At 42.5% G+C, this 216,435-nt stretch overlaps 16 protein-coding genes, 1 long non-coding RNA gene and 1 other non-coding gene across 22 annotated transcripts in view; 12 read left to right on the top strand and 6 right to left on the bottom strand.

The window, feature by feature from the left end:
* Positions 1 to 11,435: 11,435 nt before the first annotated feature.
* On the top strand, positions 11,436 to 21,132 carry LOC142402036 (uncharacterized). Its single transcript, XR_012773269.1, has 2 exons — positions 11,436 to 11,661; positions 20,666 to 21,132. It is a non-coding gene; the product is annotated as an uncharacterized LOC142402036 (long non-coding RNA).
* Positions 21,133 to 25,096: 3,964 nt separating this feature from the next.
* Positions 25,097 to 27,020, top strand: trarg1b (trafficking regulator of GLUT4 (SLC2A4) 1b). The gene is made up of 3 exons (XM_075487005.1): positions 25,097 to 25,912; positions 26,049 to 26,175; positions 26,256 to 27,020. The coding sequence occupies exons 1-3, from the start codon at positions 25,511 to 25,513 to the stop codon at positions 26,267 to 26,269; spliced, it is 543 nt and encodes a 180-aa protein (XP_075343120.1). The 5' UTR covers positions 25,097 to 25,510; the 3' UTR covers positions 26,270 to 27,020.
* A 113-nt stretch (positions 27,021 to 27,133) lies between these two features.
* On the bottom strand, positions 27,134 to 33,769 carry LOC142401542 (Golgi SNAP receptor complex member 1-like). Its single transcript, XM_075487004.1, has 9 exons — positions 33,695 to 33,769; positions 32,846 to 32,960; positions 32,595 to 32,670; positions 32,233 to 32,340; positions 31,974 to 32,065; positions 29,998 to 30,072; positions 27,709 to 27,738; positions 27,548 to 27,630; positions 27,134 to 27,366 (listed from the first exon to the last, which is right to left on the bottom strand). Exons 1-9 carry the CDS (start codon positions 33,732 to 33,734, stop codon positions 27,242 to 27,244), a joined length of 744 nt encoding a protein of 247 aa, XP_075343119.1. The 5' UTR covers positions 33,735 to 33,769; the 3' UTR covers positions 27,134 to 27,241.
* A 2,159-nt stretch (positions 33,770 to 35,928) lies between these two features.
* Positions 35,929 to 37,045, bottom strand: cryba1b (crystallin, beta A1b). The gene is made up of 5 exons (XM_075487485.1): positions 36,989 to 37,045; positions 36,744 to 36,862; positions 36,513 to 36,654; positions 36,280 to 36,422; positions 35,929 to 36,132 (listed from the first exon to the last, which is right to left on the bottom strand). Exons 1-5 carry the CDS (start codon positions 37,025 to 37,027, stop codon positions 35,985 to 35,987), a joined length of 591 nt encoding a protein of 196 aa, XP_075343600.1. The 5' UTR covers positions 37,028 to 37,045; the 3' UTR covers positions 35,929 to 35,984.
* An 8,305-nt stretch (positions 37,046 to 45,350) lies between these two features.
* unc119a2 (unc-119 lipid binding chaperone a2) lies at positions 45,351 to 63,592 on the top strand. Its single transcript, XM_075487003.1, has 5 exons — positions 45,351 to 45,664; positions 57,453 to 57,566; positions 58,202 to 58,301; positions 58,395 to 58,567; positions 61,623 to 63,592. Exons 1-5 carry the CDS (start codon positions 45,394 to 45,396, stop codon positions 61,733 to 61,735), a joined length of 771 nt encoding a protein of 256 aa, XP_075343118.1. The 5' UTR covers positions 45,351 to 45,393; the 3' UTR covers positions 61,736 to 63,592.
* Positions 63,593 to 66,982: 3,390 nt separating this feature from the next.
* On the bottom strand, positions 66,983 to 74,473 carry slc13a2 (solute carrier family 13 member 2). Its single transcript, XM_075486797.1, has 12 exons — positions 74,372 to 74,473; positions 72,098 to 72,226; positions 71,620 to 71,756; positions 70,727 to 70,974; positions 70,470 to 70,647; positions 70,262 to 70,384; positions 69,914 to 70,123; positions 69,495 to 69,595; positions 69,236 to 69,351; positions 68,466 to 68,627; positions 68,237 to 68,374; positions 66,983 to 67,114 (listed from the first exon to the last, which is right to left on the bottom strand). Exons 1-12 carry the CDS (start codon positions 74,471 to 74,473, stop codon positions 66,983 to 66,985), a joined length of 1,776 nt encoding a protein of 591 aa, XP_075342912.1.
* A 5,310-nt stretch (positions 74,474 to 79,783) lies between these two features.
* vtnb (vitronectin b) lies at positions 79,784 to 84,415 on the top strand. The gene is made up of 8 exons (XM_075487483.1): positions 79,784 to 79,847; positions 81,270 to 81,386; positions 81,485 to 81,724; positions 82,160 to 82,299; positions 82,584 to 82,740; positions 83,133 to 83,291; positions 83,401 to 83,736; positions 84,089 to 84,415. The coding sequence occupies exons 1-8, from the start codon at positions 79,784 to 79,786 to the stop codon at positions 84,223 to 84,225; spliced, it is 1,350 nt and encodes a 449-aa protein (XP_075343598.1). The 3' UTR covers positions 84,226 to 84,415.
* A 650-nt stretch (positions 84,416 to 85,065) lies between these two features.
* trnat-agu (transfer RNA threonine (anticodon AGU)) lies at positions 85,066 to 85,139 on the bottom strand. The gene has a single exon. It is a non-coding gene; the product is annotated as a tRNA-Thr (tRNA).
* Positions 85,140 to 90,889: 5,750 nt separating this feature from the next.
* Positions 90,890 to 106,240, top strand: aldh3a2b (aldehyde dehydrogenase 3 family, member A2b). The gene is made up of 11 exons (XM_075487000.1): positions 90,890 to 90,998; positions 94,566 to 94,736; positions 96,783 to 97,014; positions 98,233 to 98,318; positions 98,437 to 98,645; positions 99,485 to 99,602; positions 99,677 to 99,818; positions 99,908 to 100,074; positions 100,158 to 100,257; positions 100,825 to 101,063; positions 105,469 to 106,240. Exons 2-11 carry the CDS (start codon positions 94,575 to 94,577, stop codon positions 105,481 to 105,483), a joined length of 1,470 nt encoding a protein of 489 aa, XP_075343115.1. The 5' UTR covers positions 90,890 to 90,998; positions 94,566 to 94,574; the 3' UTR covers positions 105,484 to 106,240.
* Positions 106,241 to 106,975: 735 nt separating this feature from the next.
* ca4c (carbonic anhydrase IV c) lies at positions 106,976 to 117,174 on the top strand. The gene is made up of 8 exons (XM_075487002.1): positions 106,976 to 107,115; positions 109,703 to 109,747; positions 111,044 to 111,208; positions 111,314 to 111,459; positions 111,663 to 111,755; positions 111,835 to 111,901; positions 115,124 to 115,287; positions 115,517 to 117,174. The coding sequence occupies exons 1-8, from the start codon at positions 107,061 to 107,063 to the stop codon at positions 115,703 to 115,705; spliced, it is 924 nt and encodes a 307-aa protein (XP_075343117.1). The 5' UTR covers positions 106,976 to 107,060; the 3' UTR covers positions 115,706 to 117,174.
* On the bottom strand, positions 117,011 to 139,549 carry asl (argininosuccinate lyase). The gene is made up of 16 exons (XM_075487001.1): positions 139,416 to 139,549; positions 139,031 to 139,225; positions 134,795 to 134,878; positions 132,886 to 132,942; positions 132,697 to 132,794; positions 132,526 to 132,603; positions 132,353 to 132,430; positions 132,199 to 132,251; positions 132,037 to 132,099; positions 131,810 to 131,924; positions 131,636 to 131,720; positions 123,122 to 123,181; positions 122,940 to 123,023; positions 118,368 to 118,448; positions 117,914 to 118,020; positions 117,011 to 117,728 (listed from the first exon to the last, which is right to left on the bottom strand). Exons 1-16 carry the CDS (start codon positions 139,428 to 139,430, stop codon positions 117,584 to 117,586), a joined length of 1,398 nt encoding a protein of 465 aa, XP_075343116.1. The 5' UTR covers positions 139,431 to 139,549; the 3' UTR covers positions 117,011 to 117,583.
* Positions 139,550 to 153,760: 14,211 nt separating this feature from the next.
* LOC142401535 (serine protease FAM111A-like) lies at positions 153,761 to 157,304 on the top strand. Its single transcript, XM_075486998.1, has 3 exons — positions 153,761 to 153,827; positions 153,925 to 154,182; positions 154,689 to 157,304. The coding sequence occupies exons 2-3, from the start codon at positions 154,084 to 154,086 to the stop codon at positions 156,510 to 156,512; spliced, it is 1,923 nt and encodes a 640-aa protein (XP_075343113.1). The 5' UTR covers positions 153,761 to 153,827; positions 153,925 to 154,083; the 3' UTR covers positions 156,513 to 157,304.
* crcp (calcitonin gene-related peptide-receptor component protein) lies at positions 155,220 to 161,614 on the top strand. Of its 3 annotated transcripts, none has more exons than XM_075486997.1 (6): positions 155,220 to 155,238; positions 159,120 to 159,156; positions 159,233 to 159,331; positions 159,420 to 159,514; positions 159,660 to 159,717; positions 161,456 to 161,614. In XM_075486997.1, exons 2-6 carry the CDS (start codon positions 159,139 to 159,141, stop codon positions 161,600 to 161,602), a joined length of 417 nt encoding a protein of 138 aa, XP_075343112.1. In that variant the 5' UTR covers positions 155,220 to 155,238; positions 159,120 to 159,138; the 3' UTR covers positions 161,603 to 161,614. The 3 variants fall into 3 exon arrangements, with proteins under 3 accessions (XP_075343112.1, XP_075343110.1, XP_075343111.1); XM_075486995.1 differs by lacking the exon at positions 155,220 to 155,238 and adding an exon at positions 157,680 to 158,020; XM_075486996.1 differs by lacking the exon at positions 155,220 to 155,238 and adding an exon at positions 157,929 to 158,006.
* A 5,473-nt stretch (positions 161,615 to 167,087) lies between these two features.
* tpst1l (tyrosylprotein sulfotransferase 1, like) lies at positions 167,088 to 171,961 on the top strand. The gene is made up of 5 exons (XM_075486994.1): positions 167,088 to 167,503; positions 168,157 to 168,315; positions 168,515 to 168,768; positions 170,400 to 170,601; positions 171,478 to 171,961. The coding sequence occupies exons 1-5, from the start codon at positions 167,093 to 167,095 to the stop codon at positions 171,511 to 171,513; spliced, it is 1,062 nt and encodes a 353-aa protein (XP_075343109.1). The 5' UTR covers positions 167,088 to 167,092; the 3' UTR covers positions 171,514 to 171,961.
* Positions 171,962 to 172,078: 117 nt separating this feature from the next.
* On the bottom strand, positions 172,079 to 177,267 carry LOC142401531 (pinopsin-like). Its single transcript, XM_075486993.1, has 5 exons — positions 176,925 to 177,267; positions 174,702 to 174,870; positions 173,901 to 174,072; positions 173,581 to 173,814; positions 172,079 to 172,328 (listed from the first exon to the last, which is right to left on the bottom strand). Exons 1-5 carry the CDS (start codon positions 177,265 to 177,267, stop codon positions 172,149 to 172,151), a joined length of 1,098 nt encoding a protein of 365 aa, XP_075343108.1. The 3' UTR covers positions 172,079 to 172,148.
* Positions 177,268 to 182,842: 5,575 nt separating this feature from the next.
* On the top strand, positions 182,843 to 194,357 carry LOC142401530 (clathrin interactor 1-like). Its single transcript, XM_075486992.1, has 12 exons — positions 182,843 to 183,058; positions 187,440 to 187,544; positions 187,653 to 187,749; positions 188,397 to 188,505; positions 188,741 to 188,917; positions 189,446 to 189,614; positions 189,838 to 190,054; positions 190,138 to 190,219; positions 190,313 to 190,390; positions 190,537 to 190,856; positions 191,191 to 191,371; positions 192,558 to 194,357. The coding sequence occupies exons 1-12, from the start codon at positions 183,018 to 183,020 to the stop codon at positions 192,908 to 192,910; spliced, it is 1,929 nt and encodes a 642-aa protein (XP_075343107.1). The 5' UTR covers positions 182,843 to 183,017; the 3' UTR covers positions 192,911 to 194,357.
* Positions 194,358 to 200,683: 6,326 nt separating this feature from the next.
* Positions 200,684 to 202,671, top strand: LOC142401403 (transcription factor SOX-30-like). Its single transcript, XM_075486796.1, has 5 exons — positions 200,684 to 200,720; positions 200,788 to 200,991; positions 201,427 to 201,666; positions 201,813 to 202,068; positions 202,361 to 202,671. The coding sequence occupies exons 1-5, from the start codon at positions 200,684 to 200,686 to the stop codon at positions 202,476 to 202,478; spliced, it is 855 nt and encodes a 284-aa protein (XP_075342911.1). The 3' UTR covers positions 202,479 to 202,671.
* A 2,509-nt stretch (positions 202,672 to 205,180) lies between these two features.
* The window catches only part of tcerg1b (transcription elongation regulator 1b (CA150)), a 15,430-nt gene continuing 4,175 nt past the window's right edge, over positions 205,181 to 216,435 (top strand). Inside the window, exons 1-12 of one of the 3 annotated variants that reach the window (XM_075486990.1) lie at positions 205,181 to 205,257; positions 207,219 to 207,450; positions 208,355 to 208,507; positions 208,751 to 209,033; positions 209,116 to 209,358; positions 210,163 to 210,222; positions 213,546 to 213,746; positions 215,001 to 215,107; positions 215,545 to 215,630; positions 215,725 to 215,885; positions 216,036 to 216,120; positions 216,261 to 216,396. In XM_075486990.1, the coding sequence (XP_075343105.1) occupies positions 205,211 to 205,257; positions 207,219 to 207,450; positions 208,355 to 208,507; positions 208,751 to 209,033; positions 209,116 to 209,358; positions 210,163 to 210,222; positions 213,546 to 213,746; positions 215,001 to 215,107; positions 215,545 to 215,630; positions 215,725 to 215,885; positions 216,036 to 216,120; positions 216,261 to 216,396 (1,794 nt within the window). In that variant the 5' untranslated portion in view covers positions 205,181 to 205,210. Of the gene's footprint in view, positions 205,258 to 207,218; positions 207,451 to 208,354; positions 208,508 to 208,750; positions 209,034 to 209,115; positions 209,359 to 210,162; positions 210,223 to 213,545; positions 213,747 to 215,000; positions 215,108 to 215,541; positions 215,631 to 215,724; positions 215,886 to 216,035; positions 216,121 to 216,260; positions 216,397 to 216,435 lie in introns of all 3 variants that reach the window. The other 2 variants (XM_075486989.1, XM_075486991.1) reach the window with 2 other exon arrangements.

Genomic DNA, 216,435 nt, shown 5'->3' with positions numbered 1-216,435 from the left:
ATGCACTGGCAGCCAGTCACTGAAGATGAAGCCAGAATAAGGAACAAGGAAGAGGTGATTGTTGATCATCTCATGGATCACAAGGTGACATGGAAGTTGGGGCACTCCCCTTTCTGTGAATAGTTCGCTGAGCAGAGCATAAACTGATTTACAGAAGGCTTGATGTTTAATTAAGATAACACCCTCCTTTCAGGATCCCTAAGCACATTAGTGTGGAATGAGTTATAGTGACAAAAAAAGAAAGCAATGGGGACCATTTCAAAGGTTTCAGGGAGCTCAAGAGCAATTTGATCAAATGTACTCTTTTTAAAAGGCAAAAAAGGAGTTAGAAATTTCAACAGAAGAAAACCTTTCAAGAAGCAGGAAGAATGGCTGAAAACCAACTCTGTTACCTATTTACAGTTTTGGTTAATAATAACTAAAGCCTGTTTGTGTTTCTGCCGTATTCTTATTATTTCTACAGGTCAGACAGTTTGCATCAACATTTTATTTGACTTTTTTAGTGAACCAGGTACTCTCTCTTTTAGAAAATGCTACCCGAAACGTACCTGAAATGCCTCGTAGGCATTCAAGGTTTCAGTTACTTATCTACATAATCATGTAAAACATTTGCATAATGACAGCCGGTGGCAAGTTTGGCATATGTCAAAGAAAATAAATACAAGTATCTGCGTTGCACCCTTTTAGAGCGATCAGACAAATTAGAGCTGACTGGGGGGGGGGGCTATAAAGCCATGTGAAGCTGGGGGAATTGTGCAGTGGCGTTAAAAAAAATAAAATCACTGCTAGTAGTCATGTGACCCATTGTTTTAATGAAAATACTAAAAAGATAACTAAGTCTCCATCTTAGAAAGAAGTGATTTATCCGATCACCGCCTGGAAACTCCAACACGCTTATCATTCCTATTCGTGTTTCTGTTTTATGCATCGGACAACTTCCACTGTGTGCAGCGTGGAACTTAGAAGGGAGTTTCCATCCTGTTTGTGTTTCACAGCGCCCTCAGTTCTGTAAATACTTTACAAGAATGCACAGACAGAAACAATTACATCTATGGTTTTCATTAAAGTGTGGCTGTATCAGCTACTTTATCAGTGTTTGATCTGTGAACGGATTGACGCTTTGCGGTAAGACGTGTTGCATCACTTCCTGTTACCTTGCTTGTGCACTGTGGAATTTCTTGCTCCGCTTGGAGTACTGATAATCACTTTATTTCGATCTATAACTTACACAATTTTGCATAGTTAAACTCTATAGCTTACCGTTCTGTTCTAACACACTCCTACAGATCTTTATTGTCACTTTTTAACGGTGTGTCTGGTTCTCTAGCGTAGCATGGCTACCGGTTCTCTTCCTCCTTCTCCTGCTTTCACCTGCTCCGTGTGTCAGATGTTTAGTTACTCCTCTGCCTCCTTTAGTGATAATGGTACATGTAACAAATGTAGTCTTTTTGTAGTTTTGGAGGCGAGGTTATCTGAATTGGAAGCTCGGCTCTGCACTGTTGAAAATCAACCGATAGCGAGCCAGGCCCCTTTTGCCAGTGTGGAGCCACCTAGCGTAGCTAGCTCCATTAGCCGCCCCCAGGCAGAACCCGAGCAGCCGGGATTACATCGTGGCTGGGTGACTGTCAGGAAGAGGCATAGCTCTAAAGTCAAGCCCGTTGTTCACCATCGACCTGTCCACGCTTCAAACAGATTTTCCCCACTCAGCGACACACCCGCTGAGGACAAAACCCTGGTAATTGGCAGCTCTATAGTCAGAAACGTGGCATTAGAGACACCAGCGGCCATAGTCAAATGCATTCCAGGGGCCAGAGCGGGCGACATAGAATCCTATTTAAAACTGCTGGCTAAGGATAAACGTAAATATGGTAAAATAGTTATTCACGTCGGCGTTAATGACACCCGGTTACGCCAATCGGAGGTCACTAAAATTAATGTTGCATCGGTGTGTGATTTTGCCAAAACAATGTGGGACTCCGTAGTTTTCTCTGGACCCCTGCCAAATCTGACCAGTGATGACATGTTTAGCCGCATGTCGTCCTACAATCGCTGGTTGTCTAGATGGTGTCCAGCAAACAACGTGGGCTACATAGATAATTGGCAATCTTTCTGGAGAAAACCTGGTCTGATGAGGAGAGACGGCATCCATCCCACTTTGGAAGGAGCAGCTCTCATTTCTAGAAATATGGATGAATTTATTTGCCACCCTAAAACATGACAACCCAGGGTTCAGACCAGGATGCAGAGTTGTAGTCTTACACACTTCTCTGCAGCTTCCCACCTGCTGCTACCCACCCAATCAATTAACACAAAAGGAGCAAATCCTCTTGTGCAAAAAGAAATTATTAAAACAAAAACTTTAACTGAACAAAAACATCAAACTATTAAATGTGGTTTGCTGAATATCAGATCTCTCCTTTCCAAGTCTCTGTTAGTGAATGAGTTGATGTGTGATCATCATATTGATATATTTTGTCTTACAGAAACCTGGCTGCAGCAGGAGGATCATGTTAGCATCATGTTAGCATCATGTTAGCATTAATGAAGCAACTCCCTCTGACTGTTTAAATGTTCACGTTCCTCGAACCACAGGCAGAGGAGGAGGAGTGGCAGCTATTTTCAGATCAGGGTTACTCATCAGTCCCAGACCCAAGATTAGTTTGAGCTCTTTTGAATCTCTGATTCTCAGTTTTTCCCACGCAAAGTGGAAATCCCAGAAACCTCTTGTGTTTGTTGTTGTGTATCGTCCACCTGGCCCTTATTCTGAGTTTCTGTCTGAATTCTCAGAGTTTTTATCCCAGTTAGTGCTGAGTACAGATAAAGTCATTGTAGTGGGTGACTTTAATATTCATGTAGATGTTGAAAATGATAGCCTGAATATGAACTTTAATTCTATATTGGACTCTATTGGATTTTCTCAGAGTGTTCACAGAGCGACTCACTGCCTTAATCACACCCTTGATCTTGTGCTGACTTATGGCATTGAGAGTGAACAGTTAACAGTGTTCCCTCATAACCCTGTCTTATCTGACCATTTTCTGATAACCTTTGAGTTTACATTACTTGACTATACAGTTTCTGAGAAGAAGTTTACGTATAGAAGGTGTCTATCAGAGGATGCTGTAACCAGATTTAAAGAATTAATTCCATCATCCTTTTCTTCACTGCCATGTGCAGATATGACAGAGGACGACTACATAAACTTTACTCCAGCAGCACTTGACTCTCTTGTTGACAGCACTATAGTTTCAATGCGTACAGCACTGGACAATGTTGCCCCTCTGAAAAGGAAGGTAATCAGTCAGAAGAGGCTGGCTCCTTGGTATAATTCACAGCTGCGTGCTTTAAAGCTGACTGCAAGAAAGCTGGAGAGACAGTGGCGTTCCTCTAATTTAGAAGAGTCTCAGTTAGTCTGGAAAGATAGTTTAACAATGTATAAGAAAGCCCTTCGTAAAGCTAGAACTGCTTATTATTCATCATTGATAGATGAGAATAAGAATAATCCCAGGTTTCTTTTCAGCACTGTAGCCAGTCTGACTAAGAGTCCGAGCTCTGCTGAGCCAGTTATTCCTTTAACTCTCAGCAGTGATGATTTCATGAGCTTCTTTATTAATAAAATTGTTTCTATCAGAGAGAAGATTGATGGAGTCCTTCCCACTATTATCAGTGATGTATCATCAAGTACAGCAGCTTTAGAAGTATCATTAGAACCTGATTTGTATTTAGACGGCTTCTGTCCAGTTGATCTCTCTGAACTAACAACAGCAATAGTCTCTTCTAAACCATCAACTTGTGTTTTAGACCCAATCCCAACCAGACTGTTCAAGGAGGTTTTCCCATTAATTGACACTTCCATATTGGATTTGATCAATCTGTCTTTGTTGACAGGATATGTACCTCAGACTTTTAAGGTTGCTGTAATTAAACCTTTACTTAAAAAACCTACTCTTGATTCAGAAGTGTTGGCTCATTATAGACCTATATCCAATCTCCCTTTTATGTCTAAAGTTCTTGAAAAAATAGTTGCAGCTCAGCTTTGTGATCATTTACACAGAAATAATCTGTTTGAAGAGTTTCAGTCAGGATTCAGAGTGCATCATAGCACAGAAACTGCACTGCTGAAAGTTCCCAATGATCTCCTCTTAGCCTCTGATAGCGGACTTGTGTCTGTGCTTGTCCTGTTGGATCTCAGTGCTGCATTTGATACGGTCGATCACAGTATCTTATTACACAGACTTGAACATGTTATTGGGATTAAAGGAACTGCATTAGGCTGGTTTAAATCATATTTATCTGATAGATTTCAGTTTGTTCTTGTAAATGAAGAATCTTCCTCACACACCAGAGTAAGTCATGGACTTCCCCAGGGTTCTGTGCTTGGACCGATTCTTTTCACTTTATACATGCTTCCATTAGGTAACATTATTAGACAGCATGGCATAAATTTCCATTGCTATGCTGATGATACTCAGCTGTACTTATCTATAAAACCAGATGAAACCAATAGGTTGGTCAGACTACAAGCATGTCTTAAAGACATAAAGACCTGGATGACTCAGAACTGTCTGCTGCTAAATTCAGACAAAACTGAAGTCGTTATCTTTGGACCTGAGCGTTTCAGGGAGAAATTGTCTAGCTATATAGTTACTCTAGATGGTATTTCCTTGGCTTCTAGTTCTACAGTGAGGAACCTTGGAGTTATTTTTGACCAGAACTTATCATTTGACTCGCATATAAAACAGGTTTCTAGGACTGCCTTCTTTCACCTTCGTAATATTGTTAAAATCAGGAACATCTTGTCTCAGAGTGATGCAGAAAAACTAGTCCATGCATTTGTTACTTCAAGATTGGACTACTGTAATTCTTTATTATTGGGCTGTCCCACATATTCTCTGAAAAGCCTTCAGTTGATCCAAAATGCTGCAGCCAGAGTTCTGATGAGAACTAACAGGAGAGATCATATTTCTCCAGTTTTAGCTTCTCTTCATTGGCTCCCTGTTAAATTCAGAATAGAATTTAAGATTCTTCTCCTTACATATAAAGCTCTTAATGACCGAGCTCCATCATATCTTAAAGATCTCATTGTAAGATATTTTCCTAACAGAGCACTTCGTTCCCAAACTGCAGGTTTACTTGAGGTTCCCAGAGTTTCTAAAAGTAGAATGGGAGGCAGAGCCTTCAGTTATCAGGCCCCTCTATTGTGGAATAAGCTGCCAGTAAATGTCTGGGAAGCAGACACCCTTTCCACTTTTAAGACCAGGCTTAAAACTTTCCTTTTTTATAAAGCTTATAGTTAGGTCTGTTGAATCTGCTAGTGTGTCTGCTAGTGTGTCTTGTTCTGCCTCCACCTCTGGCACCCTCTATACTTTCATTACCCCCTACCCGAACCAGGGTTTGCATCCCCACCCCGCTGTGACTGGTGTGCAGTTGGTGAGAGGCTGAGGTAGCTTGTGGCTGTAAAAAGATGGTTGTTGTGGTGTGAGGAGCAGATCTATATAGGGAGTATAGGGAATTACTCACTGAGTCTGGTCCTTTACTTTATTTTATTATTTATTTTTTCGTTAGCACAAGTTTCTTGTGTTTACCTTGAATAGGGATGGCTCAGGTGATCCTGAAACATCCCATAGTTAAGCTGCTATAGGCCTAGACTGCTGGGGGGCCTCATCTGTCACACCTTTCCTCACTTTACTCTCTTTATGTATATGTGATATTATTGTGGTCATTAACTCGTGTTTCCCTGTTCCAACAGATATCCTTTGAATGGTGTTACAGTGCCGCCGTCGCGGTGGCCCCCTGCCCCCCTCCCCATCCCCCCCCCCCTTCCCTCCCCCCCCCCCCCCCCCCCCTTTTTCTGTCTTCTCAAACCCCAGCTGGTCGAGGCGGATGACCACCCTTCCTGAGTCTGGTTCTGCCAGAGGTTTCTTCCTGTTAAAAGGGAGTCGTTTCTCTCCACAGTCGCCTCAGGCACGCCGCTCAGGCCGGGAGATTGGACCGAAAAAACAAAAAGTTTTCAGTGCAATCTGTTGGTTTTCTTAGCTAGGAAATTGTTTTTGAATTGGCTCTATATGAACGAATTGGATTATTTTATGAATTATGATTATTATTAATTAATTGAATTCCAATTGGCTTGAATTGGACTTACTATCTAAGTGCCTTGAGATGACATTTGTTGTATTTGGCGCTATATAAATAAAAATGAATTGAATTGAATTGAACTTATCACATTGTAAAGTATTACACTCTTACCATTCTAATGGTAAAGGCCCTGGGATTCTATGTTCTGACTGCTATTAAACCTCCCATGCACCAGCGCTAAGAATAGCACAGTGTCAGAGCTCAAACTGGTCTGTCCTGCTTCTGCATTTCCCACATAACTGAACTTTGCCAGTAAGAACTGCAGGAAGAAAGAGGATAAATCACCATGCTGAGTCAGAGAGGACACGTAGCATTTATCCACGCAGGAGTGACAAAGTTCACAGCAAGATGCCGACACGATACCAGTGTTTCTACAGCCCTGAGCGAGCTGACTGCCAGGAGTCCACATTTTACAAGCAGGCAGCTCAGACAATCTATAGCAGTTTATTTCAGATTTCACAGAAAGTCTGACCCATAATTCCCGGCCTCCTTTGCCAGGTCATATGATTCCTCTGCGCTGTAAACCACACCTCGATCACATCTTGTTCTGACGAGCTCGCAGGTCACGGACAGCGGTGGGGGAGATGTGACCTGCATGTTTCTCCATCTGGGGCGGACATCCGTATACAAACAGATCTTCAGCTGCAGTAAGTGCCCCGGGACGGGCTCGCAGGGCCATCGTCAACAACAACTTTTGCAAACATGCCGATTTAGATTTTATTTGGAGAGGCCTGCACATTAGATAAATGTCAGTTCATAGGGGTGAAGGTTTTAAAGGTGGGGGGAGTTTAACCTAACTGCTATCCCTTCAGGCACTCCAGATATTTTCAGAGAGAAATTAGATCATCTTACAAGCTGAAGTAGGTTATTCTGTGTTAAAAGTATTGAGTAACAGATGCAGAGTACAGCTTATTCTCTGGACTGATTAGCACCTGAAATTAGTAAATGTTATATAATTATTTTCCTCACAAGCTATTTAACTGGTGAGCTCAAAACAAAAGATCCCCTGAGAAACAGAAACGGAAAAACAGAAGTTTTCACATGACTGTAATCATGATGCTGCTGTAGGCAATCAGCAACTTATACCTTTGCTTTCTACACTAATCTTAACTAAAGTGGTGTCAAGAAAGTCACAAATGATTTCCTCCCCCACAAATACCTAAAAAGGACATTGTGTCTGCCTCAGGAGGCAGCGAAGGTTACAGAGACAGCCGAGTGATTAACAGCTCCACAGACACAGCGTGTGGTGGCTAATCAAAGTCTTATGGGAAGTGGAAGAAAATGGGGAACTCACAAAGAACTGCAAGAGATGTTGAGGTCATGCTGGTATTTACAGAAAACCAACCTGTTACTGTGTGCTCTGTTAAAATGATCTAAAAGGGGAAAAACTGCACACAGCAGAAGACGTAGGCTGGTGGCTCGGGCCTTGCATGCATCTGCAGCGTGTGCTCAGCGTGTCAGGTGACGGTGAGGAAGCAGGTTTTCAAGCTGCAGCAGCCTTAAAGCTGCAGAGTGACAAGCCCAGGTTCGGAGGAGAGAGGAGAGAAAAGAGGACTGGCCTTCTGTGTGCGTCAGCACCGAGAGGGGAACAAGTTCATCTCAGCCCGCTGCGTCTCCAGGGTGGGCTGAGATGAGCTGCCTACTCTGTCTTAATTGCACAACACCACAACTTTTGTGCAATTTGTGCAGGTTCAAAATAAAACATTGAGCTCTGTCAGCAAACTCGTACTGAACCCATTTGAATGTTGACAGGTTGTTGATTCTTCCTGATGCCGATAGTTTGGAGGCAGAGCTGCTTTTAAGGTGCTAATATCACCCCAGGAACCCAGATGTGATTACATCTGACCACTTTTATCGTCCTAACTCCATTTAGAAGAAAACAGAATATGGCCCCGCAGGATCTGTGTCAAGAAAAAAAATACGGTGAGACAGCTGTTAAAAACTCTCACTCATCAATATTAAGCAATAATAATAAAAGCCTTGAACCTCCTTTTTTTTTTTTTACAAACAGAAGGCCTTAAAATGATGCCATGAACGCTAAAAAACTGCTTATTTAGGATTGCTTTTAATACCCAGTAGCATGATGACACTTTTATCTTATTTGATCTTATTCAATTTTGTTGTATTTTATTGCTTTCACTGTTCGTTTATTGTTTTTATTTGTTTTTACTTCTTCTTCTCTTTATTTATTACCTGCTGTAAAGCACTTTGGTACACCGTAAGGATTGTCTGTAAAGGGCTGTAGAAATAAAGTATATTTACATTTTAAAAGTGAGATACGTAGTTCATGTGACTGTAGCTTCCATCAATTGGTTTAATAATCTGAGATTTTGTTGCTACAACTTTACATATTTTGACACTTTACTACCAACAACAGGAGATTAAAGGGGAAGTTGTTTTTTTATATGTTCATCTACTCACCGATAACAGTTTGGTGAAAGTCTGCGTCCTTCGGAAGATATTTAGATCACTGGAGATCAGTGTATATCCATATAACAGAAAGAACAGGGCAGAGACAGTACAGCCTCTGAATAAGGCTTTATCTGTCTTTATTTCACCAATACTTTAAGACCAATGAATGAATGAATGCGTACTATTGCACTGTTAGCTCAGCGCTGCCCTGTTGTTGTTATCGGGGGCTATCGGGGGGCTTATCGGGGGCTTTCTACACACATGTCTAATGGGATGACATCATCAACGCGCGCCGCTGCAGCACTGATTGGTTTTCTCTGCCACTCCTACACCAAACTTTAACTTTTACTGTGATGTAATGAAATGTAATCTGTAAAAAGTCTATTCCAGGACAGTGGCTCTTAGAAAGAAAAGGGATTTGTTTGGATGATCACATAGGGAAGTGCTCTTTGTCTTGTCTCCCTCTATGTGGAAAACGCTGTTCACTGCAGGACACCTGCCCATCTCCACCGAGTACTTTCTATAGACCTGTTTCTTTGTTCCTCTCGTCAGCTGCCAAAAGGTGAAATTGTGACTGGAAATCCGCACATTAAAGCTACATGCCAACTCATGGTCACTTAAAGCATTTCCAGACTGTCGCTTTGCTCTCATAAATTCCTGATTTTACTACCACAGTGACATCAGAAAAAAAGTGAATTAAAAAGGTCTGTGCAGATGCTGAACTTCCATCTCAGCTGGTCTCCCACAGAGAAAGCTGCAGAACATCTGTACATCTATGCTTCAGTCAACAGCTTGATTCCCCTCCCGTGCACTCCTGCTGAGGTGGTTTCATTAAGCGGCTGAGTTGAGCTGTAACTGCTGATCCGATGGGCTGGTTAGGTTCTTGTGTGAGATTTAAGGCACTGATTTCAAACTAATCCCTGATGTCCAACCACAGAAGGTTTGGGACAATCTGTAAACTACTTTTTTTGGGGTCAGTATGGTCTGCAGGTTTGCAGACCATATGGCTGCCTATGTAGCACTAGCCTTGCGTCAGTGTTTATAGCACAGGGCTGGACATGGTCTCAGGACGGGAGATTGGACCGAAAAAAAAAAAAAAAGTTTCAGTGCAATCTGTTGGTTTCCTTAGCTAGGAAATTGTTTTGAATTGGCTCTACATGAATGAATTGGATTATTTTATAGATAATTATGATTACAATTAATTGAATTCCAATTGGCTTGAATTGGACGTTATTATCTAAGTGCCTTGAGATGACATTTGTTGTATTTGGCGGTATATGAATAAAAATAGGAAGAAAAAAAAATAGGATGGTCTAACAAAATGAAGCGTATAGCCACTTCTGCAGGCACCATCACTGCAGAGCTCTAAACGTTGTGCGGATGGACAGAGCTAAAGTTACATGTGTGTTATATCAGTACCAGTAAGTGGTTCATTGAGTAGATTTACAAACTTTGCCGTGTCGATGTTAGTCTCCTTTTTATTTGAACAGCCATATGGTGCGAGAGGGGCCCGCTTAGACACAGGCAGGCCTTGAACTTAGTTGTTGATTGTAGGAAAAATGCCAATTCAGTGTTCAGAGAAGTATGGCTTTTCAAAAATGGGTCCACCTTCATCAGCCAGACTTTGTGTTGCTGTTGGTCTCTTAAAGGAACAGTTTAGATTGGGAAAACCACAAGGCAGAGACCCAGGAAATGACTCTTCAGTGTGCCCTGTTGTTTCTGAGCAATCTCTGGGCTTTTTTGTTCAGGGAAGATTCTGAAATGATCTAAAAGAGCTGGTTGAATTCTATGAATGCGAAGGAAAGGAGCTTTAGTGTCTCCTTTGGTCTCTACCTTGCATAAAAAGCACTGAACCATTGCTAACTAAGGAGAAAAGGGTAATGCTATCCTACCACTGCTTGAGACCACAGCATCCAAAGCTCAGTTATTTTCTCACAGTTGTAAAATCTGGGATTCATGCTGAGAACTAGTGTGGTGAGCGGCCCGGAACAGCAGCATGTAGCCTTATAGGCTTGTAGTTTCCTTTTGTGGCTTTTTCTACCTGTTTGAGAATCACAACATTTACTGATCAAACATGAGTGCTAACAGTTTGATATTACTAGAATAAGCCTGCCTCTGGGACACAATGCATTAAGCAAAGGGCATTTTTGACTGAATTTTCATCATCAGTACAGTTTTATTAAAGAGGTGTTTTTTTTGTGGGGCCTTGAAGTGTGTACTGTAAAAGTAACGGATCAATCCAGGTGCAACTAAAGAATGACTATTCAGCCTGACAAACATCCTCTGATAGGCATCATCCCTGAAAGAAATGAGAACTGAGTACAATAAGAGCTCTAACACATCATTGGTTTGTTATTTCTTTTAATGCAAAGACACTAGAAACGTGTTAAAAAAACCTTTTTGATTATTCCAATAGTTGGATTTTATTTCTCACAGATTGCAGGTTTGCTGCTGCTTAGTGTCATTTATTTGACTGATGCTCATATAGATGAATAATATGAACATCACTGCAGCCCTGTTCAAAATGCTGAACCTTGTAGTAACTGGAAACATTAGTAGTTGTAGTTCTGCCCTCCTAAAGCTCAGTCTGACCGAACCCTTCCATAAGTTCTGTATTCCTGAGCGTAATATCACCAGTAACACAACCTGCGTGTTTCCTGCGCGCAACGCGCTCCTTCCTGATGATTACAGGCATTATTCCATAAACTGCTCAATCTGCTGCCTCACGCAAACAGCTGTCTTGCGTGCGCGCGTCAGATCTGTACTGATTCCAACGTGAGCTTCTCGTGATGCTACGTCATTACGCTGCCAGCTGATCGGCCTGAGAAGCCGGGTGTGCGTCTGGGTTGGGCGTGTGAATGTGTGAGATATAGAGGGAGGCAGGACTGTGAAAGGGGCTGAAGTTCTGCGCTGCCTTCTCCGCGATAAAAAGCCTCCAGATGCACCAAAGCTGTCAAAGCTGGCCGCAGCGCGGAGCCGGAATCCGGGGCCAGACACACCCTGCGGAGCGCCGTGACTCCGCCGAGCAGAGGGCGAGGCAGCCCGGCTGAGCCCGCTGAACCGGACCGTGCCGACGCGCCGGAGCAGGCAGCAGCGGGCCGAACGGTGCTCAAGGTGGGGCGTATTAACTTACTGTCCGTGTGCTTCTGCTGGCGGAATGCTTGTTCCTGGCAGCCGGATTTAGCCTGTGGGGGCTCCATGACCCAGTTTGCGTAGAAATGGCAACTCGGAAACGGTCCTTTGCACGACTTTATTAAAGTAAAAGTGGCCTCTGTAGGTGGTATTTGAGTTTTATAACAACAGGTTCTGAGATTCTCGAGGATTCAGTTGTGATGTTGTAGTTGTTCTGGTTGAGGGCCTGTCTGTGTGTCCAGGCCCACTGACTCCGGCAGCTCACAGGACTTCCAGGCACTGTGGAAATGTGACATTTGCTCATCCCAGCACAACCGACAAGAGGTTCATTTATATGCTGTTAACAACATACATTTATTTAAAAAAGACTTGTGGCAGCCAAAGAGTTGCTAAATGTCAAAATGACATCTTAAAGATAACAGATGAGCCACATTTATGGCTAATGACTTAAAGATGTTGCTTTTCAGACTTTTGTATGTAATAAAAACCAGGAATCGTGTTTTCAAGCCTCTAAAGAATGACTTTCATTCATCATTTCAAAGGCCAGAGTAAAAGGTTGCAGTTGAAAGGACAAGGCTTGTGTTTGTCCAACTTGTCAAGAAGTGTCTTCACCCGAAGCCTCTTCAATTCTGCTGAGTTCATGATAGGCCAAAGAAAAGCCTGAGCTCAAGTAGGCGAGAGGTGAAAATCAGGATGGCTGAGGCAGAGCCATGTCTCAGAAATGCAGTCTTATGGCAAAGATGGAAAATTCCTCAAGCAAAAGACGAGTTAATGTGGATGTTTGTGAGAAGCAGTAAAACATTATGAAGGCAGTGATCAGGCCTCCCTGTCCAGTGTTCAGACCTCAAATCTCCTCACTTCTATCTGTGCAAGGCTCAACAGCCTGATACACTTGTTAAAGGTATTTTTACAGCAAAGTGCATTTCTGTATGAGCAGTGTTCCCCAGGCATAAATGGTTGGAGATTAAAGCTCACTGTTATGTATGTTACATCGGTGGAGATGGTCTTACATAATTGTGCAGCTAGAGTTCAGCGTGCCGGTAGGAATGCGCAATAGACTGTGTCACGAGCCGCATTTGTGCCATTGCGAACCAGAGTGTGACATAATCCAGCCTGTCATTGAGGATCACATGGCAGTGGCAGGATGTCACTTCGAAAGCAGCTCATCTTGTGCCGACGTGCGCTTTTCTTGGTGTCCGGGCCAAACGAGCAGCCTCCTCGGTGCGGCTTCACTGCTTTCTTTTGCAGAAGTGAGGCCATCTTGCTCAACCTGGGTTCCACCCTTCATTCCTATTGCATGCCATGTCAAGGAAGGATGGGGCAAGAAGGAAAGTGTTATGTAGGTTCATTTAAAGGAGAAAGCAGAGAAAAAAAGCTGTTATTTGAGTCCAAACTGCCCTGCCTGCCTGCCTGAGGACAGGCTTACGGGCCTCCTACACTGCATTACCATTTCCCAGCAGCGTCTTGAATTCAGAATGGCATTCAGCTATTCGTCAACACAACATGCACCCCTTATTTGTCGGGATCTCAGGGTTAAAGTAAGATGGAGAGGCTCTCGGCACTGAGAGCCACCGCCCTTTCGCTGGTTTCTGTCCCCGTTCCCAGCCTAAAATGATCAGTCTGTGTCCCAAACTGTGGGACAGAAAACGCTCTCCGACAGTGCCACACCCGCAGCAGAGGAATGTACCTGCGCTCAACACTTCTTCTTCAGCACGCGTTTCCATTGACACGGCTTCAGCTGTAATGTGAAAATCGCTGCCTCTCCTTTCACATATTTTCTGGTGTAGTTTCACTGAAACTGTGGTTTTTACTCCGTCGCCTCGTGCACTAATGTTGCACAATGACACAAGCCTGAATACGAAAAGGTCGGGGTGGAGGTATAGATATGTGCTGCCTCAGCCAGATATATCCCAGTTTGCCTTGAATTTATCTACTTTTGGTGACCGTTTCAAACAAATTCGGGCTCTGCTCGTGACTCCTGGCTCAGACTTGATAAGACGATCTTTGATAAGACCTCGTCCTTTAGATTTCTCTCAGACGCACACGTGCTACCCTTTTCAACTCTTATCCGCCTCGCTGTGGCAGAGAATGCACGTTTCCCCCCCCAGATCAGCTCATTCTTTTCTTTATTAGACTGTATGTTATCTTTTTTTACACTGCTGCCTCATGTATAAAAGCTTGTCTCAAGGCCATCCACTGCCTGTCATATGGCTGTGGCCACCTCCCTTTCTCAGATGAGGCAGAAAGGAAGGAAGAGGAGTGGGAGTGGGGGCGAAGGTGAGGGTCAGCCTGATAGTAAAGCTTCATCCAGGGCAGACCAGATGTAGACAGAGAGGGGATGGGTGAGGAATGGAGGGATGGAAAAGAAGGAGTGAAGGAGACTGTGCGAGCCCACAGCAGCCGGATGGAATTTCTAACATACGCAGCCGGAATGTCAGGAATGCAGGACAGTCTGATCTGACCGAGAGGGAGAGGGGGGAGAGGGGGGAGAGGACGGACGAGTCGGGAAAGACGCAGATAAAGAAAAAGTAGGGGAAGGGAAGGAGTTGGGTGCTCCACACTGGATGTCTTTGTGAAACCACAGAGTCACTGTTTGTGGAGAGAGCGTCCCGTTATGGAACAAATAACTAATTCAGTGTCTAAGTTCTGTGAGTCAACAGTTCCAACTATCATTGGTCCCAGGGGTGGCCATGAGGACTGAGACTCTGCGTCCTCCACCGTGTTCTTATTCAGATCAGAGCATGTCAACGCCTTCTCTTTCCCTCCCGTCACACCCCGACGCTCGGCCAGGGCCCCTTTAGTCGAGGCACCGGGCGCCCCTCTATGTCCTTCTGAGGAACCTCGTAAACATGGAAAACATCATTCTACAGGGCTTGTATAGCTCATATGGAGTGGAGAACCATCACAGGACCCCCAAACATTAAACTCAACTCAGAACTGCTGTTTTTCTACTTACTTTCACTCTTCTACACGTTGCCCATTAAAGTTTTGGGTTAGGACGGTTGGGTTTTAGAATACTCCATTTTATTAGGGAAACTTTAGCTGACACTTTCAGTGTTGCTGGGACAACACGTCCCCCCGACACCAGCTGGGAAATAGAATTATGCTACGTGGGTACGCTGAAGACTGAAAACCAACTGACCGTCAGTCAGCCGGTGAGAAGCTGGGACTGAGAGCATCTGGAGTGTGTGCTCGAGATGGAGAAGGGACAAAGGTCAGCGAATGTGCCCTGCAGAGGGTCGCATCAGATGGGCCTGGCTGCCTCTGGCATGTGTTCAGGGATGCCCACGTCCGTCTGCCCACATCCGTCTGCCGATCCGTTGGGCTCGGACTGATGGATGGCCGTTAAATTTTCTGCACCCTGGATGTCAACAGGATGAATCTGTGATGGTTTGCATACAGCCACACTAAATTAAGACGGTAAACATTATAGCTGCCACATATCTTCATTATCATTGTTAGCATGTTACATGAGGATAACATTGAAATGAAAAATATGTTAGCCGTAAAACTCCTCGCACAACACTTTCCTAAAGTAAGATATGCAACAACTGCAGTTACATGAGCAGATTCAGTTGTTCAGCTGCAGCATTTGTACAATCCCTGCTCTCATGAACCTCCATCCAGGCAAAATAACCAATGTGCCTTTTTTAGGATCATTTCTTTTTGCATACTGAAGTTTAGTATTTGTAAAGGAATAGAATAAATATTCATATTTAGCCACATTGTTTATGGGAAGCTGTTTCAAAATGGCGGCTGCTCCAAAGATTCTCCGTAGGTAACCGGATGAACCATCTACATCAACAGAGTGGAGTCAGCTGCTAAATCAAACCTTTGACAAAGACAATTGTGAAAGACCAGAAATCTCAGTCAGTGAGTTTATTTTCACAGTTAACTGGAGCTACAATTATAGTTCAACCACGCCATTTGATTGGATTACCGTCTTTGTCCCAGTGTGACACACACACGAGGGGAATCTGTTCGTTGATCTCAGCATGTCAGACTCCATCACACCTCTCCGTTTGTTACAGTTGGATTTTTGTTTCTGTTGACCAAAACAATTGAGAAAGTCTTGAGCCTTTCAGCTGCTGCAGCATGGAGCCCGTCTCTGTGACAGGTAACTGGTCAGGATGTAGCCTTCCATGCATGGAGCCCGTCTCTGTGACGGGTAACTGGTCAGGATGTAGCCTTCCATGCATGGAGCCCGTCTCTGTGACGGGTAACTGGTCAGGATGTAGCCTTCCATGCATGGAGCCCGTCTCTGTGACGGGTAACTGGTCAGGATGTAGCCTTCCATGCATGGAGCCCGTCTCTGTGAAGGGTAACTGGTCAGGATGTAGCCTTCCATGCATGGAGCCCGTCTCTGTGACGGGTAACTGGTCAGGATGTAGCCTTCCATGCATGGAGCCCGTCTCTGTGACGGGTAACTGGTCAGGATGTAGCCTTCCATGCATGGAGCCCGTCTCTGTGAAGGGTAACTGGTCAGGATGTAGCCTTCCATGCATGGAGCCCGTCTCTGTGACGGGTAACTGGTCAGGATGTAGCCTTCCATGCATGGAGCCCGTCTCTGTGACGGGTAACTGGTCAGGATGTAGCCTTCCATGCATGGAGCCCGTCTCTGTGAAGGGTAACTGGTCAGGATGTAGCCTTCCATGCATGGAGCCCGTCTCTGTGACAGGTAGGGTTGCAAAGGGGCGGAAAGTTTCCGGTAAATTTCCATGGGAAGTTAAGCTTGGGAATTTTGGATATATTCCATATTGGAAACTTTACATGGGAATAATGGGAACTAATGGGAATTTAGGAGAACTAACTGGGAATATATTATATCCAAGCATAAATATAAACAGAAGTCATAAGAAAACATCCATACAAAATGTTTTCAGCAGATTTATTTGTAAGTAGAGTAGAACACGTCCTAATTACTTGTTTCATGGATGAACAAAAACAGGAGTGTTGGGTTCAATATTACCCATCCCCTAACCTCACTCATTCAAAAATGCCCCACAAAGTCCCATTCAAAATGTTAAATGAAAAATGCCACTCTTCCTCCAAAACGTCCCATTAAACATGCAAATCTTCCTTCAAGCAATCCTCTGCGTTTTTGCTTAGTCAATAAACTCAAAACTTACTTCACTTTGTTAAGTCCACAGACTCAAATGTGTGCCTTCAATAGTCTTTGTGCTTCAGGCTCAAAAGTTATGGCGTGATCTTTGTGCCACCAGGTTGAGCGCGCAGTGACACTGATTTGAGGGCACAGATCTATCTGAAGGAACAATCATTTTAAGCGTATGCGTATGAATCTCACACACGCTCGCTCATAGGTGCTCGGACACGCGCTCAACTCTGACAAACTGCTCGCTCGAACGGCTCACTCTGCTCGCGCTCGGCTCTGTCTCTGCGCTCGCAACTCTGTGAGTTTTATGTAAATGAGCCACACCACCAGCCAATCAGTGCAGTCTGCAGACTCAATTGAACTTCTACCATCACCCTAAAGGAATTAAACTAGATGTTATATTTTTTTGTAAAACCAGTAATCATTACAGATTAAACCAATAACACAATTGATCAGTTTAAAGTTTAAAAGTTTAAAAAACCCACTGTGGGTCAGCTGCTATAGTTCATAACTTACTAGGTAAAAACAACCACTTCAATACTTCAAACATTTAATTTCCTAAGCTGGTGTAGTTTTATTTTTCTACCGTTTTAGATTTTGATCAAATCAAACTCAAATCAAGTTTATTTGTAGCACATTTCATGTACAAAACAATTCAAAGTGCTTTACATAAAATAAAAGCATTGCAGCAGGGAGTGGAAGAAGCATTAAAATACATAAAAGAATATAAAGAGAAACAAATAAAAAAGTTGATGTTAGGTTTCTTTCTCTAAAATATTTGTGACACCCTACAACAGTAATCAGTAGGCTAACTAGCTAGCACCCAACTACACCAGTTTTAACATGATTATTACAATTCTTCCTCTTTATTTTTTTATTATTTATCACACAAATACCAGTCTGTGAAAACTACCAGTCTGTGATTGGCTGGTGGTGTGGCTCATTTACATACAACTAACAGAGTTGCGAGCGCAGAGACAGAGCCGCGAGCGAGCAGAGAAATAGAGCCGAGCGCGAGCAGAGTGAGCCGTTCGAGCGAGCAGTTTGTCAGAGTTGAGCGCGTGTCCGAGCACCTATGAGCGAGCGTGTGTGAGATTCATACGCACACGCTTAAAATGATTGTTCCTTCAGATAGATCTGTGCCCTCAAATCAGTGTCACTGCGCGCTCAACCTGGTGGCACAAAGATCACGCCATAAAAAGTGTGCTCCAGTCTTCTAGAAATCTTCTGTACATGTGATGGAGGCGTGCACAGTGCCAGTAGGGGGTGTGGTCTCAGTAGCCATGCAGTAAGCAGTGTGCTCTGTGCATGTGATTGAGGAATGGCATCTGTTTGTTTTAGTCAAGATTATGCTAAAATATACTTTCCTCAACTATATTTAAGTTCCCTAGAAGAGCCAACCTTCAATTTTGAAAATTCCCAGTTTATTCCCTTAAATTCCCATGGAAAGTTTCCGTCTTTGAAAATTCCGGGAATTTTGCAACCCTCGTGACGGGTAACTGGTCAGGATGTAGCCGTGTTGCTTCCATGGGCTTCTGTACTGTCCCCTGACTGCTCCTGTTATTTCCAGGCCATAACCTGGGCTAGGATCTGATGGGCCGCTTTGATTTAACATATGCATGTGGCTCTCAAACACATGATCGAGTTATGTTTGTCCCACTTTGAAAAATTTGATTTTGTAAAAATTTCTTTGGACTAACTTGTTTAATTTTAAACGACTGATTTTGTGTTTATCTATTACACTATTATACTTTGCTCTTTCATTTCCATAAGACTCCCCAGTTGTGTTATAAGTGAAGTCATCCCAGGATCTCTGCCAACCTCTTTAGGAGCTGCCGTCGTTGACTGTTTTCACATCTTTAACTTGCTGCCAATTTAAAATGCTAAGTGAGCAGAAACAGCTGCACTCCAGATGCAGATGTATAGCTGGAGGCTGGCACGAGGGTTACGTATGTGATCTTTCAGAATAAAAGCGGACACCTTTTGGATGTGAAAGCTTGTAATGAGGTCGGTGGGATGGGACACCAACACATTGTCGCAGTGGGCCACATAAAGTGGAGACAAATGTATCTCAGAACAGCTCAGAAGTTTCAATCTGCCTCTGAATATTTAATTTAAAGCACACAAACCTAACGCTGAATCAGCATTGTAAAGCAGCAAAAATGTCAAACCCCAGATCAGGGATCAGTAAATTCCCAATGAGTCCAGCTCTGACTGCAGAATGGGGAAAAACAGAAAAAACAACTTTGATTTAATCAAAGATCAAATGTAAATGTGGCACAGCACTGGCAGCTTTCATTTCATTTTTCAGTTTGCGTCGGGCACAAGTCGGCACAAGCAGTCGGGCCTCTGCTGACTCACCCCCTCAGGAATAAAACTGCCATAGATTAGTCAGGAAGTGCGTTTCTAGTCACACCGAGTGTTTTTCTCGTCTGTTTCTGAATATAAATGGCTCCTTTTCAGGATGATGCCAACAAAAGTTGGTTAACACATTTGCTCCCTACATGGTTTTATAAAGTCCTGTTGATTGGGACACACCCCGTGTAAGAACTGTGTGCAGGGCTCTGAAATAGCTGGAATTATTCTGGCTCTCCTAACAGAAGGAATGTCCAGCACGTGTTGCTCATCGTCCTCAGAGTTTTAAGATCAACACAAGATTAGGTTCTCTGAAGGCAAGAAGAGCACAGACCTGCTCCAGCTTTCTGTGCCTTTGGCTTCAGCTGCTCATTTAGTCAAACTTTCAGTGGAATTAACTATTTTATCTTCACTTTTACCTTCATGTCGGCTTCAAACCACATCTGTACTTTAAGGTGTGTGTCGGGAAAGATTCAGAGAATACTTCCTTGATCAACAATCAAACAAAACCCCATGACAGATTTTTAAAAACGAAAGGAAACTTGATTTCTCAAAAGGCAGGACAATCTGTCCTATATATGCCTTTTAGAAGCAAGGCCTAGTCTTTCCAGGCATCCAATGTGGCCTGCAGATATCATAATAATCCATATCTGGGACAAAAAATCCTGAGTACACTGAAAAAAGCTAAAATAGCTGTCCGACCACAGCGGTTGGTTTGGAGGGATCATTTTGGTAAATGTCTGCCTGCACGCCCGTTCAAACACGATCTGTAAATTCTGCTCGGACTGCAAGCAGAAGCGAGGAAGCTTGGCTGAAAGTTTGTCCTTCACTTTTAAATTCCACACATCTTTGGATGAAAATGACTTTCAGTTTTAGATTTCACCCGAAGTCCTTCAGCGTTCAAAGTGGACACAGTCGCTGCATGTTCTCTGCGGGTGTCAACGTGATTGAACAAAGATGGATGAAGGAATGACTGTAACCCGGAATCTGTTTCCCTAACTAAACTAAATGAAGGCGCGGGGAGCCTTCACGGAAGCATTCAGCAGTCACCAAACACGTGAGACTAAACGCTCAGTCAGGTCATTTTAAAGATGAATAAAGTTTGGCTTCAGACCTTCTGCAGAAACATCCTCTCAACACCAAGGAGACAAAAAAACCCACACACAAAAAATAGCTCTTTCAACTCCTAAAAGGTTTCCAAGATGTCTGATTTTATTTACAGACCGTCTACTCCTCCTCAGCAGCTCTCCCTCATCCTTTGTTACCACGGTAACTGACTCGAATCATTTTCCATGAGGCCAGTCCGTCGGCGGCTGATGCCGGTAATCTGACCCGTGATCTTCTGCCGTTTTTACATCTCATCTCAGCCACTTACTCACAGCTGATCATGCACACTTCAGCTCGCCTGCACCCACCTACAGCACGGCGTGCGACTGGCTGCAGGCCACCTCGTGCCCACGCTTCTTTAGCAGGGACTTTAGAGGGGAAGTTAAACAATCTCTTCTTCTCTTTCTGCAGATATGTGCACACCTAAATCTGAAGGAGGAAGACGGAGTCACGGTTTTAATGCGACTCTGCGTCACTCCAGTCTGTCTTCTGTGGAACTCTCACGCCTGCTGACTGACTCCCAGCGCTCCCTCACCCATGGCCCCAAATGGCTGACACACAGCAGTTCTTCACTGGCAAGCTTTATGTTGGTGTACACATGCTAAAGCTGCCAGCTGAAGAACTGCTCTGGTCAGCCCTGCCCCGGATGATTCAAGAAGAGGAAGAGGATGTGTGCTGCTGGGAGTGGGAGTATGACTCAGTTTGGATCCCGTCTGATTTTTACTCTTATTGTTCATACTTCTGTAATGTTCCCATTTAACTTGTATTGTATTCTATGATATTTAATTTACGGTCAAACGTGTCTGTTTTTCACAGAAACTGCTTGAATGCTGTTCCCTTTTCTTTTCCTTCCACCTCACAATAAAGAACAAAATGTTCTCTCTGAAGTTTTATTGTCGACTGCACACAACAGGTAATAAAATGCATACCAGCACGAAGGATCCAGAAATAACACTCTCAGGAAAGCGCCTGATCGTGCACAAAAGTGTGTCACGCTTAGTTTGATTAAACTTTGAAGAATTTGGTGATCCCATTAAAGCAGAAAAACACAGATCAGATGCTCTTAAAGGTAAAATGAGTCTTTCCTTCATATCTTCACTGCACATCTGTTTTTAAGCTCATATTTAGTCAGAACTGTGGGTCCAATCCAGCTGCTGTTCCATATAAAGGAGGAGATGGTAAAGGAAAAACAAAAAGCTTACCTAACGTCTGTTCTTCAGGGCCTCAAGGCGTCACCGGATGCTTCGTGGAATTCTTTCACAGCATGCTCACTTGTGAAATCTAAAGACTTTCAAACTGGGAGATACGCTAAGAGGAATTACTGAAGCTGAAAATGTTGATGAGATAGGCCATTTCATCACCAACTCTTCATTAAATTTTAAAATGTGATCATGGGGGGGTTGCCCCACTATATGAACCTGACGTGGGCACGTGCAGTGCCTTTAACGCAGTCATTTTATTAAATGTGAGCTGTTGTCCTTAGTTTGGCCAAAGAATTACTCCATTATTTATTATCATTCTGTTAACTACAGATTGTTTGCTTGAATTGAACGAATCCACACAGATTTCAAATTCAAGGGCAGTCAGATGCATGCTGGGAAGAATTAAGGAGAAGCGGAATTAAGACACGTGAGACGAGTCACGCGGTTAATATCCCTGAACACAACCTGCAGTTAAAGCAAAGGAAAAGAACAAACAAAAAAATCAAAGCCTTTGACACTTGTTTTCCAAGTTTAACTCAAGAAATTTAAAAAGTATGTGAGGATTGGATAAAAGGCGCGTGCTGTGATGCGCTTTCTCACAATCACCACCAGATGACGTGATCTCCTGCAACTGTGAGGCCTGAGGGAGATGCACTCAGTCCGCTGAGCCTCACAGGGAAAAGTCTGCTTTGCTTAGAGTTTCAGCGTCATGCATGAAACGTTTCATTGTTGTGTCAGAATTGAACACACCAAGATTTTCTTAAACTAAGTTTCTCCGGATGAGTCTTCATTGTGTCTCCATCTACTTGATGAACTAACGGCACAGAAGTCCAAGCACCGTCAGGAGCATGTTTGCACCTTTTAAGCTACTTTTAAAACTTCTGCCGAAAACATGCTGAAATTCTGTCAAAACCACAGCTGAGGGACGGTTGGTGGCGTAGTGGGTACAGCAGACGCTCCATGTACAGAGGCTATAGTCCTCGTGCAGCTGGCCCCGGTTCGAATCCCGCATTGGAAGGCCCTTTGCTGCATGTTATTTCCCTCTCTCAATCAATCAATCAATTATACTTTATTAATCCCCGAGGGGAAATTCCAGTCTCTGCCCCTTGCTTCCTGTCTCTCTTCACTCTCCTATAATAAAGGCATAAAAAGCCCCAAAAAATAATAAAAAAAGAACCACAGCTGAAATAAGTCAGCCATTATTCTCATGAGATAGAAAACCTTGCCACAAGTTCACATCAATACCTCGACACCCCCACTTTTACAGCAAGATGATTTCATCCCCCTCACATTTTCCAAAAGAAAACCCGTTTGCTCCATGGATGGATTATATTAACGGTTTGCCCACCCTCATAGTGCACCAACATACAAAATGGAGCGCACCTCAGCCCCCTTACGCTGCACGAAAAGGCATTGGTCAAACTGAACGGACATTCGTGCTGAATAATTAAGCCCATATTTAATTATATTTCATACAGGTTCTTCTTTTGGATGGTCCAAATGAAAATAAAAAAGAAAGAAGAAAGAATTCTTTAGAATATCTATCCAGATTTGAGCAGTCTAATTATTGTAGTTTCCATACAGGACCTAGTTTAGGACGATCAGAATGCAGAAAAAAAGCAGTAAAATGGCCCTGTTCTGCATTTTCACAAATCAGAAAAAGGTTTCACAAATCCCAAACAAGGTTTTAATGAATCTACAGCCTCTTTAGAATAATTCCATCCAGATTTGAGAAGTCTAACTATTGTAGTTTCCATACAGGACCTAGTTTATTAGTTCATTTAATTCGCGAATCGGATGCCAACTTCAGCGTTGTGTCTATGGGCTTGATGTGGTGCTCATGTGCCCCCCCTGTAACACCCCCACATTTAAAATCCCTGCTCCACCCCTGCCTCAGAGTAAAACAACCTTCTCATGGTGATAAGGTACTGATGGTAACATCTCCAAATGTTCATCTATAGGTCTGCTTAACTTGTTGCAACAGAAATAAAACGTACCAAATTTAGTCTAACGTACCATTTTAGTCTAGGTAATGCTCGACGGCCTCTTCAGCGAATTTGCAATGCTTGGAAACTCTCAGAAAATGGCTTTGGTTGCATATTACCTGCAAACTTATTCAAATCTAGCAAAGGGTTACTTTCCTCGGCTTTTACTCCCAGTGGTTTCCAAAGACTCCCAGAGTGTCTTCTCACAATATTCTGCGCAGTAGATGCTGAAAAACCTCCAGTCATGTGAATAAGAATGCGCAGCTGCTTTAAATTCTAAGGTTTTTGTGTGCCAGACTATAATAAAAAGCAAAATGAGGTCAATAGAACTTCAGATGAACATATTGCACTTTCATTATAAATTGAGCAAAAATGAAGCCAAAATGCAGAAGTGTGAGAAAATGTGAGTACACCCCATCATTCAACAGCTTGCAGAACCACCTTCAGGAGCAATAGCTTGACATAATCATTTTTTATTGACTTCTCTCACACCATTGTGGGGGAATTTTTATTCTTCTTTTCTTTTTTAGGCATTCTGTTGTAGATTTGCTGCTGGATCACTGTCGTGTGGAATGAACGATCCAATTTCATTCAAGCTTTAGCTTTAGCACATTTAAGAGGTTATCTTAACGGCTATCTGGCAGGAGGCCAGAACACCCTGGACAGCTGGACTGGTTGCCAGTCCATCTCAGGGCCTCTTATGTACTTTATATGCTAAATTGTCAGGACTTTGATAATCAATTCAGAAAGCTGAATTACAGAAACTGCTCCTGATATGATTTAATCAGTTGAAGGTTACATAAACATGGCGTACCAAAGCCGTGCTGCCATGTTTTACAGAGACTTTCTCCTGGCAACCCTTGCATACCAGCCACTGTTGTTCCTAATTGTAGTAACAGGAACTTTAACACGCTAACTGAGGCCTGTAAAGTGTTGAATGTTTTCCACTTGTGAATAATCTTTCTCTCTGTAGAATGATGAACTCCAGATAGTTTGGAAATGGCCTTCTAACCCTTCCCAGGTTGATGGGCAGCAACAGCTGCTTCTCTGAGATCGTTTCTGATGTCTTTCCTCCTTGGCATCGTGTTAACACACACCTGAATAAACTGACAGAACTTCTGCTTTTATAGAGCTGCTCACACTGATGATCAGTTAATCAGAGCATTGATCAGCAGCTCCTGGCTGCTACTGACCCTCTTAGTTCCCAGGGAAGCAGGTCGAAGGGTGAACTTGGTTCCTCATACGCTGCCTTTGCATTTTAGCTGAACTTTTGTTATAATAAATAATGACAGTGTAATATAAACCTGTGTTGTTGTTCACCTGAGGTTGCATATATCTAATCTTAAGACCTAGCAACGACCATGTGACTTCATATTGCGTCTTGGTACAAAAAAACTCGAAGCTAAAAGAGGGTAAACGCTCTTCTTGACAACTACTCGTGCATACAGACATTTAGGCTCCTGTGAAATGCTTCATGGCAGAACTTTAGCGGAGTTTCTGAGTCAGCAGGTGGTGAAATGATTAAAAGGCTTGTGATTCCGTTTTTGCTTTACTCCCTCTCTCCATCAGACACATTGCTGTGTCCTATATGCTGATCAAGCTGCTACCCCCACGCGTAAATGGAAAGCTTTTACGCACCGGGCGTGTTCATTTCAAAAGAGGTTGAATTGTTGTTGTTTTGTTTTTTTGCATGTTCCACGCCTCGCCTGGTGCTTAAGGCCTTGGCACGGAGGATGTGCTGTGTGGGGATGTATGGGATGCGGTAATATCTCACGACATAATTCAGGGAGGTGGGGGGTTCAAATCAAGACGTGCGTTTGGATGCTCACCCGCCAACTAAACGCGAGAGACTCAGACATCAAAAACATCTCGCTCATCAATAAGAAATTTGGATGGAGATAGTCTGCTTAATTAAATAGACTGACTTGTGTGTACTGCGCTCTAAATTCATCATTTGAATCTGACCCCCCATGGAGAACATCTGACGGAAGTTTCTGCAGCATCTCCATCATCAGGACAGCAGCGCCTCCGGACAACAACACGCCTCGGATTTAATCTATCTTTCGGTGATGGCTATCAACACTGATGTTGCCTACGGGAAAAGCGCCCTTGGCGAGAGGGAAGTTTCCAACCCTATCGACTTCCAGGACACGGAGATGCTACTGAGCACCGCAACCAGCGAGCCGACAGGGCAGAGCAACCTCAAACCGTCCGACTCTTTCTCCCTGAACATCAGAGGGAGCGTCCGGTCCCTGGATGCGGACCAGATTGGACACAGGTCGCCCCTAAAATCGGGCTCTGTCGGGCATCTGTCGATCCCTCCCAAATCCTCCTCCCGGATCAGCCTGGGTCAGCTGCCCTCCCCGGTGCCGCCGGGGTCCGCACCCCCTTGTTACCTCTGGCTCGCCGTGCTGTCCTGCTTCTGCCCCGCCGTGCCGCTCAACATATGCGCCCTGTGGTATGCGCATGTGGTGAGTGCTGTTTCAACCTTCTCCCTGTAAAACTTTAGCTCATTGAGTATGTTCTGAACACATCTGCTAACTTGGTGCTTTGCTCCAGTGTTGCTTTTAAATCATTCATGGTTGGTCTCCTTCCCTTTCTTGTTAGTCGAGGAGTGTTCTCCTTGCTGGAGATATTGAAGGCGCAAAGAAGTATGGGCGTCTGTCCATGCTGCTCAGCGCGCTGGCGATGCTGCTGGGTGTGGCCGTGTTCATCTTCATAGGCTTTACTTTGGGTATGGAAGACAGGCATTAAACACACACTGCGTTTGGTGCCGTGCCTTTAGCCTTACTTTCTCTGCTCTCTTTCTCTCAGAGACCCAGAAGTGACCCGCGGGATGAAAAGAGCCTCCTTTAACTTCATCATATCTACAATTTGCACTGAAGAAAGAAGAAGAAGACGATGATGAAGATGAAAAAGCACAAATATGAGTTGGAAACAGGCTGAAGAGACTCTAAAGTGTGTTTTTTTCCCCTGCTATGAACTACAGACTATGGACTCTTGCTCGATAACTGCCCCCCAAACTCAGGAATGAAGAGGAAACAATACGCAGGCTGCTCAAATTCACTGTGTGGGACTGTCAGTCAGCCCAGTTTGTGGAGGGAATGCAAACTACATATAGACTCACACACACCCACCAAAAAGAAAACTTTCTTAAAGCCTAAAGAAGACACACGATTAAAAAAAACTAATGATGTGTGCTGTGCAGAGGCAGAAACAACAGGAAGCAGTGCATCTCTGGTCTGTAATTTCCCCACCGCCTGCCCTGCTTCTCCGTAATATCTGCAGCTAAGACATTCCTTTGTGTTTGACAGCGGTCTGTTGGAAGGTGTATGGGCTGTTTTCTTACTGTTTACATGAAATTTAAAACTCATAATGCTGTTGCTTTGCGTGCCGACATGTTTGACTTGGCTCTACTGTGGATCTGAAAGCTCGTCCTGTTTATAATCTGCTGCTCATGGAGAATGAGGCTGTTCCCCGCTGTATGCACTGATCTTCATGTTTATACATTTATACTGTACGACTGGTTTACTGTGCCATAGTTCTGCATGTCTGAAATAAACTTGAATGAGCATGGAACATGGAAGTGAGCTCATCACCTTTAATTAACAAAGTCTGACATCAGCAGCATACGATCCCAGTAAAACATGTCCTCATGCAGTCGTAGTCGTGAAAAACAAGAAATGATGCAGTTTGAATCAACAAATGTTTTATGGGGAGTGATTCACACCAAGGGAAGAGAAAGCATAAAACATCATGGCAGCCTTTGGTCAGAGTTAGAGTGGACATCCGTCGGTCGATCAACGGAAAGTGTAGAGCAACAGGAGGATGGTGCAAGCACCAATCACCCCACCCAGAATCAGAGAGTCCCGCCTCTTGCGCAAACTGATTTTCTGGATGAGACCGTTGATGGCAGGGAAACGATCTGAGATGCAGGGCGGAGTGGTGAAGGAAAATGATCCAGATCCAAAGCCATCAACAGGAGTCCTAACCATAAAGCATACATAATGATGTAGTGATTCTGCTGAATATCTGAGCAATCTTTTTATCAAACAGAGAGAGTAGTGTGAGAAGGAGCAGAATCCACTTCAGTGCTGAAAGGATACTGGCCAAAGTTGTGACCCTAGTTTGAATGGACTTCAACATCCCACGCTGAAATGTGATGTTCTCTTTGGTAGCCATGGCGATACTGGATGGAGACGAACAGAGAGGGGTTAGTGGCAGGAACAGGAAAATGTAGCTGTGTGTGTTCAGGGTGTGTGTGTACCTTATTGCACTGTCGATAAGGCTATCTGAGCTGTGAACAGAAGAGGGAAAAACAACAGAGAAAAGTTAGATCCAGCTAAACTAAGCAGTACACTTCCTAAAATAACCTTTCCAGATGATTTCAATATGCTGTGCACATTCATCCGTGTGAGTCATGAGACGGAAGAGAGCAGGGCTTTGGAACCACTACTGGGCCTATTATCGTTAAAAGAAAAAAAGCACTTCCTCTGATTCCTGCAAGATGAGAAAATGTTGCCTAATGGAGAATGTTGGCCAATCAAAGTGGATAAATGTGTTCCTGCATTGCTCACATATACACTGTAAGGTGGGGATGGAAAACATGGAGCCATGAAGACATATCAGGGAGGCTCCTGCTGGTTGCCATTAGCTGCTGAGATAAGTGACGGACAGAAGAATGAAGTGTTCAGCCCGGGGTTTAGCAGAGCACATAAGGGCAGCTGTGCACATCCTTTCAGGCTCCACTGGAGACCAAAAATCAATACTGTGTTTTATATTTCCTCCATCTCTTCGTCCAGCCTCTCCCCACTATCCTCCGCCCTTCCTGCCAGCCTTACACTCGCCGCCACGCTCCACAGGCTTCTGCACGCCCCTACTTTTCGTGCTTTCCCTGGTTTCTTTACACCGTAGTAAAACCTCGGGGTGGACTTCAATAGAGAGGAAATCTGTGACCATGCAAATCATCTGACCGTGTGTGCAGCTACGATACCGAGCACGAAACCTCCCTGCTCAAGCATACGTGTACAGTCCCGCTGTGCACTTATGTGCATTACAACTGTCTGAAAAATACTGATCCAAGTCAGGGGTGTGCTGCATGCCAGGTGCTCACGGTTAGTCTTGTATCTGTATCATGCACATGGAAATCCCTGTCAGCAGACAGGTAACACCAGCAGAAATGAACAGAATCAGCACTAAAATGCATCAAAACAAAAAGGGGAACATGTGCAAATCTAAATACTTTATCAATCAATCTACAGCAGAACAAAGAGCTGCTGGTTATCTGTGGAAGGACGTCATGACAACCAAAGAGCTGAATCTCAGGCAGAATGGGGCTGATACCACACATCCCAACAACAGTCAGAACTATTCCAGAAAATGATTCCATCTTTACTTTACCATGAACCTTTACTGTAGAATCAGTGTCTGCTAAATGCACTGCCTGAAAACACAAATCTCTCCCAAACTGTCTTCCACTTCAATCTGAACTGAATTTGAGGCCCTCCTGATTGTGTGTAACTCTCTGGAAGGTCTGGACCCAGAAGAGATGTGTTTGCTGAGTGAAAGCCGGGTCTCTCAGATCTACAGACACATTTAGTGGCTGAAAGAGTTCAATCCAAACATGCTGTGTGGCTGTATGCCATCATGCTGCCTACTACTGTCTGAATGGAGTTTAGATACGTCTGTAAACATATTGAAACCTGAGCTAAACTTTAGACTTTTCATGTTAATGAGCTTATTCTGATTCCACTTGTTTTTAATTTACTTTCTGTTTTCCATCTCTTTTTGTTGGCATCTTTCTCTAATCTTCTCCTTTTTAATCTAAAAGTACAACTGGACCTACGGCCGTTGATGGTATGGGCCCAAATTACAGGGATACATTTGCTGCTTTCTCACATTTATACATTTATACCTACATATATACATTTATACCTACATTCATACCTACATATATACATTTATACATTTATACCTACATTCATACCTACATATATACATTTATACATTTATACCTACATTCATACCTACATATATACATTTATACCTACATTTATACATTTATACCTACATATATACATTTATACCTACATTCATACCTACATATATACATTTATACCTACATTTATACCTACATTTTGATCCAACATGTCTGCAGTTCTATTTAATTAATTCTGGTTTGTTGTCTTTTGCATGCACGCGTTCCTTTTTTTCTATTTAATCTGTTATTTTTCTGTTTTCTTTATTTGATTATTTGTAAAGCATATTGAATTTCAAGTGTCCACCAGCTGTGCTACATGCACAGAACCATCTCATATTTGAGTGCATGCACGGGAGAGTGAGAAATATTCTAACAGGCATGATGAAACGTCACCAACAACATGTGTATAAAACCAATGTTGTGCATATGTGTGTGTGTACCTCCAACCACACATTCGTAACGTGCACTATATTGTGAACAGGGAATCATTTCTGACCTTTTGAACACATTATTTGTTGGGTTTTTCCAAAAAAAAAAAAAGTTGCTTTAAAGAAAACAGAAAAAACAGTGCCTTACTTTCTGAGATGTTCGTTCTCCTTCAGGAAGAGCTCAGTTCTTCTGTTATTCACCCCTGAGCTGCTTTTGTAGGACCTGAGTCAGAAAAGAGAGCATCGGACAAACATCACATGATGAACTGGATTGGCCAAAGTAAATCAAATAAAAACCATCTGGTCACTTTTTGGCTTTATTTGGTTGTTTGTAATTCATCTGATGGCAATTGAGCAGTTAGCTCTTCAGATATATGTTGCTTATCAACCCCACAGTGTCAGGGGAACAGGGGGTCCCCCCAGCCAGTGGGACCCAGAGAGATGCTGCCTGCTAACAGCAGAGATCTTTCACAGGTTTGTCACAGGGTGCCCCCCCCCCTCTCTTGTAAACTGATACCTGCATTAGGTACTTTCTGAGCTCAGGCTTTTATCTTTTTTTTTTTTTTTTTTTTTTTAAAATCAGATTTATTGTCATGCGTACATATGTACACACGAAATTTGTCCTCCGCTTTTAACCCATCCAGGTTGGCACCTGTTTGACACACATGCACATGCACAGGGTCACACAATTGGAGACAGATGCCAACCTGGAGCGGTGGGCAGCCATGAAGCAGCCAGAAGGCGCCCGGGGAGCATGGGGGTACGGTGCCTTGCTCAAGGGCACCTCAGCCGTGACAAGGAGGTGGACTGACACCCCTCCAGCTATCAGTTCCACCAATCTTTTTTCCGAGTGGCGAGAGCGGGAATCGAACCACCAACCTTCCGGTTATTGGACGACCGACTCTAACCACTAAGCTCAGCTTAATTCAAAACATTATCCTCCATCTCTTATTGAAACCATTGCTCTCCTGTCCGCACTGATGATTTATTCAATTCATCCTCTGCTCTGTTTCCAACACACGCCACCTCTCATCTTTATGGAAATAATTCAAATCTACTCTCGTCCTTTTTGTTATCAGTCAACTTCAGATCAGGACACATCTCTCTATCTCTGTCTGACTGTCTAGCTCTCCTTCTCCTCCCTTGATAAAGCATTTATCTGCACTGGGGATGGCCAGATGTAACCACTATCCCTTAGCTTGGGGTGAATGAAAGCCCTGTGGTTTGATTTACTGTAGAGGGCACTTAGGAAAGATTTCCCCCAGAGAAAGAGAATGAAACAGACACAGAGAGAGAGAGAGAGAGAGAGTTACAAATACAGAGATAAGGAAGGATGGCAGGATAATGAGAGGAGGTTCCTCTTATTAGACAATGTAATATGATAGTGGGAAGGGAGAGTGTTAAAAGGTTGGGGAATTCAGTCACAAAGTGGATATCTCTGCCTCCTGCTGGTTAAGAATAGAATAGCAGGAGGATAAGCAGTCAGAAAGAAATGAGAAAGATGCAAATCAAAGAAACCGTAAGAAGAAAAGGGGGAGAATAGAAAGAATTCAGGACAGAAAGCCGACTGAGCCCGAATGCTGCAGAATTAAAAAGGACTCCACTGATCTATGAATGCATTTCCATGACGTTTGAGGACAGCTTTTAAAACGGATATGCTTGAGATAAATGTAATGATTATGCCATAAAAGGCAGAAATAGCATTCTTTTAAGTATCAGAGTATCACAATCAATGTTCACGAGAAGTCTGAAGCATATTTGCAATGCAACATGTAACAATTTTCAGACATTTTAGCATGTAACAGCTAATCACTGGATATAAAAGGGGAAGTGCTAGCAGCACATTAGATTGCATTGGAAACAGATTTGGTTCAACAAAGTTAGTTCATCTTCAGATGCAGATGAATTTTAGCAGAATAAGATTCTGGTGATCACTGAACTTCAAAGGGACCTGACCTTTGACTGTCACGCATGATAACTGATAACATCTCCAACTCCGGCCTGTCATGTGAGTCACAAACTGAATCCAGAAATATACCACTTCTTCACTGACCATCAGTGGATGTTATCATGTTGTATGTGGTGAGAATATATGGAAATATAGAAACGTCTGAGAGGGCTTACTCAATGTCTCTGTGAACAGAGCCCAGCAGGTCCTCTCGCTCTCGCAGGCTGACCAAGTTGTTCTTGGTTTTGTGGAATTCGTGAGTGTAGTCCTACAAGACAAAAGCAGGGTCAGCTACAGTCATGGAGACGCGATGGTACTGTCAGAACAACAGATAAAGAGTTCACAGAGGCACAACATTTAGAACCATTTTAACCATTTACAGCAACTCCCATGTGGAAGTGAAACCCTTTTCTCAGAGAGAGAAGCAGTTCGTACCTGCAAAATGTCTCTGTGCCTCTGTAAAGTGTGCATTAACGCTGCGTTATGTGATGAAGCTCCAGGGGTGTTGGTGTATTCTGCCATTTGGTCATTGACCGCTGTAAGCTGCCATAAAAAACACAAAGAAAGCAGTGCTGTAATGACTTCTAAGGGTTGAGAGACTTTAAAATAAAAAGGACTCCAACTTATTAGACAATAAAAAAATAATGCAAAGCACTTCTAACTGTCAGACTAGTTTTTAATAAACAGGAGTTCTCTGAACAGGGAAACATCCAGAACAACACACACAAAGGTTAAACTGAAAATCCCTTCAGTTACAGACATTAGTGACCATGCTGCATGAGTGACATTTAACCTACTTTGGCCAAGAGCTGCTCCAGTTCAGTAGTCATAGCAACAAGCATATTGTCTTGAGAGGGACCAAAAGAATCAGACCTGAAGTGAGAAGGAAAGGATGCAACGTAGCAAGCTCAGTTTTTGTATGTGTGACAAACATGCATTTAGTTTATACAGAAGTGGAGCACAATCACAGATGATGAAAAGGCATCAGAGCGGCTGGTACAAAGTAGTCTGCCATCTTTGTTGAGATGAGGCGAGACTGTGCTGCTACCGGCTGTCTCTGGTCCGTTGGTCCCGGCTGCTGCTGTAGCTGGTGCACAGCTTGCTGAAGGAGACCAGCTTGAGGTCCAGCTCATTCTCCAGCTGTCTGGCCTGTTTACGTAAATCTGAGAAAAGGAAAAGAGAAACTAAATTACTGATCGTTTCATGCACCGAATCGCACAGATCTGCAGTGCTGTGCATAGATTTCTGCTCATTTGTGAAGTCGGAAAACAGCTTTCCCAATCAGTCCATTACTTTTCTAAAGTAAAAGCAATAAATCCCTCAGTGGTGGGGGAAATATGATTTGATCTGCTGTTCAACAGAGAGCTCCATGGTTACTGTATGACACCATTGTGACTCGCATAGAAGTCAAAAGAGATGAAATCATATTGCTGCTCAACAGCTAAAAACATGTGTTTGAGTTCTCAGGTAATTGATTTTATGGGAAACAATAAATGTCAAATGAAACAAACATAAAGTCGGGTTACATTAAGCACATATTCACATCACACGACTTAATGTACTCAGGTAAACTTATCGCTGTTGAAATGTCTTACTTTCTTAAATTGTTTTCAATAACAGGCGGCAGCTTGTACATTTAAACAAAGAGTAATGGTAACTTAACCAGCAGTAAGGAGGAAATTGAGCTGTCTGACTGTCAAAGGAAACTTTTCAACTTCGACGTTAACGTTCACCAAGCTAACAGGTTAGCCTCAAAGATTAGCTTTCAAACACCTAAAGTATATTTCCTCTGCGGGTATAAACTTTATCAACATGTGATTGGCCTACGTCAGGGGAGACTAATACAAGCTGTACAAGCTTCACCATACAACAGAATCGATGCTTTAACATAATTTACCTTCCCAGTAGTTGCTGGTTGCCATGTTTGTTGTTGACATGTCATCATCAGCCGTCAAGGAAAAACAACTGTCGCGCTTCTGTTGTCACCCACAGCACCCTCTAGTGACAACAGGTGGAACACCAGTTCCACTGCCCTCACACAGCTGTGATTCTTTGTGGCGAGGATGCACTTTTCCTTTACAGCTGTTTCCAAACGTGAACTTACTGTCATGTGTGATTTGAGTTTTCGGCGTTGTATACTTTATAAAACTTTATAAAACTCATAAAAGAATGTGGAAAACCTTGTCAGCTTAGCTGTTACTGCTAAACAGGTAGATCTTTAGTTGATTTGATGATGGCGTTCTGTAAAAATGGTGTTATCATATTTAAATAGATATGGAGCAGCCTTTTTGGGCAACACCTAAGAAACCTATACAGGCTAAGGCACAGCAATACAAATAAAATTCCAACTTTAATTGGGTCACAGAATTTGATGGGTCACGGAAACCAGCGTTACACCACCTTAATTTGGACCCCTTCTTCAAAGTGCTTTTAAAAAGGCACAGGGTTTTATTGCTGCAAGCAGTGGAAAGTATAATTACCCTAACCCTGATCAGGGACTTTACTCGAACTTTTCCCTTATAGTATACGTTTTTACACAACTTTTAACTTACAGTGAGGGCATTTGAACAGTGATTTTCTTCCACCCTTACAGATTTTCTTCTTTTCTTCTTTTTGTTTTTGTTTTTCACTCCTCAAGATGTACAGTATATGTTTGTATCAGTTTAACCAATGATAAACTTCTTATTAAGATGCGTCTTTCAAATAAGAGAGGTACATTTAGAATAAATTGAATGAATCTGAACTGATTTTCTAAAAGGCAACAGGTAATAAAAAAGTATGTCACGTTATATTATGTAATCTAAAACAATTCTTCCCCTAATTACAACTGTAAAAAGATGATTACACACTGACCATATCCACATATCTATATATCCATATAACGGGAGTGAATCTAAATTTCTTCCGAAGGACGCCGACTTTCACCAAAAATGTTATTGGTGAGTAGATTAACGTATTTTATGTCAGAAATAAGACCCAGGTTTAAACAAGCCAAACTTCTCCTTTAATCAAGTGGTCCAAAACACACTAAATAAATTTATCTGGCTGCGTCAGTCACTGATTATAATTCCGTTGCGCGCAGATATCTCTGCTCACTTGGAGCAGAGGCACGTGACTCCAGAGAAGTTCAGCTCTTCAAACATGGCTCCCAACAGAGCCCGTTTATCAATCTTTCTTATTCCCTTTGACCTACTGAAGTTTTAGGAATAAAAGAATACTAGTTTAGATGGTTTAGTGTTAAGCATGAACTTAACTCAATGAAATTAAGTTTGTTCCCCCTTAAGTAGGTTTAAAATCACCCAATTGGACTCTGTTTGACAGTGTTTGCTTTTTTCCCCTCATATAAAGCATAGTAATGGGGTGGCTGTAGCTCAGGAATTAGAGTGGTTGTCTTTTAAATGTTGCTTGTTTGATCCCCACTGGTGCCATCAATGGTAAGTCCCTTTGGTTAAAATCATTTGGTGAATAGATGTAATGAAGCAGTGCAACTGTTTTGTGTGCTGTTTACTCACATTTCCCCTTTCAGGCTGTTAGAGTTGGATTTTGACAGCTTTGACACCTTCACTCTTCAGGTTTTAAGGCTTTTAAACTCAACTCATGGAAATAAAGTTCAATAAGTCTATGTTTTGTATGTTGATGACAGTTATGTGACGTGTTTGCAGCTGTTTGATAAAGCTGGTAAAGAAAAAGGAGACACAGATGTAACTGAATCACATGTGAATATTAGGAATCTCTCTCTCTCTCTTTGCTCATTCTCTTTATTCATTGTCTTGAACATAGGCAGTCATGGATATAACAATAACAGCAGGTCTGGTTGTGTTGATGTAGAAGAAGACAATGATGATGATGGTGCCATCAATGGTAGAGATGAAAAAGAGCAAAAAAAGGTGTTTTCATTGTTCTGCAGCGAACCTCAGAAGATGAGGCCTCTCTGTTTCACTGATTTTCTCTCAATTCTGTCATTCCTATTTCTGTCTTTCTCACATTTTTTCCTTTCTTAATGATGTTTCATTTAAAAAAAGAATAATCAAAAGTGCAGTGAACCACTGACGTAGGTAAGCACCTGAAGTCCAGTTCAGGATCTTGCTTTGACCAACTGGACCAACAGAGCTGGGGAGATAGATGTGTGGGAGTGGAGGAAGAAGAAGGAGGGATGGAAGTGCAGGAGGAGAGGAAGCGCTTCCCTCTCAGTGCTGGATCCTCCTGATGGACTGAATCTGGGGAGTCTGGGCATGGAAGCCAAACTCACGGTAACACTTGTACTCTCCTCCGTGACAGTCACACTCCATGATGTACTGGTAGCCACGGTAACCGGGGAACTGGTAGCACACAAAGCTGCAGGAACACACAAAAGCAAGCCGGCTGAATTTTAGCATAACTGAGTACACATGAACATAATGAGGAGCTGAACGTTGTTCGGTACGCCCCAGGTGTCGTGCTGACTGTGAAGCCTCTGAGCAAACATCATGAAGTTGAACCTACGCTCCACTCTGGATGTGCATGGATCCGACCTCGTTGTTCATCCAGCCCATGGCCTGCAGAGAGGGATAATCGTCACACAGCTCAAACTGACGACCTGTCATGTTCTCCATCTCAAAGATGGTCATGCGGGAGTCCTTGTGGTTCTGTGAAAAGGAGGAAAAGTCGTTTTTAGCACAGCTTGAGATGAAGCTCAAGGCACCTACGGCTGTTTTGGTGAGTTGTATTGGACCTACAGCAGAGCAAACGGGCCTGAAAGAGATCATCCTCTCAATGCGGTACGAGTTGCTGCCGCTGTAGGCCTCAAAGCGAGGGTAGTCTCCCTTCTCCAGGATGAACTGCTGGCCGCAGAAGCTGGAGTGCTCGTAGCCCACCCAGCTGCAAGGCACAAGCCATAAAAAGAGAAACTCAGCCCCAGCTTTAAAGCCCTGAATATTCCAGAAAGAATTTGCCCTGTGGATACATACGCGCCACACTCGACCTTCAGGGAGCGGATGTTCTCCATCCCACACTCCATGATGTTCTGGCAGCTAGCGGTGAACTCCATACGCCTGCCCTGGAAGTACTCCTGATCGTACACAGTGATCTGAAAGCCCAGAAGGAAGAACTTACTGCAGCTGGTGAAGGCAGTGATTCCCGTGTCCATTCACACTTTTAAACCTTTTTCTGCTCCTCCTGATCATGGGAGATGCGATGCAAAGCTCATGCTTACCTTCCAAGGGCCCATGGGCATGGGGTTTGTCAGAGCCATGTTGTTTTCTTTTTCAGCAGTACCTGTTGGGAGAACACACCAACAGTCAGGGCGGATGGAGACACACACACGCACTTTCATCAATCTCTGTGTTATCTTTGCCTTCATGGCCCTGAGTTCTCTTTTAGGCTCATTAACTCTGATTCCTTCTCTTGTTTTAACCTCCTGTTTTGAAATGACCCTCATTTGCAGTAAAGACGGTAAAAGAGCTGCTCTGTCTCCCCTCAGATCAACAAAGACTCCCTATTTCAGGTTGATAAATTGCATTAGAGGCCCATTAAGTGGTGGCCATAGATTGGGAAACTGTACTGCATTGTTAACTACTAGTTTGACCTACCCAAACCGGTGAGCTATGTGTCGCAGGGTTCCACTGAACAGTCTGCAGGGACAGTGTGTTTATGGGGGTATATATACACCCACGGGTGTCAGGGGCCGGGGGGCAGGCACGCTTGGACTCATGTCAGCAATTTGCTTTGGACTTCATTGTTTTGTTGTGTGAGCCACAAAGGGGTTAACACACGTTGATTCATTCAAACACAAAGAGGGCGCACGGCTATACGGCGTTGCATATGCCTCTGCAGCGCATCCATATGTTAGGGGGGAAAGCAGGGTAGCTTTCCATCAGGGTGGGAATCCACTATCAAACAGACCTTTACATTAAATCACTCTACGAAACCTGCAAGAAAGACTCCAGGATTCACCCAAAGCCTTTCCTTTTCAGGGATCAGTTACACACACAACACATTACATTCACCAATGAGAAATGAACTGTTTGTACATCAAAAGGCCCTTTCACCCATGGAAATATTAGCATGACATCACAACAAAGATCACTCCTTAATTAGTCAAAGTTCTACGGTGAATTCCATCTGTTGTGTTCACTGACGTGCACACAGGAAGTCTGGGTCACTGTGTTGCACTGAGCCATCCTTTTTATTTCTCAGATTATCGTCTCACTGGCTTACTTTTCAGGGTGTTTATGAGTTTATCAGTAAAGGTTTGCAGCGGGCCGTGGCACCATGTGAAAGGGCTCATTGGCAGGTCTGGCAGCCCTTTGGCACCCACCTATGAGCTGTAACTGGCAGCCTTACTCTCAGATGATTATCAATAGTAACACACAGCAGCGACCGTGTGAAAGAAGAAGCAGCTCGTCTTATTATGTCGCTCTCCCTTTTTAAATCAAAAAGGTGGATATTTCTCAGCATGTTCTCCTCTTTGTGGGATTAAAATGGGAAACAACACAGAGTGAGAAGCTAGCTAACTGAGCATTCACCCTTCTCTCTCCTCTTGCTGCTCTGAACAATAAACATTTAGGAATGGCTTCCTGATGTCAGCACATTGCCCAGACTCTCTGTCTGTGCGTGTGAGAGAGTGTGTGTGTGTGCACGTGTGTGTGTGCACGTGTGTGTGTCCGTGTCACTTCCTACAACAAAATGAGACGGAGAGATAGATGCAGTCCTTCAAATAAAACTGAAAGCGTTTTGTGACTTGATAGTGAATTAATTCAGGTCTACATGTGTGACTGGAAAGGGATATATGTCTGTGTGAGTGTGCGTGTGTGAGTGTGTGTGTGTTTCTGCTGATGATAGCACCAGCAGCTCAGACGTGACAAAAGGACAAGCAAACTCAGCAGCTCCATGCGAAGAGCCCACAGTGACCATATAGCCGACTCTCAGTGAGCACAAACAGATATCACACACATCCCCGGTGCAGAACCCCACATTCCCCCGCAGTCACATACCCACAGTTACACCCAAACACCCTGTGCACACAGTTAGCCCAGAAACATGGTATAAAGCCAACTAAAAGCTCTTCATATATGTTTCAACCAGGACTGCGTGAGGTTGAGACCTTTGACTCCTCTCAGTTGAATGATTCTGCAGGTGGTTTACAGGCTGCCTTTGATGCCTCCTGCTTTAATGGAATTTAACTGCACGGCAGAGACGTGATAGTCGAAAAAAAACCTGCATCCTTTTAATTAAAATCATTCTCATTCATTCCTCCAGCGACCCTGAAGAGGACGGACCATCAGAAGCTGGTTTCGCAGTAAACAGAGACCACCTGTAGGGTGCAACATTTCCATGTAAACCTCATAAAAAAACCAAGTGTTTTCAGGCCTTCGAAAAGCTCAGAGAATCATCTCACTGCCTAACACTGCTGTGGCCCCAAAAGACTCTAAGATGGCCCCTGGTAGACCTGAAATATGTGGATACTCTCAGAGGCTTTTGGCTTTTTTTTGTTTAATGCTTTTATTTTATGTAAAGCACTTTGAATTGTTTTGTACATGAAATGTGCTATACAAATAAATTTGATTTGATTTGATTTGATAATATTTTTTATTGGTGAGTATACAAGAGTAACAGAGGCACTTACATATAGCGGTATACAATGGTGTGGTCATTACACATGTTTATATACACCCTTAGATTTAGATTATATTTTTATGTTTTAAGAACAAACAATTGCAGGAAAAAAAAAAAAAAGGCCAAACAGACTATACAATGAAAAAGGATTTATGACATAGTCTGTTTAAGATGACAGATAAATTACATAAATAATAGAAAAAGAAAAGAAAAAGAAATAAATAAAAGAATAAAGAAGGGGGGTTATATTGTCGCAAAGAAGTCCATAAATGGTTGCCATTTACTTTAAAATTTGCTTAAATTTCTCCTACTTGAATATTCAATTTTCTCTTCTTTGAAAAATGACACAGTCTCTTTGATCCATTGTGTGCTGGAAGGAGCTGTTCTGGATTTCTAATTCAGAAGGAGCGTTTAGCAATTACAGAGGTAAAAGCTATTACTTGCAATTCTTTAGTGGAGTATAGGGTATAGTCTTCTGGAAGAGCAAAAAGGCCAGTGTGTGGTGAAGTGTGAATAGTCCTTGAGAGTACCTTGGACATGGTGCTGAAGTAAATTTGCCAAAAATTCGTAAGAGCTGGACAAGAGAAAAAGATATGCGTAATATTACAGGGTGAGCCTCCACATCTGTCACAGATATCTATCATATTTGGGAAAATCTGTGCCAACCTTGTTTTCGAATAATGGCATCTAAATACAACTTTAAACTGTATCAAGGTAAAACGGGCACAAACAGAGGTTTTGTGAATGACTTTCAGTGCGGATTCCCTCCAGCATTGATCAAAAATCACTCAAGCTCACGCTCCCAAGTCTCCTTTGTATTGGTGAACAAATAGTTCAAGAGTTCACCCCATGGCTGCTTAGGTGGAAGATGAGGGAAGTTGGGAAATAAGGATTTTGCACAGTTCCTCACCTGGAAATATCTAAAAAGATGAGAGGGTGGAAGATTGTATTCAGTAACCAGGTCTGCGAAAGAACAAAAGATCTCTTCCTTATAGAAATCCTCAAAACATTTCAGTCCCTTATCATGCCATAAGGAGAAAGTGGAATCAGTAAACGAGGGATTAAACACAGGATTCTTTAACAATGGGGTTAAAGCTGTGGGAGCAGTACATTTAAACTGCTTCCTAAATGTCAAACCAAATCTTGAGTGTGGCAATAACCACAGGGTTGCAGGTAAGGCCAGAGGGGTTAGCGATCGTTGGGCCGGTCAGTAAAGCAGAAAGAGAGACTGGGGGACACGACTGTGCTTCCAGCTGACACCAAGGTACATCAATTGACATGGACCAGAGTATAACTTTAGCTATGTTTGCGGCCCACTAGTAGAATTGAAAATTTGTCAGAGAGAGGCCGCCATAGAACTTAGAGTTCTGAAGTACTTTTTGTCTAACTCTAGGTATCTTGCCATTCCACAAAAAAGACAAATAATCGAGTCAGCTGTTCTAAAAAAACTTTTTGGTAAAAATATAGGCCAACATTGAAAAAGAAATAGAAATTTTAGCAGAACACTCATCTTCACAGTATTTATTCTCCCAATCAAGGAGAGAGGAAGGGAACCCCATTTTTGAAAGTCTGCCTTAATCTCGGCTAAAAGGGGAGAGACATTTTCAGAGTAAAGAGATTTGAACGACCTGGCTATGTTAACCCCAAGATGCCTAAATCCCGAAGGCAAGGCAAGGCAATTTTATTTATAGAGCACAATTCATACACAATGCAATTCAAAGTGCTTCACAGCTATATAAAATCACAAGAAGGCATTAAAAAGAAATAAGAAAATAATAAAAAATAAAAAAAAAAATAGATAAATCAGAGAAATAAAAAGCATGATTTAAATTGTAAACAAAAAGAAAGAAATAAGAACAATATAAAATCAGTAGTTAAAATGTGATTAAGTTTTTAGCTTTATTCATACGCAGCTGAAAATAGGTGTGTCTTCAGCCTGGACTTAAACACACTGAGTGTTTCAGCTGATCTGAGGCTTTCTGGGAGTTTGTTCCAGACATGTGGAGCATAGAAGCTGAATGCAGCTTCTCCATGTCTGGTTCTGACTCTGGGAACTGATAAAAGACGATCCAGATGACCTGAGGGGTCTGGAAGGTTCATACTGGGTCAGGAGGTCACTGATGTATTTTGGTCCTAGACCATTCAGAGCTTTATAGAGCAGCATCAGAACTTTAAAGTCTATCCTCTGATGGACAGGCAGCCAGTGTAAAGACCTCAGAGCTGGACTGATGTGGTCCACTTTTTTGGTCTTAGTGAGGACTCAATGTGAAAGGGATGTCTGACTGGGAGATCAGTTGCATCGCTAGTTTATTGACAGGATAACATTCACTCTTGGCAACGTTAACTTTATATCCTGCAAACCGTCCGAATCTACAAAAGAGTGAAATATTGGCGGAGCAGGCTCCTACTGGATTTGTGACGTATAGTAACAGGTCATCAGCGTATAATGATAATTTCAAATCTGTATGAGTCCTGGTGAGAACAGGGCCTCAAGTACTTAGACTATGGCTCCATTGTTATCAGCAGTTACAGTTGGTGTGGCCCTGTTGTAGCCACACACGGGGCCACAGCAGTTACAGTTGGTGCGGCCCTGTTGTAGCCACACACGGGGCCACAGCAGTCACAGTTGGTGGGGCCCTGTTGTCACCACACACGGGGCCACAGCAGTTACAGTTGGTGGGGCCCTGTTGTAGCCACACACGGGGCCACAGCAGTTACAGTTGGTGCGGCCCTGTTGTAGCCACACACGGGGCCACAGCAGTTACAGTTGGTGGGGCCCTGTTGTCACCACACACGGGGCCACAGCAGTTATAGTTGGTGGGGCCCTGTTGTAGCCACACACGGGGCCACAGCAGTTACAGTTGGTGCGGCCCTGTTGTAGCCACACACGGGGCCACAGCAGTTACAGTTGGTGCGGCCCTGTTGTAGCCACACACGGGGCCACAGCAGTTACAGTTGGTGGGGCCCTGTTGTAGCCACACACGGGGCCACAGCAGTTACAGTTGGTGGGGCCCTGTTGTCACCACACACGGGGCCACAGCAGTTATAGTTGGTGGGGCCCTGTTGTAGCCACACACGGGGCCACAGCAGTTACAGTTGGTGGGGCCCTGTTGTCACCACACACGGGGCCACAGCAGTTACAGTTGGTGGGGCCCTGTTGTAGCCACACACGGGGCCACAGCAGTTACAGTTGGTGCGGCCCTGTTGTAGCCACACACGGGGCCACAGCAGTTACAGTTGGTGGGGCCCTGTTGTCACCACACACGGGGCCACAGCAGTTACAGTTGGTGCGGCCCTGTTGTAGCCACACACGGGGCCACAGCAGTTACAGTTGGTGGGGCCCTGTTGTCACCACACACGGGGCCACAGCAGTTACAGTTGGTGGGGCCCTGTTGTAGCCACACACGGGGCCACAGCAGTTACAGTTGGTGGGGCCCTGTTGTAGCCACACACGGGGCCACAGCAGTTACAGTTGGTGGGGCCCTGTTGTCACCACACACGGGGCCACAGCAGTTATAGTTGGTGGGACCCTGTTGTAGCCACACACGGGGCCACAGCAGTTACAGTTGGTGGGGCCCTGTTGTCACCACACACAGGGCCACAGCAGTTACAGTTGGTGGGGCCCTGTTGTAGCCACACACGGGGCCACAGCAGTTACAGTTGGTGGGGCCCTGTTGTAGCCACACACGGGGCCACAGCAGTTACAGTTATAACTGGGGTAATGTGGGTTATGTTTAGTTCAAATGCTCGCTGTTAGACATTGATGAGTTGGACGGAGACAGAGTTCACTGGAGGCGTTGTGGACAGACCCAGCTTGTACTGCCTTTTACATCTGACTCCCACATGTGAAATGTTAATGTTGTTAGACGCTTAAGATACATGATCAGGATTAAAAAAGTGCACATGTTTAGGGGTTACACATTTATTGTTCATGGGTCATAATTAGCTTAATGCTACATGGATGTTGCTCCACACAAAGCTGCAGGCTGATGCTGCGTGTACACCAAGAGCGACCTCCGCTACCTGGTAGCGGAGGTCGCTGGAGAAGCTTCGCTTGAGAATTTGCTTTGGTAGCTTTGGTAGCTCGTGACGTCACATTTAGAATGTTCAATTCTTAAAGGCCCCGCGGCTGTGCAGCACCTGTGCAGCTGTTTCCGCGAACCCCGCGGATTGTCGGACCCCTACAATCTGTGGATTGTCATTGGTTTTCGCCGAAACGCGTCATAGCTCATTACCATAAAGTTAGCTTGAGTTTAATCGCTGGAATCCGCTCTGGTCGCTCAGGTAGCTCACCCTCCATAGAGAAATAATGATTTCCGGCGCTCAGGTAGCGTAGGTCGCTCTTGGTGTACACGCAGCATGAGGATACGTTGATGGTCATTATATTGTTATGACTACTTTCTAATCAAATCTCCCGCATTTTGGGCTGAATTTGCAGTTTGGCCAATCAAATAAAAGTTTGAGTCATAAAATGAACACAACCAAGAGAACATTTTCTCTACAGATTTATCATTGCATATGATTTTTCTTTGATTTATGATCACGGCCACACGACTATTATAGGTTTTATGTAATGTGATTGACATGTTTAATCAAGCACTGTTTCAAAGAAATGTCTTTTTGTTAAAAAATATTTATTTTTCCCATAATACTATAATTGATAATGCAGTTTTGGGAAAGGAATGAACTTGAATAAAGTAAACAGAGCACACACTTAAAATGCTCTTGCATTGATTTGTTTTATGCCATCTTAGGTACCCTGAACAACCTCACGTTGCTGTCGCTGTGCGTCACGTAGTCTAAAAAGATGCCACTTTGCCCTGTACTCTTACCTTAACCTGATTTGGTGTGTAATTTCTTATGCGTTAAAAGACACACCTAAAAGTCCAAATGTGTACAAATAACACACAAAATGGGCCAGAAATTATGCGCAATCTAAACCAATCACATAAAAACTGCTCAGAGTAATACTTCTGCATTCAAGATTCTATCAAAGAGGAAAATATATATTTTAAGGCTCAAAAGTGAAAATTCTGTTTAAAAATTAGAGATGAATGATGATATAGGAGAGGACTTACTATTCATCCTTACAGTTTTCTTGCATTTTTGCCTGTTTTGATGTTGCCCCGTGGAGCAATTTGAAAGTTGAAAGATTAAAGTTGGAAGTTTAATCTCCTCATTGGTTCAATCTAAAGCACCCAACATTTAGTTTAACTGCTTGTTCCAGTCCAGAATATCAGATCGAGACTGTTAAATGAATACAGGCCACTGAAAAGTGCAGAATTTGATTTGCATATCTCGCATAATTGATGTAGAAAACAATGGAGCTCGTTAAACTCGAACAGGAAGAGGTATTTGAAAAATGACTGAAATGACTGAAAACCCTGAACTCTTGACCTCCACAGTGAGGTTGATCTGCAGGTGAATGTGTTGCTTGTTCGTAACGCAGCGTGTTTTGCGTGCTTTGCGTGCATGTTAACGCACACAGCCCTTTCAGGCGTGACGACCATTCATTTCTTTCCTTTTTTCCCTTTTTCTCTGCACGCATTGCGAGCGTGCGGGGTGTTCAGACAGCTGTTTGTCATGTTTATGGCTGCGCGAGTCGCCTGGATGCAGCGCAGACAGTGCGCAGAAACGCCGGCTGAGCTTCTCCCCCCTCCTCAACGGCCACGACCATCTGCCGCCTCTCTTTCAGTTTCAAACCCAGCACATTGTTTCCCTCAGACGTCTAGTTTCTCTTCACACAGCCGACACAGCGTCTCAAAGAGCAGCTGCGCAGAAACCCAGCCGACAGAGCCCGGGGTCCGCTGTGCGCCTCCAGCCCTCTGTGTAACCTCCGTGCATGCGACCAGACTGTTGGATCAGAGAGACGAAGCGGATTGGAATTAAGCACCGGATAACAGACAGCAACTCTGCATCCTTTGGCAAGGGAGGGAGGGAGGGAGGCAACTGTTTTGTATCTTGGAAGCCCTGGGTTAGGAGAGGGGGGAGGAGGAGCGGAGAATGAGCTATTCTTGTGCCAGCAGAGGCAACAGCCAGGACCCATCAAGCGTTAAGCCGCCTGCCGGTAGTAATCCAGCCAGAGAAGCCGGAGGCACCGACAGCGGCACGGGCAGCACCGGCAACGTCAGCCCGAAGCAGACGGCGGCGATGAAAGTGAAGAAAGGCTGCAACTCAACCGAGGTGGGGGTCCCGGTGACCATGGAGGAGGACCTGGTTGCGAGCACGGTGATCACCCCGGAGGATGTTTTGGGCTTGCAGAAGATCACAGAGAGTAAGTTCCCCGCTGCTGGTGTCTGAGAAAGGAGGACAAAGGCGCACAAATGTGACAGCCATGAGTCATGCATCGCGTCATTTGTGTGCCTCTTATTTATGTAATCTATAGGCCCTGTTGGATCACATGATAATGCTCCAGATGTTGGTCTGCTGGTTTTAACGGTGCCAACGTGCCTCTCTGTTGGCATCTGTAGTGGCTCTACCCTTTGACATGTGGAGGAGTGAGCCTGAGTGGTGGCGCAGGCACACAATGAGGAGCTGGGTGAATGGGTACCAGGAGTACGGTTTGAATAACCGGGCTGGACAGCTGATGGAGCGAGGAACTAGTCCCCAATTTGCACATGAGAATCAATTGTGCACGAGCACGACTCCCATGTCGTTTTTTTTTTTTACCAGTGATCATTTCCTCCCTTCAGGATCATTTGATCTGAGAGGCACAGAGTGAGATGTGTGACAGGGGTCATTTTACAATTCTATTATTTTTTAGTTGTGCTTATGACTCACATTTTGCTGACAGATATGGTTACTCTGTTACTTTATTATTATTTCACAACATTTCCTTAGTCACAAACATCAGTAGCATCGCAGTGTTTAGTTAAGGGCACATTCTATCTCTCCACTTTATGCATACTTTATGTCTGATAGAAATGTGCACATCGAACGTTTGGGCGCTTCACTAAGCCACAATGATAAATCTTGTTACAAAGCGTATTACTTGCTTTCTTTTTAAATGATGTCACACCTCCAAATCTCCAGAAAGCTTTGACGTACACAAGAACACCTACATCTAAGTTAGCTAACAGGTGGCCAAAGGACGTTTGATTTAAAGCCACTTACACAACACAGTTACATTACAGGAACGGAATAACATGCAGACACACTGCTGGATTTGCTTGCTGTTATTCTAAAAGGTGTTCATTCATTCAAACTCATCTGAATGAGTTCATTTAAAAAAAAAAAGTTCATTTTTTTGTCCTGCATGGTCCTTTTATCTGAAGCCACATTTTTACATCTGTGAGATTCCAGAAGCAATTCAATAGTTGCTTTCATTTGAACTTTCTTGAAGCTGTGGAGAAAACACTCATATTTTCCACGATCTAATCCTTCTTTTTAATCTTATTTATCTTTGGAGAGAGAGAATAGAGGAAGGTGAAGTTATGATGACTCCTCACTCCAGCATAATCACAGCTTACCCAGCTTTGGGAACATCCTTTGGCTCAGCTGGCTTTTAGTCACAGCCATCCAAAAGTCTGGGAGCTTGTGTAAACTGAGCAGCATTAGAAAGAAGAGGAGAGGAGAACTCTGAGGTTCCACAAGTCACTTCATCCATGTTGATTCATTGAGAGGCTTCCGTCCTCCACTCTGGACCTTTTATGGTCTTGGAAAGTCTCACTTTCCTGTCTTGCGGCATCATCGCTGAAGGCAACAGGAGGCACGTGTGAATCACCACAGCAACGTGGATACACGCTTGAATCGCTACGGCAACGTGAAGCATCCTCCCCTTGGTTACAGCAGGCAGATCGTGCGTCTCTGCTCTCCAACACACTTCCTGCTCTCTCTGCTCTCCTCCCCTGTTCAACGGTTCTGTCCCTGATGGGCAGAATTGGACGTGCATACTAACACTTGTCTAACACGTTATTGGCTGTCGAACGAAAGCAGGAAGCAACCTGAACTCTCCTCTGAGAAACCAAGGAAGCCCCTCTGTTGTTTAGTCTATATCTGTTTTTTTGCTGCCTCAAATTCTCCAGTGGCTGAAGTTGATTCCCTCTCTAAGAGGCGTGATGCAAAGCTGAAGGCACTTGACACAACTCCGACAGGCCTGACAACAGTGCTGAGTCAAAGAGTGTTTTCTTAATCTTTTTTTCACTCACAGAATCACAGAGGAGGAATCTTCACTAGGTGTCGGATAAATTCTCAGAAAGGTCACGTTGAAGCAGCATAATTATTCCCCCACTCACTAATTAATCCAGGTTACTTGAATTTGACTTCGGAATCAAATGGGCTGACTTATTTGATCCAGATGTACTTAACTTAATCCTAAACTTAATCTGTTGCCTGACTGTGGAGCCTCGGAGCAGCAATAAAGCTCCCCTGGGATTGCACTTTTCTTTTTATTCTCACAGGGATGCAAATATTTGTTTTGTTTAGTGATAATAACACAACGTCAAAGGCACTAAGCTATCAAGTATTAAGTGTAAATAGTGAGAAACGTGCCACATGAGAAGCTTTTTGCTTTTTTTGTCACATATTTCTTGTTATTTGAGTAGATGCAGGTTTTGGTCTTTTACTTGCAATGTCGACATGCACAGTGTCGCAAAGAAACTTTGACTTTAAGTAAAACATGCACAGGTGTATTAATAGGTCAATCTGGTGGAATTTCTGCTCTTTGTGCACATTCTCCAACTATCCGGCACCTGGAAAGCAGCGCTCAATGATACACTTTAGATTTGGTTTATATATTGTGTTGTTTTCACAACATTCAACAATGATTTTGCATATTTTCCTAATATCTTGCAGCACTATTTCCAGCCTTGCAATGCTAAACAATTAATTCATTCTATGTGCCGATAATGGGGGGAAAAAAGTTTTTTGTATCATTAGTTTTGCTCATAAATTTCTGAAAACCTGTGAAAAACTCTCAGGCTCTATGTTACTGTATGTTTACCCATCTTATCTTCTCTTTATCCTATCTTCAATTCATGATGCACAAAGGAGAGAATCTGCCAGTCCTGACATTTCAGGAGGTGGACGCAGTACATTTTTGGCATTTATGCTCAACAAACAGCTCCATAAATAGATTTTTGAGACAGATATCAATATTTTTTTCTAAGGCTGCTTATAATGACTGTTTTTATTGTTGTTTAATCTGACATTTATTGAACCATTCATTTTTGGCCTATAAAATGTGATAAAACAACAACTATATTTCTCACAGTTTTCCAGAACTTGAGGCAGAAGAGAAAAGCAACAAATCCTCATTTTAGACCTCATGTTGGGTAACACACCCTGATATAAGCTAGTTTCCTCTTGTTTTGTGTTACTGTTTTCACTTCATCTTTACCGCTGACAGCTGACTGCACAGAGCATCTACATCTATAAGCAGACTGGTGTCGGGGGTTTCCGGTCACATTGAGATGGCTTTAACACTTATGCTGTTATACGAATGAAACAAACAGCAAGCCTTGTTAGGAGGATGGTGGATTGATCTGATACTATATATGACAATATGTTGGTGATTGAAGAAGAGTTCTGCTACTGTGAGACCTCTCTTAAAACCCTCTCTGACATGCATTTTTAGGCAGCCATCATCTAGCTTTATCAGCTAAAACAACCTGTACCAAACACACATTCAGGTTCCTCATCATCTCGTTCTGCATTCACCTCTTCCTCTGGGTAACCACAGCAGGAGTCGCAGTGCAAATGCATTTAGAAACACTTTCTTTTCACAGCTCACAGAAATGCTAACGTAGCACGAGGTTTATCGCTGAAGTGATGGATAATGCAACTGAGAAAAACTTGATCAGTACCAATTAATGACTGATTGATAGTCATTTCCCCAAAAGCAATTCTTCAGACCAAAATGCCAACTGTCATCAGTTTCTCAAACACACATAGTTACTATTTGTTTGTGTCTGAGAATGTAGTGATGATCAGATCAGGTCCAAGAGTTAGTGGAGAAGGGGATTAACATTAGAAATGTGGGGAAATAATGTTCAGAGCGGTTAAACGGTCCTTGCTGCTTTGGACCTGCTGCAGTGCACCATTGCTACAGATGCTTTGACATGCTGCACGACATGGCTGAACAAACACAAATCAATAACAAATGTGGCCACAGGAAGTGACTGAGAAAGAAAAAAAGACTGCCCTTTTTTCATGCTAGGTACTATGAGAATTTGCCCATCATCCTCTTTCAAAATAACTGGGTGATGATTGGTTAGAATTTCACAAGATCTATTGAGTGCACAGTTTAAATAACCCACTTAGGCCTGTACTAATTTAGCTGATGCAGCTGATCTGTACTGTACAGCTTTATGATGCAGCAGGTGATGAAACAAGGCCGGCGTAACTTGCTTCCACACAAATTAGGGAAGTGCTGATACAGATACCACCTACGCTCACTCAAGGATAAAAAAGAAAAACAGAGACACTTTTCAAAGAGATTACTGAGACGTGACATTTTTTCATCTAGCAGATAGCCTCTTCGATGCTTGAAGTTGTTTGTAGATCAGTCTTATGTCTGAGAACAGTAAACAGTCTCACTAAGCAGCAGGCATCTTCCCATCTCCTGCTCTTTGTCGTTTCATTTGAAAGCAGTCCCCCTTTTATCACCTCACTGTTACCACGATGCAGTCATCCACAGGTGAATCTGGACTGTGCTTTTGCTAAATGCTAACATTGACCATCTTTTGAAATGTTAAGACACTTTGCTGTGATATACTTTTGTCTGACTAATTACAGAATAATGACATGACAAGACCCCGAGATCTCTCGGGGTCTTGTTCACGAGTGAGGGACGAATGGAGCAGGGGGTTGACAGGCGGATCGGTGCGGCGTCTGCAGTGATGCGGGCTCTGCACCGGCCCGTCGTGGTGAAGAAGGAGCTGAGCCAGAAGGCGAAGCTCTCGATTTACCGGTCAATCTATGTTCCTACCCTCACCTATGGTCACGAGCTGTGGGTAGTGACCGAAAGAACGAGATCGCAAATACAAGCGGCCGAAATGAGTTTCCTCCGCAGGGTGTCTGGGCTCTCCCTTAGAGATAGGGTGAGAAGCTCGGTCATCCGGGAGGGGCTCGGAGTAGAACCGCTGCTCCTCCGCATCGAGAGGAGTCAGATGAGGTGGCTCGGGCATCTGGTTAGGATGCCTCCTGGACGCCTCCCTGGTGAGGTGTTCCGGGCCCGTCCCACTGGGAGGAGGCCCCGGGGAAGACCCAGGACACGTTGGAGAGACTGTTTCTCGGCTGGCCTGGGAACGCCTCGGGGTCCCCCCAGAAGAGCTGGAGGAAGTGGCCGGGGACAGGGACGTCTGGGTTTCTCTGCTTAAGCTGCTGCCCCCGCGACCCGATCCCCGGAGCAGCGGAAGATGATGGATGGATGGATGACATGACATTTTGAGACTCTTCCTCTTGTGATTTGGCATATTTTACTACATGTTAGGAAATAATTTGAGATATTCATCACTTTGCTGCAGTTTCATGTCCTCACTGAGTCTCTTCATCAGTATCCCCCTCCCCCTCGTTGCCCCCTCTCTCTTGTGATTAGCTCGATTTGCCTTCATATGAGAAACTTAACCGGATTAGTCCACTTGAGCTGCGTCAGTTCCTTCCTTCTCCCATCTAAGTGGATGGGGCATCTTTCTTCTCCCATTGTCTTCATTCATTTTTATTTATTGTAAAGTCCTCTGAGTGCTCTCAGATAATGGAAGATACGTAAAACTGTAATCCATGTTTGACACAAAGTTTTAGATGCAGAAACTGATTCTGTGAAAAGAAGCGTAGGAAGTTCTTTCTTTTCATGGAAACAGACTCAAAGTGCAGAGATGAAATGCACACGTGCCTGTGATGTTCTGCATGACATCCAAAAACAGATGTGGTGACTGACCATGCAGTTAGTTCTTTTTTCTAAACTTAACACATTACTAGGTGTTATGCTAGTGTGCCGGTAAGTGAGTGCATCACTGTTCATGCTGTTGCAGTTCAAAGCGCCACATTTAGCTCTAACCTGTGCGCACAGCAGCTGGTTATCAGGGTAATACTGTTGCTCAGGAACATCTGGTTGCAGCAATACCACTTGATGACGTCTCTCAATGATCTGTCGCTGTTAGAGAGCCACGTTTATCTGTCACATGACACCACCGTCATCACATGACTGTACAAGTGTGTGGGAGACTTTATTTGGGCTATCAGTGATCACATGTTGGATTTCAAAGCTATGCCTTTTCTTAATTGATGAATGTCTGGAAGTTATTCTGAAGTTCTCTCAGATTACATACCCATGTATCCAATAATCACCGACTTAATGTGACGAGAGCAGATCAGGAGTTGCTTCTTTTCAGAGAGAGACCACAGTCGTAAGAGTTAAACACGTTAGGCTCTAAGTGAGTACAATTCTGATTTAACTGCAATTCTTTACTGTTAAATAGTTTATTTTATCTAACTTTGATTTAAATTAGTCATTTTTCTAGTTTTATTTGAAATGTTAAATAAAAAACAGAACTTTGATTTATTCTAAAACAACAAAGATAAACTTTAAACTCACAGAGAAGTGCATTCACTTCCATATTATACTATTTTCAAGCATACAGTTACAATAAAAATACCTTTTTTTAAAATGATAAAGGATATCCTATTTACAGGGAGATGAAAAACGCTACGTGGAAACTTCCAGGGCGGATGAAGCCACCAGTCTGCAGCTGAAGTGGGACACATTGATCCCATTAACAGTGTCAGCTGATATTTTTGCCAGCATGCAGGTTGTGTTTATAAGCCTTTAATATGGTTTCATGTGCCAGTGATCTTAAACCCTGGTGCTGGAAGGTTCCTCAGGTAGACTTAGCAGTTATTCCCTAGCATAAACTGGGTGAGCTTCTAAAGAAACGAGTATTTTGTTTGATTTTAGGGCATATTGTGGTGTCCGTGTTGAACTGCAGGTCACCTGGTCTAGTCTAAAGGTAGTATGTGAAGGTACAGGCAGGATATCAGCTGATGGGTGGCAAATGATCACAGAAAAGAGTGAAAAGCATGCATGTCACATACTGAATTCAGCCCCCCCCCCCCCCCCCCTTCTCCCTATTTGTTCTGCTCTTTCCATTCACTTTTTTAAACTGGTTACAAGATTCCTTCACCTTGCTCTTCAAAATGGTTCAAGTTTTGTCACAGCTGTTTCAGACAAATGAATCTAAAACTATAGAAAATGAGTGAAGATTAAAAGTTTACGCTGCTCTCAAACATTTCACAAAGAAGCTCAGAATAGCCATCGCACCAATGCAGCACCTGCCCAGTCTCACCAGAAAGCCTGCAAATAGGTGCATTTGTCTGCATGTCCATCACCGTGCTGTCACAATGTAAACTGGGATGTTGAAACATATGAGAAGGCTTTTATTTTCTGTCAGGACACAAAACACAACCTATGAATAGTGCAATTTATAAGCCGTAAGCATGTGGATGGTTTGTAACTTTCTGAACAGGCAGCATGCAGATCTAACTTTTAACACTGAACCCTAACCACCTGGGGGGGACAGGGAGGTGGAAAAGTGCAGGCGGTTGTATTGGACGAGCCTTTAACTACAAATCTGTTGACTGAAAATCCATGAATTAGCTGTCCAGCCTCCCCTATGACCTCTTAATTAGTGGGAAATGTATTAAGATAGCACTGACATGCCAGCAAATCGAATCATATGCTGCATCTGTATACATTAACCCATTTATCTATTGATACTCTGGCGTGAGACAGAGTGAGACACAAGCAGCTTGTTGCACAACCACAGGGCGCCGTGAGGTTGCGACACAATCTCACAGAAGTGTGAAACTTTATTTATTGTTCATATGATGGGAAATTAACTTCCCTTCTGTGGGCTTTTTGTTGTTGTTGGAGTAGTGATTATTAAATCTAAAAAAATCCCAAAGCTTTTGGTTTGCTGCCTTTCTTTTAGATTGGAATGTTACGTTTCTGAGGGTCCCAGTGAAGAGTCATCAGGTCCACGGCAGAGTTACATTGTGATCTTAGCGTGTGTTCAGGAGTGCATGACACAAACACATGCACACCAGCCGTGTGCACAACAAAGGAGTCAGCTTTTAAGTGTTGGGATTAGAAGATTGCATCTAATGGGAGATACGTTTGTCCGTTAATGGTTCACATGGAGTCGAGAGTCATGGCAGAATTTTCTTAAAACCTGCTGATGAAGAAGTTTGAACAAGTGATTTTCAGACAAGCTTCCTGTTTCCAGCCGCAGAGTGAACACTCAGATGCTTGGCTTGTGTTCTATAATTCAACCTCGACTACAATGACCAGACACTTTAGCTTGATCCGCCCTGCTCGCACTTCAGTAGCTGTTTACCACCACAGAAGGAGAGCTGATAGTGATAAACGGGAGTTTGCTGGTTGCCTTTTTCCCTCTGAAAGATGTGTGTGGGTAAGAAAGAGGTCTAAGCTAGCAGACTGTGTGTACTTTAACAGAGAGCACACACAAAAGCAGCCACTGAGACACACAAACCGACTCACAACAAAGCTATTTTCTCTAATTCAACCTTGTGCTCATTAGGAGCCTCAAAAATGACTATTAGCACCAGGTTAGAAAAGCTGTGGCACAGTCAGCACATGTGCTGCACACACACCCCATGATGCAGATGTAGTATTATCAGTGTCGCTTCTCATAGGCACAGGTATTAGTTTAAATTACAGCCCTGCTTAGGGGTTTGTTTCTCTGTTAGTTTCAGGTTTGTCAGGATATTCGGGGGGTTGTAAATAGAGCATCGCATGCAGAGCGGATGTGTTCAGAAGAGCTAAGCTCAGCATACAGACTGACAGAGGAGCAAAGGCGTCACAACCAGTCTCATCACTTCCATCAACAACTTTCAGCTCATGCAGTAAATGGAGTTGACGGCTTGCAGGGACTTGGGGGCTTCATCCATAAACATGATAGATAACATGCAGGGAAACACTGAGGCTACGGCTTAGTAACACTTTCATCCTGATTGGTTCTGAGCAGCACATTCTCTCAGTCACACTTTAAATGTAGGAACACTAATGACCACATCTTTCAAGTTTTCAAGTTTTTAAGTTTTCTGCCTACATCTCATTAGCTTTTATGTTGATATCAAGCAAACATATTATCCGGCACGCACATAGCAATCTTTGCTCTCAAGTGCATCTGTGTTTCTTCCCTTTTTTGGTTTTATCGACCCCAGTCAGCTCATTTCTGTCTGTGTCTGTCTGCCTTTTGAGGAATTGTCCACTGATGTCAGCTTTTGTAGCTGAGAGGACAGCTACTTTGTGCAACCAAAATACAGTAATTAGAACCCTGAGGTTGAATAAAACTGTAATTTTATGACCAAACAGCTGCACAATTAACTAAAACTGTTATAAATCTGCAGAGGAGAGCCACAGATTGAGGTGATAATTCTCTTTGGCTTCATTACTGCAAGCAGCCTCTTTGTTGTCAATGACTGGCCATCATGTGCTGCAGTTTCCAGCAGAACATTTCCATGATGCTTGGTGTACATATCACACTCCCTGATGAAACATCTAGGAGGATTTTTTCCTGTTTTTGTATTAACAGTAATTACAAGCAGACAAATGAGGAAAACAGTTGGCGTCAGGCCCTGACATGTAATTTGTGAGGCAGGGATATCGGGTATGAGTTTAGAGCAGCTGGTGGGTTGACTGGCCGGTCAGAGCCGCCATCGTTAGCGATTAAATCCCCCCAGACACCATTTCCTCCTCTGTTTCTTTTAGCAGGCAGATGCTGTTTGCTTATCATCAGCTGACACAGCAGTCGTGCCATTTGTTCCTCAACAAAAACTAAAACCCACACGCTGCCATCCGACGACTGTGGATGTGCTGCGATCAAATGAGAAGGACGAGCAGACTCTGAGCCGATAGGTGGACACGGCACGTTACTACACACAAGCATCTAAAGACTGACTTGGTTTCTCTGGTTTCTGCTCAGACCTGCACTGATGCTCCCACAAATCCCTGAAATGATTTGTTTTTCTTTTCTTTTCTTTTCTTTATCTTGGCTTTTTTTCTTTTGCTTCTGTTGTGAGAGGAGGGAGCAGCAGCATCCATGCGGGGATAGATGTGAGCTTCACGTCGCAGTAGTATGGGATCAGGGAGGAAGCAGGAAGTGCCTGCTCTGCTGGGGAACTCTAATAAGGAGTGACACTGCCTGGTAAGGGCAGGAAGGATTAGGGGAATAAAAATAACCCCCTTCTCTTTCTTACTGGCTGCTTATGGGTTTGTGCTTGAGTTTGATTTGTTGGGAAATGGCTTCTGCAATGCAGTTTGCCATCAAGATTCAAAACAAAATGCATTGATGGAGATTCTTTACAAAACAGTCGGCTGCAGCTGATTGCTCGGAGATGAAGTAAACAGAATTTTTTTGTTGAAGTTATTGGGTGTGTTGATATTTGACATCATAATTTAGCACCTTTCTTTGTTCGTGCACACTTTCAGTGTTGATGTGTGTTCGTGGTTGTAAAGAAGCGTGTGAAGTCACACCCTCATTCCCTCTGTTCAAATAGAGCTTTTTAAGAGAAAAACACTTCCTGTGGTCGCAGCAGTTCTTCTAAGTCCTACGTAATGCTATAACATTATTATATCAACCATAATTTCAGTAATCTTTGTTGTATCAAATAATCAAGATTCAACACAACACAGAAAATGAAACAGCCTTTTATTTAGTTTAGTTTAATGTTTATTTAACAGGGACAGTGCACAACATACAATTGAGCCAGATTATAGCCACAAGGCTAATTTTCATCTGTAGTCCCTGGACAGGAATTGATGTTAAGTTAAAAAAAAAAAGATTAAAATTAATAATAATACAAAAATATAACAACAAAACACAATATTGGGTGAGACTATGTGCAGAATAGGCCTACAGTATATTGCATGACAAGTAGGCAAACACAATTTAAAAATAAACTAACGAAACAAAAACATGATATATGATAAAGTAAACACAAATACACAAAATCAATGACTAAAAATGTCCACAGTGCTGCCCTGCTTCTAGCCACTTCTTAAGACCTGATTTAAAAGTACTAAGTGTGGTGCTTTCCCTGATACCAACAGGGATGCTATTCCACAGCCCTGATGTTTTTACTGAGAAGGCACTTTGTCCAAAAGTGGAATATCTGAACCCACTTATGCAGTCCCCTCTAGATGATGCTCTTGTAGCTATTGTATTAGTTGTGGGTCTGCGCAGACTCACAAATTGCTTAAGGGGAGGGGGAGCAAGATCATTTATAATTTTAAAAAATAGACAGCAGTTTGAAAAAGAAATAAAATAGTCTAGACTAAATAAACCATACTTCTGTATGATAGTACAGTGATGGTAAGTGTTGGATTTTTTTCCCAGGATTTTCAGTGCCTGTTTGTAAGATTTGTAGATCAGTGACATGGCAGTTGTATTTGCTTGAGACCAGGTGGTTAAGCAATATGAGATATGCGTTAAAATCATAGCATGAAAATAAAGTTTAGCTGCCTCTGTTGTCATCTGATTCCTAATTACCTTAAAATTTAGGAGATTCCTTTTCACTCGACCATTTACCTTTTTAATATGTTTTTTAAAAGTTAAATGAGAGTCAACAATGACCCCTAAATATTTAAAATCATCTACTACATTGAGCCTTTCACCTTTAACAAATATGTCTGGCTCTTGACTCTTGTTTTTACGTGAAGAGAAGTACATACAAACAGTTTTTGATGTATTCAGTGTCAGACAAGAGTAATCTAGCCAGTCAGCTATTTTACTCAATGCTCCATTCAGTTTGCATGCTGCTTGCTGTTTAGATTTTGCATTATGACACAGATAAGTGAGAATTAGAATTATTGGTGACAAATGATACCTCAGTTATAGACACAACAACATGCATGAACAGTGTTTTCTGTTGATGTAGAAATGTAATTGCTGTAAACTATTTCCTTTATTTAAAACTGTGCCCGGCTGCTCATTGCATGCATGTTGAATTCACCTGCTTTATATGCACGTAGTCAAAGTTTTACTCTGTCATTTCCAGCTGAAACCTTTTCCACGTTGATCTCATAATAATCTGCACCTCCTCAGATTATCTGTGCGGCCCGGACCAGAACATTTACAACATCGACTTCACCAGGTTCAAGATCAGAGACATGGAGACGGCCACGGTTCTGTTCGAAATCACCAAACCTCCGTCCGCAGGCAAGTCACCGAACCATCCTGTGGATTCGTTGTGCTTAATCTGACTTGATCATTAAGTGCTTTACACATCACAGAGGAGCTTTACACAACCAGGTGCACACCTGCACCTCCTGTAACATGCATGATCAACAGAGAAACATGATCCCCATTAGGACTGTCACACAGAAACTTCAGCAAATAACAAAATAGTAAGCTGATGGTGCCAAAGGCAAACATTATATGTACAATTACAAAGAAACAATGAATATTTTTTTAAGAGAACACATTCATATCCTTCCAGCTGTGTGTCTATTAGCACACTTGCCTCTATTTACTGAGCAGAAGTCAGCTGGGGTAACAGTTTACATGCTGACATTGATTAACTGAATGTTTATAATATGTCTGTAAATTCTGAAGATAAGGTATGATATACTGTAAATGAGAAGGTTGTTCCTTTGGCTCATTCATCTTCAAAAACATCAGTTTCTTACATTTACTGCAGGCAGTCAAACTGCCTGTTTCTTTACACATGAACTTGGTTATAATAGACCCTTCCACCCTATAATAATCCCTTATTGTAAATATATCCCTGATACTGCTTCTCAAAGCATTTATTTAATTAAATTCTGTTCCATGCACACTGGTGTTTGCCTCAGATAAAGCAGGAGAAAAGAGGGACATGGACCCGAACGCCGGCCGGTTTGTCCGTTACCAGTTCACCCCCGCTTTCCTTCGACTGCGGCAGGTTGGAGCCACGTAAGTGAGGATGTGCATCAGCCTCTAATTACGGGGGTAACTTTGTTTTCAGTTCTGACCTCCTTTCTCCTCTGCCTGTCCTCCTCCATCCAGCGTTGAGTTCACAGTCGGAGACAAGCCGATTGAGAACTTCAGGATGATCGAGAGACATTATTTCAGAGAGAAGTTGCTCAAGAGTTTCGACTTTGAGTTTGGCTTCTGTATGCCCAGCAGCAAGAACACCTGTGAACACATCTATGAATTCCCACCTCTGTCCGAGGACATTAGTAAGTCAGCACACGAACACACGTAAAAAAACAATGTGATGCACACGCTGCTTCATGTGCTTTCTGAGTAAAGCAGTGTGCAGACAATCCAATCAGCTATGGGACTGGATCCTAACGGCCTTTAAAACACACATTTCCTTGCAGCTTTTACTGCCTACAGCTATTCAAGCAACTCTCCGAAGCTGCATCAGCATGCTACACGATACTAAATGAATAGTGCAAAAGTTCTGATGCAATTCTAAGTATGTTCACCATCTCAGTTTACAGTTTTTATCTGTTATCATTAGTTATTTAAAAGTAAATGACAAAAGACAGATAAGAAAGAAAGAAAGAAAGAAAGAAAGAAAGAAAGAAAGAAAGAAAGAAAGAAAGAAAGAAAGAAAGAAGGTATTTAAATGTCTAATTTTGACCTGATGATGGTGCCAGATACCAGAGTTCATCCTGAGAGGGACATTAATGTGAGAGTCAACCATTATGAAGGTGTTTCCTTCATACCTGCATTCAGCTTCAAGGATTAGGAATAGAGGAAGTATTCCACAGCTATGAGGCTCCATCTTTCAGACACCATGAATACTGTATGTGCAGAAAATTGAGTTTTATCTCTTTTTTGGAAATAAAGTACATTCAAAATACCCCATTTATAAATGTTGAACAGGGCGACTGTAGCTCGTAGGGTAGAATTGTCATCCTTCATTTGGAGGGTCACTGGTTCTATCCCCTACTTCATTGGGCTTTAAGTGGACATATCCTGGGATACTGAACCCCATAATATCAAATGTGTTCTTAGTTGTCTGCTAAATTGAATTGAATGTTCACAAAAAGAATGTCACCTGGTGGTTACCTTTGATGTGATTATTTTGACAGAAAGCTGCATCCAGATTTGGATCTAGTATTTCTATTGAGCCACGGCCTGATAAGACTGTTTAAACCCTGATTAATAGATGGACTGCATTTAAACAGTGCTTTGCTCGTCTTGTTGGCCACTAAAAAAAGCTGCATTCATACAGTCTGTGCATTCATACAGTCTGTGCATTTATACAGGCTGTGCATTCATACAGTCTGTGCATTCATACAGTCTGTGCATTCATACAGTCTGTGCATTCATACAGTCTGTGCATTTATACAGTCTGTGCATTCATACAGTCTGTGCATTTATACAGTCTGTGCATTCATACAGTCTGTGCATTTATACAGGCTGTGCATTCATACAGTCTGTGCATTTATACAGTCTGTGCATTCATACAGTCTGTGCATTTATACAGTCTGTGCATTTATACAGTCTGTGCATTCATACAGTCTGTGCATTTATACAGTCTGTGCATTTATACAGTCTGTGCATTCATACAGTCTGTGCATTTATACAGTCTGTGCATTTATACAGTCTGTGCATTCATACAGTCTGTGCATTCATACAGTCTGTGCATTTATACAGTCTGTGCATTTATACAGTCTGTGCATTCATACAGTCTGTGCATTCATACAGTCTGTGCATTCATACAGTCTGTGCATTTATACAGTCTGTGCATTCATACAGTCTGTGCATTTATACAGGCTGTGCATTCATACAGTCTGTGCATTTATACAGTCTGTGCATTCATACAGTCTGTGCATTTATACAGTCTGTGCATTTATACAGTCTGTGCATTCATACAGTCTGTGCATTTATACAGTCTGTGCATTTATACAGTCTGTGCATTCATACAGTCTGTGCATTTATACAGTCTGTGCATTTATACAGTCTGTGCATTCATACAGTCTGTGCATTCATACAGTCTGTGCATTCATACAGTCTGTGCATTTATACAGTCTGTGCATTCATACAGTCTGTGCATTTATACAGTCTGTGCATTTATACAGTCTGTGCATTTATACAGTCTGTGCATTCATACAGTCTGTGCATTTATACAGTCTGTGCATTTATACAGTCTGTGCATTCATACAGTCTGTGCATTTATACAGTCTGTGCATTCATACAGTCTGTGCATTTATACAGTCTGTGCATTTATACAGTCTGTGCATTTATACAGTCTGTGCATTTATACAGTCTGTGCATTCATACAGTCTGTGCATTTATACAGTCTGTGCATTCATACAGTCTGTGCATTTATACAGTCTGTGCATTCATACAGTCTGTGCATTTATACAGTCTGTGCATTCATACAGTCTGTGCATTTATACAGTCTGTGCATTCATACAGTCTGTGCATTCATACAGTCTGTGCATTTATACAGTCTGTGCATTTATACAGTCTGTGCATTCATACAGTCTGTGCATTTATACAGTCTGTGCATACATACAGTCTGTGCATTTATACAGTCTGTGCATTCATACAGTCTGTGCATTCATACAGTCTGTGCATTCATACAGTCTGTGCATTTATACAGTCTGTGCATTTATACAGTCTGTGCATTTATACAGTCTGTGCATTCATACAGTCTGTGCATTTATACAGTTTTTGCATTTATACAGTCTGTGCATTTATACAGTCTGTGCATTTATACAGTCTGTGCAGTGGCAGACAGCTCCTGTGCCACAGCTGCTGACCTCTTAGAAACATTATTCTTGAACCTTTACCCTCACAGTCTGCCACGCAGTGGTAAACTGATCCCGTTCTTAACTGCCTCTCTCAGCCTCTCTGGGATGCTCTTTCTACACCCAAAACTCTCACAGACCTGTTTCTAATTGACCTCACAAGTTCTGTGAGATATGAGATCTTTTTTTCTTTTCAACTTTGCCAATCTGTTGTTGTTGCTATTATTACTTATTAAAATAGGTGGTCGTTGTAGTTTTCTGTAAATTATAGGCTTTAAGCTTGTAATTGATTTCTGCTTTGATTTACTTAAAACTGCGGCTTTTCTGTAAAAGTGCTTGTAACCGGGGGTTGTTGAGATATTCCATTTTGATCCAAAGCCATGCAGCTTTCAGAGCCAAAGAAACACTTATTCAAAAGAGGTGATTACTTTTCCTTTTTTTAATCCTTAAAACCATCTCGTGAGATGGACCCTGCTGGGACCTGGTGCTCTAACAGCTGGGATGTTTTTGTCTCTGCTCACAGTCAGAGAGATGATCCAGCACCCGTATGAGACACAGTCTGACAGCTTCTACTTCGTGGACAAGAAGCTGGTGATGCACAACAAGGCAGACTACTCGTACAACGGCGGGACGTAGAGACGGCACACCCACACGAGAGACGGGTGGATTTATGGACCGGAGTGCGAGACGATTAGAGAACAGTGGTGGAGTTAACAACCTGTCCACCAAGCAGCCCGTCTCTCTCTTTTTCTCTTTCTCTGTCTTTTCCTTCTGAGAGACTGCATCCAAGAACAGATGCGACAGCCCCAATCTGTGTGTGTGTGTGTGTGTGTGTGTGTGTGTGTGTGTGTGTGTGTGTGCGTGTGTGTGTGTGTGTCTGTGTGTGTGCGTGTGTGTGTGTGTGTGTGTGTGTGTGTGTGTGTGTAGGCACATAGATATTTGTCCAAACCTGCAAAGAAGCGACATGCACCCAAACACACACACGGAAGCATAACAGTGGCATCGCTGCGCATGTTTCTGCAACATGTTTAACCAGCGGCTGAGCGACTTTTTTTAGGATTTATCAGATGGTTTGTGAAGTAGAAAACCTCCTCAGAAGCTGATATAAACTATTTTTTTCATTCCTGTAGAGATTAGGAACAAATCTCTTATCTGAAAACGTCAGTAATAGTTTGAGGGAAAGAGTTCTCTGATTCAACAAGTGGTTTCCATGTGTTTGTGCGTTTCATGTCTTTTTGTATGATATTAGCATGATTACTGGTATGGTAATTAAAAAAAAAAAAATCATTTTAACGTCAGTGATGTTTCAGTTTGCTTAGGAAAGTTCAAGTAGATTTTCAAACCTTTGAGCACATTTCCTACACAGAAGACTTTTTTTCTTCCTGATTTCCTGGTCTGTTTGTGAGTCGTGTCGCCTGCATTAACAGTAGTGCTCGGTGTGTGTTCACTGCATTTTCTCAAAGCACAACATCTTCACAACAACGAGGACACTTAGAAAAGTGAGCTGTTCTGATAAGACCATAAATGCACTTTGTCATCTGTGCTCCAGCCTCATTGTTACTTTGTTAAAGCGATAAAGACATTCTCAGTTGTAAAGTTGCACGTTTTGTGTCCGAGTTAAAGTTCCCGCTTGGGGAAGAGGATGAAGAGAGGAACGGGAAAACTTTGGTTTGTAGACATTAGCCCTGTCAGAATTAAGTTGTGAGAGAGAGAAGGTTGGGGAATGTAGCAAAGCAATTAAATCCCCAAAGATTTGTGTTCAACCTTATTCATGTTTCTGTGGTAGCCTGTGTCCTGTCAGATTCGTAATGTTGTCTCTCTGTTACCTAATTTTTGCCTCTGGTATGTTTCTGTGTTTTCACTCCGACACATTCCAGTGATTGGCAGCAGAGTGTGTTGATCTGCAGGTGTTTAAAGGAGTGTTGTCTCTGGATGCCTCTAAACCCAATTAAGCACATTTTGCTAAGACACAGCCTGACTCAAGAGTATCTCAATAATTCTTTACTTTATTTTTATTTTTTGGGTCATGTCTTCACATATTCAGTTTTTTTTAGTTAATGTCTTTAAAGACTTCATATTACACTTAAGCTATTTAAATGTGAATTATTTTCAAATGCTAGTTGAGCCAGGTCTGTGAAACAGGACCGGGAAGTTTCAGGAATCCTCCTGCTGTGAGTTCAGATCAACTTAGAAAACAGGGATTTAGATTGTTTTTCCCTCTCAAGTGATACAGATTTCCATGGATTTGTGGGTTTGGGCCTATATAAGTTGCACAAGAGGAACAAAAAGCTGCAAAACGAACAGGAAGGAACTCGGATCGAACTTAATCAGAGATTAAACTGATTGACTTGAATGTTTTGTCAGAACTTGTAACACAGATATATAGGAGAGATTTATGAATCGTACAAATAATTTTTTAACTCGTGTAAAGTCTAAAAATGTTTGTGTGACTGAACAAAAGTGAAATAAAGATATATTGGACTTTTTGAAGGAGCTCTTTGTCTTGCCTGTAATTGTTTGAGTGCAGAGTGAATGAACGAGAGACGCCGTTTGCATGACGATGCTTTATTATTATACACATGGCCCACACTGTATATCACATGTAATGTGAAAGAAACACAGCTCTCCTGGAACACTCTGCCCCTGTTCCCACTTTATTACATTCTCTTGCAATAAACGTGATAGAAAGTGACCTTCACTGCAGACACATCCTATTGGCAGCCTCTTATCTCACAGTTATCCTTCAACCAGCCTTTTAATCTGTACTCACTGAACGCAGTATTAATGACACCTTCCTGATATTGACTTGTGCTTTTCACCTTCCTTGATGCTGTCAGACATTTTGTCCAAGCCTCTTTAACTTTATCTGTTGGTTTTCTTAGCTAGGAAATTGTTTTTGAATTGGCTCTTTATGAACGAATTGGATTATTTTATGAATTATGATTATTATTAATTAATTGAATTCCAATTGGCTTGAATTGGACTTACTATCTAAGTGCCTTGAGATGACATTTGTTGTATTTGGCGCTATATAAATAAAAATGAATTGAATTGAATTGAACAACTGGAGTGGAGGTTTTAAAGGAAGATTTTTAGAAATGTGCTTATTTGCTTTCAGTGAAATGTCTGTTCAGTGTGAGGCTAGAGCAAGGAGAGCCTGGGTTAAATCTCCACTGAAACTGACTAAGCCTTGCTAGCCCCTGCTTTAAGGTAAAAGGTTAGCCTAGCAGCACATGGACAGCACACCCATTAACCTGTGACATCTAGTTTTTTCACACAAGAACGAAATCAACCGTATAGATGTATAATTGGGAGAATTTATTTTTTGGAGCGCGTCTCTGCAGGGCATCAAAAAGCGACCTGGCAAACAAACAAGATGTGACCTGGTAATAAATGAGCATTTGATCGAAGTTGGGCTGGGCCAGCAGCAATGTTTTCTCAGCATGTGTGCTACCTTCAGATCAAACCAATGATCACGGGTGCCTTTAAACAGGGTTCTTTTAAAACATGCTCAGGAAATGAAACATTATGAATGCATTAAATCTGCTCAAACGTAGGGGAACTTCAAACATGAATAACTCATTCAGACTCAGCTTAAGTCTGCAAGTGCCACAGATCACAGCTTAAAAAAAAGACTTCACCGGTGCATACAACGGGAACTTCTCAATGATATTAGGAAGTGTTATGCTTGCTACATTGCTGTGAAAATGGAGGAAACAATCAAACAAAGCTATTTGGTGTCATGATTGTGCAAGAGGGAAATCACAACACCAAAATGATACTTTTTAAGTGGGAATGGGAATTTTTCCTGAAAGGTTAGCAGTCGTGCACATGTCTTTCCATGCTGCAGTCATGATACTGAATAGCACAGGCGGGGCATGTTCAAGTCCTCTGATCAAAAGCCAGCATAAAAGTTTTGTTCATACCCTTAAATGCGACCTACAACACCGTCCAGTATCACCCCGTATGAGAAATAGGAGGGAATCATGACTCAAGCCTTTTGATTAACAAGCAACAAACACCTCCTGAAGAGAAAATGGATGGAACAGTTTCACGTGTCATTCAATTCAATTCAAAATTTAAAAAAAATACTTTATTTATCCCAGAGGGAAATTAAATTTCCCCCCATGTGCCTTTGAGTAATGTGACATCAACACCGATGTATATACATATATATATATATATATATATATATAACTGCCTTTTCATTTCAGTGTTACAGTTTGTAAATAACATGACAGGGTTATGGGTGAGAAAAAGTATTTTAGGGATCAAATGTGTCCTTATTTTCGTCAGGGCCATCGCCTTCGGGGACGCCATTTTTTTGCTGGTTGTCTTGGTGTGAAAACACACATTACAGTGAAACTTCAGGCAATAATGTCAACTAGTTTGGGTAAGAAATCAAAACTATTTGGGTGGGGTTAGAAAATGATTATGGTTGAAGATAAAACATTCTTTTTACAACATGGCTGTCGTCCTCATGGCCACCATTTTTACAGTTATATGCAGTTGCTAGAAGTCGTATATTGCTGAATACGTAATTATCGGTCATATCTGCTTGCATAACATTTTTGGGAGGAGGATGGTCTTGTCATGTGGACTCATGTAAAGGCACCAGAACTCTGGTTTCTAAGCTTGTTATTTCAAGCAGCTTTCACAGGGAAACCTCTGAGCCCACAACCTGCACACTAAAAGAATTACAGGGTTTTAACTGTGCCATGAAGCAGGCCTGCCTGGTTTTCTCCGTGCACAGCTGTAAAGCTCCACAAAGGGACATTCAACAGGATTTTACTTTCACTGCATCCTGGATTTAGTACAGCCCAAACCTGAGTGTGTTTTTGCCAATGTTCCTGATATCCTCATGGGTGCAGCCAGACTATTCTCCAGCAGTGACACTGCTTTCTGAAGTTAGGTCTGACAATGCAGGACAAGTCTGCAAGATATGTGCACCTTTCCAAACAAACACAAGTATATACATAATCATCTAAAGTCGGCTGCTTTGGTATTTACAAATGAAACATGATTCAACAAGATTAAACATGAAACTGATGAGTGCTGGTGGTAAAAACAGTATGACAAAATAAAGCAAAAAGAAAAACATAGTCCAACAAAAGGACCAGAATAATAAATTAAATTAACTGATACAATTAATTAGAATTAATCTAATTTACATTTAGCCTGTAAACACACTCAGAATGTTCCCATTGTTTTAAATAATCACTCAAACATACGGGCATCACCAGTAAATGATAAACAGATTGATAAGAAGGTGATAAGTTCAGGAAAACATGAAGAAGGAAATGACCTCCGTTACTTCTCTGTTGGTCTGCTGCTGACTCGAGCAAATCTTAAACCGGTTTAATGATCGTGCTGTCGGCCCAGCACCATTTAAGCTTCCGCTCAGCTCCTTCATGACTGTTTAACCGAGTTAACAGTCGATTACAATAAACCAAGATTTCAAACTGATTTAGGTTTGCTTGTAATGACTCACGTAGAACATGTGCTACTCGCTCTGAGTGGTCAGAATGATGTTTATCTAGATACTGAAGGCTTCAGTGTCTCTCTTTGGTTTCCTTCAAAGGCCATGAAAGCTTTTACTCCATAAAAATAAGCATTGAGGCTCATCAAATGCAAACTATCCTATGCCTGAATTAGAAACACTTAGCTTTTCCATGACTTCATTTTGTTATTTTTCAGAGCTTCTCTCACTGGTTTGAATTTGTAATTTTCTTATGTGCATTAATCAGACTATTAGTGCCAAATAAATTTGAACCAACCTCATGGCCCCTGGCCCTGATGAAACAACTGTCTTTGACTGAATAATGGAACATATATATCATAAAGAACCTTTAACACCCAGTCGTTGGTCGCTCCAGCTCTTTCTCAAGGCTGACTGTGAGTAGTGTTGGCCCAGTGAGGGAAGGTGCCCATGTCAAACATGGCGTAGCCCCAGGTGTTGACGCCCAGATTAATGCACAGGATCCCAATGATGTTCAACATGAAGCCAGCTTTGACCTGAAAGAACAGAGAGTCATATTCTGACAAAATACAAGTGGAGTAAAAGCTATAAAAGTTCTCAACAAGTTGGTTTCAGTGAAAGGTCGTTTATATAAACTACGGTTTAACTGCTGAGTCAGTGAATTTAATGGTGATACAGTCTCTGCTCCCTGCACGTGCTCATTATAAGGCAAGCGTGCACGTTTATCTAAAACTGTTGAATGAATTATTAACATAAAATCCATTCATCAGTTCAGGTGTTGGCCATGCTGTTACCATGGAACAGGTGTGCTCCTCAGTGTAAGCCTGACAATAATCATATTTGGTATATGAATGCAAACAGAACGGATCAGCAGGACAACCAGGGGGATTTCATGGAGAATACGGAACGCTAACGACTGCGGTAACCAAGGTAACTGCTTAAAGGGACTTCTTAAAAACCTTATTTTGATGCGGCTGTTTACAGTACTTACAGGCAGTAACTTCTTACCTGCCACTGACTGTGGTCAGAGCGCTCTTAGGTTGGAGAATCAGAGGCTTTTCTAAACGTGCAAACTAAAACATGGCAGCCAGAGGAGCACATTTTTGCCCTCTGAAACGACTCGAACCAAAAGTTTTCATAGCGATTCGAGTTGTTTACACTTTCACCAGAGCAGAGCATGTAAGAGGGTCTGTGGGCCGACCCGGTCTGGGTTGCAGCCTTCTGTGTACCAGCTAGCATCTGTCTGACTACCCGATGCTGCAGGGAAATAGTGCAAACATCCACAAAATAGTGTCGCTCAAATCGCTGTGAAAGTTTTCTATGTTGCTTTAGAGCGAGAAAGGTGTGCTCCTCTAGTAGCCTTGTGCTATGTACCTTTTGGCTTCAGGAAAGCTTCTGATTCCTCACACAGAGAGCTCTCTGAGTGCTGTCTACTGCAGGCAGGACAATGGCAACATATGCTTAGGAATAAGTACTTCATTCTCCTCCTCTTAAAACAAAGAAACAATCTAAAAGACCATTTGAGCCTCACCTTTTACAGGAAAGCCTAGATTTTATGAGCGAGTCATGACAAAATGTCCAACCTCAGCCTCTGCTAAATCATGTGAATTAAAAGAAAGAATGGTGTATAAATGATTGCATGTGTGTATGAATCTCACCATGTCGATGACTTTGAGTTTTCCAAAGGAGAAGGCGATGGCGTTGGGTGGTGTAGCCACAGGCAGCATGAACGCCAGAGAGGCAGCGATGGTGCAGGGCAGCATCACATAAAGAGGGTGTATCTTAATAGCTATTGCCTGTGAGACACAAAACACAATACAGTCGTGCACATGGAAAAGATTTGTGTGCACACTTATGAGTGTTTGCGTGGACCTGTGCTCGGTTTACCATTGAAGCCAGTATGGGCAGGAAGAGGGTGGTGGTGGCTGTGTTGCTGGAGCACTCTGTGAATGTTGCAACCAGCAGGGAGAGAATCATGGAAATGGCAAAGGGAGGGATGTCCTGCAGAGGTGCCAAGCTGTCTCCCAGCCACTTAGACAAACCCGACACCTGGAAACATTGGAAATGTCGATCTTTTGTCTTCTTCTCACTCTTATTATCCCTCACTCTACATCTACATCCACCCGTTCCTCAGAGTAATATCTCAACGTCTGTTTGAGATTTGAAAAATCTTCTAAGGAACATAGTGAACAGATGACTGGAAAACTGCAGGGAAACCAGGAACAGCTTTGTTTTTGTGTGACTAAATACAACATAAAACTACTAATACAGAGGATCTTTGCAGTGAATACCCACGCAGTCACTGCAGTGCAGCACCATCCACAGTTTAATCTGTATCATCAGTTGATGAAACCCATTTTGGGCTTTTCTCTCTGTTTGACTGTTTTTTTTTTTTTTTTTAAAGGTGTAATAAACATTAATTATAAATTCATTAAGAACCCTTTCAATCTTAGAGCTAAGTCACACCTTACTGTTGTGTCTTTTCAAATGCCCCAAGACACAAAGGATCCAGTTCAGATTGATCCAAAACACAAGAGTCGGAGGCTCTGCACATTTTAAAAATCCTTAGCAGAACAACCGTTCAACAGTCAACCAGTCCTCATCCCTTAGTGTAAAATGTCTTAAGAGGGGAGAACATGCTGTTTTTGGGTGCCCACCTCACTGCCTGCAGCCAAAGCAAAGCCTCCTCCCAGCAACAGGATGATGTTCCAAGGCATCCTCTCATGGACCACCTCCCAGTTCAGCAGAGTTGGGGGAGCCTTTATCAGCTTACCTGTGAAGCCAAAGTGAAGTTCAAGCATGAGACAGTCATTATTCAGACAGAGCAGTGTCACATGACCTGAGAGTTAGGTCACTTGAACTTCATTAACAACCCTAAGATATTAAAGCTGAGTATGGCAAAGACAGATATCTCACCTTCCTCGTTGTGACCGTAGCTGCTAAACTTGGGCAACCGAGAGGGGATGACGAAGAAGAGCATCGACATGAAGATGGCAATAGTTCCATCTGACACGAACCTAAGGGACACAACACGTTATCTCAGTAGGTTTTCTGCTTTTTGCTGCTTTTTTTTTCCTTTTTTCAATGTCAATTGAACAGAAATTGCCAAACTAAATAAAGCAACAGATTCTGTGAAAATGATTATGTGATGGTGATCATATTGGATAGTTTAGGGAGCATTTCAGTAACCCAAATGCATATTTATAATCCCTCCAACAAGATAGGTCTAAGAGATGGAGTCTTTGCTATGTTCTGTCTTTCCAAAGAAATTGTAGAACATCACCCGGTCTATCCTTTAAGGTGATGGTAAAAAGCAGAAAGAGAAAAAGACTCACTCATCATCTTTAGTGAAGAGCACCGTAGCCCAGCCAGGGATGAAGCCAGGCTCCCTGGTGAACCAGAGCAGCACCAGCAGCACAAAGATGGTGAGCACTGATCCCTCTGAGAACTTCATGTCCCCCAGCTTCCTGTACTCCCCCTTCATCACAGCATACGCCTCCTTGTCTGCGTCAGTTTTCATACCGCAGCCAAATGTCTTCTTTAGGCTGAGGAGAGTGTAGAGATCCCTCAGATCAGTCCACAAATCATTTAAGAAGTCAGGGAGAAACGACTGTTTTTACTCTTTAAAGAAAGCTCCTTTCTTACAGCACAACAAGGTTCTACAGCTTATAAGACAAACTTACTTGAAGCCAAGGAACATAAACTGAAGCCAGAGCCAGGAGATCACCAACATGAGCAACATGTTGGGAAAAGCAAAGGCAAACCAGCTGGCAAAGTTGATCACATCGCCGTTCATAGGGAAGAGTCTTCAGAGAGGAACAAACAGAGATTTAAGTGGAACGTAAAGAAGATGAGCTTGTGCTTGTTTACTTCTATTTATGAATGGCTCACTTGTCAATTTGACCCTTGAGGATGAGGTTGGGGGTGGTGCCGGTGAGTGTGGCGGTGCCGCCAATGCTGGCTGAGTAACACACACTCAGACTCATCCCTTTGGTCAAGAGGTCATACTTGGCATCCATTGCTTTCCTCCTGGACTCCCGCTGGGCGTCTAATGCAAACCCACGCTCACCTGGAACAATAAACAAAGTTATTAACAAAACAGTTCCATTCATTGAATCCTTCAAGTGCATGGCATGCATTTAACTTACACTCCCCATTCTCTAGCTGAGGTGGCTTTTTTTCATCTATGATTTCCTCCTTGGTTTGTGTGATTTCCAGCTCAAAGCCGTGGTTTTCCTCAGCAGCACTTTGGATATCTCGTTCTTCCGCCCGGATCTCTGTTGCTTTCAGCTGCTGGAGCACAGCTTGAGCGATAGGCAGCATCATGGCTGTGGTGGCCGTGTTGCTGATCCACATGGACAGGAAGGATGAGACGATCATGAAGCCCATCATTAACCTGTGTGAGAGGGGAGTACAGAAAATGTTGAAGCTCGTTAGCAGTGACCTTTTGAAAAGGATGGGTGTCGAACAGAAACTGTATTTCTTTTTTTCCTTTTTTCCAAGGAAGAAAAGAAAAAAGGAGAAAAAAAAAGGAAAAAGGGAAAAAAAGGGGAAACAAAGAAAAAGGGGAATAATGTGCATAATGTGTAATGAAGCGGACATACGCCATGTTTAACACTTTAGAAACTGCCACTCAGGGATACTGCCTGCATTGATCCATGATGTCAGCAGTCCTGACTGAGGCACTGTGACTTGTAGCAACATTTCTGAAAATGTTTCAGCAGCCTTAATAAAGGCACACAGACATACTCTGCATCTATCTAACATGGAAGCATAATTCAGGATACAAAATACAGGTCTGGGTTCTGACTAATGCGCCATCAGCTTTCTGTTTTCAGTGGGTAAAAAAAACCTATTACTCTATAATGCTGCATTCGGTTTGTGGCTTGAGACACACCAAATTGATTATTTTGAGGATAAAGACATCTAAAAGAACAAAGCACTGTAACTGATGGGAAACATTCCAAAGGACTTTGGGGCACTGTTGACTGTCTATCCGCTGCCATGTACACAGGTTATCTACATCAAAAGGCTCTCTTACAGAGATGGTCGAACACCAACCAGCAGCAGAACTCGGAGAGCGATGCGTTTATGAAGGTTCCAATACTCCACGGCAATGGCCACCAGGAGGCCACCAATGAACAGCATGTTCGAGTCTTTCAGATACTCAATGCTGACCTGAACAAGATCACACAGACAAAGAAATCGTGTTACAGTCACCTGTGGACATGTTGATATATCTTTTACATTTGCAATAAAAGTGGAACACTGCGGTAAGCAGGTATACATGTGGCAATAAAAATCCCCCCAAAAAGGCTCCCTCAGATCATAATTTTCAGCATTAAGATTAAGTCAGTGTCCCTGACTCATTTTAATTTCATTTTAACACTTTCGCCCTGGAACTGTTGAATCTATCTGCACAAAAAGGATGTCAGTCTTCAGAGAAGCTTAACATCATAAAAGGCAGCGTTTCCCAACAGTGAAATGATGAGGTATAGCAGTGTAAAAAGGGACAGTACATCTCCAGCCTTCATGATGCCCATCGCTGGGAAGAGGACAACGGGCAGCAGGGCAGTCACAGCCAGGGGCATGCACTCTGTGCACCAGTACAGAGCCATGATGATGATGGCGTAGCCGCATCTCGCCTCCTGTAAACACACAGAGAAGAGGATGTGGAAAAGAACAGCGAGCAGCAGTGTGGGGGTAACCCTTTCACACAGGCACCACAAAGACTCTAAAAAGCAGCATTCTGTTCCTGTAAACCCTGGAAGTTGTTTCACTGTTTGGTTTCTCTCTGAGCACTTTCAGTAGTTCAACTATTAAGAGGAAAATATCACATTGGGCCAGAGTGAAAAGCAGTGTCTGTAGGTGAGAAGAAGCCCCAACACTCCAAACCCAACAGGGAGGAGAACGATGCGGAACAATGCAAGCTGTGTGAGGATACTTAAACCAGACACAGTTGTGTATAAATGAAGCAGAGGTCAACAGAACAGGAGGGACGCAGCAGGTGACATCAGCAACAAGAGTTCGAATGATGTCGATATCTTGATAGAAGTTAGACTGCAATCGTCAAAGTTAAGGCTCCATAAATTACTTAACCCAGGAGATGGGACTTTGACTCCCATGAGGGACTGTCATTTTTCTACTTTTGTTTTCTACTTCGCATTTTTTGGGGCCAAAACTACATAGCTAGGTTCTCTCTCTGGTTGGATCATGCTATGGCAGTTACTTTCCACACCTTGAAAAGTCTCAATGTACTCTACGGTACACCGTAGTGGCCCAGCAGATCCAGTTGATTCGGTGTCATAATGCAAAATTTAGTCATCCCAGGCTAATTCTGGTCCAATTTCACTTCTTATCTCTGTATTGTTTGCCTTTCGCTTTCAGACAATGTAAATAAATCCCAATGCATGCTGTGCACATGCCTCAGGATATCTGACAGGGAGAGATGCACCTTTGGTTGGATTCTGCTCAGGAAAAAACACACAGAAGCAGAGTCAGACACAGAGTTAAAGTATACAGTTATTCAGCTTCTATGTCTTTTGTCTTATCACTCTCTTTAAAATGCTATAAGACTTTACACATGCTGATAGCAGCAACCTTTGATCATAATCTCCCAAGATAACATTTATGGTTCCTCAGTAAAAATCACAAAGACTACCCGGCACAAAACTTTCCACAGTAACTCCCGCAGGTCTGCTGAGTATGCCCCTGAAAAACTCTTAGAAGTTAAAACAACTGAAGGGAATGATGACCAGTGTAAAACATGTTAATTAAAGTAACATTACTGGTGTTTAGTTCAATGCTAAATGTTACATTTTTGGTCTATGTACCCTTTACTTGGTCAGTTATTGTCAAAGATGAACTTGTAAAAGAAAACTGTTTGGCAGATTTTTTTTTCTTACTGTTCTGTAGTTAAGGAAATACAGCACATAACCCTCCAATATGAATATTAATCATAAAACTGAATTAAGACGGAAATGTATGACTGTAACAAAATCTGCTTCCTTTATTTTTCAATATTTTTTCAGTTACTGATATAGTTATCATATAAAGAGAATTGAATTTAATGACAAAAATCCAAATAAGACTGTCCAAAGGACCCTTTGGAAAGGCCTCAGTGGACTGTCCGTCAGTCCGTCATCCCAAGGACTTGAACAGAAGGCAGCTGGACATTTTGCTGAAAGAAAACCATTATTTGCATTTTTGAGGCCTTTTTAAATTATTATCTTTGGTGTATAAAATGCAACAGTGTTGTTTCCAGGCACTGTGACTCCAGGCAAGTTTGCTCCTTTTTTTCCTTTTCATTCGTAAGTTTGAAAGTTTGAGTTTTCTTTTGAAAAATAAGAAACAGACATTAATTCCAACAAAGAATGGCGACGAGTCAGTACAGATTTGTAGAGTGAAAATGATGTGCTGGTGTGTGATATTTTGTTTATGTGATCATTAAAAAAACTAAAAGCATGTCTGCAGTGGTGGTATTTGTCTGATTATGTTGTAGTTGGAGCTCTAACTTCTTTAAATTTTCCAAATGTAGATCAGCCAGCTATTTGCATCTATAACGAAAAACAGTTTAAAAGAACACTTACAGATTAAATGAACAAGTTAAAAGTTATCAAATGCTGAAAACAAATAAAACGAATTGTCGTCAACCATTCATCTTTATTGCAGGTTCTTATTGTCCGGACACCTGTCAGATACCAACTGTGCTATGAAGAAGAATTAAGTTAAAAGAATGAAGGGGAAATGCATTAAAAAGCCATTTGAATGGCTATTTGTGCTCACAGACTTACCGATGTAGGAATGCATAGCGGCAGGGGAAGGAAGGCGAGTGGAGTGAGGACAATGATGAAATAGTTTCTGTGGTACCAAAGCCACTTCAACCAGTTAGCCATGATGCTTGCAGAAAAACGAGCACACAAGCCAAGAGTCGGAAAACTCTCCTGAAGTTTGCCAGCTAACTCAGAGCAGACAGCTGATCCAGACAAACAGTGGTGCGGTGTGAGGAGGAGGAAAAAAATCAGCAAGGTCAGGGGATGGAACTGTAGAGATGTGCTGCACAGGGCTGCTCAGGTAAAGAGACGAAAATCTGTACGGTTTACTGTCTATATCTGTGGCGGTAAATCAAACATTAACTCAACACCAAAGAGATATAATCCTTTACAGAGAGGCAGATTAAGCTGTTGGGAAAGGGCGAAAGGTAGCAGTGAAGGTACAGAGAGGGTGGGGGATTGACAGATGAGACAGATAGCAAAACAATAGGAGGGTTTATCAGGTGGAGCAGTGCGGCTCGGTCATGAGTAACCAAAGGTCAGGGGCTGTGCAGGAGCCCACCTACAGTCAGCAGCACAAGGTCTGACAGAACTGGACAGGTTTCATAACTTGGAAAAAGACAATCAACTCCAATTTTCACTCTGTGTCACAAATACAGCTCAGACCTTGTGTGTGTGACCTGTTCGGACTGGATAAAACACTCACTGTCAACTGAAAACTTGCATTTGTTGCATGTTCAGTTCAGCAGACTCAGCAGTTTTTGCTGCACTTTTAATTAGCCTTATAACACAACAAACTCTATGGCTGAGTAACTGACTCAGGAGTCAATTAGCTGATTTTACTTGTGTCCAATATTTGCACCACTGGTACCAAATGTTTTTTAGCATTTGCTGTAATATCAGTCTGAATTTAAAGGAATAAACTGACACTGTCAGCAACCTGAGCAGAGAGACAGGGAGAGCGTTAGCCTGGCTCTGTTTTAACATGTCGAGTTTATGTGTTGAATAAAAAAGATCAGCACTGAAATCTGAGTATGAGCTCAGAGGAAAAGCATTCGAGCCTTTTGTCTGATGATCCCTTCGACGACCACAGATGGAGGTCAGTAAAGGCCACTGTTAGTCTTATCACTAAGGTAACACGGGAAACTGGTAGGTTAAAAGGGTTTACATCATTTTAATTATCATCAAACTCTGATTTAAATGTCATTGGAAGGGTTTAAAAGTGGCTGACTCCATTTAATGATCTGATATGGAAGAAACCAACCTTCCTAAACCAATGAAGCTATCCTGAATTAATGTGCCCCAGCAGACTTTTATGGCCACATATCACCAAAAGCTTTCTGTTGTTTTATGAATTACTTGTTCCTACACTTTAACTGAGATAAGGTGTAACTTCCATAAAGTCGTAAAGCACAACAGTACTGAACCCAAACACTGATGCGATAGCACAGCGAGCAGGTTTGTTCAAGCATTTGTGAGGATGAGATCCATGTGGTGCCTCTTCTGGAAAAGATTTACAACTACCTAATGACCTGGCATGTTTTCAAATTCCATATCAGACTTTTAGTTTATGAATGTATAACCTATGTAAATCTAAATATACAGTCCCCTCCAAAAGTATTGGAACAGCAAGGCAAATTCCCTTGTTTTTGTTGTTCACTGAAGACATTTGGGTTTAAGATCAAAAGATGAGTATGAGACAAGAGTTCAGAATGTCAGCTTTTATTTCCTGGTATTTACATCTAGATGTGTTAAACAACTCAGGACATACCACCCTTTGTTTGAACCCACTCATTTTTCAAGTGAGCAAAACTATTGGAACATGTGACTGACAGGTGTTTCTTGTTGACCTGGTGTTGCCTTTAAGGTTGATTATTCAAACATTAAATAGCTCTGCATGTTTAAACCTATAAAGACTGAATTTCTTGTTAAAGAGGATAAACCAACATGAAGACCAGAGAGCTGTCTATGGGAGAAAAGCAAGCCATTTTGAAGCTGAGAAAATAAGGAAAATCAATCAGAGCCATTGGACAAACAGTGGGCATAGCAAGCACAACAATTTGGAATGTCCTGAAAAAGAAAGAAACTACTGGTGTACTGAGCAACAGACATCGAACAGGTCGGCCAAGGAAAACAACAGTAGTTGATGACAGAAATATTGTGAGAGCTGTAAAGAAAAACCCCAAAACATCAGTAAGTGACATCACCAACGACCTCCACAGTGCAGGGGTGAAGGTATCACAATCCACTGTTCGAAGAAGACTCCGAGAGCAGAAATATAGAGGCCATACCACAAGATGCAAACCACTCATCAGCAGTAAGAGTCGGAAGGCCAGATTGAAATTTGCAAAGAAGTACAGAGATGAGCAGCAAAAGTTCTGGAACACAATCTTATGGACTGATGAGACCAAGATTAATCTCTACCAAAGTGATGGAAAGGCCAAAGTGTGGAGAAAGAAAGGAACTGCTTATGATCTGAAGCATGGTGGAGGTAATGTCATGGCTTGGGCATGCATGGCCGGTTCTGGAACAGGCTCATTAATATTTATTGATGATGTAACTGATGATGGTAGCAGCAGAATGAATTCCGAAGTGTATAGAAACATTTTGTCTGCCAATTTATGGAGAAATGCATCCAAACTAATCGGGAGGAATTTTATCATGCAGTAGGACAATGACCCAAAGCACACTGCCAATAAAACAAAGGACTTTATCAGGGGGAAAAACTGGAAGGTTTTAGACTGGCCAAGTCAATCACCTGACCGTAACCCGATAGAGCATGCATTTCACCTCCTGAAGAGGAGACTGAAGGGGGAAACCCCCCGAAACAAACAAGAACTGAAAGAAGCTGTGGTAAAAGCCTGGAATAGCATCACAAAGGAAGAATGTAACAGTTTGGTGATGTCGATGGGTCGCAGGCTTGAGTCAGTTATTGCAATCAAGGGTTATGCCACCAAATATTAAATGTTATTTACTTTAAGATTATTTGTTCCTTTACTTTTGCTCACCTAAAAATGCTGTGGTGTAATACAAATGGTGATATATCCTAAGTTGTTTAACGCATCTAGATGTAAATACCAGGAAATAAAAGCTGACATTCTGAACTCTTGTCTCATACTCATCATTTGATCTTAAACCCAAATGTCTTCAGTGAACAACAAAAACAAGGGAATTTGCCTTGCTGTTCCAATACTTTTGGAGGGGACTGTACCTCTTGGTGTACTCTAGTGATAAGAAATGATCGTTTATGTATTAATTGGCCTAAAATCTGTGCACAAAGACATTGACTTTGGCGAGAAAAAACCTTGTTAACATTGTTTTTTCTATTCCTTAGAAAAAAATGTTATATTCTAGATGGACTGAAGTGATTAAATGTTATCTGTAAGACATAAGGAATGAATGAAATGAATCAACAGAGCAGCTAATTCACTGTGGCTGAATACGTAACATATTTTTAAACCACACAAATGAAAGAATAAGACTGAACGACACGGTGTCGGTACGAACTGTGTTCGTTAGTGGCCCCAGACACAGTTAAAAAGATCAAAGGTTTGTTGATCATCGTGCACTGAAAGCCAAGCTTTTTATCATTACCGGCAAGGACACTGACTTGTTTACTGACCGGACAGATATTTGACATAAAAAAAGAAACATGCCAATAAAAAACTTTGTGTAACTCCACTGATAATGATGTACACAACAGAAGCCCTGTCATGGAAAATAGAGCCATATAAAAGCTTTTTTTCCTCATCTGTTGCAGGTTATGATCATTCAAGACTCATTAAAGTTGAAGTTTAGTAGCTTTCCACATGGAGGAAATGCAGTGTTTTCCTGGATTATTGTCCAGCAAACAGGATGAAAATGATGTTTTTAAGTGTTTGATCCCAGTTGGTCAAACACTCTGGTGTTAAACCGTATATCAGTTTAAACAGTATCTGTGCTATGATATTTAACATTCAGTTTAATCATATATGCACAAGGGAAACACTCTTTGGGAAGAATTTTAGAAAATCCAAAGAAATAATTGTGATCATGTAATCAAGGTAATTGTAGCATTTTCTTCTTATTAAATCAGTGTTTACTGATGGTCCATCTAAAGGGACCTCCTGATTGGACATAGTTAAAACACATACACTGCTACTTTTAACCTTTTCATGCCACATTTAGTGTTCCTTCTCTCTTGCTGATGCTTCGTAAACATACGTCGGGGTCATAATGAGCTTTGGGAGGCTGCTGCCGGACATCCTGAACTCCTGCTACGTCAGAAGAAGAAAATTCATTTACTTTTAATACCAGTTAAATGTACTTTTGCAGGTTTTACAGCAGTTCTATGCCTGCTGCGCTTTATTCCTCTGAGCTGTTAGAGATAGGACAGCAAGCCAGGTATCACTCAGTGAAACAAGCTGCACGGACAGCCAAAGTCCATGTGACATTGTATGCTGTGCTCACCAGGTTTATGGACACTTTTTGCTGGATTTGATTAAAGATATCCACACGCACTGATAAACACAATCTGACTTTCCTTATTGTTGGGACTATTCCATTCCCGGCCGGACTGATATGCTTCTGTTTCAGAGACACTGACTCTCAGCGACTCTTTGCGGCTCTTTGTTTTTACTCAGCTGAGGTGGGGGAATCTGGCAATGATTCTGTGATGAGGAAAACAAACATTCCTGTAATCTCTCTGCCAGCAGACTTTGCGTCCCTGCATCGTGCCGAATCTGATCAGAAACTTCAGTGGGACAATCTCCCGCTGGACTTAATCCCAGATGAAAAACGCAGCCGCTCCACATTTATTGAATATATCTCACGCTATTCTCTCTTTTTTTTCTTTTTTTCAGGGTTAAATTGGGAAGAAGTCTCTGCATTTGTTTTGGGGTTGACACAAATCAGTACAGATTAAAGACTGGTTACACAATGTTTGAGCTCTAATGCTTGTTGCTTTGTTTGCAGGTTGCAAATGCAGCATACAGTATATATACAATATCATCTGCATAACCACAGACTGCAGTTTCCTGTTTGGCTTAACCATTTTTCAACTAAACAGACCATCAATATAAGATTTACAACTGATATGTTTTAAGGAATAACACAGTTATAGTGGTAAAGATACTGGGTGGTAAATGTGCTAAAGTGGTCCTGTTTGTGCTGTCCTACGGTTGGATATTGTAACCGGGATGTTTTTAGGACAGACAGGCAGGAGATCGACCATCCCAGCTTAATGATTATCACTGCTGAGCATTGACCAATCAGGAGGGCAAATGCCTGTGGGTCAGCAGGATCTGAAAAGAAATAGCTATTGATCCCTTGCAAACGGTGCAAAACACCAAAGTGGGACACTCAGCTGAAACTCATCTGATATTTCATTTGTCTGTGGTAATATTAATTGATAGATTCCCATCATTTTTGTTTGAATATTTTCAGGGAGCTGACATGAAGACAGCGGTGGTTCTGCTGGGCCTTGTACTCCTGCTGGGCGCCACCTTTGCTGCAGAGGGTAAGTCTCAGAGGATCTTTGCCACCATATAGAAATCCGTTCAACAATTCTTTTGCATTCCATGTCCATCAACCACTCAGCAGCAACGCTTTATCCACCACAGACTGTTGGAGGAATACGTTTCTTTCGTTGTGCTGCTATAGAATTTGTGGTAAAACACAATTCATTTTAAAAAGTGGATGCATTTATATGTATGTATGAATAGGTTCACGGACTGTAGTGCATGATGTATGAACATCTAAACTGATGCTGTGTCCTACTGACTTAAGTACATTTAGCAGAGTAATGTTCTCAGTAGCAGTTCAGAGTGCTTTAGCTGTTTTTTATGCTACATTGATGCTCCACTGCGTTTCATGGGTAAGTCAGTATTTTTCTCTATTACATCTATTTGACAAATGAATCATTTATCAGTGCATGTTTACAGATTTAAAGGCAGGGTAGGGGATCTTTTTCTAGAACATTTTTTTACATATTGCTTGAAATACTCTTCACACCCCCATTGCAACCAATTAATTAAAAGTTTTGACACAAATATGAAAAGTTTTAGTGGCCTCTAGAACGTACAATCTAGGAAAAACAGTATCCAATCATACTGAACGGACCGTTCACAATGATTGGATACTGATGCCGTCTATCAAACTGCAATCTGCTCCTCCCTCCCCCTCCTTCCCCCTCCTTCCCCCTGTGCGCGTACCCTGCTCCGTGAACGAAGCTTGGCAGGAAGCTAAACTAGAGCCAGCTTGGCTAGCACCTAGCATTATTAAACGTATAGTTAGCATAAACTAAATACTAAATACTAAATACGGCAACGATCGGTGCTTGCTGTCAGAACAGCGCTCGTGCACCTTCGTGCTCGTGCGCGTTCATGTACTCTAGAGGCGTGCCTTCGGGGGGAAAGTGAAGAAAAGGGTTGGGACTTTTTACCTGTGTATTTTCAAAATGCAGCTTCGCTGGACTCAAAATCCAGGATCTCCTACCTTACCTTTAACAGTGAAGTACACACGATAAACTTATAAAACAGGGTTATTTCTTACCTTTTTGGTTTCTTGGATTACAAAAAAATCTTTAAAAAAAGCAAAGAATCAGAGAATAGTCTAAAGCAGTGCTGCAAATCCTACTAACTATTCAGCTAAAGAAACAATACATTTAGTAATGAGAACATCTGTCATCAGAAAGTGTGATGATACTCACAGTCTGCTTTGATGGTTCCTACATTATTATTGATGTTTCATATCCATCATGCTTCTGTACTTAATGTAGCTTCAGACGCAGACTTTTTGCCTGTGATGGAGGATCTTACGTTGGTGTTTCAGAACCCTGAATCTGAGTGGTTCTGCTCTCTGTGGTGGCTGATGCAATGCGTGTCCAGCTGTGCGTGTCCAGCTGTGCCGTCTCTGAAACAAACAAACTCCATTTCCACAGAGTCCTGCGTGGGTCGCTGCGGCTCCTTCAACTCAATGAGCAAATGCCAATGTGACTCCATGTGTGTGTTTTATGGAAGCTGCTGTGGGGACTTCGACAGCATCTGCCCCAAAAAAAGTAAGTACACCCGTGGAAAACTCCCACTTTATTGTGTTTCCTTTGTCAGTCATTTTGGAAACACCATCGTGTTACGAGGAGTCGTGTTCTGCCCTCAGTCTCTCGAGGAGATACCTTTGACGAAGCCCAGGAATCAGGGACCAGACCCCCTGACCTCACCACGACCTTCATGCCAACTGTAAACTCAGCTGGACCAACAGTTCCCTCCTCTTCCACCCCCCCACGCCCCACCACACATGAGCTCCCACCCCACGCTGACCCTGATGCAGCATCCTGCAGCGGTCAATCGTTCGATGCTTTTCTGCAGCTGAAGAATGGCTCCATCTATGCATTCAGAGGTAAAACAGGACGCCCAGAAGGCTTTCTGCTCTGTTTTCTGCCTTCGAGGCTCATAAAGAACATTCAAAGTTTCAACTTTCAACTCAACTAAAGCCTTCATTTCAAGATTTATTTCATGAATCCAAATTCATGCAAAGATGTTTGACAATCTTTGCATGAATTCCATATAGTCTAAACTCAGCTGAATGTTTACCCGTCATTCTCACCCCTCTTTTGTCTAAACCATAAATGAATCTTATAATTCCCTTATACTCTGAACAGTTATCTGGGGAAAGTGCACAAAAAGACAAGCCAAAAGCCTTCCTTATCCACAGTTGTGTCTCTCTAAGTCTAATTTCTCTGTTCACAACATTTTCAGAGGTCACAGTCACCCTGGCTGAATAGTTTCAGGTATATGACATATACACTCATAAAACTGCTCTCATATCCACCAGGTGACTATTTTTTTGAACTGGATGATACGTCCGTACTTCCTGGTTACCCCAAGCGTATCGAGGATGTGTGGGGAATGTCTGGGCCCATCAGCGCTGCATTCACACGCATCAACTGCCAAGGAAAATCCTACATCTTTCAGGTAGAAGCTCCAACATTTCCAGAGCCTTTGTGCTTTGTGACATGTTTTCTTGTTGATTCTTGTCATTTGCCCCAATGTAGGTGTCAGGGGTAAGTGCCCCACTGAGGTTGCCTGCTTATCAGGCCCAATGTTTTTGTGTTGAACTTCATAAAGTAAAACTATCTCACAAATAAAACAAAATCATTGACAGAACCCTGTCAATGATTCACTCAATTAAAATGTTTCAGCGCTCGTCATCAAGGACGCTACATGTCCCTCTGACCTTTGCATGTTTTCTGTCACAGGGGAAGAGGTACTGGAGGTTTGACGGGGATGTCATGGATGAAGACTATCCACGTGACATTTCCATGGGCTTTGACGGTATACCCAGCGACATTGATGCCGCATTTGCCGTACCAGCACCGAATCACCGTGGAAAGGAGAAAGCTTACTTTTTCAAAGGTTTTTAAATATTTTTCAAAATTTTAAAAGCGCAGGGGCTCCTACGTTTATTCTCCTCTGTACTGTGCAAGAAATGATGCGGTACTCTTAAGTGCTTTCATATGTTTGCTGAGTCAGAACCGCCTTATCTGAAAAGTGAGGCTTAGGCCTTAAACATGCAAATATTCTAGTGGCCAGCAGGGGGCGACTCCTCTGGTGGAGTCTGTGGAAGTCAGCTTTTAGAGAGAACAATGAGAAAATTGCCACACTTTATTTATTACCTTGGTGAGTTCTTTGAATTTAGAAAATGACGGTTTATGTACGTGTCTAAATTTGGGTCTGGCAGAAAGCAGGTCCCCTGCCTTTAGGTGGAAAACCCCCTGACATCAACCTGTGTCTGTGTCTCTCTTCAGGGGACAAATATTACCAGTATGAGTTCAAGCACCAGCCGAGCCATGAGGAGTGTGTCCACATGAGCAGGTCCTCCCCGTCTGTGCTGTTCACGCAGTACACAGACCTGTTCTGTGATCCCACCCTGGAGGACTTCTTCACAGAGCTTTTTGGAGGCTCCTGTAAGAACCCGTTGTAGTTCTACTTGTACAGCCATGCTTGTAATCCTCTCTCATTCTTCCTTTTATACAGCGTGAATCTTTACCATCTTGCTCCTTTCTAATTGTTCAGTCACCAGTCCCAACCCTGGCCCTCGCCTGATCAGCAGGGACTGGCAGGGCATCAGACCCCCTGTGGATGCTGCTGTGGTGGGACGCGTGCGCGTCACCCCCCAGCCGACGCCACCTTCTCCTCCAGCAGGGAGGAGGCTCAGCAGGAGGAGGAAGAGGCCCAGCAAGCGGCGTGGCAACAGGCAACGAGCGAGGCAAGGTCGCTCTGTGTTCGATGACTTGTGGCTCTATGATGATTGGTTCGACTTAGTCGAGGACTACAGTGACATCACTGAAGAAACCACCAATCAGGGCGAAAAAAGCACCCCAGTTCAAAATGTCTACTTCTTCAAGAGTGGTACGACAACATACATTCATGTTTTTATGCAGGGGCGATTTTAGGATCTGGTCTTTAGGGGGGCCCAGCCCCCAGTGCTCACAGAGGCATATTATTTCTCACTAATTGAGGCGAACTAGTACATTTATAAATTTTGGAGCCGTATTAGTTTTGCTTTGAGTAGTGTTTTCCCCTACAACATTAAATTTTGACCTCTTCATTTCAAAAGACTGTGGCTTGACAGGGGTAACAGAGAGCCTGAGACAAATATTGAAGATAACTCAACATTTATTTTGGGAGTAAAGAGTTAAGAGTAAAGTCAGGCTGGAATTCTTCTTACTTAAACATCTTTCTTTTCTTTTTCTGATGGCAGATAAGTACTACAGAGTGTCTCTGCGGACAAAAAGGGTGGACGCTGCATACCCTCCTTACCCACGATCTGTTGCAAAGTACTGGCTGGGCTGCAAACGTGAAGACGCACCTGATACATCCAGGGCAGAGAAGAGATAGGCAGAGGAATTCACTTCATCTCTTTTTAACTGTTACACCATGTTTAGGCAGCATTTAGCACGTTATTACTACCCAAACCTAATGCTGACCTCAACCCCAGAAGTCAAATCCTTTGCTGCTTAACAAAAGTTTATCACCTTTTGAAGTTATAAAACTCTGATTGCTTTTCACAGATAGTGATACAAGTACATGGCAGTAAACTTTCTCCAACACACAGCTATGACTGCGCACAGTGCCTCAGCTGGGTAGCTCTCACTCTGCATCCTACAGGAATAACCCCCCCTGCTCAGTGGTCCTGCGCTGCCCTCTTCAGTCTGAACAGCGCCCTCTGCTGGACACAAGGCAGCCAGAAAACACCGTGAAAAAATAAAAATAAAACTCCTCCTTAACATCTTGTGTCTTTATTTGTCCTCCAGTTGAGTCTTTGACTACATTCAAGCCATAGTTTAGTCAGCCAAGTTAAAGCTTTAAATCTTTAAAACGTATTGTTTTACTGTGGTGTCTGTGCTATGCTCTCAGTCGTGTGAAGTTTATAGTTGTTGTTTTTTTTATAGTTTAGTATAGTTAAGTTTATAGTTGATATGTGCTTATTCATTGCGAACATCACCACACACACAGCTGCCGATGAGTAGCTTTGAGACAGCTCATTTGTTTCGAGTTTTTTTTTTTAATCTCAACTATAACCCGTTTAACTTTGCGGTATAAGTCATTGGGCTAATCTCTTGAGGCCATTATAGTGATCTAGGTACTGAATGTTTCTAAATTGTTACAAGTACATTGCCGTTAAAGATCTTTGTAAACGCGTGTTGAGTAGACCGTAAAGACAGTGAAAAGAACAAAAGGCACCGCTGGGATTCGAACCCAGGATCTCCTGTTTACTAGACAGGCGCTTTAACCAACTAAGCCACGGCGCCACATGACGACATCACTGTGTAAAACGGGTTATGAATTATAACCACATAGCATGGGGTTTACAGATTTTTATTTTTTCCAACATTCTTCTTATACATTACAATAAATAAATATTTCCTACGTTACCTTTCCTGAAGGAAACTGCAGCATAAATTATGTAGCTCGCTCTCTATTTACAGCGTCTTCTAAAAAAATGACTTCTTTCAAGTAGGCTATGTACCATTTTTTTAAATATAAGTCAGCCCAAAACATAATCTATCATTGCAGCAGAAATGTCCATGTCTGACAGACTGAAGTCGCCCACCAGGTCCTGGAAGCACAGGTCGGACAGGTCTGTGGAGCACTCCGCGGTGCTGTTGAAGCCCTTTCGGTCCAGCTGACTCTGGAGGCTCCTGCTGGGCTCACATCGGCTGCCCTCCGGCTGGGGACCCTCCGCACCCCCCAGGGATACCTCCAACTCCGTAAAATCCCACTCTTCAAGATCGCTGTCTGATAATACGTTTTGGTGGTAATCAATGAAGTCCGAGGTTTGGAAATGATAGTCTGGAGGCAATCCATGCGGGGCAGAGGATGCAGAAAGGTCAGGGGTCGTCAGCGAGGGCAGCGTATTGGCCTGATTGTCCAGGATGGCGGAGAGCCTGCTGGACTGAGGGAGACTTGGAGCAGGGTAGCCTGGTGGGCCGGGCATACTGGCAGTAGGTGATAATGAAGGAGCCAGGTGGCGAAATGGGGGGCTTGGTGGTGCAGAGCAGGTGAACTGCGGCTGGAGGCAGTCTGTGCGGGGGCTGGTGGGCTCTGTTGGTTTTTTGCTCTTGAAATAGCGGGCGCGTCGATTTTGAAACCAGACCTGAAAACAAATTCACTATAATTATCTTCTTGTTTAACGCTGAAACAGTGAGGCCTATAGGTCAAATCACGCATTTAAAGCACAAGCCTTCATCATACCTGGATTTTAGACTCCGGCAGACCGGTTATGGAGGAGAGGGACTCTTTCATTTGGATGTTTGGGTACTGCGTGACGGAGAAGGCCCACTCCAGCTGGCTCAGCTGCGCCTTGCTGAAGGTGGTGCGCTTCCGGCGGCGTTGGGTCTCTGATCGGATCCTGAAGCCAACATCACGGTGCACTACAGGAAGACAACATGTTTTGAGCTTTTCTTGTATACATTACTGTCAGACATCACTTGGTGTAGATCTTTAGTGTAGTTTTGAGAATACTGAACATTGCCTGACGAAATTTGCACGACAGCCTTCAGACTTCAGCCAAGTGTAGAATGCAGACTCTGTGCAACCTAAATAAAACAGTGCATGCATTAGGCGTGTCTCTTATCGACTTACCTTTCCTAGATTCATGCGTGTAGCCGTCATCATTTTGCATATACAGGGCCGTTGCTGTGGGCCAGAACTGTCCCGAGTAAAATGCGAGCATCTCAGAGATATTCCTGCCAATATAATCAGAGGTGCACTCCATTCTTATCCGGAGAGCTCAAGCACAAAGTGAAACAGTGTCCCAGGCCTTCTCCACACTGAAAAAACACCAGACACCGGAAGGATTTATACTTCGTTTGACAGACACAGACCCCTGGGCCCCACCCTCGTTCACATCTTACTGGGTGTAGTCAGTCCTTACTAACGCGTGCCTTTGATGCGGTGCACACCTGTTAATGGCTGTCCGGATAATAGGTGTGTGTTTGATCCCCGATTACCCATTAATGCGCGCCTTTAGACAAGACTGAGCTTGTCCTCACCTAGACGCTGCAATCAGCTGTTAAGTCTGAAAAAAAGGAAAAATGTGGCTAAAGAGATAGAATTAATTCACGCAGACTAGATTTGTGCAGATATTAGAGGAAGTAAAACACATTTGTTTCATAAAAATCTAAAGTTGTTTTAGCGGTTTAATTTGCAGACTCACAGTGAGCTAACATGAATGTTTTGCAAGGGACTGAGAGAAAAGCATTCCATCTTTTTATGTACAATAAACGACTCTTTCTTCACTTCTCTTCACCCCTCAGGTTCTTCAGACGCCTCTGTCTGTGGCACATCCTCTCCTCCACAGCCCGCTGCCTCCTGGCGCGCATGAGAAACAAAACACGATGTGTGTGGATCCTGGAAGTGTATTGAAGTAGCTCTATAAGTGTGAGGCCTCAGGCAGCTGTAATACGCGGAGGTGACAAATCAGGCTACCTTTTTCTTTATTCTGCATCATTTCCACCGATTCGAGACATCAAAACACCGGATAACGCGCAGTCCAATGCGCAGCCAGTTCCCAAGTTGGTGCCAGACTCACAGCGCAGCTCCAGACACAAGGCAGAGCAAGAAAGCGTGTATCCAAAGTACTAAACTGTGTTGTTATTCAAGATATGAATGCCAAATCGTTCCTGTGGCCACATGAGGTAAGATATAAGATTAACTCATTAAAAAATAAGGCATTAACCTTGATTATTCGTACAAATGAGCAGTTAAGTATCCTCCTTTGGCTCCTGCTCACGTAAACAATAGACCATTAAGGTCATAATTAAAACTCCTTGCTGGCCGTCACATGATTTAGATTAACACCGCAGCCTATCGATACTGTGAACAGATGAACATCAGATGGGCTGTCGAAACCGGGGTCACATGTCTCCAGAGCCCGGTTATCACCAGCTTCAGATGGATACATAAACACAGAAAGCGGATCATCTTACTTTGGCACTTTGCTTTTAAAACTCACAATGAAAAATGCGATATATTATTATACGTGTGTTTTCTTGGCTTAGCTTGCTATCAGTATGAAATTAGTTAAAAAAAAAACTATCATTGTTCTGGCATGGGAAGAATTAAAGATAAAAAAGATATACACTAGGTGGTAGTGTTGGACCAATTATTTCACTCGTACATCGAGGAAAAGAAGGGGACAGGATGTTTCTTTCTCCTATTCTGTTATCCAAGTTGAATAAATCATTCAATAGATGACATTAGTGGGCCTCAGTTTGAAGATAATAAAATGCTCTGAAGCACACAAACACAACTCTGACTGTTGTATCTCCCAAACATTAAAATGTAGAACCTGCATATTGTAGTTGAGAACTGATCGGTGCAGCGTGGCAAAAGCTAACATGGCTACAGATCAGGAGCAAAAAGCCTAAATGCAACGTAAGCTTCTGTTTGAAAGAGTTGGGACACTTTTTAAAGGATCCTGTTGGGCACTGTGTTGTATCACCTCTGCTGTTAACAACAGTCAGAATCTGGGAACTTAGGAGACCAGCTGGAGTCGTCTTCAGTCCTCAGAAGTTCTTTGATTTTAGGATTTCCCTTGCTCAGCAGTTCAGGATCTTCCTTCTTGTGTATTTTTGTGACATAATTCTTCAAATATTTTCAATGGATGACAAGTCTGGACTGGAAGCAGATTTAAAAAGGTGTTTGAATGTAGCACCTGGACTCTTTTAGTTTGGAGCCAGAACAGTTTTCCTCCTCACTCCAGATCAGCCCTGATACGTTCTGGCCCTGACAAGGCAGCAGTTTCATGGTCAGAGCTTTCATTTGGACCTGTGCATGTGAGTTTATAGAAATGTTCTTGATTCCCACAACAGAGTCATGTCTGTTCTTAATGTAAGACTGTCTAACGCTTAACATTTCTCCATGTAGTCTTTTTATGATGGTATTTACAGTAGATGATCAAATGGCTGAACTGTTTTTAATCTTAAGTTGAGAAATATTAGAATAACTCTGCCTTCCACGGAGTGGTTACTCCTCTCTCCAGCATTGCATCCTCTCTGGAATGCACTCACCTACTTCTCCTACAGCTTCTACCCACTTATCAGCATTACCCAACTTCTCCAGGGTTTTGTTATCCACTTTTAAACTTTTTTTCAATGTAATTATATCACACCTAAAAGTATGTATTGAGAAAGTTTAATGTCTCTGCTTCAGCATTCGATCCAATGCCTCTCTACTATTTTCAATTTAAAAAGGTGTTTGAATGATTTGTGTTTAATGACAGTTTCTGAAGCATCCCTGGCTTTCTGGACATATAACTGTGGAAGTGCAGATGCACGAAGCAGGAAGACTCACTTCTTTATGTTGGGTCTAAAAGTTAACCCAGCTGGAACACAGTTCACTCAAGACAACCCCAGGGATCAACAAAACACACAGTGGACAGGATTGTATTTTTACTTGCTTTTTAGACCATCACCAGAATCCGACTCATCTTGGCATGAACACATTTAACCTTGATATTAAGGTTAAAATCAGAGGCACTCTGACCTTTTTAAAGTTTCTAATTCTCACATACCAGCCAAAACTGTGTTCCTGACCAAAGGAAACACACAATATACAAACGTTCCCTCTTTCCTGGTGTGAACACTTCAGGTTATACCTCACAAACTCAGGTGTGCGCACAGACACATGCTGGTTTTGTGTGTCCACACTCCTCTCTTCAGGTTCGACACTCGGGTGTGAATGACGCGCTGCCCTCCTCTCCCTCGCTAACATCCTCGCTCCTTCTTTCACAATACACAAACACTGCTCCTGAGCTCCGTGTTTGATGTGGAAACTGCTTCCACGTGTCCTGGATGTTTCCACGTGCTGTGTGGCTGAGGTGAGTGGGTTCTTTGTCTGTGTCCTGTGCCATGAAGGTCTCCCTGGATCTGAGCAACAGGAGCCGAGTGGGATTCCAGCTTGGATGTGGAAAGAAGAGCAGCAGGCTCTGCTTGAAAAGCTAGAGGCTGGATTTAGTGCAGCTGTGGTTCTCGATAAAAAGAAATATTACAGCCCAGGAGGAAAAGGAACGGCTGCAATGAACCTTCAGCATGAGTTTGAAAGTGAAAGAGGAAATTGTGGTCATTTGTTCACATTAAAGTGTGTCACATGAATTCCCAAACAAATACGTGTCACATGTCCCAGTGTCTAACAGCTGTGAGTCAGTGTTAAATCTAAGTTAGAAGTTCATACATATAATGCCATTTCACAACATAAATTATTTCAAAGAGCTTAATGAGGTTGAGGCCTCACAAAACTTTTAAATGGTCAGTGGCAAAGAGACAAACCTCACATAAACTGTACTGAAATATTTTATATTAACTAACCCAAACACTAATCGTACAAACAGTGATCAACTTGTGAAGCTTTGGACAGTGGTGACATGCAGCCTTAAAGAATCAGTTGGAAAACTGAGAAACTTATCAGCAGATGTCAGCCTTCAATCCTGTTGTGGGATTTAAAAGACTCCCTTCAGAGGAGATTATTAAAGATAACACTTGTCTTTGTGCTTTTATTCAGGCAAAGACCCTCAGGGAGTGTTTCCAAAGCAAGCAAACTTACACAAGCTATCAGTGACCTTCCATAACTCTTTGGCACCATGAGACAGCAAATGCACAGATAAGTATAGCTTAGATCATAGAATTGTAGCAGATGTTTTTCACCACCAATTTCAACCAAGAAAAATATTCAAAAATAAATCTGAATAAAAATGAATAATCTAACAATAGCCTCCTCCTCAGCTATATTCCTACAGATTACTTTGAGCTATTTTTAAGAGGCTAAATATTTTTTTATGGCTTCACAACGTGAAACTTTGACCTGATGATGGCGCTGGAGAAACAGGCAGGTACCATTACGCGGCCTTTGGAATAAGGACGCTTTCATGGCAATTGATCGAGTCTTCAGTGAGATATGTGGGTGTGCACCGTGCGGACTCATGCTGTGACAGCGGGTGAGGCTGGAGCCCAATCCCCGGCGGGGCGGCGCGCTCCTGCCTCGTGTGGGTGGGACCTAACGGGGAAGGAGGCTGTTTGTGCAGCCTCTTGTCATTGTTGAGCTCCAACGCTGCAGCTTATCACATAACCCAGCCGGAGAAGAGTCCCAAAGCCTTGGCAGAATTCACAAAGGTAGGAGTTAAAGGGTTTTCTGTGTGGAGCCGGTGTGAACAGTTGGTCAGCGCGGCTGCGGGAACGCGCCGACAGACGCTGTTAGTCCAGCAAAATGCCAACTCACGGCTTCACAGTGACTATCATGGAGAGAAAATCCACCCAGCAGGGTCATAGGTACACAGGTGGCGTTTCTGAGCAAGATGTTAGAAGGTGATAGAGGTCCGCTAGGTTGTGACGCATGAACCGGATGTTGTCTGTGAATAATGTGTGGGTACTGTCCCTTTAAGGGTGGCCCAGCGGGCCGTCGTGTTGTTGTTTGTTCCATCATTCAGCACGTTGTCTGTAAACAACGTTTTCTGCTGTTGCCTCATGGAAATGTTGAGATCTTCGATTCTGTAATAAATACTCTACTACGTTTTACTCTATGGCGTTTAGTTCCAAGTAAAAGAACAGCAAATTTATCTAAAAAAATGTAACAAGTACTCATAAGACTCGTGCTGTTAATATTACTATGAATTATAGAGCTGGATGTTTACCAGCCCGCACACTGCTTGCTTTTTTTATCTGGACCAATTATCCCCAACTGATAAGTCCCTGCAGCTGTTCAACTTAATTCTCTGTAATCATGCGAGTGCTGCAATAAATGATGGTATGATCCAATAAGACAGAGGGGTGGCTTAGCGGAAAGCCTGGCTTTTCTCGCTACTTCTGGCTAATCTTAGAGAGAGTTTCGTTCCACCAACGTGGCTTAGTTGAATGCTCGCTGAGTAACCATGGTCACTTGTGCCGCTCGCTGAGTAACCATGGTAACTTATGCTGCTGAACTAGCCTGGTCTCGGGCAGGCTAAAGTTGAAGCTTAGCTTAGCTGCGTCTCAAAGAATGTCCGACCGGCTGAAACGGACTCCCGAAAGAAAGTTCCACCTGGTAGAATTCTGCGCTCCCGCAACTCATGTCTTGTCTAAAAAACGAAGCAAAAACTGTGGTTATCATATCACCACTTTCACTGTCTGGAAAAATCAATCAGTCGGTGCCAGTGCAACTAAAGAAACGCAACTATACACACGTATTGAACATGAAATTAAATGAGAGCGAACATGGTATTCATTAAAACTAATCAATACCTAACAAACATCCAATCTACACCCACGTAGGACCAGACTCAGAAAAATGGGGGACAGGTAATAATGTTAATGATACAAATTATTGAAAGCTCCTTTCAAAACAGGCTGAGTAAACCAAACATTTTTCCATATCCTAAATGTACAGGTACACTTGGGGATAATTGTCCATAGACTCTGAACTGGATTTCTCATTTTGAAAAATACCACATCAACCCCTTTGAGTAATGCTGAGCAATGTTACCTTTATGCCCTGTGAAAGCTCATCATTGACTCCTATCCTCCGAGCATACAGATGATCTGTGATGGAGCTCATTTCATTTCCAACATTGAGGCCAAATGGCCGGGATCAGTTCATGATTCTAGGATCTTCCGAGCATCTTCACTGGCACAGAGGTTTGCACAAGGCGCTTAATAGACAGAGATGATTTATAACTTTCCACACGTCAGGTCATGGCACCCCACTGTGAATATAAATGTAAAAAACACATTTCTAACACGTTGCATGAACCGTACAATAATGACAAGTTTGAGTTCAAGTTGTGTTGAATTGTTTAATTATTATTACATGTTTCTCAAGCTGTGGAGAGAAAACAGAATTAAATACAGTTCACAACACGAAATTCTCCTTTATCTGAATTTATACTAACATCCATCTCCAGTTTCATAATCTCTAGCTTGATCTTTTTTATTTTCAGTTTCTTGTATTCCATATCTAGTTTGGTGCTCTCTTTATTGGACAAACACATTTCTTCAAAGGCTACTTACCACTCTGAAACATGTTCCTGTACTTTACCTTCACCTGCTGCCAGGTACGCTTTTGGCTGTTAAGATTGTTCCTGTTGAGATGTAACAGAGAAGAATTAATATGTGGGTCACACACTCACGATATTATAGTCACAAAGTATGATGATGCGTGTCGATTATTGGGTTATTAATAAACTGAGCAGGGCCAGTATATGTGTGCAGTACATCTCATACAGAGACAATTCAGCATGCTTTATGTAAACACATTATAACACCAAGAGGAGAGCATAAATACATGAGGACAGTAAAATAAATGTTTAACTTTGACAATGGTATGAAACTTTCATAACTTACGCGTTTAGTCTGTCAGCAGTTGTTTGCCATGCCGTTTCTTCGCTTTATTGATCGCAGCTGTATTACCATTTCTGGTGATGACACTTTTAAAATCCTCATACAGCTCCATCAGCATTATTTGTTCAACTGCCGAAAAAATAACAGCTCTTGTCTTGCTCTCCTTTTCTGCCATCTCCGTTTTTCCACCATCCACTCGTCAGGGCTTCTTACGTTCCTCGTGCACTCGCACATAGCCAGGCTATGGAAGCCTCGCACAGAGCCAGGCTATGTAAGCCTCGCACATAGCCAGGCTATGTAAGCCTCGCCCAGAGCCAGGCTATGTAAGCCTCGCACATAGCCAGGCTATGGAAGCCTCGCACATAGCCAGGCTATGGAAGCCTCGCACATAGCCAGGCTATGGAAGCCTCGCACAGAGCCAGGCTATGGAAGCCTTGCACATAGCCAGGCTATGGAAGCCTCGCACATAGCCAGGCTATGGAAGCCTCGCACATAGCCAGGCTATGGAAGCCTCGCACATAGCCAGGCTATGGAAGCCTCGCACTTAGCCAGGCTATGGAAGCCTCGCACATAGCCAGGCTATGGAAGCCTCGCTTGGATTAGCCTCGCTGGGATGCAGCTAAACTGACTTTGTGGAATGACTTGAGGCTGAATTGGGAGATGGTGTTCATTCAAGCGAGGCTTTCCTGATACAGCCTGGCTTTCTTTAGCTACGTTCGTGGAACACCCCTCAGGTACACTCCTTAAAAACTTAAAAGGACTAGACATGAGAGGAGTTGAATGGAGTGTGAGGGTCTCAACAATGATGAATTTTCATGAAGCTTTGCTATTTATCTGCATGACCTTGATTATTTTGTGATGGTAGTCAAACAGACCCAGTTAAAGACGTAAACAGATCTACGATTCCTAAAAGTATGTGAACGTTTGGGTTAAACTATCTGATGAGATCCCCTCGTGCAGTTTTAACTGCAACTAAATGTTTCCGTCATGAACATGGTTCTGAAGACATTTCTCTGTGCAGAGCAGCTTCATCCCTGGAACACCGGCGGGGTTCCTCACGTGCAGCGTCACTCACTTTTCTGCTCAGATTCAGTCCACGGTCACACGTGCCGACATTTTCCTTTAGAATTAAGAGATGTAGGGATTAATCTCTGCATGAGTGATGGCAGGACATTCCGGTTCAGATGCAGTAAAGCTGGTCCCAAACATGAAACCAAGTCACATTTCAGAGATGAGCATCCTGTGCTCAAACAGAAGGCCTCTGATTTGAACAAAGCCGTTCTATTTTGAGTCGTTCGCATGAGAAGAACTTATTTAAATAAACTGTGGCTCTACAGGAGAAGCTGATGAGTCCGTTTTCACTCTCAGGTTCTCAGGATGTCCCGGGAGCAGCAGGCAGTGGATCGAGCCAGGAAAGCCTTCGAAACAGGCAGGTCCAAACCTCTGGAGCACCGGGTCCAGCAGCTGAACAACCTGCAGCGGTTATTCACTGAGAAGCAGAAAGAGATTTCAGATGCCATCAAAAAAGACCTCAATAAGGTGAGTGATAAGTCCAAAGTGCATGCAAAAAAACAACTTCCTCAGAGTTAGTTAGGATTGCCTTAAAATCAGCTGGCTCACTGAACAGCCTTACAATCCTCTTCCTAAGGTTCCCTTAAAATGTTCAGTCACTCTTCTCCTCGGTTCATACTGGTTTTATTCTTAATGGATCCTTTTTATTTCAACTATTATTACTTCAACCACAGCACAGCAAAAATTTCCTCGTCTAACTGCTCAATAGAAAAAAACTCCTAGAATTTATTTATTGTTTCTCAGAAATTCTCCTTCGATTTGAGAAAAACAGAAAATGTACTTAGAAAACAGCTTTTAAGGAGGCACCATTTCCCCCGTATCAAACAGATTAAAGACGGAACATCAAGTTTTTAACCTCTTCTGTAGGGACGAGCAAAACAACTGTGGAGGGGCATTTCCACTTTGGACGGTGCCAGAGAGGCTGATTCAGAACATTTAGCAACACATTAATCCAAGCTAAGGTGCTGTGTACACATACCCGGGAATTTTGATAAACGCATATTTTCTAACCTTCGTTTGCAAAAAAAAACTAGGTGCACACAGCCCCGTTTTAAAAAAAAAACACGTCTACATTGATCCGCATAAATACGCTGTCAAGAGCTGTTAAATTACGCCAAGCCTGGCGGTGGCAGTGTTAGAACAATGAGAATTCCACACAAGCCAATCAGAAGCCTAATAGAGAACCGCTGACAGGAAGAACTTCGAAAAAATGTATTTCGTTGTTCCTATGTTTCCCAAACGTATTATGTGAGGTACTGGAACAGTTCTTCACACAGCAGTGATTTCCAGGCATGTTCTTGCAATTCCGGACTGTTTAAACTTACTGATTTAAAAACACACGCGTACACTGTAAACGAACGGAGAGAATGGCGTTTTCACGCTAGCATCCTGCCAACATGGCGGATAGGGGCGGGGCTCTGTACTATGACAACCACTCCTCATTCTCAATTGCCCAAAACTCCGTTTTTGTCTCTTTCAACCAGTTTATACACAAACGCTAAACAGAGTTTTTAAAAAATCTCCACTTTTGCCGGAGTTTTTTTTTTAGCTTTGTTTTCGGAGGAAAAAACTCTGTTTGTGTATAAACGAAAGGCACAAACGAAGGGAAAGGTCTTCGTTTATCAAAATACCCGGGTATGTGTAAACAGCACCTAAGACTACAGGATTCTCAGTGTTGACACATTGTTGTATCCCACGCACTCCACAGCATGTTCTCCTTCTGATGAGGAGCTTTGAAGGCCTTGAGGGCTCAGACTGCATGACTGATTGACAGCAGGGGTCACACTTAAATGGGTTTGTTTGCCAGACTTGAGCCCTTGACTCGTCTGACTGATCTTTATCAAGCAGTCAGAGCTGCCATGCAAAACAGTTTCTTTCTCATCATTATCGTTATAATATGATGCAGGTGGCCCCCGGGGATTCTGTTCTGCTCACCTGGCAGTTGAGGAGAGTTTGTCTTCGTGCCTTCTCTCTCTAAAGTTTGCCATTGTCTTGCGCCCTGGGGGCAACAAAGAGGTTGTTCTTGGCTGTTCTTGCTGTAGCTCAGTTAAATTCTGCTCATTTTCCTGAGTCCAAGCGAACTGCTCTGGCATCACCTTTTTCTCTGTCATGCTTCTTGCATGTTTGTTTGTTGTCTTCTTCTCCCGGGTTTTCCACGCTCACGGCTCAGAGAAAAGTCTCTGTCACCTGCTTGCTTACTGCAGAGACGTTTTCAAAGGTCCAACTAAAAGCCACCATCATATTATGCTAGTTAGGAGCTGTCTGAGTGTGTTTTGGTCCTGATGGTCCCTGGTGTCCATCAGGTCATCTGTCATAAGGTTCCTAATATTATATTTCTGTAAATTATTGTTGCAAATGACCAGTAGGATGCTGAATTTAAGATTTTTGTGCTACATGTAGAGCTTCCAAATTTCCACAAGGATGAAGCATAGATACTGAATCTATGTCAAATAAGGCAGTTGGTGTCGGTCATTAAGCTACAGACTGGTCCAACATTCTTGTCTTCGTTCTCAGAGTGAGGTGGGGACGCAGCTGTATGAGACTCTGGGTCTGGAGGGGGAGATCAGCCTTGCCATCAGGAAGCTGAAGGAGTGGGCAGCCCCCCGGCCTGTGGAGAAGAACTTGCTGACGCTCTCGGACACTTTGTACATCCAGCCGGAGCCGCTGGGGGTGGTGCTGATCATCGGGGCCTGGAACTACCCCTGGGCCGTCACCATCCAGCCGCTCATTGGAGCCATCGCTGCTGGTACTGTAGCATGCTGTGTGTGTGTGTGTGTGTGTGTGTGTGTGTGTGTGTGTGTGTGTGTGTGTGTGTGTGTGTGTGTGTGTGTGTGTGTGTGTGTGTACATACATTCATATGTAGTTTTAGACTCTTTTCTACTTGTGAGATTTGTGCCCTGCGTTCACCAAGTGAGCTCAAACCAGCAAAGAAGTGGGTGAATAATTTAAGAGATATATATTAACAGCTCAAAGACTGTAACTTTATGTAGATCAGTCTACAAACGTGCAGAAATCACAGGGTTGTACAGTGTCTGTCATCAGATCTGGGTCCAGGAAACTTCTAATTCTCCACTCATTGAGTTCCCCCATCATGTGACGATAGCTGTTCCCTTCCTCTCTTTGTCGAGGCGTCGCCAAACCTCTCGTATTTTCTTTCAGCTTTTGTGATAAGTGGGTCGGAGGTCACTCTGTGAACTCTACACCACAGTATGGCAGCGTAGCTTTAAAGATTGACCAATCAGTTGAATTCATTTCTGTCTCAAAGGCAGGCCTGTGGTTGTGTAAAGGCTCGAAATCAAGGGCTCAGCTGGGATCCCTTTAGAATGCAAATCGTTGCTTTGTTCAGCATGACGCTGCAGGATTTTCAGCACATGGCTTCATTACTTCTGAGTACTGTTTTTCTGTGGGTGAAGTGCGGATCTGCAGTTCTTTTAGATAAATCCTTCTTAGGCTGAAACACTCCGGGACACAGGAATGCGCCTGCAGCAAATGTTGGCACAGCTCGGACTTTGTGCTTTGCTCCAACAATATCAGATCTTACATAAACGCTGATGTCAGCCCAGTGGGTCATAAGTCTTTGATAAACCAATACATGGCACCCATCATAAAATAAGTGTAAGTCAAAGGTCAAAGTCAGCGCCCTTCTCAGTTATCTTAAATCAACACCTTTCAGCCTCATGTAACACGCAGGTAAAGCTTATTTTTATTGTACTATACACAACTTTACCTGCTTAAATCTATCAAATCTTCATCTAGCCTGGAGTTAAGTTTTCTTCTGTCCTCGTCACAAATAAAAAAAATTCATCTTTACTTTATTATTATTCCCAAAAAACATTAGACAGTTTTTTGCTGACTCACTGGGTAAACAGCATTAAGGAAAATGAATCAGTTGTTGGAGTATCTAATGATATTTAGCATTTTCTGGGCTCTTTCTCTCTTTTGATGTTCACATTCACCTGTGCAGGTAACGCAGCGGTGGTGAAGCCCTCAGAGGTCTGTGTGCACACCGCCAAAGTCATGGAGGACCTGCTGCCACTTTACATTGACAAAGTAAGGATGGACCATGTAACATCAAGGAATAAGATGTTGTTATTGGTTAGTTTTAACTGTTTGAAATCGTCGTGAAATATGATATTACTTATACTTAACACATTTAATCTTGTGCCAGGAGCTGTACCCAGTGGTGACCGGAGGGGTGCCGGAGACTCAGGAGCTGCTGCGTCAGAGATTCGATCACGTTTTCTACACCGGCAACAGCATGGTGGGCAAAGTGATCATGGAGGCTGCCGCCAAACACCTGACACCCGTCACCCTGGAGCTGGGCGGCAAGAGCCCCTGCTACATTGACAAGGACTGCGACATTAGCATAGCCTGCAGGTCGGGGTCATTTCCGTGTCACTTGGTCTTATATTCAGTTTCTCCATTTGTTTTTATAGCAAAGGTTTTCTTTAAAGGAGACATATTATGCCCTTCATGAAATGTCATGCTTTGATCAGAATAACACAGAGAGACAGTATACAGGCTCATTTTTCATTAATTCATGCATTTCTATTGAAACTAATCATTTTAGAGCCACTGACTCCACTCACCTCTTCCTCAGGATCTATTTCCTTCTAAATCTGTGGTACTTAATAACTCTTGATGCAAGTTATTACAGTCAGAGGGTGAATGCAGCAAACAGCCTCAGACCAAACTGGCAGTTTCCATGTCAGATGCTCACATTTCGCTTGTCTGCAGTTGCATCATTGACATCTGGGAGGCTGCTGATGTATTGAATGCCCAAGTTACTTCAGAAAGTAACAGGCACTGGCCAGTTAAGGACACCACTGGGGCCTCGTGCCATAATTCTTTGTCGCATATCAGTTCCCTAAACCCTGGACTTCACTGTTGCTTCATTCCTCTGAGTTTTTGTTGGCTAACATTAAGAACTGTTGCTTTATTGGCAAATATTTCCCCAAAACTTGTTTTTGTGCAGATGGTCTATTCAATGGCAAAGGCTGAATAACCCTACAACCCTTTTTTAGTTGGAAGGGACTTCAGATATCCAAAAATATCCCTGGAAGCACAGAAAAAGTGATTTTGACATAAAATGTCCCCTTTAACACTAAACTATCTTCATGTAATGTGTAGACGTGACTGTTTTAAACTCCAGCTGATGATCTACTGTCAGTTCTCCTTCCTGAAACTCTCATCTTAACTCTTACACTGCTGTGCAGGCGTGTTGCCTGGGGAAAGTACACCAACTGTGGTCAGACCTGCATCGCCCCCGACTACGTCCTTTGTGATCCTGGTGTTCAGGACCGGGTCATTGAAGAGGTCAAGAAGTCCATCAAGGTACTGGAGACATGAAACAGAGCTTTAAAGTGTCAAAAAGCTCTTTATTTCATGCAATTATTCATTTTTTGCAGGAGTTCTACACAGAAAACCCAAAGATCTGCCCTGACTACGGACGAATCATCAACCAGCGCCACTTCAAGAGGATCATGGCTTTGTTGGACGACAGCACCGTCGCTGTCGGAGGAGACAACGACGAGTCAGACTGCTACATCGGTAAAAGATCAGGACTGATCTCTCTCTGAGATGTTCCTCTGTAAGGCACAGCTGCAGTGTGGTAAATGCTGCTCTTCTGCTGTGTTCAGCTCCCACAGTTCTGCGGGACGTCAAGCCCGAGTCAAAGGTGATGCAAGAGGAAATATTTGGACCTCTGCTACCCATCCTGCCGGTCAGTGGCCTGGACCAAGCGATCAAGTTCATCAATAAGAGAGAGAAACCTCTGGCCCTGTACATCTTCTCAGCAGATGACAAGGTATGGTACAGCAGAAAGCTGCTGCTCACAGTGCAGACACTTTGGTTTCAGACTCCTGCTCAACCTGATTTTTCCCTCTGAAGGTGATCAAGAGAATGAGAGACGAGACCTCCAGTGGAGGATTTCTGGCCAATGACTGTCTTGTTCACTATTCTATCAGCTCGCTGCCGTTTGGTGGAGTGGGTGAGTGGAAACCAGGTTACCTCCTCTCTCTGGTGTGCTTATTTTCTTACTTACTATGCCCTGGGGCAACAGCATAAATGAGTGAAAGGACACGTCTACTTTAAAGTTAAGAATGTTTTGGTGCCCTCTAGTGGGACATTGTGGCAAAAATGAGCTATTTAGCAAAGATAGATGGTTAAATATGAGAGTTTCAGAAGCATGGCAGCACACTGTGGACATACTCACATGGCAGGAAGAGACCAAACAGTCTGATTTACTGTTTAAAGGCCCAGTGAATACAAATAAGGGATATACTGCATCAGTGATAAAGAATGCCTCGTTTTTCAGACTGTTTTTCTTCTTTTGAACACTGGGCTTGGCATGTTTTTAGACTTTTAAACAATGCAACAATGACCTAAAGAAGGAACAAGAAAATAGCACCTTGGTCTCATTGGGTACAAACGGTGCTCACGGAACATATTCATTGCCTCAGTGACTTTCTGATCATCGTTCTCGGCAGATTATTTTGATAGAAACTATTAAACTCGAAGCCAACATCCTTCCTCATCTCCTCCTTCCATATTTCAGGAAACAGCGGAATGGGCTGCTACCACGGCAAGCACAGCTTTGACCAGCTGAGTCACCTGCGTGGTTGTCTCATCAAAAAACTGAACATGGAGGGAGTGAACAGCATGCGCTACCCTCCCCACACAGCCAAGAAGCTGGGCTGGGCGCGCTTCTTTATCCTGAAAACTGTGGACCTGGGCTGGCTGGGCCGCATGGCGCTCCTGGCGGTGCTGGCAGTGGTTGCTGCTGCTGTGCTACAGGTGAGAGAAACGTGGAGATGGAGACTCAACACGATGATAACTGTGTCATGGAAGCTGGGAAAGGCCATGCTTCAGGCATTTCTGTCATTTTCTCATTGCCTGGAGACAAAGAAGCTTGTTATGTTGTGATAATGCATGCCGTTATCTGACCAGGCTTGTTTCCTCAAAGTAACAGGTAAATATATTTTGTTAGTTCGGCCTTGTAGCGATATTGGGCATGTATCAAATATAATGATTTATAAGACGTTCTCACTGTCTCAATAAACCTTAAACCTCGAATGTAGGGGCACCACCTTCGAATGAAGGAAAAACACAAAATCTTACGATCCTGGTATGTTAAATTAATGTTTCAGTTAATAATCAGTCTCATATCTCGCTACTTTCGTGAAAGTTCTCGTTTGGTTGGACAGACATTACGTAAAGAAAGCATACGACACAATCTGTGATTATAACATATATAAAGATATATGAACTATTTATTAAAATGATATGACCAAAGACATGAACCTTAAACAAACAAGAGATGCATGGAATATGGGTGATTATATAAACACTTATTGAATGGAAAATAAAAATTATGGGAATGGAGGGATACTGGATTTATTCAAATAGTTTAGGTTGGCTGACTATTTGAAGCTAAAGACTGACATCTTGAATTAATTCATCATTCTAATAGTGAAAGTCTCGAGACATCCATCAAACCACTTTAAGGTGACAAACGGGTCGGCCTTACTTTACTGAAGTTCTGTTTAGTCGGTTCGGAACACGGCAGGTGGTGGCCACGCAGTCCGCGGGGTTTTCTCTGCATTCTGCTCTCAGGGGCCTTCCTTGGTCGTCGTGGATTACTTCAGCGGGCTTTGCAGCGGCCTGGACGGTTGCTTCTCTTCACCGGGAAACGGGAACGCTGGTGCCAAAGACTTCACTGTGCATGATTAAACTCGTCCGAGCGTCAGAGTTGGTTGCTGGCTTCTCTGATGAAGTGAACCCAAGTTCACAGAAGATCAATAAAAGGTTGCTAAGTTGGAGTTGGCTTTCTTGGTAGGAAAAATTAATTCTGTTCCTATCTTTGTTCGGGTCTTTCTTTCTCGTCTCCGGGGCCTTCCTTGGTTATGATGACTCATCCTCTCGTCTTTCCGCTCTCTCCTGAGACTCTGGGAAACTCCCAAAACTCTGGTGAGCTCTCCTCTTCTTCTTCTCTTCTCAAATCATCTCTACATCTCTGAAAACCTGAACAACTGAAAATCAAATCAAATCTCTCTGAGCAACTCTGATCTGAGTCTGGTTTCGCGGGCTCCGGGGTTTGACTCGTGGAGGCGGGGGATGACGTAAGCTTACACTACTCTTTCAGCCAATGATATGCCTGAACTGTGGTGTTCTGCCTGGATGTCTGTGTAAGGCGATCAGCATTTATGTGGGGATTTCTGGATAAAACAAAGAAACTCCATTTCTCCATTACTCCCGTCTCATAGAACATTTGTCTCGGTGATTCTGAAAACACCACAACTTGTTAAGATATGCAGATTAAAGATATAACATACTTATGATATAAGGACATCAAATAACACACAACATAGACGATGATTCTGATTCTCACAATTCAGATGAATATCTGTAAAGTTATGACATATGAATAGCGAACTACACAATGTTAATTTTCTGTTAACAATGGAGATACCAAACAATGACAAATAGATACCGACGGGACATTGTTAGAAGTTGTATTGTTGCATATATCTTGTCCGGTTTACTGAGTCCTTGGGGATTTAAATGTTCAACTATTCAACACTACAGACCACTAGGGGGCAATGTGGTTCCATAGGCGAGTTGGTCATTTTCCCACAAGATTATTTCTGTCTTATTTCTGTCTTTCTCTCCTTTGTGGAAAAAAAATGAAGATCTGGTTTTTATCCAGATACGTCCCCCCCACAGGAATGTTGGTGTCTTCCGAGGCTGCAGACTTCTTAATCCACACGGCACTGTGACTGCTACAGCCTTATAAAGATTGTTTTTTGTCCCATCTCTGCAAACAGAAGCGCAGCCACTGGTAGGACTTATCTATGCCCAGAGACGGCTGTGCTTAAGAACAGACATCAACTAAACCCAGCGCAGCACACAGAATGACACATTTGTGCTTTAATGTTCGAGATAAGTGTCACAACTGCAATAAAGGGATGATTAGAGTAGGTGTTAACACAGGAACCCCTTTTTTTCCAGTTCACCATAATCCCCTTGCGATCACAAAAATCTAGCCGTGATCATGTTCTGGAGAAAAAAACAAAAGACCGATTTCTTGTGAGAGTAAGATAAATCCACTCGTTATGGCATTAAAAACCAGCTTTGTTGTCTTCAGATAACAGAATGATGACTACATCAGAATGAATAAGGGGGCCACTCTCAGCTCCCATACTGTTTGATCTTTCAGAATCAGTATAATTTATTCATTTTAAAAACTTCTGTTGCTCTCATTGAAGCATCCAGATTACATTAAAGGGGAAGTTCGTCTTCTTTAAACCTGGACCTTATTTCTGGCATAAATATGTTCATCTACTCACCGATAACAGTTTGGTGAAAGTCGGCGTCCTTCGGAAGATATTTAGATCACTGGAGATCGGCGTATATCCATATAACAGAGAGAACAGGGCAGAGACAGTACAGCCTCTGAATAAGGAATTATCTGTCTTTATTTCACCGATACTTTAAGACCAATGAATGAATGAACGCGTACTGTTGCACTGTTAGCTCAGAGCTGCCGTGTTGTTATCAGGGCCTATCGGGGGGCTTATAGGGGGCTTTCTACACACGCGTCTAGTGGGATGACATCATCAACATTGGTCTTAAAGTATCGGTGAAATAAAGACAGATAATGCCTTATTCAGAGGCTGTACTGTCTCTGCCCTGTTCTTTCTGTTATATGGATATACGCCGATCTCCAGTGATCTAAATATCTTCCGAAGGACGCAGACTTTCACCAAACTGTTATCGGTGAGTAGATGAACGTATTTTATGCCAGAAATAAGGTCCAGGTTTAAACAAACCGAACTTGTCCTTTAATTCCCAAATATTCTAAGGTTGACCTTTGACAGCCAGTTACTGCTTAAAATTTAGACTTTGACCATGTTCCACCTGGGCTAAGAGGAAACCCTGCCTCAACAAGAACTTCCCAACATGCCCTTCTTCCCCTCTCCCAAGATCCACCAGCAACAGGCAGCCCTTAAATACGGCCCAACAAACATGAGGAAAGTAAATGTTAAAACCCGATTTTAAAAGGAGTTAAAAAGACATATTAACTACCTGAACTCCTAAAATGAGCAAAGCAGAAGGAAAAGGATTAAAAGTGCCACCGACTTGTCGTCTGTCCAGCACAACAAGAGGAGAGCATGCAGGAACTGGAGGAGGTGGGCCTTCCTACACCGTCTTATGGTAATGTGTCTCCTCGCCTCGGCCACTTGCTTTGCTCCTCCACGTGAGGATGTTGGAGCGATGCAATGAGAAACTGTTGGTTTCCTAAGCTGCATGTGCAGGTGTGGCTTTTATACATCACACCACAGGATAGAATACACATAAGCTTCTTGGTGCTCAGCTCCTCCAGAGGCCTCCTCTGTCCTCTGTCCTCTGTCCTCTGTCCTCATCTCATCGATTTGTCTTTACATGCGTGGGCCAAAAGGTGTAAATCACAGTATGAGTAACAGGTTATACCAAAGAGTCTAAACACATCAGTGTTGAACAGGCTGCCTGTGCGTTTCAGAGTCCATTTTAAGATTCTTGTGGGCCAAACGGAAGCTCAGAGGAGACAGAGCCTTTTCCGCTGCTGATCCTAAACTGTGGAACGACCTCCCATTTCACATCAGACAAGCCCCTGCACTGCCCATTAAAACTCGTCTTTAAACATTTTTATTCCCTGGCTTTTAACCCAGCATGAGACTCTGTTTCTGTTTTTATTGTTTTAATATTGTTATTGTTTATTATTGTTTTTACATTGTTCTTGTGTTTTATGCCTTATACTTCGTGCTGTTATTCATGTACAGCACTTTGTTTCAGCCATGGCTGTTTTAAAGGGCTTTATAAATAAAGTTGAGTTGAGTTGAGGCTCTAAAAAAGTCAACTGCAGCTCTACAGAAGCCTCCAGATCAGGAAAGGGTTAAAAACCAACGTGCTTTGGGTATTTTCTTTTCTACTTATGCTTCACACTTGGTTTTAAGCTAATGTTGAAAATAAGAAACTGTTGAAATTCCCCCTTTCTTCATCCACACCCCCCTCTTCCCTGCAGTGTCACACGTGTCTGGGCAGAAACATCCGAGTTTAGCTCCGACATACTTCTGTCCTTTTTAAACTGTCTGAGAGATGGGATGAGATGGGACTGATGCTGTGAGAGGGATGAAAGAAAAGTATTTTCTTTTGTTTTCAGAGGTATCTCCAGTGAAGACGCCCTGCTGTTTCTCACACAGGCAGTCTGCCGGAGAGGAGGAGAGGGCGAGTCATAAGAAGTCCCCGTAGGATCTGCAGTAGTGCGGCGGACGTTTTGGGTGTTGCCTTAATCCATTTATCATTTCAGTCATGGACTAATGAGCTGTTGTCTCATGGAGGTCATTGCGGGAAGCAACTTATTTTCATGAAGGGAATTATTTATTCTCGTGGCTCTTATATTTGTGTTTGACATCACTATGTTCCATTTTAACTGGTTAGACCAGAGTTTTTAAGCACACTTTATTAACCGTGTTAAGCTACTGTAGGATTTACAGTATGATGTCAGGTTTAAGGAACAGTGGATATTTACATGAAGGTCTGGACAGGCAAGAGTTGGTCTCTTTTAACAATGAGTGTGTTTTTATTGTGCGACCAGATAATTTTGAGCTTGTTCTGTATCTGATGCATCAGCCGTGAACCTGACAGGGTTTGATCACAGTGCAGCTGCTTCTTTCTGTCCCTGAGCCCACCTGAGAACACCTGAGTCAGTGCATCAGAATCAAACAGGATCATGTGAAGGATTTCTTTTTTATTCCGTCTTCTTCAGGAAGAAAATGCCTTTAACAAGTGTACATATTCTTTGAAACCGTTTTACGATCAGTTTAAACAAAAGTAAAAGGTTTAACATTTCAAGCCTTGGTAATTAGAAGACGTACGATATAAATATGTCCTTCTAAACTAATAATGGAAATAAAAAAGTTCCTACATGCTAAGACTTTTTATGTGGTCATTTTTACTGATAAATCTGGTGTCAGGGGAGGGTTGATCCTCTATTGAACAAACAATGGCCTCTCCTGTCTGGGTCGTAAATAAATAAGGTTTTCTGTGTCAGTTCATGCATTTCTCACACATCCCAAGAAAGAAAGACACACTATTGTATCTGAAATGCAAAAAATGACCTTTTCTGTCCTATCAAATCAATTTGATTAAATTATTTTTTAAACATTTTGGTTAAAATTGGCTGTTTTTTAAAAAACGTACCCTCTTTTCACATGAACATGTACCCTTTTAAGATTTTTTTAGTGGCTTTGGAGCCTGTCCTGTGAGTTCAGCGTTTACAGCAGACATTTTGACTCGATGAAGACGGGAAACCATCAGGATGGGGCTTGATTCAGTGGGAGCTGCTTCAATGAGCCACGACAGAAGCACCGTAACTAAGTGGAATGCTGCCATTTTAAAGTTACTGAATTCACCTGCTGCGTTGTACAGTATAGGGATGTTGCCTGTAGAATAAAACCCTTTTTAAAGACTTCAGGGGATAGTGAGGCTGAGTGAGGAAGAGGAGGCTACTGTAAAAACACTCAATGTCATTATGCCACCAGGTGTCTGCATTTCCACCTTCACACACCAAGCAACTGCTCAAAGTCACTTTTTTCCTGCTGTCTCGCGTTGGCCAACACACACATACACACACCTCTTGACACACTCATGACCCCCCCCTCAACCCCACCCTAAAATGCTGATCCGAGTCAAAATGTGAAGGCAGCAGACAGTCCACGAGGAGCTTCTCTCGTCCCCGCTCTGGTCCCGATCATGGGTTTTTCTCTCTTCCTCCAGATTCTGCTTCTTCTGTTCTCTCAGTGCAAAGGTAGGACACAATCACACATGCATGCACAGAACCAGCACCATTACTGTGAAGCTGCATGCAAGAGCAAAAGTGGAGCTCTGTGCATGTGCACCTTTTTAACCGGATCATTTTTAATTCAAAGAGGTAAACCAAGTTGTGAACAATACCTTTCAGGGAAATTAATTATGATATTTACAAATAAATATATATCATTTGTTTTCACATAATCTTTGCTTTCTACTTGTTGCTGTCCATTTTGACTAATTTAGAAGTATAATTTAAACAGTATTTACTGACCGGCCACAGCCAGCGAGTTCAAGGTGGGAACAACCAGCAACCATTTTCATTATTGTTAAATTATCAGCTCTTTTTTTCTGCGACAACTGGATGTTTCAGTGTAAAAATGTAGCAAAACAGTTACAAATACCTGTGAATGAAAAATGAATGCCTAATTTTGTCAAAGCAACAGTACAAATATTTAATTAAGAAGAGATAAAACTGCCAATTCCCTCATCTGAGTGTATGAATTGTGAATTGTACAAAGTTTGCCTTTTTTCTTTAAAAATGACTTTAAAAGATTGATAATGAGGATAGTTGCAGGCTACTTTTCTGCTGATTAACTAAAGAGTGATGGAACTGGTGGTCACAAGACAAGTCACAAGGAAAGAGTCGGAGTGTGCAAACTGATTCCTGAATGTCACCTGCACAAAAACCTTTGTCTAAAAGATTTCCAGTATTTTTGGATGGTTGGTTTTACCAGACAAAAAGCTGCAGCCTACTGAAGAGGTGTTTCATGTTACATCTTTAAAAGGAAAAATGTGTAATTATTCATTTTAAAATCTATTGAGCACAGTTTGAAAGGCTTAGATTGCTTGAAGTCCCTCATTTAAGTGATGAATTTCTGCAGGATGCCCATTAGAAAACGGTATTTGAGAAAAAGAAAAAGTATTGAATTCAAAGAAAACAAAGTGAAGCGGGCGGTAAATGACTGGATTGTCTTTTCTCTGCTGCTCAGTCTAACACAGGTGTAGGAGCCAGGTGGAGTAAAGCCAGCCTCAACCTGTGCATTGTTCTCACTTGGTGAGAACTGTTGTCCCCTTTCAAAGAACAGCATTGTGGGAGGCAGCCAAGTTAATCTGTGTTCCTATATTAGCTAAAAGGTTCTCTATAGCAGCTTTCATTCCCACCGCAGAGTCAGACACTGGAGTTTCATTCACATCAGCAACACAATACACAATGCAGCACAACACTAAATGACTTCTTCAGCACCTGATGGAGGGGCACGTTTAATGCAGCGGTGTGGAGGCAGGGAAGGAGTTGGGTATCCACTTTACACTGAATTCAATCAGTGGAACAACAACAGCTTCGTCACAACATATAAAGAGCTAAATCAGGCTTCAACTCATGGTCATAAGTAGGAATATAGTCTGAAAGAGTGGCCTCCTTTTTTTGGAGACTTAGAATAAAATGTAAAATAGATCAATGTAAGATCTTAGCTTATATTGATAGCATTTGTCTTCCCGGGATCATCAGAGATTACTATCACAGCTTTAAAAGCTTTGCAAACCAAAATGTTATGTCTTGGTCCCACTCAGAAGGCTGGATTTAACTCAAAGAAAGCTTTTTATCTGAGGATTCTGAGTAGGGAAGATTTCAGCAGGAGTCATGCTGTTGCAAACTATTTCATTTAGAGGTTTCCAAGTGTGAGGCGAGCCTCCCCAGGGCTGCTCCAAACAGTTTCAGGGAGTTTCAGTTCTCAGTGAGTAGAGGAAACAAGAGTTCTACCCTAGCTATTAAAAGAATAACTCAGAAAAAAGCTCAGATGCTTTGTTCTCCAAGTCACAAACTAATAAATACAGTTATAATCAGTTATAATGGTTACCTCAGCTCACTCGCTAAGTGTGGGATTAAACAAATCCAAAGGGCATCCAGGACTGTAAGGAAAGAGAAAAACTTCCTTTTCGTGTTGCTGCATGAAGATTTTGAGCATGAGGTGGTGGTAAGACGAGTAAAAACTTTTTTGTTGCCCCCTTTTCACAAAACGGGGTCTCGTTTCTGTTGTTACATCAAAACAACGGAGAAAAAGAGATGCAATATTTATATTGTGCAACAAACTTTAAAACCACACAAGCAAGAACAAAATGATCAAAAGAGCATCCCCCTGGTTATCCATTTGAGAATGTAACGTAAAGAAGCCACGGTTGCTTCCTTTAACCCTACCTTCCTTTAACGCTTATTTTCAGAGTATTTGAATTAGTTATTGCTGAGGATTTTATCCTAATTTGTGGTGTCAGAGAATTTGTGTTCATCGGATGAACATTTAAAAGAAACTCAAAATGATTAATGCTTTGTGTCTGACTTCTCAAAGTTCAGCTGCATGGAACGAACACGTTAGCAGGTCAGCTGAGAGAGGTTGCTGAATGAGAGAAAAACCCTGCACAGCTCTAATAGAGCGTGAAAGGGAGCTCAATTAATACTCATTTATTAACTTCAGGGGGCCTGCTTGTTTGGTTGAGTGGAAAGCAGTTGTGGACATGAATATACTTCAGCTGAAGCGCTGTTTATGTCTGCATGTGGATCTGACCAGAGTGCTTTACTCTTTCTGCAGCTCAGTGGTGTTACCAGAGCCAGTACTGTGATGACACATGCAAAGGTAAGAGGACGCAGTACATCACAGGTGATGTTGAAAACACAATAAGTTACGCACTTTTATTAAGAGAATAACACTTTCATCGCTTCTTAACTGGGTTTACATAACAACAGTCAGAAAAAGATCATGGTTCAGGATAAGATAGGAGGCCATTTTAACTACAGTACATGCAGTTTCTCTTCCTACATCTACAGGCTGCATTTTCTATTAGGCCATTTCAGCCTGCAGGAATGCTCCATGGGGTCGTATTTAGGTGAAGGACAATCTTATATTATGGTGCCTGCATAACTGGGAAAGTTACTCTTCTCTAATATCCATAACAGCCTTAAAGAAACTTAATGTTGTGACAATCCCACTTTAGAAATGTTCACAAAGGCTTTTTGTTGCCGAAGCTGACACTAATTTCAGGGTCATTTCTTTCAGACACAGCACCGAGTTCAGTGGAACTCTATCAAATGTACAGTGGGGGGAAAACACGACCATTATTATTATTATTACTTGTTTTTTGTTCGCCAACTCGTCGCGCATCAATCAATATAGAAACTAAGTTCAAACACCAACAGGACTGAGCCATTCACATCTCAACTGCCGGGACTTTTCCAGAGAAAAAGAAAATCTGAAAGCAAACAACAGATGGAGGGAATCTGAAAAACCATCACTGTCAGTCGTGATTTTTTTATCACGTCGTAGGAAAACGTGTCTTCTCTTAAGAGACTTACACCTTTGAGCTTTTTCTCCGAGGAGCAGCCGTGTCGCTCATTATGTGTCAGATGTTATGTTGATTATCATCACCATGGTAACCTCAGCAGCCACCTAGAACTCACAGGTGATGGACGTGACTGCTTCTCTCATCTCCGATCTGCTTACAAGTATTGATGGATTAATTGTTTTAAAAGAAATGCAATTTCTCCAGGAATAGCATGTAATAGTTTGGAGTACTCTTTGGAATTAGTTTTTTTTCTATAAATTCAGCATATCGTCCAAAACAAGTGAACACAGTGATGGATGAGTCAAATCCCAGCAGGCCAAATATTCAGGAATAAATGTCTTGACTGAAAAAGGGTGTAAATTCCTCTGTCATTAAGAGTCAAATAACCCAAAAACACTGAAAGTAAGAGACCATGGTGTTCATTCTCAGTGGGGAAAAGCAGTATTAGTTTGCATCTGACATTAGTGGAGGACTGACCTTAGAGAAGACCTTACCAGAAATGGCTCTGATATCCTGTTATTTCAAAGGCACAGAGAGGAAAAGGCCATCGGTGAGGCCTTAAATGTCTCATTGCTGTTTGTGTTGTTTAGACCCAAGCCGCTGGGCAACTCAGTTTCCCAGCTGTGGAGGATTACGCCAGTCACCAATTAACATTGTCACCAGCAAAGTGCACATCAACAGCGCCCTGCCACCCTTCAACTTCATCGGTCACACTGACATTATCAACATTACAGTGGAAAACAAAGGACACTCTGGTAATAAAAAGAACACTTTGCAGACAGGTTTGCTCTGTAAGACATGTATAACACCTGATCTGTGCAGAATGAGAGTTTGACCCTGATAGTCTGGCTTCTCTGCAGCTCACTTTGCCCTGCCTCAGTCAGTGAGGCTGACTGGAGGAGCTCTGCCAGGTACCTACAGAGCTGCCCAGTTTCACTTCCACTGGGGAGGGAACGGCAGACCAGGATCAGAGCACACCATCGACGGAGAGAGATTTCCCATGGAGGTAAAGGAGCCGACATCCGAATAAAAACCGTTACTTACATTCAACAGTGATTATTTCATGTGTCCGATAGGTTTATCAGATAAATAACTCAGTGACTGTTAGTTTATTCATTTCTGCACTGTATGAAGCAGAATTCACAGTAGCCAAAATGTAGTATAAAGTGTACTCCTGCATACTTTAACTCCATCCTGCTCTCTGAACAGCTGCACATTGTCCACATCAAGGAGCCATATGGCTCTCTGGCAGAGGCAGAACACGACATGGCCGGCATAGCTCTGCTCGCCTTCTTGTTTGAGGTAAAGCTTTGGGATATTTTCATCTTTATGACTCCACATTATTAAAACATGTCATAACGTTCATGATGTCTCCTCGCAGGAAACAACAGAAGATCATCCTCATTTGGACAATGTAATTGCTGCTCTGGGCCAAGTACAAAACAATGGTATGGAGTTTTTTCTACTTTAAAGGACACGTGGATGTGACATAAGGAGCTTCTTCATTTATATTAAAGTTTAGATGTTTCAGCAAGCTTACTCGGCACAGGGAATCCAAGAAGCTCCTGGTATCCCCAAGACAGAGGCATCGAATGAACAAAGGGAGACACGTTTGATAGGCAAACTACAAATGGAAGCAAAGTAACCAAAATGTGAGACAAAATGGCAACAAATCACTCCCGGGAAATAAATCCCCTGGTGAGGATGGTTTCCCATCTGAGTTTTATAAAGAGTTCCAAGATCTTCTAGTACCACTTTTGATGGATGTTCTCGAGCAAGGTAGAAGAGAAGGGGGTCTTCCAGACTCCTTTGCCCAAGCTGTTATAACGGTCATCCATAAAAAAGGAAAAGATCCTCTAAAATGTTCTTCCTATAGACCAATTTCACTCCTCAATACTGATTATAAATTAGTTACAAAAATGATAGCAAAGAGATTGGAAAGGTATTTACCCTTTCTGATCAATCCCGATCAAACAGGGTTTATTCTAAATAGATTCTCCACTGATAATTTGAGACGATTGCTTGACATAATCTATATTGCTAATAAAAAAAAGATACCGAGTGTAGCCGTCTCACTTGATGCCGAAAAGGCTTTCGATATGGTTGAATGGCAATACCTTTTTTCTGTCCTTAGGAAGTTCTGTTTTGGTGATGGGTTTGTTAATTTGATATAATCTCTTTATAGATCCCCTCAAGCTAGAGTGGTCACCAATGGGATCACCTCTGACTCATTTAGGCTTTATAGGGGCAACAGACAGGAAGATCCAGTTAGTCCCGCCCTATTTGTGCTCGCTATTGAGCCTTTGGCTGAGGCCATTAGGAAAAATTCTAATATTAGCGGGTTTGAGATAGGTACGGACATACATAAGATTTCGCTTTTTGCAGACGATATCATTTTATTTTTAACCAATCCGGAAAATTCTCTTTGTCGCCTTCAGGACTTATTGGGTAGATACAGTTCAATATCTGGGTACAAAGTTAATTTGGAAAAAAGTGAGGTTTTACCGATTTCTGTATTTGACCACAAAAAAGTAAAAAATGTGTCTAATTTCAAGTGGTCCCCTGAGGGCTTCAAATATTTAGGAATATATGTGGATGGTAACCTCAAAAACCTCTTTAAACTAAATTTACCTAGCCTTCTTCGGAAGGTGACTGAGGATTTAGGAAAATGGATGGACTTACCTCTCACATTATTTGGTAGAATTAATGTCATTAAGATGAATATCCTTCCTAGGTTTCTATATGTGTTTCAATCACTCCCAATTCACATCCCAAACGCATTCTTTATATCTCTTAAAAAAACAATTAGGAAGTTTATCTGGCACGGTAAGCCACCAAGACTTAGTATGGATAAGTTATCGCTGCAATATGAGGATGGAGGTCTCAGGCTCCCTAATTTTCAAATCTACTTTTATGCGGCTCAGTTTAGGTTCTTGGCACAGATGTTTGATGTGCAGGCTCCTCCGTCGTGGCTCAAAATTGAGACAACAGAGATAAAAGAGGAGGTGCCAATAAATTTGCTTTATAAGTGGGATAATAAATCTATTAAGAATGAAACTGACAACCCGTTAATAATTCAGTCAATCCAAATTTGGATTAAAATTCGTGAACTGTTTAGGCTAAAGGGTTCTCTTTCCCCTAAGTCCCCATTATGGGGAAATGGATTGCTACCGAAGATTTTTCAGTCTGGTAGCTTTAGATCCTGGCAGGAAAAGGGTATCTGCCGACTGGAGCACTGTTATGAAAAGGGAGTATTCATGTCATTACAACAGTTAAAAGATAAGTTTAAATTGACAAATAAAGATTTCTTTGGCTACCTCCAAATTCGTGACTTTATAAGAACTGATCAAAAAGGAAGTTGGAAGTTACCGTCTATGTCTCCGGCTGAGGAAATGTGTCATGCCAATCAGCCATTAGATAAAATCATTTCAAGGGTGTATACAGCACTCATGTCAACTTTAACTATATCTGGTATGGATGCTTCCAGAATCAGATGGGAAAAGGATTTGGGTATATCTATTGAGAGGCAGTTATGGAATGATTTGTGCAGGGGGGGTCTCACCTCTACTCTGAATGCTCGATTTAGACTAGTACAATTCAATTTTTTACATCAGTTATATATCACCCCACAAAAATTACATAGATATAATTCTAATATATCACATCTTTGTTTCAGATGTGGCATGGAGGAAGGGACGTTCCTCCATGCCACCTGGCAATGCTCTAAGTTGCAGGATTTTTGGAAGGGGGTTTGTGAAACATTATCAGACATTCATGGCACCATGATTCCAACAGACCCGGAGATTTGTTTATTAGGGAACTTTACAAATTCCAATCTAAAGACTGTTTATGGTAAGAAACTTACAGAGGTCCTTTTGGCAATTGCTAAGAAATGTATTACAACAAAATGGAAATCGGATGCCCCCATCCCAATTAAAATGTGGTTGGGTGAGATTAATAGATGTGTGACACTTGAAAAAATAACCTACTGGATGCAAGGTAGAGGTGGGACTTTTAATAAAATATGGCAACCATTTTTGAGGCATATGCAAAATCTACCAGCACAGTGGATTGACTGACCGTCATGTTATCGAGCTGGACTCGACAAGATATATGAGAGAATCTGATACCATCTGTCTTTCGATATATTCTTGATTTATATATATTTTTCTATCCTTATGGATTATACCCCCCCCCCCAGCCCCTCTTGTCATTTGGTTATTTTGTTATATTGTTGTGAGTGTATTTTACTTTAAGTATGTCTTATTGTTTGAATTGTGTCTTATTGTGATGTCATTATTAAAAATTTAAAATAAAATATTCTAAAAAAAATGGCAAGAAAGACAAACAAAGTTCCTAGAAAACCTAAACTTGCCACAAAGTAATGCAAACGGCCATCATCGGTATGACCAAAGATATGGAAATGCTAACAAATGGATACAAACTGAAAATAAGGAGATGATAAATAAGCTTGAGACACAAAAATAGCTGAATGAGTGAAAAGAAAATGAGCAGAATATGACCCAAATCTTTTCTGTAAAAACGTCTGTCTCTGTCTCCTCAATCTGTCCAAGCTTGAATCTAGAGTTCACATTTTGAATCCATAGAATAGCTTTACTGAGTCCTAACTTGGCTCTCTTTGACTTCTCTCCATTTCTCGCTGAGTCAAGGCAGCAGCACAGTGATCCCAAACTTCCGCCTCAGTGATGTCATCCCAGTTGCTAAGGACCTGCACAGTTACTACCGCTACGTGGGCTCCATGACGACGCCAGGGTGTGAGCAGGCGGTCGCGTGGACCGTGTTTCACAGGACCCTGTCCATCAGCAGTGGACAGGTGACCAACCTCTTTACCTTTTGCACAGCCTTCTGATATGCAGGCCTCAGACATCCTGTTAGAGATTTGAGACACAAGAAAAATGTTTCTCAGTTACAGCCCGATAAAACTGAGGTCTCTTGTGACGAGGAGCAGAGTGTAAAGTAAAGGCCTAAAGTGTGAGCAATCAGTGCAGCTAAATGTGACAGAGTTTCTCCCCGGTCAGTAACACTTTCCCCCTGCTTCACAGCTGAATGCCATAGTTAAGCAGTGCCGATTCTGGACAGGACTGCCCATGACAGACATCTTCAGACCCACACAGCCTCTGGATGGCAGAGTCGTGTACTGCTCCAAGTCGGGTACAGCCCAGAAGAGTGTGATCCACTTGCGGTTCAGTGTTTTCTCAGTCATCCTTGCAACAATGACTCTGATGCACTAAGTCAGCACCCGTGTTCACGTGATTTAACCGACAAAGGCAAAGCAACTCTGGGGAGATCATGACATATTTGTAAAAAGCCTCTGAAGTGTCCCAGTGGGGAAATATTTCACACTGATGTCCATGCACTTTGCACACATGCAACCTCTACATGCAGTTGATGTTATACTCGTGTCAGATGTCATTTATACTCAGTCGTGTACACCTATCATCCCATGTTCATAATCTTAACTCCAGTAAGCCGAGTCAGATCAGCAGCAGCTCTGCTAGTTAGCTCTGTGGATCAGAGGACTCATTGTGTCAGTGTTGGCACACTATTCAAACTTTATGCTGAATATTGTTCATGCATTTAAGTATATCATACACATAGGGAATGCACATGTCCATCACCAATTTGCTTTGGGTGTCCTGCAGAGTTTATCCAGCCAGTTAGTGATATATCTCCAGGTTGTTTGAGGAATGATGCTTAATAACAGCAGGTGATCCTCCGGATTATTTATGGCAAGCGAGTGCGAGTTCCCCCTTACCTTCTTCGTATTTCTTGTTGTGTGAGAACACATCTCTAACAAATAAATCTCCTGCTGTGTGAACGGGTTTGAACAGCACCCGTAGAAGAAGTCTTAACCTAATTCTCTGCACATAAATCCGAAAATCTCAGGTGTTCATGTGTGAAAACTCCTTCAGTCCCTGGAGTTTTCCTCTGGCACCACCACAAGATTCACATTAGTGCTTTAGGGACAGATATCTCAAAAAGTAGTGGATGTTTTGTTATGTAACAAGTAAAATGCATTTCATATACCCCTGAGGAAAATAGAATAGCCTTTACTTCATATGTGTCTCTGTAATCAGGCCAAAATGTCAATTTATCTTAAAGCTTTCTCATGTGCTTCAGATGCGTCTTCTGTTAAATACTGATGAGCTAATGCCGTTTTCCCACTGCTGCTTGCATTAATGCAGACTCATATCTTGTTGCTTTAAATAGGAATGACTCTATAATCTTTGGTTTTTAATTAGTAAATATGTAGCATCATGTAAAGGAGATATTTTTACTCAGAAGGCCTTAATGCCAACATTTTTAATGTTTGATGTCATTCTCAGATCTTTTCATTTTATATCTACGCATTAAGGCTTTATAGTACTTCAGTCTTCAATAAAACAGAAGTGTGATGATGTCTAAAGTTAGGGAAGTATATCAAGGATTTTCTTTCCTTCCCTTTTTCTAATATATGACTTTTCCTCAAGCGTTAGCGGCTACATTTACATTTTCTACCATCTTCATCTATTTTAATAATACAATCAAACATGGTGTCAGATTATTAAGGCACTTCTTAGATATACTTTACTTTGTTTATACATGACATTGTTCACGTACTGTTTCATAATCAACATGCAATCAAGGTGTGTAAATGAATTTGGGGAGAAATGTAACAACAGATTTATAATAATGAACAATAAATGGACAGTGCAAACCAGTGGATTTGTTTGTCTTTGGACGATTCATTTAGCTTTGAGATTTTCATGGATCCTAGAGTTTCAATTTAATAAGTTGAATTCATTGAAATGAAATGAACTTAATTAGCTAAAAGGAAGATCATTTCAGGTGGTTTGATCATTAGAATGGTCTCAGTCTTAATGCAGCGGTCAGTAACAACACTCTATTTATTTTGTCAACCACGGTCGGGTAAAACTTGAACATGATCAATACAAAACATCCTGAGATCACATCAGGCTGGCATGTTCACTTAAAGAGGAGACAGTAGTATGTTTCAAAAGGCAATGTGGTTTTCAGCTTACAAAATAATTCACTTTGACCTCAGTCTGACAGCTCAGACTTATAGAAATTGTTGCAGTAAACCTGATTCAAAATCTTAAGGGCAGAAGTCACGGTGCCAGTTTCTTCAGCCAGTTCCTCAGGTGTTCCACCTGCGCAGCAACGCTACTCTTGGCTGTGCCTCCAGGGGCGCTATACTGCTCCACGCTGCTCCTGTAGTCCCACACCGAGGATACGTCACTTCCAAACAGAGGGCTGAAGCACACAGAGAGAAGACAAGGACAGGGGATTGAGATTACAAGAGAGAAATGGCTGAAGGGGGAGTGTTGTGAGCATGGCAGGAAAAAACAGCAGCCCCTGTCCTGCTCACTGAAACAACAGTTTGCAGTTTTATACACTTTTAGGTTGTGAGTATGTAGGACTGTGAAGAAGCCAGCCACCTAACAGAAGTCAAGTCTTCGACAGTGAGTTGATTCAAGGCGATGTTTTTGGATTCAGCTGTAAACACGGCTTTGCCAGAGATACCGTGGGCCTCCCTGAATGGCACCTGCAACACAGAACATCAGAGTCACACACCTCCATTTGGTTCTCTTCAGAGTTATACCCCGTGTGAACTCTGCCGCAGGGGAAGAGAGAAGTCAGAACAACACAGAGACAGCTTTCTGCGGTTGGAAAGTGCACAAAATAAATCCATAAATAAAACAGCTGGTAGACCGCAGCTGGACCAGAAGCGGGACACAAGCTACAAATGAAGCCATGAAAGCAAGGACTAAATGACCAATAAACGAGTTACATGCAGCTTGAGCAACTAGAACAAAACAAAAATGTTTACATCTCTGAAGTAATGGGGATTTTTTTTTTTTTTTTTTTACTTCTTGCTCTGGCACCACTCACCCCCTTCCTCACAAGGTAATAGGCCAGGTCAGTCGCCAACATGTCAGGACTGAGGGCAGCTTCCATCACACTCTGGTTGATCTGAAACACAGGAGAAGAAAAGAAAGAAAAAAGGCTGAAAGTCTATAACAATTTCTTTTTTTTTTTTTCAAGAAAGAAAGGTCCAAAACAAAGCCAAAGGTCCAAGACAAAACCAAAGGTCTAAAACAAAACCAAAGGCCCAAAACAAAACCAAAGGCCCAAAACAAAACCAAAGGCCCCAAGACAAAACCAAAGGTCTAAAACAAAACCAAAGGCCCCAAGACAAAACCAAAGGCCCCAAGACAAAACCAAAGGCCCCAAGACAAAACCAAAGGCCCCAAGACAAAACCAAAGGTCTAAAACAAAAACAAAGGCCCCAAGACAAAACCAAAGGCCCCAAGACAAAACCAAAGGTCTAAAACAAAACCAAAGGCCCCAAGACAAAACCAAAGGCCCCAAGACAAAACCAAAGGCCTAAAACAAAACCAAAGGTCCAAAACAAAACCAAAGGCCCCAAGACAAAACCAAAGGTCTAAAACAAAACCAAAGGCCTAAAACAAAACCAAAGGCCCAAAACAAAACCAAAGGTCCAAAACAAAACCAAAGGAACCTAAACAAAACCAAAGGTCCAAAACCAAACCAAAGGAACCTAAACAAAACCAAAGGTCCAAAACCAAACCAAAGGAACCTAAACAAAACCAAAGGTCCAAAACAAAACCAAAGGTCCAAAACAAAACCAAAGGAACCTAAACAAAACCAAAGGAACCTAAACAAAACCAAAGGCCCAAAACAAAACCAAAGGTCCAAAACAAAGCCAAAGGAACCTAAACAAAACCAAAGGTCCAAAACAAAACCAAAGGTCCAAAACAAAACCAAAGGAACCTAAACAAAACCAAAGGAACCTAAACAAAACCAAAGGCCCAAAACAAAACCAAAGGTCCAAAACAAAGCCAAAGGAACCTAAACAAAACCAAAGGTCCAAAACCAAACCAAAGGAACCTAAACAAAACCAAAGGTCCAAAACAAAACCAAAGGTCCAAAACAAAACCAAAGGAACCTAAACAAAACCAAAGGAACCTAAACAAAACCAAAGGCCCAAAACAAAACCAAAGGTCCAAAACAAAGCCAAAGGTCCAAAACAAAGCCAAAGGTCTAAAACAAAACCAAAGGTCCAAAACAAAACCAAAGGGACCTAAACAAAACCAAAGGTCCAAAACAAAACCAAAGGTCCAAAACAAAACCAAAGGCCCTAAACAAAACCAAAGGCCCTAAACAAAACCAAAGGTCCAAAACAAAACCAAAGTTCCAAAACAAAACCAAAGGTCCAAAACAAAACCAAAGGCCCCAAGACAAAACCAAAGGTCTAAAACAAAACCAAAGGCCCTAAACAAAACCAAAGGTCTAAAACAAAACCAAAGGCCCAAAACAAAACCAAAGGTCCAAAACAAAACCAAAGGCCCCAAGACAAAACCAAAGGTCTAAAACAAAACCAAAGGTCCAAAACCAAACCAAAGGAACCTAAACAAAACCAAAGGTCCAAAACCAAACCAAAGGAACCTAAACAAAACCAAAGGTCCAAAACAAAACCAAAGGTCCAAAACAAAACCAAAGGAACCTAAACAAAACCAAAGGAACCTAAACAAAACCAAAGGCCCAAAACAAAACCAAAGGTCCAAAACAAAGCCAAAGGAACCTAAACAAAACCAAAGGTCCAAAACAAAACCAAAGGTCCAAAACAAAACCAAAGGAACCTAAACAAAACCAAAGGAACCTAAACAAAACCAAAGGCCCAAAACAAAACCAAAGGTCCAAAACAAAGCCAAAGGAACCTAAACAAAACCAAAGGTCCAAAACCAAACCAAAGGAACCTAAACAAAACCAAAGGTCCAAAACAAAACCAAAGGTCCAAAACAAAACCAAAGGAACCTAAACAAAACCAAAGGAACCTAAACAAAACCAAAGGCCCAAAACAAAACCAAAGGTCCAAAACAAAGCCAAAGGTCCAAAACAAAGCCAAAGGTCTAAAACAAAACCAAAGGTCCAAAACAAAACCAAAGGGACCTAAACAAAACCAAAGGTCCAAAACAAAACCAAAGGTCCAAAACAAAACCAAAGGCCCTAAACAAAACCAAAGGCCCTAAACAAAACCAAAGGTCCAAAACAAAACCAAAGGTCCAAAACAAAACCAAAGGCCCCAAGACAAAACCAAAGGTCTAAAACAAAACCAAAGGCCCTAAACAAAACCAAAGGTCTAAAACAAAACCAAAGGCCCAAAACAAAACCAAAGGTCCAAAACAAAACCAAAGGCCCCAAGACAAAACCAAAGGTCTAAAACAAAACCAAAGGCCCTAAACAAAACCAAAGGCCCTAAACAAAACCAAAGGTCTAAAACAAAACCAAAGGTCTAAAACAAAACCAAAGGTCTAAAACAAAACCAAAGGTCTAAAACAAAACCAAAGGTCCAAAACAAAACCAAAGGTCTAAAACAAAACCAAAGGCCCTAAACAAAACCAAAGGTCTAAAACAAAACCAAAGGCCCAAAACAAAACTAAAGGTCCAAAACAAAACCAAAGGCCCTAAGACAAAACCAAAGGTCTAAAACAAAACCAAAGGCCCTAAACAAAACCAAAGGCCCTAAACAAAACCAAAGGTCTAAAACAAAACCAAAGGTCCAAAACAAAACCAAAGGAACCTAAACAAAACCAAAGGTCCAAAACAAAACCAAAGGTCTAAAACAAAACCAAAGGAACCTAAACAAAACCAAAGGCCCTAAACAAAACCAAAGGTCTAAAACAAAACCAAAGGAACCTAAACAAAGCCAAAGGCCCAAAACAAAACCAAAGGTCCAAAACAAAGCCAAAGGTCCAAAACAAAACCAAAGGGACCTAAACAAAACCAAAGGTCCAAAACAAAACCAAAGGTCCAAAACAAAACCAAAGGCCCTAAACAAAACCAAAGGTCCAAAACAAAACCAAAGGCCTCAAGACAAAACCAAAGGTCTAAAACAAAACCAAAGGCCCTAAACAAAACCAAAGGTCTAAAACAAAACTAAAGGTCCAAAACAAAATCAAAGGCCCCAAGACAAAACCAAAGGCCCTAAACAAAACCAAAGGTCTAAAACAAAACCAAAGGTCTAAAACAAAACCAAAGGTCCAAAACAAAACCAAAGGTCCAAAACAAAACCAAAGGTCTAAAACAAAACCAAAGGTCTAAAACAAAACCAAAGGCCCTAAACAAAACCAAAGGTCTAAAACAAAACCAAAGGTCCAAAACAAAACCAAAGGAACCTAAACAAAACCAAAGGTCTAAAACAAAACCAAAGGCCCAAAACAAAACCAAAGGTCCAAAACAAAACCAAAGGCCCCAAGACAAAACCAAAGGTCTAAAACAAAACCAAAGGCCCTAAACAAAACCAAAGGCCCAAAACAAAACCAAAGGTCCAAAACAAAACCAAAGGCCCTAAACAAAACCAAAGGTCTAAAACAAAACCAAAGGCCCAAAACAAAACTAAAGGTCCAAAACAAAACCAAAGGCCCCAAGACAAAACCAAAGGTCTAAAACAAAACCAAAGGCCCTAAACAAAACCAAAGGTCTAAAACAAAACCAAAGGCCCTAAACAAAACCAAAGATCTAAAACAAAACCAAAGGTCCAAAACAAAACCAAAGGTCTAAAACAAAACCAAAGGTCTAAAACAAAACCAAAGGCCCTAAACAAAACCAAAGGTCTAAAACAAAACCAAAGGAACCTAAACAAAACCAAAGGTCCAAAACAAAACCAAAGGTCCAAAACAAAACCAAAGGCCCAAAACAAAACCAAAGGCCCCAAGACAAAACCAAAGGTCCAAAAAAAACCCAAAGGAACCTAAACCAAACCAAAGGTCCAAAACAAAGCCCTGGCATTTGTGTCTCCACAATCACAAGTTTCCAGCATGTGTATCAGTGCAACCAAGCTTGTTTTTAAAATGTGTTTTTCTTTTCTTTTTTAATGTGACAACAGCATCCAAATTTCCCCAAAATAAAGGAAAAACAGATTCTTTCTGGCAAAAGATCCTCAGCCTTTTAATGGCAAACAGAAACCCTTTAGATTTGGTGCAGGATTACAAAGTACCTGTTCAGTTATTGTTGTTTATGGTTTTCTTGCCCAATGTTGGAAGAATTCAGAGGATTTTTGTCCCTTTTTATAAGATAACATATTAGATTACTTTATTGTCGTGTAGTCATTGTCACACAAAATACACAAAATTACTCCTCTGCATTTGACCCATCCAGGTTGGCACCTGCACATGCACACGCACAGGAGACAGATGCCATACAGTGGAGCGGTGGGCAGCCATTCACAGCGCCCGTGGAGCATGGGGGTACAGTGCCTTGCTCAAGGGCACCTCGGCTGTCAGTTCACCAATCTCTTTGAGCAGTGAGAGTGGGAATCGAACCGCCAACCTGCAGGTTATTGGACTACCCACTCTCACCACTGAGCCCCCGTAACTAGAAAAACAGATACAAAACCCTTTATTAATTACTTTTAGAAGATTAAGAGGAGTGAACTCTGACCTTAAGAGTCGACATGACTCCAGCTGTCACCTGCAGCACGGCATGAACAGTGTCAAAGCATTCAAACATGGCCTCCTTATCCTCCTGAGACAGACAGGGAAGTCAAAGAGAAAGTGTACAGATCTGTTTTGGTTTTTGTCTTGTGAATTGAAATGACACAGAGTACAGATGTAGTTTCATACCTGCAGGTCTTTGTTGTAAGTACTGGGCAGGCCTTTCAGGGTCATCATGAATCCCGCACACTGAAATGCAAAATAAAACACAAGTAAACCAAGAGTTCTAATCTCAGAAGAAAGTAGTAAAATCTGTCAGGCAGCGAGAGTTTAAGGCCCAATCCCAATTCTATTTTCTACCCCTTCGCCTACCCCTCGCCCCTACCCCTCGCCCCTTCAAACGTAGGGGTAGGCGAAGGGCTAGGAATGTCACCCCTTCGAATTGGGACAGCACTTCACACTCACGAACGTAATAAGTCCGCGCCGTCAGTTGTTACGTAACCAAAAGCGACAGCTTTAGCCAGAAGTAAACAAACATGACCGGTGCTGTGGTGTTCGCGCTGTCCTGGGCTATTCGGATATTTTTAGAAATATCTGCGTCGAATCGACGGAGTGCCATCAGGCGAAGGCGTCTTCGACATGTGGGAGCATTGCTGGATCTTGTTACGGTATGTAGAATGAGAAATTAATGCAAATAACGTGTGTGAGTGAGCAGCTGGTAGCTTCCAGAGCCGGCGTGTGAATATGATAATGTGTGTGTGTGTTAAAGTGCTTCTAACTGTACATTTGTGATATCGTGTAATATAGAAACAATTTGCTTGTCTCGTTGGATTTGCTGATTTATTGACTGGAGTAGTATCCTAACCTGGCTAACCTAGCTGAAAACATAAGCTAACGTTTAGCCTTTGTTACTCGCCTCGTTCCGTTTGGAATAAACAATGCGTTTTTGAAGCGGTTTTCTTTGTACCAGGTTCAGATTTGATGACTTAAATAAATGCACTGCATTGTGTGTGCTATCAATGTGTTGGTTTGGGAGGATGAAAGCCTGATCTTTCCATGTTTTTCTTTCCAGCAGACGGGTCGTCCTACAAATTATTGCCCATTGGACCACAACATGTACCCCAATTTTTTTGTTATCCCTTGTATAATAAATCTCTTCATACCAATATCCGTTCCAGTCGTTAATATGATGTTGATGTGATAATCATGCTCACAAACCTTTTGTCCTTAATTTCTTTTATTAGGCTCAAATTACAGACTGGTAAGGCAGCTTGTTTTCAGAAATAACAGCTTAAAGTGTCTGCTGCAAATATGGACAATAAACAGTATGAATATAAACAATATGAATATAAACGGGCTGTAGGAGCCATACATTGATTTTGAGTTGTTTTATTTTGTATTCTATTTTTTGTTTGCACATGCATGACGTCAGCAGGAGGCTGTCGCCGGTATCTGTTGGGTGGCACTTTGGGTGTGTTTTTCCTTTAAATGAGCAGGTGAGCTCAGCTGTGAGGGGATGAGCTTGGATCATGGCGGCTGGGTGAGCTTGGGGAAAAACTTTTTGTTGACCGTAAACGTAAACGTAACCGTAACCGTAAACGTAAGCATAATATTAACTGCACTGTCAGAGGCATCCTTGCACGGCTTGTGAAATGCATCAAAAGGAAGTAAGTGTCTGTCTTTTATGTACAAGCTTGTGAGATGGAGCAATAAACAACACCATTTGTGCAATAGTACTGCGTGACGCGTCTTCAGTAGTAAAACCCCATGTCTTAGCCGGCCGCGGCGTTTGTATTGGTTTTTTAGTTTATACGCCGCAATATTTTGTCAACAAAAAAAGTTTTGTTTAAGCGCAGATTTAAGTGTAATGTCGGGATACGCTGGATGTTTGAGATCGCCTTCCCAGTTACAAACATAGACGTGAATGCGCGCTAGACTCCCATTCATTCACAATACTGCTGCTACTACACTCATTTTGTCATCATACTCGCCTCCGTTGAAAGTTACAGTAAACATTTTGGATTAGATTTGTTGTCAATGCATGAATGTATTCCCTGCTAGGCTAAGCGGTATATTCACATAAGGTGATGTGCTGGTTTATTTGTTTGGGACTTTTGCAGTTTTTCTTTCGTGTGTCAAGCGGGTGAAGCTTTGTGCTTGGGAGTACCGCCGTAGTTCTGGTTCAGACAGTCAGTCTGGTTCGAGACTATCGGTATTTAGGTACATAAATACCCACTGCTAGTATGCACAGAAGACTAGGGTTGAGTTAGCTTAGCTCCACTGGAAAGTTAGAGGGAACGACAACGCATTGTACATTGTTCACGTGGAAACACAGGCGCTGTGTGGTCAGTAAAGCAGCTATTTTTGTGATGTGTTTTTTGGATTAATTTTGTGATTTATAAAAAAAAAAAAAAAAAATGGAGTCAAGTGTTGGAAATGAAACGAGTGAGAAGAGACAAACAAAACTTACACCCAAAGCTTTTGAACTTAAATTGGAAAAGCTCCAAGAAGAGCGCCAAGCTAAAGTAAGAAAGATCAAAGGTGTAATAAAAGAAATTAATTGCCTAATGCAAAGTGCTGACAATGCTGAAAGGGTAAAATCATATCTTGGAAATATTTCAAGTTTGTTCTTAGAAGCAACTCATCTTCATGGTGTTGTGATTCCTATGCTCCCGCCGGAAGAACAAGAAAACCAAAACACATGGTTTCACAGTGTTGGAGAACATAAGACTGCGTTTGTGGAGGAAGCAAATAAATGGCTGTTTGATATGCAAGATGTCCCAGATGCACTAGCAGAGGATGCTGTTGCACCATGTTTGGGGTCTGTTTCAAATAACAATGAAAATATGGATAACACAGTTGAAGATGACATTAGACCAAGTGACAGTGTATCTAATGTATCCGGGAGATCAAAGAAATGCAGTACAGGGGTGAGCAAATCTTTGTCCTCTACATCGTCAGCCAGGTGGAGGGCTGAGGCTGAAACAGCTGCTCTTATGGCTCGTCAGAAGCTGCTGAGGGAGAAGCATGCTATGGAGGAGCAGCAGGAACAACTGAGGAGGAAAATGGAGGAACAACAGGAACAACTGAGAAGGAAAATGGAGGAGCAGCAGGAACAACTGAGGAGGAAAATGGAGGAGCAGCAGGAACAACTGAGGAGGAAAATGGAGGAGCAGCAGGAACTCTTGAGAAGAAAGAAGGAGGAGCTGGATATAGAGCTGGCAGCTTCCATGGCTAAGGTGAGCGTGTTAAAAGCTTCAGAAGGGTCTCGTGTGTCACGCAGGTCTGCTAGGTCGGATGGGATGAACTCCTATTTGAAGGAAAGCAAGAGAATGCAGTTAAATGTTGATGCTGCAGCGTTTGTGCCTGAGCTCACCACACAGCCATCGACCATGAGGGCTGAAGATCTTGTTTTGCCCTCAAGTTATGCTGCTGTGAGGCCCAAGACGCACAACAAAATGGAGCTGCCCACTCTGCCCACTGCTGTGACTGCTCTGCCCACTGCTGTGACTGGTCTGCCCACTGCTGTGACTGCTCTGCCCACTCTGCCCACTGCTAGGATTGGAGCTGGTCTGCATGCATCACCTGAAGGTGCATTACATCCATCACGTCCTCACCTTCAGCTGGACCCAGCTGCATCTGCAATGGAGAATAATTCGGAGCAGCGTTTTCTCACTGTTTTGGAGAGGCAAAATCAAATAACATCTTTATTGGTTGAACAACAGTCACTTTTCCTCTTACCTAGCGAGATCTGCAGGTTTTTGATGGAGATCCACTGCAGTACCAAACTTTCATACGAGGATTTGAGCACAACATTGAAGGAAGAACACAGAGTCACAAGGACCGTCTGTATTACCTCGAGCAATATACTAGAGGTCAGCCCAAGGATTTGGTCAGAAGCTGCCAATATCTGCCATCTTCCCATGGATACACCAAGGCAAAGTCACTACTTCTGGAGCATTTTGGTGACCCATTCAAAGTGGCTGCCGCCTACATGGATAAAGTGCTTTTATGGCCGATCGTTAAGGCTGAGGACATCAAGGCTTTACAGGCCTACAGTCTGCTGCTGCGTGAATGTTGTAACTCGATGGGAGCCACTGCAAGTGACTTGAACGTGCCTACAAATATGCAAACCATCATGAAAAAGCTGCCTTATAAGCTGCGGGATCGGTGGAGGAGTGTGGCCTGTGATATTCAGGAGAAGTTCCATCATCGAGCCACATTTCCTGACATTGTGAATTTTGTGGAGAGGCAAGTCAAAATTGCAAGTGACCCGATTTTTGGAAACATACAAGATACACCTGGGACTGGAAGAAAAGACACAAGACTGGCAAAACCTCAGGCTAGCTTAACTGCTAGAGGCAGTAGTTTTGCCACGACTGTAGCACCTGAGAAGAAATTTGATCCTGGAAACAATAAGGAGAGCTCACATGGTAAAGTGTGCCCGTTTTGTGGAGCTGGACATGGTTTGGATATTTGCCTTCTCTTGGACAAAAGGACACAAAATGAGAAGATGTCTTTTTTGAAGGAAAATAAGATGTGTTTTGGGTGTCTGTGCATTGGGCACATGAGTAAAGATTGCAGAAAACGTTTGTTGTGTAGAGTATGCAATCTTAAGCACCCCACATTGTTGCATATCCACTCCAACGCAAAACAAAAGAGCTCAACTCAAGCTAATGATGGATCGGAAGTGGCCAGAGAAGGTGTAGTGGTTTCTGTGCAGTCCAGTGGCTTGACTGGGGCCGGTAAACAGGACTGTGCTCTCTCTATTCTGCCTGTCCAGGTGAAGTCCAAAAGGGGACAGGAGACTGTCATCACATATGCATTCTTGGATCCGGGGAGTACTGCCTCATTTTGCACAGAACGATTAATGAACCGGCTGAATCTGACTGGTAAGAAGCTGGGAATACTCCTCAGAACAATGGGACAAGAAAAGGTGGTGGACAGCTACATGTTGACTGATCTGGAAGTGGCTGGGTTGGATTCTGACACCTTTTGTGGCTTACCCGAGATGTTCACACAAAGGAGCATGCCTGTAAATCGAGGGAACATACCACACTCAAAAGACCTCCAAAGATGGCCACACCTGAGACATATAAGAATCCCAGAGATTGACGCAGATGTAGACCTTCTGATCGGCACTAATGTACCTCAAGCTCTGGAACCGTGGGAGGTGATTCGTGCAGTGGATGGAGGCCCCTATGCTACTAAGACCATCCTGGGTTGGTCTGTGACTGGCCCGCTTCGAGGAGACTGCCAGATCAGTGAACAATGTTTTCAGCCAGATATCACAGTCAATAGAATCTCTGTGGCGAGGCTTGATGAGCTTTGGGAGAAGCAGCTGAAAGTGGATTTCCCCGAGACCCTGCAGAATGAGCAGTCTGGTCTGTCAAGGGAAGATCAGCGCTTCATCGAGTTTGTCTTGGAGTCTGCCAAGCTCACTGATGGTCATTACAGCATTGGTTTGCCATTAAGAAAAAGATGCCTCAAATTGCGAAACAATAAGACAGTTGCAGTACAGTGTGCATTGGGCCTTAAAAGACATTTAAATAAAGATCCATCCTTTTTCTCTGACTACACCACATTTATGTCGGGGATGCTGGCTAATGGCTTTGCGGAGAGAGTTGCAACTGAGCAGTTGGCCCGTTGTGACGAAAGGTTGTGGTACATACCGCACCATGGGGTGTATCACCCAACAAAGAAAAAACTGCGGGTGGTTTTTGATTGCGGTGCCACATTTCAAGGGACATCTTTGAACTCTCAACTTCTGCAAGGACCAGACCTCACAAGTTTGCTGGTGGGAGTCCTTGCGAAATTCCGCAAAGAACCTGTGGCGCTCATGGCAGATGTTGAGGCCAGAGTTCATCAGGTCAAGGTGCAAACTGAAGGTGGATTTAAGCTCAATAAATGGATCAGTAACTGACGCACAGTTCTCGCTACTATCCCTCAGGAGGAGCGAGCTACCGAGCCACGGCTCTTATGGCTCGTCAGAGCAGAAGTGAAAGCTACCGACCCACCGGACCCACCGCCGAGGCAGACAAGTCGGCGGCAGAGAAATGGTGGCAGCTGATCCAGGAGTCCAAGTTTCTGGGAGGCGACATGGAGCACACTCACTTGGTGAAAGGTCTGGACTTCGCTCTGCTGCAGAAGGTTATCGTGGTGCTGGTGGACGATATGGCACCTCGCAGTGCTTGGATTACAGGAAGAATTGTGAATGCTGTTCCGGATAAAAATGGACTGGTTCGAAGTGTACGGATTAAAACTAAAACAAGCTGTTTGGACAGGCCGATAACCAAAGTCTGCCTTCTGCAGGAAGCAGAAGAGCAGTGAAGACCTTTTTGGATTATTTGGACATTCAGTCATAAACCTCTTTTTTTGAACTTTTGGCTTTTCTTTTTACTTTGACTTGACTTGTATGTTCACTCTGCATTTTGGTGTCTCCTACAAGGTTGTGGTGGTGGTGGTGAATTATTACCTTGCAATAATTTGGGGCCGGAATGTAGGAGCCATACATTGATTTTGAGTTGTTTTATTTTGTATTCTATTTTTTGTTTGCACATGCATGACGTCAGCAGGAGGCTGTCGCCGGTATCTGTTGGGTGGCACTTTGGGTGTGTTTTTCCTTTAAATGAGCAGGTGAGCTCAGCTGTGAGGGGATGAGCTTGGATCATGGCGGCTGGGTGAGCTTGGGGAAAAACTTTTTGTTGACCGTAAACGTAAACGTAACCGTAAACGTAAGCATAATATTAACTGCACTGTCAGAGGCATCCTTGCACGGCTTGTGAAATGCATCAAAAGGAAGTAAGTGTCTGTCTTTTATGTACAAGCTTGTGAGATGGAGCAATAAACAACACCATTTGTGCAATAGTACTGCGTGACGCGTCTTCAGTAGTAAAACCCCATGTCTTAGCCGGCCGCGGCGTTTGTATTGGTTTTTTAGTTTATACGCCGCAATACGGGCAACAGTGCAATCATCAAGAACGAGATGACCGGAGCAGGAACAGCGGAGGTGCTCGGCGCATCGGAGGTGCTGCATGGGCTCAGTGATGTTCTGGGGGAACAAGACACGATATGACATTATAGCATGCACTTTCATCCATTGTAAAAAATAAAAAAAAAAGGTGTTTCAGAATGCGGTAGTGGTGGCTGTGTGTACAATAGGTGCATGGCGCATCAACTCACCGTAAAGTTTGTCTATCATGCGCTCAAACCGAGCTAAAAAGCGCTCCGTTTTCTGCTCGTGGCGCTTCTGCTCCTTCAGGCTCTCCTGTATCAGGTAATCCATTATGGGATTGGACTTCCTACTTCTTTTTGGGGATGACTTTAGAAACAGATCTTCGTTTTCGGCGCTAAACCTGATCAGGCTCTTTGTTTGTGCTTGAGTCCCTGTGAATCAGTCACGTATATGAATACTTGTGATAATAGGTAGCGAAATGACGCTCAAAAGGAACTTCTCTATGGTTAACCAACTACATTGCTTGTAAATACTCGCGTTACAATTTAAAAAACGACAACTCTTTCACAGCACCTTCACATGCATTGACCGATTACTCCATGTAAAATAGCGACTTTTCCCATGTGCGTTTATAACAGAAAATAACTACACATTGCCACCATGTTAAACTCACACAATACACCAGTTATCACAACCTAAAACGGTTAAAACAGTTAAATTATGGCAAAAAGATAGAAGAACTTACATTCGTGTGGTGCTCTTGCTTCTGCCATTTTTAAAAAGACTCACGATCTCCCGGTAGTCGCGTTGTATTCTGGGAAATATATCATACCCCTTCAAACGGAGTCTGCCTGGCCGAAGCCCTCCGTTTCAAGGGCTACAACGGAGGGGTAGGGTTAAGGGGAAGGGCTTTGGAAGAGTATTGGGACAACACTACCCCTACACGTGAACGCGCAAAACGGAGGGGAAGGGGTAAGGGGTAGGGCCAAGGGGTGAATTGGGATTGGGCCTAAATGTCAAAGGTAAGAGATATGTTCCTTCTCATCTGTACTGACTGACTGGTGTTTGTACTGTTCGTCCTGTCACTTCATTTTTACCACACTGTCAAATACACCTCTTTCTTAATCCATCGTCACTGCTTTGGTCCAGTTATCCAGCCAATCAGCCTCATCCTCCTATTCATCTATATCACTGAGCAATTGTAAATGGAAGGCATTCAAATTGCCCTGATATCTGCCCTCCGTGTCAAAGAAACAGGAATATCATCTACGCATTTATTATAAATCTTAAACCTACCTTCAGTTAAGGGAAATACATGTTGAAACATTTCACACCGTCACATTGATTCACGTTAAATTGAATTTGAAATGAAGCATGTTGTGTAAAGAAATGCATTTTTATGTTTATAGGTCAAAATTATGGAAGAAAAATATTGACATTTTGGGGCATATATAAAAAAAAAACTGAAATGAGCTCAAACTTAAACAAAGGGCCACTATATAACCTGCTCTATCAAAGTTAGAGTTATCTGAGAGAAGAATGTTATTTTAGGACTGTAGAAAGTGGAGGATGCCTACTGAAAAGGTGCAAGGGGCATTTCTCCCTGCGGCCCCTCTAAATGTTCCTGTTTCCCACAAAAAGTTTTTCCATCTGTGCAACAAACACAGAAAGTACTAGCGATCAATATGAAAGACGACCCTCGAACTAACTGATATAAAGAGGATTTTTTCTTTTTTTAAATGTCTTACTCTGCCGAAGACACGACCTGCTTTGCTCCTGATCAGCTCCAGGCTGTCAGCATTCTTCTTCTGGGGCATCAGACTGCTGCCTGTGCTGCACACACAAATACAAATGGGAATGAATAAGCCCGAAGAACATTAGCTAAAAAGCTACTCAGTCCCAAAGTAAGAACACAAACGGACCTGTAGGCGTCAGAGAGTGTGACGAAGGAGAACTCTTTGGTGCTGTAGAGCATGAGGTCCTCGGCCACCTTACTGAGGTGGGTCAAACACAACGAAGCCCAAAACAAGAACTCCGCTGACAAAAAAAAAGAGAGAGTAAATAAAAGGAAGAAGAAAATTCTTCATTTGCACTGATTACTCAGATCAACTTATGAAGGACAGCTGATTGAAACGCATTGTTTACATACCAACAAAGTCTCTTTGGCCTGTGGCATCCATGCTGTTTACACTGATGCCATCAAATCCCAACTCTACAAAGCCAGCCATGAACAAATGTGTCAGTTTTAAATACATGATTCATCAACAGAAAAGCTGCAGGTGAGAGACGACAACACTGAGAGAGGTCTGACCTTTCTGCAGCAGCTGCCTGTCAATGCCCAGAGGGGTCCCAGCAATGGCCCCACTGAAAGAGCAGCATTCACTCTGGTTACTTTGGGGTGGGAACAGCAGACAGTGGGTGTGTTTACAGTGGGTGTGTTCACAGTGGGTGTGTTCACGGCATACCTTCCAAGAGGTAAGATGTTTACTCTTTTCTTGATCTCCAGAAGCCGGTCAACATCTCTGCTCACAGCAACAGCATGGCTGGGGAGGGAGGAGTGGAAGACTCACATGAACAACACACCGTCTAACTTTAAAAGGCGCCACAACCCCTGCAAATTTCGCTTTCCGATCATCACCTTAGAATCCAGTGGCTCCACCTGATTGGCTGAGCCCTCTGCATATGGGTGTAACCGGGAAAAAGGACGTCAATTTCCCTGATTAAAACAGGAACAACAAAGGCCACTTTAATAAAGCGGCGTTGCAGATGAAGCCGTGTTTTCGTGTGCCTGTACGTGTGTTTTTCTTACGCCGCTGCCCGCTCCACCATGGAAGATACGAGCTGCAGGGAACTGTCCGTCAGGGTGGTGATGGCATCGCGCAGCCATAGCCTCATGTCAGTAACCACCTGGTAAACCAGAACACGCAGCACAGTCTTAAAATACTCCCTCGGCTTGTCCTTACTGTTGAACGAGAAATATAATCACATCAATACAAACCTGATCATTTCTGCTCCTGCCAGTGTGCAGCTTCCCTGCAGGCGCACCAATCAGCTCCTGAAAACACAGGCAGCAATATGACAGAGACGTCCCTCATAAGAGCCATCAGCAAAGCCCCGTCTCCAGGGCAACAGCATAAAAGAGTTAAAACACTCATTTTTCTTTATGAGAGGAAAAAAAGAGCAAAAGCAGCAGTGTTTTATTCAAAACTTGATACTTTTTGCGTACAATTTTTCCTGTAAGTTTCTGAAATATATCAATTCTTTAGAAATTACTTAAGTAACAAACGGGAGTAAACAGTGAAGTTGTTTTTGAATACTTTTTATACGATTATACAATATTCTGTTACACTACTATACAATCAGTGGTGTGCTACTGAGCATTTGTTGGGGAAAAAAAGAAATGTATTAATTACACAATCTCAAAACAGACAACAACGTAAATATTCATTCTGGGAAACGTGTCCGTCTGTGTAGCTCATGGATCTGATTTTAAAAGCTTCCTGGGAAATAAAACAGATCTATATCACTGATGTGGGTACATCGTACAAACAAAATAATAGAAGGATCGATTCATTGTGTGCTTTTGTCTTTCCATGGACTTTAATCGCAGTAATAAACATAACATACCACGGGAATTATGTGGTCATCTGAGTGCCGAGTCCCACCTCACCAACCTCCCTCAGGATATATCCTCAGTGGCAGATTCTTGCATGTTGTTTGTTTCTGTCACTTTAAAGTCAGGCGCTTCTTTAATCCTTTGTTCTGTTTGAGTTCAGTTTGTAGTCTGTCTTGGCAGCAGCGAAGCCTATGCTCTTTTTCATCAACTGTCCTCACGTCCACCATTGATTGTGAAAATGTGGTGCAGTTATATAGGTTAAGGACAAGGCTTAAAGGGGAACTCCGGGGCATTTGAAGCGTGTTTCCATTGCTAGAGGTTGTCAAATACTGCCAGTAGGACACAGAGAGATGCGTATCTGCGCTCCCTGTGTGAAGATCGCTCTGTCCGCACACCCTGTCATGCGAGGCTAATACGTGGTGGCTAAGGGGCAAGCGCTAACCCTTCCACGTAAAACAACAACTTGCACACTGCAGAAACGTCACACCACTTTATAAACCATCCGACAATAAAGTCACAAGCCTTACCATCAAAACCATATGCATGGTTCTCACATTACTGGCATGGGGACGTTACAAAACAACTTTATAAACAGCATGTCACTCACCGGCTGGTTGTAGGCTCGCGCATGTGAAAGCCCAAAAGAGTCGATGAAGAATAATCCCATATACAAAACAATTATATTCTCTAGAAAAACTGCGTTCAAGTGTTTAAAACATTACAACAATACATGCCCAGTAATATTGTTGTAATGTTTTAAATACTTGAACGTAGTTTTTCTAGAGAATATAATTGTTTTGTATATGGGATTATCGTCCATCGACTCTTTTGGGCTTTCACATGCGCGAGCCTACAACCAGCCGGTGAGTGACATGCTGTTTATAAAGTTGTTTTGTAACGTCCCCATGCCAGTAATGTGAGAACCATGCATATGGTTTTGATGGTAAGGCTTGTGACTTTATTGTCGGATGGGTTATAAAGTGGTGTGACGTTTCTGCTGTGTGCAAGTTGTTGTTTTACGTGGAAGGGTTAGCGCTTGCCCCTTAGCCACCATGTATTAGCCTCGCATGACATGCTGTGCGGACAGAGCGATCTTCACACAGGGAGCACAGATCTGGACCTCTCTGTGTCCTACTAGCAGTATTTGACAACCTCTAGCAATGGAAACACGCTTCAAATGCCCCGGAGTTCCCCTTTAAGTAAATGCAGATGCTTACAGTTTCCCAAGCAGGTTTGTGTCACATACATGAAAAGATTGTGTTTCATGGGGGGCAGACAAGCCAAACCTCACCTTTAGCCTCCGCTCATTCGCTGTATGGATGTCTTCATCTCCAGGTTTGATCACAAAGGCACCTTTAGACCACTCTTCAGAAACCTGCAGGACAAAAAGGAGGACTGTGTCACCCAATGGCAACTAAGCGGGCTGCTTTAAACTTTAAAAAAAAAAAACTAGATTAAAGAAATCTAAACAACATGTTTGGTTGTGTTGCATTGTTTAGCTAATGTGGCTTGCATTGAAAGGGGGAAACATGGGGGAGAGGGGGCGCTGAACACTGACCTGAATAAAAGAGGAGCTGCAGTTGTTAGCAGCTGTCACATGATGACACTATTGTTCACAACAAACTCAGCACAACACAGGAATCCTGCACCACGGCACATTTCAGCAATGCATGTAGCTACACATGCATTCAGGTTTGTGACTAATCGGTGATTAGTTTCTCTGCTGTTGGAGAGACTGTGTCACTATGCAGCACACCGGGTCTCCATTTCTGGCCCCATTCCTACTGTGGGTAAAGGAATTGAACTTTTCAGCAGACTTCTTGGCCTGAACACATGGTTGTCAAATGCCTGCATCGCCCATGGGATTAAGTTCATTGATAACTTTAATATCTTTTGGAACTGTAAGGAGCGTTTCAGACCTGATGGCGTGCATCCCAATCGAACTGGATGCAGATTACTTGGTGCACATTTACGTCATGCTGTTGGGACGGCAAACCCAAACATGACTGTACAGATTAGACTGAAGGACACAGCAGCGAGGCAAACAACCCCCAGCCCTCCCCCCTCACCAGACCCTTTACTCCACATCACCCAAGGTCTCCAAAGGATGTCTCTATCCCAGCCAGGACTCCAGCGACCACCATCAACCGAGAAACGCAGGGCACCCCCTCCTCCTCCTCTTACATCATCTGTCCTGGCAGAGCAGGGCACGAGGGGATGTGCAGGATGTTCAAGGAGCAGCACAACATCCAGAGTTCAAAACAAAGATAGCATGCCATGATGTGTTCAGGGTCCCTGCAATAGAAGTCCGACTTCTGACAGCTGTTCTGAGAACAAGCTGGGACCCAATAGGATTCCTGTTTTAGTTAGTAAAAGAAGGAATCGAAAACAGTCAACCTGCTGGGTGAATTTATCTAATCTGTTAACGGTACCACGTACAACTCAGAATACAACAGAGACCAGTGTAAACTCCACAAAGCTAGCCTTACTTAATATTAGATCTCTGTCTAATAAGTCACTGTTAGTTAATGACTTCATAATTTCACACAATTTAGATTTTATTTTTCTGACAGAAACATGGTTAACAGAGAGCACAAGTGCTACTGTTCTTAATGAAGCAGCCCCCCCAAACTTTAGTTTTATGGATAAATGCCGAAATGGTAGGAAAGGTGGGGGGGGGGGGGGGCTTATTTAAAGATACATTCCAGTGTAAAGAGATCTCATTTGGTGAATTCACTTCTTTTAAATATCTTAGTTTTATTTTAAAGGGTGTTCCTAAAATCCTTTTCTTAATCATTTACAGATCTCCAGGATACTGTGCAAGTTTTATTGATGAATTTTCTGAATTATTGTCTGTTATTTCGACTGATTTTAACCATTTTATCTTGACCGGGGATTTTAACATTCACATGGATAATATGACGGATGGTACTGCCAAAGAATTTTCTTCTGTGCTGGACATGTTTGGTTTGTGGCAGCATGTAACAGAACCTACCCAACTTCGAGGTCACATTCTGGACCTGCTCATTTCTAAAGGTGTTGATATTTCTTCTGTTGTGGTTATTGATTTGGCCTTGTCTGACCATTTTTGTATTTTATTTGATTTACATATTACTCAGAATGTTCAAACAACCAGCTTCTCAGTTAAGAAGAGGTACATCAATGAGAAAACAAGTGCTTAGTTTAGGGAGGCCATAGTTATGTTACCAACAATGAGCGCAGAGTCTGTTGAAGGACGGCTGGATCATTTCAACTTAAACATTTTGAATGTAATGGAAGCTGTTGCACCGATAAGAATCAAGAGCACCTTGATCAAACAGAAAACCCCATGGAGAAACACCACTACGGTCAAAAACCTGAAAAGAGAATGCAGGAAAGCTGAACGTAAATGGAGGAAAACAAAGCTTCAGATTCACTATGAGCTGTACAAAGAAAGCCTGCGTAGTTATAACAATGAGCTGTGCAAGGCCAGACAGCTGCATTTATCTGAAATGATTAATAAGAATGTCAACAATTCTCCAACTCTGTTTGCTATGGTTGAAAAACTCACAAATCCTCCTAAACAGTCAAACCCAGACCTCCTCTCCACTGAGAAATGCAACAAATTTGCCAACTTTTTTAGCCAAAAAAATCAAAACGATTAGACAAAACATTCACGCAACACAGACAAACAAGAAAACTAATCTGTGTCTAAAACCTAGAAATAACTCTGACGTTATGTCACAATTTAATATTGTAGATTTAAAAATCCTAGAGGAAACAGTTCAGCATCTGAAATCAACAACTTGTTCTCTGGACATAATACCATCCGACTTTTTAAAAACTGTTTTTACCTCAGTAGAAAGTGATCTCCTACGAATAGTTAACAGCTCACTGGCATCAGGCATTTTTCCCAAGTCACTAAAGACAGCTGCCATTAAGCCACTCCTAAAGAAGAGAACTCTAGACGCCTCTATGATGAACAACTACAGACCTGTCTCTAACCTCTCTTTTATATCTAAGATTATTGAGAAAGTTGTATTTAAACAGCTCAACGACTTTCTGAATGAAAGTGGAAGTCTTTCAATCAGGCTTCAGACGTCATCACAGCACTGAAACAGCTCTGGTCAAAGTGTTAAGCGACATTAGGTTGAATACTGATACTGGTAATGTTTCAGTCCTGGTTCTGTTGGACCTCAGCACTGCGTTTGATACTGTAGATCACAGAATCCTGTTGCACAGGCTGGAAAACTGGGTTGGACTTTCTGGAGCGGTCCTTAACTGGTTCAGGTCCTACTTAGAAGGCCGGAGTTATTTTGTTACAATTGGCAGCTATGAATCTGAGCGAGTGGCCATGACTTGTGGAGTCCCCCAGGGGTCAATTCTCGGACCTCTTCTGTTTAACTTGTATATGCTCCCTTTGGGTCAGATATTGCAGAACTTTAACATCAATTATCACAGTTATGCAGGCGATACACAACTTTATGTGTCTCAGTCACCGGACGACTGCAGCCCAGCAGACGTACTGTGTCAGTGTCTGGAGGAAGTAAACACCTGGATGAGAGATAATTTTCTACAATTAAATGAAGACAAAACTGAGATCATTCTGTTTGGTAGCAAAGAGAAGAGGGTCAGCGTTGGTAAATATCTTGAGACTCAGGCCCTTACAATCACTGACCGAGTTGGTAACCTCGGAGTGTTGATAGACTCAGATCTGACTTTCAGCAGCCACATCAAAGCTGTCACCAAGGCAGCTTTTTACCATCTCAGAAACATCAACAGAATTAAAGGTTTCCTCTCCCAAAAAGACCAGGAGAAACTCATCCATGCATTCATCTCCAGTAGACTACATTACTGTAATGCTCTTTTAACTGGACTTCCCAAAAAGAGCATTAAACATCTGCAGCTCATCCAGAACGCTGCTGCTAGAGTTTTAACCCGGACTAAGAGATCCGAACACATCACACCAGTTTTAAAATCTTTACTCTGGCTTCCAGTCAGTCACAGAATAGATTTTAAAAGCCTGCTGATGGTTTACAATCTGTGATATGTTCAGGGAATATAAAGCCAGCAGAGCTCTTAGATCCAAGGACTCAGGTCAGCTGGTCCAGTCCAGAGTCCAGACTAAACATGGAGAAGCAGCATTTAGCTGTTATGCTGCAAACAAGTGGAACAAACTGCCAGTGGAGATTAAACTTTCACCAAATGGAGACATTTTTAAATCCAGGTTAAAAACATTTCTTTTCTCATGTGTCTATGCATGAAATCTGCACGATATCTTTGAATTTTGTGGACTGTTGCTTGTTTTTAAATTCATTTAAATGATTTTATTTGTTTCTCTTTATATTCTTTTATGTATTTTTAATGCTTCTTCCACTCCCTGCTGCAATGCTTTTATTTTATGTGAAGCACTTTGAATTCTTTGTATATGAAATGTGCTAAATAAATACATTTGATTTGATTTGATTTGAAATCACACTTAGTTTGACAGTGCCATCTTGGACCTGTGGTACCTGTTCAGCTCTCAATAAAACGCGTGTGTTCACACCTGATCCATCCCATGTAATATTTGCTCCATTTCCTCCGTGCTGACCAGCTTGGCCTTTTCCAGAGCTTTAACATAAGCCTTGCTCCCTCGGATGTCAGCATCCCACATCCTCTGGTCGTACCCGATGGACGCGTTGAACTTCTCCATGATTGGATCGGTGTCTCCCACGAAACGCCCGCCCCAAAGCTTATTTCCCTGGAGACAGACAGACAGACAGGCACAACCTTAACTTCCACAGGCAGGAATGTGCTGGGTTGATCGGGTTAGCTGCTCTCTGTGGAAAAGGACATCGGAGTTTGACAGCTTGTTTGGTTAGCGTCCAGCTGGCCGTCAAAACAATGCGTGAATCCCAGCTGTGGTCGCGGTCTGCTCATATCAATCTTACCTCGGTGTTTGCCATTTTAATCAACAGCAGCTGTCTGCAGTGTATTTATCTGCTGAGCTATTTTGGCTGGGAAGACGCTGGGAGTCACTGTTCAACGGGAGCAGCGAGGTGGTTGTTCCTGAAGCTGCTGGTGTCGCTTTAAAAAGCGTCAGCGGTGACGCAACAGCTCCAGCTGCTGCGCCACAGTGCGTCACCGAGGCTGGAAGGCTCGTTTCCGGCGGTGAGAGGCAGAAAAACAAAAAAATCCCCCCCATCGCACACTCTACAGACCCTCACGGGTGGAGGCTTTTTCTTTTAAATACATTATTGTGCAAAAGCCTGGAGCCATCCACGATTTCTTTGTGTACGTCCAGGAAAACGGGATGTAGGTTCAGCGAGTTAATATGTGCAAACGTGAATGGAAATACTGTGCCTAAGAGGGGGGGAAACACTTCTACGAGTTTAAAAGTCAGTAGGCTATTTGGTTTGAGCACCCTCCTTCTTCAACACAGCCTGATCCTTATTTGACAAGCTTTATTAGTTTCATCTTCAGGAATAGTTCTCCAGGCTTCTTGAAGGACACTCTGGGGAGGATTCATCCCTCCATCAGACCTGCTGCCACTGATTTTCAGTCCACTTCTTGTGTCCTTTGGCACAGCTCAGCCTTTTCTCCCTGTTTCCCTTCCTTAAGAACGGCTTCTTGACAGCCACCCTTCCATGGAGCCCATTTCTGATGAGGCTTGGGCCAACAGCAGATGGATCAGCTGAAGGTCCAGATGCATCTCTCAGCTCCTGTGTCAGGTCTTTGCTGGATTTTTTCCTCTTTCTTAAGGACATCACTTTCAGATCCTGTTCATCTGCTGGAGATAGTTCTTTAGGCCTGACACTTCTTCTTCTGTCCTCCACATATCAAGTTTCTACACATTTTTAAGGACACACTGCACACATCTGACATGTTTCGCTAATAACTCTTTGGCACCTTGTTGGTGTAAAAATACAATGACAAGTCAGTTAAACGTTATCAATTTTGGAAGAAATGGAAATAAATGATGTGTCTTTGTGATACGCTGCTAGCAACAAAGATACGATTCAGAATGATTATTTGTTGTCTGTTAGATGATTCATAGGTCAGTGTCGAGTGGTTTAAAGGGATCAGATACGGGTGATCCCTTTAAACCAAACGAGTGAAACAGCAGAAAAACTGGAGGACCTTCAGAAAGCCTGAAGGACTATTCATCAACACCACTTTAAACAATATCAAGAAAGTCTAGCTGTTTGGAAGCTAAATATAAAGAAATAAGGGCTGGCTCAACACTTTTCCACAGAGCTGTAAGTATATTTAAAAGAAACGTATATGGATGCATTATTACCTTACTGAGAGGAAAAAATGGTTTAGATCAGCTGCTTTTCAGCAGGATGTCTTTTCTAAGTTGGTTTGTTTATGGGAATGCAAGGCTGCCATATTTAGAGTTGAAGCTTGGAATTATTTTTGAGCTATCAGAAGGCTAAAGAGATTCCTTACATATATTGAGATGGTTCATTTTGAGATGTGTACTGGTAGTTGTGGTGGCCTGGCACCCTGCCAGCATCTTGGCACAACTTCTTCTCATCTTCCCAGGGCTTCACGGCTCTCAGCACCTGATTGGTGTTTTGCCCAGTCGGGACCATTCAGGCCTAGTCCCCTGTAGCTTTTGCTCTGAGCTATATTGCTGTGACCTTCCCAGTTAAACTCCTCCTGTGTTTCTTGTGTCTCAGGATCCCCGCCTTCCCTCAAATGTCATAAACTCACACTGAGTTCACGGGGCTGTTGAAGAACAACAGGTACCTGTGTGCTGAGCTCAACAGCAACACTGTCGATGCCACTTCAGTGTTAGTTTCATGTGGACTGAGCTCACAAAGACATTAAACTCAACTGAGCAAACCTGAGTTATATATTCATTGTACACTATTGGACTATGTGTAATCACAAGCTCCTGAGCTCTATTTAAGGGCAGCGTGGACACATGTTGTGAACATAGTAAAAAAAAACTGCAGTAGTTGCTACAGATACTACTTATTAACTTGTTAGCTGCCATGGTTGGTAGTCAGGAATATCAGACATCCAGGAGTGTCGGGGTAGGAGAGTGAATTAGCATTGGTTTGCAGTTGAAAAACCGAGCTTGATTACCAACTTCTGTTAGAATGATTGAAATGCTGGCCTCTCAGTTTCCAACACCTGACTCTCCTTCACTGCCACCGACCAAGCAGTTGCTATCTCAGGCACGCGGGGCTCTCAGTCCTCATCTTATTTTTGCCCCTGTCCCTGGGATATAAGTGTTTTGAAGCAGAAAATTTTAATTATTTGAATAATGTCCTCACTTGGGAAACCCTTCAGACGTAAGATCAAAATCCAAGAGCAGTATATCAAAGTATTTCCTCTTTCTTAAGAAATCTGAATACAGTTTTCAGCTCTAACGGTATTAAAACTGCATATTTCTCCATGGATTGTCCCTTTTTGTAATATAATTTATTAATTTACTTATCATTTATCATTTGCTCTGTTAAATGTAGGGTGCAGGGTATTTATTTTAGAGAAAAACTAACTGTTAATCATGGTGCTACTTACGTGCTATTTGCACATTAAAGGGATAGTTCGCCTCTTTTGACATGAAGCTGTATGACATCCCATATCAGCAACATCATTTATGAACATTTTCTTACCCCCTGCTGCGTCCTGTGAGCAGAGTTCCAGCCTCGTTTTGGTGTTGATGAAGGTAGTCCGGCTAGTTGGCTGGGGTTTAAAAAATAAAGCGTTTTGCTTCTCAAAATAATATGCGTTCAAAAGAGTAATACATTTGCATCACAAAATCGTTCTCCAGGAAAAAGTCAGACCTCACAATCGCTTGGCCCTATTTTCTCTGCCTTCGTATCACTTGTCTTCGATCAAAGAAAGGATGCATGACACGGTTGGAAGTTTTAATATTCGAGGGTTGAGATTCCCATCATGCTATGTGAATGTCACAAGTTACAATATTTATGTAGAAGTCACAGAGAGTTAAAAACATCTTAACACCCGATGCAAGGGTTAATGTGGAAGATTTCATAAACAAGCACAGGCAGCTCTGTAATCCATACAGACTGAATGGCTCAAAAATGGAAGTCCCCTTTAGGAGGTGTCCGACATATGACTGGGATCGGGTCAGGAGCGAATTTACAGGGTTAGCGGCTGCTGACCAGGCTGTACTGCCCCATACTGACAATGCACTTACGCAACAGAGAGATGCGGTGTATGGCCGCACGAGGGACATATTTATCAAATCAAATCAAATCAAATTTATTTGTATAGCACATTTCATGTACAAACAATTCAAAGTGCTTTACATAACATAAAAGGGAGTGTAAGAAGCATTAAAAATACATAAAATAATATAAAGAGAAACAAATAAAATAATATAAATTAATTTAAAAACAAGCAACAGTCCAGATAAGTTCAAAGATAGCGTGCAGATTTCATGCATAGACACATGAGAAAAGAAATGTTTTTAACCTGGATTTAAAAATGTCTCCATTTGGTGAAAGTTTAATCTCCACTGGCAGTTTGTTCCACTTGTTTGCAGCATAACAGCTAAATGCTGCTTCTCCATGTTTAGTCTGGACTCTGGACTGGACCAGCTGACCTGAGTCCTTGGATCTAAGAGCTCTGCTGGCTTTATATTCTCTGAACATGTCACAGATGTATTTTGGGCCTAAACCGTTCTGGGATTTGTAAACCATCAGCAAGCTTTTAAAATCTAAAATCTCTTTAAAACCTATTTTAGAGTACGACCAAACTACACCAAAATCCCTCAGTGTAAGCAAAAGGAAGCAGACAGAGGATGTATTTGAATACAGGAGCCGTCTGGAAACTGTGTTCAGGCAGCACAGTGGACTGCAAGACAAAGGGGATCCAGAAACCCCCTACCAACAACAATTAAAGCAAGCCCTGATAGCTGGCTCTACTCACCCAGTTTCAGATTTGATCAGAAAACACAATGTGAATCACTCAACGGACATAGTCACAGAGTGCATGAATTGGGCACAACATGCGCATAATGTAATAAAAAGAAAAAAGAAAAAGGCTGCAGCAGCCGCCTTCATTGTAGACGATGTAAGCGATTCACAAATGTTCTACATGGGATGCCCAGGTGGCAGAGGCAGGGGTCGGGGTGGAGGAAGCGGTTGGAACAGACAGTCTCCGGGTTTCAGAGGAGAAATGAGGTGCTGGAGATGTAATAAGCCTGGTCATCTGGCACGGGACTGTCGTAGTGGAGGAGGGCGTGACCAACCCAGAGGATCTGAGTCACAGCCTCCATACAACCCCGATTATACCAGCTGAAGCAAGCAGGTGGAGCAGCCCACTGCTGAAGGGCCTGCTCCAGGTATGTGGTTGACATTCCACAAATAATGTTGAGCCTCTCCACACAAAAACCCATAAGAGACATTGAAGTAAATGGACAAAAAGTGTCATTTCTCTGTGATTCAGGAGCAGATAAAACAGTACTTAAACAAGAAGTTGCAGGATTTAGAATGTCAAATGAAAAAAATTATGTAAAATCAGCAAATGGCCAAGTAAATGTTCAAAGTGTGACATGTCCTTTATGGTTCAGAGATCCATTAACCGGTCAGAGCGGAAAAGGACCTGTAGTGTATGCACCACAGTGCCCTGTGAATTTATTAGGAAGAGAAATGATCGAAAAATTGCGAATTTCCACAGTACCAACCACTGATGGTATGGGACCAGATGAAATCTCTCCAGAACAAGTACTAGTTCAACAAGGCACATCTGTGCCTCACTACTACTGGTCATTAGACATGTCATCACCTGAATGCAGGATGTGCCTGAAAAGGTGTGGTCAAAAGGCAAAACAGATGTGGGTTTGATGACAACAGCACCGCCTGTGATAATCACACCCAAAACCCATTACAGACCCAGAATCAAACAATACCCACTCAAGCCATATGCCCTGGCAGGTATTAGACCAGTAATTTAAAAAATAATCAAAACAGGGTTAGTGGAAGAGTCACCAGAGGCATCTTGCAACACACCAATCTTTCCAGTCAGAAAAGCAGATTCTGAGAACTGGAGAATGAAACAAGATCTTAGAGCTGTGAATCAAGCAGTGGAAAGCACAGCACTTACTGTGCCTGACCCACACACTGTTAAATCAAACTAAGGACAAAATGATGCCATCCTTTCAAATGGTCTCTATATCAAAAATAGTAAACCAATCCTTCCACGCAATTTATATGAAACAGCTGCAATTTTGAGCCATGGGCCTTGCCATGTCTCAACAGGAGGGATGGTTAATATGATACAGAAGCATTTCTATGCATTTGGATTTAATTCATACTCAAACATTTTTTGCAGAGCATGTCTTATTTGTTGTAAGCACAATGCTCAGGGCAATGTAAGACCTAAACGTGGTCAGTTCCCGCAAGCTCAACACTCATTTCAACATCTACATATGGACTTCGAATTGAACAAATACCAGAACTACAAGTATTGCCTTGTCCTGATATGCCCTTTTTCTAAATGGGTTGAAATAGTTTCGAGCAAACATGCGGATGCTTTGACAGTAGCTAAGGCACTCTGTGAGTCCATAGTACCTCAATATGGCATTCCTGAGAAACTGTATAGTGATAATGGCCCCCACTTTGTCAATGAGGTCGTGTCCAGGATGGCACAGCATTTGGGAATGACATTAAAAAATCATTGTTCTTACCACCCACAAAGTGCTGGACTGGTGGAAAGAACAAATGGGACAATCAAACTAAGGCTCAGGAAAACAATGGAGCAAACGGGGAAAGCATGGCCAGACTGTTTAGACCTAGTCAAGCTGTACATGCGAATCACACCCACAGGGAACGGTTTAACTCCATTTGAAATAGTCCAAAGCAGACCGCTTCGATTACCTGTGTTTGCAGCAGACGAAAATAAAGCAGTAGAACTTTATTTTCTGCCACACTGGCATAATGGATGTACAAAATGTGTGAGTGCAAATGATCTGCCGAATGCTGTAATTTCTCCAGAGGAACGACATGCCAAACCAGGAGATTGGGTCCTGATAAAAGTCATAAAGCGGAAGTGTTGGTCAAGTCCACGCTGGGAAGGCCCGTTCCAGGTCCTGCTGTCGACCCCCACAGCAGTGAAAATCGCTGAAAGGTCAACATGGATACATCTCCGCCACTGCAAGACGGCAACACATTTCCCAGCTGACAACGAGTAGTGGTGGAAGTCTGGCTACAAAGGGCAGTGTGATACATAGCTCACACTAGGTCTGAAACCAGTGAAGAAAACAACTGATCCACACTCATTTAGAATGGCAGGAAAAATCTGTCTGGTGGTTACAGGACTGTTTTTAGGTGTATCCCTAAGGCTGTGGACATGGTCAGGAGCAGGAGGGCTGCAGTGATCACGATGATGGACATACCATGACTGGATTCCTGAGGACCCTAAACACCCAATAGACACAAACATGCGGTACTCTTATGCGCGAGTGTTAACTCGCACTTACAACAGAAGCAATTGTTATGTGTGTTCAGTTATGCCTCACTCAGCTCAACAAGCTGCATTGTATGGGAAACAAATGAACAAAACTCAAAGTAAATGCTTGGCGAGCTTTGCTGGAGTAGGCTATCGACGTTCAAACATTAAGGTCAATAATACTGATCCCTACACAGTGGGATTACGTAAGGGCATATGTGACACCATGTTCTGGATAAATTACAAATACACCATCAAAGGGCAACTCAGACCACAGAAAGTGTTCATGAATTTGACAGGGAAACAGGCAATGTGTTATTTTCAAGAAAAAGGTTCAGTTCCAGTTGGCCGCTTAAACATGACCACAGATTGTACTGAGACAGCAGCTCATGGAGAAGGAGCACTCAGTGGCGCCTCAAACGGCACTTATTTGGTGCAGGGTGGATGGTGGTTGTGTGGACGAGATGTATATCTGATGCTGCCAGCCAATTGGACGGGCGTGTGCGCCCCCATATTCGTCACTGACCATACAATTATAATCAATGCAATTTCAGGTCAACTAAAGATGGGTGCGAGAAGGAAAAGGGATATTCCCGAGTTCAAACCACATGATGCAGTCTGGGGCTCAGATGTCCCTGATGAACACAAACATTGGTCAACCGGCAACAAAGTCTTGCTTTCTGTCTTTCCCTGGCTGGGAGTGGGCAAGAATGTGCTCCGTTTGGAAACCATAGACTATAGACTTGGAGCTTTCATTAATCTTACATCAATAGTGCATGAAGGTCAAAACAGAGAAATAAATGCTTTGCGGACAGTGGTTCTTCAGAACAGAATGGCGTTAGATCTTCTAACTGCAGCTTCTGGTGGCATTTGTGTGATGATAAATACTACATGTTGTACCTACAATCTGGACGAAATTGGAACTAATGTATCCGTAGCTATGCAAGGCCTCCGTAACCTTCAAAAGGCCATAGGTCAAGACAATAATGCTCAAGGTCTCTACTTGATGTCCTGGCTGACTTCAGGACCATGGGGGACATCCTAATGCGAATTGCAATACCTATTCTCTGTGTCATCTTTCTGCTTTTCCTATTTACAATGTGCATTATTCCTTGTCTTAAATCAATGATTAACAATATGATGGCAGGGCTGTTTTCTAGCTATGTCTTACTTGTCCGACATGACCCGGAGTAGCTCAGCAAGGATACTAAACTCCAAGTGACACCAATACTGAAAACACATTATGTGAATGGTACTAGGTTGATGTTGACTCGTGGTAGCTAAAAATGAAAAACAGGAGGGAAATGTTGGAAAAATGTATATAGATTTTCATTTTGAGTAAACAACATTTTATAGACAGACATGTAGTGTGTGAACTTTGCTTAGTGTGATACAAAGTAATTAAAGGGAACTGTGAGGAACAGGGTGCTCTTGTCTTCCCATGTAGGAGGATGTGCAACCACTCAACACGTGAGAAACTAGATGTCCCAGAAACATTTGTTGCATCTTGCTCACAAGATTGTTTTTACGTATGCTGATTGTAACTAAGCTGTGTGATAAAAAAGAACTACACGGGGAAAGTCGGACGGAGTCGTTTAGAGCACGGGTGCAAGAGTAAGTTCTGTCACTCCGTCCGGCTCCCCTTGCAAGTAAAAATACAATCCTGTGCACTGTGTGTTTTGTTGATCACTGGGGTTGTCTTGAGTGAACTGTGTTCCAGCTGGGTTAACTTTTAGACCCAACAGAGGTAATAATAGGGGAGGCAAACCACAGGGAATAAGAGGTTGCATTAACGTGGCTAAGTATAGGTCACAGTAATTTAAACAGCACAAATATGATAGGGAGACATCAGTCTGGATTACGTGATCACTGCAATCAACAAGAAACTGTTGAGCATGCACTAATGATGTTTGATAGATATGAGCGAGAGAGACAAGCTGTGTGGGGATCAGAAGATATGGAGGTCAAGGAAGATGGTGGCTCATAGTACAGTACTTTTAAAAATAATTTAAACAGATGAAGCACCAGATCTAGAAGATGGTTGTAATGCAACCCTGAGGACTCCAGCTGCCATTAAACATCAAAAGAAGAAGAAGGAGAGGGAGGTGCCAAGCATTTAATATGGTCTGGATGGAGGGATTAATGATCAAATTAGATTTGATGAGAGTAGCAAGTAGAGCGTATAACTGGAGACTGGAGTTACTCAAGTTAGCATGGGGCAGTTGTATCAAAAAGGTTAGATAATGTTAGATAATGGCACTCATCAGGGAAGTATCATTAGTTCAAGGTTGTTTTCTATTATAATTAATGAAGTAAGTGGGGACAATTGTTATTTGCTGATGATGGAACTTTGTGGAAAAAGGGAAAGAATATAAAGCATATTATGACAAAAATGTTGTGGAAAATTGTCATTTTTGTGGGAAAAAACAAAATGTTTAGTGGAAAACAATATACTGATGGCCGGATAACCATATATGTGGGCAAATGATTAAAGGAGTGAAAATGTCTAAGTTCTTGGGTATGTGGTTTGATGAAAAGGTAACATGGAAACAACATTTTAAATGTAAAAAAAATAATAAAATGTAATGAGAGGTTTAACAGGACCAGAATGGGGAGCAAGAAGGTCGGCAGTTGAATATATATATACTTATGTAGCACTCATTAGATCATTGTTGGATTGGATTGGGTTCGGGAAGCAAAAACCTTGTTAAAGCAGTTGGAAGCGGTGCAAACTCAAGCAGGAGACTTTGCTGTGGTGCATATAAAATGACTCCTGTATCAGCTCTTCAGGTAGAGGTGGGTGAAATGCAGCTGAATCTCAGACGGAAACAGTTAATGATGAACTATTGGGCAAATATTCATGGTCATTCTGAAAAACGACATCCAAAAAAGGTGCTTCTTCCATGCTGGGGATGGGCAACACAGGAATGTTTAGCATGGGGATGTGAGAGCAGCTGAGGAACTGAATTTAGCCCAAAAATGTACTGCTCAGCTGTACCATTACAGAGCAATGGTGGTTTCCTTCAGTGGAAGTTTCATTTTTTGGAAATAATAAAGTTCTATAAGAGGTTGGAAAAGTTGCTGTATTGGTGGAAGACAGGTTACAAACACTGTATCACACATATATTCCAGTATTCACAGATGGGTTGAAGGATCCTAACACAGGGGAAATAGGTTTCTCATCAGTATTCCAGATTTACTTGTTTCTGTTATAAGAAGAACTTCAGATGATTTGTTGATGGCAATCAATACAGCGCTACAGGGTGTGGAGAATTCTGGAAAGGAAAAGGTTATGGGATGCTCTGATTCATTACATTCGGCATTATGGACACTGAAGTCTTTTACATCTAGGAGCAGACCTGAAGGCTGAAGGTTGAACACACAACCAGAAAACATCCATCAGGGCTATGGGATGGAATCAGTGGAACATGTAATACTTCACTGCCATAAATACTCACAGTAAAGTGAAATGTGGCAGTGGCATCAGACAGAAGAAGAAGAAATGGGTCTCAAGAATTTATTTACCATTGGGGGAGGGGAGCCAGAGTAATAGAGGGAATTGTTTGTTTCTCAGACATCCCAAGTCTCCCGGAAGTTCCGGGAGTCTCCCTGATATTGATAGTTAATCACGGATGCCCGCGAGTCGGATAAAATATCCCGGATTTTAGACTATGCGAGGGCGTGTCCTTTTTTTTTTCAATGCGAGTGAGAGCGTGCAGGCAATACAATAACTCGTGCACCATGCGCGTTTCGACTGCGCAGGCACGAGAGAGAGAGGGGTGTGGGGAGAGGGGTGAAACCTGTGCGTATCTGTCCAAAGCGATGCTCTGTTCAACGAGCGTTCAGGTCGACTGCTTGTCAGAGGGCGCGCTGATTGGTTTAGTCAGCAAAATAAGCCAATAACGTTCAGTGTGGGAGGGCTTTGATTTACTCTCTGACAGTCACCTAAGTTACCCCTCAAAACTGTGCATCCTCGAGTAAAAAACGAAAATATAAGACTCATTTTACAGCAAAATATACTAAAGTATATCCATGTCTAGTTCGATAAGCATCTCCCTGAAATGAGTTTTTGGAACTTGGGATGTCTGTATATTTATGTGTGTATTTTTTTTGGATGGTAGTTTACTCTGGTTCACACTCCAATACAGAAGATGGCGGTAATGCACCTTCAGCTTGTTGTCGTCCGCAAATAAAATGAAAAAGAAGAAAAAAGAGAAACCCGCCAAATTGAAGCAACAGTCCCTCCGTGCAGTGGCGGCTCCTGACATTTTTTTTAGGTAGTGCAATTTCCAGTCTGTGAAAGCTGCATCAGAGTGTGCTGTGCGAAGCTGAACCGATTGCACTGATGCAAACCTGTTATGTTCCCACACAGGAAATAAAATGTCTGATCATCCAGAAACTCCTTGTCTTCCTTAAATAAACACAACTCAGAGTCGAGGGGTTATTTGGTCTTCCAAATAACCAAAGTGACTCTGCAATTTCCCCCGTTATGTCCATAAGTACCATAAAAGTCCATAGGACTGAGGTATATTTGTCTAGGTAGCATAATTTATTGTAATAATTTTAAATAATTTTTTGTTATTTTTTGCATAATTTGCCAATCAGTTAATATTACACCATAACCATTATTTATTTATTTTCCTCATATTGTTCCAGGATTCTATGAAATAAGTAAACACATAAGCTCTTAATGATAAGATTCATTCAATTTTCATTCTAAAGAATGTAATTAAAATGACAACATATAAATCCAAGTCAAGTGTTTATTGAAGTTTTGGAAAATATGACTTAGAAAAGTATAACCAGTTGTCAAACATGGTTAAGTGCAGCTTACTTATGTGAGATTTCTCTCTTTTTTAAATATAATACTGCACCATTAGCAATGAATGTGTCATTATACATTCTGCTATCATTGTCAACATTATATAGGCCTAAAAGATTTAAATCATTACAAGTCAATGATTGAGCACAAAAGGGTAAGTTATACTACCTGGAAAAATAGCAGGGTTGGTGGAGCCCTGGGTTTCATCTTTGCCTCGCAAGGCGAGCCCGAAAATCCTGCAAAATTCTTCCAAACTTCCTTCTCCGCATTAGTACGACGACTAAAGGGTACTTCTGTCAGAAACACTAACGTATTGTTGCACTCGACACTCGCCATCTTCTTCATAGAATGTTTTTTTTTTTTTTTCTTTATTGAAAACCACAATGTTACAACAACAAGTAGAATGTTCATGGTCCCGCGCAACAGACATATGACGAAAGCACGTTGTGCATCGTTTGTGCGAGCACATAAACCCTCATAGAAAATGCATTGGGAGCAGGATTTTTGAAAAAAACCAAGGTCCCATTCATGTCAATGGGAGCTTCCTGGTGCAAATTCGACCCTGACAGAAATCGCACAAAATGGGCGTAGCAACACCAGGCGCGACCTTAATCTGATTGGACAATGACATATACAACCAGTTTGCCTACAGCAGATCAGTCCCACTTTAGCAACTAGATTAAAAAAAAACAAAAAAACTCCGTGTTTGGTAGTGCGTCGCACAAATCGCCCCTATGGAGGAGCCGCCACTGCCTCCGTGTCACAAGATCCTGTTGTCCAACCGTGTTCGTTAGAGGTTGTTTTCCCTGCTTTCTGGTGAGTATTAGTTCATTTTCATCTATAACTCACAATAAGTGAGAGATGTACCAGCAGTATGAGCCGTAAAAGAAACGGAGGAAAACAAGAGTACATTTTAAAGGGGACATATTATGCAAAACTCACTTTTTGCAGGTCTTTGTGTTCATATTTGGGTCTCTACTGTTCCTTTAAACACTCCAAGCGCGAAAAAAACCCATCCATCCATTTTCTGTAGGTCAGTAGAAAGACTTTGGTGTCAAGAAAAAAATGCTGCTGTGAGCCATTTGGATGGCTCCCCTATTGTGACGTCACAATAGGGGAATTTGCATATACCTGTCGAGTCCCCACCCACTCCCCACCCTCTACATTAGTTGAAGATCCGCCATCGTGTATCGAGCATCGAGCATACATGGCTACGAAAGGAAAATCACACATGAAGTGTTGTGTTGTTGGCTGCACCTGTGGTGCGTTTCTGGAGACTGCAGGTGTCCAGCAGCAGCAGCAGCTCCAGTCTCTGCCGGTGATATCCCCTCGGTGGTTTTCACAGCCACGAACAGGTCAGCCTGTGTGAGCTGCTCCACCGGGGCCGAGGGAGGAGCGCTCCCTGTTCGTGGCTGTGAAAAGCACCGGGAGATATCACCGGCAGAGACTTCTGCTGCTGGACACCTGCAGTCTCCAGAAACGCACCACAGGTGAGTCAGGCTGGAGACTGCAGAAGCTCTGCACTGAAAACAAATGAACCCATAATTCATAGGGAATAGATAGATAGATAGATACTTTATTGATCCCGAAGGAAATTCAAGCATCCAGTAGCAAGACATAATAAAGCAATAAAAATGTTTATACAATTATAAACACTTTAAAAACAATCTAAGAATTTAAAAAAAATAGTTTAAATATACACTCTCAGAAAATAAAGTACAGAATTGTACATTTAGGGGTATGATGGCTTGTCACTGGGGCAGTACCCTCTGAAGGTATAGTTTTGTACCCTTATACTGAAGTAGCCTAACACAGACTGTCTATTGTACCCCAGCATGTAGAAAAAAAAGGTACATATATGTACCTTTTACCACTTGAGTACATATATGTACCTTTTGGACCCTCAAAACAAAAGGGTAAACAGTACATGCAGCCAGAGGCTTAAAGCTGAAAGAGGTGACACGCTGGTGCTTAAAGGTGTTTAGGTTAGGTTCCTTTATAGCTTTATCAAAACATAACAAGGTTAGGTTCCTTTATAGCTTTATCAAAACTTAACAAGGTTAGGCTCCTTTATAGCTTTATTGTTAAACTATTACTCATTAAAGCTGCAGTCTGCAACTCTTTTTCAAGCATAATGCCTGGAACTGTCTGGGGATTCTGAAAGTAGTACATTAAATACCCCAATACAAAAAAAAAATGAGTTCTCTAGGTCCCCTATATGTCCCGCTAGGTCCCTCCAAAGCCAGCAGGTTTGTTTACAAAATTGCAGACCGGACCGGTAAAAGGTAACCAATCAGGTTACGAGCTGGGCTCTGCTGCCTGTCAATCACCGATTGTGCACGCGCGATACAAGGTAGGCTCGTCCCCACGCTTATTTATCTGGACTATTGAACTTCATTACGGGCTAGTCTACTTACTGTGTCTTCCATGATCGCAAATGACAGGTGAGTTGATGAATGAGGAGTCGTGTGGGCGCATCTGGTGTGCACGTAGACGTGCACGAGTTCTCATGTGTTTTGAAGGGGCGGGACAGGAAGTTGAATAACTTTTTATTTTTCGGTTAAAAAATAAGCATTTCTTGCATTTTGCGACTACGGAGGTCACCGTTTTCAACTTCAAGCGTTCTGATAGATCATGTAAACTCTTAAAATGCCAAAAAGTAGGACTTTACGTATGACAACAACAAATCTTGCAGACTGCAGCTTTAATGTGCCGATCACTAAACGGCATGCGTTTCCTGTAGAAATACAGGTGCATGCACATAGATGCTGTGTAGAAAATAAGAAAAGGAAATTGATTGAGAATCATAGAGAGAAATTTAAACCTGGTGCCTCTTTAAAAAAAAATAATAATAATTTTTAAAAGCCCAACATAAATCCCTTCATCCAAACTGGAGACTGACCCTGATGTTCTTCTTACACTCAGATTCCTGCACACTGCAACCTTTGTGTGAGTTTAAAAGGTACAGATTCTGATCAATAGTCAAACTGTTTTTTAACAAGCAGAAATAGATTTCAGAAGGGTCCGCTGCTGCTGGTCTCCTTACAGATGTCACTCCAGACTTTCAGAGCCCTGTTTACACTTCCTCTTATTGTTGTGGTGTTGTCAGGTGAAGCAAGCTAAATGTATCGATGCTGAATACACCTTTTTGGATCTGTGTTGGATGCACGTTAATCACATTGTAAACATTTTCTGTTTTCCTGTAGGTGAGGCTCTACAGAATCTACATTCAGCAGGAAACTGCTACAAGATGGCTGCTATGACGGACCAAACATCCTGAAGGTACTGATTTGGAGTCCTTTGAAATCACACTTCTCGGCTCTTCGAAAGGGAAAACGAATGAAGACTGAATATTGCACCATGTAATGTGTAACATAAATGATCTTTCTGTCTGGTACCCCAAGGAAATCACGGTCAACCAGAACGATGACAACATTCCTCCTCCTAATTTGAGAGTTGCTAAGGTTTGTCACATTTTATTTGACATGCTGGTGAGGCGAGACGAGGGAATTTTAAACGTCTAAAACAACTCAAACATCATAAATGCATAGCATGCATAGCTAATGCAAGATGTGTTTTTTTTTTTTTATCACTCTGGCTCGAGATGGGCATTCACAGGCGCGCTTATTTTCATTGGTGTTGCAACAGTAGTGCACAGCCACTGCACAAGCAGTCATTGGTCAGTGGCTTTCCACTACAATACCTGAGCAACACTCATGTTCTTTGGAAAATGTCGCCTCAGCTGTCTAATGCGAAAGTTAAATAGTGTAAAACATCAGAGTCGCTCAAACTGCTCTAAACTGTGGAGGTTTCAGCAGGTTTAGATAGAAATCTGCTCTTCTCCTGTCTCCATTTTGAGCATCTTGCCCATCAGCAGAGAAGAATTAAATGAGTAACCCTTTAAGATAACTAGATAATGTTTAGATATTGCATCATTTTGACTAAATGAGTAACCTCTTCATGTCTGTAGCTTCATCCTAGGAAGGGGAGCTGCAACCCACTCTTTTACGTGGCGCTGGAATATAAGAACCGACCCGTCACCATAACCTGCAATAAAGCAGGAACTGTGGAGGACTCGCTGAAGAAGAGCGCGCAGTTTAGAGAAACGGCAGAGAAGCACAAAGACAAGGAGCTTGTTATTGTGAGAGACAGAAGAGCGATATGTTCACACTTTCCTTGTACCATGATCAGAAACGAAGAGTGTCTGGCTGTAAAGTATGTGAAGGCTGCAGACGAGCCAAAGAAACGGATCGCTGTCGCAGTGAAAGCATCCTGTGATCTGCTGATGTTTCATGTGTGCGTAAAGGGAGGTAAAAACTTAGTAAAAATCCTGAGAAATCCAGCTCTGAAATCAATAATGCATGAAATTACAGTGTATGCGTCCAAAGGGGAAAGAGTGAAGCAAGCTCTACGGCGAGACGGTCGTTTCCTTTCGGCCATATTAAAAAAGAACTGTGCGCTCTCGAACACAGACACCGACTCAGTCACCGAGCTGTCCAGTCTCGTCGATGATCTCAGAGGTAAAACTTTCCAGATTATACTGCTCAATAAGTCAAGTCCACCAGCCAGTCAGTTTGGCAGTCTTGATGATGCTTACATGGCGCTAAGTGGATCTCAGAGTTGGGCTGAGCCAGAGGATGGCGGCACATGGAATAAGAAACCAGATCTGAATGGTAACCTGGAGCCAGAAAACTTAGTGCAGGAAATGCCTTGTTCAAAAACCATGCAGGACCGTTTATCCTCACAGTTTACCGAGTGTGTAAAAGGCTTAAAAACTCAGGCACCTAAGCTGTCTCGTATTCAGAATCTGCTCCGTGCGGAGTTCGGACAGAACGATCAGATGTGCAGAGACGTGAAAACCATGAGGGCGCTTATGGATCTGAGTAACTCTGTTTGTCAGGTGAGAATAAATGGGAGGCCATGTGGAAGTGGCTTTCTCTTGCTTGGCAGGTGTGTCCTCACTAACGGCCATGTAATCAGAGACATTTTTAATGAGAACAGTTGGCAGCTTAATGGGAGGGTGGCTGTCCATTTCTCGTATGAAAGTGTAGAGCAGAAAGAGGAAGGGCGAGATGTGGAGGAGGTTGTTTGCTATGAATACATTCCTGAGGTGTCAGGAAGGGACTGGGCCTTGTTAAGGCTCTGCACCGATGATGCACTGCCTGTTGGTCTGGTAAAACACCTCGCTTTCCTTCCCCAACACGGTGGAATTTGTATCATTGGGCATCCTAATGGTGGTGTGAAAAAAAACGATCCATGTTTGATTGTTCCCTCTCAGAACCGCCTCCAGGTTGTGGGGAGACATAACAATGAAAATCAGGGCTGTGTTCATTTGGTCACTAGCTCTTTCTTTGAGCGGGTGGCAACATCTGTTCATCAAACGTCAGACCTGACTTATGAGTCTTGTTTTTATTTTGGCTCCTCGGGCTCTCCTGTTTTTGATAGAGACTGTAATGTTGTTGCAGTGCATTCTGGGGGATACGCCTACTGTAGCGCAGCGGGTGAGAACCGGAGTGTGATAGAGTTGGGCCAGCCTTTGCTTGACATATTTGAACGCATCATTATCCAGCTTGTGGATAGAGAAAGGTTGGATGTGTTGCAGGAATATCTTGCTTGCCCTTGCCCCCTTCACCAAAATGTTGTGGAAGATGTGAAGAACGTGTTGGAGAGCAGACATCTTGCATTGTTACAAAAAGCAGTCACCCATTCAGTGGACACAGGAGACGCATCTTTAAAGCTATTCTCTGAGTTCCTCTGTCAGATAGAGGAGCCTGTCCCCATGGATTTTAACTGAGAGGGACCGCTGTGCCAGTAGAAGATGCAGAGAGCAGCACATGCCGTTTCCATGGTATCAGGATACCTTTGACACCCAATAAATATGATAGATATCAGATTCAGAACCTGTGATTTTAAGCTTTGATTTGAGTCTTAGGATAAAGGTTTCCTCACTTGTCATTTTAATGCTTGCTTTTGTTGATCCTTAATTTCCTTTTTTGTGTTCATCAACTGCTAAATCAAGAGTTTCTAATTCAATTTCTACCTTCAAACACTGTTCATGCTGAGAACTGAAAGACTAAATCAGTTAAGTGCCTGTCACACTCATAACTATGTACTACAGTTAATGCTAATAGTAACTAATATTAAAGGGTGTGTGTATATTTTCTGGGATGATAACTGTACTGTGGAAATATTCAAATGTTTGTTTTGGGTGACACAAATGGTTTTCCTCTAATTTATAACTTTCCATATTTTAAAAAAGAAATTAGAATAATTTTGCTGTTTTCAAACCATTGTCTTGGCTTCCTCTTAAACATAACACTGTGTTTTGTTGCTGTGTGAGCAATGGGGATATTTTTAAAAAGCTTCTTAAATGTTTGAACAGACTTTCATCTACGCATTTATTGATTTGTCTTTCATTGACATCTCATTGTGCTTTTATTATAATTTTTTTATTTACTTGCTTAATCTGTTGATCACTGGTTGGAAATATTTGAAATTGAGAAGTTTTTACATGGTTACGTTTGTCAATGGTGAATTAATTGTAATGTTCCGTATACATTGAATAAAAAAATTGGATTTGGATTTACTTCGTCTGCTTTTATGTTTACATAAGAATTATTCTTGTTATAATTCTAATTGTATATAAAGTGAAAACACCAGCTTGAACAGGACTTTCTGTGGCACAGGCATTTAAAATGTCTGTTGTCAAGCAGTTAGATTACCTTAAAATGTTTTTAGATATCAGACAAACATGAAGTCACGTCTGCCAAAAAGAAAAAAAATATCAACATGATCAGTGTCCTTCACACTGTTTTTTTTTTTAAGGCCAGGCTTGAGTTAATGTGACATCTGACATCAATATATTCATATGTAGTAAAGTTCGTTTTTATGTGTAGGATGGATCATTTTAGTTTATTGAATGCTCCTTTTTTTTTTTAGAATCTCCATCGCCATTTTAACTAATAGTTGATGATTTAGCTTCCTTCATTCTACCTACCTTCGTCCATTTTTCTGTTGGACTAAACACTAGGGGGAGCTGTTCTACCTGTCAAAAGCTAAGTTTTCACATTTGGATCTATGTTTCTTTCCACACGGTGCTGTTGTTATGTTTTTTAACTCGGTTCGGCTGGATCTAAAAACGCGAATAGAAAGGCAGGGGCACCACAAACGATGCTGCGGTCGTTGGCGGTGCTTTTCGACCATCACTGGTGGCGGAACATATGAGCCGCTGTACAATTTCTACACGGACCCAGCGGAAACGGACCAAAGCACTTGGCGAAATGGAAGTGTAAGATTCTTCTGGTAGATTTTCTTAATAATTTTTTTTAACCAGTTAGATAAACTAAGTGTTGTATAACTGTTCATTTCAAATAAAGCTAAACGTCGCGGATAAAGGTGTAAAACCGCGCTGCTGTCCTAGCTTCCGGTTCATTAAGCGAGTGAGACGCGCGAGTGTAGCAGCACGACTGGTCCGAGACACATTTACAAATTTCTTTTTCATAACATTTAAATCAATGCTGCCGGGATTTTCACTGATATTTGGTCATTTTTGTCCGCTAAAACTCTGAGCTACTGTGTCTGTTGTTATATTTAAATAGTACTTAAATACTAATGTGAATTTCCCCATTGTGGCACAAAGAAGGGGAATCTAATCTAATCTACTTTCTCTGTATTTTACTAAAGTCAGGACTGTCAACTGCAAACCAAACCCACTTTAGAATGGATGTATTTGGAGCATTTTCACTGTTATTTAATTAATTGCTCTGAGTCAGTCTGATGTGCTGCTTATTGAGTAAAACAAATAAAAAAGTGTTGTTGTTTTTTTGCTTTCGGCAGTTAAAAACATTTCATTAAACAAGCTAAGAGATCCTAATCCATGCAGGTACTTACAATAAAACCTGTTGCCTCACAATAAAGTATTCTTACATTATCAAATCCAAGATAATGTGGCCTTCTTGATCACGTGTCTGAAACCAAAACAACATCCATCCTCCGGAGGTTTCAGCTGCATCTGAAAGTCTTCACCTGAGCAGGGCTGTTCTGTCGTGGCAGAAATCATTGGCAGGATTGTTTGGCCAATATACTTTGCACAGTTGCTCATTAACCTTAAGATATTGTGCATTTACTGAATTGAATGACATTTGATTAATTGAACATTTTTACAGCCTATAGACTGATTAGAAAGCAGTACAAAACAAAGAGCATTGTTGTAACTATTATTCAACCTCCGTGATTGTTTCTCTGATTATTTGATTTCAGAATTGCAGTTCTAACCTCAGTAAATGCTGTTTGCTGCGTGCAGATGGGAATCTATTTAGAAACGTGTAAATCTAGTGAGATGAGCTTGGAGCAGCTTTGATTGTTTTGAACTTGTAAACCTAATTTGTTTTGTTCTTTTCAGGAAAAATGCAAATGCTGCAATGCTCAGTAACTACGAGGTAAGACCCTAACCCTTGCTTTTTTTGGCTTTTCAGTCAAGGGATCAGTTTGTAACACAGTTTTGTTTTTCCTCAGGTGTTCAAACTCCTGACGGACCTGAAGGAGCAGAAGAAAGACAGCGGGAAGAGCAAACACAGCGCCGGGCAGCAGAACCTCAACACGATCATGTATGAGGTGGGCACTCCTCTTCCTCTGTTTGTATTTTCGTCTGTGTAAAGTTTCATAAAATCATGGCCTCACAATGTTCTGCATTTTCCCCCAGACGCTAAAATCCCTGTCGAAGACGCCTTGCAGCAGACAGAGCCCTGAGATTGTCAAAGAGTTCATCACCACCATGATGCCTCACAAACTCACAAAGTCAGTCAATGTGATGAGGACGTTGTTCTCCTGGGGTTTTTAACTGAGATTTAGAGGAGTGTTTCAGATGTCCAGCATCGTCTCAGTAAGCACTGCTTGTTCAGCTACGGACAGCATAAACACTTCCTTCATTTTGTCCCACCAGGGCAGAAAAACTGCAACTGTTGAACCACCGACCACAGACGGCAGTGGAAATTCAGCTCGTGAGTCTTTTTTTTTTTTTTACTGTCATTGATTATTTGTATGATATCACTTTGCCTAGCTACACGTGTCCATTGTGACTGTAAGACCTGACATCTTTAGTTAGTTTAATTTTTTTAGTTTTAATACGTATGAACATTGGCTGAATTTGACTTGGCTGACAGGTTACTTCATTACTTTGTTTATTCCATGTCACATACGTTTTCTATTGATGGAAATGTTTTTTATGCACTCTTTTTAGAGTGAAGGAATGGATGGATTTTAGGTGCCACAGAGAGATTAAGGTTTTTTTTTTGTTTATCTGGTATTTTCTGGACTTTTTCTGGACTATTCAGGCTTTCCTGGAATACCGCTTTGTGCCATTAGATGGGATATGAGTCACCGCAGCCTCGAGTCTGCCCTGGATTCAACAGAAAAAGAGGAAGCAGTAGTTAGGAGAGATAAGAGAGCTTAGAGACGAGAAGAATTGAATGAAATTTACTGCATTCAGCATCATAGTTATAAAATAATCAAAACATCAGTGAAATATTGCTGCTTTACTAAACTGGAAATGGCTTTCGGTCAGTAAAGGACTGAAATCTGATGCAGAGCCTCTGACTCTTCTGGACTGATAAGTAAGAGCCGGTGATGTTAATGTTGTGGACGCATGTATTCATTCGTATGTATTCATATGAGCGGCATTAATATGTGTGAATAACCGAAGAGGAACTTTTTTTTTTTCGAGCCCATAAGTGACGAGGGCTGCAGCGTAAATATGTCGGTACATGTGTAAAAGTAGCTGAGTCATGACTCTCCTGCACAGTAAAGATAAGGTTTAGTGTACCATCGTCTGTTTTCAGTTGATAGTCGGTTGTTTGTTTTTTATTTTTGTTTTTCTTTCTGCATGATTTTTCATTCAAAATTACAGTAACCTGTTGTAATCGAAAGGCAACGGAAGCAATGAAGAGAACTTCCTTTTCCAAACCAGCTGTGTGTTCAGTAGCAAGGTGGGGGAAAAAGGAGGCTTGGAAATAAATAGATAAACTTAAATGGGATGGAATCATACCCCTTGTGGGGATAGTTTTTGAAGGCCAGAGTTACAAAATCCATATTTGAATCCATATATATATTTATAATATACATACATATAAACTCCATACATATGTATGTAAGATAATGTTTCGTTTAGCATTTACAAATGAAATATCAACAATAAGAAACAAGGACATAAAAAAACAAGAACAAATTCAAAAGTCTCCAACGAGAAAGAAAAATCTGTAAAAAACTAAAAGCACAGGCTTATGTAGTCCTGCCCCTTAGTTCCCCTACATTTTCTTTATCAAAAGAGTAACAAAACTGTACATACGTATATATTTATACACAAATGTTACTGATTAATGTGCCTCAGGTTTCTGCTTATTTGTGGAAACAAATATAATAAGCAGATATTTTGAAGTAGTTATTGTGCTTTCAATTGAATCATCTGATTTGCATCAGTCTGTCTGGCAGATTTGGCACATAAAAGACTCGTTGCCCCTTTAGAATTCGAACATTTAGAATCAGTAGAAAGCTGGCGAACTCCATCTGCCTAGAAAATGATGTGGTATGATCAAAAGCTCCAGAAAACTTCTTACATGGACTCTGGGGTCAAGCAAGGTGAAGAAAAGCATCAGCTGTTTGTTTTTCCGAAAAATAAACCAAGTGAAATCAGTGATAATTTATCACAAAAGCCCTTTTGGATTTTTTTCATCTTGTGTTCAGATGGTAGAAGAAAGTGAAGAGCGGCTGTCAGAGGAGCAGATTGAGGAGCTCATCCAGTCAGTAGCAGCCGTCCTACCAGGCGACCCGGAGCAGGAAAACGCTGCTGCAGCAGACGCAGAGATGGATGAAGGCGCCGAACAGCCATGACACACGGGTCAGAACTGAGCCGTATGTGGAGATAAAGATAGAAACGTTGCAAAAACCGGACCGGTGGCTTTGACCTGCATCAGTTTGAATGACTGTCTGTCCTTTCTCTGAATGATTATGAGCTGCAGGACATTTAAAATGAGGACTTGGAGTTCACATGTGGGACAAGCTGTGAAGAAATGAGGGTCAATTAAATGCTTTCATTGTCAGACGTTAGAGAAAAGTCTCATCTTCTCCCTTCATCTCACAGTATGTGTGATGTTGTTCAATGCTACACATTGCTCCTTTTGTTGTCTCTGAATTCAGTCATCAGTACTTTGTTCTCGGAGCATGTTTCATTGCATTCATGACTGTGACAGACGTTTTCACAGGTGCACTTGTGAAAGCACTCACATGTTAACTCAGACAGCAAATGTTTCAAGCACAAACTCTTGAACCGCTGGCTTGGGATCAGCTGGTGTTTCTTGAGCTGTGGCGCTGCCGCAGAGGAAGGATGCACTTGTTTGACTCGTATACCTTTCTGCTTTTGGTTTCCTGTTAGCATATCACAGCAGTTTCCTGTGTTTCGGAGCACCTTGCAGAGTCAGAATAGCTAAACAAAATGAAAGGCGTGGAGGTTGATTTGGGGCTCAGCACATTGAAGACACTCGTCCATCGCACCTGCTAACAAGTGAAAGCAGGAGGCATATTGCTGAAACCTTCTAAGATAGTTAGTGTCCATTCTGAAAATTGGAGATTTTCTAACTATAAGACTGAAGACCCTTTACCTACTTACCCATATAATCCTGCACAAAACTGTGTAATTACCCGCAGAGACTTTTTTCAGGCATATGAGAAAACAGCAGAACTCTTGCAGTCCAGTGATTTGATTACAAGAATTTCAAAATTCTTTACGAACCTTGTAAAGTCAACAAGAGCAAGCTTTAGTGGTGTAATCAGTTCTAAGTGGATAAGTGGTTCTGCTCACTGAGAATATGTAGTGTGTATCTCCTATCGATGCTGGGAGCACTAAAAGTTTTAAACCGTCTCTAAGATGGGTTGGAGACTCTCTTACCATCTGCACACTGTATTTGTCTTTTTAGATTTGATGCTGCTTCACTGATTGTTGGGCTGTGGGCTTTTACGTGTGCAGAGAAAAAGAAATGAACACCCTTTGTGACCCTTAAAACCCAGGTCTCACTAAGCCTTAATCCTGTTTCAGAGTACAGGGGTCAGAAAGCTCTACATTTCACTCTACCATGATGTTAGGGTTAGGTAACTGAACAGAATACAAAGGAACTCTGATATGTCTCTTACTCCATAAGTGTTCAGTGTACAATGTTTAAATAAAAAATAAAAAAACAGGAAACAACAAAAGCATCTTACCAAATGCTACTTTGATTAAAAAAAAACAAAAAAAACCTGGCAGATCAGTTTAAAGGTTTCATTTTTCTTACGCCTCAGTTTTGTTGTCTGTGACAAAGATGTACTACAGACTCAGTTGACTTGGCATGGCATCCTACCACTCTACCCTTTAACTGCATGGACAGTGCAATATGAAGCAAGAAAAAATACGTTTTTATTATTATAACTGTCTAATTAAATAGAAGATAGCGATAAATATGACACTTTGAATTGACATGAACAAAAAAGCCACAAATGTATTCCTAGTTGCTTCCTCATATTATATGAACTCACCTAATTAATTATTCATGTGTCTCGTCACCTATTCAGAGGCATTTCAGAGGTGAGTTAGTGTTTTAGGGCATTTTGACAGAAATACTTCTGTAATTTGGTCAAACTTGGTCTTCTTCAGAGGCCTCCATCTTTCATAAAGATCCATACGTCTCTCACAGAGCAAACCAAAATCTGTTGGTAATGAAAAGATGGGTAAATTAAGTGAGGCGGCTTTAACCTCCACTAAATCCCACCCTGTGATTAAATTTCCCCGGTGGGCTTTTACTGAGAGCATACCAATCGATGTGGTATAGTAATTTCAGCCTTGAGTTGGAGGGAGGGCTTTCCACAGTGGCGGAATTGCCCTTTAATACTTCCACCAATAAAAAACGACCAAGCCGATATTGGTGCGGCTGCTGGACCAATCAGCGGCCAGCTTTCCCCGTTCGTGTCTCGCTGGTGTGTTTCTTTTTCCCCTCTCGGCGGTGGAAGCCGTCCACTACTCGGTCCAAAGTTACGCTGAAAGCAGCAGAGAAACGTTGTGTAATGGTGCGGGTTTAGAACTGCAACATGTTATGGACATCACGGCCGTGACACCTCCGACTAACGAGAGAGGGAGAGCAAACTGTGCGTGTGTGAGGCCAGAGGAGCGGGACGCTTCAGCCTCTGGGATCCAGCTTCTTGCGTGTTTTTTTCTTCGCATTTCGGCAGTTTCACGGACGCTGGTGAGTGGACACCCTTTTTTTGGGGGGGGGGGGGGGGGGTAAAAATGTGCAAGTTACAACGCTGCTCGCTACTTACACCGAATGAGTGCAGCTGTGCCACGTTATATGTCTGCACAGCGCCGCGGGGAGCTGTCACGGTGTGTTTGCTAGCAGGTCATTCACCTGGTGGCCGCGCGTGCGTCAGCCAGGCCAGATGTTGGTGCCTGCTGGGCCTGCACACCTCCGCGTGCATGCAGCTGGATCTGAACATGTATGAGAGCAGGCTGCGGCAACTCGGCGTCCGTGAATTTAAATGTGTTTTTTAGTTTTTTTGAGGGGTGGTGCCAGTGGCGATTCTAGAGTCTGTGGGGGCCCCAAGCAAAAAAAATCCTAGGGGGCCCTACCGACCAGTGTTCGTCACCAGTGTTCTGACATCAACGAAAAATGTATGAAATAAAACCTATTTTTATTCCAAACATGAAAAACATTGTTATTTTTAAAATATACATGTAAAGAATAAATAAATAACTAAAAAAGACTACGTTGTCTACGTTGGCACTTGATATTCACCTGTTGCTATTTATCTACTGGGTGTAGCTGGCCATCCAATAATAATTGTGTTCATTTAAAGATTCTTTGTGACAAGTAAAGCTGTTCATGATATCGATTTCATAAGTATGGTTTTTATTTTCCACTAGCCTTGAATTTCCGGCGAACGTTGCCAGATATCGCAAACACTCTGAGGGGCTAGTTCTCCGCGAACATAGCCGACAGTGGAACTTGACGTGAGTTTGACGAAGTCAACAATGTAATTATGGAATTATAGAATGGCATGTTAACTAGACAATCTTTGACTAAATCATTTAAATTTAACTGTTCAAAGAAAACATGTTCACCACGAACGTTCGCCTGTTCATAAAGTAACTAGACAATCTTTGATTGAATGCACCTCAGCTCTCGGGGGCCCCCTAGTGGCTCGGGGCTCCAAGCAGTTGCCTGTTGACAAGGTGCGCCTCTGGGTGGTGGGGGTTCTGAGGAGAAACTCAGAGCAGCTCACACAGCAGGAGGGGATACATGAACGCAAGGAAGCCGTAACTAATCAGCCAGAGTTCAGCAGGAGGACAGGGTCGGTGCTCCCTGCACCTCTGCATGAAATGAGCTATTTTCTGCCACCGGCAGAAGAGTAGCATGCAGCATGGAATAAACCAGGGAGTTCAATTCAATTCAATTCATTTTTATTTATATAGCGCCAAATACAACAAATGTCATCTCAAGGCACTTAGATAGTAAGTCCAATTCAAGCCAATTGGAATTCAATTAATTAATAATAATCATAATTCATAAAATTGTGTATCATAAAAAGTTCAGGGGCCAATATCCCTGGAGACAGCTCAGATGAAGCGGCTTTGCTGTCAGCCATCTCCACGGTCACAGGTCACCATTTCCTTCTGAACACAAACTTGTTTGTTGGCCTCTGTGTGATCAGTACTGTGGCCTTTTCAAGGTCGCTTTGCGGATTTATCTGAGAGCGCAACCAGTGCCGAGCTGTCTCAAAACATTTCTGAGAAGTCGGTAGATTTGTGAAAAGAAAAGCAAATGTCCGTAAATGAGCTGCCTGGCCAGATCAAACCAAGACGAGTTTCATAGTGTTCTGATACCAGGAGCAAGGGGACACTGAGCACGGCTCATCTGACTTTGTTTGGGTTTTAAACAGTAAATTGGTTAAGAGAATGATAGAAAAATATGCCTTCTTATCTGCATGATCCAGCAGCTTTAATCTGTTGGGGTGGGGGCAGATTCCTCCTAACCCTCCAGAGTGACTTGAGTGTAAAGCCCGTGGATACAAACAGACTTGGCTTCAGGCAGCCCCTTTGGATCCACGCCAGGCCCCCACATCCTCCCGTCCAGCTGTTTTTTCTCGTCTTGCTCCGATCATCAGAGATTTTTCAGGCGGGCTCCTCCTATTGGAGGAGGGCTGTGCTCCCCACATGGCACCCAGATGTTGGGCACCCAGATGTTGGGGCTCTGTCCATATCCAGTGTGAGCAGGAAAGAAGGCAGAGAAGCACCGCGAAATGGAGGGCGATTTCAAATGGCTTCATTTTTTACTTTGGAGATGAATTACATTACTGTTTTAATCAGGAAATGTTGATGAAATCATCACTTCTGATGAAATCAGGACTCGACGGATTCACAGATTTTTTTATTATTTTTTTTTTTTTTTGTATTTCAGTTTCCTTGTTGAAAAGAGGAAGTAGATTATGGGCTCACACTGATGGGACTGTTTGTGCTGGTAGTGCACAGGAGAAATGGGGAAGTTGTAAGGCTGTCTCACTTGATCAATAGTAATATGAGCTTTAACAAACACCGCATAGTGTTTCAGTGTGACAGAAACCGTCAGAGAGAATAAAAACATGAAGGCGCTGTAATTAGCAGCTTCAGATGTGTTGCCTGAAAGTATGTCTGTGTGGCCTGCCGCAGTCCACTTTGATATGGCTCAGCAGTAAGCGGCTCCCCGGAGGAGAAACGCTAAATGGCCGCTTTGTGAACTGAAGCTGGATGCATTTCAGCCCCTGTGGAAGTGTGTGCAAGTGTTCTTGGCAAAACAAGGGTTCCCCTCTCCCCCCGCTTGCCTGTATTGGCTTCCACATGCAGGTCAGTGGCTGATCTTTGGACTTTTTATTGTAGATTCAAAGTACAATCATTTGTGCTCTGCGTTCCTCAGAAAGTTGTTAAATTAGGGAAGTAATCCTGCAGTGAAGAAACAAGAGGCAGTCTTTACTTAGAAACGACTGACAGGTATAACCTGATTCAGATGGTATTAAGGTGCCTAACATCTCCTCATGTTTTAGGTTGGAACCATGGGGAAGACATGTTGCTGGTTCTGGTTCTGGGGCTTGGCGGGCCTGGGTCCTGCTCTCCTACAACGAGGCGTAGGCGCTGCAGAGGAGTGAGGAGCCATCCCCGAGCACATCTTCTTCAGCATCACTTCCAGCTGTTTCTCTTGGACCCATCCTCTGAACTTAACTGACATTTTACACGAGCCAGCGGTCACAACTGATTCCAGGCCCCAGCCTCAGCTGCCTCTGCCTTTTATTTGATGTCCTTCTGAGTCCCAAACACACACAGCTATGATGAGAAGCTCCAGAACCAACCTGCTGCTGGGCTGCGTGCTCCTCTGCTCCGCCTCCCTGCTGTACCTGGGAATGAGCGGGATAGACTGCCCTCCTAAAAGCCATCGCTACCGATGGATGGAGCTCAACCTGGGCTCAGGCAACCAGAGCCTGTCCCTGACGGAGCACTTCCCCGAAGACACGCCCATCATCTTCATCGGTGGCTTTCCCCGGAGCGGCACCACTCTGATGCGTGTCATGCTGGACGCCCACAATGCCGTGCGGTGTGGAGAGGAGACGCGAGTCATTCCTCGCCTCTTGGCCATGAGGGCTACGTGGAGCCGCTCGGTGAAGGAGAGAATACGACTGGACGAGGCTGGCGTCACAGACCAGGTTTTGGACTCGGCTGTGAGAGCGTTCCTGTTAGAGGTACGTGGATCGGGCAGTGAGGGCCCTCTGGAGAGCCGGAAACACACTTCTGTAACATGTTTTTTTTAAAACATCTTTCAAAAGGTCACGCAGCATAAGTCTGAGAAATCTGCAATTATTGTTTGTTTGCACTTTAGTAAAACATTACAAACAAGAGTATATCACATAAAAGAAAGAAATAGAATAAAAATATATATATATATATATATATATATATATACAATAGATAATTAGATAATAAATGATAAGCTGCACTGAATCAGTGCTGGAGAGGTTAGAAACCCTGGAGAACCTCAACATTAAGATAAATGAAATAAAACATTCAGGAAGGATAAACTACAGAATATAGAAGCTACAGTGTGACGTTTTTGTTTTTTTTCTGAGGAACTAAATCACTCGGGTATTTTTCACCCATTTATCTAGCAGAAGGTTTAAATTTCCTGGTCTTCTCCATGATTTGCATCTGGGAAAAGCCACACCCGTATGATTCTTGTTTTCTGCTTATCCCAAATTCCCTTTCCCTCCGTGTTTCTGCTCCTTTGAAGAGGCTGGTTCCTGCACCGCTGCCTGTTCCTCCCACAGAACTCCTCCACAGTTTCCTCCACTCTCTGGAACAGGGCATGTCATGCTAACATTGTGTTTTCATGTTCCAGGTGATTGTTGGCCACGGGGAACCCGCGCCTCGCCTCTGTAACAAGGACCCGTTTGCACTGAAGTCTTTGTCTTATTTGGCGCGCATCTTCCCCAAAGCTAAATTTGTGCTCATGCTACGAGATGGACGGGCAACTGTCCACTCCATGATATCGCGCAAGGTGAGCTTGTTGTTTTTCTGTGTTTGTTTCCTTTCATCAGTCAGACTTCTGCAACTCAAACTTTCTCACTGGCTCATATTTCCAAGCAGGCACAAACACGTGCCGCTGCTTCAGCCTGAGGCAGCTGATGCAGGCTTTAGCCCCCCCGGGACCCTGAGCAGATAAGGCAGACAGCCTCTCACTCTGCCTCCTTTCACAGGTGACCATCTCAGGCTTCGACCTGACCAGCTACAGGGACTGTCTGACCAAGTGGAGCAGTGCGCTGGAGACCATGTTCAGCCAGTGCCAGGCGGCCGGGGAGGCCAGATGTCTGCCCGTGCACTACGAGCGGCTTGTTCTCCACCCAGAGCAGGAAATGAGGAAATTGCTTAATTTCCTAGAGCTGCAATGGGACTCTGCAGTGTTGCACCATGAAGAGCTCATCGGAAAGGCTGGTGGTGTGTCGCTGTCAAAGTGAGTGTGTGTGCGGGAGATGCTCACCATTTTATCTGTAGGCTAGCCATGGAGATATTTTTACTTTGTTTTGGCTTTTATTTTAGGTTGTGATGTTTTCAGATGCTTATGCACCTTAGAAGCATATTAACTTAAGTTCAGTCTGAGCTTTTCCTCTCTGGTTAAGGATGAGGCTCGTTTTTAGTTCCCGGCCCTTGAAGGGGAAAGCAGTGTGGGAAGGTGGCCATCCTCCAGAGGGTGTTTGTAAACCGCACGCTTTCATGCACCCCCTCCAGGGGGATGCTGATGGTCTTCCACTGGGCAGCAGTCGTTATAAAGGATAAGATTTTTCCACGAATCATTCTCGCTGACCCCCTCGGTGCTGAGTGTGTTTTTTAATTCAGTCATGCATGGTAGGGAGCCCGTACACATAGATGTTCCACGTGTGCAATAGAGAATGACACGGGTATTATTCTGTTTATTTCAGCCCGCTAACTTTGAGATCATATTACAAGATAAAGGTTTTAGCTTTGTTTTCTCACAGCTCGCACGCCTCCCTGCCGTCAGTAAAATGCATCCTGGGCTTTTCTTTAGAATAATGCCATTATTGTCTTTATTCTCTCAGTGTCTTCTGTTATGTGCAGCGCTGCATGTGGGTGGAAGGGAAAAATGTCACAGGTAATTTAAAACTGCATTGACTGACCTAAAATAAAACCTGCTTTCACCGCTGGATCGACATGAGCCGCGGTTGTTTCCGCTCTCATCTTAGACGGCGTGCTTGATGTCGGTGCAGCACGCTGAGAAAGAAACTCTTTGATTCTCTGAGACTGGCATTATTTTTAAGATGGGTGCAAAACTCAGTCACAGTATCTGGCTTCAGAGATCGCAGAACCAGACACAAAACCAGCCATGTGGGGTTTTTTTGTTTGTCCTTTTTATTCTCCAGTTAATTAGAATTCAGCACAGGCTGCGACGCAGGTTCTCAACACAACAGCCACGTACTGGAGCTGACTGAGTCACTGGGAAGCCAGAGTTTCTTTCAAGGTCAAGCAAAGCTTATAGGCCTCCCGCAGAAGATTTTTAATTCGAGTTGCTCGGCTTGTTTGTCATCGCTTAGCAGGGCAGACGCTCGGGGGATTTGGTGGGAGTCTGGCCACTGCACACTGCTTAACCCAGTGAATGTGGAAGAATTAGGCCCTTATTAAACCCTTATTTTTGATTAGTTATGCAACATCTGGTGCAGGATTAGTCACCCTTTTAAAAATACAAGCCAGTACAGAATGTGTAATGTGCTTCTGTTTTTTTTTCTTTTTTAAGGTTATTTATTTGGACGGTTGAAAATGCTTAAATTAAAAAAAAAAAAAAAGCTCATTTCAGTGTTTAGTTTCATTCCTAAAGATACAATCCAATATTGTATCTTTTGTATTTGTACAAGTTAGTTGAAAACAGTACATTTACTTCCCTTTGTATCTTACACAACAAAGGGAAATGGTACGAATATATCTTTATTACCACGTCTTTTATCAGCTTATGACAGATTAAGTGCGTACGGTGTTTAGTTGCTTGGTAATGAGTTTCAGGGGGAACCCTTCCCTCTTCCAGCATTATGGTGACATGCACACACACGATGAAGTGAGTGTTTGTCTCTGCAGGGTTGAGCGTTCAACAGACCAGGTGATGAAGCCCGTGAACACAGAAGCCCTCTCCAAGTGGGTGGGGCACATTCCCTCCGACGTGATCAGCGACATGGCCGAAATCGCCCCCATGCTTGCTCGCCTTGGCTACGACCCCCATGCCAACCCTCCCGACTACACGAAAGCAGAGCCCATGGTGTTTCCTCACAACCACTCACAGGTGAAGCTAACTCTGAGATATATTCTGCTTTCACATCGTTTCTGTTACACGTTCTTTCTTTCCACAAGAGAGGAAAGTTTGTGTTTTTTTCCACGTTCCATCATGACAGGAACATTTCTGAAATCCTTAAAGGAATAAACATCTTTCCATTGGCTCGTCCCACTTAAATCCAAACTTTTAAAATGTGTCTAATAAAACACAGAAAAGCAGAATAACCTCACGGCATGATATTTTTTTTAGGGCGTTTTTCATAAATGCAATGGTTTAAATGAACAAGTAAGAAGAGGAAATTTAAAAAGGCTATTTTTAAAAATGTGCTTCTGACACCTCTCTAACTTCCCCATGAATGTGTTCAGCCAGGGACACTTCTTTGGTCTTCTCAGGGTATCTCACCACTCTGATGTAAAGTTACCACGACTTTAATTATGCATGGGCCTCTTCATAGCTCGCCAAACCGCAATTAAAAGGCCAAAATGTCTCTGGAGGGGTTCTGCAGTCAGGTGCTAAAGGTGGCATGTTCGGTCCCTGCTGCTTACGTTGGTTGCAAATGAAGTCTTCAGTGTCCAATTTCAGATGTTTTGGCCACTTTTTGACAATGTGGTGATGCATAATCTGATTGATTGAACTGCAATTACAGACTCCCCAACACGGCTTTAAATCCAGCGTCAAACATTTGCTAAAAACCCTTCATCTCACTCAGTCCTGGTGATGACCAGCAGTTCAGACATCCTCCCAGCATTTCCTGATGAATCGCAGCCTTAAAGTCGCAGATCCAGCTCCGACTTGACATTTAATCTCAGCTCATCATCTTGATGTCCTCTTTCAGCTGTGATAACATCTGTGGTTCTGTGTAAACACGCTCTTTTCTCTCCTCAGAGAGTGAAGGCAGTAGACACTCCTCACCCCAGTTAAACTGCTGGGCCGGTCATCACATGGACGCATCTTCATCACGGACTTCCAGCTCAGCAGTAATTAGACCTCACAGGAGAGACTTTAGTATTACATGTGTGTTTTAAAGTTGTTCACAGACGTGTGTCTATGTCTGTACACTGGTGGAGTGTTTCAGTGACGGACTCATGGAGTGGTTTGAGGCTCTTTCTGCTCAGGAAGGTTGGCTGTTTCTCTGCTTTAATCACCTCCTCCATGGTGAACAGCATCACTGCGTTTGGACACACCCTGTCACCTCCTACCTGAAAGTGTTGCATCATGTCTGTAACTTGTTAACAACTTCATCACAATGTGAATGTGTCTTAAGACAAATTTTCTCACTGAGCGTTCAGTGATCATGAGGCATAATGACTGTATATTTTTGAAGATGTATGTTTATTTTCCTAATAAATTATTTTGGTGTTGACCATCATTAAGGGTTTTTAATTGTTTTCTTTTGTTGAATATTAATAAAAAGAGCTGAAATTTCACCTTATTCGATGCAGTCTACATATTTTATTCACCCGTGAATTCAGCAACACAATCCACAGCGCCCCCCGGTGGCAGCTGGACGACACAACACAAATAAAGACACAGGAAAAACACTGATTGTTGTCCTCTCACGTTTGGTGGACATGCTGCTGAAGCTGCTGGTTTCCAGCTGTGAACAGGGCCGGCTGAGTGTTGAGCTCCTCTGTGGGCAGGACGGGAGGCCACACACCCCTGCTGCTTGATGGGTGAGCTGGACTGGAAGAAACGTCTGACCTGCACCTGATCATATAGAGGAAACACCTGGAGAACTAAGACATACACAAACATCATTTTAATGAGGATAAAGACGCCATGTACTGCTGGTATTACTACAGTTTCTATAGATGAGCAAGTGAATGCAGAAAGTCTCGTGATTGTAGGCCGGTTTCACATCAGACACTGGTGCTTTCCCATCTGCATAAAGTCCTCAGGTGTATTCTTGACAGTGGTTTAGATGTGTTTGAACATTGAGTCATAGAGGTCACAAGTGTCCCCCTGCCCACAGACATTTGGGTGCGCTGTTTACCTGTCTGATCATCATGTTTTTGTCTCCAGATTCAAGGCGCTAACCTGAGGAGCAGAGTAAGGGCTGCATTGGAAGTGAAAGGTGGGTGATGCATCTGGTTGAAGTTTTCCCCATATAACATGTTGCTTCTCACACTCCTATCTCAAACCACCTAGCTCCCCACTCCAGAATGTGAACAGAACTTTGTGGAGATGAGTCCGAAGACCTTTATATAAGGGAAAGAAACAGCCACTTGTGAAAAGTTAGCCGGCTCCATAGGTCAAAACTCAGTGGTTCAACTAAACCTCAAGGAAAAAGGACACGATAACTCAGCTGGAAGCATGTTGATGGCTTCCTAAAACATCTGGTCAAGGATCAAATTTCCAACAAACATTTTAGGTTTGTAGGCTTGCTGCATTTAAATCTCTACACTGTGAATGTGAGGGTTCAGCATTGCCATGACATTTATGTCAAGGGTAAATGTGGCTAAAAGGATTTAGAAGTTAAGAACAGTTAGTCAATAGGTAAGTAAATCCTCTTCATAGATCAATTGAAATTCTAAAAGCAGTGGATGAATGGTTTTATTATCTACGGTCAGTGGATTCTAACAGCGTAAATATTGACAAAGTACAGGAGCACAGTTAACTCTTTCAGAGCAACATTTGAAACAGTCGGATTGTAGAATATTTCAATGATCTTTATTGGCGTTGAATTATTGATTCCAATCAATACCACTTAGACCAAATGAACACAGTCGACCATGGACGACGGGGCTGATACGGAAGCTCATCTGACAGGTGGGGAGGTACCATATAATGTCTCGTGGGGGTCAGATGAGGGTCCCAAAAGACATTAATCTAACAATTCTGAGCGCGTTCTTTTTTTTTATTATTAGATTAATATTACTTACTGTTTAATATCACAAAGTTTTCTGTGCTAATAGAGAAATACTGTGTAAAAAAGAACAATAAAGTCAGATATAAAAACACAGAAAGAATGCTCACAGTTGTGTTTACCTGGTTGTTGAGCAGCACATAAATGACGGGGTTCAGCACAGTGCTGCTCTTTGCCAGCAGCGAAGGAATTAAACTAAATGCAGGAGGCACCACACCTGGCCGGCCAAAGGAGGCGAGCAGTGCCATGACACCGTACGGCATCCAGCACAACAGATAGCCCGTCACCATGGTGACCACCATCAGGAGGACGCGGCTTTCCCTCCACTCAGCTGAGGACCTGTTGATCCTGGCCACCTGGAGATGCACACTATTTTCAAACCATTGGTGGATGCACACAGGGCGAGGGTACGCAGATGTCAGAGGTCAAACTGTGAACTGACCTGTGTCGCCACGCCTCGGACAGCCAGCAGGATCCTGCTGTAGCAGAAGAGCATGAGCAGCAGTGGCAGGAAGAGGCAGAAGATGAACAAGCAGCTGTTGTAGGAGCGAGCTGCAGCCGTGCGCTGCTGCCACTGGACTGAGCAGATGGTGCCGGCACCCTCTGGACCATAGCTGCTCCACAACACAGGCAGACCGATGTTGGCAGTCACAGCCCTCATATTTAGCAACGTTCTAACTCTGACTCCTGATTCATGTCGACTCTCAATAATGTCACCTTTCACTTTTTAACTCTGGGCATGTTTTTGTAAGTTTGGTGAATAATTTCGGTGAGCAGTTCTGAGTCGAATTGTGTGCTCTTATACATACGTATACATACATATATATATACACATATATGTATGTATATTTACTACAGCCATCTTTATTTAACTTGAGAGCCTTTTTATGTCCATTAAAAATTCTGATAAATTATTCTATCTCAAGTTTGCAAGTAAAAAGAATGGATCAAATTCCTCCCACATGCCTTTTTGTTTGTTTTTGTCTTACTAGTCATATTTGTCTCGGTAGTAATATGCTATAATTCAGTCGAAAGATCCTAAATGCTTACTCTATCTTTTCTTGTGTTCCTTTTTCACATTGTGTATTACAAAATAACAACAACATCAAATTTTACATTTTAAAAAGAGTCCTATCTGAGTGTAAGGTGCTGTTGTTTACTACTTTCTAAATCAAACACCTTCCTCTGGCAGGTTTGGACTATGAACTATGAAGTGACGGGTTAGTGCTGTGGCAGTGCAAACCTGCTCCAGCCCAGCAGTGGCGGCACAGTCCAGACCAATGAGTAGAGCCAGGAAACTGCCACTGCAAGTCTGGCCCTGCGGTACTGAGAAGAGTCCGACTGGGAGCTGTGTAGCAGCGCTGAGTACCGCTCGAAAGACAGCAGAGAGAGAGACACCAGAGACACAATACCTACCAGAGAGAAACTTCAGTCAAACAGTCAGGAAATAACACGCTGGCACATTATTAGTCAATGCTAACAACAGAATACAAGAAATACTTCAAATCCACCAGATGTTTTATACAAAGTTATTAGATCCAAAACACAAGATGAGCCTATGAGAGTTACCCAACAGTATATAACCAGCTGCACTATAGAATGTAGATTAGAAATGTATTTTTCTTTTATCAAACGGTTTTCAAAGTCTGAGACTGTAAGCCATCAGTTTGCAAAAAAATGTAACATACTCACTCCAACTTCCATCTTTAACGGAATTCTTGAACCTCTATCAGGGTTGTGAGAATGTTGTTCTAATACACACTAAAGCAACATTTACCTATTCAGACAATGATAAACACATAAATGGTCTTTCCTAAAGTATCGATTGGTTTCTGACTTTGGGAAAAAATAATTCCACCAGAATATATACATTTTGAAAATCTGTGGTTCAGTTGCTTTGATTTCCGAGCTGCTGGACCAGTGGTGTAGTCTACGTTGAACGCAGGTATACGGCGTATACCCACCTCTTTTTTTAGGGGATTTCCGTATACCTACCTAAAATGCTCCGCGTACCCACTTAAAATTCGTTTTTCAATTTTTAGAATAGCACAGCCACGTTTCATCAACTACCACTTCTCATGGAAGCCTTGTTATAATTTAACAATACAACGACAACACTTCAGAATAGCATTCATTCGGAAATTGCGGCAGTCAATCAATCTCCCAGGGATTCACTATCAGTGTTTTGACAATAACGTCCCATAGAAACTCTTCTTCTTTGTATTAGTTGAAAGCGGTGATTCTCTAACGCACAACAGCGCCCCCTATAGGAGTGGAAGGTGGAAAACTAAAATGGATGTGTGTATATATATTTTTTTATGTATATTACATATATAAACGAATGTAATACACATATATATATTACAATTAATTAATTCTGACAGCCCTTGTGTATGTATATATATATATATATATATATATATAAAACAACCTGTCTCAAGATGTGATGGTGTTCTGCTGCTTTAAAACAATCACTCTGTTAGGCCTCGCTCTATGAGGGATGAGTACAAAGATTAAGTGCCACAGGGAGTCCCATTGCCACTGAGATACACAGCACACAGTCCACACAATCAAAGTGAGTTTATGATGTCCCTCATCCTGTCCCTCATGCATGCAAGGGGCAGGTAAGTGCAAAGCTGCGACCCCACAAACATGTTTGTCCCTTAACACGTTAAGACAGCATTATAAATGTGCTGTTACCAGAATGGCAATGACCAAGTCGTAGTGCATTACTAAAAGCCCTGTGTTATGTCATAGTATTGTAGTACTATGGTACTTAACTTTTCAATGACTATTACAGCGCGCCACTGGAGGTACGGCGTGCATTAAGGGGCTACTATTGGTCCCGAGTCCCGACCCCTAGTTTGGTACCACGGGCCTATGACTGGCCAACTATACAGTATACCCACCTCAAAAAGGTAGACTACACCACTGTGCTGGACCACTGACACGGCATGAGAGGGAGACTCCGTGGCCACATTTCCATGATATGATACACATATCTACACCAAGTAGTTCATTTTGGGGGGAAACCATGCAACACTGATCCTCCTCCAGTGTGCAGGCATTTTGCTGTGATAATTGTAAACAGTCTTTAATTCGAATACTACTTTTACTTAGAGGATCAATATTGTATAAGAGTTTCTTGGATGATTCAGTAAAAAAAAAAAAGAAGATTTGTCAGTTAACAGCTTAAACAGCAAATTAATCGGATCACTTGATTAAATCAAACTTGAAAAAGTTGTAATCAGTGAGTTCCTCCTCGGCTGAATGAGAAATGTGTGTGAACTTGGTAAGTCACCTGAATGATCCAGATTTAATTCATTTCAATTTCAGGCTGCATTTTTCTTTTTCTTTCTCTTTATTTTTTCAGTATGTTACTCCTCATCCTGGCCAGATTAAAGATGGCTCGCATTAAACCTTGGTTAGTTAGTTCGTAAGGTTAGTGATGTCTTCCGACACCTACCGAAAAGCGCGTTGCAGAAACCGTACCACCGGCACCCGTAGGAGCCCGTCAGCCACCTGCCGCGCACGCTGGCCGCGAAGCTGAGTGGAGTCCCGAAAAGGCAGACGAGCATGTTGCTGATGCTGATGTTGATGAGGATCAGGTTGACCGGAGTTCGTAGCGCGGGAAAGCGCGAGAACACCAGGAGCACCAGGAAGTTACCGAGGAAACCCAGAACCAGGATGCAGCCGAGGAAGACGGCCGCCGTGGTGTGACCCGCCCGGCTCACTGCGCCGGTGCCGGGGTCCGATCCGGGGCTCTGCTCGGTGCTGAGGTTGTTGCTATGCTGCAGGTGGGTCCCCATGGCAACCTGGGCATCGACGTGGAAAGACTTGAACAAAAAAACTGATGGTGGTAAACTCTTAAAATGACAAAGGGTTGGCTTAGTTTTTACAGGAGACATTTATAGTGGGCAGAAGACACACATGCATGATATACATCCACAGCCACAAGATGCTTAAATACTCAGGAGGCTGAGGGGAGTGGGAGGGAGTGCTTTAACTGGGACCCTCACATGTCAAACTGGTAATGCAGACAGTGAACTGCTAAAATACGATTCAAATCTTTTGCATCTTTGATAACATTGAATATCATCAAAACCTACAATATAAACAACATCCACAATGAAATGCTCAGAAAAAAACAAGTGTAATAGATAAGCATCACTTTATCAGGAACATTGGTTTCATTTGTTCTTGTTACTGTTTTGTAGAGCAGATGGGGGACCAATAAATGAGCCAACTCATCAATAATACGAGCGTTGGCCGACTCACAGGAGGAGCCAAGAATGCTGAAGGCATGAAAGTGATACACAATCATATCATATCATATATTTTGAGTAAAGAAACTGCACTAACATACGCTGTGACTGAACATCACAGCCTCATGGCTGCTCTCAGACACGTTTGGATCGTCTGCTCAGTCTCTTGGATGAAGCATCTCTGAGGACACCTGAGTTCAATGCTTTTAATCAAGAGCGTGCACAACTCATTTTGTGATCAGTTTGTAATGAAACACACACAGTTGAAGCAGAAACAGCTTCCCCTCACACACCCAGAGCAGCAGAGGGCAGCTGCACAGCTGCAGTCCAATCGGCCTCCGTGTGTTGATGAGATGACGGGCACGGACATGCTGTGAGGAAGCCGCCCCACAGCCCAGGTCATCACGATTTTCTGCACGACGTGGACTCTTTCTCTTCAGAAAATACCTTTAGTTCAAAGCTTACGAGAGAACTTAACAGATATATTTCTGCAGGTGTAATGAGGCTGCAAAACAGCAACTGAAGGAAGGCCGACACACACTTTATATTTACTTAAATGAGCTACAGAACATCAAATTATACATCGTGACCTTGATTCATTTTACAGGGTGGTGGGTGCGGGGGGTCACTCAGGCTGACGTAATGGAAAATCTTTCAGATTACCAATTCATGGCTGCCATATTTTGTTGCTTTCTCCAGTTGTCCTAAATGATTCATTTTCAGTCCACAGGCTGCTCTGATTGCCAATAAACAGACTTCAGGATCCACTGGGAAATTCATTCCAAAACATTTGGGACATAATATCAAATATCTTCTGCCAACTAATGTATTTTTTGTGGTAAAAACAATATTTGAATGCCATCCTGCCAGTCACATGTAAAGCAGAGGTGTGCGATTTGAATTGATATTCATGTAGTTAGAGGGAGGATTGTGAGGATGGTGTAAATGACAATAAATGCAACAAACCTGCACCTTGAATCAAGAGAAGCTCAAAATGTGCTGTGTTTTCCTAAGAAGGTTGATGTAGACTCACATTTGAAATACAAGTAAATATTTTCCAGCCGTAAATAACAGAATTAGACGACTGTACAGCCTTTACAGCTGTGCGCGCGCCTCACAAAAGTTTAGGTGTTGTTGTCATCGTTATTCGTGTCACTTTACAAATCATTATCTGGAGGTAAAAAATGGAATGGCTGAAAAGTCAGAAGTCTGAAAGTAGGATCACTTAGCTGCAGTTCTGCACTTTTATAGGTTAAAAGCTGCAGACCCCAGAAGCTCCCCCTTATTCGCTGACTTTATTTGTTTACACTTGCTCGAGCAGACCCAAGAAGGAGGCGAGGCAACAGGGAATTAACAAAATGAGACCTCCCTGTTTTCATTTTGAAAAATCGTCAGTTAAATATTTCCCTCTGGGATAAATAAAGTATTTTTGAATTTGAATTGAATTTTGAATTGAATTTGAATATGACGTGATACACCTCGTCTAACAGTTTCATTGTAGCCTATCTGTCGCTGTATGTCATTGTTTATGTGGGATAAGCTTTAAAGATGGCTGTAATCATATAATACAGTATTAATGTGTCAAACCCTCTTCAGACATCACAACTGCAGGAGACTTCTACAAAGGTTACAGTGTTTCCTCCCTTACAGCGTCCCTCTCCTCCAGATGAGTTATGGAAATCGAGATGTCGTTTAAAATGATTGTCCATGAATAATTTCTGGGTCAAAGGCAGGAAAACAGAGGAGAGAGGAGACGAGGAAGCACAAGTTAAACTTCTTCAGTTTACAGAAAGTTAAGGATAAAGTAAAGATCTTACATTTGGGATCATCTTGTGATATTCATTCCTAAAACATGCAAATAGTCGAATTAAAAAAAAAAAGGAATGTTTATGTGATATGTGGATGAGGGGAGGAAGGGAATCTGGAGCTGGAAGTAAGAGGTGACGTGACGAAAGGAGGGAAAGAGGCGGGAGAGAAGGGATGATAGAAGAGGATGTTGGGGAGGGGAAAGGATGGATATGGAGAAAGAAGTGGAGAGGGGCTTAAGAGGTGGGGGAGAATGTGGGTCGGATGGCAGGGAGAGGGCTCAGAGAAAATGGGTAAAGGAGTTTAAAAGAAGGAAGGAAAGGATGTCACTCCTCTGTGATCATTTTCTGTCTTCCTCTGCTTCTCTTTATTTATGCATCTCTTACATTTTTTTGTTTCCTCTATTTCCAAATAATCTTTCTTCTTCTCTTTGTCTCTTCTCTTGTTGTTTTGTCTCCTTCTCCATCCTTTCTCTGACTCTTCCTCATTGCTGGACAGTATATCATTCACATCACTGAAAGACCCAAGAATGCTGACTTCATACTAACTAACATTTCGGAATGATTTTATAGTTTCATTTTAAAGAACGCTAAAGCGCTCTAAAATGATCACGTAACCCGCAGAAGGACCTAATATTTAAAGGTTGTGGCTCTTAAGTGTTCTAGAACATCCAACAATAAATTTCCTTTCCTCATTTGTGAGAAAAACACAAATGATTTGTTTGCTTTTGAATGCTTTTCCATTGTCTTTTATAAACTGAATTTAACTACCACCAAAGCGGGCTGAGTGTGGTTTCCATCCAGTTACTCTCTGATAAAATAAAATTCTAGGTGAGGAAGAGCTGCTGAGATGGCTGCCCTTGCATCTTCCCTGATCTCTGCAGAGGTTCTGATCTTAGTCACCTCCCTTACAAAGGATCTACTTACTCAGTTTTGAAACTCGTGTTGGTGTCAAACCGCCTTTATTGCAGAGTTTGCAGAAACCACTTCAAGAAACACAGAAAGCTTAAGAAATGGTTTTATACCCACAGCTGTCTGCATCCCAACAGAAATTCAGTTTGCTCTGGTTTGACTCGAGTCTAATACACACCTCTAAGGATTGTCAAAAAGCACATATCCATTGGACTTTAATTGGGAGCCAAATGCCAAATAATCTCTTTTTAAAATAAGAGATTTCAGTTGTGATGCTAAATATGTCAAACAGTTCCAAAGATGAGTTTTCAGTTTATCACTAGAGTGCAAATTGGTGGGAAATTGTTAATTTGTTGATCCAAACTTACATGTAAAGCATTGTTATATCAACTTAACTTAAAAACCCTTAAAACTGAAATTATAATTTTTGGCCCAAAATCCACCCTCCCCACCTCCCAGCATTTCTCACTCTGCATTGATGGTCACTCCGTCACTCCCTCCCCCCTGGTCAGAAATCTCGGCATCATCATGGACCCCACACTCTCCTTCAAATCCCACATAAACCAGGTTACTAAAATAGCCTTCTTCCACCTTCGCAACATTGCACGCCTTCGCCCTACTCTCTCCCCCTCAGCTGCCGAAACACTTGTCCATGCCTTCATCACCTCCAGACTCGACTATTGCAATAGCATCCTGTATGGCCTCCCCTCCTCTGCTCTTCAAAAACTGCAATATGTCCAAAACTCAGCTGCCCGACTGCTCACTCACTCCCCCTCCAGAGAACACATCACTCCCATCCTTCAACAACTTCACTGGCTTCCAATAAAACAGCGAATCAACTTCAAGATCCTTCTCATCACCTACAAAGCCCTCAATAACCTTGCACCTCCATACCTCACAAACCTCCTCCACCCCTACTCCCCCACTCGACATCTCCGCTCCTCTGATGCAAACCTCCTCACTCCCATCACCAAGACCAAGTACCGCACCCTTGGGGACAGAGCGTTCTCCATCGCTGCCCCTACCCTTTGGACAGTGGTGTAGTCTACCTTTTTGAGGTGGGTATACTGTATAGTTGGCCAGTCATAGGCCCGTGGTACCAAACTAGGGGTCGGGACTCGGGACCAATAGTAGCCCCTTAATGCACGCCGTACCTCCAGTGGCGCGCTGTAATAGTCATTGAAAAGTTAAGTACCATAGTACTACAATACTATGACATAACACAGGGCTTTTAGTAATGCACTACGACTTGGTCATTGCCATTCTGGTAACAGCACATTTATAATGCTGTCTTAACGTGTTAAGGGACAAACATGTTTGTGGGGTCGCAGCTTTGCACTTACCTGCCCCTTGCATGCATGAGGGACAGGATGAGGGACATCATAAACTCACTTTGATTGTGTGGACTGTGTGCTGTGTATCTCAGTGGCAATGGGACTCCCTGTGGCACTTAATCTTTGTACTCATCCCTCATAGAGCGAGGCCTAACAGAGTGATTGTTTTAAAGCAGCAGAACACCATCACATCTTGAGACAGGTTGTTTTATATATATATATATATATATATATATATATATACATACACAAGGGCTGTCAGAATTAATTAATTGTAATATATATATGTGTATTACATTCGTTTATATATGTAATATACATAAAAAAATATATATACACACATCCATTTTAGTTTTCCACCTTCCACTCCTATAGGGGGCGCTGTTGTGCGTTAGAGAATCACCGCTTTCAACTAATACAAAGAAGAAGAGTTTCTATGGGACGTTATTGTCAAAACACTGATAGTGAATCCCTGGGAGATTGATTGACTGCCGCAATTTCCGAATGAATGCTATTCTGAAGTGTTGTCGTTGTATTGTTAAATTATAACAAGGCTTCCATGAGAAGTGGTAGTTGATGAAACGTGGCTGTGCTATTCTAAAAATTGAAAAACGAATTTTAAGTGGGTACACGGAGCATTTTAGGTAGGTATACGGAAATCCCCTAAAAAAAGAGGTGGGTATACGCCGTATACCTGCGTTCAACGTAGACTACCAACTGCCTTTGGAACTCCCTGCCCCCCACCATCCGGAACTCCGATACACTCCCCTCATTCAAAAGCCAGCTCAAAACCCACCTGTTCAAAATCACCTACAACACCTGATAAAATGTTCCTCTCCCCCCCCCCCCCATGTGCCTAAAGTCTGTAACAGTGTTTTTCTCTTGTTTATAATGTCTTGTTTTTTTTGTCTATGCTTTCTGTTTGTTCCTTATGTAAAGCGTCTTTGAGCATTTGGAAAAGCGCTATATAAAACCTATGTATTATTATTATTATTATTATTAGAATCTTTGTGTGATTCACTCTGTGAGGGCACATCACGACGCCTCAGTGACGTCGACAGAAGACGACGTTTCCGTAGCAACTGGGGTCGGTCCGTTACCCGCATCGGCCGCTGTGCCACCGGAGCTCATCAAGGAGCGGAGGGATTGTCGTCGGTAACCGGACACCACCTCTGGCTTGGGCGGCGTAGAGACACGGGGGCGACGCAGGATTGAGGCGGCGAGCCCACAGTTCCGTGTGGAGATGCTGAACATGTGGAAAGTCAGAGAGCTTGTGGACAAAGCGTGAGTACCGAGGAACAGGCGGAGCTCCGAGCGCTAGCTGAAGCTAAACCGCTAAGCGGCTCCGGAGCTAACGGGCTAGTCAGGCGGCATCAGCCGGGCAGCATCAGCAGCTTTTATCGCTGACAGAGGAAAGGATACGGGCCGTGACGTCACGGAGATAGCCCTCAGCTGTTAGCTTTTACTAGCTGGCTATAAGCCAATCCTTAACCTTGTGACACATTTGTTTTGCAGCGGTATCTCCTGCTGTGGTTCTTTCTACGCTGTTTCAAATAACCTTAGTAAGGGAAAACACAACAACATCAGCAGGAATGTGTTTGTGCCTCACACATAACGGATGCTATTAGTGAGCTAATACCGTTAGCTATGCTAAGCCCAGGTCAGGTCTGTTGTGTGCGCGTGCTGTGCCTCGCGCCCGGTCCCGCCCTGCTGATGCCCGCTATCTCCACTGTGTGTTCAGCCAACATTATATACCGACACCACGGCTAATCATTAATGGTGGGGAGAGGGAAGGAGTGGATGCATAACTGCATGTGGACCCTGTTTCCTGCACAGCAGCACAGCTGCCACACCGAGGCCCACACCACCTGATCCCAAACAGCGAAGCTTGTTAATCACCCAACACATCATCCTCCTCCTCCTGCAGCCACTGCTGCTGCTGTAGTGCTCCTACACTGTGCTGTTTGTTTAAATCACATGTCTGTTATGTACAGTAGTATGTTGGAGTTATTGGAGTGTAATCCACCAACAGATGAGGAACAGCAGCTTCAATCCCATTAAAAAATGATTTAATAACAATGGCAGCCCTGCCACAGTTATTATAAGAATTTGATCTATCTGAAAATTGATCAAACCTTTCAATTCCCATGTATAAGAACAGCTTGCTTAAAAATAACAGAAACGTTGTACTTCCATCAGTGACGGTTTAATGAGGCAAACCGTTTATCTCGAGGCTCTTATAGCTTCAACTTTTGGACCATTTGCATCATTTTTTATTGATCTAGTTGCAAAGCTGAAATGTACATCACTGTGGACACATTTTTAGTTTTGAGGTTGTTTGGATCTATAATAAAATGGAGGAGGTCTAATCCCAAAACTCTAAAACTTAAAGTGGCAAAGACAATTTGATGAAATTTTTTTAAATTTTTTTTATCATATATTAATTGAAACAAAAAGGTGTCACCACCTTAATATTTCAGCGTGTGACTAAAGTAGGTTAAATCCTTAAGATGTTATTGATGGAGTCAGTAGTTTCTAATGTTTTGTCCACTCCACCTATAACATGTGCGCTCTAAGAATTGTAGGAATGCTTTTTATCATAATCCAGTCGAGTATGTTGACTGACCTCAGCAATAAACGGATAACACGGCAGAATTAACAGCATTATATGTGACGCAGGTTGCCCTGTGATACTTGTGCTGCTAGACCTTACAGCCGCCTTTGACACGGTGGATCACAGGATCTTGCTGTCTCGGCTTGAGCACCGTATAGGCATCAAAGGTACAGCCCTGAAACTCTTCCAGTCGTACCTGGCCGACAGGACCTTTTCTGTCCAGCTCGGCAACTTTGTCTCTTCTGTTGCCCCCCTAACCTGCGGGGTCCCTCAAGGCTCCATACTAGGTCCCATCCTGTTTCTGCTATACATCCTACCCTTAGGGGAAATCCTGATCAGACATAACATCTCCTTCCACTGCTTTGCTGATGACGTTCAGCTATATCTCCCCCTAACAGCTGATGGGCAGGCCGCGATCCATTCTTTAGTTGACTGTCTGGCAGACATCAAGTCATGGATGAGTGCCAACTTCCTCAACCTAAACGAGCAGAAGACTGAGATTATTGTCTTTGGCAATCCTCCCCCGGCTTTCTCCACCGATGCCCTGGGCCCTCTCGCCTCGAACATCATGCCTTCTGTCAGAAATCTGGGCGTTATTTTCGACAGTGCCTTCAAATTCAATAAACAGGTTAGTGCAGTGGTTAGGAAAAGCTTTTTCCATCTAAGAACCATAGCAAAGATCAAAGCATACCTGCCCCAGAGTGCTCTTGAGAGAACTATCCATGCCTTCATCTCTTCCCAACTGGACTACTGCAATGCCCTTTACACTGGCATCGACAAATCCCAAATCCACCGTCTGCAGCTGGTTCAAAACTCTGCTGCCCGTCTCCTCACCCGCACTAAAAAACGTGAACACATCACCCCGGTCCTTGCATCACTCCACTGGCTCCCTATTCACTTCCGTATCAATTTCAAACTGCTACTCATAGTCCACAAATCCCTCCATGGCTTGGCCCCCTCATATCTGTCCGACCTCCTCCACCGTCACATCCTCACTAGAGCACTTCGTTCAGCCGACCAACTTCTTCTGGAAGTGCCTAGGTCCAGGCTAAAATCAAAAGGAGACAGAGCCTTTGCCATAGTGGCCCCCACTCTCTGGAACCGTGTCCCCCTCCACATCCGCGCAGCCGATTCGGTAGATAGTTTTAAATCCCTGATAAAAACCCACCTTTTTAAACTGGCCTTTAGTTAGGGTCCTCCCTTGTTTTTAAACACTTGTATAAAGTGTCCCCTGGTTGCCTTATTAAATGTTTTTTCTTTTCCTTTTTCATATTTTAAATCTCCACCAGTCACTGTTCTCTAGCTCTTTTTATCTATTATTTGATATTTTCTTTTGTTTCTTTTTCTTTTCCTCCATGCATTTTTTTAGCTCTTTTTTTGACTGTAAAGCACTTTGGTGCGGCTCTGCCACTTGTAAATGTGCTATAAAAATAAACATTTACTTACTTACTTACTTACTATGTGATTGGCACGGTGGGGGCCACTTCCTGAAATGAATCTGGACTTTTCTTCCTGCGAAGTGAGCACAGTCAAACCATGCGCTGGACACGCTGTACCATTTATCAAGCATTACGTTAAACATCTCACTTTGTTGTAGTACAGTGGTTTTTGTTGTTAATATTTCTTTTTAAACATTTCAGTTGCCACGCTTCAGGTGGGGGTAAATTGAAAGTTTCCCCTTCTGGCTCGGTGTTAACGTTCTTATGTTTTGCTATTAGAGACGAGTCAGTACTCTGAGCTATTCTACTGTAGCTTATTGTACTTACTGTATTTGATGAACACTAAAAAGTGATTATTTTTTTGTCAGTTCTGTAATAATAACTGTAGTTTGTCTCATTTTTAGACATAATGCTTTTATTGTAGACCTGTTGAATAAAACTGTGTTTGTTTGAGCAAAATTGGCAACGGACTGAGTCTGCTGGGTTTGGAAATGGCCAAAAAAGGCCCCTAAGAGAAAGTTATGTTCGTTTCCTCCCATGTACGATCGTCATTGATGCTTTTAAAAAAAAGAAATTGTTTTGTTTTTTTAACTATATCCACGGTCCTTGCAGAAGTCATATACCCCGTATTTCACTGCGTAGCTGCAACGGTCAGCTCCACTCTTTAAAACAGTTACTGGATGAACGGAGAAGAAATTCATGTTCGGGAAACCTAACAAGATGTCAGAAGAAAGGACATAAGAGTAGGGAGTATCAAAAGGAGGCATGGAACTTAAGATGGAGTTACACCCAACAGCTCCCGGCGGCCGTTGGCTGCGCCTGGCTGGGTGTGATGAATACGCTCCATTATTGATCTGCCTCCACAGAACTGGCAGCAGTAGCTTTCCTTTTACTGCAGGAGTCACTGTGAAATATAGCCCTTGCTGTCTGTATCTGCTGGTAACAACGCAGTCAAAGGCAGCGCGTGTGTTCAGATGCGCGTTATCTTCTCCCTGGGAGCGCACTTGTGTGCCAGAGGAGAAAGAGAAAAGGAAGAAAGGGGAGGAAAGCTACTACTCACTGTAAAGGAGCATTGAGACGGCTGAATATCAGGAGATGAAAGAAAATGAATGGGAAAGAAAAACCAGAAAGAAGAAAATATGACACAAGATGCGCTTCAAGTTGCAGTACTTTGGCTGCTTTTTTCTGTCTAAAGAAGTCCTGCTCATGGAAGTAACCCACACATCCACCCCTGTTCACCTCACCGTGATGTCCCACTGCATCTTCTCCCTTTATGTCATTATATTAAGGCTTTATTAAGTCAGGTGAGACTCTTCCCATCATCAGACTCACATCTCTGTTCCACCATTTATTTTTTGTTGTCTTTGTTTGGGAGATACAGAAGTTTCTATGTTGGGATAATCTTTCGCTGTAGCTCTCAGGCTAAGTCGTTGTGTGAAGGGTTAGCGCCCCAGCTAGACTGTTGCCTTTTACGACAGTTGGGAGCGACATGTTGACAGTTTTTGAATAAAACTTAGATAAAATGATAAAGTTCTGCTCGTCAATTCTGTTGATTAAAATGAATTATTTTACTCTGCAAATTTATATAGAAGATTTGTATTTGTGTCCACAGCACCAATGTGGTGATGAACTACTCGGAGATAGAGTCCAAGGTCAGAGAAGCCACCAATGATGACCCCTGGGGACCCTCTGGACAACTAATGGGAGAGATAGCCAAGTAGGTGTAGCACACAGCCAGTTGGTGCGTTTTACACCTGGTTACTGTAAGCGCACTGAGACGCACCATCACTGTCACTAATGAGGCTCCATGTGTTTCTGTGTGTAGGTCTACCTTTATGTACGAGCAGTTCCCAGAGGTGATGAACATGCTTTGGACCAGGATGCTGAAGGACAACAAGAAGAACTGGAGACGAGTGTACAAGGTAGGACTGCACTGTGGTTGGCAGCTGGTTGTCCGCTGTGCCTGCGCTGCATCTGTGTTACATTGTGCTGGGCAGCTCCTTTCTGTAGGTCTGGCTGGAATTTACTAAAGTGGGTCCCAGTGCATCTTTGTGTGAGACAGTGTTTACACATAAGATACACTGGGTTACTACACATTGATCTTTCTTTTTGTTTTGTCAAATGAACACTTTCCATTTTTCTAATTGCTGTCAACCTAATTGGGTCAACTTGTCTGCATAGTCATGGTGTGTGAGGTGCAGTTATTTCAGAAGGAATAAACTCTCGCGTTGGTCACGCTCTGTACTGGAGCAGCGTGCTTCTCAGTAATTACTGAATTCTGTGTAGAAATCCAGGTTTTCAGTATACCTACGTAATCATGACTGATCTGCAAAGATTAGAAATGATGCAACAGCAAAGGAACAGTGAGTTGGAATCTTCTCAGAAAGCAGTTGGCTTGAGTTCACAAGGAGAATGAAAAATATGGAATTGTTTAACTGGCTTTTAAACCTATTTTCATCAGATATTATTTCCCACTGAGCAGTGCCGACTGCGTGCATCTCCCCACAGTTAAGAATCCCTTATTCAGCTTCTCGCTCCACTTCTCTGATACGCGTCTCCCTTCTCGCAGGCCTTACTCCTGCTGGCCTATCTGATCAGAAATGGCTCTGAGAGAGTCGTGACCAGCGCCAGGGAACACATCTACGACCTGCGGTCACTAGAAAACTACCACTTTATTGGTAAGTTACTCACTGAAAATCACTGGTTAAAATCTTTTTATTCTTCTTAACGTCTGTGCATTTACATGGAGGCATTTAGCCATTAACCAAGATGGGTGACAGTGGATAAAAACTCAGGATGTCACACCAACTACCATCCACATGAAACGGCCCTGCAGTTTTTTAGCACTGGCTACACTGTTTTAGATTTCTGCCTTTGACTCTGTGTGTGTCTTGTGCCCCTGTTTGAGTTCAGATGAGAATGGTAAGGATCAGGGTATCAATGTGCGTCAGAAGGTGAAGGAGATGGTGGAGTTCATCCAGGACGACGACAGGCTGAGAGAGGAGAGGAAAAAAGCCAAGAAGAACAAGGATAAATATATTGGAGTGTCTTCTGACAGCATGGGTGGAGGAGGAGGCAGCTTTAAAAACTGTAAGTACTTCACTGCGTTTCCTTTGACAGCTCGAACGGATTCAAGTTATAATACAATGTCTCATTTGAAACTTTATTTTGTAAAGAAACTGTCTTAGCAGTTAAACTTTATTCACAAGAAAATTGACATATTGGTTTATTATGTGATTTCTCCCCATGTTTGCAAGTGCTTAAAAAAGGGCAAAAAGGTATTTTCTTATAGAATGAAATAAAACAGACAGGACTACCTTTATACAGTCTGTAACCAGGAAATGTTAGGAGCTTAAATGGTTCAATAGATTCTGGAGATTACTGAAGCCTTGTAGAAAATGTAACAATATATATATTTTTGGGCCTGTTTTGTATGCCTTTACATGCATTTAGATCATTGTAAATGTAATTTAATGAAGAAATATTTGATTACTTGCTGCAGCTCTGATCTAATGGTTATCACAGCTAAACTATAGATATGACACAACATATGTGGTTGGAATGAGAAGGTTTATTCTACCTATTGATTCGTCTCTGTTTGTGACTGCTTCATTTCAGCTAATGAACTGGATCGGAGTAAGTGGGATGAGGACTGGGACAAGAGCAGAGGAGCTTTCCCCTTCAGCGAAAAGCTCGGAGAGATCAGCGATAAGATAGGCAGCACCATCGATGACACACTCAACAAGTTCAGAAAGAAGGAACGAGATGACTCGCCTGACAGAATCAGGTAAAGTCTGATAAATGCTCGTTGAGAAGAGCGTTCATATTCAAAGTTGTGTTTTCATCAGAGTAACCGACTGGCTGTGTGTAAACAGTTAATGTGCGACTTGTGTTAATCATTATGTAACCAGCAGTAATATCGCCGCTCTCAGACATACAATAAGAGCAGATAAATCAAACAAAAGCATAATCTCCTGAGTGCTGATGTAGCCCCCATCTGGTTGTCATAGTGACAACGAGGAGGACAGATCATCAAGAAACGGTAGGCAGGACACAATCGAGTTTAAAGATGAGGAGGAAACTGTCACAACAAAAAGCATCCAGATCACACAAGCAACAGAAACCACGACTACCACCACACGCAAACGCAGCGGAGCAGCGAGCAGCAAGACCCTGGACCTGGGCGCCGCCGCCAACTACACGGGAGACAACAGCCCAGAGGAGATGGTATTTGCACACACTTTTTTTCCTCCCGTGGCACACAATTTAACTTTATGCATGTCTTTAATCACCATGTTCCTTCTTCTCAGTCGTCAGTCAGACAGTCTTCGGGCAGTGGCCTGGCGGACCTGCTTGTGATTGACCCTTCATCCAATCAGAGTACTGCAGCAGGTATCTACAGTCTGCTTTCCCCCACTTTTTATAAGGCGAGAAATACATATTTATATTAAGTTTACAAACTGGTGTGTGTGTCCATCCATACAGCAGGAAGTTCAGACCTCATTGGTGGCTTTGCTGACTTCTCCTCCCCTGCAGCCTCTGCCAGCCTCCCCACCTCCACTGGTAAACTCTTCTTCCTTCTGTCAGATCCTGTTGTAGTGAACCTCTAACCTCTGTAGTGCAGGTCTGAAATTATCATTATACTATGGATTGCAAAGGTGTGGCTGCTTTAGTCACAATTAAACACAGCATTTTTTTCTTGTGACCAGCTACTGCATCGTCCAATGCAAACGGAGAATTCGGGGACTGGAATGCCTTTCCAGGAAATCCTCCACCTTCATCGAGCTCTGGTCCCTCCCAGCCCGTCAGTGACCTGTTTGGCAGTGCCCAGTCACCCGCGGCCTCAGCCTCCAACTCCTCTGTGCCACCGTCTGCAGAGCTCTTTGACCTGATGGGTGGAGTCAACCATCAGCTAACCAATCCACACACGACGCTCAGTGCCTCTCAGAGCATGACTTTTTCTCTGGGAGGGGTGACGCCAGGAGTATCTGTTGCTATGCCTACGATGCCCCTGTCTCGCTCGCAACAGGTATGTGCCACAATAAGGTTGAAGTTTTCCCCATTTATTATTTAGAAGATCTGGAAAATAGCGGTTGGTAAATTCAATAGAAAGAAAAGTTGAAAAGCTTTATGTGTATTACTTGATTTAATTAATGATGGAATAAACAGATAAACAAAATACGATATAAAGACTTAGAATTCAGCCTTGGCTTGTCAAAACCTTCATCCTTGAGTTTGGGTAAACATTCTAAATATGCCATGGATCTAGACAGGATATTTCTTTTGATGCACATGTTACTGTAGATTTAGTTTTTCATGTTTAGTGATCATTTAATATCACCTTAACACGTAATTTCACTCAGAATTTGAGAGGCGTGCCTCAGCAGCCAATAGGACAACAGCAGAAGGCCGGTGTCGGGGGTCAAGGATCGTTAGGATCAACCTGGTCGGATTCCTCTGTCAACATCAGCCTGGACTTCCTTTCAGCAGGCCTCAACCCCTCTAAGACCCCACCCACTCTCAACAACATCATCCAGCAACAAGGTATGTTTGATTCTGTTCAACTGTTACACAGCAGGCGGCTTTTTCTGTGTTAAATACACTTTACTGCTTTAGTGGGAATATTGTGTAAAACCAACTTCATAGTAAAGTGGAATAAACATGAAAAAAGTCACACATACCTCAGACAATAACTCGATTCCTCTCCCTTCCATATAAACGGTTACAAGGTGGTCGGTCCAGTTAAATGACCCAGTTGAGATGTAACTGTGGCTCAGGAATGAGCCCATCTTTTTAATGCTCATTCTTTAGTTGACTGGTTTAGCTCAGGGGGCCCGCGGCTCTTTCATCCTGATGCTGCGGCTCCGCCTGGCTCGGGAAAATAAATTAAAAAGTATCCAATTGAAATGTATTTTATTTGTGTTAGTCCTTTTTTGTAGTTCTAAATTGGAAGATTATTGTGATCTTGAAATATTAAAATAAAATTGTATTTTATTATTTTCATTATTTTTCGTTGCTCAAAATATGCGTCACGCTCGCCGAAAGCCAGTATATGCTCGCCAAAACGCTGTGCATTTATGGACACTTTCAACCCCGAGTATGGAGAAATGTAAGAAAAGAAAAATATCTGAAGAAAATACAGCATCTATTGATGCCTTGGCAGATTCATTTTTTATTTACCTCTGAGCAGAGTGGCTCACCAGGAGCCTGATTTGTGGTGAGAAAGACACCTTCAACTCAGTGGTTTTTTAAATTATTTTTTTAAGAGTTCAAAATGTGTTCATTACATAAATAAAATTTCCCGTAAGCAACACTATAGTTGTTTATACAAAGCGTAAAGGTAAAAAAACAATATCATCATCATTTTAGATTTCTTGCAGCTCCCAGTGTTTCCGTGGAAACCGGGTCCAAATGGCTCTCTGAGTGTTAAAGGTTGCCGACCCCTGCTCTATTTAAATGCAAAGGATGATATCAAAGAAGATATTGAAACAAACCAATCATTAATGCAGAATATGTTGCTCATTTTGGTTGTAAGCATTAATGGAAGAAGAACACTTCTTTGTAGTCATATCATTTGGGACCAGTTGCCTACACTTGGTGCATTATGATATAAATTGTTCAGATTAGCCTGGTCAGAGTAATTATCCAACAGATTCGATCTGCTTAGAACTCATTCTGAGGCCGTACATGCACAAAGTCAATTTAGCTGTGCCCATATGTGTTTGCACAGGAGTGCCTCCCGTCAACCTGTTGGCTCAGAATTTTGGAGGACTCAACCTCAGCTCTCCGCCCCACGTGACGCCCATAAGACCTCCAGCCAGTCCCATGATGGCAGGCAGTGCCACGACGATGAGCATGCCTGCTTCCCTGGCCGCGGGTTTGCAGGGTGGAATCCCCGTAAACCAGGGCATGATGGGAATGAACATTAACATGAATATGGGCATGGCTGCTCCGATGATGATGGGTGGTATGGCTGGCATGGGGGTTCCAGGAGTAGGAATGGGCCTAACTCACTCCATCAACCCAGCTGTGGTCCCGCCCAAACAAGATGCCTTTGCTAACTTTGGCAACTTTGGGAAATGAAGTGTGTGTGTGTGTGTGTGTGTGTGTGTGTGTGTGTGTGTGAGAGAGAGCGAGCACGTCTGACGTTGTGAGAGTGTGAACGACAGTAGGACTACTGTACTTGAAGACAACCTTGCATGTTTCACTGTCTGCTTCTGCTCTCTTTGGGGAGCTGGCACCAGTGATGTACACCATCCCAGTATGCTGACAGGATCATGGAGCTTGTGGAGCACCACTAATGCTCCCCCCCCCCAGTAGTGATTTGATGTTTGAAAATATCGTACAAAGAAAATAAGAACCGCTGTCATGGTGTCAACAGACGGCGTCCAGTCGTTCCATCCCTGCTGGGAGAAATCTTTGTCTTCATGTGTTCTCCATAACTCCAGAACATTTCCCTTCTTTTAGTTTGTTTCTGTCGCGGCACTAAGAATTCAGTCAGTTCAGGGAGATCAAATAGGATGGCTTTACTGCCTTCATTTTGCATTGTAGCTTAAGATTATCATGTTGTTAACTAAATTTAAGCCATTCCATTATTTTCAGCTGTGATTTCCATCAGAACATAGAGAGTGAAAACTCTGGTCCTCCAGCAGAGGGCGCAGTGAGCGCACATATTCAAACAGGACTGTATGGTTGCTTTTTTTACTTGAGCCACAGGAGTGTGAATGAAATGTAAATGAAGGCAAGCAAACTGCCCTTTTTTCCTGTCTTTGTCTGCCCTCCTCTTTTTATCAGGCTTCGACAGTGTACAACAGATGGATGCTTAGTAGTTCAATAAAAAAATGTTGCTGTTACAGACACAACATTAGCAAATGTGTCAGGCTCTTTACATTATTAGACAGCAACGGTCAATGGAAACCTGTACTCGGCTGTACATTCTGGTTGCATTAGCTCATTCCTCATTAAAGGGCCGGTCAGTGTTTCTTATGTAGAGTACGGCTGGCTGATATTTTCTCTTTATGCAGCATTTTTCACCAGGTCACTCAACACAACGGTTGCACATCCATTACCTCAAACTAATGTGATTCCCCTTCGTTTCTGTGGATTAAATAGAAGAAATTTTTTTTTTTAAAAGATTATTTCTTGGGCTTGCTGAGACCGACCCAAAGGGTTGGCGGTTCTTGGGTGAATGATTGTGTGGGTGTCATGTGTGACTTCCTGTATGGGTCCAGTTTTCTCTGTTTGATGTGCAAACACAGCGAAGCGGAGCCTCTTGTCATTTTCTGAGGCACTACCCTCCAAATGACCAAATCTTTATTTTGTTACTCTCAGAAGGATAATTCCATAGATTTTACTTTAATATTTTTTTGAGTTTGATGGTTATGTTCATATGGGAGAGTCATAGCAAATTTACTTTAGTCTACTTGGATGGTTTTTTTCTTCAGTACAGATCTTTTGATTTGATTATACTATTACTATTATATTTTCTGTACTTCATTCAAAACATTAAATTATAACATCAAACATTTGTTTTGCTCATTTTTTTCCTACATATATTTGTTTGCTTCTGGACAGAACCTGATCACGGCTGTAGTTTTGTAACACTGGATTTATGTCCAAAGAACGGAAGCATTCGTGACGCAGTGTTTGGTCAAACTTGTGAAGCGCAGATGATGTCTGCTGCTGTGCAACTTTCCTGCAGCCTCTAAGTTTTAGATTTAGACACAGTCATGTGAAAAGGAAAGTACACCCTCTTTCAGCTTAAAGGCTTTACATATCTGGACATAATAATAAGTCATTTGGTCCTTGCTAGATCTTAAAGTTGGGTAAACACAACCTCAGCTGGAAAACACATGACATACTGTCATTATGTAACAAAAAACAAGGCCAGTGTGCAGAAGCAGCGTGTTTAAAAAGTAAAGTACATCTCGTGAATCAGTAGCTCGTAAAAAAACACTTTGGGAGCAATAACTGGAGGTAATCTTTGACTGTTTGATGTTATCAGTCTCTCACATCATGGTGGAGAAATTTTGGCTCACTCTTGTTGACAATGTGGCTTCAGTTCATTTGAGTTTGTTGGCACTCCTTTTTGCACCGCTGTCTTAGCTGCTGTGTTTGGGATCTTTGTCCTGCTGATGAGCCACTTTCAGTCCAGCTTTAGCTGTCGGACAGACGGCCTCACATCTGACTCTAGAACACTTTGGTATGTTCTAGAATCCGCTGCTGAGGGTGGCAGCACGTTGGAGTAGCTCTGTACCTCACATTCAGATTTTTCTTTTTTTTCTAAATTTCATTCCTGTTATTTCTTGGAAGAAATTGCATTTTTTGGACAACTGTTCCTTCCTGCCTTGGATGCTGTGCAGCTGGATTAATTTTTCCCAATACTTTTGTATATTTTACTCTTTTGTCATGATGCATAACCATAGCAACAAGGTGGTTTACAACAGGGAGCAGCTGAATAACATTGGAAAAGCAGAAATAATTCGACAACTGAAGCCAGAAATCCCACTGGAATTGAAAAGGAGGCGTCGTGGATGCAGAGCAGGAGCAAAGAGGAGAGAAAGAAAGAAGAAGTTCAAACCATCTCTGCCATCCTGCATCATGGGAAATGTAAGATCGTTAGCTAACAAGTTGGATGAACTTTTAGCCTTGATAAGGACTCAGCAAGAATATCGGGAATGTAGCATTATGTGTTTTACTGAGACATGGCTACAGGATCATATACCCGACTCCAGCGTCTCTCTGCCGGGCTTCCTGACTGTACGAGCAGATCGAGATATAAAGAGTAGCAGGAAAAGGAAAGGGGGTGGATTGGCAGTGCTTGTCAACAACAGATGGTGTCACCCAGGACATGTTACTGTGAAGAGTCGTCTCTGCAGTCCTGACATTGAACTATTGGCAGTAAGTTTTCGTCCATATTATTTGCCAAGAGAGTTCAACAGTGTTGTTTTGGTGGCTGTTTACATTCCACCCTCAGCTGTTGCCGACACTGCATGTGATGTCATCAGTTCCGTTGTTGCTAAGATACAGACTCAACACCCCAATTCTTTTGTGGCAATATCTGGTGATTTTAATCATGCCTCACTCTCTGCTACACTGCCAACTTTTCAACAGTTTGTCAGCTGCTCTACCAGAGAAAACAAGACATTGGATTTGTTTTACACAAATGTCAAGGATTCATACATTTCCAAATCAAGACCTCCCCTGGGAAAATCAGATCACAACCTTGTTTTTCTCTGTTCAGCGTATAAACCCCTTGTCCAGAGACTACCTGTCACAAAAAGGACTGTTAGAAAGTGGTCAGAGGAAGCTGAAGAAGCCTTACAGGGTTGTTTTGATGCAACCGATTGGATTTCTCTTTGTAAGCCACATGGAGAGGACATTAATGCCATGACTGAGTGTGTGACTGACTGTATAAACTTCTGTGTGGACAACACCATCCCCACCAGAACAGTGAGATGCTTCCCTAATAACAAACCCTGGATCACCAGTGAGCTAAAGGAACTATTGAACAGGAAAAAAAGAGCCTTTAGGGAGCGAGACAGGGAGTTACTGAGGAGTATACAGAAGCAGCTCAAAGTCAAGATCAGAGAGAGCAAGGAGGTGTATAGAAAGAAGCTTGAGAGTAAACTGCAGAGGAACAATATCAGAGATGTGTGGTCAGGAATGAAGAAGATCACAGGCCTCAAGCAGAGGGAGGATCGGATGGATGGAAGTCTGGACAGAGCAAATGAGCTGAACACATTCTTCAACAGGTTCAGTTCAGGAACAAGCTCACCATCCTCCCCTCCTGTTCCCAGCCAAAGAGACATCCCACCCTCCTCTGACCCACAGCTTTCCTGTAACATCTCCACCTCCACCTCAGTCATGGATTCTTCTGCTTCCACTAGTTTGTCATCAACCCAATCAGGAGATGCTGCTGTCCCCTTTGCCTCCCCCTCCCACTTTTCTGTTTCTAGAAGTCAGGTGAAGAGGCAGTTGGAAAGACTGAACCGGAACAAGGCTGCAGGTCCAGATGGTGTCAGCCCCCGAGTCCTGAAGGCCTGTGCAGAGCAGCTCTGTGGGATTCTGCAACACCTTTTCAACCTTAGCTTGACCCAAGAGAAGGTACCACTGTTGTGGAAGACATCCTGTCTGGTTCCGGTACCAAAGAAAACCCACCCTTCAGATATCAATGACTACAGACCTGTTGCCCTGACATCCCACATCATGAAGGTCCTGGAGAGACTCCTGTTGACCCACCTGTGTAAGCAAACCAGCACATATCAGGACCCCCTGCAGTTTGCTTATCGCCATGGAGTTGGAGTTGAAGACGCTATCATACACCTGCTTCAACAAACCCACTGTCATCTGGACAAAGCAGGCAGCACTGTGAGGATCATGTTCTTTGATTTCTCCAGTGCATTTAACACAATCCAGCCTGATCTGCTTAGTCTGAAACTCCAGAAGACTCAGGTGGAGGCCTCAACAATCACCTGGATTAATGACTACCTGACAAACAGACCACAGTTTGTCAGACTGAAGAATTGTGTGTCTAACCAGGTGATCAGCAGCACAGGAGCACCACAAGGGACTGTACTCTCACCATTCCTTTTCACTCTGTACACTTCAGACTTCCAGTACAAGTCAGACTCCTGTCATCTACAGAAATATTCAGATGACTCTGCAGTGGTCGGGTGTATCAGAGATGGACAAGAAGCTGAGTACAGAGAGCTGGTGGACCGCTTTGTGGCATGGTGTGGGAACAATCATCTCATCTTGAATGTTAACAAAACAAAGGAGATGATTGTAGATTTCAGGAGAAACAAGGTCAGATCAAACCCTGTTTCCATCATGGGAGAAGAAGTGGAGGTGGTTGAGGAATATAAATACCTTGGTGTTCATGTGGACAACAGACTGGACTGGAGACACAACAGTGAAGCAATCTACAAGAAAGGACAGAGCAGACTGTACTTCTTGAGGAAGCTAAGGTCCTTCAAGGTTTGCAACAAGATGTTGCAGATCTTCTACAAGTCTGTTGTTGAGAGCGTCATTTCCTCTTGTGTCATCTGTTGGGGCAGCAGCATCAGAACCAGGGACCTAAAAAGACTCAACAACCTGATAAAGAAGGCTGGTTCTGTTCTGGGGACGACTGTGGAACCTCTGGAGACAATAATGCAAAGAAGGATTTTGCATAAAATCAAGAGAATTATGGACAACCCTGAACATCCTCTCCATGAGACTGTTATCGGAAAACAGAGTCTCTTCAGTCAAAGGCTTCTTCAGTTTGGATGCAAAACGGACCGCTACAGGAAATCTTTCCTGCCCACAGCCATCAGCATCTATAATAACTCTTTGATTTAATTGAGCTACATCAACATTTAATTTCCCTCTGGGATAAATAAAGTATTTTTGAATTGAATTTGAATTGAATTGAATTGAATATCCAGAGGAGTTCATGGTGGACTCAATGAACTGCAAGGTGCCCAGGTCCAGCAGAACCAGCCCAGATCATCAGCCCTCCACCACCGTGCTTGACAGCTGGTGTGAGGTGTTTGTGCTGATATGCTGTGTTTGTCCAAAGGACATTGTTCCAGAAGTCTTGTAGTTTGTTCAGATGCAGCTTTGCAAACCTAAGCTGTGCTGCCATGTTCTTTTTAGAGAGAAGAGGCTTTCTTCTGCAATCCTTCCAAACAAGTCATACTTGTTCAGTCTGTTTCTGACTGTGCTGTCATGACCTTTAACCTTTAACATGCTAACTGAGGCCTGCAGAGTCTGAGATGTAGCTCTTGGGTTTCTGACCATGGGGTGACCTTGCTGGGACGTCCACTCCTGGGCAGACTGACAGCTGTCCTGAATGTTTCCCACTTGTGAATAATATTTCTCTCTGTAGAATGATGAACTCCAGATAGTTTGGAAATGGCCTTCTAACCCTTCCCAGGTTGATGGGCAGCAACAGCTGCTTCTCTGAGATCATTGCTGATGTCTTTCTTCCTTGGCATCGTGTTAACACACACCTGAATAAACTGACAGAACTTCTGCTTTTATAGAGCTGCTCACACTGACTGATGATCAGTTAATCAGAGCATTGATCAGCAGCTCCTGGCTGCTACTTACTGTCTTAATTCCCATGGAAGTAAAGTAAGGGTGGACTTAGCTTTACACACTGCTTCTGTCTTTTAGCTTAGGTTTAGTTCAATATTCAATTCAATAATACTTTATTAATCCCTAAAATAAAGATATATTGCTGCAGATAAAATGAAATATAAAGCAGCTAACAAACATGGAGAAGGCTTAGGTGTAGCAGAGAGGAAGGTGAGGTAGAAATCAGAGGTCACCATCAGTGGGTTGGGCTGTTTTTGTTGCTTGCATCAACTCGTCCATTTCATCTGCCAGTGATCTCACACTTCCCATGATGATCAAAGGAAGAAATAGTTTAACCTTTCACTCTTCTCCATTTAGTTCTGGCTCTGCATCCAAGACATCCCCATTCAATTTTGTTTCAGGGTTTTGTTCCTTTGGAAAGCTCAGTTAGCTGCTCCAACAGGTCAACAACTTTCCTGTTGCCATGGTTACGCATCATAACAGATGCCATATATTGCCAGTTACCAACAGAAGTCCTCCCAGTAACACAGCCTCCAATCCAGCACAAGACCTGGTAAGTACAAAAGAATAGAATAGAATAGAAAAATACTTTATTCATCCCCCAATGGGGGAAATTCAAATTAGTCAAGTAGCTCAAAAAAAATTATAAATATTTACAATTATTGCACATTAGACAACAATAATCATAAATGACTAAATAAATAAATTTGAGAAGAACATGTAAATGTATTTTATTTATACAGCCCTTTACAGACAATCCTTACGATGTACCAAAGTGCTTTACAGCAGGTAATAAATAAAGAGAAGAATAAGTAAAAACAAATAAAAACAATAAACAAACAGTGAAAGCAATAAAATGCAACAAAATCGAATAAGATAAAAGTGTCGTCATACTACTGGGTATTAAAAGCAATCCTAAATAAGTAGGTTTTTTAATGTTTTTCATGAAGGCAGCTGTTAAAAAGCCTTTGGCTGTGGGGACAAAGGACCTCCTGAAGCTCTCAGTCCTGCAGCTGCTCCTCTGTCCTGCCGGGATGCTGTGGAGAGGATGTTTATTGTTCTCCAAAACAGAATCTAATTTCCTCAAAAAGAATAGATCGATTTGTCCTGAAACATTTGAATTAAAAAGGCTCTTATGTATATATATCATTCCCTCTGTATATGCCCCTATCATTTGGGCCACAACAACACAAGCAAAACAAAATCACAAGCATAAATCTTGAGAGGATTATGCCAGAGCCTGAGGAGGACACCAAATAGTACAGGGAAGACTGTGAGTGGAGGTGAGGAAACGGTGAGTAACAAATGTTTGTGAAGTTGAAGAGTTTAAATACACAGTTTCCCCAACATCAAAAGCTCATCAGCAATATGAGGGTATTTCAGCTAACTTGCTGAATATATACCGGATTAAACACAACCATCATTATTTTATGGATGAAAAACCCTTCATTAAACTATTCTGATATTAAACTTTGCTTTTTAATTAACTTAGCGACAGGAGCGTTCAGACCAAAACAAAACATTCTCTTGTTGTCCGGCAACAGTTTTTAATTCGACACAATGTGGAGGAGACCAAAGTCAAACACAACACTAGTTAAAGAAGTATAGCAACAACGGACAGGAAGCTCCAAACCAGACGAGTAACCTTTCAAGAAGACACCCCTAACTGCAATCTTCCAAGCAGAGAACCAGGGCAGCACGTACCGAATCCACTCACCCAGGACCTTCAAGTTGTAGACCAGGCCCGTGTCCAACGGCAGATGGAGACCAGAAATGGCCCCAGGACTGGAGAAGCCAGGACCAAAACAACGTGGCCTCAAGCGAGGCAGTTTCTTAACTTGGAAACATCCTGCTCACACCGTGACAACAAAGGTGAGTACACACTGAGGCCAGAGACGGTCACTGGCGGGTTCCCAAGTCGGTGAGGAACCTGCCTTATTTTCTCTCAGGTCTTCATGAGGTTGTGAAGCTGCAGCCAGGTGCAGCTAGAGAGCCCCTGACCCACAGCCAGGTCCAACCCTCTGCCAGGCAGGACGGTGGGGATCCAGTCTTCACATTCACCATCCCACCAACAGAGGAAGGTACCGTGACGATAGCAAGGGAGAAAACGTAATAAAAGGGGGCTTTGTCAAGAAGTTAAAAAAAAACAAACAAAAAAAGTCATTATGATCAGTCATAAGTTTTAGGGAAAAATAAGATTTAAAGAGCATAAAATAAAAATACAGAGTTTTGAAGCCAATTTTGATAAGAACAAAGTAAATGAAGTAATACTAAATTGTTTTACCTTGTGGAAACGTGTCTCCCGAAGCAAACGGCATCATCTTGGGATCTCACATTCACAAATACAAAATGCCACAATATAGACACTCATGAGACCAGCTGGAATTTAATTTAACTGAACATCTGTGGTCAAATTATCGCTCTACTCCCACTAAATGCACGTCTTTTTCTTGACAATGTTTTTATTTTGCTTCAACTACAACCAAACCATTCAGTACCCAAATGTCCTCCCTCAGACGTGAAGCAAATGCAGTCTGTCCGAGGCAAGAATGGACACATCAAACGGCCAATGAATGCCTTTTTTGTGTGGGCTGGCCTCCACCGCAGGGCCGTGCAGAACGCCTTCCCGGGGATCGAGAGTAAGGACATCAGTGTTCAGCTGGGCTGTATCTGGTCCCAGCTCAGCGAGAAACAGAAAAGGCCCTACTATGAAGTCGCTCTGAAACTGAGGGACATGCACAGACAGCAGTTCCCGGGTAGGAATCACTACAGAGCTAAATGACAGAGACTAAGGCCACTGAATGTTGAATATTTACTGCAGTTACAGCCACAGATACAAAAGATGATGGTAGATTGCAAACTTCTGATTTTCATTCACCTCCAGCTTTCTGTGTCATTCCAGATTATGAATATTGTCCCAAGAGAAGGAAATGCAGGGAACCGTTGGCCTCTGTGCAGAGCGCTGGGCAGGCAGCGGGACAGCAGCAGGGCTCGAGCGTCCCCTTTTATTTCTCCCCAGATCAGTCCAACTTACTGGGAGTCAACATAAAGCCGTGTCCCATATTGGTGCCCCACACAGTGGCTTACTGTCCTACTTCATCTTTTCAGCCACCTCACTCAGCTAACTCCTGCTCCATGCTCCACACCCACTCTTCAAGGTGTATTTCAATACTTCAAGAAGTATTTTTTGGGAAATATTTCAGATAGCCTACGTTGTTTTATATGATGCCATTTCCACTCCCCGTGTGATTAGTTAACTCTGGCAAACTGGAAATTAGAGCCAGCATTTATTTGTGAATATAAACTACAAAGACAACCGGTTATACCAGCTTTTTACATTTCCAATATGGTTCTTTTTTTACCCAAACTCTGCACTTTATTCAAACTATTTGCAACATTTTGTTGTTTGACTGATCGCTGTTACACTTTAAATGCACTTTCTTTTCGTAGGTGCCCGTTTGCCAGCAGTTGCTTGGAGGGATGGAGGAATCACTACCACACTCACCAGCAGGGGGGGGGGATTTGCCTTGGATGCCTTTGGCAGGGAAACCCTGCAGCAGAAGCATGATCCTGCTTGTATCAGCCAAGACGACCTCATTGGCTCTAACACAGCTTGAGGGAGATGTGAACAGGCTGATTTTGTTACCACTCAACACAGCTATCTTTAATTATCACCAGAAGTATAAATGGAGTGCTTTAGGAGATGTTCAGCACACATAAAGCAAGTTTAGATCAACTGCTGTTCATATGCTCAAAGAAATAAAATACTGTGTTGTTCTTTTTAAGCCCACATTAAATGTTAATAAAATGTTAAACTTGTGTTGAAATAGCATATTTTATTCACAGATTTATGAAAATAACACCCAAAGTACATCATATGATTTGACAACATACATCATACACTCTAAGAAACATTCCATTACCGGACTGCCAGCTTTAATCATACTCAGATCTTTAAAGAAGTAAACCCTTGAGTGAGAATTAAACCCAGCCTACAGATCTGCCTCAGGGCACGATACTGGAGCCTTCATATGTTTGGTGGAAGCTTTCGTCCAAATGTGAATGCAGAAAAGGTGAGTTTGATGTAAAAAGTGTCTCTTTTATCAGTGAAGAATTAAACAGAACTTTGTTTCTGCAAAATTAAAATCAATCCCAATTGCCATTGATATAATCAACACATCAATTCAATTTAAAATTGATTGATAAAGCACATTAAAACAACCTCAGCTGACCAAAATGCTTCACAATAGCAACTGCATCACATATTAAGAAAGTCATCAATAAAATAGCAATAAGAATAACTGCGTCACAGATCAAATAAAATAACAATAAAAGTAACAATAACAGTAGCAAGCCAAGGTAAACTCCATTTCAGCTAGTGGAAGGCCAGGGAAAAGAGATGTTTTCAGTCTGGATTTGATCTGGCCTAAAGACGGAGAGGACCTGACAGCCAACGGGAGGCTGCTCCACAGTCTGAGTGCTGCCACAGAGCAGGCTCCATCACCTCTGGGCTTTAGCCTGACTTTGGGAACAGCCAAAAGGAGCTGGTCAGCTGACCTCAGTGCTCTGGGTGCAGTGTAGGGCTGCAGCAGCTCACTTAAGTAAGATGGGCCAATGGAGTTTAAACACTTAAAAACAATCAATAAAACACGTTCTCAAAAGCTTCCGGGATAGACTTGCATATTCATAAATGTGGACTCATGGCTTTCAAAGATTGCTCCAAATCTGTGATATCTCGATAAGAAACGGATCAATAAAAAAAAAACAGTCACTCTGAACTTTAACCCTATTTTACAGAGATTTTTTGGGTCTGCGTGACCATAAACTCTTCTCTTCAACTTCATGTGGAAAAACAGGACACGTCACATGAGGAATACAGCACTTACGAATTCTTCTGAAAATGGTGGGCGTTCTCATACTTTAAATTGGCTGAAACAGCCGATCGGAAACCCTACCTTTATTTGGTATAAATAGATCAATATAATATAAACTTCATTCTTGTTTGTCATTTTAATATTGATAAAATCCCTGTAATAATGCCTGCTTTTCACCGCCAGGCTCTCTTGTCATGGTTTCCTCATCTACAAACACAATTTGAGTCCTCACAGTTGTTTTATATGGAATAACAAGGGCATTTTGTACTAAAGGGGACAATATTGGTTTGACAATAATGTTGTTTTGGTAGATCAGCTATTCAACAGAGATGGTCTTTTGTTGTCCTATGAAGAATTCTTATTAGAATATAATAATGAACTGTGGCTTCTGTAAAATTCTGCTGTACACTTATTTTGGCACTGCCCTGCTGTTCAGCACTTTTGGCAAAATCTGTGTGCTTTTATTTTGAGAAAAATATTGTTCTGGGTAGTGGACTATTTTGGAAAGGCCGTAAACAAATAAACACCATAAACGGAAATATAATCGACCGTATCATCTTATTGACAAATTTGCATATCCTTAAATGCAAATATGCAGGAAGACAACAAGAGTTAATATGTTATTCCCCCTTCCGTTGCTTGAAATTTTTTTTATTCTTGCTACATATTCTGTATTTCACTCTTTATTCCTATATGGTGTATTCACCTTCATTATATCATTATTATGCTCAATAAGGTAATAGGAGGAAAAAATAGGTGCATTTAAACTCAGCTCAACAATAAGAGTAAAATATTATGAATTTACCAAAATGGTGCCGTTTTATTTTGAATGAAGGTTTAAAGACTGTAGAAATATACTTTAAATATGCTGAACTTTGATTGTCTAATTACATAAATATGTACATCCAATGCATCGAGTTTATACACATTTTTTTCTCAATGATTAGTGAATTGTTAGCTTGGAACGCCAAAAATGAAAAATGTTAGGTTTGCATTTTTTCTTACGTACGTGGTTTCCAACAAAAGTGCAGTGTTATAGTGGTGTAATATACCGCTACGTCAGCTGTTCGCCCACCACAGCTTAAAAGAGTTGGTACACAAAATACCTAAAGCACAGGAAATACCCTTCATCAAAGTAAAATGCAGTGCAGTGGTAAACGCTGCAGGTGTCAGTCCCCCTACTTACCATCAACACCGTGTTCCATACAGTCTTCTGCGCCGTGTACAGATTGAACAAAGACATCATGAAAAACAGGACCCAAGAGGACCAATGAACGCTTAACTGAAAATTCGCGAGAAAATTGTTGTCCAATCAGAGCGCGCAAACTTGGGGCTTCACTGTGATTGACACAAGAGATTAGCGAATAGGAAAATTAGAAGCCACTTAGGGGCGTTTCCAGGAAGAGAGCAGTAACACTTTCCTGTAATGGCGGACCAGGCAGAGAACGAGACTATCGGGTTCAACGACAACAGGTCTGTTAACATCGATTACAATCTTCAAATGAATACAAGCTGAATATATTTTATAGAACACAAGCCGAAATTTCATATGCAGTTGGTCGGTGGTGGTTTGCATTGAGACTTTGTGAAATACAGTATGAGTTACTTGTGAATGTAGCCACGCGAGCTAACTAGCTCTGGGCTAACTAGCTTATGTTCCCAGGCGGCTCGCCTCGCCTCTCGTTGCACGCGGTAAACAGACACTTTTCCCACCTTACTGGGCTGTATACCTCACATGCCCCCTACTTTCCGTTTATACAGTACCCATATGAACAAATAACAGCCAGCCAATTCGCTATGACACTTTCAATTGGTAAGCAGCAGCACACCCTCAATATTTTGAATGGATTAGCCTCTATTAGCTTAGTTAGCAAGAAAAGGCTTTCTCTGGTTGATTTTGTTTTGGATTATGTTTACGTACACTATCAACAGAAGAGTTCAACTTGTAAATGCAAGGGGAAATGCATGACTTAAAGCAAAGAAAGCCATAACACCTGCAGGCGCCCTGGTCAAGTGTCTGAATGCAGCATGAAGAACGGGTTTCAGAAACTCCTTTACAGTCGTCAACAAAAACTCAGCACCGCAACAAAGAAACGGATGCACGTACATGCAGCTTATTTACAAAGATTGTTCAACACTATTATTCATTGCTCCTTCCACAGTAAACTTATATCCCTGCTCCAGCAGCAGTTGTACTGCTGCTATTACTCTCTCTGATTATGGGGAGGTGAAAAACCTCTGCAGTTTAATAAGCTGTTGATTCTAAACAACACCACTGTATTCATATGATACTGATCTAATGTTCTGACTGTTTGCAGTAGTTTTGTTAGTAACCAAACCTTCCAAATAATTTTTCCTTTGATGGTCACTCATTTCTTTGTCACCACTGACAGAGAATGTGAAGTTGCTGTCGGACATAGATTTGTTTGGATGCCCTAAAGTGTTCCTGCTTGCTCTGAGGGTTTCTTTTAAGTGCACAGACCCTCAATTATGACTTCAACATCATATTTTTACACTCCCAACTGCCGGATCAATGTCTTAAATCATGTCCCTGTCCATTTCTTCTCTGTGTAACCAATAGATAAACATATCTGTCCACTTAAAGCTAAACACATTTATGATGGATTTCAAGATTAAAATATATATTGACTTCCACAACATATGACTTTAAAATAAACACAGTGCAGTGTGTATTTGGAAGTATTATGACTTGTTTAATAAACTGTCCAAAAAAAGGGGGCCAGATTTTGGAACGATGTTGGTTTATAAATCCGTAGATCTTTCATGTAGCGGCGTGATGGGCTGGGCGATATAACAAAAAAATGTATCATGATATAATTTGAGATGACATCGTCTCAACTTTTTTGCCAACTACTTCGACAGTCTGGGGAAAGTTCTCCCTCTGTCTAACCCCGACTTTCGTGGCTCTCTTCAGCTACTTTTGTCCTACATTTCTGCCCAGTTTCCTTCCTCAGCCAGCTGATGCTCATTGTAATTCACACAGGTGGCTATGTAGATAGATTGACTGTAAATGTAATCGCAGTCTGCTTTTACAATCGTTTTATCGTCCAGCCCTGATAGAATTATTACCAGTAACTTTCATCTTTCTTTGCTTTTTGCTTTTTTCATCTCGCCCCTTCTTAGTCCACTTTAGCCAACGTAAAACTTAACCAGCCCGAAGTAATGGAAGAGCCAATCTTGCATGATGGTGCTCCCATCTCAGCATGCACTGCGTCACCTACCTCCACATCCTCTATAAACTTTGAATCTTATAAGGGAAAAATTCAAGTCTTCCTGTCCAAGAATCTGTTAAATAGCAGCTAATTATGTAGCATTAGACTTACTCATAGTTGGGTCATTAAAGATTTATTTCGCATGTGTTTGACTTATTGCGCTTCACTTAATTGTAACCCAGTCTTGTTTTGCTGTTGTAGAATGGCGCAGCAGGCAGTGCGGTTCCGCAGCCCTGCTCCAGCACCAGCGCCTGTCCAGACTCCAGTGTTACGAGGCCCCCCACCACTACTTAGGCCACCACCGCCTCCTTTTGGAATGATGAGGGGACCCCCACCAAGACCACCATTTGCACGTCCACCCTTTGACCCCAACATGCCGCCCATCCCACCACCGGGAGCCATGCCGCCACCCATTGGACCTCCTCATCTTCAGGTGACTGGTTTCTCATTTGTGTGGGAGTTTATTGTTCTGTTACAACACCAACTATCCAGAATTTCTTTAAAAATGGAACCAGATACTTAACAGTGAGGTGTCACAGCAGAGAAGAGGAGTCACAGAGATATATAGCATAAGCTAACTTTGTAAAGGAAAAGATCCCCTCATTTGAAGAATCCTGATTTGTTTTTGTTGTTTGAAGCCAGTGTGTTGAGTTAGCTTCTTAATGAGACAACTTTTAGCTTGACTAGGTTTATTTAAATGCATCTCAACTAACAAATAAATCGTGCAACATAATTAACGAAAACAAATCAGAAAATGTTACTGGTACTATACTTAATGCATTTGTTTGTTAGTGTGTTTATAGAAGTTAAACCAGTCATTGTTCCAAAGTAATGTCCGTGAACTGGTGTATGTCACAAGTTTGTCTTCTGGATTAGAGTAATGTTAAAAATGCCTCAACGATGGATCAGAACAAGCACATAGAAAGAGAAGAAGAGAGTCACTTTCTCAACAAAGATGTAATCCAGAGTATGTTTTTCATTGTGGATTAATAGTACAGCTATTAGGCAAAAAGAACGCTTTGGCCCTTTCATGTTTTTCAACATATGTCATCAGTATTGGCTCTCAGAATGAGACACAATAGGGCAGGTTTTACAATCCACCATAATTGATTCTTATATACAAGGCAATTCCCCTTTAATTTTTACTTAATTGATGCGCAAATTCATCAGGAACCATCTGCTTCTGACAAAGTACTTCACTGAGTATCTGACCCAGCACTTTTCTGTACTCTGCACAGTCATGGTTTGTACTCTGATTAGGTCATTTCGGTCCCCAGTGTAACTTCATGTGGTTTTATAACAAAATGCTTGGTGTGTTTGTTTTTTTTTCCCTGCAGAGACCTCCATTCCTTCCCCCTCCCGTTGGTAACCTACCACCTCCTCCGGGGATGCTGTTTCCTCCAGGGATGCCCCCTGTTCCTACATCTGGAAACCCTGCACTCAACCCTGCAGAGGAGATCTGGGTAGAGAACAAGACGCCAGAGGGAAAGGTAAGATGAAAGTGCAGTGTCCGCTCATAACAATTCCTTACAATAGTTTATCAATGAAGTCAATTGTTTAATTGAATTTAAGCAACATGTGTTGCCTTAAGGAGCCATAGGCATAGTAAATCCTATATTTAATGTATTCAACACTGAATTGGATTAAGATGAACAACAATGCTGCTCATTGCATTATTAAAGATAAAATCCTGTGCCATTGGTGTCATTCTTTTTTTATTGCCCCCTCCACAGGCATATTACTACAATGCCCGGACCAGAGAATCAGCATGGAGTAAACCAGAAGGTGTGAAGATCATCCAGCAGTCTGAACTTAACCCCCTTCTTGTTGCGGGGGCTGCAGGTTCAGGTGCAAGTGTGGGGGTGACTGCGGCTGTCAGCTCAAGCAGTGGCAACACGACAGCCAGCACAGCGGCTGCAGCCTCCTCCACTCAGGCGCCATCCTCAACCCCGTCTCGCACACACACCTCCAGTCCGGACTCAATCACCACCCTTTCACCCTCAGTGAGCATTGCAGGTAAAAGCTGCACTTTTTAATATCAACATAAAGTACTCAGGCTTCCACAAACTCAAACTCAAATACTTTTTTTTCCTTTCAGCCACCATTGTAGCAGACCTCGCCCCTGTTCCCGCAGTGACCTCAACTGTTTCTGTGTCGCCAGTCACCGTGGTGACTGTTTCCACGGTGCCATCACCTGTAACGGCGGTTCAGACCATGCCTCTGCTGCCGGCAGCCCTGCCTCACAGTGTGGCCCAGCCCACCGCAGCCATACCTGCCTTCCCCCCTGTCATGGTGCCACCTTTCAGGGTGCCTTTGCCCGGCATGCACATCCCTCTACCAGGTGAGAATGGCAACGATAATTTAAGAGCTGCGGTTTATACTTTATTGCAGATTTGTTGTTCAGACTCCTCTGGGCAAATCTTTACTGTGTTTTGTCCTATGAAGTCTGGAAATGTTCCTGTGTGGCTCACTGTAATAGCACCCTACAGTGGAGCATATTTCACTTATACGTGAGGGAATGATGTGTGAAAAATTATTTTGATATGCTGTTTAACAGCTGCAGGGACACAGTGTTTGGACAGTAGCTTCTCATTCGTTAGCCAGTGCTGCCACTTGGTTCAAATTAATGTTTTAAGACTAATGAGATCAAGTTTTAAGTCTCTGGAAAGGCTGACTCGTTATTATGAGTGCACGTATTTACTACACGAGGACAGCAAGCATACTCTGGTTCCAGTCCCTTATTTTTAATGAGTTAGTTTAATTCTGAATTGAAAAAAAGATCATTCACATTGTAAATATAATCAGTTCTTTATGGATTAAGTGATGAATTAAGTATGGGGCAATGTCTCAGTAAGACGGCTGTTTTTTGTTGTTAGTCAAATCCCTTTTTTAGAGGTTTTTTTAGACCCTAACCCTTCTCCAAAGAAGTGAATAAATCTTAGGATAGACCGTAAAATGTATCTATGCTAATTTCTAACATCTTTTGATACACAACACATTCATAAACATGAGCAGAAACTTGGTAACTACTTTCATAATGATGTTTGAGTGAGGCCAAGCAGACAAACTCTTACATACCTTGGCAGCTGATGTTTGGTGTCTTGCTGTACTCAACCAGATGCTTACTTGTCCGTTGTTCTTGCAGGTGTAGCAATGATGCAGATAGTAGGTGCACCGTGTGTAAAGGCAGGCCCCAGCACCAACGGTAAACACCCAGCCGCTCGCCTCTCAGATCCACAGTAGATGGCATGGTAGTGAATGATGTCTACATGCGTTATACGGTATCTATGGGGACTCTTACAGGGGCATGGGTTCCACTGCTGTGAACATGATTCATTCGGTGTACAGTGGTGACCTTTCTGCCTTTCCAACTGACACAAGTTGAAAATGCTGCTCGATTGTTCTCATCCTTAATGTTGTACTAAATGGAGGAACATACAGCATTTTTTACTGGGTGGATAGCTAAAAAACTACTCACCACCGAGCTAATTACAGATGTTTTTGTTCCTCAGGCAGTCATGAGTATATTTGGCTCTCACTAAAAGATAAATCCACTTGCTTGCGCGTTGTCCCCAGGATCCGGTCAGGAACTGTCAGACGTCTTGTTTTTATCTTTTTTACTTTCATCTAAATATTTAAATTGGGGCATGTTGCTGGTTGGTAGGAACAGTCAATTTGTAGCCATGCGATAGTAGAAGGCCATCTTGATTAACACTACCTGCTGTTTCTTAGTAGCATTTAGGCCGTGTAACACATGTTGTGGTCATGTGGTTGTCGTCTTTTGTGGCATGGTCGTGGGTGTGTGGCCACGTCTTGTTTGTTTATGTATGTATGTAGCCTGTGTCCACTGTCAATTGGTTGTTGAAGATTTAAAATGTGTTTATTTTTGAGCAGATTCTTCCACAGTTTTTCTCATGAATACTTTGATCCTGTTTGTTTGTTTTTTTGCCTCATCAAGTCATCTTTTTCTGCTTGATGATCAAACAAATACAAGAGCCCAATCGATGTACATGTTTAGGAGTAGATAAATTCTGCTACTGATGGGTCAGTCAACACTGACTTACTGCACATTACTTATCTTGAAAGAGGAAAATGGGTGAGAGGGTCATTGTTTACCTTTCCAGCAAATTATTTTGGAAAGAATAGAGCAACTTGAATTAAAAACACAGCTTGACTCTACATCACCTTCTGCTCAGTGATGATCTCTGCTACATATGCAGCAAACAGCACTCAGAGTATTCTAAAGAATAGAGCTTCAGCCTCTGTGCTGGAAACACTGGCCTATGACAAAGGTATGGTGCTCCTTTTCTTTTGAAGATCATCGAGTAGTGATCATCTAGCCCTTCAAAGCCGTTCAACAAGGGCTTGGGGGGCCGTTTGGATGACAAGATGACCACTTCTCATTGATCCCTAGAAGAAAAGGGGCACATTACCTCTGCAAAATGTGGGTTACGGTCAAAGTTAGGATTGGGATTCAGTCTATGTGGTGATGACGTTTCTAAACTACAGATAAACAACACACACTCTGCTTAAAGGGATAATCCGGAGTAAAATGCACTTTAGATCAATTTACGGGATGTTGGGAGTACATACGTTGAGTTGACATCAAAATCATGTCATTCGGATGTGTTTTGAGAATTTCGATTTGACCGTTTTTAGCCAAAAGTCGTTAGCCTGGAAGTCAGAGGGGCATATCATGTCACCGCTACAAAACGCTATTTTTATACCTCTTCTACTGCTCCAAACAACATAACACTTACGTGGTAGTGAGTAGAGGGTCCCTAAAGCCAAACCGAAGTGTCCCGAGGTCTTCATGTGGTCGGATATAAGCCGCTTTCGGACAGAGCCGTTCTAAGAACGCAGTTATCAGAACTGTCCTACTCGAATTTCGTTCTGATAACTGTCCTTCTGTTTCAGTCTGCATTCGCACATGAGTCGGGATCTGATAGGGACTGATGCGCCGCCGTCTGCGTCAGTGACGTGGTACGTTAGCCGTTTAGCACCACATTCAACAACAAAACAGAACCCGGTAAAAGTAATTAGAGAAGAAAAAACACCACCAAGAAGCTAATATGGAGAGCGGGGAGGCCACCGTGTTCATGGTCTGCATGATGGTGATATTAATCATGGACGATCACATCGGGCGTCTAACATGGAGGCTGGAAGAGCTCACAGAGAGAGTCAGGAGATACTTTTTCATTTCATGAAGGAAGAAAGGAGAGCAGAGCGCCGCAGACAAAGGAGACAAGTGTAAGTTTAACTTATTAAACACCCGCCGGTTGTGTCTGTGTCGTATGAGGAAACATTTCAGCCATGATAGCATGACATGGGGCGTAGCTACCGACCACCACACACCTCCGTCAGATGCGTTCTATAGAACCATGAAAAGACCCGACCTCGGAGAAGGAGCTAAATAGTTATAGGAACTAAGGGAGAAAGCCCCGAGTTCCTGTATGTCCGAACACGGGAGAAAACGGCCCCGCGGATTAAAAGGTTATTAGAACTGCCAAAGGTTCCTACAGTCCGAAAGCGGCTATAGAGTCCAGAATGAATTTAATCAAGCCAGTACCTTTCCGGAAATGTTGCTGCTGCAGCTGCCGCTTAAGACCGTGGTGAAGTTGGTTTGATATTGGATATTCGACAGATATTCACAATAAGGAAATACGGTGTCTTTTTTTTTCAAACCAACTTCACCACTGTCTTAAGCGGCAGCTGCAGCAGCAACATTTCCGGAAAGGTACTGGCTTGATTAAATTCATTCTGGACTCTATATCCGACCACATGAAGACCTCGGGACACTTCGGTTTGGCTTTAGGGACCCTCTACTCACTACCACGTAATTGTTATGTTGTTTGGAGCTGTAGAAGAGGTATAAAAATAGCGTTTCGTAGCGGTGACATGATATGCCCCTCTGACTTCCAGGCTAACGACTTTTGGCTAAAAACGGTCAAATCGAAATTCTCAAAACACATCCGAATGACATGATTTTGATGTCAACTCAACGTATGTACTCCCAACATCCCGTAAATTGATCTAAAGTGCATTTTACTCCGGATTATCCCTTTAATGCCCGAAAAATAATGTCCAGATGAAAGATAACAGGCATTTCCCTCATACACTAGTTTTCTATTTGCATTGATTTCTTTTAAAAGGTCAACATTTGGGTCACACCAACGTTTCTCGTGACAGGTTGGAAAGAATCAAATCATAGGCAGGATTAGGGTTTGTGTTTAGGCACCAAAATGTCAATCTTTTCTTAATAAATCGGTGCAAAATAGTCTTTGAACATGAACATTACAGCTTACGGTTTCTGCATTATATTTTTCTTTTTTTTCATGTTGTCAAGTTGGCACAAGAGAAGAACATCAGTATCAATATATCTGTAAGATGCAGGAAGCTTTTATTAAATTTTCAATTGAAAGTAAGCAACTTGAAATTTGATCTGAGGCAGGCTGTGCAGTGGAACTCGTTTCAGAAGGAAAAATGAACTAACTGTAGTCTGTCTGTCTTGTCTCTGACCAACAACAGGCATGCTCCCTGGTATGGGCCCGCCTTTGGTCTCCATGATGCATCCCCAGCTGTCACTTTCAGCAGCCCCTGCCTCCATGGCCGGATCACTGCAGCTCCCCGAGTGGTCAGAGTACAAAACAGCTGATGGCAAAACTTACTACTACAACAACCGCACACTGGAGTCCACCTGGGAGAAGCCATTTGCCCTCATAGAGAAAGGTAGGCACTGAGGTGGTGGAACAACCATTCGTGTAGGGCTGGGCGATATATCGATATTTAAGATATATCGATATATTTTTAAATAAGATATGGAATTAGACCATATCGCATATATCGATATAGTTCAAATATCGGAAACAGGTAATCTCAAGCTGATGTTTAAAAACGTTTTTCTTAAACTGAGCACTTTATTATGTTATCTCTTTATATATAAATGCTGCCCATTTTATTTTATAGGCCAATTTTATTTAAGATATTTTTTTTATTTAAATGTGCACCTTACGGAGCTTTGTTATACAGTGTTTATGTTTACATTTTATAGTGAGTTTTCAATAAATCTACTCGTATTTGGCTTTGACTTTGACTGAGCATTTCATTTCACAGCTCTCACTTTGCAGAAAAAATATCGGGATATATATCGTATATCGATATTCAACCTAAATATATCGGGATATGACTTTTGGTCCTTATCGCCCAGCCCTACATTCGTGTGAGAAAGTTTCCCTCAATTGAAATATCAATAAATATCAAAAATATCACCCCATTTAGCATAATTGCACCCTACTCTCCGACATCAGCTTCCTGAATGTTTTTTCATCCAGTTTCTTCTATTGCAGGATGTTTGAGGGATTTTCTTGCATGTGCTGCCAGTTTGAAACACGCCCAACTTCTCAGTCGAAATCAAATCTAAGTGACCGGGACTATCCCTCATTTCTCCCGTTGTGTTATAGCTTGATTTGCTAGTACAGTCTCTGTGACTGCAGAAAGCGCTTTGACACCCACAGGAGTTTTCTGGAGACTTCTTTTTGCTTCAGTCTGATCCACGGCTGAAGCTGCAGCTGCAGCCAGTTCTGCATAAAATTCAAAGATCTCAACACAATGACGGCACACTTATAAGAGCAATCTTTTAAATTTATCAGTGAGAAGTAAAACACCCACTAAATGATCTCTGACTCCTAATTTCATGATGAGAACCCGTGATTTTTTTTCCCCCTTTTTTAAAAAAAACTATTTATTTATTCTTTTTTTCTTCTTTCAAATAATGAAAAAACCCACCAGATGCTAGTTTCATGTCCAATTTAAATGTACCACTTTAATTACAGGATATGGCTGCAAAGAAGGTTTCTGTGTTTTCTGATGTTTTTGTGGGGAACGCTTCTTCATCTGGCGTTTGCTTGGTTTGCGAGCCGAATTCACCAGAAAGACCACGTTTAGTTCCCTGATAGTTTATGTGCTGCGCATCTCTGTTCCCAGAAAAAGAAGCGGAAAAGATCAGAGAACGTCTTGCCCAGGAGGAAGCCGAGGCGATGGCGATGGAGGATGAGGAAAACAAAACCGAAAACACTAATAATGAGAGAGAGGTAGGTGAACGTGAGAGTTACCCATTTACCTGGGGGGAAGGGAAAAATAATGCAATGATTGTGATACAAGACAGCACTCACAAACCATGTTAGTGGTAAATTTGTTATTGATAATGTGTCAGGATGGAAGATGAGCTATAAAGTCAATAATAATAAACAATAACAATTTGCTGTGCCCAAGCCTCAGTGTTGGAGAATAAAGGAGCTCAGAGCAGATATTCACTTTAAAGCTGCTCAGAGTTCAGTTTTTGTCCTCTATGCTAGGTTTCCAGTCATGTTGATACAGTTCAATAAATCACTATTTCACTTATTTCCTCTTGGGATGGATTAAGACTGTCACACAATCCTGTAAAATGTAATTCTATAGATGATGGGGAATGGTTGATGAGTTTAGAGAAACTTTAATAACCAACATTCTTGCCCATTTTTTGGAGGAGCCTAAAGAAGAAGAGATGACAGAAGAAGAAAAGGCAGCTCAGAAAGCCAGACCCATAGCCACCAACCCAATCCCTGGCACACCCTGGTATGCATCCCATGTAATATCCCACATTATCACTCTACTTAAGTGCAAAAACGCACTGCTGATAATATGCTGTCTGTCTTCTCCTTTTAATCAGGTGTGTTGTATGGACGGGCGATGATCGTGTGTTTTTCTACAACCCGACAACACGGCTGTCCATGTGGGACCGTCCCGAGGAGTTGGTTGGTCGAGCTGATGTTGACAAGCACATCCAGGAGCCGCCGCACAAGAGAGGCCTGGAGGATAGCAAGAAGATCGGTGTGGACAAGCACACACTGGCATACACTCACCGATTTCAGTTTTTTACAATAAACGGGCCATTTCTTATAAATGGTGTTAAGATCAGAGTGTACTATGCTGCGTTTTACTGTAGTCTGTATTCATTTCCCCCTTTTTGTTCATGCACAGGTGTCAGTGTCAAGGAGGAGCCAGAGATATCCATCGCTACTGAAGATAATCAGGACGAGGAGCCGAGCAAAGCTAAAAAAAGAAAGTAAGTTTGCCCGTACTGCTAAAAGAAAAATCAAGCCTCCATAACCCCGTGTTGTCCTTTTCCTGCATCGAACCTTTAGTTGACCTTTAATTCCCAGACCGCCTCTTGATCTTGTGATCTTTGTGATTTCATCCTGACAGGAAGGAGGACACGAAAGAAGCAGATTCAGAGAAGGAAGCAGCTATGGAGGCAGAGCTCCGAGCCGCCAGAGAAAGGGCTATAGTGCCACTGGAGGCCAGGATGACCCAGTTCAGAGAAATGTTGCTGGAGAGAGGGGTAACAGAAGTTCTATCCTGAAAATGAACCCTTAAGTCA

This window comes from Odontesthes bonariensis, chromosome 16 (genome assembly GCF_027942865.1).
Source record: "Odontesthes bonariensis isolate fOdoBon6 chromosome 16, fOdoBon6.hap1, whole genome shotgun sequence".
Lineage (NCBI taxonomy): Eukaryota > Metazoa > Chordata > Actinopteri > Atheriniformes > Atherinopsidae > Odontesthes > Odontesthes bonariensis.
Note: the sequence above shows the minus strand (reverse complement) of the source record. Positions and strands in the feature narration are given on the sequence as shown.

Bases quoted from the DNA above. Each gene is read 5' to 3' on its own strand.
- LOC142401531 (XM_075486993.1), bottom strand. From the start codon at position 177,267: ATGGGGACCCACCTGCAGCATAGCAACAACCTCAGCACCGAGCAGAGC. The intron at 173,815-173,900 runs GTCAGTTCACAG...GTGCATCTCCAG, and splicing joins TCCGAGGCGTGGCGACACAG to GTGGCCAGGATCAACAGGTC. The intron at 172,329-173,580 runs GTAAACACAACT...TGTATGTCTTAG, and splicing joins ATGTGCTGCTCAACAACCAG to TTCTCCAGGTGTTTCCTCTA.
- LOC142401535 (XM_075486998.1), top strand. From the start codon at position 154,084: ATGTGTAACATAAATGATCTTTCTGTCTGGTACCCCAAGGAAATCACG. The intron at 154,183-154,688 runs GTTTGTCACATT...TCATGTCTGTAG, and splicing joins CTAATTTGAGAGTTGCTAAG to CTTCATCCTAGGAAGGGGAG.
- vtnb (XM_075487483.1), top strand. From the start codon at position 79,784: ATGAAGACAGCGGTGGTTCTGCTGGGCCTTGTACTCCTGCTGGGCGCC. The intron at 82,300-82,583 runs GTAGAAGCTCCA...TTTCTGTCACAG, and splicing joins GAAAATCCTACATCTTTCAG to GGGAAGAGGTACTGGAGGTT. The intron at 83,292-83,400 runs GTAAGAACCCGT...CTAATTGTTCAG, and splicing joins AGAGCTTTTTGGAGGCTCCT to TCACCAGTCCCAACCCTGGC.
- LOC142401530 (XM_075486992.1), top strand. From the start codon at position 183,018: ATGCTGAACATGTGGAAAGTCAGAGAGCTTGTGGACAAAGC. The intron at 187,545-187,652 runs GTAGGTGTAGCA...TTCTGTGTGTAG, and splicing joins CTAATGGGAGAGATAGCCAA to GTCTACCTTTATGTACGAGC. The intron at 191,372-192,557 runs GTATGTTTGATT...GTGTTTGCACAG, and splicing joins CAACATCATCCAGCAACAAG to GAGTGCCTCCCGTCAACCTG.
- unc119a2 (XM_075487003.1), top strand. From the start codon at position 45,394: ATGAGCTATTCTTGTGCCAGCAGAGGCAACAGCCAGGACCCATCAAGC. The intron at 58,302-58,394 runs GTAAGTGAGGAT...TCCTCCATCCAG, and splicing joins CTGCGGCAGGTTGGAGCCAC to CGTTGAGTTCACAGTCGGAG. The intron at 58,568-61,622 runs GTAAGTCAGCAC...CTCTGCTCACAG, and splicing joins ACCTCTGTCCGAGGACATTA to TCAGAGAGATGATCCAGCAC.
- asl (XM_075487001.1), bottom strand. The intron at 132,431-132,525 runs GTGATGATCGGA...CTCCCTCCCCAG, and splicing joins TGGAGCCACTGGATTCTAAG to CCATGCTGTTGCTGTGAGCA. The intron at 123,182-131,635 runs GTAAGACATTTA...TTTGCATTTCAG, and splicing joins CAGGTCGTGTCTTCGGCAGA to TGTGCGGGATTCATGATGAC.
- crcp (XM_075486995.1), top strand. From the start codon at position 157,824: ATGTTTTTTAACTCGGTTCGGCTGGATCTAAAAACGCGAATAGAAAGG. The intron at 159,332-159,419 runs GTGGGCACTCCT...ATTTTCCCCCAG, and splicing joins TCAACACGATCATGTATGAG to ACGCTAAAATCCCTGTCGAA. The intron at 159,515-159,659 runs GTCAGTCAATGT...TTGTCCCACCAG, and splicing joins ATGCCTCACAAACTCACAAA to GGCAGAAAAACTGCAACTGT.
- tpst1l (XM_075486994.1), top strand. From the start codon at position 167,093: ATGATGAGAAGCTCCAGAACCAACCTGCTGCTGGGCTGCGTGCTCCTC. The intron at 168,316-168,514 runs GTGAGCTTGTTG...CTCCTTTCACAG, and splicing joins ACTCCATGATATCGCGCAAG to GTGACCATCTCAGGCTTCGA. The intron at 170,602-171,477 runs GTGAAGCTAACT...TTCTCTCCTCAG, and splicing joins TTCCTCACAACCACTCACAG to AGAGTGAAGGCAGTAGACAC.
- LOC142401542 (XM_075487004.1), bottom strand. From the start codon at position 33,734: ATGTCAACAACAAACATGGCAACCAGCAACTACTGGGAAG. The intron at 32,066-32,232 runs GTACGAACTGCT...TTTGTCTTGTAG, and splicing joins GGCACAGAGACATTTTGCAG to GACTACACTCACGAATTCCA. The intron at 27,631-27,708 runs GTACACACACAC...GTCTCCATCCAG, and splicing joins CTTATCGACAGTGCAATAAG to TATCGCCATGGCTACCAAAG.
- aldh3a2b (XM_075487000.1), top strand. From the start codon at position 94,575: ATGTCCCGGGAGCAGCAGGCAGTGGATCGAGCCAGGAAAGCCTTCGAA. The intron at 97,015-98,232 runs GTACTGTAGCAT...TCACCTGTGCAG, and splicing joins CATTGGAGCCATCGCTGCTG to GTAACGCAGCGGTGGTGAAG. The intron at 100,075-100,157 runs GTATGGTACAGC...TTCCCTCTGAAG, and splicing joins TCTTCTCAGCAGATGACAAG to GTGATCAAGAGAATGAGAGA.
- ca4c (XM_075487002.1), top strand. From the start codon at position 107,061: ATGGGTTTTTCTCTCTTCCTCCAGATTCTGCTTCTTCTGTTCTCTCAG. The intron at 107,116-109,702 runs GTAGGACACAAT...CTCTTTCTGCAG, and splicing joins TCTGTTCTCTCAGTGCAAAG to CTCAGTGGTGTTACCAGAGC. The intron at 111,209-111,313 runs GTAATAAAAAGA...GCTTCTCTGCAG, and splicing joins GGAAAACAAAGGACACTCTG to CTCACTTTGCCCTGCCTCAG.
- LOC142401403 (XM_075486796.1), top strand. From the start codon at position 200,684: ATGGCCCCAGGACTGGAGAAGCCAGGACCAAAACAAC. The intron at 201,667-201,812 runs GTAGGAATCACT...GTGTCATTCCAG, and splicing joins GCACAGACAGCAGTTCCCGG to ATTATGAATATTGTCCCAAG. The intron at 202,069-202,360 runs GTGTATTTCAAT...TTCTTTTCGTAG, and splicing joins CTCCACACCCACTCTTCAAG to GTGCCCGTTTGCCAGCAGTT.
- trarg1b (XM_075487005.1), top strand. From the start codon at position 25,511: ATGGCTATCAACACTGATGTTGCCTACGGGAAAAGCGCCCTTGGCGAG. The intron at 25,913-26,048 runs GTGAGTGCTGTT...CTTTCTTGTTAG, and splicing joins CCCTGTGGTATGCGCATGTG to TCGAGGAGTGTTCTCCTTGC.
- slc13a2 (XM_075486797.1), bottom strand. From the start codon at position 74,473: ATGGCTAACTGGTTGAAGTGGCTTTGGTACCACAGAAACTATTTCATC. The intron at 70,648-70,726 runs GTAAGTTAAATG...TTATTGTTCCAG, and splicing joins TCAGCTAGAGAATGGGGAGT to GTGAGCGTGGGTTTGCATTA. The intron at 68,375-68,465 runs GTAAACCGAGCA...TGTGTCTCACAG, and splicing joins TGCCCATACTGGCTTCAATG to GCAATAGCTATTAAGATACA.
- cryba1b (XM_075487485.1), bottom strand. From the start codon at position 37,027: ATGGCTCTGACAAACCCCATGCCCATGGGCCCTTGGAAG. The intron at 36,863-36,988 runs GTAAGCATGAGC...CTGGGCTTTCAG, and splicing joins TGCCCATGGGCCCTTGGAAG to ATCACTGTGTACGATCAGGA. The intron at 36,655-36,743 runs GTATGTATCCAC...TGTGCCTTGCAG, and splicing joins CTGAAGGTCGAGTGTGGCGC to CTGGGTGGGCTACGAGCACT.